This window comes from Micropterus salmoides, unplaced genomic scaffold, assembly GCF_014851395.1.
Source record: "Micropterus salmoides isolate LMB-PRFRI ecotype aquatic unplaced genomic scaffold, ASM1485139v1 Ms_hic_scaffold_3, whole genome shotgun sequence".
Classification (NCBI taxonomy): Eukaryota; Metazoa; Chordata; class Actinopteri; order Centrarchiformes; family Centrarchidae; genus Micropterus; species Micropterus salmoides.
In genome coordinates this window covers 18,045,643-18,326,126 of record NW_024042261.1, presented here as the reverse complement: position 1 = coordinate 18,326,126, position 280,484 = coordinate 18,045,643, and the positions used below count along the sequence as shown (strand labels likewise).

The following is a 280,484-nucleotide window of genomic DNA, read 5'->3' as shown; positions in this document are numbered from 1 at the left end:
TCTGACCGGCCACTCATCCATATGGTTAAAAGGGCTGAGAGCTACAGATAAGAGGCCGAAATCCTGTATGTCAGTTTTTATCACTGGAGTCAAAATAAAGGGGCGCTGGCAGGACAGGAATGGTAGTGTAGTATCCAATATTTGTGTATTTGACTCATAACAGTTCAAAATAGCACTGTAGCTGCAGGACAGAGGTCAGTGACCTTCTACGGGGAGAGCAGTGATTGGTGGTTATGTAGGGACTGAACCCTTCAATAGAATTTGACCTCTAACCCCTTGTTTTGTTACCTCAGAATAGTACTGTACCCTTCTATGGGTTTGACCTTTTATTTTTTCAGACTCAAACCCCTCTATGGTACCTAACAGATACCTAAACATATCCTGTATAAGCTATGTTTGATGTACAGAGAGACAGAGTGGCCATTGGGCTGGGTCACACTCCAAGCTGCTGATTTAATAAACTCCTTGATTTAATAAACTTTTATGATCAAGAACAGTGTCAAGCGGGTTACTTCTCAACACATCATCGCAGCATTATTGTTTGGACACCACAGAAATTGGCACCTCAGATGGGACCATGTTGTGCCTGAATTCATCGCTCCATCACGGGCTCCGTCAAGCTGACTCCCGCTCCAGACGCTGGCGTATATGGTGAGTTTTCTCATAAACTGTGGGCGCTAGTCAGTTCGTGTGTCTGTGTGTGCGTTAAAGGGTACACCGGTTCGATCCCGTGTGAGTGTTTGCGGTTGGATGTTTGAGAGGACTCCGTTCTAAATTTTGTTTGCGTTGTGGACAACGCAATAAGGGGTGTGTGTGAATATAATGAAGACAGATAATAAACTTTTAATATCAAGAACAGTGTCAAGCGGGTTTCTTCTCAACACATCATCGCAGCATTATTGTTTGGACACCACAGTAGATCATTTTTTATATATAAATATGCAGTTCTTATATGAATAAACACTATCTTCTGATTTTATTTTTTTTTTAGCGGGGATGGTTGGATGTGATTCTTCAGGGATTGGGAAGGGGCAGGAATTTGAGTCACCCTGTGATCCAGGACCACAAGTAGAAATACCAAAAGAGAGAAAGCAAGAGAAGAGAGACCTCAGCTGAAGGGTTAATGAAGTCAAACAATTCCTGAGGGCAAATTAGAAATCTCTTAACAAGCTTTCTCCATCACAGTCGCCACATCTCCACCTCCATCCCCCTCTCCCCTTGAGTCTCACTGCCACCAGTCCCAACTGATTAATACTACTGAGTTTACAGCCCCAGGTACCCAGTCTTTTGTCAAACTGGTATATTCAGTGTATAAGATGTTAACTCACTGGTGAGGATTCAGAAAACTGCACTGCACTGTGTGGAGAGAATGTACACAAAAAGCATAAGGAAGTTATTCAAGGCAACATTTGCTTTAGGTCTAACAGAGCTTAATTTTTAAGAAGGTGGAGAGGTTTATGACAATTAATGTGATGCCCTAAGCCCTGATTCTGTATTTTGGTTCCTTTTACAAATCAAGACAATGCTATTAACTGAGTGTATTATATCTGTGTTGTCAGTGTCTACCTGTAAACATAACATTATGGGAACATGGGGTGTTGATGGTACAGTAGATATGGCATTTGCCTTTGGTGTGAGATTCCCCAGTTCAATTCCCCACTGTGACACATCCACCAATGGGTCCCTGAGCAAGACACTTAACCCCTTGTTGCTCCAGAGGAATACAGTACTTAGCAATTGTAAGTCACTTTGGATAAAAGCGTTGGCTAAAAGAATAAATGTGAATATGAATGACTCCATGGTAAAGTGCTGTGGAACCCCCATCCCAAAATTTGTTTAGTCGTTATTCCTTTTTGTGTTTTCTTTATTTTTTTTATGTTTTATTAGTACTGAGATAAAAACATTTACAATAATAATATTTCAGGAAATAATTTCACATGAGATAATAATTTTAATAACGACATCCATACAGACCTATTTTGTCTCCAAATGGCGTTAAGAGCTAGAGCGTCAGGCAGACACAGTTACACTGCTACAGTCACACATGACGTACTCTAATGGATGTAACGTATTTCAAGTGCACCTTTTGCAATGATTTAGCTGCCTCTCATTTAGCAGCTAGCTCTTGGCTGTTGGCTTCAAACTTTTTTCTGTTGGCAGCTTGGGACCTTGGTTACTTTTTTTCAAAAGGTTTATTCAATTTTGTTTGAGTATTTAGTAGATATTTTTTTTTTACATAATTACTTTCAATAATAATATAGGCTTCATAGAAAACCTTTCATGGCTTTTGCCACCCATAGGACATGTAGTAACATTACCATTTTTTTCCACATACTTCATGTACAGCTAAGTATTAGAGAAATAGTTCACTCAAAACCAGTAGGTTTATGCAACAGCTTGTTTTATGTACCATCATAATTATATCTAAATAGCTGAGATGCTTTTATTTTATGGTGAAATGTTACACTGCTGCTACACTCAGCCGCACTCGTTACCAAACTTCAGATCACACCCATGTACTGATGGTCATCTGCTTGTTGTGCCGCACAACATTTCCTAAGAAGAGATTGTCTGCTACAAATCATGCATTTCAGGGATTTAAATATACTTAATAGCTGAAGTGTTGACGGCTGCTGCATATCAGCTGGATTGCCCGGTTTAGTTTTGTTTAATTTTATTTCAGTGCACTAGACAGTATATTCCTTACAATGTTTAGAGGTGCTTCATCTGGAAATGGCCACATGATGGCAGGAGCCTGGCCATCGCATAGTAGATTTCACATAATAGCTAGTGTTGCACTCTGTATCTAACGTGATTTTGAGGGAGGGAGATGATTACCGCCATTCCCGAATCTCTGCTGTGCTGAGCTCTGGGTTTGCTTGCGGGGTCAGAGCTGAGACACCAAATTTAATCTCAGTACATATTCTGCATTCATAAATCTGCTCCCTGTTAGTTGTTCTACTGAAATGCACTGGTAAGTGAAAGACACAAATAAGAACACATTTATACGCATTAATCCGCAGACTTATCGTTTAGTAATAGGCCTACATGTTTTCAACCATTTGGTTATAGTGAAGCAAAAGATCAGAGATGAACAAAATCTGTAGGCTGCTTTTTATAGTTTGGTCACATAGTATCCACTTGACAGGACTTGACTATACAATGGTCGAATAGAATATTTGTTTTCTTGAGTGCTGAGGAAATGCTGACACAAGTCAGACTTGTTGTCAGTTCTGTCTGTTAGGTCTAGATTTTTCTTTTGTAGGTCTGAATGAAAGAAACATTAATAAGTTGCATCCCTTTGGGCTCTGGGAAGTTGCGATGGGCTTTGATTTAGCTAAAAGCACTGTTGTGCCTAAGTAAAGTCTCAAAGATTGATAGCTACAGACACTGTATGTGGTTATAATAACGGAAAGGTTAAAGGTTATTTTTTTTAAAACCTGGGCCATATTTTCACATATTTTAGGGTCGAAATGACCAGTAAAGACAATGGGGAAATTGCGCCTGTCGTCAACAAAAGGTGATACTTTTTGCCACCGACAGGCTCAGACTGTTAGGTCTGAGCCGGTCAGGTCTGAGCCTCAGACGGTAAGGTGTCTTACAACATAGGTATAACCTCTTGATTTTTATCCAGTAACAGAAGTCTCACTCGTGGAATGTGAGTCAGAGTTGGAGAGAGAAATTTGTTGTGTACATAGAGGAACTGCTAGCAAGACTTTATTTCCTAACATTAATCCAACACAATGATGGTAGCCATATCCTTGAAATATGTACACAGCTTTTTCTGTCCAAAAATAAGTCGCTCTTATTGCCTTTTTTTGTCTTTTTTCTTCTTCTTCTACAAAGACTAGAATTTACTTTTAGTAAACAGGGCTATTCCGCAGCATCAGTTCAGTGGTTGGGGAAACTCTTTTTAAGTCACTTTACTTTGTAGGCTCTTAAACCAGCTGCATGTTTAGATAGTTTGCCTGGTATGCTTTACACAAAAATAATGGACAGAGAAAGAAACATGCATAATGAAGCATTCATCTGTGTTTATTTATGTATCACAATAAACAGGTGTTCCTCCATGTGAATTCAAGATATTTTTTGTTGTTGCTGTAACTGTGCACTGCACAAAGCAAACTCACTGCAAAGTCACCGCTTTTTACCATCTGAAGAATGCACCTTGTCCTTGACCTCAAATGAAAGGGAATTTTTTCTCAAGAAGTCAGGAATGACCTTGGGCTGTTTTTGTTTGTGTATATGTGGGTGTGTGTGTGTAGGTGTCACAGTAGAAAGATTTTTGGACCTGGTTAAGTCCCTCATACTGGCAGCCCGTTGTCTCATTTGTCTTCCATTCTTGATGTTCTCCTAAGGAAGAAATGAAAACAACCAAACAGACATGCAGTTTATTTTTACGGTACATTTGTTGATGCACAACATTTATAATGTGTGACACATCGTGAACTGTGAAAATGAATTTGTGGAATTATGGTGTGCACTGTTTCAGTGGTGCTGAGGCTTGAGAGCTCTGGCCTTGTTCTGGTTTGCTAGAGGGAGAAGTTTTTCCCTCTCTTATTTCCACAGCTTGACCCCAAAAAGATCCATCCATCGTCAACCGCTTATCCTGCGTACAGTGTCGCGGGGGGCTGGAGTCAATCCTAGCTGACATCAGGCGAATGGCGGGGTTACACCCTGGACAGGTCGCCAGTCCATCGCAGGGCCACACATAGACACACAACCACACTCACACTTAAGGACAATTTAGGGTCACCAATCAACCTAGGCCGCATGTCTTTGGACAGTGGGAGGAAGCTGGAGCAACCGGAGAGAACATGCAAACTCCACACAGAAAGGCCAAGGCAACCGGGGTTTGAACCCATGACCTTCTTGCTGTGAGGCGACAGTGCTAACCACTGCACCACCGTCAAAATTGACTGTTGTGCATAATATTGAATACATAAAATATTGGGTTGGAGATCTTTATAACAGAACTACCCCAGGAAAGCCTGAGGTTTTCAGAAGCATAGAAATAATTACATAAAATTGACTTTTAAAAAGAACTGCACTGTGGCATATACCTACGTTTAGTTTTTGTTGCAAAATGGTGTTTTCCCCCCTCCTCCTTTTTAAAAATGTTTTTAAATACCATTTTATTCTGTTCCATCGTCCTTATGCTTCTTTGAGTAAATGGTGGCTCTGTGTTGGTTTTAATGAAACACAGTTGTGCTGTCCATTTTTGCATGAAGATATTTTTGGTCTCAAGAGACCATCGTTTTTAGAAACTGTATTCAATCGTAGGTAAAATAGTATTTAATCCATTGAAGTGATGGATGCTTTGTTTCATTCAGGACAGCAGCCTTGACACTGACTAATGTTCAGTCCCTTCTCTTCCTCCCTTCTGGCCGGCACAGAGTCTCTGGTTGCTGGATTGTTGATGAAATCCTCCAAGCATTGTCAGGAGATTGACAGTCTTGATACACCAGCTTGCATTTGGCCTCTTGGCTACTCTGCCAGATGGATATCTGATGATTGTGGTTGTGTGTTGATGCTTGGATCTTGATCTTGTAATTGAACAGATACTATACCTATTGTGTTCTGTAGATGAACTTGCCTGTCGTTGTAGCTTTTGTTGTCCAGAATGTTTGTTATCTGATAGTTGATTATTTTCCCCCTCTTTGCTAGGATCTGCTCACACTTTCACTGATGTTAATGTTGTACATTTTCCTACACAGGCTGTCTCATACACAGTATTCCATCTTTTTGGGCTTTCTCTTACATATTCTAGCAGGTCGATGTTCTTACCTGAAATACTTCAGATTGCTTTGAATCTCTAACATTTGATGTGAACCTTTTTTATTCAGGTCATGGTCAAGTTGGTGTAACTATATTTTAGGTAGCCCGTTGAGTTAGAGTATGGTGTTAGATGTCTTGCCCAAGGACTCTTACTGGTGATGTGCTCGCACAAGAATTTAAACTTGGTAACCGAGCACTTATCTTATATACAGATAACAGTAAATGCAAAAGAAGAACATCACAGTTTTGCTTTGAGAGTTTGGATGTTTTCACAGTTTTCTGAAGGAGCTACCAATGTTGTGGGGAGTATAGGAATTCTGTTAATGTTATATTTGCTTTAAATGCTCACTGATGGACCAATTGTAACTCTTCTAATGGTGTAAGGAAATTGCTTCTTTCTCAGCATACCATTCATTTCACACTGCAACAATTTAAAATGACACATCTGCTATAGTGCATTGTTGTAGGGCACATATAATGTGCTCCAACTTGTATTGGCATGGTTTCTGAGGAAAACCATAGTGTGGTGTAGTGATGTGCCAGGTCTGGGCTGCCTGCATGTAGAGAAATACTGCTTCAGTGCTTCATAAGTGCCCTTTGGACAGAATTTGTCTAATGGTTTGTCACTTGTAGCAACATGTCCATGTTTCAATATAAAAAGGAACTAAAAGGACAAAAACAGCAGGACCAGTCCTGCCCTCCGTGCTGCGCACACCAGTGGTTTGTCTGAGCCCATGTTACAAGCCTTTATTGGGTTGGCTCTACTGAGAACAGTGTGGGCTTGCTGTGAAAAAGCCTCTTGAACAGCAACCCCACAGGGAACACCAGCAGCAAGGTTAAGAGGGTCCCTACAAGGTCCAAGGACAACTCAAAATGGTTAGATAACACTCAACTGGCATCCAGAAATTTGAAAAATTTATTTCCAGAGGGATTTAGCTGCATGAATAACATGTGAGTCTTCTCTGTGTATGTTTTGATCCATAATGGATCTACTGTACTGCATGTGTCTAATATGACCAACATGACCTTCCATGTAAATATATCACTTTCCTCAAAGGTGTGACACTTCACTGCACTGTGAAGGCCTGCAATACACATGTATGAACTCACCCGACACCATGGCCAAGATCTGAATGTATCTCTAACCAAGAGGATTTCTACTATTGTTATGTGCTAAATTTTATCCTTACATCTATAATTTTGCATCTTGTCAACAATTTTGATGAGTTTAGGAATGCAAACATCTGAAGCTGTGTCCCAATAATCGCTCTACAGACAGTACTAATAAAACATACTGCATATACACTGTACAAGTACCTCCTTTAACGTGATAATATAATAATAATAATAATAATAATAATAATAATAATCTTAATTTGTAGAGCACTTTTCAAAAACAAGTTACAAAGTGTAAAGACAATAATACCCAAGAGACAAGAACAAGCTTTGTGGTGTGCTGCTTGAAATTTAAATTACTATCAAACCAAACACCAAGGTTCTTTGCCACAGGCTTAATGTGATTTAGTAGGGAACCAGTATTGACTGTTTTGTCTGAGTTCAGTTGGAGGAAATTATTTGACATCCATTTTTTAACTTCACAAAGGCAGTTGTTAAGTGAACTCAGCATTCCAGGGTCTGTGGATCTGACGGGCAAGTATATTTGTGTGTCATCAGCATAAATATGAAAAGAAATGCCATGTTTATGGATAATATGTCCAAGGGGAAGCAGATAAAAGGAAAACAAAATGACAAAAATACACGTTTAAGATAAATATAAAATTAGTAAAATACAATAAAATAAAAGGGATAAAATAAAGTCAAATAAGATAGGGAAAGGCTCTCCTATGAAAGTATCTTTTAAGAAGGTACTTAAAAGAGTTCACTGACTCAGCTGACCCGATTTCCTCGGGCAGGCTGTTCCAGAGCCTCGGGGCCCTGACAGCAAACGCTCTGTCCCCTTTAGTTTTCAGTCGAGACTCTGGAACAGACAGCAGACCTCTGCCCGAGGATCTCAAGGTACGTGCTGGTGTGTATGGCACTAAAAGTTCAGAAATATAACAAGGCGAGAGGCCATGAAGAGCTTTAAAAGTAATCAATAGAATTTTAAAGTCAATTCTAAAACATACTGGGAGCCAGTGTAATGAAGCTAAAATAGGAGTATGGTGGTCATATTTCTTTGTTCTGGTTAAAAGCCTGGCAGCTGAGTTCTGGACAGTCTGGAGTCGATCAATAGATGTTTGGGTTAAACAGGTGAAAAGGCTGTTGCAATAATCCTGGCGTGATGAGATGAATGCGTGTAAAATGGTCTCGGTGTCCTTAAAAGTTAACATAGATCGAATTTTTGCTATATTTCTAAGTTGATAAAAACATGATTGAACAAGCTTTGTGGTGTGCTGCTCGAAATTTAAATTACTACCAAACCAAACACCAAGGTTCTTTGCCACAGGCTTAATGTGATTTACTAGGGAACCGGGATTGACTGTTTTGTCTGAGTTCAGTTGGAGGAAATTATTTGACATCCATTTTTTAACTTCACAAAGGCAGTTGTTAAGTGAACATTTGTGTGTCATCAGCATAAATATGAAAAGAAATGCCATGTTTATGGATAATATGTCCAAGGGGAAGCAGATACAAGGAAAAGAAAATGGGTCCTAAGGCACACCATATTTAACTGGACAGAACGAAGAGACATAGTTGTTTACAGACACGCAAAACTTCCTATTTGACAGGTAGGAAGAAAATCATTCTAGGGCAGTACCAGAGATCCCCACCCAGTGCCTCAGTCTGTCTAACATGATGTTGTGATCAATGGTGTCAAAAGCAGCGCTAAGGTCCAGGAGTACTAGGACTGAGCACATGCCTTCATCAGCAGACATTAAAAGGTCATTGGTGACTTTAAGCAGGGCAGTCTCAGTGCTGTGGTACTTCCTGAAACCAGATTGAAATATTGAAATATTTTCCAGTACAGTGAGCAGCTGTTTGGACACAATTCTTTCTAGAATCTTTGCAATAAAAGACAGTTTTGAAATTGGTCTAAAATTATGTGGGAGGGAGGGATCTAAACCAGGTTTCTTTAAAAGTGGGTTCACGCAAGCCATTTTAAAATAATCAGGGACACAACCAGTAGATAGGGAGCTGTTGAAAACAGATATCAAATGGGGCCCAACAGAATCTATTACTTTCAGTAAAAACTTAGTAGGTATTACATCAAGTGGGCTGGAGGACACTCTCATTTGTGATACTGTTTTTAAAAGCTCAGACAAGTCGATGGGATAAAACTGGTTAAAACTCTCTTGTTGCTGGTGAGGAACCTCTGAGTAAGAGGCCGCGGGGGTAATAGAGGCTCTGATTGACACCACCTTATTGGTAAAATAAGATAAAAACAATTCACAGTCATCATTACTTCCAGCTGAGGCACAAGGAGGGGTTGGGTTTACCAGCTGATCCACAGTCTTAAACAGAAACCTGGGATTGTGTTTATGTGTAGTAATGAGTTCAGAAAAATAGAGTGTTCTGTGATACCCTAGGCAGACTTTCATGTGACCTTTTTTTAATCCTTAACAAGCAGGTTGCAGGAGGTCAACTCTCAGGAGACTGGTACTGCTACTCTCGCAGTCTGAGGTAAATTATCACGCTAATTAATTTTAACTACCCTACTAATAACCCTATCTGTATCCTACAGTGAGCATTTCTGTTGAATAACATTTACTCTCAGACAATGAGGCAGGCCAGCACTTTATATAAAATCTTAAATTCATGGTTATGTGGTAATGTAGGTGATTGGTGCACATGAGTGCACATGCATGGTCGAAAGACAAGGTCATATGACCTGCAGCTAATCAGGAAGTGATAAAAGGTTTGCTAGTCTCAGGGCAGAGTCTTTTGCTTTCCACTGAGCACACCTTGTGGGGTGCACTATCTCTCTTGTGCAGGGTGACAGCCAGACGTGAGTGCCCCGTCCTCCATGGAGGGAACTGGAGAAGACTGATGTCTACAGCTGACGTGGCCACAAATCAGCTGCTGTGAATGTAGGGATCTGCAGATACTGCACTGGAATTCTCCCTCCCCCCTGCTGCATTACTGTGTGACAGGACTTTGTGTAATGCTGCAAATCGGACCAGGCCCGCCACTGTTTTCTGTTGTTGTTGTTTTATCTTTTTGTTTCTTTTGTTAGTTTGTTTTCCAGTCCATTTTAAGATGTCTGTCGCTTGGTTTAGTGCCCCTCTGTGATTGGAATTGATGTTCCGTACTGGGCATCAGTTATGTGAGCAGGCAAATATTGTAAGCAAACATACGGACATTAAATAAGGGTGTATTAAGCATATTTGGTCCTGGTGATTTTGTACTGGCCACTCTTACAAGGTTGTCTGGGAGGGTCCAAAAAGTTATGATGGCAAAAAAGTATTTGCACTTTTATTTTTGTGCTAATTCATTATTATAACACTCAGTGAAAAGTACAATAGGAAAAAGAACATATAAAACATGAACACTATCTGCTAGTGAAATGTTTGTCCTCTGTCTTTGTGCTCCTCTATTTCTTTGTACTCTCTCTCTTATTGCTCTGCTTCTGTTTCTCCTCAGTCAGTGGTCTTTTCTTACTCTAACCCCTTTTCACCTCTTTCTCAAGTCTTCTTTTTCTGTCTAATGCCTTCTGCTTTTTCTTTTTCTCTTTCCAGGTTTTTTTTCTCCTTCTCTTCCACTTTACCTCTCCCCAAAGCAACACTCATTGGCTCATTTCGCCATTTGGCTTGTTCTCTTCAGAGGCTTTTATTTTACTGTGAGACTGCAGTGGAGGAGAATGCGCTGCTGTGTCCCAAGCATAGGCCGTCAGGGATCGAGGATTGATGTGGCGTTTATATTTTAAGAGCTTTTACCAGCAGTGGCTTCTCCTTTTCTGTTCTCATCCGTGTTAATGTGGCGTTCCACTTGACCGCTTCAACAAAGAAATGGAAAGAAAGATCACACATTAAGTTGGTTCACAAAATGTTTTTTCCACTGATTTCACTGTAATTTCTCTAACCTTCCCTAATATCTGTAAGGCTTTACAGATATTAAAAGGAACATGCTTAATTAAATGCCAGCTTTCCAAAGAATGAGTTTTGATTGCATAGGCACCTTGTGCTTTACATTTCTGTCTTTGCTGTACTGAAATATTTACATACTGACCACCAGCTTTCACACTATGATTTCCATATTATCAGTACAGAAAATGACCAATAGGTCTGTGCATAAATGGACTGAAGCTGTTAGCTAGCTGGCGTTGCTCCAGACAGTCTTATTGGTCCCTCAGAGAGGCAGTGGCTCAATGGCACATAACACCTACTCCTAAAACTGTCCCATGTTGATTGGCCCCAATTATGGCCATGACCTTTCTCTTTATTACATACTCTTTCTCCCCAATTTCCTTTCAGGCTTTTGTTGGTTTGTTTACCTTTCTATCTCTGTACTGGCAGGCATGAGGAGTCAGAGGTAAATTTCCACCCCCTGCCAAAAAAAGTTTTAGATTAACTTAACTTGAACTGAACAGGCTAAACTGAGACATGGGGGAATTTTATACAGTGGCTATAGTGGCCATTCTGACACACAGTGGGGATAGACTACGACGTTAACAAACTGCAAAAACGGATAAAAATGCCAAGATAAGGCTACCTAATATTAACTAAGAAATACTAATACTATATCAAAAGCATAATTGTAAATAACAAAACTGAGACTAGAAAACACTGCCCCTCCCCATGTTTCAGGAGAACACGGTGCAGTCCAATTTTTCAATCAACACCATTTAAGCAGGTCTGAGGCAGCTAGAGTGAGAGAAGGTTTCTTAACCTGCTGTAGTTTGGGAGAAAATAAAGTTATTTAGTCAAAGTCAGTGTTTCACTATGAACATACAATTGAATGGACTCAAGGGGGAACAGCAAATGCTTATAGGGAATCTAATGAAGAAAGAAATTTCCATTAAAGAAAACTTACAAAAATGCTGGCGTATGCTGCCAATTATAGTTCTTAGAAAGAAAGAAAATTGGAATCCACTGGTAAGCCAGAAATTGGCATTGGCCAAGAAAGTTGCACTTGGTGCATCTCTATAAATCACGTCTCCCTGAACATTTTTTAATCTGAGGCACCTCCTTCGAGGTTCACCTCATCCAAACAATTAAGGTACGGTGGTAATATTCTCTTTTAGCCCCACAGGAGCCATTCACTAGTCACCATCCCATTTATCTATCCAATTAGCCTCACCTGTAGCGCACTGCTTTCATTTCCTAAATGCTGATGCAGAATGTAAATTGTTCTTGGATGTTGGAACCAAATGGGCCACCAGGCAGTCATACTTCTGCTGTGAGCAATAAAACTGAGTGTTTAGTGACAGCATGTCATGGCAGCAAGTACACACTCACAGCCCTGACAGGCTGAACATTCTGTAAATTAGAAAATGTACTGGGATATCAAAGCTAATGACAAGGAACATGTCCCTGACCAGTGTGGGTCAGGTCAGTCCCCTTTACAACTGTGTTGCCTCTCTAATGGGAACTGCCATGTCAGTTTTCCCATGACAGAAGACGACACCAGGTGATGACTCTAACCACTGTGGATGAATCTGTAAGAAAGCCTGCTACATTTTCTGCTGTGTGGGTTTCCTTTACTTTCATATGTTACTTCTGAAACAAATGTAACACTGTTAAGATATGCATGCTTCTGCAACCATTTTTAAAGGCTGAGCAATTTCATATGATCAGAGCAATTGTGTGAGAGGAATCAATCACTTATCAGTTATTTGCCTTACTTGTTGCTTTCCTTTTTTTTCTTTCCAAGAAATCCTACATGTGGCAGAATAGCGGGTTTAATAGTCTCATGCAGCAGCAACTTGTTTGGATTAAATTGAAAGAAAAAAATGATGAGGAAGTTGTTACAGCAGTAGATGTCGTAGCTGGTTTAACAGATAAAGAAAAAAATTTTTTTAAAATAAATAATAACGTCATCAATGTAAAATCTAAGGAAAAAGTGTGTATTAACTGAACTGACAAGTGTGCAATGCAGTGCAAAGCCACCACAGCATCAGAAATGATCATTTAGGGCATGGCAGCACAGATTAGAAAAAAGCAGTATGTTAAAAGAACGTTCTTTTAATTTTCATGTTTGCATCTTTCTGCAAAATCACTGCACACAATCCTGGATATATTTACTGTGTGTGCGTGTGTGTACCCAGCTGTCTCCTCCCTCAGTATTAAATTGTCTCTCTCTCTGCTCCCTCCCTCTCCTCCCCTCCACGTTGTCACTGCCCTAACTTTTCTTCCTGTGTGTCTGTGCGTGTTATCCCTTCAGGCAGAAGAAGACAGATGTCTGATAGGTTTTCTTAACAGAAAAAGACTGCAGGCTCGGGCTACAGCAGATGAATTGGATGATGGGGTCGAGAAGTGGCTTTGGTCTGAGTTTTCAGCAGTTTCCCCGTCTCCTCGGATTGACAAAAGTGATGTTTACTTCATAGAAAAGAAAGGAGATAAAGAGCCCATCTTTGAACTTGAATGTCTCTGACGAGAATGGATCAATTACATATCAAACTAAATCTTAATGGACCTATCTGGTTAGATAAAGGTTTAATAAAATGGAAATAACAGAAATGCACATCCTTTTGTGTTGACACATGATCTCATTTGGATTGTAAGATAAGAGCGACCTTGTGATATTCATTTAAGAGAAACTTGGTTTTCTAACTGAACCTCCCCGCCGTGTTAGATGAGGCCAGATTTTGGAAAGTGATCTGCTGTCGTCACTGTGAGTAAAGGCTGTTAGGATAATCTTCATCAAAATTAAAAGCTATGCCTTTAAGCAGTATTGTTCTTTCATATAGTCATAGAAAGAAAATCTCAGTGAAAAAGTCAACTAATTACCTTTTTTAATTCATTTAAAATTTGAAGTACTTGTTTGTTGTTTGCTGTTACTCCAACATTGCAATATCTTTTAACCATCTTATAGCAGTTGGAATTGTTGAGTTTTTGTACTATTGTCAGTTTCCCAATGGTATTCCTTTGACCATTTGATTCCTTTGAGCAACTTCCTGCTGATAAACTTGAAAACATTTGAGTTCATGTGTTAATAATGGCCTTCCCACCACAACAAAATTTCAGTGTGGCCCTAACATCCTCTGGAGGACCTCATGTTGTGGCCCATGTCTTATTGGAGCATGGAGGATTTGAATTTGTCATTATGTTTGCTGCTTGTCTTTTAATTATCCATGCATTTGTTACAGGTGGCGTTCTGCTTTTTGATGGTTAGCTTTTCATTATGTCATGTGCATGGCATGTTGATGTGTTCACAATTTGATATAGCTTTTTATGATTTAATCATGAATATTTAGTTGATATGGATAAGCATTTGTTCTTAATAAAGAGGTGTAGAGAGCAGTCCCTTTGCTCAAACAAGGCAAAGGTGCATTGTGGGTCAAGGTGTTTTAGAGGATGCTGGGGAATTTAGCCTCTGAACTGAGCCACGGAAAACATGTTACGTCTCCTCCACGACAAGGAAGCCACCTGGAAAATCTCTGACTCATCCATGAAAGGATGATATATTTTTTACATCAAAAAGAGAAGACAGTGTATCCATGGTTTTCTTCAATACATAGACAAAGTAAAGTGTTTACATTTTATGTCCCCTAAATTTATTCTTGGCTTATTGATGGGTGCCATACTCCCATTAAAACAGCAAGAGAACCTGCATTTATCTTGTTCCTTGCCTATGGCTATTTCTGTGTGTGTTTGTGTGTGTGTGTGAATTAATCTATCTATATGAAGGATTAATATCTGAATAGCTTCATGATGAGGAGTGGACTCCAAGTAGCACACACATAATGAATAACTATTTAAATTTATTTCTTCATTTTGTAATGTTTTGTACTTGTAACTTTGTAGTTGCAAAGCACACATGTCTTGATTGACCCTGTAATTAACATTAGCAGTAGCAGTTGCTGACTCTCATTCTGGTGCAATCAATTTTGGTGCACCTCTTGAATGAAAATATTAAGAGTAAAAATAAGTTGTTTTTGATTGGATTGGTAAAATCTAATAAATAAAAGACAGGCATGTAAGCAGCATTTGAAGTTCTCTGAGGCCCAGAAAACCCAGCTGCTCTTAGGCCAAGCATATGTGGTTAGCCCCTGGGTATTTGTGTATGTGTTTAACCCGACTTCAGTCAATGCAAATGCCATCGCAGTCTGTTGCTGTTGATACACATTTGCTCTTAGTCAACAAACCTGGTTTATCAAGGGTTGAAAAAGCCCCTTGCTTCTCTCTCTTGGGAAATATGATTGATAAATATCATAGGACTCCACCCACAAAGGGTAAACAAACAAACAGAAAAATAAAAAAAGGAAAACAATCAGGGTGATTTTATTGTTATAGCTTTTAATACTGTTCACATCTGGGCCTGTGAAATGATTTGTGATGGTTGTAAACCTATGTTGACATGCCTTGTTTATCGAATATGGATTTTTATTTTATTTTTTGCATGTATGCATCTTTTTCTGAACCATTTCATATATTCATGCAGCTCCAGTGTTGCTGCAGTCTGCTGTCTAACACTGAATTAGAACACTTTGAAGGTTGTTGTGAGAGACCACTGCAGGCTTGAATTCCCTGATTTTTACAGGCAGGTAACCTTTTGGTCATAAACCTGCCTATACCCTTTAGGTTATCACCATCCCTAAAAGCATTAGTAGAGTTTGGCATTTTGTCAAGGTTTGGGCTTGTTGTACTGCTCTGCTGGCCTCTGGGTCAAGGACTAGTCCTGTTAAGGGCTCATCATACAGCCCAATAATCTACTTAAACCTTCATGGTGTGTTTGTTTGAGAGAGAGAGATTTTGTGTTCATTATAATGGCTTGACCTGGAGAGCAGGACAAAGGAATAAACTCTATTGTTTACATCCTGTATGTTGTTGTCCTTTCCATGTGTAAAATAAGCTTTGTGGCTGATAATGCTGGCCTGTCATCAGCAGACTCTCATTCAAGTTAGCTTCATTACCATAACATGTGTCTGACCTCACGGTGGGCTACTTATCTCTGTCCAACCACATGCTTAATATATATTCAATGAAGTCAACACTTTGCCAAAACTTAATACACTGCTTCTTCATCACTGCCAAGTTCAAATAAAGAAGCATATGATTATCCATTAATAGTACTTACTAGAAAGTAGCGGAGAAAGGAATGTTGTAGCATCAACATGTCGGGAATGTGAGTGTGGAGAATGTGGGCTACACTATAGACTGGGGGTATTTCTTGATCAGTCAAGAAAACGACCTAATTGTAAATGTGAAACCATAATGAATGATAGGACTATTGGATTCAGCACAAGAAAACCGGTCCGCAACACATAACGAATCCCAATTTAACCCTTGTTTTGTGTGTCTAACTCTCCAGTGAACATTTGCTGCCTAGCACCCACTCTGCTCAGCAGGGATTAGGCACACTAAGACACACAGACACGCAAGCCAAATACCCTCTATCCTCAGCTTCGGTGAGAGGTTGTAGCAATAGAAGCAGTGGGAGAGCAGGCACAGATTTCTTTTAAAAGTACGATTTACAAAGACAAAGAGATAGAGAGAGAGCAGTCTAACCTCTCTTCAAAGGTGATGTGATCGACCCTCGTGTGTGGTGAGTGCTTTTGGTCATCTTGTGATAATACCTGTTGCTGTTTGATGTACCTCCTCTGTGGATGTCAACAATAGTGTGGGTGGTGGGTGGGTGCATTTGCTTTTCACATTTGTGTATCTGTGCGTTTGAGTGTATCAAATGTTTTTGTGATCAGTGCTGCAATTACCTGTTTCTTCTTGCAATAGTGGCTCTTCACAACCCCAGTGGATACATTTGAAATACTCAGGCAAACGCAGTTATGTTTCACTTGAATTCATTCACATCTCCATTGCATGACATGAGTGTTGTGTTGTCATATGTTACACTCTCATGGTTCTACATGCTTGTACGGTCACATAAATTGCTTAGTGTTGCTCAACATACATCATAACACAGCACAGGTTTAACTCTTTACACCTGCCCCAGGTACCTCAATGACTCTTCACTTGTTAGTCAGAAATGAGAGGCTTGTTCTGTTGGCTATTTTGCAGACAAGGAGCTTGTGAGACAGCTATCGCCCATGCTGAAGACTCACACTCTCTGTCACTCTCTGTCTTGCTTATAAATGTGGATATGTGGTGGCAGGAGTGGCAGCAATCAAAAGATAAAATGGCACTGGTCCATAAACACCCAAAATGCACAATCAGGCAATCACACATTTTCTACCATGACAAGGAGCGATAATTTCATCATTAACAGATATAAGCTGCTTGACACCAGGAAGTCCTGTTGCGTCTTTAGCTCACAATAATACATCTTGGACATTAGTCTTTTCATACAGAAATCTTTCCCTGTTGTGTTTCAGTGTTTTTTACCAGGATTCTGTCATACATATTACCAAAAATACAATGTGTACCTCACACATTGTATTTGTTGGTTATCTAGCATTTGGTTATGTGCTTTTACTTTGAAATTTCTGTGTTGAGGTGTAAGTGGGAGGCTATACCTTCATGGCTTGAGCCATTTGGTTATTGGTAAGAGACAGCCATTTTCTGGCATATAGGCTGTGTTCTGACTCATCCTGTAAAAAGCCAGATGAAGGTCAAGTGCCCAAATGCGACCTTTATTTTTCACATTTGCTTTTTGTCACTTGAGCATCTTATTGCCCTTTACAGGTACTTGCAGGCTATTGATAATTTACATTTTGATTACATAGGAGCTGTTTTCCATACAACATACAAAATTCTAGGTTTTAATTATGTAGTTTGTTTGGTCACAATGATTGTATTTTACACTACTATGCCACAATGCAATACACAAAGGAAATGGAGAAGCCCCTCACAGCTGCAAAACATTAAACTGTGGTTGGTGTCGAAACCGCTTGAGAAAGATCTTAAAAAACAAACAAGACTAAGAGTCTATAGCTATTCTAGTGCCGCTTTGAGGCTGTACTTAATCACAGTGATGCTTTGAGTGAAATGCTAACATCAGCATGCTAACATGCTCACCATGACAATGTTAACATGCTGATGTTTAGCAGTTGAGATGTTTTCAATGTTCACCATCTTAGTTAGAGTGTTAGCATGCTAATATGCGCTATTTAGCAGTTCACTAACAAAGACCACGCCTACGAACATAGAAGATATAAAATGGTTTATTGCTTGTAATGGAGCCGAGATAGATTTTACGAAAAGAACGGATCGAGAGCCAAGAGGGTGGGCTGAGGGAAGTAGGGATGGGGCAGAGGGTCGAGGGATGAGGGGTAGGGGTCGGGGAGTGATGGATGAAGGGTTGAGGGGAAGACAGGTAAGGGATGAAGGGGAGGAGTCGGATCCGTGCCGATGGATGCGTGAGTGAAGAGCAGACCGGTGTCTGCTGGCGAGAAGGTGTGCGGGAACCGGTGGAGTTGAGACTCTGGGTGGGGGAGCCGTCTCTTAGTCCGCAGATGTGCGGAAACCCCCTTGGTTCCTGTATGCAGACAGAGACAAGAGAGCAGAGGGAGAGAGATAGAAAAGTAAAGGGATTTGGGTGGGAGGGATGAGGAAGTTGAGTCAAGGGGAGGTGAACGGAAAAAGTACTTGGTGTGTGGAAATTGGATGAGTTCGAGGCGTGGCCTTAGTTCCCGAATCTAGTTTATAAAACTTCATAAAGTATAGCTGAGGCTGGTAGGAACATCATTGGTTTTTCAGGTAAATTGAAATTTTGACCTGATGATGGTCCTACATGAAAAGTCAAAAGATCACACACGGAACACGAATGTGTGCACCAAATTTCATGACAATCTATTCAGTAACCACAGTGTCAAGCTTCCTGTCCGTAAGTACATTGATTTCTATACATTGACAATATATACCTACTACTGTTACTATATAGGATGAAAAGCACGACACCACATACAGTATGTATCTGCTGTTTTCAGGGCCCTTGACAGCGTAGATGTATGACCTGAGAGGAGAGTGGAATGAATGTTTGTATGGCTGATGACTGCTGTAACTGTTTAGCACAAAGACAAATTATGGAGGAGCTAACAGGATTAGTGTAAGGAGGTTTAACTGGCTTCCTGCTGCTTCAGAGTGGGAAACACTGACACTGCTGCTTTTTCTGTATGTTTTTTTACTTCAAAAAATTATTTTATTTGAAGAGTTGAGGAAATAAATGTAATAATCTTCTGCAAGCCTATTTTATAAATAATCTGTTCTGTTGCATCTCCAAAATCAATAAAAATACAAAGAATGTAATATGTGAAGGTTCAGAGAGGAAGCTTCAGTAAGAACAAGGCTACATCAAAACAAATTGCAGTAGCAGGAGAATTCCAGTTATAACGTTTGTGGGATTTTAACATTTTAAACATTTTGATTTTTCTCATTGTGTGTGGAAAGAAGTGGATGAATTACATCGAAGTCAGTGGGGAAAAAAGAGAGAAAGGAGCTGATTGTGATTGGCCTTTACTCAACTTACTCTGCAACCCACAGCACATCAGGAACACGGCAAAATAAGGTGCTTTTAATTGAAGCTCCCAAAGGCTAAAGGTTCAGCTTGTTCACTTCAGATTACCTAATATTGTTCCTGTGATCTTTATCCAAGCGAGGATTGCTTCATTTTCTGCCTCAGTGCTACTTTAGCAAAACTTCAGTGCTGCTGCTCACACACACAAACGCAATCTTGCCCCACATAGGAAAATTAAATAAAGCAAATACCGGCTGATGACACACACACACGCACATGCACACGCACATGCACACAGGCTACAAGTTCTACTTTACACCAAAAGATAATTTGAGTTAGGAAAGCTACTTCTCTTTTGTTAATTATGATGGACTGCTGCACATGTTACAAAGAACTTTGTTTGTCTATATACTAATGTATAATAATGTACACATTTTTTTAATTTTGTGTCCCGAAATGTGTCCTTGTGTAACAACTACACTCACTGTACAATTGAGGAATGTATATTTTGTAGTAGCAGAATAGAAGTCCCTTTAAAATCATAAACCTCAACATTTTAGTTGAGGTTGATTTCTGCGACACCTGTGGTTACTGATGGTAATGCTAATAATATATTAATAAGTACAAGGCCTGCAGTTCTGTTCAAAATTACTTATTATTGATTGCTGGGGACATTAAACTAATTTTCAGCAGATTGTATTCTTTTCCCTTGTTGTGAATCATTTGTGCACAGCATTTGAATCCAGTTCAGGAATGGCAGATTCCTCCACAGGTAATGCAAACCATTATATGGAGGTAACAAATGAGCAGAGCCATGTTCATTTGGCTGCTAAATTCCCTGAGGTAAATTTTGCTGACTACCTAACAAAAAAAAATCCATTAAACTGCACAACTTTCACAACTCTGCCCCATCCATCTGTGATTATCTGTGTTCAAGCAGCCAGTGGTAGAAAAACAGCAAACCAACTGACATAAACATTCTAGATAATAAAAACTAGGTCTGGGCACATTAACATATTATTATCCATTAACGCATTAATTAATTAATGCTGACAATTATTTTATCACACCTAAACGCTCACTGGCTCACTGAATACACATACATTCAAACCATGAGTCACAGGAGCGGTAGGATGTTGATCAGCCTGCAAATCACCCACCCAAACAAGCAGTGGAGGGAGGCTTCGGCAGACTACGTTGGATGCAGCGTGTGGGAGACGTAGATAAACAAAAGCAAGACAAGCGATCAAATGCCATAGGGAAGTGGATAGCTACACACTGTATGCTGATTAGTATTGGGGAAGATGTCGGTCTTAGGATCGTTGTTAAAATCACAACGTAGTCGTTTGGCCCCCGAGAGACAGCGCTCCACGAGTAAACAGCAGGCGCTCTATGGATAGTAACCATGGCAACGGCTTCTGTGCGCTACACAGCTGTAGCCTATTTAACTTAAGTTAAAATTATAGGCTACATCTTTACCTGATAGGCCGTCATCTAGTTTTGAGGGGATGCTCTGCCATGTGAGTTCTGTCCTATTTAGTAAACAGTAATAGATTCTGGAAACTCACAAATAGCGAGGAACAAATAGTTCAAGACAATTCAACTTCGGCAGCGGGCGAGTATGTGCATGAGGCGAGCACAACCGCGACACTTCATCTCACTCTAACAGGGACACTTGCTACTGAACATAGACTGTTTATGCTGCTCCCTGATAAAAGAAAAATGTAGCATCTTATTCGTTTAAAGTGTTTGCAAACCACATGTTATTTCACTTTTGTGTATATAGCAGTACATTTAAGTGCGCAATACACTACTTTAGAATTTATTATTCAATTTTTGCGCATAACAATGCGATTAATCACATGATTTTCTGTGATTAATCGTGGTTAAAAATTTTAATCATTGCAAGCTTTTCCATTTGGCTGGAAGAAAGACTGACCATGTAGTCCAGTTGCAGTGGCTTGGCTGCACAAAAGTTATTCACACTAATACAAAGTTTGATCAAAAGCCCTGGATGTGTGTGTTCATCAGACAGTCCTCCTACATGGACATCCAATATGCAACAGTCCGGCAAAATCTAAACAAAAGGTCACGGGTCCCCTCAGTGACCCTGTTCCCTGTCACAGCCTCATTAATGCAATATAAACCTTTTCTCATATTTGAAATTGCTCTGATGAACCTTGGTTTGATATGATGAACATCTGAAGGATTAGAACTTTGGGGGTCAGGGACATGTCTTCATAAATGAATTACGTATTGGTAAACAAGATACTGCAAGATACTATAATCATTAATTAAATTAATTATTATTAATTTATGAGTGATGTATAAACCCTTGATGACGTCAACATCAAACCAAGTATACATTTAATGTAGCGCTGTTCTAAATATCCGGGTTTTCTCTGGTACAACTTTAATCTCTCGATTTGCATTGAAGGTTTCTGGGTTCTTGTTTTGGGATACAACATTTGGGAGAGTTCTCACACAAGATGTAATGTACAATGGTAAAGGTTAAAGCTTTCAATATCAAGCTAGGCATTGCAGTTTTTTCATCAAACTCAGTGAAGCCAGTTTTGACAAGGCTGTATCAGTTGCCGAAGTGTTGAGTTATTTAGCCCTCCAATGACGGTGCTTCAGTTTGACTCATGGAGTGTTTAGCGTGGGCGTTTAAACATGACATTGTTTATTAGATAAAGCTTGGGGTTGCACCCCAGGGTTAAAGCGAAGTAATGCGTCTGTCAGTGGAGCCATCACTGTCATTGCATAGCTTCAACTCCATTTGTGCTGTCACAATTCATGCTTGTGTCCCTTTAATGGATGTCAGAAAAGCTGAAGAAAGGATGATATTCCCAGCTCTCATTTAAAGGAAAAATGTTTGATTTGAAAAACAAAAAACAAAACAACAACCACCAACTTCTTGAGCTGAAGACTGCACTGCACTTGTAACCGTAATTACTGTAGCTGTTATACCTTGGTGTACTCCAGTTGCTTGAAGTCAACTGTTATAAGGTTTCAGTCCTGGCTAATTTGGTGACTTGCTGTACAGCAAGTGCAATTTAACACCATGATGGCTGCGGCTCAATACTTTTGCATGTGACCCACAAATACTCCATCTACAGCACATTTGATTGATTTAGAGATTTTATCAACACACACTGATAAAGACCAAAAGGCAGAAAATGTGTAACCTACTTACAGTCTTTTTCACAGTAACTCCTACTGTTTCACAAATCCCCACATCACTGTCTGGCTCTCTCTCTCTTCTTTCCTTTATTTATCTCTCTCTCAATAACTAGTAGTTGCCCTAATCTTCACAGGAAGCACTAATGTACAAGTAGCTTAATGAACACCCTGGCACAATTATAGAGTATGGAAATTACTGACTAGGCCAATAACATGCTACAGTACTGGGTAATATAATGTCCCTTGCAGATCTCAGAAACAATGAGTTAATAATAGTAAAGAAACAATGGCATCTACGTCACCAGTCCACCCTCTCTGGCCAATTTCTGCTCCCTGCTGCAGCGCGCTCCTATTGTTTCCAACAATGGAGGATAATGACAACAGTGCACGACAACAGAGGACTCTTTTATCTCTGTCTCGCTTTGTCTATCCTGCCAGAGTGTTACTATCACTCACTGATGCTCTAAGCTGATTCCTCTCTCGCCTCTCCTTCTGATGACTTATCTCTATCCACACACACACACACACACACACACACACACACACACACACACACACACACACACACACACACAATCCTGGACCAGGAGGGGGAATGTGGGGTATTAAATTATTCAAACTCCTGGCAGAAAGTGTCACTATCAATGAACACACACGTACAAACCTCCATTCACTAGTGTTTATAGACTTTACGGGACCAGTACAAAGGCCACGGCTCGGATCATTTCCTGAGTGTAAATGAGATTTTTGTGTTTAAATGCTCAGGATAAAGCTCCCTGAAGCCCTCAGTGTTTGTAAAGGTAAAGGCTGTGAGGGATTGTTGGTGGTTGCCATACGTAAATCACTGACTGCACTGCATTAATCCAGGCAGCTACTGATTATAGTGAATTATGGCCGAATTATTTACATGTACACATCTTAACACCTATGCCTTCATTAGCATTTTAGTATTTTTATTTACAATGACACTGAATAAAATGCAATGCAAATTATATAGCCTACTGTACTATCTTGCGCAAATGTATTATGTTGTCCAGTATATTAATTGTATAAAATATGATTTTTGTTATTCTATTTTTAGGGTGATACAGATGGAATTCTAATCTAATAAAATAGAAATACATGAGTTTTATTGATTTTAAAAATAAAAACATGCATAGGTGTCATTTACACTGGGGACACTGTGGACATATCCCCACCACTGTTTGCATTTGTTAAAAATGTTCTAAAAAAGTAGCTCGCAACAAGAAATAATAATAAACAAAAAAGCTTTGAGAAAGGTTTATGTGCACAATAAGAAAACATGAAATGCAATCGAAATATAGAAGAAACAAATGTTCATTGTCCAAAAAAAATAACTGATTACTGCCTTATATTCCCTTATATATTTATATTTTAAAATGTCTCCTGAATTTTGTGTTTCCTTTTACATAAATAAAGACATTTCCACCGTAAATTGGCGCAGATGATTTCTCCAGAATGCAGCAAATTAAGTGTTTAATGCTCAAAACTTTTTGGGGGAGAACCCTGGACCTCCACTCATATATTTCTTATATTTTTAAGTATCTTTCTTAAAGATAATATCTTCTTAACTTGTTCTCCATATTGTGAACCCAATATTGTGCATCGTTACATCTTGTGAGCTTAAAGTGTTTGATCATACCACGAATCTGAGCCCTTATGTCCCCACCACTTGTCAACACAAAGTGAAAAAATGTCACATTTTTAAAATGTCACACATTTGAGTTTAATTTAAAAACAATAAGAGACAATGAAAGAAGAAAGGTTCACAGTGCCTTTTGTGTACATGCCACTTTCTGACTTTCTGATGTGCCTATTAACAGTATTCATTGTCATGTTAGATCAAGTTAAGGCTTGTCGTGTAACTCCTCTTGCCAGTCAGGCCCTCTGTGTTTGGTATGTGTGTATTGAGAGGAGAAAATGACAATGACACAAAACTTTTATGCAAAAAGGTTATAACAAAGGCTTCACTGGAAAGACTTGACCAAAAACATGCAAAGTTTCCTTTTACATCAGTATTTTCAGTAACCAGTGAGAGGTTAGCTCTTTATTTGCCACCAATTAGAGCAGAATGTTTCCCACACTCACCATCCTCCTTGAACTCATCCTGAAAGAGAATCTCTCCTCACTGTCTTATGAGCAGAGGACATGTTCATTTAGCTGTTAAATTCCCTGAGGTAAATTTTGCTGACTACCTAACAAAAACAAATCCATTCCACTGCACAACTTTGACAACTCTGCCCCCTCCATCTGTGATTATCTCTGTGTTCAAGCAACCTGAGATAGAAAAACTGCAAACCAACTGAAATAAAACAGCATTCCAGATACTAAAAACTGATGCCTGAATGAACTGATGCTGCTGCAAGAAAATGGTGCACATTATGAAAAATCTGTATTAAATGACTTGATTCCAACATTTCCTTATTATAATTTCTATTTTAGGTCAAACTGTGAGCTCTTCCATTTGGCTGGAAGGAAAGACTAACCACGTAGTCCGGTTGCAGTGGCTTGGCTGCACAAAAATAATTCACAATAATACAAAGTTTGATCAAATACCTTGGATGTGCATGTTCATCAGACAATCCTCCAACTTGGACATCCAATCGTGACAGTCTGGCAAGATGGTCGCACAGATCATCCTCTAAACAAAAGGTCACGGGTCCCTTCAGTGACCTTTTCCCTATCACAGCCTCATAAACATAAACTAACCTGTCAAAATGCTGGCTCAATGTTACTGATGTGGGGTCTGTATTTATGTGATGATAATGGGACGTTGTTTTTTTTACATGATTTAAAGGTGGTATTATGCTAATTTTCAGGTTCAAAATCTTATTTAGGGTTTGTACCAGAACTGGTTTACATGGTTTAAGTTTCAAAAAACACCATATTTTTTTTCATACTGCACATTGTTGCAGCTCTTCTTTTCACCCTGTGTTGAAGGCTTCGTTTTAGCTATGGAGTGATACATCTTGTCTCTAAATGATCTTTGTTGGGAGTTGCGCATGCGCAGTAAGGACTACTAGCTATCAGAAGCAGAGAAGGGCGGGTCAGTGAGAAGCAATCACGGCTTCGGTTCGGTGAGCTGTTTTCAGGCATTTCAGAGCAGAGTTTTCTGTGGGAGATGGGAATTCCCTTTGGGATGGACTTTGGGCTTTTTCACTTTGCAAACCTATTACATGCACAAAAAAGGTATATAACTCAATAAAGGAGAGAGAAAAAGCCTAAAAGCATAATACCACCTCTTTAAGGTATGCATTTTGTCTGGGAACAGTTTAACAAAAAAAGTTATGTTTTATTTCAAGCATTAATAAGCACATTCACCAACAATGATAAACAATGGGCAGTGACACACACAGCTGCTTTTTTGGCAACCCCTAAGAAAAATGCATATTTCAGTCAAATGCTGCCAACTCGGCATTATGTCCCAGGATTCTAAAGTCAGTTTAATCTGTCTAAATCTGGCATTTTTAACAGAACTGTTTGGCTGCCTAGCCATTCATGTGAACGGGCAGCTTATTGCCTCAGGTATTTCCTTTGATCAGGAAGTTAGTGTAAGCAGCAAATGGCCTTTGGGGTAGTGTTAGTTACTGATGTTAGAGTTGTTACTAGCTTTGTTATGTAAATACTTATATAATCCTGCATCTCTGTACTATGTCGAGTTTCAACACCAACCTGACCGCTTTAATTAGAAATGTGGTTAATGGTGACATCCATATGTTTTATGGTACTGTGGTAGGTTGTGCACTTTTATCCATGTGGAACCTTCTCAGTAGAAGTGCACTGCGCGATGTCCATCTGTCATCTCCACAGGAGCCACAGGAGCACTAATTTGTTGACAGCCTTATTGATTTTTTTTGACAAATGTCTTTCTGAATTGGGTTTGGATGTGTGGTTAGCTGAAGCTCAGCTGACTCCTGTAACGATTTTCCGATTAGGTATCAGTTAATCTATATAAACCAACTGCCCAAGCAAACAAATAAGATTCTGTGTAACTCCAACTAATTGAATTTGACCAAAATCTCCATGGTACAAGATAAATTGTTCTTAATGTCATGTGTCAGCGATCCTGAGGTTGGTGTGATTTTAACCCAATGAATGTGAACACAGTATCCTGGCAACAGTGGCGGAGAAAGAAAGGGTGCGTTCAGAGGTGAAATGGTCTCTCACAGGTCTATCCATCATACGTTCAACTACAAATGGGTGGGCAGCCTGTGTGTGTGTGTGTGTGTGTGTGTGTGTATGTGTGTGTGACTTTTTTCCTGCATGTGTCAGCAGCATATACTTTGTGTAATTTTGTTGTCTACATGTCAGTGTGTGAGTATCAGTGTGCCTGCTGAGGGACACCACAGTGTACAGAGCGGACTGGGTCTGTGCAGGATGCTGTCAGGACAGTGGTTAGGATCCACCAGTATGAGCAGCAGTTTGACAGCTGACATTCTCCAGAGTACAGCCGATTGGACAGGCAGAAATAAACAGGATACCAGCCCAGGCATGCTAATGAGGCATGAGCCTTAATTGTGTTTACATCGACAATGTGCAGCGTTAATGCCCGTGTGAGTCAAAAATAGTATCCAATAATGATGAGGGTTATAGATAGGGTGTGTGTGTGTGTGTGTGTGTGTGTGTGTGTGTGTGTGTGTGTGTGTACGCCCTGACCCAACCCGAATGTGGTGTAATAACCCCCCCAAAATCTGGAAGATTTCTGATGAGGAATAATCATGCAAGTTCATACAGATTTTGGAAGTAAACAATAATTATAGACAGACCTTTAAAATTAAATGCCTTCTTTAAATGGATATTAAAGTTGTCCTATTATGCTAATTTTCAGGATCAAATTTTATTTAGGGTTGTACCAGAATAGGATTAAATGGTTTAATTTTCAAACACCATATTTCTTTCAAACTGCACACTGCTGCAGCACCTCTTTTCACCCTGTGTGTTGACCACTCTGTTTTAGCTATAGTGCGATGCATCTCACCTCTACAAGATCTTTGTTGGATGTTGCACATTCACAGTACCTAGGTAAGGACCATTAGCCAATCAAAAGCAGAGTAGGACGGGTCCTGACAAGCCTGTAACCATGCGTTCGGTTCAGCTGGGCATGTTCCCAGACAGGCTTTACACAAGAGTTTCAGAGTGGTAAGTTATTAATTTGTAACAAATGTATCTTTTTTTTTACCTGCACTGTTTGTACAGCACAGTAACATGGAGGGTAGCTAACTTTGATAGTGAAGGATGGGGATAAGGAGAGGGAGCAAGCGGACGTCTTGTCACTGTGTATGCTGCAGCTCAGTGTTTTTTCCACTGGTGTTTTTGAAGTCATGCCTGACTAGCCGCTACGCCTGTTACGGAGTGACGCAACTTGGTTACTGAAGTAAACGCTGGGCTACAATCATGCTTTTCTCAGGCAGTTCAGGAGCAGTGTTTTATGTGGGAAACGGTAACTGCCTTTAGGGTGGACCTTGGGCTTTTTCTCAAACCTATTACATTCACAAAAAAAGATGTATGACACAATAAAGGAGAGAGGAAAAGCCAAAAAGCATAATGTGACCTCTTTAAGGATATGCCCTTTGACCCTCCAGAGGGCTTTTAATGTCAAACATCAGTGCAGGAAGTTTGAGCTTCACTGGCGGTAGCTTAACGGTGATTGACAAACAGCAGAAGGGAAGCAACTAGAAATAATTGGTGAATGAAAACAATATTCTTCTGTTAGAGAAGAGAAACTCAGAGTGGTGAGTATGACAAATCTGCTGTTGTACTGATAGAATTAGTGCTGTGGAAATGTGCTTCACTGATCGTTTGCTAAACTCCTCCCTTTAACAGGATTGTCCAATTCTAACTTAGCAACTGTAACTAAGCCATGCAGGCTGATCAACCACCCTACCACGCCCAGTCGATCATAGAAATGTAGTCTGTATGTAGATGCTGGTTTTCCCGATTCTCTTGTGCATTACTGTTGCATAAACAGGGGTGATTCATCCTGGGTTGTTATCTCTTTTTCTGCCACTGACTTCTTATGAGCTCTCAGGAGGCAAGAGGAAACAAGCTGAAAAGAGTGAAAGTGTGTCAGAGTGAGAAAAAGAAAGGGAGGGAAGAGAAGAAATGCAGGGCGATGGATGAGAGGAAAGGGAAAGAGGTTGTCTGGGAGAGAGGGTGGTAAGAGAGGTTAAAGAGAAGGAAGAAAGGAGTCTGAAAAGTGTCTGAGGAAGCAAGAGAAAAACATGGAGGCATAAAGAAAGGGAGCAGAGAGAGGGAGGAGGAGAGGTGTCCCTGTAGTAATCCTGTTAGAAAGGGGGGAGATCAGGTTGGCAGTGTGGAGCTGTCAGTCTGAAGAGATTTTCTTCCCTGGTCTTTAAAATTTTTTACAACATTCCATAGATTTCCTTTAATTGAATCCTTTTGCAGTGTCACTATTATCCTGTTCTTTATAAGCAGGTGCTTCGGAGCTAATCTGCTGCTGCTTTCTGTAGAGCACCAACACAATAATGTGTCGCCGTTTGTTCATGCTAGGTACATCTATTTGCAACTTTTTAGGGGGATTTTAGTATTGAGGTTATTGTCTTTTTTAGTGCAAAATAATTAACAAATTAATCAATTAGTTAGTCGACACAAAGGTAATCCACAACACTTTTAATAATCATTGTTTTCATGATTTATCAAATAAAAATGGCAAACGTGCTATAAGGATTTTCGCTGTTTTTCGAAAATTCTTGGAACTTTCACTATTTTGTGATTTTTAGTCAAACCATATAGGTAGGTAGGTGGGTAGGTAGGAAGGTAGGTACATTTATTGGCACAATGTAACAAGTTATATAATGATAATTGAGCTTTGTAACTCCCTTCTCCTACATAGCAGACAATATACATTAATACAGAAGCAATTATAAAAATGTTAAACAGAAATAAACAATATTCAATGTTCAATAGAGCAGTGCTGAGGATGAATTAAGAGTCTGATAGCTTGGGGGGGAAAGCTGCTCTTCAGTCTGGTGGTGTGTCTGGTGGTCTCTTCCCAGAAGGCAGCATGGCAACAGGCTGTGGCTGGGTGGGTCCCGTCCTTTAGTATCCTTTGGGATCTGCGTAGGCACCTCACCCCACCGATATCACTGATGCTCGGGAGATGGGTACCAATGATCTTCTGAGCTTTCTTCACCAGTGTGGAGATGTGAGATGACCATGTCAGGTTCTCTGTGATGCTAATTCCCAGGAACCTGAAACTGTTCACCTGCTCCACCTCAGCTCCACTGATGTAGACAGGAGTGTGTGTCTTTATCCCCTGTTTCCTGAAATCAATGATCAGCTCCTTGGTTTTGCAAACTTCACAACAGAGTTCTCTCCGTGTCGGGGGAAGCAGTTGTGGGTGTACAGTGATATATCAATATATCTGACAATTGTAGCTGATGGCAGATATATCGATATATGCATTTATGCAGGCTGATAAGTATCAACAAATTACAGCACAGAAATGCCGCAAAGATGTTGATTTTAATTTGGAAATAGTTTCCAACATAGTTTGTCCACCAGGGGGCACTGCCAAGTTTATTTTCCAACTGTAACATTGTCAAGGTTCAAGGTCCAGCCAGCATTATTGTCTTTTTACAGAAAAAGTATAAACAGATATTTAAATATTTATATTAGAATTGAAGTTATAGCAAGATATACCTTGCAGTTACGTACTCAAATTAATCCTCAGCACTGCTCCACTGAATATAGTATTTCTGTTTACCATTTTTATAATTGCTTTATATTACTGTATATTGTCTGCTACGTAGCAGAGGGGAGTTACAAACTCAATTTCACTTTACAACCTGTTGTAATGTGACATAAAACTACCTTGTGCTGTGTACATTGTACCTTGTATATATGAGGAAAACTTCTAATTGACCATATAGTTATAGCGGGATGACAAGATTGCCATAGAGAGGGAGGAGAAGCGATATTGTTTCAATATAGGGATAATGGCACACATTTTCACACAGTCTCTCCAGGAAGACATTCATAGTGTTGCATTTGGTTATTCACATTAAAGGTGGGGTAGGCAGTGTTGGAGAAACTAACAAGAGACATTTAGATTTTCAAAGTAACCAACTGAAAAAATTCCATAGGCCTCCCTCCAAAGCCAATCCCCCAAAACACATTTTCATAGGCAGTGAGTGCATGGACAGGCAGGTCGTGCTTATTACAGTCCTGGGACAGCCACAGATGTTGGTTTTTTTTCATTCTTGTGTCAGAGCATTTGATTTATTTTTGGGATGTAAAGTCAGGAAGGTGTGTGTGTATAGGGGGTTTCTAAAGCCATCCCAGAAACAGCTCTGGTGGAGTATGCTGGCTCCTAAAGTGATGTGGGACAAAATCCACGTCTTCATTCTGTGCAACAATGCATTCTTAAATTCAGTTTAAGAGAATATGATTCAACAGCAGTTGGAGTTAGGAAAATCAAGTGGGGGACTCCATCGCTTTGGATCTTCTCCCGGCCAGTATGGACAGGAGGAATTATTATAGCTTCTTTTTAATTGTATTTGGGAGCATATGGGAGTATTGTTTATTAAGACAGACTTGAAAATATACAACAACATATACTTTAAATAAAGAACCCGTCCTGTGAGAGATTTCTAGACTTAGATCTTGTTATTTTTATTAAACCCCTTTTTCACTGGAAAAGGAAAAGAAAAGAGGCTTGACCTCTTAAGGCACTGACAGCAGCAGTGGGAGGAGATATTAAATGACAAGACCATACAGACCAAATCCCTCACCACAGCTGAAATACTCCAAAGCATTCAATACCAGCGTTAACTCAGAAGCAGGGCTGGAAATTAACACCCGCCAAGCATCAAATGCAGGTAGATTTTCTGTTTGGCATCTAAATGTTGGAAGGCTACCCACATACATTGACGGGTAAACGTATTCGGTACGATATCGCCATTAAAATGTATGTTTTGACGGTAGCTAACAGTGGATCAGCGTTGTTTTTTGTTGTGTGTGGCACTTAAATTGGCCCCCGCTGTAGTGTTAAAAGAACATTTCGTTCATAAGACCAAATCGTGAGCACGACTCGGGAGGAACGGGTTGTCTCAGTGAGTGATTCGTTCATTTTCACGCATGAGTGAAGGATCTTCGACTCTTATGTTCACTCGTCACACGGCAGCTGCATGGGCTCCGTCAGCACAGGAAACAGAACTGATTAGTTCACGACTCTCAACTGTGGGTCTCTAGGTTTGAGTTGTTCATTTGTCACGTGACAACTCATTCACCGCTCACATGGGTCCTCCTCAGTCTTTCGTTCATTCGGCAGGCTGAGTGACTGCCAGCGCCGGAGAATGAGAGGCAGGTCGGCTGTCAGGTAACAGTCACTGGACTGACATTATATAGCTATTTTGTTAATTATGTGACATTTAATAAAGCATAACGTTATTACAAGTTATAGTTTTAACACAGCCGCACCGTAACTTTAGTCCTGCTAGTGTTTACAGCTAACAGCTGATGAGAGTTGTGCTGGGTCCACTTTAGAGCCCTGACAGGGTTCTACCGGGAGCCGAATTACCTCCAAGTTCGTCTCCTCTCCAAAACAAACAGACATTAACACACAGCCACGTAGCAACGTTAGGGTTAGCTCTGTAAACTGCTAACAGCTGATCCAGGTCCAGAGAATGCAACTTTTCCTTTTTATTTGTCAACAGAGCCGTGCACGTTTCACAGCTCATGACTGGTGAACTACCTGGCCGTGTTTGAGAGCGATGTGCTCATGTGTGTTGCAGAATCCGGACCTGATGTGGCACATTCTGCGTCCAGAACTGCCAAACTGCTGCGTTTACATGTGTTTATTTATTTGTTCCTCTCTCTGTGCTGGAGTTCTTTAAGAACTTGGTGGCTTGATCCAGATTATTATTAAATTGGTTGAATTTTAATAAGAGTGTGTTTATTCATATAGTGTATCAAGCTTATTACTTCAATATATTTACTGCAAATCTGATATTAATATTTTACTCATGGATAGGGACGTTGGGCTACTGTATGAATGAGCACTTCAGAGATAATGATAGTAATTATATACATAAGCCTTTATATGGCTGGTCTGGTTGTATACTCGGGAAAGATTGTGAAAATGGAAGGATTTAGGTGGAGTAGTGGTGACAACATATTTCTGTGGTTTTTACATGGTTTGAATTTGGTTGTGGGCCCAGGGGGGGTTATATAATGATGATATACAGTAATCAAGAGGTGAATTTGTGCATTATACTTTGTCAAATAAAGCCAAGTCAAGCCAATAAGCATCTTAAAAGTTTATCAAACAATTTACTGTTATGTCTTAATTACACTTGGCAATAGCATTAAATAAATTTTGCTTCAAATTTCAATCTGGTGTCTTTTTTAAGTTTGTATTGGACAGAATACCTTATTATCTCAATTAAAAGTACTTAAACAAATTTTTTAATCTACCAGTCCCATTTCCACCCCTGCTCAGAAGTATGTTTTTTAAATGTTCTTTAGAGGTATACTTTTATATGTCTTTACAATAAATGGATGCTGTCAGACTTTTGTTCTAGAAATGGACTTTCAGTCCCCATTTATGTTTTCTTCCTTCTCTCTTTGTCTTTCTGTTCTCTCTCTTTGCTAAAGGATGTGTGTGTGTTTTGTGTAGTTTTCCTCAGAAAGGAATACTTCTGTGAAAATGATAATTTTGTGAGTTGGCAGTGTCCCTCAGTCTGGAGACAAATGTATTTTCAGATGGCAGCCATTGCATGAGCTTGAATCCCAGCAGTGGGTGTTGTGGGATGAGTGTGGCCTTATCATAGCTGGCCAAGGAGCCCCTGGATCCCCTGGCTCATCACCCAGCAGCCGATTACCTTCTCCCTGAATCTCTTCATTGTTTCCCATTATAGTGAGTGGCCCGCACTGGCAGAAGTGATGGAAATTTTTCTCACTTAAAATAAAAAATCCATGTTGTCCTAGACTACACTGTGGGGCTGAAGGTGCCTGCTCTGAATATGACACTGAAACACAATGACCTCCCTGTGGAGGGTTGGTTAAACAAAAAGACGATTCCCCCACTTGGGTCAATACAAGATGCAACATTTAGAGATTTTGAAATTACACATGAGGCCTGTCTGGGATGTCTCTAAATGGCCAATTCCGTGTCGATGTCATTTAATGCTGACTATCTGCCATTGCAGAGTCCCAATTTCATATCTGTATGTTCCTGAATTATAGAGTTACCCCTTAAACTTAGTAAAGCCAACCAAATTTAAATATTTGAGAATAGTCAACAATAGGGCACGGTGGTTTCCTATAGTACATTTAATATATCTGTGTGGAGTATAGTGTTAGTCTGGAAAAGTGAAAGAAAGGCATTTGTTGCACGAACAAAATAGTTTGAATGCAGTTTTTCTTTAAAATCCAAAGTAGTCAGCAAAATTAAAAAACATAGAGGTTTGCTCTGTCATTGCCTAAGTATTGTCTAATTTGGCAACAGCACTTTCCAAAACACACATGGCTGTTAATTCATTCATGATCATTTTCCTATCCCTCACTAGTATGGTTAAGGGTTGGTTGGGTTTAGGGCCAAAAACTGCTTGATTAAGTTTGGGGAGATCGTGGTTTGTTGTAAAAAATACTATATTGCAATTAGGGAACAATCCTGACCAAGAACTGCTTGATCAATTTAAGGAAAAGATGGTGGTCATGATTAAAATAAATCACCCTTGACTGTTGCAAAGAGCGGTCTCTGGGCCAGTGTCAACTATGTTTGTTGACCCACCCGCCCATCCTCCCTGACCTCCTTAAGAGGTTTTGCCGATTGCTAAGGAACATGCTGCTCAAATTTTGCATCCGCTTAGAAGTTTCTTAAAGCTAGACATTAATGTTTTTAGGAAAGTTGTAACTTTTTCTTTTTCTTTATTGTGTTGCAACAATAATTTAACTAGTCGATCAACCAAACAGTAATCCCCAACTCATGAAATAATCAGTTAAATGTTTAAAATTCCCCAAATGCAGCACATTTGCTGTGTTCAGCTACTCAAATATGGGGATGTGGTGTGGATGACTGGTTGACAAAATAAAACAATCTGATATATCACCATATACTTTGGGAACCCGTGATGGAGCATTTTGCATAACAAACTGCGTGCCCAAACATCTGAGTAGAGAGCAGGACAGTACTTTTTACAGTGTAGGCTGAGCTTCCTGTGCTTCCCCTCTCTGCTCTCAGTGATTAGCTCCGTTTGTCATAAGACAGTGAGAGAGAGACGCGAATGAGGCTCTCACAAGTGTCCTAGATTAATGGATTATAGATGAATGGGATTTTTTCCTCACTTGGTGATAAATTAAACACTTAATTCTCTTATTCTAACGCTCAGTCTTTCTTTCTCTGTGTCTCTCTCTCACACACACATGCACATACTTTACCTCTCATCCTTTTTCAACAGTATGGAATTGGATTTTTAATCGTTCTAAACAGTGTGGTCTGTCCGCTCATGGCTGGCTGCTTCCAAACATATTGCATTAAGAAAGGTCACGGCCTCTAGGTCGACATCAAATTGTTGGTGGCAGGGGCGTCTCATGCCACAACTCTTTGCTGTTCTCACTCCTCTTTCTGTCACCACCTGACTCTCTAAGCACTCACACTGTCACGGTGTCACTCTCTTTTAATTTCCTGTCCTAATACCTAGGAGACACCTGTCAATAATATTCAATTCTTCCTGACATGTCTGTGCCTCTCCTGTGGTTACCTAATATTACCACTGTCTTTGGCTCAGTGTCGATTTAATCAGCCGTTTTTAACAAAAGAGCCACATGTAGAGGAGGAGAGAGTGCAAATATGCTGAAAATGATCTTCGTTTTGAGTTTGCAGGCACAGCAGACATGTTTGTGTTAAATGATTTCCCAGTCCACTAGGCCTGCAACTCATGACTATTTAATCATTGGTCCATCTCACAATTCTTTTCTCCATTAATTGATTCATTTTTAGTAGAACATGTCAGAAAATAGTGAAAAATACATTATAATTTCCCAAGGTGACCTCTTCCGTTTTCTTGTTATGTCTAACCAGCAGTCCAAACCCTAAAGATACTCAGTTAACAATGATGTAAAATAGAAATATGCAGCAAATCCTCACATTCAAGTCAAAATGTTGATGACATTTTACTTGAAAAAACAATCAAAATAGTTAATTATAACAATAGGTTCAGCGCTACTGTCCACAGTGCAGTATTCTTCTTTATCCATTATTAAAGGAAAAACAGTCAAGGTTATGGTTTATAAAAAAATGTTTGGGGTCGTTCATTAAGAGTTTAACAGTAAAACACTTGTATCTATGTATTTAAATCTAATCTGCTTCATTGGGACTGTGTGGGAGCGTAATTTGATCACATTTGGTTGACCATGCTCGCAACATAAGCAAACCCCACAACTGTCATCTGATTTTGATTCAAATATTGTTGAATTCTGAATATTGTACAGATGTGACATCGCCTTTTCCTAACTGAGCGTAAATCTCACATTTGAAATAATAAAAACTTTTTGTGTGTTTGGACTCCATAGCTTGGAGTAAGAAACTGATTGACAAAACATGTTTTCAGGGCCTTTAAGCCAGTAATTAAAATTAAAATAGGTGGTTAGTTTATAACAATTGACTAATTGCTTCAGCACTCAGTTTGATTGTATTTCCTAATATCTTTCTCATTGCATTACATTTATTCATTTAGCTGACACTTGACAACTAGGGGTTAGGTGTCTTCCTCAGGGAAGGGAGACTATTCAAATGTTATCGAGCAAATGGATCACATTCTGATAGTGAAACGAGTCATTTCGATTCATTATGACGGTCAAATATATTGATCCACCGTGTTACAGCCGCTGGTTTGGCCGCTAGTAAAATTTACTTCAAAGCACAGGGCACTTCCTGTTGGCTCTGAGTCATTGCGAGGCTACACAGCCGACCTATCACAGTTCTTACGGCCCACGTCGCCTCAATGTATAGTTACATTTTTGAGTCAGGCTTCGGCGTAGGGTATGGGGCTACTCAGAGGCTACGCCATCAATTCGACGCAGAAGTATAAATCACACTTAAGGGCCCGATCACACAGAGCACAGTTTGCAGGTTAAAAAATCCGGCACACTGCCTTTTTTTTATTGAATATTAGTATTCAGCAACAGTCAATAGGAAGTGGGTGAAAAAAATGCCAATGACATTGGGCGTTTTCTGCCCAGAGCGCATTAGTAGTGCACAAAACGTTTTTTGCCCATAGAAAACAACAGGATAAAGACATCACTCACTGTAAAAACTGCGCTCTAATACACCTTAATACACCACTAGGCAGGTCAGAGAGAACCTCTAGCAGACATGTTGTTGTTCTAAGCCATGGTACTATCAATGTGCACACTTTGTAGCCAACAGCCGGCTCCATGGGTTGATACCAGCAAAGTAGTAATACTGGAGACAGCGTTGTGCTTACAAAGTTGATGCTCAGACATGAATGTATGTAAGTGTCAACCAGCAGAACAGTAAGAGTATAGAAATTGAAAGAAATTCAATTATTCCTGCCAAATATAATTGTCTTCTTCCAATATGCTTTAGGGCATGGTGTCCAAACTTAAGGACTGTGTGTGTGTGTGTGTGTGTGTGTGTGTGATTGGGGTGGGGGGAGCGATTGCCATTCTTCAGCAGTGCTGAAGTTTGAGAGGAGAAATTGCTGTATTTAGCTGACAGGGAGATCGGAGAGATTGGCCAGGATGACAGGCAGATGACAAGACAAACATTTGGACGTTGTTATTCCACAGGGACACACATGTCATCTCCACAGGGACCATTAACCATTCCTTTTGGCTTTCTCTGATGACAAGTCACTCGGGCCAAGAAAAATATAAAACACATGTTAAACAAAAAAGGATGGTTTAATGCAACTTGGGTTTTATTTTCGTAGCACCAGCCTTTGGTTCTATCAGTTATGGTAACATTTTAATTACCAAAGTAATTTCTGAGAACAAGTCCAAAGGGGTAACATGGGGTAGCGTATTTGCCTTAAAGCAACTTTATGTAGTAATTTTATATTAAAATAACACCTTTAAAATCATAATGATGGTACCCTGACTTGTAATAGGGTGAATTGCCTTTCTTTCATTGCCACTCTAGGCTTGCAGTGTCAGTTATTGCACAATGTAACATTTAAATCCCATTCAGGACATTTATCACCCAACGGCGTAATGGTTTACAGCACCAACACAACTCTTCAGCAAACAAGCTATAAGAAGAAGCAAAAAGTATATAATGTACAATGTAAATTCTTTAGCAGAAGCTAGCTCAGTATTTCCAGTATGGATATCATGGTAGATGCTGCAAAGAAGTTGTCAAGTGGAAGCGAGGAAGAGAAAAGAGAGAGCGACAGAGCAAGAGACCGGACAAGATTAAATATCGGACTGGCTTTACTTGTTGATGTGAGCTAAAATAGCTGAATAAATGGAAGATAGATGCTGAGTCGGACTTCTTTCTGTTGGACTAGTCAGTAATAACCCATTAGCCGGCTAGCTGTGTCTTGTGTTGTTGCGCTTGCTTGATGTTTGCCTGTGTTAGCAAAGTTTTCGACTCGAGCTAAATCAGCATGAGATTTCACAGACTGGGGTTTAGCTGCAAGCTATAAATCGCAGGTTGATGTTATCAAACTTACTAGATAACTTACTTGGACATTGGTAACATTGTAGTAAGTGCTCTTGCGTTGGTTGCAGTTTAGCGTTGTTGGCTAACTTGCCACCCAAGTTTCAAGCAACATCTTGAATTCTGTTCAAATTACAAAAATTACCTGGCAACTAGAGTTACATTGCCGTGTTTGCCGTGTGAATTCCTTTTACAGTTAGTTTTTGTTTTTTACCTAATAAACATTGTATTAGATTATGTTCACCTTTTAAATAAAACTAAAATCAGAACTGCAACACCACATTTACTAAAATTCAATACAGTTTTTCAGCTATGTCAGGTGCTTGTACAAACAGCCAAGCGAGCTATTCATAGTTTTCAGTCACGTGACGTGACGCGTTGACTTGGAGGGCAAAACAACAGACCAACATTGCAGCTCACACCGCGACTCCCCCGTAGAGACGCCGCAAAAGTAGTGAAATTTTATTTGGATCACCTTTCAACTTAAGAAAAAGAAAGATATGAACACAACTGCAACTGTTGGGCATATCTGGTACATATAACGTTACAGCATCCGCTGCCGCATTTCTACCGTTTAAAACCACCAGGTCCCTGCTGCCTCTCGACTGCGGTAATGTTTACTTTTATCGTCTGGGGAATCCCTCACCTAACACAGCCCAGGCTTGTCTCCTCCTCGATCAGTGCATCCAAAAGCACAACAACTATCAAGCGTTTTGGCAAGGTAAAATAAAAAAAACCCAGTATTTCACTTGCATATTGGTTGGCAGGCAGTGGAAAATAATGTCTTTTTTGCCCTCCAAGGGAGCGTTTTCCTTCAAATTTGACATAACATGAAAACTATGAATTGCATGCATGTGAAAATCTTTTTATATATGGTAACAACCTACATGAAAAAAGAAGGTGCAGCCGAAACAGTCCATTCACTCCTGGTTTCAAAACCACCACCAGAATGACAACTACCAACAGAAACAACTATATTCTAGGCAGACACGTTTAAAAAACATAAATCATAAAGTAACATTTGACGAGTAACAAATAAAAAAGTTATTAGCATTTTTTAACAAAACTCCCCTCACCGCCATGCATCATGGGATTTCTGAGGGACGGACGTAGGGTACTATATATCACCCCATAATCACACAAGCATTGATTAAAGAGGTGGCTCATTGTCAGGTTCAAAATCTTATTTAGGGGTTGTACCAGAACAGGTTAACATGGTTTATTTTTCCAAAAACACCATATTTTTCTCATACTGCACATTGCTGCAGCTGCTCTTTTCACCCTGTGTGTTGTACGCTCTGCTCTTGAGCTACAGAATGATGCATCTTACTTGTACAAAATTGTTGTTGGGAGTTGCACATGCGCAAGGACTACTAGCCAATCAGAAGCTTAGAAGGGCAGGTCATAAGAAACAAGGTAGTGTGATCCAAATCAAAGCCGCTTCAGACTGCGACCGTAACCTAGCAGATGGTATAAGTTACTCACAAGCATCTTACCATAAACCACTACAAAAATCACCATATTTCAACTCAATTTTACAAAAAAATTGGCCAAACAATTTGAGCATTTGCTCAGTAGCTTTCACATCGGGTGTAACATTAGCATTATAGCTATAACTGTTAGCCAACGTTTACAACAACTCCGCACTTGAACAGTCTGTGAAGTTACATTGCCGTGTTTATTTTAAATATAATTCACAACCAATAAAGTATACTTACAGGTTGTGATTGTGAATTTCCAGCCCCAAACAGAGTCGGAGTTGCATCGTCTTTTAGGACTAAACGTTGAACTGCTGCCGGTGTTCTGACGATCTAACGTTATGCTGCCTTGGCAAAAAATGCTACCATAGTGCAAATCAAATCTGGTGCACGCAATGATGATGCAGTGAATAGTGTATATTTTCTCTGACCAATCAGCAGTCTGTCATGTTTTCACGTTACATTTTAGTATCCCTCAGCTCGCTTGGAACCTGGACGGAAGTGAGGTGATACGAAAAAAAGTACCTGGAAGCAGGTACAGGTACAACATTTCTACAATGGAAAACCTAAACAAAGGCGAGTCGAGCCAAAGTGCCTCCGCTCAGACTAGCTTGGTTTGAGGGCGTGCCTGACCCCGCTAGCCGCTTGGCAAGCTTTATGACACATTTTCATTGTGTCGTCACAAGTAAAGGAAGTGAAGGGCTGGACTACAAACAAGCTGTTTTCAAGTGGTTCAGAGCAGAGCTTTCTGTGGGAGATGGGCTGGACTTTGGGCTTTTTCACTTTGCAAACATGCACAAGAAAGATATATAACTCAATAAAGGAGTGGGGAAAAGCCAAAAAGCATAATACCACCTCTTTAAAACGGCTGCAATCATCTCCGGTAGCCGTGACACAAACGGACTCAGTGGACTTTCCAAGTGAGTCCGGGGTCATCTAAACTTGGTATAAATGACTTGGTAGCAGGTGGGCCCCGTGATGAAGCTCTGCCCCCTCTGTGCTGAGAGTCTAGCTCCACCCCTGCCCAGGAAGAACTCCTCTTTCAAACCACCTTTTGCAACGTAATCCGATATCAACAGCATTTAACTGTAATATCTGTTATCTACAGTTAAAACACAGTTTGCCTCTAATTTTACAATATGTTACTGTGGAATGAAAAATGACAATTGTAATTATTTTGGAACCATAATGCAATGCAATTTACAGTTAACCTTTGTAAAATGACAGACCAATAAATTAATGTAAATTGTTACTGTAGAAACTACTGCAATTAGATAATGTCTGCCTCCTGAACCCAAAGTGGAACCTGGTTCCACAAGAGAGCAGCTTGATAGCTGAACGCTCTGGCTCCCATCCTACTATTGGAGACTCTAGGAGAGAGCTTTGTGAAATAAAGGCTGCAAGACAGACACTGAGCTGGCTTTACACAGTACACACAGTATTAAGTAATATTGCTATGTCTTGTGTTGTTGCTGTGTTAGCAAAAGTTGTGGACTTGCTAGTGTACAGCTGTCCTTATTTATGACAGCGGTCAATTAAGTTACACTGACGTGGTAGGGGCTCCAAATCATACAAAAAAACAAATCTTTCATAATGTTGCTTTAAGATACTGCAAAGTGACTTCTTTTTTTAAATATGCAGTAGATAGCTTTAAATCCACAATCAAAAGCAAAGCCTGTATTTTGTTTGTGTATTTTGTTTTTCTTGGTTCTGTTGTCAAATGTGGATGTGGTGGATAATACATTTCAGCTAAGAAACAACCTCTAAAAGGCAGTAAAAGAGACAGATATGCAGTAAGTTGTCATGAGAAATGTGAGGACAACTTACTGCATGTCTGTCTCTTCTACTGCCTTTTAGAATTTCTCTCACAGGACACTGACGGTTTGTAAGTGTATTAACATCTGTATTTCCCTTTGGCTTTATTGCCAGTGTCCCTACTCAGTGGAGAGTGAGAAAGGCAGAGATAATGTCATTTTAATATTTCACACTGAGATTTACAGTAATTGTCTTTCTCACTTCTGTTTCTCTGTGGTGTTTCTGCTTCCTGTGAGAGGAGCAGAGGAGTATTAGGACGGGGTGCACGGTGAAATAACGTACATCTATCCTCCCATGTATGCATCCAGCACAGAGGGACTTAGCTCACAGCGGAGATTTATTTCAGATTGTGTTACATTATTTTCCTAGCCTTGCACTCAAAATAATAGCTCTTCAAAAGACTCTGGGAAAATAATGTGCTGGAGCCTTTGATCCTTTTAGACACTGTCTTTTATTTTGTGTTAGGTGAAGCAAGGAGGTTTGCCAAGTCTCACGAAAGCAGATATTTGAGAGCAGAATATTTAGTTTAATTTACTGAAAAGATATGAGAAACTTCAGCATAGCTTGGTTTTGCTCTGTGCAGTAACATAGAGCTCTGAAATAATTAGACGATTAGGCTAACCAATAAGTTAAAGCAATTTTAATAATCAATTACCTGTTTAATGCCAAACATTACCAGTTCTAGCTTCTCAAATGTGTGGATTAGTTACTTCTCTGTTTTATATCATTATAAATTTAAAATTTTGGGGTTTTCGACTATTGGTCGGACAAAAAGTCTGCAGATGTTGTGTTATTTAGAAGCTATTTTTGGTGAATAAGACAATTATCACATCTATTACATCTATTTGAGAACTGGCAGGTAATTTAATGTTACACATCAGGTAGCTTGCTTTGCATTAACAGCATGCAGTGTACAGTGTACAGTGTACCATCTCTGATAAATTGTTTTAGTAACTGGTGTGCTCAGTTTTGACATGATGAAAAATGAGTAAAAAGTCAGTGTTGTATCTTATGTTGATTGTTGCAGGGAAGTGGACTGATTTCAGACCATGACCATGTTAGTATTGAATTAACACCCACATCCTTTACAGTGAGTGCCATGTTTTCCAATTTATTTGTCATTTTGATTACAACTTGCCACAAGTGATATATAGAAGTGGTAATCTACTGTTTTTACATTCAGTAAATGTAAATGTTGCAGTTTTTTATCGGTCATTATTTTGTCAGCTAATAAGAAAACAAGCAGGAAAGAGACAGAGGACACAAGTGAATGTGTGGCGTGTCTTGTGACTTGTATCACTGTGTGAATCCTGCAGCGCCATGCTATGCCACGTGCCAGTGATCATTAATATGCGCTGTGGAGCTACGTGACAAAAGGCCATAGCCAAGGCAATTTCATTTCCTAAGCAGGGCCTCTGAGGAGTTCATTTAAAATGCCCTCCAACCACGACTCAGTCTGAATTGCATTTGGAGGGGGGAAAGTGGCGTGATTGAGGGAAAAAAAACAAGTTACCAACCGCCACCAGTTAAAAGGCAGAAATGACACGGCAAAACTGAAAATGAATACATGATTCCCTCTCCAGTGTGTACTCACTCTCTGTAAACCACCGCTAAATCTTTCCCTCCGACGGAGGTGCTCGTCCCTCCTCTGGCATCGGCCACGGGGGCAAGAACAAGGGCTTCAGAACATTAACTCCACTCCACTTTTTCTCTTAGCAGACATGCTGCTCACATGGTTAATGAATACTGCTGCTGGAATATGAATGAAATTGAGTTTGTGGTTTTCCTTTTGCTGAAGGAGATTTTTCCCTTTCAAACCTTAGAATGAATTTTTGAGTGGTGTCTAAATCGAGATCTCCTTTGACAGGAATACTTTACATTGTAGGAAATATGTTTGTTTGCTTTTTCATGTCTGTGTATTTGGCACAGAGGTAGATGTTTAGCCTTTGCACAAAAAAACAGCTTGCCTGGCTCTGTCAAAGATGTCTTTCAACAACTCCAAATCCGTTGTATTTCCTCATTGTCTAGACATTTTGGTTTCAAGGAATAGTTTGACAATAGTTCACGTTCCTGTTAAGAGTTCGACAAGAAGGTCAATACCACTTTTGTATCTGTCTGCAGCCGCGTAGCTTAGCTTAACATGAAGACTGGAAACAGGGAAACAGTTAGTGTAGCTCTGTCAAACAATAACAACATCCACCTACTAACACCACTAAAGCTCACTAATTAGACTAAAATAAAACAATTACAAATAAAGATTTTCCTTTCCTTTTAATAATAATAATAAGTTTTATTCAAATAAGATTTAGCAAAACAGAGTACAGAGTGCTTCACAACAACACACATAAAATACAAACAATAACTACATGTGAAATAAGATACAGGAGAGTAAAATACGGAATGAAAGAACAAGTATCACAATAGAGTATTGCAAATATGTTCCGTGGGACATAAGGAAAGATGAAACAAGGAAACAATAAAACAAAAAACTAAAAAGGACAGGCAGCAACAATAGCAAAATGACTGGCAGCTCATTTAAAATCAGGATATGCTTTCCAGTAAAAATCCGTTTTTAAAAGAGATAAAAGAAATGGCAGACCCCGCCAGCCTAATTTCCTCAGGCAAGTTGTTCCAGAGCTTCGGGGCCCTGATCACAAATGCTCTGTCACCTTTTGTTCTTAGTCTTGATCCAGGAATAGACAAAAGGCCCCTGCCAGAAGATCTTAGACTACGAGAACACCCACAAGGAGTTAAAATATTAAAAATGTTATAAGGAGCCGGGCCAAAAATAACCTTAAAAGCAATGAATAAAATCTTAAAATCAATCCTAAAACAAAGCCAGTGCAACAATGCTAAAACAGGGGTCATATGATCATGTTTTCTTGTCAACGAGAGTGAGTCCGCAGAATCAGTGGCATTTAATTAAATTGACATGGTGAGCGAACAATGCAATAGATCACTGGAGCTGCTCTACCTGCTGCTGATAAGCTAACCTTACCTGCAGCACAGGTCAAGAGCAAAGGTTGACTTATGTGGTCTTAATCCATCACAAACACACACACACACACACACACACACACACACACACACACACACACACACACATATGCTCTGTGCAGTTTTATGGCATTTAGCAGTAAATGAGCAAAACACATGGATTTTCAGGCATACACACAGCCAAGAGAAGTGAAGAAGTGCTTACAGTTTTATTCAATTGTTAAGATGCAATGGTCAAAACTAAAGCCACTTTTTCACACAGTCTGCATTAACAACATGCATCTTGGCCAAACAATTAATCTCACCTGCAAATGTCACTCAAACCACCAAAACACTTCGTACAAGTCTCAAAATGAACATGTTCAAACAAAACACTGGCAACAAGTCTCACTCAGAAAGCATCCATTGTCACTCATAACACACTGACCTACAGAACACAACAGGAAGCATTATCTAAATTTGATTAACTTTATCTTCAAAATGTGACAGATCTTTTATATAAATCAGTATTTCATATAGAATACAGTTGTTCTCAGACACTTTGGTACATTTCTCAGATCAGAATTGAAATTCTACTTGTTCAACCTCCACATCATCTAGTCATGTGTGCACATCATATGTAAAAGCAATTTCTCAAATTGATCGAAATTGCAAATGGCAAATGCTTTGAAACATGTATGCAAATGATTATGTACAATTGTCTGCTGTTTCCTACATTGTCAGTTGCTTACTGTATGTCATGTTGATTACAATGTATTGCAGTTTACTGGTTCTCTGTTGAGTAGCCTTACCCCCCAAAACATCTAGTCATAAGTTCATTGCATAAGTCGCTACATGCAAAATGGTTGAACATGTAATAATGTGCAAATAATTTTTTCTACATGTCTATTACTTTTTTTGTGTGTGCTACGGTAAATTGATGAAGATATCTGTTATGATGTCAATAAGAATCTGTGAATGATTGTAGAAATGTACCAAAGCAACTGAGAAAAACTGCATTCAGCAGTTTACTTGTGAAAAAAAAGTTCCAGAAATTTCAGTGCTGCAATTCAGTTTTAAAACTGGTACGTGAGACACAATGACCACAACTTGTAATAGAAGCACCTACCACTTGAACCAATTCTGCTAAAATACAAGCACATTTCCTGCTTTACACTCAGCTTGCAGTTTTACAGTAAAACCAATTTCATAAAACTACAAACATTTCTCTACACACATAGATGTAAACATAAAATGTACGGAAATGTAAAAGATTTTCTATATATTTCAGTCTGGTTGCTGCAAAAATGCAGGATATTTGCAATAATTCTGTTTTGAATGTGTTTTCAACAGTTTTGGACAAAGTGTGTTAGCATTTGAAAAATGTGCTGCAGATATATAGAGTTTTGCAGGTGGTGAAGTAGTAATGAGAAAAGAGTTCATGGATTTTGGATGCATTGAATGCATTTTTTGTGAAAGCAATGAAAAATGATTCACAGTTTGGTCCACATACACTTCTGTTTCGCTGACTGTGTGAAGAGTTTTGACAATGTGACTTTGACCAATGCAGGTTAGCAATTGAAAAAAACTGTAACAGGAAAGACATTTTTGGTGATTACATCCTTTGGCATCTCTCCACTTTGTATGGTCGCAGCACTCAGTGGATGATAGGTAATCAACACACTATGATAAGACATTGGGTCATTCACTTTAGAGCAAAAAAATGACAGACTTAATGTAGGTCCTGAGTAAATTGTCCTTTGGCTGTTCCCTTTTACCTTAAGATATTTTCTGGACTGTAAAATTAGTCCACATTTCAAACAGGTATTTTTGTGCAACCTGTCTAACCACGAGACTTTAGCTTTCATGTTTCCCCATCCTGTCTAATATTAGTATGCAGCAGCAAAGACAAAATTACCACCTGTCACAACAGTCAGCCAGCAATAGAAAAGCTATTTCTTTACTGCCTTTTTTTCTGAAGCATTATATTTCCTAAAAGAAGGCAAGGGTTGAGGTGGGTGTATGGGTCTATTTCACCTGCGTGAGTGCACCAGAGGAAAAAAGCAAACCAATAGGCATGCCTTTTTAGTAAAAGGTCAGAGTGGGCTTTTCTTGCTCTCAGTGGATTCGCCGTCTCACTCAGGAATAAAAAAACTACAAACACTCTTGGTGGGGTGACTCACCAGGCTTTAAAAGGAGATTAAATTCCTGTTTTCCCTCCTCCTCCTCCTTCCTCTCTCTCCCCAGTAGGCAAGTAATGGTGCTATCTCCCTGCAGATTGGGGACATTGCCTTGAATGTCCTGAGGAAAGACCATCATCTATTGTGGTTAAAGGGAGCTATAGATGCAGTATATGGGCAATATTTAACCACTGTGAGGAGACCCTGCTGTTTACCGTCATGTCTTCACTAAAATGTATTCTTAAAATGAGAGAAAGCATTGTGTTACTGTGATAGCAGCACAGGATTTTTTTTTTCTTTCTTCATTACTTCTAAGGGGGACCCATATGGGGAGGCTAAGTGGAGTGACGGCAGATACACAGAAAGGTAACCATGTACGGGAGCCAATACATAAAGTTATCATCTCTGCAAATCCTTGCTTCAGGTCCAAAACTGATGACCCCAGCCTCAAGATGCTTGAACCCCTGAAAGATCCCCCCAGTAGATTGCTTATTTGCACTGAGGCGCTCAGGAGAGGAGGGTCAAATGTAAAATGCAGCTGGCTCCTCCATCTTCTGCTAATGCTGGGAGGGAATGAAGGCCCTCCCTTCACACAACCGAGAGACACACGCTATAAATAGCTCCAACAGTTAACGGCGCTAGAATCAACACTATTAAATCGATGTTAAAAAAGCATCACAAGAAATTCAAAGCTCTCACCTACTCACATGTACTGAGCTTATGCATTTTATGGGTAAAAAGAAGAAAGTTGCTCTGAAGTTATTTCAAGCCTGTCTATGCCCGCTCAAATAAAAAAAAAGTTTAGTCTTTAAGAGCAAGATCAAAGAAACTGCCATATTAAAGTCAATATACACATCCTTAAAATAACTCTCTTAAATGTAGATGCTGGCAAACAAAATGAGACATGAAGATGGATTGGTGACATAGAGGCAATGCAGGCATTGCAGTATGAAGCCAGACATTTTTAATGACTGTTTGTATTGTTCTTTGAGTATGGATCAATTGGAAACACTCACAAGTGAGAGATGCAAGAGTTAAATGCTAAAGAGCAGTTCTTCTTGCTAAAGAGCAGTTTTTCTTGCAAAAATTGAGAGTGAGAGTTGTTACTAGCAAAATAGGTGTGAATTTATCTTGTGCACTGCACTTATGTGCAAAAACATACATGAGCACACAGTATATAGTTGGAAGACCAGTGGAATAGCAGAGGAGGAAATATAAGTGAGGACAGTAAATGCAACATTTAAGTGGCAAACACAGTAGCTACAAAAAATAACAGGGATATAAGGAGGGGCGGCCGAGAGCGAACAAAACCAAATCACACGAGACAGGACAAGAAAGTTGATGAAAGAGACGGGAGAAAAGATTGGTGAGAAGAGAGGAAGCTCAAAGAGAATAAAGAGGTACTGATTACAAATGATGGAGTAAAAAAGAGGAGCAAAAGAGGGGAAGAAATAAATTACCAATGAATTACCAATGAATAGGAATTTTGCGAACAGGAATCCATTGTGTACATGTTTCTGTTCTGTAGAGTGTAAACGAAGAATAAAAAAATAACCCCATTACATTTGCCAATTGAAATGTTTGTTTTTGTTTATGTACATTTTATTCTGTAAATAAGACTTTCCCACTAAACCCTCCCCCAGCATATAAAGGTCAGTGCCATAATAGCTTTGTCTCACCATCTCCTTCACATCAGCCAGCCTCACTATCATTCCCTCATCAGCAACCGTTTCAAAACAAAATTACTCTCTTGATTATAATTGTTCTTTATGCTCTTTTAACCTCATTCAGACTCTTACTGGACAGCTCGCCGTGACAAATTGCACTGTGAGGTGTTGAGAATCCGTCAGGAAACGTGAAATAATGTCAGTGGCTTTAAAATCACTTTGTTCATTTTTACTCGATTGCTACTTAACATATCTTTAACATACTACTACAAGATGACACAATTTTAAAATACATTTAAATTCACTCTATTTACATCTCTTCCCAGCACTTGACAGGTCATGTCCTTTGTTTCAAAACTGCTTTGTAACTGACATTTAAAGGGCCCTTTTGACTTTCTAATGTGTCTTTTACATCCTAATAAACAAGACAAGCGTCTACAGCCTTTCTAGCGGCTCTGTGAGGCTGTATCTAGGCACTGCAGTGCATTGAGGTAAATGCTAATATCAGCATTGTAACACACTCAGAATGCATGCTAACATTGGTGTAGCAGGTAAGTAGCAGGGATTATATTTACCATTTTCCATCTAACTTTAGGGTGTTAGCATGCTAACATTAGGTAATTAGCACTAACCACTTTCATACCAATCCATCCAATACTTCTTGAGATATTTCCGTCTGGACCAGTCTAACAAACTGACATTTCCATTAGCATGGCTAATTATAGAGGATGTCCTCTTCAAGTCTGTTTTGTATGGGTGCTGAGACCTTTAAAATTCCAAATTGAATTCAAACTACAATATTTGAAAAAGTGATTGAGATTCTTGTTCCATCTTCAAATCATTGTTTTCACAAGATCCATTTTTTATTGGTGTTCGTCTTCTGTGATAAATTTTCCAACAAAATGTACCTTGTGGTACATTTTGACAGTTGATTCTATAATCTTGGATGTCAGGAACGTAGAATAAAAGAAGTACCCTCTGTCAAAGTTTTAACAGGGATTTTTAAAGTTTCCAAAGAGACAGTAAAAACACATAAAACACCAGAGGTCTCAGCACGTATTTACATAATTTCTCTGTCTGCGCGTCTAACAACCTAGGGTCTCCACATTTTTAGTCACTCCCTGCACTCCCTCTTGTGTCCGTTGTCTTTTGGTTGTGTATCTCAGTTGTCGTCTTGCAGTGCTTCTCATGCTCACTTTCTAATGGCTGTCTATCTGATTGGGAATTAATGCTTTGTAAATTGGTTAATAAGCAGTTGGTAAATTTATATGCAGCCTAACAATCAATTAATTAGACTAATTGTTTAGTACTCAAAACGAGCAATTGATTGGCTATACAGTATACAGTAAAACCACCTTGAGTACCTGAGTGGTTCCAGTCTATTAAATTTGTTTTAATAAACAACAAGAAGAGTATTTTTAATTTTACCAATACAAGAATGCTCTGAATTCTTTTCAGCTGTTTAAGTTTAATTAATGTAGTTCTTCCTGTAGGCTGCAATAGTCTTAATTTTCATGCTTCATGGCTCAATCTACTGGGTATTTGTTTTGAGTGTACCATGTGACCTGTGCAGTACAGGTATACTTTCAGAGCAGTGTGTGGATGGGTCCGGCGGACTGTAAATTAATTAATTTCTGCCCCTGCTTCTGCCTCTAAGGGAGGAATCAAACAACAATGTAATCTAAGCATATGCTTCATTTTGCCATTAACTGTAATTGGCTCCTATATGAGCAGCTTGTGGTGACAAACATTCTTCCGCCGGGAGCAAAGTAGACAGATGCTCTCAGTCTGGCTTTCTCCCTCTGCATCTGCCGATCTCTGCCGTCTGTGATCCCTTTCTGTCTTTCTCTCTCCCTCTGCGTTTGTCTCTCTCTCTCCCCCTTTAAGTCTTGCTAAGCTAATCAGTCTTCAGAGCATGATGACAACAAATGCAGCAGATTACAGACTGTGCTCGAACCACTGATGATAATCAAGTTTATGAGGCAAACCATTTGTCAGACTGAGATTCGGATTTGAATTTTAACTTGACACAGAATTGACTGTTTTGTGTCAGACTGTGGATCTGATGCAGTATGCCCTTTGTTGCGCGAAGAATGCATTAATATTGATTCTCTATTAATATTAATTGGAACAACTCAAATTTGTGACAGGCAGTGCATAGTTATGAGAGAAGCAGCATGTCTGTCTGAGTTACTATATTATTAGAAAACATTATTACACAACGTTACTCACACAACATGCTAAAAACTATACATCTAATCTGCAGCAGCAAATATGTTTTGTAGGGAACAAAATGCCCAGATTAAGTCTTTTTTTAATCAACATAACCAGGTTTGTATCGATCATATGAGCAAAATGTTCACTGCCAACATATTTCATTTGTCTTTCCTACAAATCTCCACTCTTGAGCACGATTCACATTTTTATGTTATGAGAAATCAAAGTACTTAAGGTTTGAAAAAGATTGTTGTCTTTGATAAATCAATTGATTTGAAGCATGAGACCAAACAGAATGACTTCCCTGATATATAATCAACATTACAATCTTGTTTTCGGGAAATGAGTGCCCTGAGTTAGATGACAGATGTCAGTGCATTAAATATTAAACTACTAAACTTTCCAAAGACTCAGTTTCCAGTATTTTTTGCTAAGCTAAGCTAACTGGCTAACCTTGAACAACATGTTTTAATAGCATAAACATAACTACACACAAACTACCAGTGAACAAGATCCAGGCAGCAATCATGTTTTGTCCAACATGCATTTGGCATGTATTTTATAGGAGATGGCATTGCACACAGACTGAGAAACGCTGAAATTTCCATAAACGTGTACAGTACATTCTTGCACATACGTATATCAACTAAATATACTTAATCTCTTTAAGTGATGGCACTTTCATCCCTCCTTCTTTCTCGCTTTTGTCACACAAATACATTTATTTTCACAAACATGCCTCATTTGCATGCAGTCATGTTTTTTTCTTCCATCTCCACCTGTTAAGACCGACACTGCCTGTGCGTGTGCGCGCGTGTGTGTGTCACTTCTGAAGTTGAATAGTGACACAAAGAATCTGGTTTGCAGATCAGACAATGAGCGTGATCACACTGTTTCAAGGAATAATGGAACAAAACCCAACCCCCCTCGTGGAGCACAAACTCTCTCGAGATCTCACTGACAGCTTTTGCTCCCCAGCTAAATGCTCACACAATAGGTGAGTCAGCCATGATACAGAAAAAGGGATTTTTCACGTCTTCTTTTTTTTTCTCTCTCTCGCTCTTTGTGTCACACGTCGTGGATACACACTCTACACGTTGCAAGCGAGACACAAACTGAGCCGCTGTCATCACAAGGCGAGGCTATATTAACCCTTATACACATTTCACAGAATAGATGCATTTAATCACTCCAATGTTGCTTTATAGCTTCATTGGTATTGGTAAGCAGACCTCTACAGTTCTCTGCAGTAAATGGTGTGTAATTCTGCTGGGGAAACATGCCATTGTGTTTTTGCAGATGGAGGCGCTGATGGAGAGTATAATAATGACCATAGTCATGTACATGCTCATGTCTGACTCCCTATAGTTTGCTAGACTTAATACATTAAAAAATTAAGCTTATTGTGGATTTCTGACTGCTGGGAGGAAGAAAGGATCCTCTTTCTGAGGAACAAAGCTCAGATGACATCTCGGAACGTACCTTTGCTAGGAAAAGGCAATTTGAATAAAATCCGCTAAGATAGTATATTTGATTTTACAATTTTCAGTTGAAACTTTTTTAGAGAGGTGTTGATTCAAATGTATGCTAATTTTGAAGGATGCAGTTTGAGGTGCTGGTGAACTGTATTGCATTATACAGAGAGATGTTTGTGTTATTTAGCTTACCCTCATTGATAAAAATACATAATAATACATGTCAGTAATAATAGCACCAGAAACTGCAGCCTCCAAAGTCATCATACAGTTGAATCAACACTTCGATGTAGCAGCTTCAATATAAACTGAACATTATAACCTTCATAAAGGGAATATTTATTGCAGAACTGTTGACTGCAAAAAGGCTAAAACACATTTATGGAAAAATAGAGACAAGACAGACAAGAACACCTATTTTAACTAATCCAATTAAATAATCAAAGTACTTTATGACATTGATGCGGAACGCATTTGTCATGAGCATAAAAAAGTCCTGCTCATTGATTTGCAGCATTGCCCACGATGGTCTAATACACCCAGAGATGTTAAAGGAATAAATAGACAGAATCTAAAACAGATTTATACGGTCTTACCATACATATCATCATATCACCCAACCTTACCTCCACTAAAAGCATATTAAGAAAGAAATGGAGAAAACATTCACAAAAATCTGCAGATCAGACAGATTTCATCAAAACAGTTCACAACAAGAAACTGTGAAACTACTGACTTTTTGGACTGCAAATGCTAGCTGTAAAATCAAATTTTTATCTATTTTTTTGCATTGATTTAAAAAATATATTTTCATAATATTCGCTTGATTTCCTTTTTTTGAATGCTAGCATGGCTGTAGACCAAGAGGCTACGGCAACAACACTAGCAGGTCTGTGAGGCTGTGCTTAGGCACAGTATTGATTTGAGCTAAATGCTAATGCAACTTACTATCTTAGTTTGGCTTGTTAACATGCTTAGTTGCAAATAGCACAAATGTTATTACAATTCATCCATTTAACGCCTGTACTAAATTTCATGGCAGTTTCACCACATTTTACTAAAAACCAAAGTGTCAACCTCCGTCCAATAGGTGTGGAGATATTTCAGTCTGGACTAAAGTGGTGGACCAAATGACTGACTGACATCGCTGTTCTTCAAACCAACAACTTAGCATGCAATTTCTTCTGTCTGTCATGGCATTCAGTATACGTCAGCTTTCTTTGCATTAGTGTGATGTAACCATGAAAAATGAATGAAATACAGATCTGAGTGCAGTTTAATGCGCTGCTATAGGAAACAGGTGCACAGAAATGCATGATATTGTGAGCATAATGGTTATGATGATGACAGAGCCTTGGAAAAGGCAATGTCTCATTTGCCTTTCTTTTTCTCTCTCTATTTTTGTATTTTAATCCCTTTATTTCTCTTCCCCTTTCTGTATCACTCAGTTATTCTAATAAAATTATCAAAGGGAAAAAATATACACACATTACTCCAGCCATGAATCATCAAGCACTAACTGCATTATGGGGTCATATGCACGATTTTCCACAGAGTGTGGAATCATTTTGATTTTCCATTAGGGTCACCTTTCCCACCTCACCTAGCATATATTGATGGGACTCTGGCATCAAATATCAGCTGAGGGGGAGAGAGAGAGAGTGAGAGGGTCCCTAGCGGGAAACGCCTAAATACGTCAGTTTTCTAATGTACCTCTGTTAGTTTGAAAATGCATGAATTATACATTTCCTATAAAATATGATGGAGATTTAGATTTAACTGCCGCAGCTTATAGACAAAAGAAGCATAAATGATGCACCACTGTAATTAGCAGATGTTAGAACTATTCAGATGTCTGTCTCTCTTTTTGGCTCTCACTCTTTCTTTTTGCTGGTTCTCTCGGCATCTTTTCCTCCCCATACGCCCACATTGGCCTTCTTCCCTTTCATCTTACAACCTGTCATCTGTGCCATCCCTAATTACAGCCGTTAATTACACAGTATTTCCAGAGACCAAATGGATTTGATCTGCATTGACCTTGCATTATTTGCATCAAAAGACGTGAAGGGAAATTTTGTTTCCTACGCCGTCCGCTCCAGTTCCTTTGCATTTTTTCTGCCTCAGAGATTCATGTGTTTCTCACACAGTTAAACTTAGAAACGTGACAGGCACATACATGTACATACATAATGCAGCCAAGGGTACAAATATAGCTATAGCTTTTTGCCATGTTCACTCGCAGTCAGGTGGAATGCAGGCTGACGTGATTTACTGATATCCACATGCATCTGAGGGGATCACATGAGTTTAGAAGATCAATACAGACACAATCAACCAACAACTAGACAGAGAAGCTTCCTTTGTAACAGCTCTGCGTGTGTGTGGTTTTCTACACACACACGCAGAGCTGTATGCAATAGTGGTCAGTATCCAGGGGAGGCTCCACTATCAGTAATATCAGTACTTCAGTCCCCTCACAACAGGAGACAGAAGCCTATTGATTTGTGGGTAATGCTAATGTATAGCTTTGACCGGCACCCTTCTGGTTTAACGCACACACACACACACACACGCACCCTCATATAAGCAAACACATATTGCACCATACACCAATTGAGTCATTCATAGAACAAGTATCGGACAGGTTATAGAGTTGCTGCCTTTCTGTTGTTTCCTTTCTGTCTTATAAAACAAGATCCATGATTGTCCGCAGAGTAGAAGAGCGGCGACGGCAATGATCGATTTACAATGGAATGTAAATAAAAATCTCTGAAGCAAACAAGAGATGTCTTAGGATTCACGTTTTGTTTACCATAAGTTTGCAAGTCAAAACACAAATATCAGCATTTTACTATATATGTCTGCACTGAAAAATTATCTCATGCCTGTTTTTCTTTTCTCTGTCATTTACAGTTTTATTCAATTGCTAAGATGCAATGGTCACAACTGAAGCCACTTTTTCAAAACTCTTCACACAGTGTGCATTACCAACATGCATCTTGGCCAAAAAGTTAACCTGACCTCCAAAAGTCACTCAAACCACCAAAACACTTCGTACAAGTCTCAAAATAGACTCGTTCAACCAAAACACTGGCAACAATTCTCATTTAGAAAGCATACAGTCTCACTCATAACACACTGACCTACAAGACACTAAAAACAGGGAGCATTACATAAATACAGAACTTTTATCTTTGAAGCGTGAGCGAATAAATTAGGTTTTCATTATACAATAACAATAACATATTTTCACTTTGATGGTACTAAAGTATATGTAATAAGAATGCATCAGAAATGCAGCAGTTTATTTGTTCAATATCTGTGGATAGTATTGTAAAGTGTGAAAAATTTTATTGGAAGTTGAAACAAAAAAATCCTCACAAGTTTCTGGAATTCCAGGGCTGCAAACAGTAATACAAATAATAAACACCTCAAAAACTCATAATGTACAGTACTTGAGGGTGCTAGTCCTCCCTCTCTGCTGCATTTGGCCACAAGTTCTCATCAGCATCCCATCTTATGTCTTCCCTGGCGATGCATCTTGGAAAGTATCTTCTGGAATGTCTAATCCAACCCTGGCAGTCTTCAGGAGAAGTGTCTCCACATCCCGCATTCATGGCATCCAATACGGTCAACTGGTCATGTGGATGGTGGTCATACACCTTCCACCTCCATGCAGAGAGAAAAACTCCTCAATGGGGTTTAGGAAGGGGGAGTATGGAGGCAGGAACACTTGTTCCTCTCTCCTCCGCTGGCGCAAGGCGATTATGCAGGTCATCCAGGAAAGACATGAGCCTCTCCATATTGTAGGGGGCCAATGAGTGGTTTGTGTAACAGCATTAAGATGCGTTACATTTACAACCCTCAGATGGGGGTCTCTACATATTCATAGTTTTCACATGACTTCACATTCCAATGAAAACGCTCCCTTGGAGGGCAAAAAAGACATTATTTTCTGCTGCCTGCCAACCAATATGCAAGTGATACACTATTACTTTGAGTTTGTTACTTTTGCATTACCAAAATGCTGGATGGTTGTTGTGTTTTCGGATTTACTAATCGAGGAGGAGACAAGTCTGGGCTGTGTTAGGTGATGGATTCCCCAGAAGGTAAAAGTAAACATTACCGCAGTCGAGCGGTGGCAGGGACCTGACGGTTTTTAAATGTAGAAATGCGGCAGCGGATGCTGCAACGTTATATGGATCGGATATGCCCAACACTTGCAGTTTGTGTTCATATCTGTCTTGTTCTTAAGTTCAAAGGTGACCCAAATAAAATGTCATTGCTTTTGCGGCGTCTCTACGGGGGAGTAGTGTTGGTTTGATGTTTTGCCCTCCGGGTCACTGCGCATGTCACATGACTGAAAACTATGAATAGAGACCAGATTCTGCTCATGTAATCCCATGATTAGCTTGCTGTTGACAAGTGTTCGGTGTTAGAAAAAATAAAAGGTCTTCTGACAAATTGAGATGTCCTGCATTGGAAGCTTTAGCCACTATATTGTCACAACATTAGCTACACATGGCGAAAGAGAGCAAAGTAGAATTCCTTGTTGGTGTTAACAGGTTTTACCAGCTGTTTTTAACAGATATGAAACTCAGTGTAAGTTCAACCAAGTGTACTAGGGTATTGTAATCAGTGAGTGCTACTCTTTTATCCTCTATGTCGGTTTAATAATTTCAGGCACAAATCTTTGATTGTACTATTCACAAATTTCATTTCTGCCCTCTATTACCCAAGAAATGTTCAAAGCCTGACTGACAAAGAAATGCAACAAGAAAGCCTGCAAAAGTGCCTGCAGGAGGGTAAAGAAATCTCGTCAACTCGGTGATGACGTGACCATCTATCTACCCTGCCTGTCTTTTCAAAAGAAGAGTGACGTCAAACAAGAGTACGAATAAGATTTCTGAAGAGGCAGAGGGAAGGGATGAAGCTACTGCTGGCTCAGCATATACTGAGAAAGACAGTAGAGGAAGCGGTTCAACATTAGTTTACACTGTATGATCAAACAGAAGTAACTCAGTACCCGAAAAGAAGACTTAAACATATGTGTGACGCAGAGGAACTTGATCAGATTCGATTCATTGCAGTGTTAATGTGCAATAAGTAGTTCATTGTTTGTGTAATGAAGCAAAGGACGACACCAAATTAGATAACTCCCAAAATGAAAGAAGTGAGAGTTCCTTTCACTTTAGTTATATCTAACCTTGTTGTTGATGATAACACTCAATGCTTCACTAAGTCCTCATCAGAGTCATTAAGATACTTCATCATCTGTCTCTTCACGTTGACTGGACAATTAAACTGCCTGATTAAAGTTTAAGAAATCGCTGCTCATTACTCTGAAAAGGTACCTAATTAAGTACACTGTCATTATATTCCTCCCACTAAAAAGGATTACTGCTCATGTGGTATAAAGGCCCAGCATGAAAGGACCTCACTCAGAGTTCTTTTACTGGTATTGATTTTACAAAGTGACATAAAATGCACCATTTGGTCGTCACGTTTATTGAGAGTGCCACTTATACAGCTAATTTTTGCACTATTTAAACACTTCAAAATGTATTAATGTATTAATGCAATCAAAAATAGTCAAACAGCAATAATAAAAACCTGATAATAATTGTGAAGGGATCATCAGAATTGCTAAGGGTCAAGAATGTCATAAAGTTTCTTGGCAATTCATCTAATAGTTGTTGAGATATGTCTGTCTAGACATATGAAGTGGTGGGCTGCCTGACCAACGTTGCAGAGCCATGATGCTAGCCCAGCAAAAACCCAACTCAGATAAATAAGGTACAGTTATACTTGAACCCTGTTCTTAAATAGTTTGTCAATCCTCATGAAGAAACTCAAAAAGACTCTCTCTTTAAGAGAGGCTTTTGTGAAGCCATGAAAATATTATGGCGCTGAGCAGGCGGGCGGCAGACCACTCAACACAGAAAAAGATTGAGTACCCCTCTGTGCTGTGGCACTTCCCTCTCTCTGCCGGCTGTTTATTATGACTGTGTGTTGGTCATGCCATGTCTGTCTTGCCCAAGTGTTTACACTGGCATATGATCTGTGTTCAGTGATACTGTCACTGCCCCTCTATGTATCCTGACACCCATGTAAGTGGCTGTGACTGGTTAATGGGTTTTGACAGGGCAGAAAATGGATCAAGTGGCAGATCAAAAGCTCAGTGCTGGAAGGCTGTTAAGTGACAATATTGGTTGATAGTGAGAGCACTATATCAAATTAGAGCTCTAGTACCAAGATCAAGGCACAGTGTGGTGCACGCCATCAAAAGCACATTACAGGAGTCATGTCCAAAATATAATTAGGTACCAGAAGGCTTGTGTAGTCAGTAGGGAAAACCAACTTCCAGAGGCGCAGCTGACCATATGCTGTGACCTCCATATGGAGAGGTCAAGCCAAGAAACTCCATGTGGGGCTGACAAATTAATCAAAATGTTGTTTCAATTTATTAAAGTTGTTATCATTTAAAATGTCAGTGCTGGTTGATTTGGCGACACTTGTGATTTTTAGGTGACGGCAAATGTGATTTAATCAGAAATAATCAGAATCAGAATTAATACTACAGGTCACAGAATTCAGGGGGCAGCAAAACAAACTATTGTCATCTTAATAAAGAAGTCAGGCAGTAATTGGCCTTTTTCTATCACTCTGTGAGCAATCGTGATCTGATTTTATGCTGCACATGGCACAAGTCTGTGAACAGCAGGGCACAGTCAAAGGAGTTGGTTACCTTGGTGTTCAGCCTGTCGCCTGCAGCTCTTCATCTAACAGCTCACTGTGGCTGGTCCTGATTGTTCCATTGCTTCCTGCAATATTTCAAACTATCAAAAAATTCAGTAAATGACCAAATTCTGGATGAGCGATAGTGGTCAGTGCTAATCTCACTGCCAAGTGCATTTCCTGTGACTTCATAATAAAAGTAAACTTGTGGTTTGCTGGTTAAATGCTTTTAATGTCAAGATGCATTAGTAGGAAAGGTTCGGTTTGCATGAGCAGTGACTTAATACAGCATTTTTTTCCGGGAATGTCGGCACAGACACCCAGTTAGTAATACTGCAAATATACACTCACGGACCACTATATAAGGTACACCTTGCTAGTACCAGATTGGACCCCCTCATACCTTCAGAACTGCCTTAATTCATCGTGGCATACTTTCAAGGTGTTGAAAACATTCCTCAGAGACTTTAAACTAAATTGACATGATAGCATCATGCAGTTACTGCAGAATTGTCAGCTGCACATCCATGATGGTGACTGTAGAGGCCACTGGAGTATTCAAGAATCCAGGTTGAGCTTTGTGACATGGTGCATTATCCTGCTGGAAGTAGCCATCAGAAGATGGTACACTGTGGTCATAAAGGGATGGACATGGTCAGCAACAATACTCAGGTAGGCTGTTGCGTTTAAATGATGCTCAGTTGGTACTAAGGGGCCCAAAGTGTGCCAAGAAAATATCCTCTACACCATTACACCACCACCACCAGCCTGAACCGCTGATACAAGGCAGGATGAATCCATGCTTTCATGTTGTTTACGCCAAATTCTGACCCAACCATCTGAATGTCGCAGCTGAGACTCATCAGACCAGGCAACATTTTTCCATCTTCTTTAGTTCAATTTTGGTGAGCCTGTGTGAATTATAATCTCATTCCTGTTATTAGCTGACAGGAGTAGCACCCGATGTGGTCTTCTGCTGCTGTGGCCCATCTGCTTCAAGGTTTGACATGTTGTGCATTCAGAAATAGTATTCTGCATACCTTGTATGTAACGAGTGGTTATTTGAGTTACTGCTGCCTGTCAGATGGTTCTGTCATCTCGAACCAGTCTGCCCATTCTCCACTCCATCAAGGCATTTTCGTCCACACAACTGCCGCCCACTGGATATTTTCTCTTTTTCAGACCCTAGAGATGGCTGGGCGTGAAAATCCCAGTAGATCAGCAGTTTCTGAAATACTCAGACCAGCCCGTCTGGCACCAACAACCATGCCCTGTTCAAAGTCACTTAAATACCCTTTCTTCTCCATTCTGATACTCGGTTTGAACTTCAACAAGCTGTCTTGATCACGTCTACATGCTTCAATGCATTGGGTTGCTTCCATGTGGTTGGCTGATTAGCTATTTGTGTTAACAAGCAATTGAACAGGTCTCCCTAATAAAGGGAGAATAGAGTGTATAGGCTACATATTACAGCACTGTCATTATTGGGCTATGGGCTCAATTACCATTGCATTTCCTCATTCAGCAATAGATAGTGACTTAACAGACATTTATTTAAATTTAAATTTTTGGGGTTGTTACTTTAAAGGTAAAAATTTCAAGGACTGAGGTCTTGAGAATAATGGATGCATGGTGCAAGTGCACAAGATGTGGTAACTGAGTGATATATTCATCGGCGAGAGACTATAGCAAGACTGACACAGTTAAGCTTCAAACATGACCAATCCATTTAACTCTTTCTCTTTACAAACTGTGTGCCCCACAGTGCTCATATTTTGTGTGTGATCTGGGTGGTCTCCTGTCCGTGAGAAGATGGTTCAACCGGTTTGCGGTCCCACCAGTGGTGTGTGCTAGGAAAAAATGTGCAGTGCCTTTACTCTTTCTTGCTCCCAAGGTGTGGTACAAATATGATAATATATAAAAATGAAGTATGAATGATAATTGTACATCATGACCAGCAGGGGGGAAGAATGTAACAGGGAGAATGTAACACCAGTTATGACACTTCTCTTGATAACCTATTATTGTATGATCAAACTCCACATGCTCATGATTACATTTTTATGCTCACTGTTGTTATGGAAGAAAATTGTTGCCATAACTGCCTAACTACTGTTAAGCTGATGATACACGGGGGGCAATTTTTTGAGAAATGTTGCAGTGTAATGTTGCTGTTGGCAAGTCTGACTATGTTTTGAACAGATTGCGGCGAGTGGGGCGGGTGGAAGAGTGGTGGGGGAAATTACCATTGATGGCATTGCCCAGCACCATTGCTCTAAAAGTTGCTCCGTGAATCATCAGCTTTAGGATAGCTATTGTGTTGGCCTGCCTCGCGGTTTTGATATTGATCTGATGTTACACACAACAGCTTAGTGGATCAACTTGAGCTTCAAGGCTTACCAACAAGATATATATTTTTATGAACATAAAATAAAAATAAAAATGGATTTAGGGTATTTATCACTGTGACTGTGTGTGTGCCTGCCCGAGTGCTCGCCTGAGTACTTGAGTGTCTTTACTGCTTTGTATGTAATAAGGGATGTAACATTTCTGAAGACTTAATTCCACTCTCTTCCTCCCCAGTGTTTTCTCTTTGCTTACTGCAGTACAAACACACAAACTCCCACACAGTACAGTTTGGGAAGTGTTTACCCTTTTATTATTTAATGTTTCCCTAATTTTGTAGTCCTTTTTAATAAATTCCAGAGGGATGTAGTAAATTGAAGCTGTGTCAGGCCGCATAATTCTGGGCTTATTGTCCAAAGTCATTTCTTTCACAGTATTATTCCTGCCTTTTCACAGTGGCATTTTGTCATTTGGTGATTCAGCTTTGGGCATAAATTAGCTGTGCTTGCTTTGGTTCATTAGATCTCACCGCTAACGCAAATGTGGCAGAATTGTCTGGTACAAATGAGACTGAGAGGTATAAATCAAAATCACAGCTTTAATACTATTAATCCTGCATCCCTACAGCAACGTGTTACATGGAGGAACAGATGGTTGATAACTTCATCGGGATGTCAGCTGCCTTTTTAATTTGCTATTATTTAAGTGGTCGACTCAATAGTTCAACCAAAAAACATTTGACATTGAGAGGTCCTTATTAGACTTAAACCTCCAGTGACACAGTTTGTTCCAGAAACTTGAATCAGGGTTGAAAACAATATTTACTATTAGGGCTGCCCCTGACTAATGATTTACATAGTCGAATCAGAATTGTCAAGTGTTACCTACAGTTGACTAATAGTGGAATCACATGTGTCTGTATGGCGGCGATTGCGGGTGGCGGGGGGGTGTTACACACGGTAGCTCCCCTTTACTCTTGAGAAGCTACAGAGCTGCAGTCTATATTTGTTAGTCAGTGTAACTTACACAGTACATTTCCAGCTAACTGATGCTTATTGTTGGCCATTTTCTCTCTACTCATCTGCCATTCACCAGTCTTGTGCCGAGTTTTGCCTGCGTGCCGTGCGGCCGTCAACGGCATACATGTTGTGGTTCCTCGCAGGTCTATTCCAAGTACTATTTAAAAACAATATAATATCCTTTGTGTGGTTCATCAATGTTGATAAATGATCCAAATGTTGCGCAAGGTGCGGACAACTGAGCACAACACCGGTGAAGCTGAGTGTTCGTCTCTTCTGCCTCTAAACACATACCGACACATCCACAAATACATACAAGCTACCTCCACACATGCGCATTGACCCACTCCTTAAGGGTTAGGGTTACAATTTTGGATTTATTCACGCACTTTAAAAACATTTATTAAAAGCTTCTTTCTTTTCACATTTTGATTTACTGCAGTATATTTTGAAATGTATATTGGAATATGCTGTATGTTACCTTATTGGGAGAAAACGAAGGTTACGATATGGTAACCCTAGTTCTAACAACAGGCGGAGCCCTCTACTGGACTCTATGGGTACTACCACGCACTTGCCCACAGAAATTTTTATTGTGCACGAAGCAGCCCAAAGGATGTTGCTACAGATACTTGTTAAACGTATAAAGTGTCCCTACTGCCTTAGCATCCGACCGCCTCTTCAGCAGACGATGTAGAAGTGGCAGGGCTCATTGGTAGAGGGCTCCGCCTGTGCTTATAGAACTAGGTTTACCATATCGTAACGTTCGTTCTATCTCACACAGTCTCCGCCCTCTACCGGACTCTATCGGTACAGTGGGTACATATCCAAGAGATAGAAACGCACAAACTGGCACGGTAAGGGCCAAGATACCATTGTGCAGATCTCTTTGACACCCCCCCGCTTCGAGTGGAATGTGCACGCACCGCTAAGGGTGGGTCTGTTCCCGTCCATGTACAGGCTTGGGAGATTCACTCACTGGCTTTCTTAGCAGAGGTGAGAGCTAGCAGCAAGGCTCTTTGAGAGATAGCATTTTCAATGAGGAGGTGCAGACCTTAGAGCATCCAGCACAAGCGACAAGTCCTACTGAGACACGACACCGGTTGCTGTCTTCGCATACCCTGCAGAAAGCACATCACAAGGGGGTGGGTGAAGAATCTTCTGTCACCAAATCCCTAGTGACAGGAGAGGTAGCTACTGTGTACACCTTGATGGTTGAGTGCGACAGCCCCTTCTCCATCAGACCTTGCAGGAAAGAGAAAACAGATCCCACCAAACAGGTAAAAGGATCCGTCTCCCTCTTAATACATCAGTGCTGAAAGCCCAGCCACTAAATACAAAGGCCACTGTGGTTGTCAGCTCACCAACAGATGTAGACAACATAAGCAAGCAGCGCTACAGGCAACTCTCATCTAGGAAATACGTGTATAATCTGTATGTACAATAATTTTAGACTGGGTGCATCTAAGCAACTTTTGAATGAAGAAATGGCATTCATACATGTGAATGTTTAATTTGTGAGCCATTACACACACCCATCCTCAATTCAATAAAATCGGGGGAATTTGCAACCTGTCTTACTTGCTTGGTTTCAACCAGTGGAAAATGTTAGCAAATGCGAGGTCATATAAGCTACATGTTAATGTGTCACAAACATTACTGAGTCATTTAGCTGATTCATTTGAATGAATCATTTCATTGCAAAGCAAGAAGTAAGCAGAGTTGCTCACGAGATAACATGTATACCGTTTGCTTTTGGACTCATTCCAGTCACTCTTGTCAATGACCGCATTCCATTTAGCAGTTTCAGTTTCAGTGCCCTGGTACTGTGCATGCTTGCTCACTGACATGGCTTACTGGGACACTTGAATAGAACAGAGCCATTGTTAATGTTTTCAGTAACACCTGTGCTTTTCTTTTAACAAGTCAAAACGTCTGCTGTAAAAAAAAGCATAACATTGTGTCATTTTAGCAACAGACATAAGAGAATCTTGGGAAATATAAAGAAAACCACAATGGCCGCTGTTGACCAAAAGTTGCATAATTTCACTTTCTGTCTTAAAAAGTTAGGCCTACCAACAACCCTGGCTGAAATTTGGATGACAACAAGCCATTGGCCTTCAAACCTAATTGATTAGATGTTGATGATGAGCCAGTCCTGGGCTTCCTGCCACTGGGTGATTGTTTTTTGTTGCCAGAGCTGTTCTGCTGCATCCGTGCTTGGAAGATTCATCATTCATGACATCAAAGCTTACAGCTAAACTGCACAGTATTGTACCCACCTGCCTTCATTTTAAGATACATTTACATGCATGTTTGTATGATGGCAAAAATATGTATGTATGTGAGCATGACAATGTACATATATTTGGCAAGAGAGAGAGCTAAAGCATAGAGGCAGAGTCTAATGTGATACCTTGAGTAAATGAAGCAGCGCGTCACCAAAGAAACTGGACAAACAGCGTGATAGAGCAATTAAGACAGGCCTTGACGAGCCCCCCAAATCCCCAACCCCGCACCCCCACTGCAGAGCTCGTTAAACCTCTCACGTGTGGGCAAGTAGCCCGCTAATGAGCCAAATCTACAGTATGTGATCAATTAATCCCTTTGAAAATGGGAGACGAGGTTTTTGAAAGGATTGGAAATGAGAGTGAGGACATGACTGATTTTTTTGTTCATGTGGCATTCAATTGGACTCATGTTTTGTTTTTCCCTCTGGCAGCCAGTCCAGAACTCAAAAAACATGTTGGCTCCTTTCACACCAGGTGAAGGCTCAGTACAAACCACTGTTTAAACTAATGCTTGTAATTTGTTTCTTTTCATCTCCAGGATCAAAGTACACACACCAGACATGATCTTTGCATTGACTTCTCTCTTTAAAAGAACTGTGGTCCTCATATTGGACCAACTTCTCTGTCCAATCACTTTTATTCTCTTCTCTTCTGCCATACTTTATTTCTCTTTCCCTTCTCCTTGCCTCAACAGGCTTTTAAGTAATATTAAACATTAGCACAGATTAGGGTGAGCTGTTAGTGTGCAGTGAGCCATTTTTCGGCACGCAAGTAATGGACGGAGTCTGTAGTTTCCTGTCTTTTTCCATCTCTCTCACCTATTATCACCCATTATCAAAATACATTCCCGCAGGACACTTCTCCTTTTCATCACTCAGCCAATTTAATGCATCGTGATTTTATGTGAAGTGCTCATCATATTCACCTTGTTTAACTCAAGAGATACAAATGTGCAGGATGTTGGCATTTACAGCACAGGATAACTGAGGTCATATTAATTTCACTTCAGACACATAAAGAAATCCATCTTTCTCAGTACGCTACCGCTACGACAACTTATTTTTTTTCCTTTTAATATTATAACAACTGAATGATACAGATTAAAATCAACCACGTTATTAAAATATATATCAACAGTAAAGTGCTGTACACTTGCCAGCAGCTAATTGCATTGGTCAGTTAGAAACATTGTGCTTGTAACTTTGCACTACACTACAAGAGGGAAATACTGCACATTTTACCTACTACAGTTATCTGATGGCTTTAGTTAGCTGAAGATTTCAAACTCAAAATGTAATTTATGTCCACAAATATCACAGAATTAAATCATCCAGCAGCATATTAGTAAATTGTTTAACAAAATGTTTATACAGCAATACAACACATAATGAAGAAACCACAGGATGAGAGAGATGTGACCCGCAACGAGTTCGTCATAGTTCATAATATTGCAGCGCAGGGAGGATCAAGACGTTTCATAGAGGAGACTGTCTGTCTGTTAACAGACTCCAGTCTGCAGTGTAGTTCTGAATCTTCACTGTAAAAGACTATATCTATATCCCCCCCTCTGCTGTAAGTCTGCAATTCAATCAATCAATTTATGTTTTTTATATTGCATCTTATAATAGCAATGCACCAAGGTACTTGAACCCGGCTTTTAAAGGTATTAGGAGATGACACACTGATTGGTTTATTGCATGTTACAGAAAACCAATGCGTCTGGCACACTGACCATTTTTTGACTGCCATCAAACTAGCAAAATTTTTAAAATAGGGCCCTTACAGTTTTGGTTCACTCTCACTGCCCTCATCAACATTGTTTCCAGCAGCAGCCGGAAGCTGTTTTCACCAAAAAGGCTTTGAGTAACACTATACACAACAAGACCAGCTCTGATGAACATAGCGGAGCATTCAGTAGCTAAATATTGTTGCTAGGGACTAAAGAGAGTAAATCTTGAACTTATATTTTACCTAAATTGATGCTATTGTGTCTGCTGGATATGTAAATAAGCCACTGTTTGCGGTATAACAACTTTATAAGTTGATAGTATGCCAGTGTTGTGTTGCATCCAAGTGGCAAAAAAAGAAGTCATAGGCCTAGATACATCCATCACCACTCTTTACAAGAGTTAAACTTAACAACAAATACACAAAGACTAGAGGGTTTGTTTTGTTTCTGAGATACAACAACCTTGACAAAACTACTTGGAGTAATTTGACAGTAGTAATCATATGAGCTTTGCTTATAGATATCTCAGTTTTACAGAAAACAAATCACCCATGCTTTTAAAATGCAGATTGATGATCCACACATATACTGAATTGTTTCAGAAATAGCCAACTTCAGCCGCGTCTGACACAGCAGATGTGCCAGTGATGTGATTCATGTTTTTTGCATACTGTTAAGAGGTGAAGAGATGAACTTCTTACTCTTATCTACTCATTGATTGTGCATTGCACTGTATTCATCACTGTATTCATGTATACGATAAAAGCCTGAACTGTACAGCGAGGGAGGGCATTTAATCAGTTTAAGAGGGGATGCAGAGCTTGGGAAGGGATAAATGTGCTGTGATACAAAATGTAAGAGGGTGAGGAAAGGGTGAAACAGAAGGAGAGCGTTGGAGAGTCAAAGGGGCCGATAGGGATTAAATGGATAAGAGCACCTGATATGTTGGGCTGCTATAGTACTGGCATCTGGCTCCATGCTTATCCCAGAGGGTCAGCCCGTTTTACTAATGGACACGGAGGCAATTGATTTCTAAAGTATTACTGGAACGAACGGCATCAAGCTGCCAGGCACACTTAGATGAACAGGTATTTACATACTGTACATAAAAATGCACACATTTATTTACTCTACATACACTATTTATTCATGTATCCAGCCCCACACATCTGTCCAGAGAAAGAACAAAATGAAAGCTCACTGTGCTCCCAGGGTATGTACTCTCTGGAATTGAACACACATCAGAGGAATCAGTAAAGCTATCAAACACTCCCTGCTTGCTGGCAGGCTTCATTTAGACGCTGTATGTACATAATTCAAGTGTCTGAAAATAGCCCTAGGATAAATAATGCAGAGGGGCAATTAGATATGCTAAAACAAATGCATGGAGGGAGTAAGGGAAAGACACAGATGGAGATGGATAGTGACAGGTGTGGATCAATAAAAGAGTATGAGAGGAAATGTTAGTGTGACTAGTTTGCCAATGCAGTACTTCTAAATGGATGACACTTTATAAAAAGAAAAAGTATAATATATATATAAATAATACAAACTGCTGCTAACCCTAACCCTCTTAAATGATTTGTTATAAACTTTGCAGCACATTTGAAAGAGCAACAATTCAGACTAAATATATCATAAGACACAAGGGTACAGACGTAACAACAGTACCGACTCATTATTGAGGTTATTTCAGTCATGCTTGAAAACTCGGATGACCCCCGGCAGGTGTGGAGGCTCAGTCCTGCTGAAGCTCATTATAAGAGCTGCTGTACGCTAAGATCAGTAGGAGAGGGAAAAGGGCAAGCTAGTGTACTAATGTACCCCATCTCCCTCCTTCAGGGAACAATGGTTATACCCATAAATTCATGTTCCCATTCAATCAAAACACCGGTACCATGGTGAGCTACTTCCGTTTGCTGTTGCATAATTTTAATGCAAATTTGACAGTGATGCACGTGTAGGGTTTGCTCTCACTGCCCAGTTTACCACACCTGTCATTTGACACATAAAACGTCTTCTTTCTTAGATGTAACTCTACCTGCTATTTCTCCAAGTTCGCCTAGGACAGAGGGGAAACTAGATGAAGAATATGAGGGATCGGCGTTGAAATCTTTTGTTGCCAGATGTAGAAGCTGGAATGTAACAGTCCTGGCCAACAAACAATGAATAGAAATAAAATCAAAAACTAAATGAACTACCACAAAACAAAAGGTACAGTTCTAAACTGAACTTCCTATCAACAAAAAAATAGGAGAAAAAAGAATGTAACATTTCTGACATTAAAGCTAGGGTAGATAACATTGAAGAAACTATCAAGCTAGACAGCTAGATTTTGACAGGATTCAACCAAAAAAATCCCACCCCCTCCCTTCAGGCCTCTTTCCAAAGGGATTCCCCCAAACCACATTGTCATGCACAGTGAGTGCACGGACAGAGTGCCTGCAGGAAGTCAGGCAAGTAGGCTAGCCAGTCATTTCATTCAGCCATGCTTATCAAAGTCCTGCGACAGCCACGGATATTGGCTTTTTTCATTTTTGTGTCAGAGCATTTGATTTATTGATTGCTACAGGGATGTAAAGAGAATTTCAAAACAATATAACAAAATGCTTCCGAAATAAACTGCCTTCCCCAGCTTTAACCTGTCAACAACATACAAAGGAGCTATAGACTAAGTTCTGACAAAATAGCTTGCACGCTCTGGGTCTAAGCAGGCAACAAAAGTCAAGATGCCTAGAAGAGCAGCTTCACATTCACAAGCCAATGGCACAGGGGAGGAGACTGAACTAGAGCTGAGGCCCACAGAGCCTGATGAGCAACACAGCACATTTTAACACATTTCATTAGTTTAGGTCTGAGCCGATTCATCTACACAATCAACGTCATTGCTCACAGAAATATGCCGATTTGCATATTGTGCGGTGGCGCGTCCAATGAAGTGCTGTGTCAAAGCAGGGATTCCCCTGGAGAGGCTGCAGCTAAAAAACTTGCCTACGATCATCTTAAGTTTGGGAGCATTTTAGACAGAGACCTAACAATGTGCTGCTCTGTAAATTGGAAATGGCTTACTTATGAACACTTGTAGCGAAAGTAGACGACAACAGCAGCAGCAAGACAGCACCACAAATCCTGTTTACTTTTTGTCCCCACACAAGCATTACATTAGGATTATCATCACCAAGAACATGTTTCTATTAATAGTAGTTACTTAAAATAGATTTTCTTAATGTTTGTTCATCGCCCACATGATAAAAAGTAATTTTTGCACCTCTGCTGTTATGGTAACGTAACATTGTTAAAATCTGTGACTGCCCGTACAGTCTGTAAATTGTTTCAGTTATTTTCGTGAAAATAATGAATTACAGAGTGAGCCTTAAAGTAAACTGAAAATATGAAAACAGCAGTGTGTTACATGGTGTAACGTTTACGTTACCATAACAGCTGTGGTGCAGAAATTACTTTTGATGCAAAAAAACATTTCAAGGTACAAGGTTATTTATTAGTCATTATACAGCACAAAGCTGCATAACGAAACGAAATTTGTAGTTCCTTCATGATACACACACAACATAAAACTAATTGTAGGCCTATTTTAAAATATGGTAGCATATAAAATAAAATAAAACAATATATACAGTTATTTGTATACATATATACATACACATTTACACCCCAAACATTCCACAGCAGACTTTTTGAATTTGCATCTGGGGTGAATGTAAACAGCAGCAACCAGATGATAATATGAAAGTTTCATCTTCAAAATACACAATCTGACATTTGGGAAACAGAGTCAATATTGACTGCGTTTCAGCACCAAGCATCATTGATGTAAAACACAGAGTCCACTTCCTCTCCTCTTGCTCTGACAGCTCAGAACATGGACCACCTGCTGAGTGCTTGATCCAAGATTTTGATGGGGCAGGTCTCTGTAACGATGTGGGCACAACAGTCTCTGAATCCATCTTACTGCATATTACTCCAGTGATTAAATAAATCCATGTCATAATTATTTTATGTCAAGTACTTAAGTTCAAATAATGATTCTCCAGTTCAGGGAAAAAGGGTTGACATACAGTCATTACATTCATCTAATATAATGAGACACAGATAAAGTTTTATTATATGTATTATTTATTTAGATGTTTAGTTGGGATAGTTATAAATATTTTATATTGTATACTTTATAATTGTTGTATTAATTGGGTAATACAATTATTTTAGACTAATTGATAAATATAGTCATTACATTAACATTTAATCAACTGATTGAAAAAACGAATCATTAGATCAATCGATAATCATTAGGCGCACACTCGATCAGTTATGCATTCACCTATGGGGAAATGTTACAAAACATGTTAGAGCTGTCATTGCCCTGCCAGAAAAAAAATAGAGGCTGAGCTGGACTGCACTGACTGAGCAAAACTGGGCTAAATATTGCACTCAGTAAAATGACTAGCTGAAGGTCACCTTGCTTTGGGTACAATTTACAATGCAATTTATTTGCATTGATCCAGGAGACTTTGTCTAAACTAAATTAAAAAAGCAGCACGTCACAGTCCACACTGTTTCCATTCAGCTACAGTCCTGCTGTGCACTCAAAAGCATTTGACAGCAACCAAAATTGAAAAAATATGGGACAGAATTGCGCATTTATGACCAGTTGTTACACAACCAGTGGAGACTGATACAGTTGTTAAAATATAACTGTCTGTTTCAGATTATTTCATTACAGATCTAGATCAAATGTCTCTCAGAGCTTTCACAGTTAGCCCCCTCACACCCCCCTCAGACCACAGCAAAATCACTATCTATCTGAAAAAGGCTCAGTCTAAGTTTGGAGCCCCTAGTGCCTGTGAACTGTTTAACAGCACATACCCATACGGATGGACCCCAGACAGCATGGGGGCGTACCAAAAGGCACTGGAAAATCAAAACATACATGATTTAACTCATTTATTTCTAACTGAAACATTTCCCCAGAATAATTCTGGTGTAAATTCTGCTGTGGACAAAATCAATTCAATATTTCATCATTTAGCTTCATTGTCTAATTTGAAAGCCTCCAAACCAAAACCTCAACAAAGGACCAATAATAAATGGTTTGACACTGAATGCAAAAACCTAAGGAAAACTTTAAGGAAATTATCAAATGAAAAGCATAGGGACCCAGATAACCACAACATAGGCTGTCAATATGAGGCCACTCTGAAACAATACAAGTACACCCTAAAAACTAAGAAAGAACAACACAGCAAGAACCAGCTCTGTGAAATTGAGGAATCCTTAGAGTCCAACCAGTTCTGGGAGAAATGGAACAACCTAAACAAAACCCAGCAGGATGAATTGTCAATCCAAGATGGAAATACTTGGATTAATCACTTTGGTGAATTATACAGTAATATCACAAAAAATGATGATCAGTACAAGATATTCACGAAATGGAAAACTCTGGAGGCGGTGATAAAAAACAACCAAACCCCTCTAGATTACTCTGTAACAGAACAAGAATTAACAGAAGTCATCCAGTCCCTGAAAGGAAAAAAGGCTTGTGGTATTGATGGAATCCTCAACAAAATGATCAAATACTCAGACCATAAAATCAGATTGGCTATACTAAAACTATTCAATGCTATTCTAGCAACTGGAACTTTTCCAGACATCTGGAACAAAGGTTTAATAACCCCAACTCATAAATCCGGAGATAAATATGACCCAAATAACTACAGAGAAATATGTGTATCCAGTAACCTGGGAAAAATATTCTGCAACATCATTAAAAAACGACTTGTCAACTTTGTTGACAACCACAATATTCTGCATAAATGCCAAATTGTTTTTTTGCCAAATTGCCGCACAACGGATCATATATTTACCCTCCAGACTCTAATTGATCAAGAATTAAACATTAAGAAAAGAAAGGTATATTCCTGTTTTGTTGACTTCCAAAAAGCCTTTGATTCCATCTGGCACGAGGGCCTTTTCTATAGGCTACTTGAAAGTGGCATTGGAGGAAAAACACATGATTTGATTAAGAACACATATACAAAAAGTGAATGTGCCATAAAGATTGGAAACAAACAAACAGCGTTCTTCTCCCAGGGCCGGGAAGTGAGGCAGGGATGCAATCTCAGTCCAAATCTCTTCAATCTATATATCAATGAATTAGCAAACCAATTAGAGAGTTCCACGGCACCTGGCCTCCTGAACGACACAGAGATCAGAGGTCTGCTGTATGCAGGTGACTTAGTGTTGCTCTCACCTACTAAAGAAGGTTTGCAGCAGCACCTTAACCTCCTTCAGAGATTCTGTCAGACCTGGGCCCTGACAGTAAACACAGCAAAGACTAAGATAATGATTTTTCAGAAACAATACAGAAATCAGGTTACACACAATTTCTATTTAGACACCACTAAATTACAACACACAAAAAACTACACTTACCTTGGCCTCAACATTACATACACAGGGAACTTCAACATGGCTGTGAAAGATCTGAGGGACAAAACAAGGAGAGCTTTCTATGCAATAAAAAGAAACATTAAAATCTATATTCCAATTGAAATCTGGCTTAAAATTTTCCAATTTGTACTAGAACCAATAATTCTATATGGTAGCAAAATCTGGGGGCCAAAACTTAATAACGAATTTGACAAATGGGACAAAACAATCATAGAATCTTTCCATACTGAGTTCTGTAAGACCATCCTGCAAGAAAAACACCAAATAACCTGTGCAGAGCAGAGCTCGGCCAATACCCCCTCTTACTAAAAATACAGAAAAGATTACTTAAATTTTACAATCACTTAAAATCAGTTAACCCCCAGACATCATCATCACAAAGCCCTAACATACCAGGAGCTGAAACCAGAGAAGAGTTCCCTCAGCCAGCTGGTCCTGAGGCTCTCTGCAGTAACAAGTCCCCAACAGCCTCAGGACAGCAACACCAACTCAAGCAGACCAAACCAAATTATCAGCAAGCAGAAAGAAAAATATATTGAATACTGGAAAGAAACAACCAAAACACAAAGTAAATTACAATGTTATCTGACCCTAAAAAGAGAATTCACACTGGCAAATTACCTGAGTACAATAAAATGTCCCAAACTAAGATAACTAACATACAGACTGAGTGAACACAGCCTGGCCATAGAAAAGGGTCGCCACAGACAGAGCTGGCTATCACAAGAGGAGAGACTCTGCTCCCAGTGTGACAGGGAACAGGCAGAGACAGAGCTGCACTTTCTAACCTCATGCCCTAAATATAAAACACTAAGACAAAAACACTTTGCTAACATTTCCCAAATATACCCCGAATTCATATCAGATACACAGAAACTCCCCTATTTACTGGGAGAAATGCCCAAATGTGAAATAATTGGTGGAACCTCAGACTGATAAATAATTTTACAGATTTTCTAATTATTATTATTTTGAACGATTGATATTTTAGTAATTGTTTTGTTTTTACATTTGCTACTGATTTCTTTTTTAAAATGTATTATTATTATTATTTTTTTAAATCAATTATTATTTTTATTTTTTGTCTTTTATTTTTTGTCTTTTAATATATATATATATATATATATATATATATACACACACACGTTACTGTTTCATTTATTTATTTTATTTTAATTTTTTTATATATTTTATTTTTAACACACACACACTTACTGTTTTATTTATTTATTTTATTAAAATTTTTAATATATATATATATATATTTTTAACACACACACACGCTTACTGTTTTATTTATTTATTTTATTTTAATTTTTTTTTTAACACACGCGCTTACTGTTTTATTTATTTATTTTCTTTTTCTTTTTTTTAAAAACACAAACACACATATGCTTTGATTACTTTCCGCTTTAATTACTTGTTAAATGTAGGGGCCTGATTGTTCTTATGTTGTATGTATGATGCTTTGGCAATATTGTTATTACACATTCGTGCCAATAAAGCTAATTTGAATTTGAATTCAGATGGATGTGAGACAGAAAACTGAACAATGCAGATGAAACACATGCTGCATAGAGGGGGTGTAACTTGAGGTGAAATTGACAGGTGGAGAAATACCCCTCCATTGTTTCTTTTGTTTTCAATTTCTCTTGTTTGGAACATTGTGCGGAGGCTTTGTCCACTCCTAAGTGCCTCATGGACCTGTGCTGCTTGAGCCCCATGACCATACCCGGCAGATACATCATTAGGTTGGACTATAAATAGAGCTGCCTCTACCTTGCAATGCCACAGAAACACACATGTTTACATACAATACAGGAAGAAGTAGCTCACTTTTTAAATTTTTTTGCACACAAATAACACGCCTAAACTGCTGGAGCCAAACATATTAATTACAGTTACATATTCAGGGCGGCAGAAAGCCCCAAATGCCACACACAGAGCTGTGTTTTTCTTTTCCCCTGCCTGCAGACACACACAGCAAACAGCCCGGCCAAGTGTCAAGTACATTTGAATTAGTGTGGACACTGCAGCTCAAAGGAGTTCTTTGAGTGTGGTGATGGAGGCCCTCCGGTTCTTCACACATGCAAACAAACGCACCCTGCCTCGATCGTGTGTCTCTCATGCTCTCTTTCGTCCACACCCTGCCCTTTTCCAGCAGCAGAAACAAGACTACTGTGTCCATCTGAGTCACCTCTGTCCTCTCCCACTGGGCACTGCATGGTCGCACCTGACAGGCCACATCAGACAGACAGACACTCACCCGCCCATCCATCCACACGCACATTCGTTAGACCGTACTTTTACGAACAAACAAATGTGTGTGTGCGTGACATGACATGTGCATGTATACGTGCATCTGGTGAACTGAGGTGACTCAGACAGATGCAGAAATTAATGTTCCCTGACTGGATCAACGGATATTCAAGAGATAAGGTGAACCCAAAATATTTCAAACATCATATATAAATGACAGTTTCTTTATTTTTAGCTTTGCCAGTGAATCACCTCTCAGAGCAAGTGACTGCAGGAAGAACTCCAGATTAGTGTTTAAAGTAGGGATAAATACAATAACTTGGCTTGCTGTAAGAACATTACAGAGCAGGGAGCACCTGGCCGCTAAAGAAAGCATCTTAGAAAGCAATGTGACTTAACACTGGTTTAGGGGCCAGCCGTACTGATCCATTATGTCTGCCAGAGTTCTCTGATTTCAGTTTTTTTCAGTGATGAGAGTCATGCATCCATCTGTGTCAGATCGTTGTCAGTTCTGACAACAGTTCAGCCCAGTTGAACTGCGTTTGGAGACATAGATTTTCAAAGCCCATTTAGCCAATAGCATTTTTAAAGCCCCAGTTCATGATCTGTGTTAATGTGTTTCCACCCTTTTTATTGTTGTAATGCAGACCCAGGGTTGGGGAGTAACGGATTACATGTAATGGTACAGTACAGAAAAAATATACGTAATTAGATTACAGGTACATTTTGTAAAATTGGGGATTACTCATAGGGATTACTTTAAGCAGAAAGTTTCCATGAAACGGAAAACGCAGTGCCATTTTCCTCTGTATGTTTTTTACAAATGGCATATTTGTTTCTGTAAAAACAAAGCTAGGGAGGGACGTGTCGCAGACATTGATTGGCGTTTACAGTTGCCAGTAGTGCCGAATGTGTGTGGCCTGGTCCTAGAAGCACTGTGCTTCAGCAGCATTATATTGAGAAATCTTTTCATTGGATGCTAAATTAATACGAGTGCAGAATGAGTCATTAACATTTTAAAATGCTTTTCCAAATGAGAAACTCTTAAATATCATCAAGAATATCTATAAAACACATTTTTTACATTTTGTATTGTCATTGATGGGCCAGATACTGCCATAGTGGTGACAAAGTGCAAAGCATATCATATAAAAACATTTAAACATGGATTTTGATTTCATGGGAAGAGAAGATTTTGTACCTGTTTCTCTAAAAATACACCGAGCAGACAACGCATCTTTGATACTCTCTTGTCTTCATTTGCCTATTTAACATTGAAGTTAAAAAGTAATCAGATTACATTACTTTTATTTTGTGGTACTTGGATTACGTTACTGATTAAATTTTTAGTAGTTAGTAGTTTATAATTGTACCAGATTACATTTTTAAATTAATCCTCCCAATCCTGTGGAGACCACACAGTGTAACAGTTCGACAGAAACTGTGATGCTGATTGTGGAATTAAGTTGGCTTTGGAGGAAAATATGGTAAAAACAAACCTGTCATCCTGATGCGGGACTCATATCCAACAGCTAAAATTAAATTAAAAAAAGAAATCCTGTGAGATTGGACGGCCTTTCAAGGGGATAGATATTATTTTAAAGGTCAGAATAGAGGTCCCCACAGAGAAGGGAAATGCACTTGTGTTGTATTAACACACTGGTGTGAAGGGTCGAAGGGATGTAGCAAGGTTAATGCACGTCTTCTACGAAAAGTAGATGTTACAGACATACAACATATGTACACGCATACAGAGACACATTCGATACAAACATAATGGACAGTCAGTGGTGGTAATGTATAGTAAGAAGTGACGCAATGCAAAGGCAAGGCAACACTGTATTTGCAAATGTTTTATGAGGTATGAAATGCATTCAATATGTTTGCAAAATCATAACGATATGCTTAACGCAGTGTGGAGCAGAATGGTATGTAAACAAAACTGTGTTTGTTCCCTCTTCCTCTTATTTCAGTGACAACAGAAAGTTGTTTTGAGTTGTTTGCAGAATTCTAGCAAAGTCAGAGGGATCTATTTTTCATAAACTTTTGTAGGACACATCTGGCTCATGTCATGTTGGAGAAACTGTGGCTGGGAAACCTAGCAAAGAGGAAAGTCTTGAGTTGGTTGGCGTTTAATTTTCGAGAACTTTACAAGCGCTACTTATAGCTAGCAGCACTTGAATGTAAATGTCAAAGATCCTTTCAAGTGAAAGTTGACTTGGTTGTATGATGACAAATCCTGGAACAGCAGCAGCAGCGTCCTTTTTGGACCAACTGTTTCGTTACAACGTGTTAAGTTCTCCAGACTCCCTACTGTGAGCCAGAGATGTGCTGAGATCTGGTTACATCTTTAATAATGGCCATTTGTTAGTTGACTTGCAGTTACAAGTAAAAAAATTGACACTAAAACTAACACCGAGCCAGCAGGAGCATTAGCTAAGCAGCATCTGTCCATCCTCCCCTCTGAGAGAGTGGGCCGGGAGTGAAACACAAGTAGGAGAGGAGGTAAAAAAGCAGACGAACACAGAAAAATAGACAGAACCAAACACAGGGCTTCTGTGAGTTAATGCTCAAAGAATAACTTGTCATTAAATTCAGTTAGGAGTTGTTCCCGATACAGAGAACTACATAACCGTTAAAGTCCACGGTTCTTCATCAATGTTGGTGGTTACTTAAAACTGCGGCTCTCAGTCTTTTGAGTTCTATGCGCTTTATGATGAGCTTAATTGCCTCAAAAGGTAAACTACTGACATCCCCAACTACACATTTGTGACTCCACAAATATATACAAAACCGCAATTGCATCAGGTCCCCATGAGAAGATGAAATACTACTTCTAAGAGGTCCAATTTGAGAGGTAAATTCTTGAGTTTGAAGCCTCATCAGAGCACTGCCCAGCCTTTTGTACTAGGATACTTTAATCAGTCTGGTTTATTAGAGTAACAATAATTTTCTCCTCATTCTTTTAATGTCTCTGTAAAAATAAGGTATTCTTACAGGAATGTGTGCTTGCATGTATTTGATTTTCCAATGCTATGCATTGCAGGATGGAAATGGTTTTGGTTTATTGATCAATAAATTTGTGCACTGATTATACATACAGGTCATTCCAGTGACAATTAGCCTGTCTATACCCTTTGGCCTACGTTTTCAAGTTTTGTCACATTTTCTCCTCCAAAACTGCCTTCTAACCCAATGCTGAAAATGTAGCCTACATACTCACGAACCTATTCAAACATCACCATGTTAAGTTCTGTGGCTGTAAATAAAAAAACACTCAGCTGTATAATACAGAGAAAAACGAGCATCCTTGGATATATTTTATCACTCTGAACAACTGAAACCATACACAGAGAGGCAGACACAAAAACGATAGCCCCATCTCTTTATTCAATACAGTACATTCACTGTGCCAGACGGGCAGGCTCGGCACGTGTAATCAAACACACACTAGGCCTAGGCTATCAAATATGCATTATGTTTACTGTGGTGGGGGAGGCATTAGAAGTAGCGATAAGAAGAAACTGAGGTTTAGGAAGAAATTCAAGCACAGACAGTCTGTCATTATGAAAAGAAAAGCGTTGTTTGAATGATCTCACCCTTCAAATGCCAATTACATATTGATGCTGTAAAAACAGTGTCTTGCTTACAGTACAGCTGTCACATCACTGTCATGTACAGTATAGATACGTATAGACAGTCCTCTTTAGACATATCATCCAGTTACAAAGGGAGGGTAATGTTTCTGAGCAGCTCAGAAGGTTTTTGCCCTGCTCATGGGCATATGTCAGTAGAGTTGTAGTTGAAGTAGTGTAAAGTGTGAATGTAGCTGGGAACCTCTTGGGATTGCACATATTTGTGAGTGTGCATTGAGCAGGTGATGTGGTTCATAAATCCATGTTTAAAACTGTGGCTGGATGTGACTGTTGTCAGGGAAGCTACTGTGGTATCCTCCTTCTCCGTTACATTTGAAGCCAAAACAAAAAAAAGCCTTCACACGTCTTTCTACAGTATTTATTTTCATGCTTTGCGTCAGACAAACTAAACCAGAATGATCCCCCCTCCCCCTTTGGAAGTTTTAAACATTGATTTATTAATTTTTAAATTCTATTCTTTTCAGGCAAGGCTGAGTGTGGGGGCACTCTTATTTGTTTATTGTGAAACAGATTGGTCATGCACGCCCCGAGTCTTGTTCCAGACCTTTGAATCCCTGCCCACACCACCAATTTGCTCAGTCATTTGAATACTGGTGTATAATACTAGTCTGGTGACACTTAGCCAATCAGACCTTTTGTAGGCAGGATTAACAATAGGGACCTAATGTTTCTACACAGTTAGCTGGATATCTACTGTATAGCCATGAAAAATAGCAGAAAAATGCCACAATGCGACAAGTGCTGATGAGATCAAAGCAGCAGAACAGGTTGTGTAAGTCGCCTTATAGAAATATGTTAAGTGTATATGCTAAACATTTAACATGCAATAAGATGGCTGAGCTGCTAGCATGTTAGCAGCCTTATCTCTGCTCTCTTCTGCGTCATTGTAACTGGAAAGCTTCACCATCAGTCCAACACTCACACATCCCTTCAACTGTTTTACTTTACTGCATGAAGTAAGTTTAGCTACAGTAACACTTTTTACTTGGTTTGAACTTACTGCAAGAGGATTTGAACACTAATGAACATTTTTACACTGACAACAGCACTTACGTGGGACATTGATATAGCCGACTTCTGCTGCATTTACACGAATAAATATGCCATGGTTTACATTTTATCAGAGCTTTTATTTATTGGAGCGTTCTGTCATTCATAATGTGGGGCCAGTTACAAAACCTGGCTTCCAGGAGCAGCAGTGTCTGTGGGCAGAGCGAGCACACACTCTCTGGACCATGGTAATGTGCCCTCTACCTATCCTTCCGTTCTGCGCCATCCTTCCACCTCCTCTCCCTTATGCTTTTCCGTGGGGCTTTTGGTGGCTGCTGGAGCCGTTCGCTCACACCAAGATGAAATCACAGATTGTGTACGGCAGCTCAGAACTCAGCGTCCCTTGACCTCTCATGTCGTGTTGTTTGTTTTTGCCTTATTTTTCTTTTTACAACCATAATAGGATTTTATCTTTACATGTAGCCTAGGTTTCTATATTTGCATGTTGTCTTTGGTTAATTACCTACAATTTCTAGGGAGCTGTAGAAGTGATTTGTGAAAACAAATGAATATTTCCTTTTTGTTTCACTTACCTCCCACATGGTTTTTCTGGTAGTAAGAGTGGGAAACTAGCTGTCATTCAATTCTTTTGCATTGTTTCCTTGTATGCAGCAGCAATGAAAAGCAACTGTAGTGGATCCAGTGCGTGACTGTCTCACTTCCACAGTCACTCTGCAGCTGTGATAGACAGCACACAGTACGAGCGGCAACAACAAGCAGATTTTTACTCTTCATATTAGACTCTTCATCTCTCTCCATTTCTCTGTCACTCACACATTTTCACAACAAACAGTGACAACGCACATACACTGGTATACTATCCCAAACTGACAGGCTCAAAGGCTCCCCGTGCAGGGGTTAGTCCTCCGATGACTCATTTGCCTGACAGCCTCTCCCCATCCTGCCACACTCCATCCCTCTATCCGGAAACCACTTTGTCACTTACTGACAACCTGAGAAGATGTAGAGATGGTTTCTGCATGTTACCACTGATAATAATGAAGTAGCTATTCATAAGAGAGGCTTGTGCCCAGAAGGTCACTAATTTAAATGCTTGGGTCAGATGAGAAAATCATTGTTACTCTTTCTTTCTCAAGCGTCTGCTGTCACATCACCTTGTATACACTTTGACAAGACGCTGGCTCTTGTTATTGCTCTGATAGAGCACCTCAGTGGGTAGCTATTTTTAGTTTAGGTAAAACAGTAGGATAACCTATGAACCAGTTATGATTTAAGTTTAATCCAACATATGAAATTATAAAGAAAATGAACAGAACGACAGCTTACCAGCTTCTCTTCCAAGTAAGTAATCATCACTTTATTAGCACTATTGATTTGTTAAATAGAAGTTAAGGGCTAGTGATTAAAGCACAGTAATTAATTCAAATAGCAGTGGTGAACAAAGTACATATTACCTTAAGGACTGTATTTTCTTAGTATTGTGCACATGCAGAGTTTGAAGAGGCTTCGATATTAATGAAGCAAAAAATATCACAGTGGGTAAATGCTGGACTAGCAGAGTGAAGACTGCTTCCACTGATGGTGTTGTCTTGTTGAAGATATTCAAATAGCACCTCTCTCTGTAGAGGTATGATTTGGTTGTTTTTAAGCCACAAAAAAACTGTGCAGCACATAAGTGATGTGAGAAGTAAGCAAGTGAGACAGCGCACAGATGGAGGTGCATATGGAAATGCAAGCAAGGGGAAGTAAGGATGGAAGATTAAGGGGGAGGAAGATTATCAAACTTAATCAAGATGGAGGAGTTGAATCAGCAGAAGTTAGATAGAGTGACAGTCATAGAGTTCATCGCTGAACTGTCAGTGACTGGCACTTTAACACACTTCAATGGCACAATTCCTACACATCCTCGTACTAAAACAACAAAAAAGTTGATTGTCAATTGTCCCGAAACGACATACGACCTTTGGCAAGTACCAGTTCAGCGACAGGCGTACATTACAGTACCTTGCAAGTACATTACATAAGTCACGCGACCTAAGTCACATGATGTTTAACACTTGGTTATAATTTGATTAGGTTTAGGCAACAAAACTACATGGTTAGGTTTAGGAAAAGATTATGGTTCGGGTTAAATAAGTATACATAAGTCATTTGATGTTAGGGCCGTTAATCAAGCAACTTAATTCATGTACGAAACATTATTTAACTTAAAACTTTAAATAAGTCAACTTTGATTTCTTTCACACGGGACTCAAACCTCGGGATACTGAGTGAAAGCACTAGAGGTCGCGGCCTAATAAAAACACATACATATAGGTCATAATAAGCTGCTGTATAATCAACCTATGTGGCAGTTTTTTCTGGTGAGAACGGGTAGCACAATTCTACTCCCATTTCCTTTCCCTGTTTTCTCTACTTCCCTGATTCAAGAATAATGGAGGGAAAGGGCGAATCACTTTAATCTAGGAAGAGAAGCCTTTTTGGCAGACACTGCAGAGAGACCTGGCGCCATACTGAAGTCCAACTTGCAAAAAAACTGCCAGAAGGGCTCCATGCCTGGTTCTGTGACGCAGAGCTTCCATCCTGATTTTCCAGCGCCTAATGAAAAGGCAGAACAAGTGATGCTCACTAAAGTCACTGATCCCCTTGACCCACTTACCTCAAACCCTGTCCTTTGTCCTCGTCAGACCTGCTTGTCAGTATGAAATAGATTCTTTATATTCCCCCCATTAGGGTCATTTTGATTGTATGAAATAAGTTATCAATCACAACAAATACAGCTGTATCACTTTGTAATTAACATTTACTGTAGACTTCAAATTACCAGTGGCAAATCCCACCCATGCAGTTTCTTTAAACATGTTAAAGCAAATGTTAAGTGTTATTTGCGATTCCTTTTCTTCTCAGCATGTTCAAGATGTCCTGTTGGGCCACTGCAGTATAACACCTGAGACACTGAGGGTGTCTCAGCTGTGATGTGTGAAAACTCATGATGTGAATAAGAACGTGCGTCAGTACTGTGTGAGACAGCTTCAGACAGTGAAATGCCTCATCAACCTTGTTACACCTTGACATTTGCCTTGCTATGGGAAAAAAATCAAAAAGGCATGCAGTATAGGCATTGTGACGAACAAATGGAATCCATCCATCCATCCATCCATCCATCCATCGTCAAACGCTTATCCTGCGTACAGGGTCGCGGGGGGCTGGAGCCAATCCCAGCTTACATCGGGTGAAAGGCGGGGTACACCCTAGTAGGTCGCCAGTCAATTGCAGGGTCACATATAGACAAACAACCACTCACACACACACCTAAGGACACCAATTAACCTAGCCTGCATGTCTTTGGATGGTGGGAGGAAGCCTGAGCACCCGGAGAGAACCCACGCAGTACGCATTTGTACTGAAAGGCTAGTTTGGCAAGGGACTGGAGTGTTTTTCCCCCACAGGGATGATAGAAAAAGAACAATGAATTTGTCCGGCTAAAAAATTACTGAAACGTTACTAAAAGAGAGGGAATATTGGACTTATATGATCAGCTGGTCAGAAACACGACTGCAAATAAATGATAATTTTACTATATAGCTGCTGCATGTCTAAATAAGCAGCTGTTTGCTAACAAGTTCACCATTTAAACCTAAAGGTTGATGAGTCAGTGTAGTGCTCACAACATTTTTCTGCTGTCTTTTCTGAAATATTCCTGAAAAAGACTATCAGGTTTTTTGTCTGTGCTGTAGATCGGCATTAAGAGCCCGGTTGAAGGGGCCAATCAGGGCCTGTCTGTTTGTGAGCTGATTGTCTTGTCTGATGAGGCTGAGGTGTTTGATTCAGGCTTGGATTGCTGCAGCAGGAGTGATTTGCTGCTGAGATCATATACATGAATTGTAACACCATCATCCAGTGTCGGAAAGTGGAAATAAGGCATATTCTTGGAAGAAGTTTGTTCTTTTTGTACCTCGACTGCTGATGGTGATGTTAAAGGGTGCAATACAGTGCTTTCATTAGTAGCTATTTGGTGGAAGAGACACTGATGATGCAACATGTATGCTTGCTGTGTGTTCAAAGCTTCACAGCATGTTATTCTCAGGATCAGACTAAACTTTCAGAGGGCCCCAGGAAAAGAATGAGCTTGTGGGCCCCTATTAATCTCCTGTTCTTCTAACTATTTCGCATTGTGTATCTATGCTGGAATACTACCTGGCCCCAGAATTGCTGTGTGGTAACTTCAACACAAATTTATTCAGGAATATGCAACATGCAAGTGCAAGAGTGAAATAATGAAGGTCAAATGATCACTTACATGAACACCCTAAAAGCTCTAAATAAGCCAAGAGCTGTTAAGGGAAGTGTCAGAATACAATAAGGTCATTTCATTCCAAATAAGACGGCCAACTGTATACAGTAGTTCAAATGAAACACTGTGCTGTTAGTGTTTTGCACAGTTTAATTTAACGCCAATGCTGCTCTGTTGTGCCTCTTCTTTAAAGCACATTTTCACTTTCCACTCCAGTGAGAAGGAGAAGATGATGTACTGAATTAGTCCTCCAAATTAAAGTTACAATGTGTAATGCAGCATTCAGAACAACCTCGAATTTTCGCCTTGCTACGCTTTCCTCGCGTGAGTACATTTGCTGAAAGTGTTCACACATATCGTGAGAAGGCGATTTTAACGTGATAACATGAATAAACACAACTCGCCATTACTACAACTGTATGAACCCAAAGTAAACATTTTGCTGTGATTAAATTGCAATAAACGGATTAAACTGATACCGAAATAACTACAACATGATGCAGTTTTGTTAAACATATGAATTCATGCTTTGTCAGGTCTGTCAGCAAGACAGCAGGACAACAACTTCTAAAGTGTTTGTTTTCTGAATGGAGTTTGGATCGATCAGGGCTATGCTATGCTAACTTGGTCACAGTAAAGTACAATGATAGCTGGAATAAAGTTACAGACACATGTTTTCTGAACTCACCAGGTAGTTCAACCTCCTGGCTTTCTTTTCTCCAAGTAATGTCCTGTTTTGTCCGGTTTTTATATAAATATGAAGTTGTAGTCCGACAGAGCTAATGGCGCTAACAACAACACTGAAACCGGATGTGCATGGAAGCTAGCTCCTGAGAAGCTCCAGTGAAGATAAATCAACTCCCAGCTCTCAGCCGGCCAGCAGATTTTCAAACCCCCGCTCTGCTTGGCTCTCTCCACACAACGCTCTGAAGCCTCGGTGACGTACGGACAATCTCAACACTGATAGGCTATCGCGACTCAGTGTCATGCGACTTCTTCGCTTGAGTTGAAAATATTCAACTCACGTGAATTCCTTTGCGTTGCCTTCGTGTCGCCGGCCCCGCACCCTTCGCGACGCTTCGCAACGCCCGACAGGAAATCGTGGCTCTATGCGTCTTTGCATTGACTTTGTATGTAAACTCACCGCCCCCGAAAGCACCATAAGACATGGCCACAATTTACTGTTACGCAACAGAAACAACATAAAACTCACCAAAACCATCTTGATTAGCAGAGGTGGGACCAAGTCATCGTTTTACAAGTCCGAGTCAAGTCTCATGTCTTAGCACTCAAGTCCCAAGTCCAGACCGATCATGAGTGGCTAGTCCGAGTCATAATGTGCTCTTCACCAAATTTAAAACCATTTAAAAAGTTTTTTCAAGTTAAAAATAAAACAATGTATTGAATGAAACATTAGCCTGTACAGAAAGAAGGCAGAGGTGCAGTTTCACACAACAAATTTTGTGAATTAAATTAAATGTTCATGTAGGGCTGCTAATTATTTTGGTCAATATTGAGATCACAATTGTTTAACAGGATTACTCATTGCCTTAGGAAACATTAAACTATTAATGTACTATACTAATGTAATATTTTCTTTTTAAAAACTAGGCTACTATATGTGCATTACTCCAAAATCCCAAATAGCCCATGAAATAAGAAACAATAACCCAACATTATTAACTTTAAGCAGCATCTAGAGCACAATAGGACGACAACAGCACAGTTTCCCCCAAGTTGACAGCTTTGGGTGACGGATGGGTCACTGAAGGGGTGTGTGTGTGTGTGTGTGTGTGTGTGTAGGTGTGTGTGTGTGTGTGTACACGGACGGGAGCAGAGCAGGTGAACTATTCGAGTTACAGAAAGCTGAAATAAAACCTTGGTGTTTTGTCGGGAGATGCAGTGACAGAAACCAGCGGTGAGAAAAGTATAAATCGCTATGACGTTTGAAGACGCAGACACAGTGGATATTTTACAAGAACCGATCAGGTAAAGCAACACTGAACACACCTTTTAGGGTGGAACGAGAGCCTCAGCTGTGAAGGAAAGCGGTGTGCTGGATTTATAAAACAAAATAAGTGTCGTTGTGAAACAGCACCCGGCGCTATTATCGTTTTATCTTAGTTAACTTGTTTTTATAATTGGTGGAAGCAGCTTTACGCAACAGCTGCAGCAGTCTCTCTACACTCTTTCGACTTGACCTTTCTTTTCTTCGTGAGGTGGAGGAATTTAGAAAGTTGCGTGGTGCTGCGTCAGGCCCCCAGCTGTTGTGCATGGATTAGCCTATGCGTAAAATTCCTCCAGCCAGAGGGAACAATCACGAACCGTTCACAGCGCGCTGGTAGTAGGCCTACTACACAATCCATTGTAAGTACCGGAGAGGGAGTCGGTCGCTGGGGCGTACAGGGCCAGGAGATCGCGGAACGGCGGGGCGCGCTGGAGGAAGCCAGACGCTCCAAGCGCTATGTTGATGCGCTGCGCAGTTTTTTATATCATAATGTATATTCGTGCATGGGGAGTGTCAAGTCAGCTCGAGTCAAAAGGGTCAAGTCCAAGTGAAGTCACGAGTCATTGCTGTTCAAGTCAAAGTAGAGTCGCAAGTCTTCTTTAATTTTGTCAAGTCGAGTCTAAAGTCATCATTTTTGTGACTCGAGTCTGACTCGAGTCCAAGTCATGTGACTCGAGTCCACACCTCTGTTTCCACTGTTCCATCCATCATCAACACTGGTTTGTCAATTCATAGTGTCAGATATGAAAATATTCTGGCTCTACACACTGTCGCTGCCTCTCTGATGCCCAACCTCCCTCTCATTCCTCTCCCACTTGACGCATCTCCTGTCCCTGCCTAAACCTGCTGGATCTGGCGACTTTGAACCTGGGGGGGACACTGAAATGCTAGGGGGATCAGGTTTTTTTTTTTTTTTTTTTTAAATAAAGCACTTAGTAATAAAGCAATAGTCTGCAAATAGTTGTATTATCTTTCTCTATTTTTAATATTATTATATAACTTGCATTGTCTATTCCATATTTATATATTTCTACATTTATTTATGTCAACTGTATGTTTGTCTGCGTGTAGCACCTTATCACCAAGTAGTAAATAAAGGCCAGCAAAGTGCGTGCATGTGAACGTGCACGCACATGCTGCGCGTAACAGTCGTGAACGTGAATACATTTTTGATTAATACAAAAATTTATTAAAAAATTACATAAAAAAATATTTATAAAAAATTATTAATAAAAAAATCAATAGGGGGTGGGGGGTGAAAATGGGTGTGTGTATTAGGGCACATCCAGCCTTATCCTCTATTAGCGGTGGTGGGGGGTCGATCACCAAAAGGTGAAGACAGGTTTGAAAAGGGGGGTTTGTGTATATGGGATGTCTAGTTTTTTGACTTACATCTGACCGAGAGCGTGGAACAGTGTGACTGAACAATTTTTGGGTGAATCCGTATCGGACAGACCTATCTTCGTGCAGAACAAGAGCGCCATCTTTGCAGCATCACAATCATGGACATCGCAGGTAATCAATTAGGAGTAATGACTCCAAAACGACGTATAATTATAGATCCTGTTGCAATGAGTATAGCTCCTAGAAAGAAGACTCCACCAACGACACTGGCTGATTTTCTGGACCGAAAGGCTTGGGCGCCTCAGTTTGACGGTGGAAGATTTTGGAATGTCGGGATTCTTGCTTCTTCAGTTCATCTTTATACAAGAGCTTAATGAAATTTTTCTTTGTGAAAGCGCACCGCACATTAGTTTTTCAGCCAAAGACTGGAATTACTTCAGAAACAAAGTCTTTAAAGATATGAGTGCTTCAAAAGGAGTCTATACCACACAATGGTGCGGGTCTGTGCTTGGAGAGCTGTACCGTGTAGAGACAGACCTTTAAGTCTACGACCCAGAATCCTACATCTTTTTTAGATCTTGCAAGGACGATTCTATCATTCAAAATGCAAGGATGGGAACCCCAGAGCTACAAAAAGGCTACCCCATCACGTCCAAAGAATGGGAGACGTGGTTCAGCACCGGCTTTGTGGTCCAGTGGGGAGAATGGGATAGAACCCTTGAAGTCTTCTCACACATTGATAAATTATTCAGATAGTATAAACCCTATGCTAGCTATCTATGCTAGCTATCCATTACTCCAGGATGATGTCGTCGATAACTCGTGGGTGGATGACTATGGCAAAGAACTGGGGAAAAGAAATTTAACATTTCTCATTCCCGAAGAAAAAGCAGAAGAGGATAAGAGCAGGGTCAAGCCATTTAAACGCGCCTGTTTGGACACTCTGGACTGCTGTGACAAGGACACATCTCCTAACACTACTGCTAGCGGTATTATACAGGTAACCGTTAGCTTACGCAGAAGCTTTTTAACAAAAATTTCGCTGATGCTCAAAAGTACGTACTATGCGGCCTTGGGTTGGTGCCAACGTGTGAATGCAATATTCGAGACATTGCAGCAGCTGCTCTACAGATTTGGCTGAGGAACCCTTTTCTCATTGCTTCGCTTAAACGTGTAGTTAGAGTGGAGGACAGTGTGAGCACAATAGTCAAGGAATCTGGACATCTGGAAGGGGGAACAACACTAAAAAACAATGGGGAATGTGTCTAGTCTGCTAAACTATGTCAAAAAGAGATACATGTTGTGTGAAGTAGTTAACAATGCAATATGTGACACAGATAGGACACTATGTTGTTCTAGATTTGACAAACAGACAGAATTTGTTAGACGAATGACCTCAGGATGGCGTACCATGGTGGAAATGACAGTGGATAAATATGCACATGTGAAATCTACCCTACTCGATATAGCAAATGTTTTTTCTGAGTAAGTTTCATATGCTTCATGTGTTTTGTTTTTGTACTTTTAGCATTGATTTGTGTGTTTTAAGGCTAACCAGAAAACAACATGTCGATGTTGCTGATGTGATGTATTGCTTAACTGATTCTTTGGTTTGTAAAAACATAGGTGCGTGTACTGATTTTCTGAAAAGTGTATACTTGTAATCACTGCTGACGGATATGTTGCGTATGTCGTTGGAAATAAAATACTTGAACACAGACGCTGAAGCGTCAGTCTTTGTAACAAAGATTGTCGAGAAGGTGATGAGAAATATATACTATGCGACAGAAAATGCAGGGGGTTACGGAGGCAAGCAAAAACTTAAAAAGGCCATATTTGACACTACTGGAGTTCGGTATGCAGATTCAGATGTAGAAAACTGACTCATGAAGCAAGATGCCTATACTCTACACAAGACGGCTCCAGTGCATTGTAAGAGAAACAAGGTTTTAGTGAATTCAATAGATTAGCAATTCCAGCTAGATCTAGTCGACATGTCCGCTTATTCTGCTGAAAATGATGGGGTACGCTATTTATTAATGTGTATAGATTTGTTTTCAAAATACGCATGGGATGCGTTGTTTAAAAAATAAGAGTGGTAAATGCGTCTCAGCGTCCTTTAAAGATATCTTAGCTGAAGGTAGAATACCGCATAAAAATTCAAACTTTCGAGGGAAAAGAGTTCTTAAACAAAGATTTTGATGCGTTAATGAAAATGAATAGTATTGTACACTTTATCACATCAAATGAGACTAAGGCATCTGTAGTAGAGCGCTTTAACAGGACTCTGAAATCTAAAATGTGGCGTTATTTAACAGCCAATAATTCTAAACGATATGTAGATATATTGCAGGATTTAGTCACCTCCTACAATCATAGTTATCATCGTAGTATTAAAATGAAACTGATTGATGTAACAAAAGACAAAGAAGATATCGTATTTAACAACTTGTATAAAACAAAAGATAAAAGAGTAATTCGTTTTAAATATGAGGTGGGCGATACTGTAAGAATTTCAAAACTACGCGGCCCTTTTAAAAAAGGTTATGAGCAAAATTATACTGATGAATATTTCACTGTAAAGGAATGCGTGTCAAGGGACCCTCCAGTTTACAGGTTAAAAGAGTATGATGGCGAAATATTACAGGGAATATTTTATGATGAAAAAGTATGAAAAAGTTATTATAGATAAAAATAACACATTTAAAATAGAAATGATTTTATCTAGAAAGAAAAGACAAGGCCGCGACATTGTTGTAAAATGCGTTGGATGGCCAGATAAATTTAACTTGTGGATTTTGGAAAAACAGGTCATTCAGCTATTTTAGCAGATTACAAACAATATAAATGGATACAGAGGATTTTTTTGTCACCTTGCCCAGCAACTCGTCTGCATTATTTTACCCGAGCATTACAGTAGCAAACTTTAGAACAAAACTATCCAAGCCTTTACACTTTAAATCAGCATACGAGGTGGGTTTGATAGAAATATAATATCCAAAAACATGGAAATCATTTTCAGAAGACTCAAAATTTGTTGTGTTTGATAAAAAATCCAACAAGAGGGTAGTTCTATCAGCTATACAGGGATTCTATACAACAATGTCACAGATAATAGCTGAACTAAACAGTTGTTTATCTGTAAAGAGCTTGATTACAACAACATTACCAACCAGAGTAAGCATTTTACCAACGAGAGACGTAGAATTAACGTTTCAAGGAAAACTTGCACAAATGTTGGGATTTATCCCCAGAGCAGCTTTTAAAACTCACGAGGGAAATGTAACATTTAGATCTCAGCCCCGAACTAACACAGTGTTGACACAGATGCCGTATTTGGCACCACATCCTGCTGATGTTAATGTAGGGATGTATAATATATTTGTTTGTACCGATATTGTTGATCATGAAACAGTGGGGGATAGTTACGTCCCTCTTTTAAGAATAGTACATATATCGGGGCCAAACAACCATATGATCAGAAATACTTATGACAGACCACACTACCTGAGGCTCTGTAAAACACACATTGATAGTATTGATATTTCTCTCAAGACAGATCAGAATCAACATATCCCTTTTACGTACGGCAAAGTGATAATAAAGCTACACTTTCGACCCGTAAAATATCAGTATTAGACAAGGAGCAAACATGTACCATCCATATGCTCACAATGCGTTGCATATTATACAGCCCAAGCGGGTGGTGATTTACCAGGATACAGCCGGCTTGGTGCACAGTATGGTGCAGGGTTAGGGGGTATCTTTAGGGGTCTGTTTAGATTAGCATTCCCCTTACTCAAGAAAGGATTTACATTTGTTGTCCCTCATTTAAAGACAGCTGTTAAAAACATAGGTACGGATGTTATTACTAACGTCATGAACAGACGTCAAGAGGGGTCGGGTGTAGTGGCCGTGGCCCCCCCTACCAATAAAACGACCTCCTGGGAAGAGAGGGAGTTCCCCACCAAAGAGGCGTAGCCAAACAACAAATAAGAAGACCCATACTAAGACTAGAAAAAATAAAACAAGCAAGGAGAAGCAAGTTGACAAAACGTCAGAAGACAATAGACATTTTCTAACAACATAGCCTGTCCCAAGAGTGCGTCAAGTCAGAGCTAGACCTGTTATGGTGCCGTTAACAAAAACAAATATTGAGAAATTCTTCTACATCGAATTCCCTCCTCTAGCAGCGGTATCAGAATCTGCACCCCTTGAATTTTTCATTCCAGCTAGTACAGAGGACTACTTGGATCTAAACAATACCCAACAATACACCAAAGCTAATGGCGGAAATCTGGATCAAGCAGACGAAGTGGGCTTTATCAACTACCCTGGATGTACAATATTTTCACAGGTCGACATATCGTTGGGGGACCGACTCGTAACGCAATCATCAAACACATATCCTTGCAGGGGTATAATAGAGTGCCTTTTGAACTATGGAAAGGACGCTCTGCAGACGCAGTTTGGATCCGGACTATTTTGCGTGGATACAGCAGGTCATATGGATGACGCGACGGCTGGAGGACGCAATGAGGGACAATGAGGGAAGAATGGAGTACACACAAGGCGGCCTCGTAGTGGAGCCAATATCCTCTTTACATTCTGACTTGTTTTTTCAAGACAAGTTGAGTTGACCTCAAGATAAAATTCATAGGAGCTAAAAACAAATTTTGCTTAATGCGCAACACTGTAGACAACTTTCGGGTTAACATTATGTCAGCAAGCCTGTTTGTAAAGAAAGTCACAGTATCTCCGGCTGTCGAGCTAGCACACGCTAAGGCATTAACGCATGGCAACGTTAAATATCCCATAGACAGAGTCTGTCTTAAAAATTTTAGCGTCCCAACGGGCACTTGTGTGAAAATGTATTCTTGGGACAAATACCTAAATTTATTGTAGTAGGATTTGTAGATCATGAGGCATTTATAGGTAGTTATGCGCGTAACCCATTGACATTTAACCATTATGATATAGAGTTTTTATGTTTATACATTGACGGCCAACAATATCCTTCAAAACCCTTTCAACCCAACTTTACCAGAGCGAATGCCATCAGGGAGTATCATTAATTGTACTCGGCAACTGGAAAGTATCTTAAAAACAACGCTATGGCCATAACCCGCAACAAATTTTGTAATGGATATAGTCTGTTCTGTTTTAACCTGAGCCTTGATGAAGGATGCGGTGACCATATGTCGCTCATTAAAAAAGGTAGTGTTAGATTAGAGGCTCGTTTTAGAAATCCGCTTCAACGCACAATAAATGCTTAAAAATAATTTATGCCACATATGATTCTATAATTGAGATCTCATCAAGAAGACAGGTTCTCATTGACTTTTTCTAACTTTAACAAATGATAGTACGAATACGATAGAACTGTCAAAAGTACTTGATAAGGTAGTAAAGCAAGGCGTCTTTCTTGGAGTATTTGCTAGTGACCAGCTTCCTAAATCAGTTATTAAAAAGAGACCTGCCATGTTGGTGGTAAACACAGTGATACAGTGTTGTCCTCCCAGACCACCTGGGAGGACAACACTGGATCGCTATCTATATTGACATGCAGGGTGTGGGATCATTCTTTGACAGTTTTGGGAACTCTCCGGTATACTCACTTTTTCCTGAATCCTTTTCTGTCTTTCTCAACAGTAATTGTAAGTACACTCAACATTCTGTTAGACAAGTGCAAGATGTGGATTCTGTAGTGTGCGGTCAGCATTGTGTGTTTTTTCTTTACCATATGGATAGAGGGTTATCTTATGACAATGTAATGACTAAATATAGTAATAAACGGTCATGCAATGATTTTATGGTGTGCAAATTTGTGAAAAAAATACGACCCTCAGTTGTATGTGGTCAAAATAATTATGCAGAACGTAACAAGTGTGTCCAAGTATCAGATTCTTTTAAATGTGTATAATAATATTAGAAGTTGTGTGCCATTCAGTATCAAAATGATTTATAGATTGAAACGTGTATGACAATGTTTTTTGTTATTATGGTGATATAAATAAAAACACTTTGAAATAATAAAGTTATGTCTCTATGTATTTATTTAAAACCAATAACGATATACAATTAAAAAGTTATCCAATCACTCAATCGCATTTTAGGAGATACAAATAGACTTGTTTCATTGTTTGCTAAGCGATACCCTCTGGTAACAAGAGGTGTAGATGCTGGTCCAGTAACAGGAGGAGAAGATTCTCCAAAAGTCTTTCTCTTAAACTCGTCAATTTTTTTTTTGACCTGTTGATTTGGTACAGCTGCTAAAGGTATATTCAATATAGCCAACGACTGCAGATATTCATCCCAACCTGTAGGTCTCTGGCTGTCAGACACGTTGTGTGAAGCAGTCACTCCTCTTATCAAATCATATTTAATAATTAAAACATAAAAAAATTTAAAACATTACCGTTAAACACAAACTCCCCACGTTCAGTCCATGGAGTTTTTTGAGGAGGACATTTTATCCAAAATATGCTGAGCTTTATTCCTGCTGCTTTTTGGCATGTTTTTTTTAAACTTCTTCAAAAACAAAATCTCTTCCTTCTTGATTCTTCTGCTCTGAAGAGTGAAAATCCTCAGCGACGGGCATTGACAAAGTTAGTGTGTTCTGGTCTTTTTCTCCTTGTTTTACCATGGTGAGAAATCTCTGCAATGCGATGGAATATTTACTAGCCATTAGCATGACTTGGTATTTATCTCTGGGATTTTTAAAAACAAGATAATTGGTATTCAAATTAATAGTACAGCTAACTTTGCCTTGAAAAAACATATTCTGCACTAGGTATAAACAACTTAAATTTCTATGATGCACATATTTTGTAAACACATTTTGGACCTCAATGTTATTGCTAGCATCATTCATTAAATCATCAATAATCAACAAATTGTTTTTATCTAAAGGCAACAATGTATCATCACATAAAGACGATGGCAATCCTTCAACGAAATTCACATTTATAATTTTCAATAACTGGTCATACAATGGTTACCAACACGAAAAAATATAGACAACATTTTCAATCTGTTTTGAAATGAGCTTATCTGTATTTTCAATCAACATTTTCACAAAATATGTTTTGCCGCTGTTTGAAGGATCTGACACAATTAGACTAAAAGGATGTTGCAGTCTAAAATTAAAACCACCAGTCTCTCTAACAGCCATGGTATGGTAAAGTTCTCAGATCAGGAAAATCTCTGCGTTTCGTCTACACAACTTGAAGTCTTGTGGCAAATGTTTTATTTTTTAGTTCGAAAGCCTTTTTATTTCTCAGATACTTAAAACTGTCTCCTATTGTTAGGAAGTGAAATTATACTGAAGTCGTTCCACATTTTAACATGACAACACCTGGTATTGATAGAACACACACGCGAGTTGTTGATGACAACAATCAAATGATTTCTGTCTGTAACGTTATATTTTAAAATGTCGTATATCTGAAAAGTGTTTCATTTGTCCCAGCTCTCCCCTAAATTCGTTCATTTTCACGCATGCGCGAATAGTCTTGGACTCTTACATTCACTCGTTACACAGCAGCTGCATGGTCTTCATCAGCACAGGAAATAGAATTGATTAGTTCAGGACTCATAACTGTGGGTCTCTGGGTTTGAGTCATTAATTTTTCACGTGACATCTCGGCTACTGTGGAGCAGGAATGAACTAATCGTTCGGCGCTCACATGGGTCCTCCTCGGAGTCGGTCTTCACTCGGCAGGCTGACTTACTGCCAGCACCGGGGAATGAGAGGCAAGTCTGTTGTCAGGTAACGGTCACTGGACTGACATATCTAATATGTATTTTGATAATTTTGTGACATTTAATAAAGCATAACGTTATTACAGCGCAGTTATGTTGTGCTAAGTTATAGTTTTAACACAGCCACACCATAACTTTTCAGTTGGACATCAGCTAACAGCTGATGAGAGTTGTTCTGGGTCCGCTCCACTTCAGAGACCTGACAGAGTTCTACCGGGAGCTGAATTACCACAGGTCGTCTCCTCTCCAAAACAAACGGACCCGGACATTAAACCATTACAGTTTTTCTCGATTGTTTACACACATTTTCTGAAAGAATGCCTCATTCTCAGAACTCTACACACAAATCAACACACACACACTCTGGGCAAAACCCCTCAATTCTCCTGCAAAATGAAACTTTACATTCAAAACAATGTTATTTCTTCTCAAAATGTTATTGTGACACACACAACATCATATGAATAGACATTCATAAGAACCAGTTGAACACCGATGTGCTCAATGTAAAACACTGATGAATGGAAAACACTTCTCCATTCATCATAATGACTTAGGCCTTTTTTTGTTCAGTGTTACACGTACTACAGACAGTACATACATAAGTGTGTTGTAAAATATTTGAGAATATTGTTTTTATACTCAGAACACACAAATACACGGTAACAAATATATTTTATTTGTCCCACAAAAACAATGTACATCCCATTCCCAACCAACACAAAGTTGCACATACACTACATACAAAACAGAATTTACTGTGCACAGTTACAGTAAAAAAAAAAAAAAAAACTAAAAACAAACTATGCTGCATCCTCTCTTCTGTTGCGGTCTGGCCACAGCACCTCATCCACATCACTAGCAATGTTTTCCCTGGCCAAGCAGCGGGGGAAATATCGCCTAGCATGGCGATTCCAGCCATGAAAAGCATCAGCTGCTATATCTCCACATGCATCCTCCATGGCTTGGAGAAGAGGTATACTCGTTTGTGGATTTCGGTCATACACTTTCCATCTCCAGGCAGAAAAAAATTCCTCAATAGGATTGAGGAATGGAGAATATAGAGGGAGATAAACAACTAAAAAGCGTGAGTGGGCAGTGAACCAGTTACGAACCAGAGCAGCCCTGTGGAAACTTACGTTGTCCCAAATGACAACGCACCTGAGCTGCTCTGGGCCATCTACCTGATCTGGTGGAATGAGTGTGTTGTGTAGGGTGTCCAGGAATGTGATCAGATGGGCAATGTTGTAGGGGCCAAGGGTAGCATGGTGATGGATGACGCCGTGGTGGGTAATCGCTGCACACATTGTGATGTTCCCTCTGCGCTGGCCAGGGACTTCAACAATGGCACGCTGGCCGATGACATTCCTTCCCCTCTTTTGTCTTTTTGTGAGGTTGAACCCAACCTCATCAAAGAAGATGAACTGGTGCTCCACTGCAGCCACCTCTAGCTCAAGGACTCTCTGAAACACACATGACAATATCAGAAACAGACATGGAGTGGTCACTATTGTGAAGCACAATTATTATGATTACAATATTGAAATATGTATAATTTACTGTATACAGTGTTGAGAGTATGCATCAATTGTGGGACTCACTTGCACATAGTTATATCGCAATTCTTTGACTCTTTCTGAATTGCGTTCAAATGGCACCCTGTAGACCTGCTTCATCCCGAGATGATTTCTGCGCAAGACACGGTCCAGTGTTGATAAGCTTACCCTATCAATATTTTGAAATATGTCATTGTTTTCTATTATTTTTCTTTGTATTTGCTGTAATGTTATGGCGTTGTTTTCTAGGACCATGTTTATGATTTCAGTTTCCTGTTCAGGAGACAGAAGACGTTCCCGACCACCTTGTGTTGGTAATCTTTCAGTTCCACCAAACAAATAGTAAAATACTGTAAATACAAAGTAGGTATACATTTCCTAAATACTTAAAACATACTTTACAGTATTTTTACAGTCCTACAGAACAGTCCACAGGCAATACTGTACTACTGTACTCATTGAGTACTGTATTGATATGCAGTACTGCAATTTGCTAGTGAGAGTAGATTTCTTACCTATTCTCATTTGGGAAAGTCCGGATGATGGATGCTATAGTGTACCTGCTCAGATTTGGCTGTACTCTTTGCCCAGCCTCCCTCATTGTTAGACCATGGTTGACCACATGATCAACCAAAGTGGCTCGGATCTCATCAGAGATTACGGTCCTTGGCCGTCGCCGTCGCCGTCCTCGTCCTCGTCCTCGTCCTCGTCCTCTTACTCTCACTCCTCTGGCTCTGCCTCTGTTTCCAATGTTGGCATCCATTGCTCCATTGAAGAGCTCACCTGTTGCCCTTTTATGCTAAAGCTCTGATTGCTAATTGGAAAACTGTGTGACGGGTGTTTGCCCTTGTGATGAGTCAGTGTGCATATTTGAATGGCAGTGTGTTCCTTGTGAAAACAAGATATTTTCTGCATGAAACTTGTGCCAAAAGCAGAGAATTGTGTGTAGTGTTTTGAAAAAAGTGTGTTTTAGAACTGCAATTTGAGTGTAAAGCAGGAATTGTACTTGTAGTTTAGCAGAATTGGCTCAGGGGGTTGGTGAATGAGTTGCATGTTGTGGTCATTGTGTCTCAAGTACCAGAATTTGTGTGTAAACAATTGAGAAAAACTGTAAAACACAGCCACATAGCAACGTTAGCGTTACCCCTTTGGTATGTTTACAGCTAACAGCTGATCCAGTCCGCCAGAGAACGCAGCTTAACTTTTACTTTTTATTTATCGACAGAGCCGTGCTGTTGTTTCACCGCTCCTCACTAGTGAACAACCTGCAGTGTTTGAGATTACTATTAAATTTGTTAAATTTTAATATTATTATTCATCTAGTGTGTCAAGCTTATTCCCTGTAAATCTGATGGTACAGTATTTCTGAATTGCTAAAACACTAAAATCCATTTGCAAACCAAAGTTGCAAGTGTACAAACCACTTTATTGATTGAATCACACAACTTGCAGAACTTTAAACATTTCTCATGTGGTTAGACACAACTAGCAAATCGGAATCACTCTTTGTGCAAAACTGTAAACACATTGTCATTCACAAAGCACATGTAGCATTTTGGTGCACTTCAACTCAGAATGGCACAATACAGCGCCCAAAAGTGAGGGAAGCAGGACTACGTGTTCAACGATATATAATCACGTTCTGTGTGGCCTCCATTGTCAGGAAATTAATAGAAGAGAGCAGGTAAGTCTACTATCATTTGTGGTCCCTCAAACTTACAGTAGAGTATGTACAGTTGTGGAACGTCTCAGTAAATTACTGTAACATATGTCTAAAAATTGCCCCTTTTCTTGCAGTATTACAGTAAAACTAATCGTAGTATAACAGTAAAAATAACAGTATTTTATGTATTATACATATTTGGTGACATTTCAATGCATTAGGCCTGTCTGTACAATTCTAACAAGAGGTTTTATTTGCTAGAATTGAAAGACTGCCACATGCCGGTGGAAGGAGAGGTATGTTCTCACAATAGCAGGAGACCATTATTGTCAATATGGTTCTTCAAAGTAATCTAATTCGTCTGCGTGAAATACAGCAGCGAGTTGAGGAAGACAATGTGAACTTTGAAGGAATCAACAGTGTGAGTCTCTCCACAATTGGCCCGTGTCCTGAAACGCAACCTGATAAGTCTCAAACAAGCCTACAGAGAACCATTTGAGAGAAATTCTGAAAGGATAAAAGAGCTACGATATCAATATGTACAAGTAAGTAATCATGTCCACAGATTATACAGCACTATTAAACAACACTGCCCATCTTATAATGTTTCTGCATGCTCTACAGGAAGCACTACTGAGACGTGAACAGAGAGGTGATGAGCAGGCAGAGCATCCCATGTATGTGGTAATATGGGACAATGTGAACTGGTCCTAGAATTCGTGAGTGGTTTGAAAATAACCTACGTTTTATAAATGTGTGCCTACCACCATACTCACCCTTCCTTAATCCCATTGAAGAATTTTTTTCTGCATGGAGGTGGAAGGTCTATGACAGAAATCCTTATGCACAGGAAAATCTCATTCAGTCAATGGATGCAGCATGTGACAACGTTGGAGTGGAAGCGATTCAAGGTTGGATTCGGCATGCTAAAGGATTCTTTCCCCGTTGCTTAGCAAGAGACAGGATTCCCTGTGACGTTGATGAGGTCCTGTGGCCTGACCATGCCCAGAGGCATGATGCTGAGGCAGAATGATTCCAAGACATTGCTTGCTATTGATCTGCTGCATATTTTGTTTGTGACTACATTTACTGTATATGTGTGCAGGATTGTACAAGTACTTCATAATAAATATATTTTTTCCCCTGCTCTGAGTGCAGTGTTTTGCATTTATCTCTGTAGTGTGTAATGACTTCTGTGTAGTGTTTATGCATTAGCTGGATGTGTGTGTTACCTGAAAACAGTGTTTGGTTTTGTGTAAAGATAACATAGTTCTGAAGCAATTGTTTGATATAGCAAGAAAAGTCAAAGGTTTTGACAGTGTAGCTTAAGTTTGGTGATTTGTGTTTAAGGTTTTGAGAAAGCTAGAGAAACATTTAAAAAATGTGTTTTACCAATTCAGAAATACTGTAATATATAGATTTTACTCATGGATAGGCGTTAGGCTACTGTATGAATGAGCACTTCAGAGATATAGTGATAGTAATTATAATTATATATATATATGGCTGGTCTGGATTAGTTCATTTTAATGAATGAGATTTGGTGACTCGAGTCTTTCAAAAGAGTGACTTTTCCCATCACTACTGAGCGTAGGAGTTGCCAGGCTGAGAACGGTTTGGCTGCGGACAGTAGCTCAGGGGGTGTGGTGTGAGCAAGGGGCGTGGTTTGAGAGGCAAATTACCATATATGGAAAACCGGCTCTGTATGACATCATTAAGTAAGTGAGACGGACTGTGAGACAGAGAGACAGGTGGACTATGAGACTGTGAGACAGACTGTGAGACAGAGAGACAGGTGCACTATAAGACGATGAGACTGTGAGACAGAGAGACAGGTGCACTATAAGACTCTGAGACTGTGAGACAGAGAGACAGGTGCACTATAAGACTGTGAGACGGACTGTGAGACAGAGAGACAGGTGGACTATAAGACTCTGAGACTGTGAGACATAGAGACAGGTGCACTATAAGACTGAGACATACTGTGAGACAGAGAGACAGTTGGACTGTAAGACTGTGAGACGGACTGTGAGATACAGAGACCCAACTGTTCCCAATGAAGAGAACAGTGTGTGTGTGTGTCTGTCTCTCTCTGTGTCTGTTAGTAGTAGTACCAGGTAGTACTAGTAGTAATTAGTGCAGTAGTAGTGGTTGTAGTAGCAGATGCAGTACTCTGGATGCAGTACACTTGACTTCATTCAAGAAAATAGCTTAACGTCTGTCCACCAATTGGAACACAGGACCAAGTATGTATGTGTTTGTGAGAGAGAGAGAGAGAGAATGTGTGTGCGTGTGTATCTCCCTTTGATCTTTCTCTGCTTAGTAACTGACTTTGCCTCAAACAAATCTCCCCAGAGACTAAACTATAGGTCATATCGACGAAATGACCGGGAGTGGCAGAAGGCATTTGTGAACAATATGATGTATTTTTTGTTTGGATAAAGTTGAAAAAGTGATCACTTTGGCGAGTTGAAAAACTGGTACGTTCTGCTCCGGTCAAGAAAATTTGAGGCGAACTTACAATGGCAGCCAATGGAGAATTTTCTGTCACTCTTGTCCTTTGGACGGACACAGAGACAAATCTATAACTCCGAGGGATTTAAAAAGCCCATGTGAGGAACCACAACAAAATTAACTATGTTTCTGGTGTAAAATTATGCATGAAGAGTTAAAATTGTGGTCAAGCCAGCAAGTTAAAGAGAAAATTCTAAGAAGATTTTCCGAGCCTGCTACACTGTAGTGATGTCACCCACTCTAAATCATGCAATACACACCCATTATAATCTCAGAAAAGAGCTCCAAAAAAGCATAAAACTTCGACAGCGACCATGAACAAACCATAAAATATATCAAAAAGCTGAATACCTCATTAATAGATTAACTTCTTGTGACCAATTTACAGTTTAAATCAAGTCTGTAGCTGAAAGTATGCTGAACTGATGAGCTTTCAAAGTGGAGTAGGTATGAGGAGGATTTCGACAGTCTCTCCAATCACTTACAATGGGAGAATTTTCCCAACCTTGAATATTTTGAAAAGTATTCAAGGACATATCATATATCAATGACAAAAGTAATAGCACCCCATTACTCATTGAGCCGGACAACTTGGATTTTGAACGGAGTTTCTACATCAAAAGCTGTGGGACTAGTTAGCGGACAAAGAAACGTGACAGAAGAATAATAAAGGTTAGCAATAACATAGGATGCGAATGCTTGCAGCATTCACACCCAATTACTGACCCACAGAAAATACTGGAGTAAAGAGTAAAAGTAGGCTACAGTTTTAAAAAAGGAACATGAAAAGTTGCCAATTACTTTTTTATTTTATTTATTTTGCAAAATTACGTTACTTGTAACAAGTCACTACCCACCCTGCAGCAGGCGTCTCCACTGCTGTCTTCAGGTACAAAAAGAACAGCACAAAATAAACGTAATACTGAGGCACTTTGCTGCACCTGCTTCGAGCGATCTCTTTTTTTCTCCCTTAACTTTTTAGCACCGCATTTGTGTTGTGTCGCATGTTTTCTATAGGCCTGCATGATTTTTGTCCACGGTTCAACCATTTAATCATGTCTGATGCGGAGTGATTGATTGATTGATTAACTAGTCACTCAAACCGCCTGGCTATGAGCCATCTCCAAAATCGCCGAAAAAAGTGAGGGGGACAAAACATAGATTTTGAAATGTGGGGGGGACATGTCCCCCACACGTATAATGGCTCCTATGCGTATGCCAGAATCAGAGTGGTCGAAGCTGCTTTAAACCACCTAGGTACTTTATTCCCTGTCATCAAAGTGGCCTTCGTCGGATCTCAGAGGTTTTGTTCAGTCCCCGTCCAGCTGTGATCACCGGGAGGCTGCTGAGCCCGGTTCTGGTGCCCATTCTGGACTCAGTCAGCTACTAGGACCACTAAGTTAGCTCCACAGCTAACTAGCTTGCAGGAGAATGACCTGCTACGTGATATGCTGCCCCCCGTCTTTTTGGAGTATGAATTTGACAGGTGGAGAGTAGTCTCAATTCTTACACATTGCACTTTTTCGAAGAACAAAATACGTTGTTATGGTATTGAGTTTTGATGTTTCCTATTTGTTCTGGCAATCCTTCTCCTTGTGTCTAAGGTTAGAAGGTTAAAAAACATCTTGGTTTGGGTTCAAATGACTGCTTCTTTAATGTTTAGGTCCCTTTGTAGTCATGGTTACAATAACAAAACATTTTGTTAAGGTCGGGGAAAGATCGTGGTCATGGTTAAAAGAAACTAAAGTTGTCTGTTGGTATGAGACGGTAAACAAACTGTAGGCAAAGTCCCACATTTTTCCCAACAGGTAAACATAAAACAATAAAGAGTACTAAATGAAGACTGCTTATCTTAACGTGTGCTTCCAATGCACTTGCTGTAAATAACTTATTTTTCATATGCTGACTTTCCAAACTGACTGAGATCTTGGCTTGTGTTACACTAATACACTTTGCTGTTGCATAAAATGCACTGATGAGAATGAGTCAAGTTTGCATCCATCTTAAGCAATCATCAAGAGGATGTGGCCTCATTGTGTTACAGGAAGCAATTAATGTGTGTTTGTGTATGAGATTAACTTAAGCATCAAGCTAGCCTAATGACTTCATCATTGTGTGCTTTGAGCTCATTAAAATGCCCAATAACTTCATTAATTTGTACGGCAACCTCATTACAATTTGCCACGACCTCATCACAGCACTGTTACAACTGCGCTGAATGACAAAATAATCTGGAATCACACTGACAAACTCAAGCAGAGAAGTTATTGTACCTGCTTGTCTACAGTTCGCTGCAGTTTTAGAACACAAACAGGAAAAAAATACAGTCATTAGAGGTGTTTAATTATTGCACAATATCTAAAATGCCCATGAGTCTGTGTGCTCTGTCAAATGTTAAATACAACATTGACTCCAGGCCAGAAGTTGCACCGATACATGGCCTCCAGCAAAATACATGCACTTGATCATTAATAAATTGTTCACACTGCGTAGATCGTGACTCAAACCATTTGCTCTTCTAAATGTTAAAATGTGTTCAATGTGTTTCTTTACTCATTTTAAACTTCATGTGCTGCTTTATAAAAATAGTCAAACACTGTTAAAATCAAAACCATTGTTTTAATACTTACATAAAACCATTGCCATCACAGCTTATGCAGGAAAACCAATAGGCGTTAAGAGCATGGTTCAAGTTGGCAAGCACAGTGTTCCGACTTCATACCCAGTGTGGGATGACCATGTGTTTTATAAGGCTCATAAATGGGAATATTTAATTATTCAGCGAATAAATACAATTCTATAATATGTAGCCTTATTAAGAGTGTCTTAAAAAACAAGAGAAAAACCGCTGAGAAGCAAAACTGTACAGCAAATAAATCCAATCTTGTGCATCAGTCTGTGTAAAGGGGCCAAATGTTGCAGATGGGGGGGTGGGGGGGCGGGGGGATGAAGACAAACTGCTGTGCTTTAAATTGCTTACATCCAAAGCACCTGCCAGCTGATGCAGAGGAAAACTGCTGGACAGAGACTACCTCAAAGAAATAGGCAGCCATCTGTTCCTACCTTCTCGCAGGGATAATGTGTGTATGTATGTGTGTTTGTTGTATAAACTCTTTTATCCATTCAGCTATCTTTGTGTATTTCAGGTGAAGAACCTGGACTAACAAATTGGGAACGTAGGTGGGGGATCATACTGAAGATGCTGTCATCACTGTTCACTGTGCTGAGGACCTTCACTGAGCTGTAAGAACTACACTTTTCTTTAGTCAATGACATTTTGTAGCTTTATATTGAACAAGACCAGGTGCATTTATGAAACCTAAATCAAACACTGTATTATCACTGCAGAAAAAAAGTGTTCGGTTTTGTACAGAAATGGTTTTGAAATAGATACAAAATGTGTCCACTCTCATGACTTCCTGTCATAGAACCAGCATCTGCTACAGGTGTGCTACAGGTGTCTTTTCCTTTTTTCAGTTTTCTTTTTAACTAACTAGATAATGTTGAAACACAACCACAACACAGCCACTCTGTAACATTTTCGCTAAGCTTACTTATTTTGTCATTGCTGTATTTTATTGGTATTGATGTATTTCCACATCAAAACAAACAAATGGAAGACACCTGTATCATAACGCTAACTCTCGCAGATGCCGGTTCGGTGAAAGGAAGGTGTCATGGGGCTAGGAAAAACGTTTAAAAAAAAAGCTTGACCTAACCTTAAAACAAGAAAAACTGTAGGTTACACAATGCATATAGAGTGCGAAAGAACAGGAGATTATTAGTGTTTTCTACCACACACTCTCTCCATAGGGATCATTAGGTTTCAGTTTACATTGTGTAAACCTATCCTGACAACATAGCCATCCCTGGCATCACTAAAGCATTTCCCTCCCCACCAGATGGGGGCATACTTTGTTATTCCACCCCATTAACATCTGTCTCCTGTTTGGGGATGATTATACTTAAATGCTACAATTCATCATCAGGGCCCAAGCTGGTGTCCACAGGGGACTCAGGTTAGCGAGAGAGAGACAGGAAAATGAAAAGGCAAACACTTGTGCATGCACTGGGACTGCTGAGGCAGGGAGCTGGTCATAAAGCACTAATGGATGCCAGACTGCTGAGAGAGCACAAGCCTCTAAGAGACACCTCATCATCAGCAACAGCACCAATGTCTCAGCAGCAAGGCCTGGATAACAGGTGCCACAACTCCAGAGTCAGACAGAAAAATAAATGAGACAGATGGTGAAAAGAGTGGGAGCATTGTGCATTTTTATGTAATATTAGAGGAAAGGTGGAGGGGCAGGAAGGGATGTTTTGAACATTGGCAGTAGCTGAAGTTGAAATACTGCGCTGTGTGTTGTGCTGCAGCTTGTGATTTGTTTTCACTTTCTGGGGAAATTGCAGTGTTTGGCAATGTGGAAGTGGCACTGTGTGTTTTTTCAGCTTTTTGTGTCACTCATGTGGGCCAGCAGGCGAATAGGAAAAGCCAAAAAAAGACTATAATACATGCAAGCAAGGGCATAAATCCGGTGTGATTTGAATCCCATTTTCTGCATTTCTACATACATTTAGGGACTGGAGTGACCAATACAATACGGGAAATAATTAAGTTGGTCATCATGCTAAATTCTGCCAGAATAGTACTAGTCCATCCATCCATCCATCGTCAACCGCTTATCCTGCGTACAGGGTCACGGGGGGCTGGAGCCAATCCCAGCTGCCATCGGGCGAAAGGCGGGATACACCCTGGACAGGTCGCCAAGCCATCGCAGGGAATAGTACTAGTATGCATAAGAAAAAATATGTCTTGCAACAAACAAAAATGGCCTAACTCTTCATACAGCACAAAACTGCAACACAGTGCTGCTTCTCCCTGCCTTCCATAGGCACCTCCACTTCATCTGATCTTGATATGAAATCCTATCATGTCCTATTGAGCCTGTGGTGTGTGGGTCTAACGCTAGCCACGAGAGAGACTCTGCATTTCATACATTGTTGACATACACTTATGTGGTTTAACTTATGCCCTGTTTTTAAGTTACATATAGGTTAATAGAGAATCATGCTGTTTTCACGTTAAATATTTAGTTTTTCAAATGAAAGTCTGCAGGACACAAACAGAGGTGATAAATGATGAAGGGCATCAGAAACACCTGCTTCAGATGCTCTGAGATTATTCTGGCTGAATCATCTGGGACAGACTGAAGTAGGGCAGAAGATAATTGTAGGTCAAAATGTACTTTGGGAGAAGAACAACTTGGATGTGTATGAGTGCACAGGTGCTTGAATGTGGTTAATTTGCCATGACTGGTCTCAAGTGTTGGGCACACATAAACAGTATTACGGCTGTAATCAGGGGTTGTGTATCTGCAGCAAAATCCATCTTCATAAATCATGGCGCAAAAGAAAATCTAATATGTCACACTCCTGATGGTACTAACACATCATGAATGCTAAAATTTATAATACTGTTTATTCTTTTAGGTGACTTGCCCCAAACATTTCTATATTTTAATTTTATTTTTAGTACCAGATAGAAAATTAGACTAAACTAACCATTTGACTATGTTTGTGATCATTATATTTTTTGTAGCCTGTATCCAGACCTCTGAAACACAGCCCACATGTCTGATTTCTTCAGTGATTCTAATACAGTAATGATAACAGTAATGAATGAATGAAGTGAAATGAAATGGAATTATTTCTAAATGAAAAACTGTCACATAAGTGGGAAAAAGACTATACAAGGCTTTTCAGTCACGTTTTTTCAGTTGTCCTTCTCACGCATGTCTTATGGAACGGATTCACTTCTATTTCAACCAGTCCAGCTGTCTACACTGGCCACTTGTGCTATATGTGCATGAATGTGACCCCAAGCATATGTTTATGCTACACATCTATTTTCCTCTGTTTTACATGCGGAACTACATTGCTTGTGTGATGAACTCTGAGCGCTGCCAAAATGTGGGTGACCTACACTTAATACTTGCTGTTGACGTTGCGCCTCCTGTGTAGACACAGGGTTTTCTACAGCCATGCTAGCAGATGAGGCTGTATGCACAGTGGTGCCTTGCTAAATGTTAATTGTCATCATGCTAACATCCTCACAGTGACCACACAAATATGTTGCTTTTTAACAGATTTAATGTTCATCATCTTAGTTTAGTAACTTAGCGTGCTAACATGTAAAGCCGTGGCTGATGGCAAAGTCAGTTTTGCAGGTATTGGACAAACATCTGATCTGATGATGGTGCTAAATGAAACGCTAAGGAATCACTAGCGTTATAACAATTCATCCTAAGGGGAACACAAGTGTCCCAAATCTCATGGGTTGAGATATTTCAGTTTGGACCAAATAGGGGACTGACAGACACTGCCATCCCTGAAGCCACACTGCTAGCATGGCTAAAAACAGACTATAAATTCAGATACAACAACACATTACAGGCATAGACAATGATCAATCTCACTGCTTATGATTAATGTCTGACATACCCAGGTTCCCATCTCCCAACCTCTGCTGCAGTGCTCCAGTCTTAAATTGTTTATATGTGACATTCAATGCCACATAAATGTCGCACTAGAGACCGGCATCTCCGACCAAAACAAATACTACACATTCATTCAAACTGAACAGAAACAAAATGACCACCAAAATCATCTTTAGCTGAGATGAAACAGCCGTGACTTCGCTCTCCTCACAGGCGAACAGTTTCACACAGAGGGACACATGCGCTCACGTGCACTAACATACACGTGCAGCTGGACTGGCTGGATAAACAAAGCACAGAGAGGCCGGATAACAACACTGAATCTCATATGCAGAACCTTTAAAACATTAAAACCGTTATGTTGCATTTGCTGACTGCACTATGATCTTCGTCTGGCATGAGCCCACCTTTTAAATCTTGTTAACGTCCAACCCGTAGAACTGTAAACCGTCTATTGGACAACACAAATATGAGCCGTATCTGATGTAAAACCACCAGCTAGAATGGAGTTAGCACTCTTTTTTTACACACAGCTTGAAATCCTGACTCAAGCATTTGGCACACAATCTTTGAGCATATCCATAGCAATCTACATAGTCTAGCTTCAAACTGAACAGAAACAGTTGTACTCAGCAGTGATCCCATATTGCATGACATCCCCACTCTGTGCTGGGAGCTGTCAGATTGTTTGCAGGGAAATAGCAACCAGTATTAAAGGCAATGTTCCTGCTTTGCCTTGTCAGAAACACAAAAACAGTCTCAAATCAAGGGCTTTTCTTGCAAGGATTGTAAGCAGGGCTGTAGTTGTTGCTTGGTGTACAGGTGTCTGGTGCCATAAGCATGTAATCAGTGCTCAGGGTAAGTCTGAAGTAGACTAATCAGAGGGAAGATGGGGCTACTAACAGCAGGTGTAAATCAGCAATTATTTTCTCACTGTCTCTTTTTCCTCTCTTTTTCAGCCTCTGTTCCTCTCTTTACATGAATGAGTTCATCATTAAGCAGAACAATGCTAATGGGCCTGTGCCCTCCAATCATGCTTCCCTCGCCGGGCTCTAGGTTTTTTCTGACATCTTTGCTCTCAGCTGAGATTTAATGAAACAAGTAGATCTAATAGATGCATGAAAGGTTAAGTTCTTTAGCAGTATAGCTGGGTTAGAGTGTCAAACAAAAGGATTAGTGCAAGACGACTGGACATGGTGAATCTATCTGTAGGGAGCGGGGCGGTTTTCTTTTAGCTTTTGGTTTTACAGACTGTATTTCTACACTCATGTCTACCCTCTAATGTAAAATGTTTTCTTCTGCAAAGGAGAAAAAACATTTGATTTTCAGCAGAGGGACAAAAAGAGTGACTTTGACTTTTCAAGCCGATAGTGGGAGGTGAGAAAGGCTCAGTTATGAGTGTTGTGTGCCAATATCACACCTCTCAGTTTGCCCCCAGGGTCAAGGAAACTGTTTGGAAACCAGAGCAGCAGATCAGATGCCTGAGTGTGATTTTTTTCTTCATAGAAAAGCCGTTATACGGTGTCGTGCAGGGGCAAAAATTGAGAACAGGCAATCTTTTCACAGGAAAGGGTGAAGGGAGTAATGTTGAGATTGTATTATATCTACTGTCACCAGGGGTCTTGCCAGGCTAGTGGAGTGGCTGTGACAAGTGCCCTCATTTTGCAATCTTCTCTCACCTTTTACACTGTAACAAACTGCCAGTTTGGGCACCTGTTTGAGTATGGATGATCACCAGGGTGAGACTATGAAAGCAAGAGGCTGAACACCCAAGTGAAAAAAAAAAAATACTTACGTAGCACTTTTTTTGGATGCACTTATCACATTTTAATTGTACTATACTAAGTGTTACAACCCAGCTCGTTAGGGTAGGGCAGTAACAAGGTATTTGGGTTAAATTAAGGTGGTAAGGACAACTGAATTCAGGTTGAGTCGAAGTTTAATTAAATGAGTTGTCTCCAAAAAAAAAACACAACAAAAGGAGGCTATGTAGGTACTGACAAAAAAAAAACACTTAACAAAAGGAGGTCAGTACCTACATGCTGTACAGGAATGTAGTGTAACCAAACAAACAATTTTCCCCCTTAAAGAGTGCCACTCACATTCTGTAGTTCACAAAGGTTTTTACTGACAAGAGTCACTTAAGCCAGCAACCAACAGAAACAGGTAAATTTAACACTCAAGACATTCACAGGGGAACACAACCAACAACAAGGCAAACTGATCACTGGCTCACAGTCACCTTGAACTGCAGGAACACAAACTACTTGTAGGCCAGCTAGTGTTGATTGGTGAGTTCTGGTTGGCAGGTTCGGTAGGATCCTCGGCCACACCAATCAGACGCCAGCAAACAGCAACCAGGAAGTGGGTGGTTCCAGGTCCAGGGGAACCAATCCTCGACAGGTGCTTGCCGTGGGGATTTGCATACAGCTCAGAGAACTCCAAAACACAACTACTCTAAGGCAGCCAGCGGCGGCCGTAACATAAGTGTATATTAAATGTGTTATTTTGGAACAACTTAAAGTATGTCAAGTTTCATTTTAGAAAGTCAACTAAAAGTCAACAGTCAACTTTAAGATAATTGCAATATATTTTAATATACTTAGTTGTGTTAAAATGGACCTAGTTTAAGTACCATTACTGTAATTTAAATATACTTCTTTAAATTTAATTTAAAAAACCCTTTCGTGCTATACTTGGGTGAGAGGGCACACTTTCCCCCCCATGTACACGTGTTTACAGTTTACAAACAGAAACAAGTATAACTACATTATGATTTAAAGGGGCAATATATAGTTTTCAGTGGTCACTAGTGGTGCGGTTTTAAGATTGCAACCAGGTGTGTGCTCGTACGCGTGCTCGCTTGAACTCATGAGCAAGCATAATCCGAAACACTACCACTTTCGTACAGAAATACCACAATAAACGCAGAAACTCCAGCATGCAGGCCGTGGCTTTTCACTCAGACATGTTCAGGCTCTGTTACTTCAACGTTCCCGTCTCAGAGGCAGATCAACACCAGCGCCGTAATGTTACCTTTCATTCAGCGAAGCGAGCCGCAAATCGGCAAAATCCTCCCAGAAAAAAGTGTGAGTGACAGCAGCTATAGACAGGCAGGGAGAACAGACAGAGCTGGAAACACAGGCAAACTCCCACTGCAACGTTACAGTAATAGTTTTATCAACTGTAGGTTAACTAATTAAGTTAAATGTGTATCTTTCACCGGAGGCTCAGCAATGTGAGCACAGCTGCATGTATTGGATGATAACGAAACGGGTAGTGAGCTGGACTGAATATTATATAAGAAATAATAAGCTTTTGAAAAACAAATTTTAATGATAAAAAATATATGTTTTAGAGCAACTTTTAGAGCAATCGTTGCCGTTAATGAGTAAAAATTACTACCGTAATCCCCTTCCCCCACCCCGCACCGCCGCTATCTGTTCAAAACATAGTTGGACTTGCCGCTAGCAAGATTGCCCAGCAACATTGCTCTAAAAGTTGCCCCTTGTATCATCACCTTTAAGCTGATGATACACGGAGCAACTTTTAGGGCAATCGTGCAGGGCAACGTCAGTGGTAATGAGTAAAGAGTACCGCCGTGATCCCCTTCCCCCACCACTCCGCCACCTGCCCTCCACAGCCCCTATCCGTTCAAAACATAGTCGGACTTGCAACTAGCAAGATTGCCCAGCAACATTGTTTAAAACGTTGCCCTGTGTAACATCAGCTTAAGGGTTAGAGTCCCTAAGTAACTAAAGGGGGGGATAGAGTGGGAGATGGGGAATCAAAGGAGTAAAATAAGCAAAGGTGGGGAGACTTGTTTTTATTTTCTATTTAACTTTTAAACTTTTTATATTTCCCTGTTGCTTTTATGATTTATGTAAAGCACTTACCTTGTTGTTGAAATGTGCTATACAAATAAACTTGCCTTGCCTTCTGGAAATCAGGCTGAAACATGTGGCAATTACATAAATAATTACAATATTTTGCGGTAGCCTACACAATGAAGTATATTTGGCATAAATATTTTTAACCCACTAAAAGTGTAATTGTTTAACAATGTACTTCCACAAAGTACACCTAAATAGTATTTACTAAGAGTTAAATAAATACATTTTTAAGAAATAGACTTTATTTAAGCAAAATTATTATAAGTTTAATTAAGTATATATTTACCAGTTTATTCAAAGTATACTTTGAGAAGCATGTTAAAGGAGAATATATCTTTAACATACTTGTAGTAAACATGTTAGGAGTATGAATGTACTATAAGCATGTGAATTTCTAGTACATTTTCAGTGCCTTTAAGAGCACTTCTTTTTGACCTGGGCAGTCTCACTGACTGGCACAGAAACATTTGGACATGGGTCTATACTTTATACTTTATCAATATAATATTGATGGTAACACTAGCACAGATTTATATATATATATATATATATATTTTCACATATTAATGCAAAGAGTCTGAGCTTTCATCGGTCAGTTAGAAAAAAAACAACAACCTCAAACTCCATTTGTGAGCTGTGTCTTGTCATTAGGGCCGGGACGAAAGTATCAGGGAATTGTTGCAACATGGACCTTTTCTTCTGTAACACGGAAGTCACTTACCACTTGTTGTTAAAATGTATATTTTTGTCACATTCTGCCTGATCGGTCCTGAGTTTTGTTCATTGGTCTGTTTGGTATCTGTTATTTAGTATATGTTTTTGGTCCATCTCTTGTGTTATACTGTTTCACATTGTTTATTCTTGTGAGGATGGCTGTGTTGGTTCTCATTCTGTTTTCTTGTCCTACTACTTAGTCCTGCGTTTCAGTTCTGTGTCTGAGTTCATGTCATGTCATGTACTCCTGGTCTGTGTACTTGGTGTTTGTTGTTTTGCCCATGTCTGCTCTGAGTTCTGTTTAATCTTAGCTTCAGTCTGTGTTCCTTGTTGGTGTTAGTTTATCTGTGATCTGTTTGCTGGTGTCTGTTCCCCCAGTAATTTCTCTGCCTGCTTGTCCACTAAATTCTTTGAGTTCCATTTAAGGTATGGTCTTGTGTTTTGCATCTGTAAGTGTCTCTCTGTTCCCCCCTGCTGTCTCTCTGCCTGCCTGTCTCCCTGTTCCACCCTGCTGTCTCTCTGCCTGCCTGTCTCCCTGTTCCACCCTGCTGTCTCTCTGCCTGCCTGTCTCTCTGTTCCCCCCTGCTGTCTCTCTGCCTGCCTGTCTCTCTGTTCCCCCCTGCTGTCTCTCTGCCTGCCTGTCTCCCTGTTCCACCCTGCTGTCTCTCTGCCTGCCTGTCTCCCTGTTCCACCCTGCTGTCTCTCTGCCTGCCTGTCTCTCTGTTCCCCCCTGCTGTCTCTCTGCCTGCCTGTCTCTCTGTTCCCCCCTGCTGTCTCTCTGCCTGCCTGTCTCCCTGTTCCACCCTGCTGTCTCTCTGCCTGCCTGCCTACCTCGTTAGCCTTGATCCCTGTCACCTGTGTTACTCCCGCCCTGCCCTGTGTGTGTGTGTATATGCCTGGTGTTTCTGTTCAGTCTCTTGGCCTGTACTACGAAGCAGGGTAACTTGCTTATCCAGGTAACTTCAGGAGTAACTTTGAGACGTCGGGTGTAACTTCCCGGTTAACCCGTACTACAAAAGATGGATAGGTGTTACCCGGGGTCTGTTGCCGTGGCAATTTACGCCGCATCTCTAAACTGCTCTGAGCAGCTTTTGTTCGTGGTTAACTCGAGGTTATCCTGTATACGCGGACTACACACCGCATCTGTACTCAGCGTTAATGATGAGAAATAGGATATTAATAGGCTACACACCGCTTCATAAAATATGTTTAGATTTCATCCTGATTTGCTCCACTGCGGTTGCAATGAAGTTCTGAACACAACATTTAGAGAGCTTGCCCTGCAGCCTCAGTGATTTTAAAGAGGGATCTTAATTAATTAACGAGATTGTTTTGTAGATGGAGCCCATCTGTGGTCTATAATTGAATTCTCTTGAGTGTTTTCACATATTTAGATAGACTATTTTACCTGTCCAAAAAATAGGGAGCCAGGGTGGGGGTTAATAAATCGAGGAAAAAAAATCCTAGATGAAAGTGTGAAATTTACAAGAAGAAAAATTGGAAATTGCCTGAAATTATAAAAAATCGAAAATCACTCTGTTTTCTTCTCAATACGCCCAATCCAAGGCAAAGTCTCTAAGGTGCATGATAGTGATTTGGGCTAAACTCAGGAGTATTTCCTCACTGCTAAATCTGATTGCAAAGTTTAATATAACTATCCAGTGCATGCATAGCCTACTACACGGCAGACGTGTGTGTGAGGTTGCAGCCAGATTTCAGCCTCTCATAAATGTGTGACTAAAATGTCAGAGAATATTCAAGTTTTTTTACTTGTAGATTAATCTTGGATTTTGGATTACACCCGTTCTTGGATTTTTCTGTTGGATCACCTGGTTTGTTTGTACCATTATTTTGGATTACCTGGACTCAGCCACTCATTGTAAGTGTGCTCGCTTTTAGTTTGTTTATTAGAGTTTTTTTGGATTGCTTAAGCACGATTTTCAAAACAGGGCCCGTGTTTTCAAAACACTACACACAATTAGCACAACCACACACCCAAATAGCAAAACACTCTTGTAAAAACTATACACTTCTGTTTAAAAACCACACTTTGTTACCATATGAAACAGGCACGTTTCACATCACTATACTCTGTTTGCACGAGTTACACTCTGCTGTGATAAACCTAAAACACTTTTAGCACTTCCACTTCCCTAAGATTAGAGTAGGCTACCATCAACAAAGTACAAATATAATGTAAATTCACCAAACACTACACAAGACCAATGTTGCAGACTGAAGAAACTCATTTATTTCTCAACACGCCCAAAATGTTGACATGGAGATTCTTAATACTGTAACAAAATGTCACTTTACGTATTTGTACTGTAAGTTTACTGTAAAAAAAAAAAAAAAAAAAAAACCACTACATATTGTCTCTTCGCCTAGCTGGATCTGGCCAGAGAATTTCATCAACATCGCAGGCAATGTTGTCATTAGCAAGACACCTTGGAAAGAAACGGCTTGAATGACGAATCCATTGCATTGCTGCTACCTCCATCTAGTCACAGGCCTCCTCCATGGCTTGGATGAGGGGTACCTCAGCCTGGAGACGGAGATCATATACCTTCCACCACCATGCCGAGAAAAACACTTCTATAGGGTTGAGGAATGGAGAGTATGGTGGAAGATAGGACGGTGAAATGTGGATGTTGCTGAAACCAGTTCTGAACCAGAGCAGAGCGGTGGAAAGACACATTGTCCCAGACAACAATGTATTGGTATTGCATATGATCGATTTGATTTGCTGCTGTTATGTTGTGCAATTGGTCCAAGAATGTAAGAGTGCTGTGTTGTAAGGGCCCATATGGGCATGGCGGTGGAGGACCCCATTCTGTGTAATGGCTGCACAGAGTGTTATATTATTCATTCATTTGAATATGGGTTTTTTTTAGGATGCGTGCCAGTTGAGACCTGATGGATATCGTTGAAACTGGCGTGGTTATTGACAGTGTTAGATTGGAGCTGATTGAGTGTTATAACATTGTTAGCCAAAACCATGTTTACTATCTCCCTCTCTTGCTGTTCTGTGAACATAGGAGGCCTTCCCCTCGTCGTTCCTGACCCTCAATCCTATGTAGAAAAATAAAAACAGTATACAATAGTACAGTAATTTCACAGGAAAAGGTAACAGAAGTGCTGATAGTGCATAGAATACAGTACTGTAAGCAGTTACTGAAACCGTGCAGATGTTTTTGATATGATGATATTTTTACAATACCTATTTTCCAGTCGAAATGTTCTTATCACACTTGCCACTGTGTATCGGCTTAGATTTGGCTGTACTCGCAGTCCAGCCTCCCTCAGCGTCAGGCCATGGTTGACAACGTGGTCAACCAGTGTTGCGCGGATCTCATTTGTCAGATTCGGTCCTCTTTGAGCACCTTCTTGTCTTCCTCTTCCTCCCCTTCCTCCTCCTCCTTGTCCTCCGCCTCGTCTTACCTTTTCTCTGACTCTTTCCGTTGTGCTTGAAGACCGATGAACTCACCTGCTGCTTTTTATAGTGCTTATACACCTGATTGGTGTGTCTACAATTAAGTATTAAGTGTTTGCACACCTGATGACTGTGTTGAACCAGTTGGTTGGACGGTGTGGTAATTTGACAGTCAGTGCTTTGGTATTGCAAGGAAGTGACTTCATGATAGATTTTTGTGTATGTTATTATTAATGTAAGTTAAGTGTGTTTAGTGTTTTGCAAATCACTGTGTGTAGAGTTTTGCAACAAGTGTGAGGCTGACAATGTGCTTATAGTTGTGCAAATATGGGCTGATGTTTTGCTTCTTGAGTGTAAGGTTTTGCTAATAGTGTACTACTTTAACCTGCTCTGTGTCTTGCGTTTGGGCTTTCACCTCCTCTGCGCTCACCCACGAATCCTGACAATTTTATAGGCTTACTACGTTTTTTTTATTTCGCTATAATGTAGCCCAGTGTGTAACAATGTTATAACATTTTTCTCACTCGACTAATGGCTTCAACTAACGACTACTAGTTGACTAAGAGGGGTGGTTGGATAAGACTATGCCTTTGGTGTGAGAGACCCAGGTTCAATCCCCCACTGTGACCCATCCACCATTTTGTCCCTGAGCAAGACACTTAACCCCTAGTTGCTCCAGAGGCGTGCGACCTCTGACATGTATAACAATTGTAAGTCGCTTTGGATAAAAGCCTCAGGTAAATATAAGAGAATCTTAAGTTGTGGACAGCCCTATATAAAACTTTATGCACTTGTATGCACAAATACTGGTGTGTATATATACAGTACATACAGTACATAAAGTATATAGAGACTTCAACGACACACAGACCAGAATGCTTCAGCAGACGCTGTGTCGGTGTAGGGATCAGATGGACACTGTTGTATCTGTACTGAGGGAGACAGTGTTGTGGTTGTAGACAGTAGGACGTCTGAGTAAATCTGGCATCAGCCATCTGTCCCAGCATCTCTCTCCACAGAGATCATCTCCGAGACCATTCTGCATACGTTTATGAAGGCATTTTGATTATACAGATAAAAATTCTGTCAACAAAGCCTGAGAGTTGTTTAAAGGATGTAGTTCATTCAAACAAAGCAGCTTCATTGCTGCTGAAGAGTTGGATGAGAAAATTGATACCACTCTCAGGTCTGCAGGAAACATAGCCTGCATATAAGCTACAAAGAAGAAGCTGCTGGCTAATAGTTATAAGCTAACTAGTCAGCTGCTTCTTCTTAGCATAAAGACTAAAGGCAGTGGTGAACAGCTAGCATGGCTCTATCTAAAGTGTTAAAAAATTGCCTACCAGCACGTCTAAAGCTCATGAATTAACGCCTTATCTCATTTGTTATCTTGTTGTTGCTCTATCTTGTCATCACAGTGAGGATGCCAGGCTTAGACTCCAGGAAGTCATTAAACCTCAAACTTTCTGTTCATACACTTCCAGTTTTGTACAAATTAAACTATAAAGGTATTAAGTAATGAATTTTAAAGGTGCTGGTAGGTGTATTTTCTACCTTTTGAACTGCACCAGCTCAGCTGTTTCCCATTTCTTCTTGTCTTTGTTCTAAGCTAAGCTAAGGCTGGGTGTAGCTTTATATTTAGCGTACATACATGAGATTGGTATTGATCTTCTGCTTCAACTCATGGCAAGAAGGTGAAGCATATTTTAAAAATTGTTTAAGATGTGAATGTGTCTGCATAACACTATTGACACCAAATATTATGGCTAACTTCAGCAATATAGAAAAAAATTCTGAGCACAACAGCTAAATTCCTTTTTCACAGACATTTTGACTTGTCATTATAAGAAAGGCACAAGTGTTCCTAATAACATTAAAGATGGCTTTGTTCTATTCAAGTGTCTCAGTAAGTCATGACAAAACTGTGACAGTGAGCCAGCAGGACCCTGAAACTGAAGCAGCTAAAAGGGATTATTTACACCTGTGCTTTTCCTACTGTGACATGTCAAAATGTGTGAAAAAGGCCTTGGGTAATAATTAAAAGATAAAGCCTTTTTGAGCTGAGAGAATTAGAATAACGGTCGTCCCTCTTATATTTATGATAAAAGCTTCAAAAATGGTCATGAGAAAGTCTGAAGAAAAAAAAAGGAACAGTACAGGAGAAACAGTGAAGGGGGTCTCGAGCCAATTTAGTCGACAACAGCTCAGAAAGTGCCATCTCAGTGCACCAGCTGACTAAGAGAAACTGTTAGTTTACAGCCCGCAGCCTCCTCCCACAGTCGTCTCATTCATGACCTTTAAAATGATTACTGATTAGTAGCACTCAGTCGCCTCCAGCGAGGTGAAGAAGGAAGCAGAGGAGAGGTGGAGGGGGGCCATCCTATCTAAACAACAGTGTGTAAAGTGAGTATTTTCATTCAGTGTTTGCAGTCTTTCCTCTGGGCTGAACACACACGCTGCTGAAAGAAAAGCCTCAGTCACTCAGTTAAAGTGTTTTTTCAGCAAACACTGACTGTTTTGCCGTCAGGGTTTTATCACTGCAATGTGAGAAACGACAACCATCTGAAATTGTTTCAGTAGATCGCCATAACGGTCTTATTTATATATATCTATATATATATGTGTGTATATATATACGTGTGTGTGTGTGTGTGTGTGTGTGTGTATCTATGTGTATATGTATATATATGTGTATATATATATATATATATATATATATATATATATATATATATATAGATATATATATATAGATATATATATCGTGGACTTCAGGAGGATATATATATATATAGATATATATATCCTCCTGAAGTCCACGATCATCTCCACAGTTTTGAGCATGTTAAGCTCCAGGTTGCAAACTGCAGGAGGTCCAGCAAGAGGCCTGTAATGTCCTTCAGGTGGGCCAACACCAGTCTTTCAAAGGACTTCATGACTACATGATGTCAGGGCAACAGGCCTGTAGTCATTTAGTCCAGAGATGGAGGGTTTTTGGGGACCGGGATGATTGTAGAGCGTTTGAAGCAGGAGGGAACTTCACACAGCTCCAGTGATCTGTTGAAGATCTGTGTGAAGATGAGGGCCAGCTGGCCTACACAGAACTCCAGGCAGGATGGTGACACTCCGTCAGGTCCAGGAGCCTTCCTGATCTTCTGCCTTTGGAAGAGGTGGCTCACGTCCTCTTCACAGATCATGAGTGCAGGTGAGGCATCAGAGAAGGGGGGTGGCAGTGTGTCAGAGGGGGAAGGTGGTTGTTTGAAGATGGTGTTGGAGCGGGGGAGAGCTGTGACTGTGGGCTTTTCAAACCTAAAATAAAAGCCATTCAGCTCATCTGCCAGTTTTTGAATACCAGCACTGTTGGGGGATGGTCTCCTGTAGTTAATGAGTGACCTCTCCACACTGACGCGTTGACTGCAAAGCTCTTATTTAGCTTTTCGGCGTAGCTCCTCTTTGCAGCTTTGATCTCTTTAATCAGCGTGTTCCTGACCTGGTTATACAGGACTCTGTCCCCACTTCTGAAGGCCTCCGCTTTGGTCTGACGAAGCTGCCTGAGTTTCGCTGTGAACCAGGGTTTTTGGTTGCTGTAAGTGCGGAAGGTTTTGGTTGGTACACACATGTCCTCACATAAACTGATGTAAGATGTCAGTGTCAATTAGTTCATCCAGGTCAGTGGCTGCAGCCTCAAAAACACTCCAGTCAGTATAGTCAAAGCAGGCCTGTAACTCCAGCTTTGACTCGTTGGTCCATCTTTTCACAGTCTTTACAACAGGTTGAGCGGATTTCAGTTTTTGCCTGTATGTCCGGAGAAGATGAACCAGACAGTGATCAGAGAGTCCCAAGGCTGCATGGGGAACAGAGCGATAGGTGTCCTTTAATGTTGTGTAGCAGTGGTTCAGTATGTTATGTGCCGTCTGTACTTTGGGAGTTCATGGCTGAGGTTTGCTTTGTTAAAGTCCCCAAGAACAATGAGCAGGGAGTCTGGATGTTTTTTCTCCACGTTAGTTATCTGGTTGGCCAGGTGTTGTAACGCCTCACTAACACAGGCCTGAGGTGGAATCTAATCAGCGATAGTGGTGGAATAGTATGAGCAGTTGAAAGTCCAGTATTTAAGAGCTCTTTAAGAGGGACGGCAGAAAACAGAGTTAACAAACAAAAACACAAAAAGCTCTACGTGGGGCGTAATCCAGAGGCTGCCATCCTCCGCGGCGCCATCTATCGATGTTTTTCAACAACTTGTGAACCGAGTCGTACTTAGTAAGAGCTGTTCTTTTTATTGTTGTGCCCTAAATCCACTACTCTTTACGTGAATTGTCTGCAAGTAAGGTGATCACTCTAGTCACAAACTGTCTTGAGAATCAGAGAGTCGTGTGTTGACTTACTATCCGGCGCATGCCGGTGTTGCGCCGGATAGTAAGTCACCCTCCGTATGAAACACGTTTCATACAGAGGGTTAATTCAAAGTAGTAAATTGACTGACAAAGCAAGTCTGAACCCGATCCAAATCAAACCTCGTCGTTTTAGTACTGATTATTTTACAGATATACCTAGGGTATGACGATATCTCTTGCCACACGTTCTCACGATATTAATGTGATATTTCCCATCGAGTTGAAAAGCTTATGCTAAATTTAGTGGAGATTATTGATTTGTTTTAAAAATATATATAAATTCAGGTATGATATAGGTATGATGCAAAGTAGCGACATCAGGTATAAACGAGAAACCAGTGCTTACAAAAGGTTCCCAGGTACGTATCGAATATGCATAAACAGGCATTGGGGGAATACATATGCTATCTAGGCTGCAGTCTTAAAGGAAGCGGTGTGATGCAAATTTAGTATAACTTTAGTTTATTATTTTCTATATTCATTATAATTTCATATAATACTACACTATTTTACACTAGTTGAATATTAAATCCAGTTACAGCTGTTTCAATTCTGAATTCCTGTGCAAGCAATATTACCAATATTGGTCTCTAATTTGTTAATACCAAGTACTAACTTGTCAATAATCATATTGTTACACATTTGAAAGTCTGCTGTAGCACATCAAACGTTTTCTAATGTCCCAACCCATCCAGGCTGTGATTGGTTGGTTGACGAGAAGTGACTGACATGGGCTTTATGAAAACTTGAAACACAAAAGGCTCACGTTAAATGGCCAGCGAGCCAAAGCCAAAACTTCTTCATCTTCTCCCTGTTTTCTTATGTCCTACCGCTTTAGCTGCCGTCAACACGTAACGCTCCGGTGCCGAGTCTGGATATGTTTAGAACGATTAGCCGTGCGGCGGGGCGGTAGGTTGTTGTCTTAAACGCACTCGCTCACTGTCCATAAATTACTTTTTCTGGTTGTACTTTAAGGGCACAGGCGAGAGCCCGGCGTGGGCGGAGATAATGAACAGACTGCAGTGCTAACTGAGAGGAGAATCTCAAACACACAGCAGACTTTTTCTGTTTAATTAAATCGTACACTTTTTTGCGGTTATAATCGCACATGACGACATCATGATTAGATTAATCGTGCAGCCCTAGGTGGAATTACTATACTGCAAATCTGCAATACGTAATTTTTATTTATCAAATGTAATTTTAGGGGAGACACGGTTGAACTATGTCAGGCTGGAGAAAACTTGTGCGAATAGCAAGACACCTTGTCTTTATGTGGTCAGACAGCTAATAATTCTGTCCACCTTTCAACAGCACAGCATTGTCCATAATCCCTAGTTTGTTTTAGGGACTGTCAAGCTTTGGTCTGTCTGAATTATTCATGGTTTTACTGTCATCCAACCAAGGGCGCAGATCGCATTACAGTTTAGGGGGGAGACTACAAACATGGATTTTTCTCAAGATGTTTTACGGGTATGATCAATGTAACATTTACTAGTTGGCTATCTCTAAATATAGAACTTGCTGGGGACAAACTTATTCACGTGAGGCGGTAAACACAGTCTGGTTACGTTTTTAAACATTTAGTGTGGGAGCATAAAACAGCTGGTATGAACCATGTTTTGAATCTTGATGGAATAACCTTTCCCAAGTTATGACCATGTTATCTTAATAATAATAAAAAAGGTCTCAGAGGCTTACCCTCATGTGGCAGGGATAAATACTGTATATCCAGTAAATATTTACTGATACATGAAAGCACATTACCAGGCCGTATCAGGAAAGGAAAAAATAAAAACATCCAGAGGGGCTAAAACAAATGGAGCTGAGGAAAACGGGTGGATGTGTGATGAAGCCGTGAGGAGGGGGGCAGAAGGAGAGAATGAGTCAGCAGCAGTAGCTTTAGCTCTCTGCCTCTCTAAGGACAGATGTTTCCCTAAGATTAATATTCCCACTCAGAGTTTATTCATCTGCGTTATCCCCACTCTCACCGGGTGATTTCATGCCTCCTGAGCGGCCAGAAAGGCCCTTTTTACTGTGGCCATGATGTCCGGCCTGTCACAGATTTTGATAAATGATACTGATAAGCCACAGCTTGTGGGACAGAGTAGGCAGAGCTAAATTTAGCCCGCCAAATAGCAAGCATTGATCACACTGTTTACACTGCACCATTCATAGCTTTTCCATTTCTTCATGAATTTTTAAACTGTGGAAATCATTACTCCTAATGCCTCTTCAAGACCAGTCATAATTCACTCATAGCCAGTTGTTGGCACATTGTACTGTCCTAAAGGCAGCAGCAACCAGTCACCACAGCTGCCCCCATTCACTGAGGTCTTAAGTGATCACAGGTTTGATAGGTGGCAATAAATTATGAATCACTGTTTCCACCTGAACGTCTGGAAATGGAGTACAGTGTCCTTTTTTTCACCGCAGGTAATTGAGTGGGCTTTAGAATCTGGTAATGGCCCATGATATTGATCGGATAGAGGTCATTTCCTAGCCTGAGAATGGTTGGTCAAATTTCAGGCGTGGGACTGTGTAAGCACTCTACGTCTACTGTATGTGTGTGTGTACATGTGGAAAAGTATGATGGAGCGATCACAGTTCTCCAGCCATTGTCCCTTGAGACTTGACCATGAACTCCTCAGACATGAATGGATTACTTTGCATTTGGTAATTGTCTTGTAAATCAAGACCAGGTTCTTACTCTCACCTTCACCCCAACCTGACTTCACTTGCAAATCTCTTTCCCATCATGGTACGCGAGACTGTTGCAAATGGATGTGGTTTAAATGTGACGTTTTCTTTTGCCCACATATCAGGTGACTCAGTTCTTGGATTTTTGCCATTACATATCACACATTTTCAAGTTGGAATGTCTTCTAGCTGGGACTTCCAAGTCAGCATCTAAACAGCATTGCATTTTGGTGCCTTCTAGTCCTGAGAAGTTGATCTGCAATGTAACATCAGTGCCAAGGACATCGGCATCAAAGGCACATTTTTAGCAACAGTATTTGGTTGACACACAGAGGTATGGAGAAAAATTTAAAATATTAGGAGATATCCACACATAAAACACCTTGAGTTTTGTCTATGAAGATTCTCAGTCATCCAGGTCATAGTTATCCAACGAAGGTTAAAATCAAGGGCAACTGGACTTGGTTGAAGATACTGGAAGACGTTTCGTCCCTCATCCAAAGGACTTCTTCAGTTCTGACTGACTGGCAGGGAAACTCAGCTATTTAACTTAACTACCTTGAGTTTTATTAGCACCGAATTGCTCAATGTCTATATATTTCACAAAGTTTAGAGATAAACAAAGAGTCAACAGCCATGCTACTAGCATTCAGTTCACAGCAGTGCTGTGAACTGAATGCTAAAGTTTGTAAATGTTTATTTATGTATAATCAGCGAAACTATTTTTATCATCTTAAAAAAGGTATTCAACTGAGAATATTAGTATCATGACGATTGGATCACTAGGACTATTGTTTCCTGTACAGAGAGACCCTGTACTCCACAGTAATCATCTCTCCATCAGTGCCACATTTCCCTCATGTTTAGTGGATGATGTTTTACAGTCTCTTAATTAGATGAACACTTTTTTTACAGTGCTTATTAAACACTAACACAGACAGAATAGTTAACCTTTTAAAGAGAGCCCTTTGTCTCTCAATAATCCTCAGTGCTGTTGTAGTGCATAGTGCTCCATAATTATGGCACGGCCTTCACCTTCACTGAGTCCATTGCCAGTAAGAAGCAATAATTGAATTGTGGAGTCATAGCACCTGGCATTTGTTTATCATGTTAATTGTGAATGTTAAGTTAAGTTCCCACTTGATGTTGGCAATTTCCTTGATTGTTTGCATCCACACAGCCAATGGCTGCTAATGGCCAAACAGGTTTGCTCCCTCAGTGGCCACCTCACGCTGACTTATTAAGAACTGACAAAGAAACCACATGTCTTTTACTCATTTTCAGAGGTGTTGATTCAGTTCTGTGACTCTCCATTACTTTCTGGTTAGCGTTATTAGGTTGAATTATTATTTAAAGAAGTGGTATTATGCTTTTTGGCTTTTTCCCTCTCCTTTATTGAGTTATATACCTTTTTTGTGCATGCAATAGGTTTGCAAAGTGAAAAAGCCCAAAGTCCAGCCCAAAGGGAGTTCCCATCTCCCACAGAAAACACTGCTCTGAACTGCTCGTTTGTAGTCCAGCCGCTCGCATTATATATCCCTGTGACGTCACAGGGATATATAATGCTCATATAACACTCGCCAAGCGGCTAGTCCGACACGCCCTCAAAAACACCGGTGGAAAAACTCTGAGCTGCAGCACACCTTTCCTCTCCCTTCCAAGCACTAGCTACCCTCCACGCAGTCAATGGACATAAAGTTGTTACTGTGATGTAGAGACAGAGCTCAGTTAAAACTTTATTGATGAAAAATACTTTTGTTTCAGATTAATAACTCACCACTCTGAAACTCTTGCTCCAGTCTACAGCTGAATCGAAGCTGTTTACAGGCTTCTCTCTGACCCGCCCTTCTCTGCTACAGAAGGCCATTTCTACCCATGTGGGGGAAGATTAGGGTGGAGAGACGCTAATCAACTACCAAGGAAGACCAAAGTGATGGACAGAGAGAATTGAGAGAGAGATTTACATTAGATTCAGAGTAGAAGAGGAGGAAGACGAGGAAAGAGAAAGAGGGAGAGAAACCCAGTTGGAGAGGGAGAGATTATACTGGGTCCTCAGGAAATCAATTCAACCTGCTCCTCAGGTTTTTAATGAGCTTTGCAGCTTAGTGATCTGACGGTGACGTCTGGAGTCAGAGTCAAATACACAATATACAACCACAACGAGATATTGTGTCATCTTTTCCAGCCTCTACATTGCATTGCGTTCGGATATTGTCTGCTGATTGTTTTTACATTTATATGCATGTAATGATATTGTCATCAGCATTAAGTGGAACTTATAATATTATTACCCAGCAGGCTTGTCACTGACTTGGCTCGAACAAGGTCACTGGCTGCGTCAGGCCCAAACCTGCCGGCATCCTCCCAGCAGCAGATCTGAACTACAATCTGTCATCACCACCAACTCCTGTAGTACAGTGCAGCTCTTTGCCGCTATCACCCACTCCACTGCCATCCTCCATCTCTAGCCTTCATCAATCCCTCTTACAACCTTTACTGCGCCAGCTCCACTATTCTGCCCTCAAACCCTCCCTCCATCCTCATTATCCTAATATGTTGCTATACTGCACTCTGCTTCCATCGTCTTTCATGTCATTCACATCAACCTTTTCTGCAGTATGCTTAAGATTTACATAATCTATATCTAATAATTGTGATCATTTCTACATAATTAAGATAATATAAGCAGGTACAGTAAAAGCAGAATAGGTAAACCTTATGACTACATCTGTTGACATAGTTTGATTGTTATCATTAAAAGAAGAAGAAAAAGAGTGAGGAGAAAACAGAAAGGAAGACCACTGAATGAGAACAAAGACGATATGTTAACTTGACATGATTGAAAAGATGAGTTTTCAGTCAACAACCCTCCCCCCTCTACTTTATTGTGTCATAATACGATATTAAAATGCCACAGCAGATGGAAAACAATGATATCGTGTCTGGATAGACATTCATAATACATTTGAACATAGAGGAATTCAGCAACCATTTGTGTGTGATTGTAGCAATATGCCAGTTCTCATATCTATAAACATTTATGACAATAATGGCGGGTCTAAATTGGTTATGGGGAGATTGGGGGCTACCAGATGTGGTTGAAGCAAAAAAAAAAAGGGCTTAAAGTGAAACTCCACCAACTGATGTCATTTGAGTCTCTCTGTAGCAGCTCCTCATCTCTGCTTGCGGGAGGGTTGGCAAGTATGGGCTAGCAGCTTGAGGCTATATTAGCTGTTGCTAGCATAATGCCCCTGAAGCTCCAACCTGAACTGTCTGTGGCTGTGTTGCATTGTGGGTAATGCAGGTGCCAGGATTTAGCAAGGAAGAAGAATACATAGAATAAAGAAGATGATATCTCTGGTTCTGCTACATCGATTTCAATCATTATAGCTATGTGCTCATTTTATGCCAGGTGTGTTTATAGATAAATGTTGTACACTCACCAGCCACTTTATTTGGTAAACCTGTTCAATTGCTTGTTAACACAAATAGCTAATCAGCCAATCACATGGCAGCAACTCAGTGCATTTAGGCATGTAGACATGTTGAAGACAACTTGTTGAAGTTCAAACCGAGCATCAGAATGGGGAAGAGAGGGGATTTAATTGACTTTGGTGCCAGACGGGCTGGTCTGAGTATTTCAGAATCTTTTCACACAACCATCTCTAGGGTTTACAGGGAATGGTCCGAAAAAGAGAAAATATCCAGTGAGCGGCAGTATTTTCTAGGCACACTTTTATCACTGTACTCCAATGGCCTCCACAGTCTCCAGATCTCAATCCAATAAAGCACCTTTGGGTGTGGTGGAACAGGACATTCGCATCGTGGATGTCCAGTCGACAAATATGCAGCAAATGCGTGAAGCTATCATGTCTATATGGACCAAAGTCTCTGAGGAATGTTTCCAACACCTTGATGAAAGTATGCCACAAAGAATTAAGGTAGTTCTGAAGGAAAAAGGGGGTCCACCTAATAAAATACATATACATAATGTTGTATATTTAAAGTAAAAAGCTTTAAACATACATTCAGTAATCACAAAAGCAATATCAAGGAAGTGGTGTTGATCTCAGCAGGTGAAGAAAGTCCCATAATGAGTCATCTCCTTTCTAAAATGAAGGCAGTGATTGGTGACAGATGAATGTCTTGGTCACCAAACTCCTCTGAAGGCAACAGCAGGAGCAAACAGACAAACTGGGGAAATGGTGTAACACATTGGTGCATAAAATTGTGTTAGAAAAAAACGGCAATAACAAAAAGTCAATCAGATGTTTGAAACTGTGTCGTGGAGGGATCCTATTACCAGAACAGAGATAACACCTACACCTGATGAATATGATTGGTTAGTATTCACATAAAATTATACAATTTTTGGGCTACACTCACCTTTAAATGCTCAGCAACACAGCAAAGCCAGGAGTCTAGACATTAACTAAAGAATAACTTGCTTACTGTCAACCGGCATGCTGGATCAGTATTAATATACAAACACATGAACACAGCAAAACAGTCAGCAGAAATATCTCTAGAGACATTTATTATGCTGCTCAAGTCTGTGGAAAAGTTTTTCTCTCTCGATACACAGACAGCAGGTTTGTAGAAGCTGACTCTATAGCTCGGATGATGGCAAGACTTATTCCAAAAAAATGCCATGCAAATGATAAGCATTTCACCATGAAATTGACAGTAATAACAGTTTTGATGAGGCACCAAAAAAAATTCTATAAGAATGAAATTATACAGATTAAAAAGGTATTTCCAAAAACCTTTGCGTAACTATTGTATTTTGATATTGTTCTGTGTGTATACTGAAAAGACAACCAAGGCTCTAATAATAAATGATGTCACTGAGAAGCAAAACCAATGACTCTGTCCATCATTAACCTTTTCATGCGATTATAATGATCAGGTCCCGTAATCATACGTTTCCATTATGATGAGAGCACAGGTGGAAAGGAAGATGGATGGAAAGGTTAAACAAAAATAAATATGGAATAACTGAGGTGAGCGGGGGCTGTGAGTACTCTGATTAACAAGGCCATTACCTCTAATTGCTTCCAAGAACTGACTGTCAGCTAGTAAATACTGTGTGTACTTTGCACTCTCCAGTAGCTTTGTATTTGTTTGAGTTTTGTGTGTACAATGCTTAATTGTTTGCATCTGCTAAGCTTTTATAGGAGAACAGTCTTATACCTTCTGGTACCAGATTGCTGCAGGGCCACATAGGATTCTGGCCTGGTTTGGTTCCCATCAAGCAACAACCTTATGATTCAAGTGAGACATCAGCCCAGTACTGAACCACAGCTTGGTGGTGTGCTAGATGAGAGGGAGAAGATAAGCAACATGTCAGGACAGGAGCCACCTGTTGGTTGAGCAGCTTTTAGAAGGGTTCAGACATCCTTGCTAAACAAACATGTAGGGTCTAACACCTGGATTAAAACTTTTCCTTTCTCTGCATATTCTTCCATCTTTACCATGAGTGGGGACATTGCAAAATGTCAGTGAGCCTCACCACCTTGCACCCTGAGTACATTTGACATTTGTCTTTCACCTCCAGGAAAATGTATCTTTAAATTTATAATCTGCAATAACTGTTTTTCTTGTGGCCACTTAAGTTCACATTGTCATTTGTTATGCTCAAGATCTCAGTCTTGGTTGATTTGGTAACACCCGTGGTAACTGCTAGTAACCGTATATAGTGCGCGGGATTGGCGGACTCTGCCACTAACATTGAAATATATACACAGTAAGAAGTAAATTACATGATGTGGATATATTGAATGGTTATTGCTAAAAAATTTTTCAAAAATGTGGTTAGAGAGTGCTTAGTTAAAAATGTGAGACTTTCCATTTTGTTTATTTTACTGAAACATAAAGAGCTATTTTTTTATTTGTTAAAATGTTTTTTAATTCCAATTCTTATAGAAATGTGAGTGGGTTGAACCCTTGTCTTCCCCACTTCTGACACATTTTCTGACTGTGTCAAATTGTGGCTTAACATCAAGTCAGTTGATGCTTCACTTAATGCCAGCCAGAAGACAGGATTGTCTTCACCATCCTGTACTGTAATTCCAAGCCAGTTTTATCTCATGCACAGAACTTTTCATACTTTAGTAACTTTCAATGCGATAGATACTGTGTGTGGATGAGAATTGGCTTGACTTATCTGTTAATGTGGTGTAGAGGGTGTTGTATTCTATAAAGATTGTAAAGCCCCTTAAGGCACTCTGGGCTATATAAATAAAATTGACTTGACTATTGTGATCTACGCATCAAAGCCATCACATATGAACTGCAGGTAGAATAACAAGCTGGGTCCACGACTTCTGACTTATTTTCATTTTTTAAAAACCTGTTTACTTATTTACTGACTGAACTCACAGGCCCCCTCAAGTGCAAGGTTGAACCTTTCACACTCCTGATGTTCTATAAACATCTTTTCTCGTCACAACCGCTCAGATTCATCATCATACGTTCTCCTCTCTCTCACTTTCCTCCTCTTGCATGATGTATTTCTGTTTGTAGTCAGTAACTAAATTAAAAATAGCCCCAGTGAGACAGAATTTCTGACAGTGAGAGAGTATGTACTTTAGCTGATTCTCTTTTCATTTGTTTTTTTTTTTTCTCACCAGCTCCCTCAGATGTCTCCTCTCTGCTGATGAGAGCAGTCTGCGCTTTCATCTCCACTTTAGTTGTCCTTCCTTTATTCTAAGAAAGGGTGCAATGGATTAGTTCCATCCCCCTCTGAAAAGCCTTTGGATTAAGATGTTTGGAGGGTGACAGAGAGGATGATGAAAAAGAAGAAGAGGAAGAAAGAGGAGGCAGAGAAAAGGCAGAGAATAGAAGAGAGAGGAAGAGGAGCACCAGATAAGGAGGAGAAGAAAGTAAGACAAGGTGGTGGGAAGAGCAAAAGGGGGGAAACAAAGAAGGAGCCGAAGGAGGATAAGAGAGCATCACATTTAGAGTGTGTGTGTGTCAGACAAAACATCAGGGAAGTTTGACTCCTGTTGTTGTTGGGTATTCAACATCTGTGCAGCTTGTTACGCGTGAGTTCGTGTTGTATTTCTTATGGTTAGCTGTTACTTGGTTGTTTATTGTTCGTCTGTCGGCTCCTTTCAAAGAACACAAAAACTGACTTGCTGTTGCTATGCGACTGTTTACAACAGTTTCAAAACCAGTTTGAAGCCCTGCGATCATTTGCTGGAATGATTTAATATTGAAGTCTTCAAAACCATCAGCAGCCTGCATGCTGAGCCTGAATGCTCAAAGCATGAATACCACACAGAGCTGTCAGGAGATTTTAGGAGTATTAGAAACAAAGGCTGTAGAAGAAGTCGCTAATATGGAGGGGGACTCCTTTTATGAGCTGTCTATAGGTTTGTTGATCTTTCATTCAAAACTGTTAGTGGTACTGACCCTATTTACACTTGGCAATAAAATTTAATCTGCATCTGGATATGTTGTGTACATAAGGAAAAACAAAAAACTTGCATTGTGAAGTCCTGATGTAAATGCAATCCGTATACAGCATGAGCACATACTCACGGAAAAAATTCACTCAACAAGTTGAAAACCTCTCACTGCTATTTCAAGCAAGCAGGACAAAAAGCTATAAGTAGAAGCATTAGCTAGAAAATTTTCTCTTGCAAAAAGTGATTTGAAAGTGATTTGAAAATTACTTGGCCTGGGACGCACCAAGTTTGTTGACGAGTCCGCCAGTCCTGCATAATTAATGTAGTGTGAACTCTTGTTAGGTGTAAATGTAAAGGCTAATCAGATTTCACTGAGATAATATATCCAGGTAAAGATCCTATACCAAGTGTAAATGAGGCCAGTGTGTGATTTACGTCGTGAAGAAAAAAGATCTCAGAATTGCCACACTCAAAGATGAAGTTATTAGTAGTAACAATTAGTATTGGCTTAACCTGAGAATTAACAATGAACAGTTAATTGATCACTGTACTCTTAAACAGTGAACAAAATCATTTATAAGCTAAGTTTACATCTATATACATTAACCACGCCCATCTAAAATTAAAAAATGTACTCAGAAATATCACTTTGTTTTGGATTCTACTGAAGTTAACAGCTATTTGATCAAAATTTCCAGTAACAATATAGGTTAACTAAAGTCAGCAACCTGCCCCTACCCTTACTTATGGAAATGTAAATGCATTGTAAATTCTTTTAAAAGAAAAAGAGGGCAGGTCCATACAATTTTTCTTAAGTGTATGCATTCAACACGCATTATTTTCCACAGGACATTTTTACATGTTTTGTGCTTCGAATGAGATGTAAATATTTCATTGTCCACTGCAGTGCAAACATGTGTAAATGTGTGCATACAGTAGAGTGTGTGCACATGCCACATCATACAAACATAGCTGTTCACTGTAAGCAACATCACACCAATGTTCGTGCCTGGTTTAAATAGACATAGTGAAGTGGCATTGTTTTCAGTTCATCTGAAAAGGCTTCTCAGACTTATTGTAGCTTCTGAGAAAAGTGTGGATGATTCAGTATGTTACATATTGCATTTACTGTTAACACCCCCCCCCCCCCCCCCCCCCCCCCCTTGCTGATAGTTCCAGTGATTCTGTTTTTTTAGTTTTAGCGTGATTACCCATAGCTGTATGGGTATCACACTTTTCTGTTTTTAAAATGTTTAAACAAGGATATGTTTTGTTACTAGGACCATGCTAAAGAATTCATTTTGCTTCCTTAGCACCTCATTATAGTCAAACAGTTTTGTGAATGTGTAAATTTATTCAAAAAGCATATCTTCAAAAAGATATGGATGGGAAATGTATATAATTTAAAGCAACATATGTAAGATTTGGTGTGATTTGGCTCCCCTACTGTTTCAGAGAGTAATTCACCGCAACAAGTCCTCCAGCCTAAACGACAAAACTGGTCATTTGTCCATGCCTCCCAAAAAGACACATTAGGATAATTTCCCGTACCGGTCCAGCGACAGGCAACGTGACCTTAAAGGTGTGTAATATTTCTGAGGATCTATTGACAGAAATGCAATATAATATCCATAACTATGTTTTCAGTGGTGTATAAAGACCTTACATAATGAAGAATGAGGGTTAGAATGAGACATTTTTATCTACATAACTGCCGGCACCCCCTCCTATGGAGGTCGCTGTATTTTGTCGTCATGTTTCTACCGTAGCCGACAACAGACAAACAGCGCCACAGAGCGTGTTTCGTCATCACAGCTTTCTTCTTCTGCTTGTATAATTCCGGTAGTGTAGACGCCCGTCACTACATTGAATATATACAGAGAAGAAGAAGAGGAAATAATAATAATAGTAATATACAGTCTCTGAGTAGTCTTCTGGTTTATAAGAAGAGAAGTGACATTTTGCTTTCTTTCTATTTATAATACGTCACCCTTGTTCCTCCTTTGCCTCCTTCATATGGCCACGAGAGGTCGCTGCCACAGTAAATGTAAATATGTGTCAATAACATGCTTCAACAAAGGATCTATTTGGTTGTTTATCTGGGGAGGACAGGCTATAAGTTGTACACATGTATTTGTTATGAATACATTACTTATGATCAAAAACTAGCAAGACGACAAATATCAAGAAGTGCAACAACACAAGACATAGCAATATTACTTGTTAGGCCAAAAAAAAGAATGCCAGCTCCAGCGTCTGTCTTGCAGCCTTTTATTTCAAGTTCTTGCCAACATCCGGAAACCTCTTGCTTGGTCACTCTTTTTCTCGTCTTAGCTTCCTCTGTTAACGTCCTCTTCTGTCTCTTCGCTCTGCCGTTCCACAGAAGCTGCTAAGCCCAGTTATGTTGCCCGCTCTCTTTGCAGCCACTGCCATGATAACCATACTGTGAATACTGAGCTATCTTCTTCCAAAGAACCTACATAGTACATAATATACTTTTGGCTTCTTCTTATAGCTTGTTTGCTGAAAAGTTTTGTTGTTGCCATAAAGCATTACTCCGTTGTTGTGATAAATGTCCTGCCTGGGAATCCAATGTTACATATCGCAGTAGCTGACACCGCAAACCCAGAGTGGTAATGACAGAAATGTCATTCACCCTCTTAAAACCATCAAAATGATTTTGAAGTTGTTATTTTAAGATAAAATTGCTACATAATGTTTCTTTAAATGTTTCATATTTTATTAGTCGAGTCCTGGATGGTGTTTTGTAAGCATATGTGTTCCCTGTGGGTTGCACTACTACACTGAGTTTGCAATCACAGAAATTGGGTGTTGATGTTGAATTCTTGTTGTTAAATGAATGCAGATGGCATCTAGAAGAAGAGAAATAATGTGGTAGCTGATAACAGCATGTAAAAATCTATTTACTTTGAGTTGGAGGGGCACGCTGAAAACAAACATTCTCTTTGGCAAAAATGATCCTTTCAGCAGAGTGAAGACGTACACTTTGGCCACCGTACAAATACTCAAAAGCATAATTTCTGTTTCTCTCTCTCTCTCACACTCACACACAGATCTCATCAGGACCCCTGCTTTCGCTGTACTTTCTTCTGCTAATATCCACCATTTTCTTCTCCCACCACTTTATTCTTAGTGGGATAGGTAGGTGGGTAGGTTTATTGTCACAATATAACAAGTTATAGAGTGAAATTAAGTTTTTTAACTCCCTTCTGCTACATAGCAGACAATTTTATATTTTACATTTTACACTTTACATCAGAGCTCAGAGGGGTGACAGTGAAATGATATATGCTGTAATATATACTAATACTTTAATTCCCATTAAGATTCTGGCGACCAACGACTACCAACTAGTTGCTTCATTGGTATACTGACATAATTATTGCAATTCAAAAACAAATGGATCAGGTGACTAACGTCCCCGTGATCATTCAAACCCACAGAAAATATTCAGATGATTCAGAAATGCAGATGTAAGTGATCAAATAAAATAAAAGTATTCAAAAAGTATTCCATATAAAGCATCATTTTGTAATTTTTTATTTTGTCTTAGCACAGCTATATCATATATGTGTGTATGTCAGCTGGTAAGTAATAAGAAATTACTGAATCGATGACACCATAGAATATATATCGGCTGATATATCATTATCTGATTGGTATGTACCTCAAGAATCCAGTACCAAGCTCTGTGGACAACATGATCGTGTTCCAGTGTGTTACAATGTCTATCACTGTCACTCTACAGACAGTTACCACAGGACGATGGGACTGAATATTTTAATCCACTCACTGTAATTATACCAAAGAAGATGCACAGAAGACGTTGATATTTCCATGGAGACTGCTCAGAGAAAGTTCATCCCCTAAAGCTCGGTCACACATATACAGTAGAGCAGGCAGGTCTGACTTTGCTTTGCTGAAAGAATAAGCTCTTGAAACGTTAGCATGGATATTGGTATCTGTTTGCTTGTTGTGGGGAGAGGGCAGGTCAACCACAGAATCTACTGCAACAGAGGTATAGAGCACCTGTCTGAACAACAGGGGAAGTGAAATTCACATGCAGCTCAAAGTTATGCAGAGGGCTGACACAGGAGAGAGGTCTGTTTCCTCTCCTCTGTATAGATCCAAGAACAATCATTAGTTTCGGTTGTGATGAAGATGTATTTTAATTCCCTATTCCACTACTGTTGTCTCCTGTGCTGTTAGTGCTACTTTCTCCATTGGAGCCTATAGCCTACATTTACAAAATAACATACGTGATTGTCAGCCTTCAGTGATCAATCAAGTAGGCCTACTAAGCCTTCAGGCAGTCTTAACAAACACATAGGCTACTGCAAGTGGTAAACAACTACGTACGTGTGCGCGTACTTCTGTTTTTACACACGCGCGCGCACTGCCCATATCGATGCCCTTGCCTGCGTCGTGCTCAGTACGTTTGATCCACACGGGGCTCCTGCGCGTGCACTCAGCACTTGGCGGACAGACGCTGCTGATACCGTGGGCTCAGTTCATCACAGTCCTCCTCCAGTCACGGTGAAACAGTCTGGGATTCCTTCAGTGCTCGTTCGGGGATGAGCATCTGGACCAGAGAGTGTCCCGGGGACTACGCGTCGAGGCGCTCCGCTGTAGGCTACCTCTCCCTGTGCCCCTGCCCACACAGAGGAAATAAACACACCGACTGACGACAGTTTGACTATTTTTGACACAATGGCAGGCGCAAAGTGCCTTCTGAAAACGCCGAGGTAAGAGACTGCTTATTATCCCGGGATGAAAAAGAATGTCGATGAGCTTACTCCCAAACGAAATAAACATAATGTCTATCAGTTCAATTATAGGCTATGTCTACTTTATAGTGTTTTTGTTGCATCTGGTCCTTCAGTATTTAAAGTATGGTGATATAGCACCCTTTTTTTTTTCTTTTTTTTTTTTACAAAAGCACAGGGATGAAGTGAGTGTGAGGTGCCAATGCGCCATCTCTTTCATGTTGTATGTAATGAGAGCATAGAGATTTTGTTTTTAAGTGTGCAAAGTGAGTCTGTTTGTGTTTAGTGTTGAACAAGCTCACCAAAATCCACGCAGAGTGTTGCAGCAAAGCTGCTTTCACAGTTGACTGTCCGTGTTTGGGCTGTAAACAAGATGTTTCTGAATGCGTGGCAATTTTAAAATTTAATTGTTCAGTTGTCACTCTTAATATGTTTTTGAATAAGCTTTAGTCCTCTGTCTGTTTTTCATCCCGGGCAATTGTCAGAATTAGAGATAAAATCAAAGCTTTCCTGCAGTCTTCAGGTACTAAACTTACCACATAGATTTTTTTTGTGCAGTTGAACGCTTTCCAAAGCAATAAAATGTGAAGGCTACCTCCAAAAGTTGCCTGTTTGTGCACCAAATAAACTGGCCAGTTGGCGAAATCCTAGAACCACCCAAGCTTCCACCATAAATCACAACAGTGGACCGGGGTCTGTCCTTGAAATCCAGACATTTTTTAGGGATTAATTGTGGGGCCCCGGGAGCACGAGAGCGCACTAACCTGTCAATCATCACCGTGTCGTGATGAAAAGGTCGTTAAGCACAAAGATTAGAAAATAAGGTCGTGCATGATAAATCCATCCCGCTGCTCTTCAATTTTCTGCTCAAATCAATCAATATTTGCATGAACACCAGCCTGTGGTCTTTTCACTTCCATTTTTTTTTACAGTGTAGATCACTTCCAATTTTCTGCATGCATCCAACATTTTCACTGCAGAATCAGTGCCACTGTGTGTATGTGTGTGTGTGTGTGTGTGTGTTAGATGGGTGTTTTGATGTGTGCCTCCCAGATATAGCCTATTTAAAGCACATCATATTCACTTATCCCCACTACATCATCTTTTTTCCCCCTCCTCTGTGTGTCCAGCCATTTGCAGTGAAGTGACACAATTATTTACATCAGGCATGTTCATTAACTGCAAATACACAGAGTTGTGTGTGTTCCCTTTGGGGCTTCCAAAATCAAATGCTTTTAATTCACTTTGAAATATGTGGATTACAGGAAAAAACAGCTGCTCCTATTTAAGTATGCATCCCCAGCCTCTTTATTTTCCAAATTGATCCTCATTAATGCCATTCCAGATAAGCTTCGATTTGGCTTATCTTAGCGAAAGCATGCACGGAGGATAATGACGCCTTCCTGGGATTTTTGAGTTTTCCATGTTGTGTTGAGGCACGTTGACATTACCATCACCAGATTGCTGAATAATTTTGCCTTATGCACCAGATGAAGGTTACATGCTGTGTTTCCCTGTTTGTCCTGCTGTAATTCTCTCTGTCACCATTGCTGCCAAATTTCATGATTTGGCAACGTGGCCATGAATTTGAAAATGCATGGCTGCATACAGTATTTGTGTGACATCTTCTCATACAGACATTGCAATGGTCTCTTAAACACTGATAGCCTTCTGCAGCTCACTAATGGGTGGTACAGTGGTTTCTTATAAATTATATTGCGCTAAAAAGGTCTCGACATCCACCTACAACTCTTCACACTCTTCAATAAATAATGGGAGATGTTTTTTTAAGTGCAAACAGGGGCATCAGAAGCTGCCCTGACCCTGTCATGCTGCCCTGGAAATGACCTAGGTGAAGGAATTAAGTATTCAGCTCAGAATATTGAAATTAATCTCCTGTCTGACATTAGCTGTCTGGTTAATTCATTGGAAGAGTAGCACAGCTGTACAGTGTGAACACATGGACAGGCAATGGGGCTGCTCCAGACAGAGAGGATATAACCTGTCAGTATCAGTATGGGTTATAACCTGATAACCCATACTGGTCCCAGACATTTTTTAAAAAGGGTGGTGTTGAGTGTTTGACAAGAAGTTGCTCTGACTAAGTCAACTCTGTGCCCTTTCTGCCTTGCAGTAACTTCCAGTCGTCTGCCATGTTTGAAGGCTCAGAGTCTGTCGAGGTGGAGGGAGGCAGCACAGAAAGCACCGTGGCCTCGTCCATCAGTGCCTGCAAGAAGGTAAAATGGAGCTGTGTCTCTTTGTGTTTGTGTTGGGATGGAAGTGTTCATCTGTCTACCTGTGTGTCCCTCTGTCTGCTTCTTTTTCTGTTCTTTTTCTCCCTTTTTGTGCCTGCGCACCTGTCCATCATATCAGTTTCCCCGCCAGTGTATCTCTTTGTGTGTTTCCAGCTGTGGATGAGATTTTCATTTCCTCCTCTGGGGTGCCTGTGACACCCAGGGGTTGTGCAATAAGAGGAACAGCCAGGCCCTCGGGTCAGCCCAGTAGATTTATCATCTCCCAGCACCAGAGAGACAGGAGGGGAAATAGTACAGATCAGTGGGCCGAGGTGGAGGCTAGATTGAATTTCCTTTTTAAAGTGTGTGTGTGTGTGTCCCTCACTGAATGTGTATGGTGTGTGTTCCTAATTAGCCTAACGCTCATGATCTTAACTGGCTACCACTCATGTGTCCTGTAGACATGCAAGATGAGGTCCTTCTTATAATTTGGCCTCGTGCTCCGCTGACCTGTGCCAGCAGCCATTGATATGATCACGCTCAGTGAGATTAGGAGAGTCTACGTCACCTTTACCTGGCCGAGGACCATGCACAGATGGCCTATTCCTGGGGGTGCAAGCATGAGGGGGCAAGATTTGTTACCAAAAATAGAGAGTGAACAACACACACGTAATATCCGTCATATGTCAAAGTAATTGCATAAGAATGATTTTATTTATAGCATGTGATTTTAATGGGTTATCTACAGGTTTGTTTTTTTATTTTGTATGTAAATATACCATTATGGTCAAACCCCTGCTCTGTGATAAGCATCAAGGAAATCTTTAATTTCACCCTTAGAAACATATTAGCATTGTAATTGTGTGGTTATTAAAACTGCAAAGTCAGTAGTTTATGACAAATGAGTATGTCAGTAGGACAAAGACACTTGTCTGTCATTGACAAAGGCAACTCTATGACTGTAGTTTTCATCCTAAATGCTTCATTAAAACTTCCCTCCAGGGGAGTAAGAATAAGTGTTGTATACTGTGTGTGTGGTTAGCTGATAGATTATTGATCCTGTGCCGCAGACACTTATAAAGTTCCTGGAGAAAAGGTCAATTGATCCCAACAACCAGAGGGGGAAACACAGAGGCAGGCAGATGAAAGTGAATGTGTGACGACTCAGACGGTGTGTGTGTCGTACTCTCCATGTGTGCCTCTGTGTGGTGTGATTTCAGTGCCGCTGTACCTGAGCATGGTTTATCTGTGTGCTGCAGGTGCTGTGCAGCAACAGTCTGCTGGACTCATCGGAGTACTGGCTTAGGAATGAGAAAGCTCTGTGCAGACTGGGCCTGCTGGACGACGACGCAGAGGGCAGCTGCGCCATGGTGAGTAGCATGCTGTGGATGATGAAACATGCGCACAGCCGTTGGCAACAAAGATGGACGAAGTCATCTCTGGAGTAGAGTTTTCAAAGCTGTGGGAGTCATGTTTGTGGGCCTCAAATAACAGCGAGGTAATGGTTTGAGTGAATGAAATGTTATTTTTTTTCTTTTTGCAGCAGCAGCAGCAGGTTGCTGGTGCTCACTTGCTGGTGTTTAGTAGACAGTTCTAGTAGACAGGCTTGATGTGTCATTTCCTGTGTGTTGAGAAAATGGACAATTTAGGCTAATGCAAGGCATGTACTTGCATTACTAAGTAGTGCAACTGTAAGATATTGTTTTCTTTTACCTTTCCCTTAGAAATATTTATTTTTAAATCTAACAATGGCGTTATAATTCCCCTCCATTATTATGCAATGTTTCCTGTTAAGAGATTTGTTATGAGTGAGAATACTGTGCTAGAAACAGATTACCCAGCTAGCCTTGCACATGTGAGATGTCCAAGAAACTGAAGATTTGTTGAGATTTGTGATAATATTTGCTCTAAAAGAAGTGCAGCCTTTTATAACCATGCTTCATGTGCATAGACAGCTCGTGCAATGAGTTACTGGGAGAGGTGCAGTTTATGATATGCATAAATATACCTGAATAGCTGTGATACATGTGAAACTTCTCATCCAAAGAGGACAGTGAGTCACTGGTTTTCAGCCTGGTATGAAGTGGTCTTCATACCAGAACTGGTCTTTAAGTGCCTTGCTTAAACTATACCTATTCATGAATGAATCCATAAACAATGTTACCTTCTGGTGTTGTCAGGCTTTGCTGATGAATTTTGTGTTATTTGCTGAGAGACATCTTGTTGCCAGTTCTGTGAATGAAATGAAAGGCTTTGGCTTTGACTTGTATGTTGCATTCTTGTAAAGGAGTTGGAAAATTGCATTTATTTTGGCATCTACAAATGAAACATAATTTCTCATAATCATTTCTCTGCTGCTTGAAATACACCAGAAGAATTTCTTTGAGTAGATGTTATTAACTATGCAATTTCATTCTGCTGAAAGATGGTTAAAAGCTCAATTTAGTCTCCACAGACAATTTATTAAAGGGGGATGATTTTGTAGAGGAACTGCATCTCTGTTGTGTTGATTTGATCACACTCTGTGACTGAAAAACAAAACAAAACGCTATCTGCTGTAACACAAACTCTCAAGGATTTCAGTTTTAGTTTGACTCTCTCCTTGGATTAGAAGAACGACACTCTTGCTGGACTTCAATCCTGGGTCTGCTGTACTTTGTCAGCACAACAGAGTCAGTCCAGTCAAGTCAACTTCACATGATCTTATAAGTGAACATAAGTTAATGTCACTGATTTTGGGTTTGGCTGACAACAGTAAAACTACACACATCTGTACACATTTGTTTGTTTTTTGGTACATATTATGTGGTTGTTAATGAGCCATTTTCAGGCTCTCTTTGCTTACCGTTGGGCGCACACTGGGATAGATTTAGCAGAAATTGGAATCTTCACGCACTATGACAAAATTATGCTTGTTGTTTGAGCTGACATGGAGAGACTCTTTTCATCCTGTAATCAGATTTCATGATTGTAACTACTGAGATGTTGGCTGTAAGCCTGTTTCTGTGAACATTACCTTACTATATATAGTTTTCAATCATGGTGTTTTTGTATTTATGAACACCGATCTACACAATTTGCCAAAACTCCATAAGCTTACAGCATCATTTTACATTTTCATTCTTTTGATGTTGTCGTGTATCACAGTTACAGTGAGTAGTGGCGAATGACACAACGCTGAAGATACAGTAACATGCTATAATTGGTTTTTAAAAACATGAGACATTGCATTAGAAATTTTAAAAAGATGATAGTTGTCAATACAAATATTTTTTTGTAGAATTTAAGTTTAGCGAGGATATTCTGGACACAGTACATGTTTGGATTACTAAGGACAGTGTTATTTACTTTAGAAAAGACATCAAGAGAGAAAGCAAAAAAGAGAGGGGCCTTCAGCTGAAGAGGACGCACATGCTTAATCCTTTCTGTCACCCAGTTCTGATGTGTCACCTTTGATCACTCGTTTATTTGAAATTGCAAGTTAAGCATGAATTGCATTTAGGATTTACATCTATCAGTGGCTCAAAGGCATTCTTCAGTTTGGAGGGACAAAAGACATTTGATCCTTAAAGTGTATCATTTAAAGTTTACAACAGGCATGGATGTATATAAACTGCAACAACCCTGTAAATAAAACAGCTATGTATCAAGCCCAGGACTTTTTTTCCTGGAGCTGGGCCTCATTAAAGAAAGTACCTGAAATACATGATCTGTTCTGTCTTATAAAACCATCTGAAATGTGATTTCTCAAAAGGAATGACATAGTCACCCCCACTTCAGTGATAGCCTAATAATAAGTCTGAACTTCCTCAGGGGTAAAAAAAAAACAGTTTTCTCACCTTTAGCTGCAGAATATCTCCTGCAGTTTGCTTCCCTCTTTGCCATTTCTTTGAGTTTTCTGAAATTATACCTCAGCACTGTCAGTTTGAGCCACAGCCTACTCCTCACTAATCACAGCCTCACAGAGCAGACTATTAGTCTTGTTTTAATGCTACTTCTTATAGGTCTTTCAGTTCATAGCACGGTTAATGTTTTAATTGGATGTCAACATCATGAATTAAAATCAAATGACCATAGCAGGGGTTTCAAGCCTTATCCAAAGGATGCCAATCAAACCGTCCTGCAGTTTGTCACCAAAAGTTAATTTTTACTTTTAATTCCCCCATCATGGACTGTAGCTGGCCCGTCATATGCAGAATGAATGTAACACACAAAGTATTTTTCCCCACCATTCTCCTCCCGAAACATGCCTCAAGTATTTGATCACCATTACCAAGGTAACAGGAATAGCAGCAATTAAGCAAAGAGCACTGTTCTAACACACTCACATCGCACTTCGTAAGTGTGAGCAGCCGCATGCTGAATTGAATGTTTCTGAAACCCCCAGACACCAGCTGTATAATCTAGGACAAGATGTACACAGCGCGTAACAGTGTGTGAGTTTTATCAGATCTTTTCTGAATGGTTTTATATTTGATACAGCTCCCAGTATATAGCTGTATATATACTGTACTGGGTATATATACAGGACAGCGTGGGGCTGTACAGTATATAGCTGTCCTGGGAGTTGTATTTGATACAGCTCCCAGTATATACCTGTACAAGTTTTGGCAATAAAGTATGCTTTCATTAAAGATTAGTGAAGAGCGAAGGGTCTGTACACCAGCCTGACATTCCCTGCTGATTGTTAGATACAGCCCTGTGAAGAAGATGTATACATTGCTCTGTAACTCTTTTCCTCCATATCATTTTTTACTTGAAATGAATTTTGTGCCAACTCGAAAACAAAGACATCATTTGTGCTGTCATTGTCTCTGCAGAGCAGGCCGCTTCTCAACGAGCTTATACCTGAGTTTGGAATTATGGGGACAGTTTTATCTTCATTGTGTAAAAACAAAGCAGCTTCATCTTCACGGCTTTTGTTTAAACGAGACAATGGTCGTTTGTTTTCTTTACCTTGTGTCTGTTTTCTATGAATCAGAAGGGAAATTTTAATGTGAGTGCGAACAGATGCGGCCCGTCCTCCCGCAGCGTCGCCCTCAGACTTTTGACGTGACAGATTGCTCCTATGATTCTCAATCCTCCATTTGGCTGGTGGTTGTACATGGGCCAATCAATCAAACAGCAGAATACGATTGATGACACTGTGTGAGAAATAAATTCTCCCGTCTTGGCCTGAACTGTACAGAGAGGCAGAAAAAAAAGAAGGTAAAAGAGAAGAGGGTGAGACAATGAATGCTGATCCAATTAGAATGAGAGAATTAGCCACAAAACAGTCAGTAGTCAGTAGAAAGTTGGCTTGGCCTTTTTTTTTTGGCTTTAATGGACTAAAGCGATTATACTATTTAATGGAGTCTGGTGGGATTTAAGGTTAAAAACAGCATACTGTAGATCTATTTTTGATGAACCTCAATATCCAAATCAACCCACATAAGTCCACACAGTTGATTTTTCCAAAAAATGTTTGTGTGAGAGTAGAAAATTCAGTGTTTACGTATTCAGGAACAGGAATAGTCCAAAAGAGTGAGCGCAGAAGGCCAAAAACTGTGAGCTAAATAAAAAATAAAAGCTTTGGTTTTTCTGCGTTTCGCTCCATCACCCACCTCTGGCTGCATCATGTTGTCACCTTTGATCACTCACTCATGTTTTAATGCATGAAGTCACAGAGAAGTGTCATGTTGCTGTGATAGTCACACTGAATTTCATCACACCACTGAGAGATTTGACAGGGTGAGCATTTTGAACAGGAAGACGGCGCCTTTTTATATTTCTTTATTTGTGAGGAAGATAGTTGCCTAATCTTAAATGTATTTCCTTTTATTTATCTGCATATTTAACTGATGTGAGAATACAATTTAAGATAAAACACGGTGACACAGTTCTGGATAGATAAAAGAAACAATCTAGCAATAGAAATGTGCATGTGCTGTATTTTGAAAATCAAATTAGAGAAAAAGTCTGCATACACGGTATGATATTCCTTCTGTCTAGAATTAAACTTGTTTTATAAGAATACATTTTTCAAATGCAGAAAAAGCATAGTCTATTCTTCTGGGTATCTGTCTTCCTGCTTTGAAGTCCTAGTCCCTGGAGGAGAGCAATCCATTCATCACCAGATTCAAACACTTCACACTCGGGTAGTGTGTTGTGTCCTGACCTGTCCCTTCCAGGCCCAGAGAGAGGGAGAACAGAATAAATATGCCATCAGCCGCAGCTGGAGCGCTGACTTACAGCAGGATCCAAGCAGGAAGACAAAACATTCTTTTTCTTCTAAATCTAAACCTCTCCTATTTCGTCTTTTACTTTAGACATTATGAAAAAATACAGAAATGTATATGGGAATATATATGCACAATGTCAGCATACTATCAACGGATATAAAGATCTTGAAGAAGAACTAAAACTTGACACCTTTCAATATCAGTTTGTATTTAATTTTTTTGAAAGGATGGGGTGAGGAGGAGTAAGGCATGGGCTAAGGGTCCCCAGCTGGAATGGAACCAGAGACACATTGGATTTTTATGGTATGCGTCTTAACCACCTGGTCACAAGTGCATCCAGCATTTGGTGCATTTGATCAAACAAGTTTGCAACTAATCACTAATTACCAAACAATGAAACTGGGGCCTTTGAGGACCCTGAAAGTCTGGGGCCTCAGCGGTTTTGCCTGCTTTGCCTGGTTGGTATTCCAGTCTTGCTTGCAGGTTAGCTATTTGTGCACTATAGGCTAAAGTGACTATTGATGGGGCAGTTTTAGCTAATCATATAGCTCAGATACAATACGGTTCAGGTGAAGAGAGAATAGCCTGTAGCTCTCTTTTGTAGGTCAGCCTACTATGGCGATGTGTCATTTTATGGATCACAGCGATGGAGTGGATCAGAGAACCGTTGGAGGGTGTTGAAGTCAAATCCAGTCACAGATGGAAAGAGCAATGTAACACCTCATTTTGGCTTAAACACGCTCCCTTCAATATATTCAAAATATGCATTCTCAACTCTGACACACAAGGTGATGGCTAAGAGCTGTTTGAACACATGTTAGCCTGCTAATACTACTCCTGTAGTATTTCTGCTACTGCTACTATCAGTTGCATGCTTGACATCATTCCATATTCTATACTGTTCACCCTGCTGATGATTGCTTGCTGTATTTATCTATTGTGATGAAAACATTTAGTAGTAAAAAAAGACAAAAGACACTACTCAGCATCAACTACATCAACTACCATGGTTCTATTTACAAGCTGCCGCTTTTCATAATGGTCCTTTAGAGTTTTTTGGTTTTTTGTATGAGCCGTTTTAGTCCATATTTATTGATAAATTGATCCTTGGGAAATGTATACAGGTGGCACGTGGTACAGTGGTTGGGTCTGTCGCCTCACAGCAAGAAGGTCATGGGTTCAAACCCCGGTTTCCCCGGCCTTTCTGTGTGGAGTTTGCATGTTCTCCCGGGTGCTCCGGCTTCCTCCACCATTCAAAGACATGCGGACTAGACCTTAAATTGTCCTTAGGTGTGAGAGTGGTTGTTTGTCTATGTGTGGCCCTGCGATGGACTGGCGACCTGTCCAGGGTGATGATCCGCCTTGCGCCCGATGTCAGCTGTGATTGGCTCCAGCCGCGACTCTGTACGCAGGATAAGTGGTTGACAATGGATGGAAATACATTTGTCGACCCACAGGGGAATTTATCAACTCCCCAGAGATACTATATATCCCCCTCTTTTAAATATATTCCATAACACATCCATATTTTTCATGTTGTGAGAAGAACCAGGACAGCATTAGCATCTTGATGTTCTCTATAGCTTGGGGCTCCAAGCTTAGCAACTGTATGTGTGCGTGTGCGTGTTTGATATTCACCATTCATAATACTGCATATATCCTGTTTCTTTCAACTACAAACTGTTTTCACATCTGTATACATGGATGGTGCATCCGACAATTTTTAAAATATACCTTTAGTGGCAAAATACTTGAAGCAAAATACCAGATAAATAGGAAAGCAGCTCAGTCAGAAGTATAAAGCCTGGACAACATCACTGTGTAGCAAATGGAATTTCATCATATGGTGCTTCCTGTTATGCTTTGCAGACAGCTGATGTATTTTATCAGCAAGTACTTAAAATTAATGAACACAAAATAAGGCTGTTTATAGTCACCAGTATGTGAGATAAGCATGCCTGTCTGGTCTCTAGACCAACACTGTGTAGCTTGTGGGTCGCATCACAAAATTATTATGGCAGAGTCACTGAGCCTTAATGTTGTTTCCCCCTAAACTTCATTTGAATTAAATTCAGTTTAAAATGGATTATAACTGAAGTTGCCAACACTTAAAGGGAGCTATGTTTAGTTCTGTGACCTCATGAGTAAGAATGAACCCGCATTTGTGGCAGCATTAGGAACACTTTCCATTCAGCACCAGTCCAGCTTCACAGGGGCTATGGGGAGTACACACTTAGAATTTGTTTGCCTATTTCTTTCGAGTAACCATATTTTATCGTTGCTTTTGGGAAGAAACGCCACACACAAAACATCAAGCATCCAGAGCATGAAGGACTACATGTGCAGTATAACAAAAGTACTCTTGCGTTTCAAGTCAGGCAAAAGAGCAAAAAATAAGCCACAGTTAAAGTCGAAAAAAAGGGAGACAGAAGGACCAAGAGCAGCAGCTGTGTGTGGGAGGATCAGTGTAGTGAGCAGTGAGGGAGGAATGCTGAGTAGGAATGAAGCTTTGATGGACAAAGGAGAAATTTTTGTAATGGTTTACCATATTGACCATGTCTGTGCACATTATATTGTATTTAAACTATGTTTCTGCATAACCTCTATTTGCGAGTGTATGTGTGTGTGTGTGTGTGTGTAGTACAAAGAAAGAAAGAAAGAAATCTGCCTGCCTGACAGTTTTGTTTGTCCAGAGCCAAATGGGATTTTATGCATAAATAAGTTGGGACAATTGAACCCTTGAACACACACACACACACACACACATCACGTACACACTGGGCCTCCAACAATGACCAAAAATGCTGTAGCTGAATTTGACTGTTGGGTCTGTGGATCAATGCCAACTGAATGGAAAAGTGACAGATTTTCCTGAATCTAAATGGCTGAATACTGACATTCAGTTGTTTAAAGGTATTCCAAAGTCTACATTGTTAAAATCCATCATATGTAGCCTTGAAATAGATAGAGCCCATTCCTGCATCAATAATGGATGATTTTACCAAGGACAGTGAGCAACTGAATAGCCTAATTCCTGTCCGTTACATGCGACAGTACTGCTGTATATCGCATAAGCAGACAAAAGTACATGCTAAATTGTTATGCAAATTAAGAACAGAGTTAATAATGTAGGTAATTTTTTTGTTGTTGTTTATTCAACCAGACTGTTGAGACTGTCTGTCTAATGTGGGTTTTCTACACACACACACACACACACACACACATTGTGCATTCCTGCCATCTCAAAATAGAGAAGATATGCTGGTTTCACACACAACGCGATTTTTAAACTGGCATCGCTTTCATCCCGTGAGTTTGACTTCTGGACTACTCGCGCAAGTTTTCACACACAACACGACTATGTGAAAGAACTACAGCTGTATGAGCCCAAAACAAACATTTTGTTGTGATTTAGTTGCAATAAACAGATCAAACTGATGGTGAAATAACCACATCATGATGCTGATTTGTTAAAAATATCAAGTCATGCTTTGTCAGGTCTGTCACCAACAGTACAAGCTTACAACTTTAATATTCCACAAAGTCTTCATCAGCAAATGAAGCTTGTTGAGGTGTCATAAGTGGACCTGCGAGCTCAATAGGTGGTTTAGGACTTATTGTCTGTGTTTGGCTTCAAATGAAAGTATGAGTTCATTCTTGAAATAGAAGTTTGACAAAAAAGTCGCGAATCCAGGTCCAGTCACTAGCTTTTTCAGGAGCTTTCAGTTGTTTTACGGTTGAAAAACAGCATAGCAGCTACTGGGCTCATGTCGACAGATCCATCCTCATGACAACTGAGCAAACTCTGCTGATGAAAACTACATAACACGGTTGAAAGCTTTTAAGCTAGTAAGTGGATCTTGAGGGGATTGTTTTATGAAACTACTGTTTTCAAGGTCAAAAATTAACTTTTTTACAAGTTAATAAAAAACAGAAATAACATTGAAAGGACAAAACTGCAGTGTTTAACCTCCTTATTTTATTGTGAAGGGAACACAAACACCTAAGTTGACCTAAATGTCTACATGTTTTTGTTTTCCTTTAGAAGTCAAGATGCCCTTCACGCTTGCAGACACACAGATTTAACATTTTGCTGAAACATGCTCTATTCCTCTGCTGCCAGTTGCCTCTGAGACTGGCTCCAGATTTCTCTCCTGTAAAGGTTATAACTGTCCAGTCTTGTCCTAGTCAGCACAGGTGGTCAGAGTCCCCTTGAGTTTCACTTTGGTTGGCTGGGCTGATGTTGAGCCCAGCTTTAGATTTACATTGGCTGAGCACCTAGTGAAGAGAGGGAGATGATGTGGAGAGACACCCAGATCTCTGCTGCAATTAGATACACCATTCTACAGAAAAACTGCAACGGCTGTTTGTTTAAACAGTTTAAATTATAAGGGTCTGCTGCAAAAAGTCATAGTGAGGATGTTTGGCTGGGTGGATGTCATTCTTATTTGAGTATGCCAACAGGGACCATGCTTTGTCAGTCGTGTTTTCTTTTAACCCTGACCACAATCTTAAAGTGGGTATAATCAATACTTTTATATTAACAGTGGAGCATTAATTTGAAGAGGATCCCTTGCATGCAGTGTGTATGTTTGTGATGAACCCACGACTCTGACAATAATGCAACAACTGGCAATTCCCTTGAGGTCGCTCAGCTTACTGTTAGCTACAGCAGCAGGCAGTTATTTTGTCAACAAAGCTCCACAAGACAACCACATTCTAACTGCTCAGCAAGCAGACAAAGTTAGCAACTAGACGGTGAATTCAGTGGAGCATTTAGCAGAGTTAAATAGAGAGTGAATATTGATCTTAGATTCCTGAGGTGGCCAGAAACATGACTCCAAATGAATGCTAATATGTGCTGTATCCAGTGTTTGAAGAGGGCTGGTATGTACCGGCACTTTTAATTTTAGTCTTTGGAGTACCTGAACTTTTTTCTTGCATACCGGCACTTCTCCCAAGCTACTGGTACTCTTCGCTGCCCTCTCCTCTCGTCATTTACACTGGGGATGCTGGGGACATGTCAGAATCAGAATGTCGTCACCACTTTTTGAAAGCATTTGTTAAACATGTTCTGAAGCACAGCTTGCAATGAGAAATGTTAAACAACAAATGAAACTACTTTAAGAAAGGTTTTTTTCTACAATAAGAAATCATGCAATGCAATTTGAATATAGAAGAAACAAATGTGCATTGCCCAAAAAAGGAACTAAACCAATAAAAAAAACAAGCTACCCATTACTGCATTATATTGGATTATATTTTTATATCATGTATTGTCACCTGCCAATTTCTATTTCCCTTCATATCATAGGGGTGGTGATGGAGCAGTGGCATGGTGTAGCACACCTAGGTTCCCACTGCGACACATCCACCAATGGGTCCCTGAGCAAGACACTAACCCCAAGTTGCTCCTGAGGAGTGCAACTTCTGACATGTATGGGAATGGATAGTACTGGCACCTATTTTTTTTCCACTTCAAGAACTGGCTGTATCTGCTGGATGTGTTAAAAAGGAACTGTTTGCTACTGTTTGTTCCGCATGTCAACTTAAAGGGGCTAGATGTAGTTTTCAGCAGCCACTAGCAGTGCAGGTTTTAAATTGCAACCTGGTGTGTGCTCATATGTGTGCTCGAACTCATGAGCGAGCAGAATCCGACACACAGAGACCTAAGCACCGGAGATAGCTTCTACAGCATTCTGGAAACTCAGGTAAACTGTTACTGCTACATTATCCACTGGAGGTTGAACTAATCCATGCTTGTTAGATTGACTGCATTTAGCCGACATGTCAGCTTTAGCTCACTAGCTGGCTTTTCAGTAACTATTTGTCTACCTTTACCGGAGGCTCAACAATGTCAGCATAGGTATATGTATATGTTTATTATGTGCAAATAATCCATGCTGAAGTTTGCTCGGGGAAAACAAATTTTCTCCATCGTGGACAATGAAGAATGAATCTGAATCTGTATCTATTGGATATTATCGAAACGGTTAGTGAAATAGACTGAATAATAAGCTAACGTTATCTGACTTCAGCCAATTAAAGCACAACATCCCAATATATTTCACATGCTTTGCAGTAATGTAAGTTTACCTGTCCAATAGGATAAAAGCCAACTCTGTGTCAGTTTTGTTGGTTCCAAAACAAAGCGGAGGTCTCTCCCTGACTAAAGCCTTTCTGATGTTGACAGTGTTTTCACCCGACATCAATCTGATTCTTGTTTGGCTTGACGGGCTTCAGTACATTAAACTGTTTTGTTGTTTTTTATCCTTACGTGGAGTTTGTGTTGGAGTCTGTGTTGTGCTGGTCATTTTTTGGTGTTAGGGGACTCCGTTAGCTGCAGTGTTATTGCTGTGTTTACGGCTCAGAATCAGCAGGCAAAAAGCTCGGGAGCGTGCATGCTGGTCACAGCCAATGGATTTCACAGAAAATCCGATCCGGAGTCTTCTTGCAGTTTTGTTCACTAAACTTAAAAAAAGAAAGAAAACGTGTGATATATAAAAATCCTTGAGTCATCACTATGCTTCCATGGTATCAATTTATCCACACATCAAACTATCACTATTCACCCTCTCTGTCTCTGCATTTCCATTCCTCTCTCCCTCTTCATATTCCTCGACTGATATTTAGATGGCCAGCCCTCCAAAGACAGACTGGCGCAAGCTGGTATCATTTAGTATGTCTGTGAAAAACTGAATCAGAGCGTGTCCCTGGGCTCGTCTCACACATGGACAAGGAGATGACTTGATGGTCCTCTGCTTCCCAAATTTAGAACAACTGCCTCTTGGCTCTCACCGTCTGATGGGGTTAAATTGCTTCAGCCCTTCTCAAGGTCAAAATCGTGGATCACTTGCCTCGCTTTTCCTCAAACTGTGTGTTATCTGCAGGCGGCGTGTTAGCATTCAGGGGGAGGTGTTTGTCGTTGCTTTTTCTGGGATGATTTCCAATATCAGTTCAATTTAACACTGCCGAGGTGCTCCTGAGCAAGTGTGCCAAACCTCTTAGTTATATGTTGTGGTATGGATAGAAATAAACTTAGATAGCAAATTAGGACTCTGCAGGCTGTAGTGTAGAGGCAAAGGGATGAGGTGGTTCTTTGTTCATAGCACATTACGACTTAAATAAAGGGCATATATCTGTATCCAGATACAAAATAAACAGAAACAATACCATGAAAACACTGTGCACGATGAGTAAAAACTGAATTTAAAGGCCATTACCAGGGCCAGCAAGTGGCAAAATCAAGCTATTGTCTCTGGCTTCAGTAAACGGTGTAGGATAATCTCTGGTCCTATGTGGATGTCATTGACATTTAACAGCTATTCTTACAAGAAAGATCTGAACAATAGACAAGCAAATGAACAAATCCTCAGTGAGTAGATTGCCGTTATTATGAGAGAAAGGTAACAAAAGGAGCAGGCCTCTTGGTATTCCGATAAACATTATAGGTGACACGTGTAGTCCATGAAGGGCAGAGGAGAAAAAACACGCACACTTGGTTTGATCAGGATAAGACCTTTTCAAATATTCTGTCATTGTAAGCTGACATTGCGTATTTTATCCTTGACTGACTCCATTTTCAGGCAGCAATTTTCATCACATTAGACTTAATAGTTTGGAAAATATTATGTTTGACTGGAGGATACCAGATTGGAGGTGAGGGGGGAAATTGGCCTATTCTGAATGTGCCGCGTTGTCGTTTCAGTTGAAGGACATTTTGGCTCATCCGATCCGTTTTTGTTGTTCCCTGGTAATGTTCCTTCTTAATCTTAGCTTTTACTTCGATGAAGCAAACCCAGACTTCCATCCAGTCTTCTAAAAAGAGGAAAAGATGCAAAGTGTAGTAGAATTACAGCCTTGTTTTGAAATATAAACTCGTCAAAATATATTTACATATTTATTGCAGCATTTGTTTTGCTTCACTTTCAGATCTGGAGCAAAAAAACAGACAGACAATGTGACATGATTTTGAAGAAGTAGTAAACAATATACACCTTGATTCTGGATTTATTGTGCCTTCTATACCTTGACATGACTTTCTGGGAATAAATCTTTGTATACCACGCAGATAAATGGAAAATAATATGAAAATCATGGAAAATATATCTCAACAGCACACCTCCGGTAGTTCAAGGGAAATTATTTTAAACAGCGATATGTGTCAAGATGTGATTATTTGAAACTATATATATTTTTTGCAGGTCTAGAGAGGAGAGATGGGGGAAAGATAGCGGCAGGCAGAGCGGATATGGAGATGGTAGAGGTAAAAGAGAGACGGTATTGAAAAGATGGAGACTGCCTCAGTGACTCACATTACGACTTGGTTTGATTAGCGATGACAAGCATGGTTGCATTTAGATGTTATATATAGAAATGACTGAGACACATGCACTGTCACTTTTCCCAAATCACCTCACAGTACCCTGCAGCGACCCTCCCCCTCCTTAAAAAGCTGTTGGTGACGCGCTTTATCCATTAACCCACACAGGACTAAGTTGGCTATGCCATCTTAGATCAGAGGCTGTGTGCTGTAGAATCAAACAGCAGCCAGCGGACAGTCCCAGACTCCCAGCACTGCCGTGAGGACTCCATCACACACCATTAAACCTGCAGCCAGAGGTGGAGATGGGTGAGATGCGAAGAGGAGGAGGCAGAGAGCGTGACAGAGGCACAGTGAAGGAGTGGAGACAGAGGAGGAGAAAAGTGGAAAAAGAGAGACAGAGACAGAAAGAAAATCACTGCTGATTTACACCTCCTGCTAGCAGCCCCTGAGAGACAACAAAGTCTTCTTAGAAAGGGTTCTGTCAATGAGAGACAGTGCCTAATAGTGGTTATTCAAACACGACAGGCAGCTGCTGTAGTTTTTAAATGGTGAACCACTTAGAAGGAAGCTATCCTTCTGTCTGGTTTGTAGGATTTGTATCAAAGAAATTGCAATGGGAAAGGCAATGCAGTATCCTTTACCATTATAGCACTCTCAAATCTGACATCTGGGCCACTTTGTGCTCCACTCCTGCTCAGCATTTGTGTCATAATCTTCCCGTACACACTGTCACTCCAATGTTCTTTGTTTCTCTTTTTGTCTCTCTCAGATCTGTTTTGTAAATCTTGACCCTCAGAAAAAAGACTATCGCGACGACAAAAGCATCAAGGTGAGCAGAATCCTCGTCCGCACTCATCCTTTCCCTCCTGCACGATCTCGTTTTCATTCCTGCCTACTTTCCAGCAGCCCAGAACAGTTGTTAATTGCATTTCACATATAAACATGGGCTCAGTTAGCTCACTATGGATTCAGAATCATTAACCAGAATTAGAGGGTTGACATGTTCAGTTTTGAAGTTGCTTGAAGAAAAGCTTTTTTTATTATTATTATCCAGCATTGTGTCTGTGCTCGGCATGTCTCCTGCAGAAATTGGCATCGGTGTCTTCAGACCTGCCAAAGCTCGTTGAATTACTGACTGTCCACCAGCCGAAAGAAAATGAGATCCTACTGCTTGGTGGCCTGGAAGCCTCAGACGCTTGCCAAACACACCCACACTCCCTCTCTCAGGTGAGTTCGTAGTGATGTCTTTAAATCCTGGCAAGTATTTTCATCCTTTGAATGAACTGGCCTGGAGTGCAAGGCAAAAGTAAACGGTCTTTTTGTACTGCAATTTTGTGTGATTAGATTTGAACATTTTGTACTACAAAAAAAATCCAGAGTAGGAACTGCATTCATTTTATCTAGTATTTCTCCCCCATTCACTCCAATAAACACATTTTCTCATCCTCCGTAGCATAGACGTATGTGTGACAAAAAACTGACATTAGAATGTACATGAACAGAAAATAACACTTACAGAACAATGGATGAAACTAAAACTTTAAACTGACATAAATTATACAAACACACAAACTACTGCAGCATACATATATCCCTTTCTTATTTTAATGGTATTTATCTTAACACAAACTTATAGCCACTCACAGACTTTTTGCAGCTTATCAAATACATCATTGTATAAAACCACTGTTAGGCTCAATACACAGCCTGAGGAGCCTGCACAGACGATTAAACTTGCATGAATTGGTCCAATGAGCTAATAGGACATTGAATAAAAGGAAGACAAATGTGTATGTATGTGTTTCTGTGTGTGCATGCATCATAGGTATCTGTACATCCATTCTGTTCCATTCAGGGCGGGCAGCTGCAGAGTACAGGCGTGTGCCTGGTTCAGTGTTCAGGGCAGAGACACTCCACCCAAACTAGCAGCATCATCTTTGATATCAACAAGTTCCTGATTGGTCTGCAGTGGGGAAAGGAGCAACAGCTTCAGCATGGCCGAACAGCAGGGCAACGGGTCGATGACGATACCAATCGCTCCATCTCGTCCATAGAAGAAGACTTCCTGACTGCCTCAGAACACCTCGGTGATGACAGCGAGGATGATGGCTTCAGAAATGGTGAGCCTCATTACCTCCACTGGAGGGGTTTTATTTTCAGCCATGTTTGTGTGTTATTTGGCAGGATATCAAGAAAGTCAGATGAAAACTGTTGGAAAGTAAGGCCAACAAACAACTGATTCATGGTGTTCTCAATATTTTTGACATACTGTGTTGTTGAATACCTTGACTATGTTCTGTTGAACTAGTGTGCTTAAAAGAACAAAAAAATGCAAAGAAAATGTGTCACATTATAGTCTATCACTTTGTAATTTTAAGGAGATCAGGATACAGATAGATTTTTCAGTGTTTTAATTCTTAAAAAGTCACGTTAGTTAATCTGGATAAATATCCTACTTATATTGTGAATAGTCATAGTTCCAAGAAAAGATTTTTACATTCATATATCGGCTTTTGATGCATGCTGAGAATTCATATAAATGTTAATTTAATGTTAATCACAATTGCTTTAAGTGCATTTCCTGTCATCGAACTTTGTGTGACCCAGTGTAAAACAACAAAGTAAAAAATTTCATCCCACATCTGTGCATGTAAACATGATACGGCCTGAACAGCATCACAGTGTTCCTGTGATTCATTTGCATCTACTTGCAGCGTGAATCAGCATGCTGTCCATAGAAAAGCTTAGAGAGCATTTTGACCACACACCATGCAGGATGAAGTGGCTGCACCACCTGAAAAATACATAGAACTGAGTGTAATACAGATTTTAAGGCCATCTTTAAAAGCTTAAAGAAACAGACAACACATGTCCTGGTCCATTGAGTATAACCACCCATGTAGATAGTAGTAATTGTTCAGCTCCTTATAACTGTAATTGCCAGGGCTGTATCAGAAATAAGATGCAACACAGCCATTTCTACAAAGAATCAATATAATGTTCATATTTGTATCATTACCTATAAATGTTTTCTGCTCTATGTGGATGGACTTTGTAGATACTAAAGAATTTTAATTAGTGGTTATGTTCAAAAATATGTCAATTGTTCTGCCATTATTGCTGACATCAACTAGAACTCACAATTTAATATTGTAAACATTATTCTAGTCCCATTTGTTTTTATTGAGCAGACATGAGGTTTAAAAAATACTAATACAGCATATTGAGTAGATTTAAACCCTATATTTCACCCTGGGGTTGCAGCAACACTACTGAGGCAGTTGTGTAGCAATCACTGAAAAATGTCTATAGTGACAGATAAGTATATAATTAATGCCATTGTGTTAACCTGGTGACTAATGCAATGTGTTAGATAGAAATAATTCTCTGGAATTTTGTCCATGGGGAAAGTTAATGGTCCAAAAAAGACACAAACAATCTCCAATATCCAGTGAAGAGCAAACAGGGTAATATTCTACTCTTGCTGTGGCACTTGCAACTGATTGAGCTGCTTTTTAATCAGTGTGGACATTTTTCATTCCCTGTCTTTCTCTGTATTCCCCTGTCTCTTCACAGAACCAGAGAGTGGTGACCTGGCAGAGAGCTTGGTAGAGGCTGCACAGAAACACTGTGTCAGACTCGCATGTCAGAGGGGACAGCTGGCCCATCATCAGAACAAGGAGGATGCTGGGGTGAAAAAGGAAGGGCATCGGCGAGGAAGCCTCCACACTAAGGAATCAGCTGGTCACTATGCCACAAATCTGGCCGAGTCGGTGTTGCAAGATGCCTTCATACGCCTCTCTCAAGATGAAACCTCCTTTGTTTCTGAGGCTGCTGTCAGTGTGTCCCTCTCTAGTCATCCTGCAAAGACCAAGCAGCCTTCCCAGCAGCGCACCTGCTCTTTTGAACTCCCCAAGATTGTTATAGTTCAAAGCCCAGACAGCTCTGATGGGGCTGTAGAATGGCCAGAGACCCAGGTGTCCCATGTGCCTGACCAGGATATCATTGCCAAAGCCAGAGAGGAGCCAGAGAATGGGACACAGACCCACATTCCCCACCACAATGGAGGACACCCATCCAAACATGTAGAGGTGGCTTTGGCCTGTGCTGCCAGTGTCATTGGCACCATTACTACCCCGCAGCTGACAGAACAGCTGGCCATGGAATCAGCCTCAGAGGAAGACACAGAGGAGGAGCTGCAGGAACCAGAGGAAAGGGGAGACTACTCCTTCTCCTCAGCCATGTGTGGCATGGCTCAGGTAGCTGGTGCTGTAGCAGCTTTGGAGCTAACAGAGGAGTCAGGGGAGTGCTGCGATTCTGATGCAGATTCCACTGAAGTCTACACAGCATCCCGTGGTCTGATGTCTGCAGCTGAGGCCTCAACAGCCTTCACGCTGCACTGCAGTGTGGCAGAGAGTACCAGCGTTGAAGCGTTTCGTGCCAACATTGCTGAGGTCCTACACAGGGAAGCAGCTGAAGTGCTGACTCAGCCACAAGACTACAGGAGTGTGGCCCACCTTCTGGAAGCCACACATAACAAGATAGTAGATGGCATTACTTGTCCAAAGAAATCCTACATGGACGAAAGAGAGGTGGATGACTTAATAAATGAGGTTGCAGACAGCTTATTTAAGCATGCTTTAGAGAAAGCAAAAAAGAAAAAAGAACTAGAGGGTACTGGAAAAGATGCACCAAACCTCCAGGTTTTTCTGCAGGACAGTGTTAACAATTTGCTGTTTGATATCCTTTGCCTGACACAGAAGAAAATCAGTCACATCTCTAAATTTGACCAAGGGTCATTTGAAATACAAGAGGGTGATAGGGAGCTTAATACCGCCAAGGATCCATTCAGTCAATTACAGTGCTTAGTTGGCAACAGCCAGTCCACTAATAGTGAGAACCAGAGCGGCATGCTACACTGCACAGATAAACTTACCGTGGTTCCTGGGCTGAAGGAGAAATATGTGCTTGAGGAAAGTGATCTCATTGCATCTTGCCCCATAGCACACAGCAAAGAGCAACAGCAGCAGTCATCATGCAGACAAAGTCAGTCTAAATCCACCTCCTCACCTGCCAAGGACTTCTCTGACTACCAACAGATCCAGCATAACAGTGGTGCCATCAGAGAACCTTGGAGTGAAATCCCAGTTTATAGCACAGAGAAGAGGGGACGACAGGCCTCCCTCACACCCCAGTCCTCCTTAAACTCTTGCACTTCTCTGCTCTGCTTGAGAATGGACTCAGAGTCCAGGACACCTATCACTTGCTATGCTGATGATTTGGCTGCTACAGTGGTGTCTATGGCCACAGAACTAGCAGCCATCTGCCTGGAGAACTCCAGTGGGAAACAACCCTGGTTCTGTGCCCTGAAAGGGACGTCAACTGAAGGGCCAGAAGCCTACTTGATCCCTGCTTGCCGCACAGTCCTCAGAAGGAAAGAAGGTCAGAGCAACAATGCTGCTTCCAAGAAACATCGGGCACCACGCCTCAGTGAGATCAAGAGGAAGACGGAGGAGCAGCCAGAGCTGATGGAGCGGCTTGTGAACCGAGTGGTGGACGAATCTGTCAACCCAGATGAACCGCAGGACCCATTTGCCCTCTTTGCCTCTGAAGTCACCGCTAGGATCATGAATTGCCCTGAGCTTAATGTGGTGGATACCTCCAAAACAGGCCAGCCACGCAGCAGGTTGCAGTGTGAGAGGTGGAGCCGTGGGAAGGCATCTAGTTATGAGAGTATTCCTGAAGAAGACGCAGACCCGTCAGGCACACCCAACACCCTGGGCCCTGGCAGTAGGTTAGGTCAGAACTTGAGCCGTGGTAGCTCAATATCTAAGCAGTCCAGCTGTGAGAGCATCACAGATGAGTTCTCACGATTTATGGTAAACCAGATGGAGACAGAGGGCAGGGGCTTTGACCTTCTGCTGGACTACTACGCTGGGAAAAATGCCAGCAACATTCTGGCTGCAGCAGTGCAACAGGCTGCCTCGAAGAAAAATGGTCACCTTAATGTCAGGACCTCATCCTGCTTGTCCAAACAGTCTAGCACAGAGAGCATCACCGAGGAGTTCTACAGGTTTATGCTTCGGGACATGGATAAGGAAAACAAAGAGTATGGCATTGCCAAGACTAAAGAGTGGAGCAACAGCCTGTTCCCTCCTTCTCCTAGAACACCCTTCTGTATACGACAGTCCTCTGTCCCTGATCGGCGCTCCTCAGACTCACGACTGACTGTCAACTCACCCATTAAAGCCAACTCTTTTGATGGATTTGGCCGCAATGTGCATGGAGACACGCTGAACATCTTCCCCACCAACTCAGTGTCAGCAACTGGACTGTGTAAATCAGACTCCTGCCTCTATCAAAGGGGTAAAACTGACCAGATTACTGATATGCTGATTCATGAGACCTGGTCGAGCTCCATTGAGTCCTTGATGAGAAAGAACAAGATCATTGCTGATTCAGAGGACAGTATTGAGCTGGAGGCTCCAGGAGATCCCCAGCCCCATGTGCAGCAGTTTGCCAATCGCCTGGCAGCTGACATTGTAGATATTGGCAAGTCTGCTCTGGGGGCCCAGCAAGATGTAGCCGGGGGCACATCTGGGTTGCTCTCACAGCCACACATGCCTGTTGGTGAAAGACGGAGAGGGTTCAAACAATCTCATCTAAGTTGTAGTCGGACTAGGTCCAGCCAGGAGCAAACTGGCACTGGAGTAGGGTCCGGGACTAGTGACAGCGGTGCACCCCGAATGAGGGGCCCCAGAGATGTGCCGCTGATCCACATTGAGGGAGATCAGAGGGATGAACTTCTAAACCCTGAAAGGACAGGAGGAGGACCTCAGGAAACATCCCCAGACATGTCAGCTAACAAGCGTACAGAGAGAGCTACAGCCAGCAGCGGCAGGTATTACACTGCTCAAAGTCCTTTTGTTTGAGACTCAGACCCCTCCTTCAGGCAGAAAGATTTTTTATAGCCCCGCAGCAGAATCATCATACTGTAGATGTCAAAAGTAGAGATTAATCTGTCGGACAAGAGTGAGAGTGAGAAATGAAGAATCACATGGTTGTTTTTAATTTTATTTTTTAATGTTCAAAGTTGAAAAATCAGCACTAAACAAATGAAATCCAGACCTTACCTTCCATACTGTCCAATCATTCCAAAGCTATTTTTAGAGTTTGATCAAAGTGTGGCAGGCACACAGAGGATCCATTCAGTGGGAAATTTAATCTATTTTAGCAGTGTGTGAGGTTTGACAAACCTTTGGCTAGGATGTGACTCGCATTGTCTGGATAATGTATTGTGTGTGCAGAAAGCTTTTAGTGGCTTCATCTTTTATCCACTGTGGGACTGTTCAACTCACCTTGATCAGTACAAGCTGCACTCTTGGCTAACACACTAAAACCACAACGCTCTCATCTCAGGTATTTAGATTACATTGACACAACGAAAATTACAAGGAATTTGGGAGATTAAAGCTTGCTTGAGAGAGGTTGTTTGGCAGCAGGTTAGCAGAATAATGGTGTTTAAATGAAGTCAGTTCATTTGTAATAAGGGTATGTAGTCCTTCTGATTATTACATTATTCGACATGATCAGTCTTACAGTCTTATTCAAACCAGACTGACATTTTAGCAAGACAAGGACTCGGCAAGCGTAGACTCTCCCAGAACACATTTTAGTGGATGCTCTGGGGGTAATGAAGACTGAAGCAGTTCATAGTGCGTATCAGTGTGGAATCAAATGAACGTGCTGAAAATGTAAAGTGGAAAGAGCTGTTAATGTGCAAGAGAGGTATATAGAGGAAAGTGAAAATATAATATCCGGATGTGGGGAATCAGTTGCGTGTTAGTATTTTATTGTGTGTTTTAAAGAAATGTAGATCTTCAAAATGAGACTTGTGCAATAGTGAATGAGAGGAAAACAGCTGAAAGGCTCCTAGGCCACAGGAGAGTCACAGGACACGCTCCTTTCCACTTGACAATACATGTAATCCAGGAAGGGAGGGATTCTGTTTGTCCCCTGTGTAAGAGTGGAACCCAATCACTTACCTAGTCAATAAAACCTGATGTCCCTCTGGAATTGTTGAGGATGGCAGCCCTCAATCATCTGATTATGACTTAATTTAATATATTTCCTGAAAAACACCGAAATTCCAACAGTGCCCCCCGGAGGGTCGCAGTTTGCTGATGCATTAAAGATACTGAAATGAATTAGCTTTCTTTTGATGCGGTGCAAAGTTATGTCAAGTTGAGGACCATGGGAACAACATTTGGGAAAACAGCCAAAGTTATCACACATTGCAGCAGACATTGTACACACAACTAGTCGATGGTCATTCCCACCATCTTGCGGTTTGCTCTCCCCAGCAGTGAGAGGGACAGGCCAGCTGTGGCGGTGGCTGCAGTAGTGAAGAGGGACAAGCGTTCTATGAGTGCTAGCAGTGAAGAGAGCATGGGGAGCTGGTCCCATATAACTCCCGAAGATGACCCCCACGAGGAGACCAGTAGTTTTATCCAGCTGAGCGAGGGGTCAGTAACCGTTGCTCCTTGATACTGCTCCAAACGCTGCTACTCCCACCCTCACCCCACTCTCATTGGCCCATTGCTACTGACACTTGTGCTCTCCTGTGCCAACGCCAATTTACTCCCTGCTGCTATATCCACGCCTGCTAAGGCAGTATATGGCAGAGAGCTCACTCCACAAAGCCCTCTCCATACTGCAGCTCGCATAAAGGGCTAGACCCTGCCTGCACCCCACACACAACTACCTTCAGTAAGCTGCAGTGGTACAGTGCTGTGAGCTCGCTCATCAAAAGCCTCTAGTTCAGAACATTTGCTACACCATTCTCTGCTTCATCAAATTCTCATTTCTTTTAGCTAACCATGCTGACTTTTTCAACTTATACCAAACAGCCTAGACTCACTGCTCTGTGCTTCCTAGTTGAAATAAGCTAACTTTAGAAATGGCCCTGTTTTCACTTTGCCTTAAAACAACTTATGGACCAAATTATTTTACAAACAGCGAAGCAAGCATTATAAACTGCTTACTAAAATACATTTATTTCTAAAGAAACGTGTGGGTTAGAGAGGAAAGGGGAAGCTGTATGGCTCCATGTGTTTAGTGTGGCAGTGATATAAGATACTTGCTTTTTGCTTAATTCAACTGCAAGGGTAGTTGTCTGCACCACCATAACACTCACTGCTCCTTGAAACCTCTCCATCTACCTGCTTACTTTAATTCCACCTCATTCCCACGATCCATGTTGTAACACAAGGGCATGGCTGCCAGCCCTGCCTGTCCACCCTACCCGCCTAAACTACCTCTAAATCTCCTCATCTTCATGTTCAGACAGGCTTGCTGCTGGACAAAAATCACCAGCTCTCCCACCTTTAGCGTCCAATTCTGCTGCAGCTGCTATTTATATGCTAATCATAAGCTAATGAACAACATGACCTGCATCGCTGCGCCTGGTTATTGTTCTCTTCACAAGTCAGCAATCATGTCGGGTGTCTTGAGACACCATGTGGATGACACTATCTCTTGTTTTTTACTGGTTACCAGGAACGGGACCAGCAGCGCATCCAGCCTAGGCCTGGCAGACCTGGATGCCTTTTCTGACGTGCCCACTACGAGCACAGTAATCAGGTATCTATCAGTGTCACAAGGTGGTGCTGAAATATTTCTCATTAATTTGTCACTCTGATGCCCATAATGCCTTTTTTTTCTCTAATACAACAAAAAGTCTGCAGACAGTATATTGCTTTTGCTCATTTTCTCACCCAGGGTGCAGAGATCAGGTGGCATGTGACTGTGACAGGCTGTCAGACTAACACTCACGCACATGACAGATTATTGCTAATTACATATTCTGCTGTCATTCTAGCACAGATAATGATGTCCTGTTTAATAGACATAAAAGCCTCCCTAGTCTGCAGCATTTCTTGTGTTCTGTTCTATTCTACCTGCATATCTATCTTAACTTTGAAATTAATAAACACATTCAGGTTAACAGTGTATTATAATATATATATATATATATATATATATGTATTACAATATACTTGCACTAAAGAAATAGATAGTAAATAGTAATAGACATTTTAGGAAATACTAAGTTAGAATAAATAGTCTGGCACATAACTCCCCATAAAACCCCAGTGTGTTCTTCTATTTCTGTTTTTGTACTGATTAAACAAACAAGATAAAATGTGTTAATTAGTGAGCTTTAGAGGTGCTGATGGGCAAATTCTGTTACCTTCGATCAGGCTAGCTGTTTCCCCCAGTCTTTATGCTAAGCTAAGCAGCTGTTTTTTTCATATCTAACCATTAGCAAGAACGAATAAGCGTAGTTCCCAAAATGTTGATGATACCGTAACTTTCAAATGGCATTTTTTCCCCCCACAGTGAGGAGACAGAGAAAGGCCATCTGGCAGGAACCAAGGGGAATATCTTTGGTAAGTGTAGCGATGGATTTTCATGTCATCTCAGTGTTATCAGTGCCTTAATTATTTCACCTTTTGCATCTCTCTACTCACCAAGAGCTCTTGAGTGACCAAAGGTACAGTATGTGCTGGGTTTGTGTGATTAATCCCCCAAATGGATGTGCTTGAATGGAGGCGGTTTGATTCTGCTCTCTGAAATAAGGATGATCATCAATAATTGAAAAGGGACTATCATTCCAGAAGTGTCTCAACACAAAGTTCATCTTTGTTTAATGACTTACACTCCAACAAAGATGACCTCAAAGCAAGACTGAGCCCTGGATATTTCTGTTTGAAGTTTAACGTACTGTATGATTGCGTGCAAAAGGTTTGGCACATTGGCTTTTCATGTCCGAGCAAGTATAGAGAATGAAATTATGGACAACCTCCTACTAAAATATGTCCCGTCACTTTTGATTTTTCAGAGAGCAGTTCAGCGAGGACAACAGGCGGCAGCAGCAACCTCAGGGTGCTGTTGGTGGTAAACTGCGACCTTGAGCCTGAGTGCGTGGACTCGGAGCTGAGAGTGGCCCTACAGTGGATTGCCGCCTCCGAGCTGGGCCTTCCTGCTCTATACTTCAGGAAGTCCAAAGAGAAGAGGGTTGTGAAGGTAGGCACAGCTGTCAAATCAAAAAACATAAACACAGGGGGGGAGGTCGTAGACAAGATTTTACAGATACTGAGGTAACATGTATGCACAAAATTATGAGTGCTCTATTTATTTATTCTTTTGTTGGCCTAAAGTAGTACAGTTTCAATATATTGAGGCTAGAAGGTCATTGTCTCTCTTACCTTATTGTTGGTGTTGTTTGACATTACCGAACACAAAGTTGTGTGTTTACCGAACACAAAGTTGTGTGTTTACCGAACACAAAGTTGTGTGTTTATACCGAAAGTGTTTAGCCCCTTTTCCAATGCATGGTACCAGCTCGACTCGCCTGTTTGGTTTTCCATTGTGGAAAAGTAAATGTAAATGCTCCGTATTTGTATAGCGCCTTTCTAGTCTTTTCGACCACTCAAAGCGCTTTTACACTACATCTGCATTCACCAGTCATACACTGAGCCTAAGTGCTCAAACGGAAACTAACATTCACAGTCATTCATACACTGGCGGAATAGCCGCCAGGGGCAATTCGGGGTTCAGTATCTTGCCCAAGGACACTTCGACACGCGTATCACCTCTGTCGAGGTTCCAAGCGAGCTGAGGCGATACTAAAATGTGACGTGAAAACACAGCAGACTACTGATTGTTCAGAGAGAATCATCATTATTCACTGCGTCATCATTGTGCGCGCCTGACAGAGGCCAGCAACAGAAAGTTTTATATTTTACAATTTTCATACTTTATTTCATCACCAAAATCCACTTCTGAGAAGTTTTAAGGTGAGAAATCAACTGTGTAGATTTCGAATATTGACAGTTTTACGAGAAGTGATGGCGGAACTTGAAAGTTTTCGGTGTTTAGGAGCTCTGCAAGTCCGCGGGAGGAGCTCACAGAGCCCTCTGGTCCCACTGTCACACAGACCGCTGCAGCAACAACGGCAGTTTTCTTACCGCTTATCTGTCTTTACATTCTAATAGTAATGTTGAAACGTTTTAGCTTAAATAAAGAGAAAGCAGTGTGGGTCGCTGGTGTGTGCCGCATTGAAAATTACGTTGCGGCAGTTGTGTGTGGCGCCGCTAGGATGACCAGCTACATTGAGGGGTGCCATCTCTGGGTACTATCTGCTAAAGGCCAAACCGAGTCGAGTCAAGGTGAGGCAAGTTGAGCTGGTACTGGTAATGGAAAAACGGCATTTGATTTGACCTGTCATTGCTTGTTAGATAATATTTAAGCAATTGTTATGTTACATAGATAACTTTGGAAAAAGTTCCTGTAAATCTCTCCATTAGTCAGCAAAGTGCTGATGTTGATGACCATGCATTTAGTGTTTAGTGATTCATTACGTGTGTGTCTTCTCACAGTTCCAGAGGGTAGTCCATCTGATGTCTCAGAAGGCGTGGCGGATTGCGGACTTGTTCAGCGCTGTGGTTCAGTTCTGTAAACTACACGAGAAAGAGGAAGAGGAGGGCCGGTCTCTTTCCAGCCTGTTTGATTGGCTGTTGGAGACCCTGTAGGGCGGACTAGCCTCCTCATACTGCAAACAAAAACACACATGCTCACTCATTCATTCACACTTCTAAAATGTCCCCAACTGTTTGCCCCATCCTGTCTCACCCACCAAGTGTCTCTGCTGCAAGCTGAAGGCATAAATGCGATCAGCATGCTTGAGAAACTCGTACACCACAATCTGTCCACGGACGTTGGGTCTTTTTGTCTGTTCCTAGCCATGAATAGACCAGTCTCCCTTTAATAAAAGCATGTTTTTGTTTTCAGATTCACTTCTCTAGTGAGACACAAACACAGAGCAAGCAAACTGTAGGTGTACGGGTTGGACCTTCCTGATGGCAATGAAACAGCCTTCAAGAGATTATAGTCAGCAGGTTTTAACTGCTCCAGATTATATATAAATATATATTTACAGATTCTCACAACCAAATTATGTGCTTATTTATTTGTTTATTCCAAATGTACACACATGAAGCAAAGTACCAATAGAAGATAGGAAAATCAGGTTTAATTCTCCCCACAACTCAACATGCGCCAACCTTTTGTATCAAAACTACTTTGTAAAAGAGGCTTTGTAAGGAAACGTAAGCCCAGAAAAAAAAGCTCTTTCACTTTCTTATAATGGTCACTTAGAAGATCGCATTTGCTTAAAGTAAGCAAAATATTCACGTTTGTTGTGTTCATTGGCCTACATGCCATCTCTGTTGTGACCTTGAAATTCAGTTCTAAGTGTGTTATCTTGTTAATGTTACTTGAGAACTGATTATTTTGGATAGATGTACTGTATATACTGTAGATTTGGAACTGCTGCACCTTGGAGTAGTGGACTGCTCTCTCTAGCTTTTACTATGTCAGGAAGACAGAGTAAGGTTTGTAATGTTGAATTTGTATGTGGATTTGGTCTGTTTATTTCTCTACTTAGTGGTACTCTAGTGTTAAATCAGCAGTGGGAAAAAAAGCACATGATTCAGCTGTAAACTCTGTCACGGTAGAACTGAATGTATTTATCTTTTGACATCAATACATTTCTGTGATGTGAAAAAATGGCAGTCTTTATTATTTGTAACACTCAGCAGAAAGGCAACTGAACACTGGTTTGTAGCACATTTATCGACATTAGTATTGCCTGATGCACAGATGCAGTGAGACTGTACAACAACCATGTAATCTTTGGGGAAGTTCTTCACAATATCAGCTAGGGAGCTACTGAATAATGTGGGATTTTATTCAAACATGCAATGCATGAATATGATTAAATATAAAGGTTTTTATTACTGCAGCATGTTGGAACAGAAACTAAATGTGAGATATTTACAGCTCAGATTATGGAGTCTAGCTCACACTCTCTCTACACAGCTTAATTTAGAACCAGTTATCGTTACACATCATGTTCAGACCTTATTTTTATAACAAGCTAGTGTAAGTATAAGAACAAGTCAGACATTTGGGGAAATATGCTTACTTACTGTCTTGCCAAGTGTTAGATGAGACATTTGAGACCACTCGTGTCTGTCTGCTTTTAATAGGTAGCTAGAGTGAGAAGATGATTAGCTTAACCTAGTATAACAACTAGAGGCAGGGTGAAACAGCTAGCTCCTAGCGTGTTGTTTAAGTCGCAACACAAACAGAAAAGTAAAAACAAGTTATGTTGTGTAAATATTTATGTCCAAATTTGCCACACAGACATCAAAGTGACACTTCCAGCAAGAAAGCCTATGCCCCAAAATGTCTAGCTATTGCAACAAATACAACAAGTTGAATTCAAACTACTTGAGATGACATTTAAGGAGCAATGTTACCCTACTGTTAACGCCACAGTCACTGAATAGCTAGGTCTAATGGCCAAACCCAGTACAAAGTTAGTACAGTCAGGGAATAAGTGAACATTAGAGACACAAGTTATACAGTCAAGCAATAATGATTTGTTATCAACTTTAACCTTACACAGACGCTGTAGACCAGATTTTTACCTGCAGATTTTTCAGTTGGTAACCCACAATTCCAAAGATGTACATGGGTCGAACGTGGTAAACACAAATTGACTGTTGTGTCCATGTGTATGCCTGCTGGAGCCTTGACACGTTCAAAGGAAGGGGTCAGTACCAGATCCGGCATGTGTTATCCTTGCTGCCTGCAGGAGAGCACAAACACGAACAGGTGGCTGCACAGACGGACACAGCTGCACGCTTTTCATCTGAAAAGTACAATTAAGCTTTTGTGACGGTTTTAGCAGTGCATACCTGTAATGATGGTGTCACCCTCATAGTTGAAGACACAGGAGAAGATCTCGTCGGTGTGCCCCTCCAGGACTTGTAGGCAGACTCCAGACTGAACATCCCACAGGCGAGCTGTCTTATCCGAGCTGGCAGTCAGGACCCTGTTACCCTGCGGGCTGAAACAGATCTACCAAGAGAGGCAGAGTCAGGAGAGTTAGTTTTCTTCAGAAGTGTATGCTACATGAGCGATAGAGTGAGCAAGAGAGAGTGCTGAATAAGAGATTATAGCAGAAGTGGATGAAATGACAGTGGGAGGGGGAAATGAGGGAGAACACTTTCACTACATCAGCAGCATTATTCCACAGAGGTCATTCAACTTTAAATACTTAATGAGGACTAAGGAACCGGTGGCACTAGTTATTGAAGAGTTTTTCTAGTAGAGCATAATGAAAATCACGGCTAACGCTGACTGTATTAGATCCCAGATTCATCATTCCCTGAATGGTTTTGGATCCCCATAGTGAGGTAAAAGAAGAGATTATTAAATGAAGCTGGCTCTAGATGGCCATAAAAGTAAAGTGTGTTTTTGTTAAAATTCAAAACTGAGTACCCCAGGAGTGACCCTAGACAGGAAATGGACACTGACTAGGGAAGAAACAGACAAAGATAGAAGACCGGAGGAAGAAGATGAAAGTGACAGGTACAGAAATGGAATACAAACAGTTTAAAATGGAAAGGGAAGAGAAGAAAAGAGGACACAACAAGAAGGAGGTATAAATAAACAAAACTAAAGCTGCATACCAAGTCTAAATGACATATTAATTCTAACCTCATTTCCTAAATAGTGGTTACACACTGCAAAAGTTACAAAAGAGTGTGCTGTTGATGTATTTTATGTAAACTGAGGTATCATTTTCTCTTTCTTTGTAAATCTACCCAAAGAGTCATTATCCTCTTCAAAAGTCGAACTGGTGATTCCAAGTTTTTTTTTTTTTTAAAGCATCTGTGTTGGCTTCAAGGCAGAAATTTCAGACAGTCATCACCCTTAATGAAATCTCCAAATTAAGTTAAATTATTAAAATGGCGTCATCATCAGTTTCACCATTGTGCATGCCCCCTTGCTCTGCGCATAGATAAGGTATAGAAAAAGGATGCATGATCTGGGCAATAATGTTTGGTCATAAAGGTGTGTTTGTAAATGTGTCCACCATCGCTTCAGTCTCTCCTTCCTCACATAGTCACGAGATCGTAGCCATGGGCATGTGGTATGCTAGAAAGCTGTTTAACCTTCACCATCTTGTCGGTAGAAGAAAAATGCCTAGTAAAACCCATACCATAACCGTAGCCCTCTTTACATGAGGTGCATTAGGTGCTAATGTAACGGAAGCGAGCGAGGACGTGCAGTGAGTAAAACTCAATCCTTGAAACCTTAAAAGATGCACTGGCCGACCGATGATCCCCCATCCAGCCTATTTATTACTGACTGCCTGATGTGTTTCAGTAAACAGAGGTAGCTTCCCAGTCCCTCACACACACCGGAAAAATACAAATAAAAACAGATAAAATCACTCACATTAAGGTATAAGGTAAATGCAAAGCATAAAAAAACCCACACACCTTATGTCAAGGTATGTGTTGGTTTGACTCAATTAATGGCAGGCTAAGTTACATTGGATTAATTGTTTTTGAGGATGTGTGAAACATTTTGTTCAAAGGCTAGTAGTAGCACAAGGTGCCACGCTCACTTTATGGTCAGGGATGACGGATGGTATTTGCACACAATCTAGTTTGGACCCCAAAGATTCAATTAGCTATTATTATGGACAGAAACATCACTTCAGTCATATGGCCTACTTGCCCAGTTGTACCATGTGACACAGTAAGCACAAAACAGCCTGAAGCTTGGACTCCTGTCCCTGCACCTCAGCGTCACGCTTTATCCCATGTTAACAAGGCAAGAAGAGGCGATGTCCTATTTACAACACTGTCCAGAAGAGCTGCAGCTAGAGAGTTCACGTTACACAAAAATAATAATACTTACTCCCAAACAAGTCTGGGAGATGATGCTCTAATTACAGTTTCAAACATGGAACATAAATGGGTAAAATGTGATTTCCTGTTGCCATGTCTGTTAATTTCAAATGTTGACAGGAAGTAGATGTGGCCCATGCTGTTCCTCTTAATTTCCTCGCCATAAACACAAGCCTTCATTTCATCATCATGTGATGACTGTGAGAAGCTGGAACATGAGCAAAGATTTTGTTACTTTACAACTCTCCCTCTAATCTAATGAGGTATATTAATAGTTCATATCAGAATGTTAAATTGTTATGTCCTTGTTAAAATGAGGGGTTTAAATTTAGAAGTTAGAATAACAGAAATGCCTATTTATCTTATCAGAGAGACAAAATACTGAAAAAAACGTGATACAAAACTGCATTAAGGAACAGAGGCTACTGAACCAAAAGCTAACCTGCAAATGGGCTGAGACTGTGGGTCTCTATAGTGACATAAGATTCCTTTTCAAAGGCTACGGCAGAAAAGTCATTTTTGGTCCAGTAACTTACCTTGGAGATCTCTCCATCATGGCCCTCCAGAGTCACCAGACACTGATTTGTGGTTGCACTGAACACTCGCGCTGTACCTGGCAGAAACAGGGACAGGCAGGGTTGTTGGTGTTTGCTACAAGCATGCATGCTACATGTCAAAATGTTGATTTTGTTAAATTTAGGCCTCAGGACACCAGCAAAATTAAAACATCTGGAGGACTTTGCATGTGATCAAAACAATATACAATTGCTGGATAAAATTAGAAAAAAATCCTAAATAACACAATGAATTAGTTTGTCTACATAAAAAAATCGAATAATACGCACCATCAGCAGACGCAGTAGCAATGAGCTGACCGCTTAAATCAAAACACACATCTAGCACCTCTTCTTTGTGTCCAACAAGGGTGGCCACACACTTCCCACTGACTGAATCCCACAACTGCAGATACACACACATAACACTCTAATTGACACTATAATTATAAATACACAGACAGGAAACACAGAAACACAAAAACTAGGACACACATGTAGCTGTTGGCTGTCCTAAGTGGCTTTATTTGAACCATCCCTCCTAGAGGAATGCAGCGAGCTGGATAATTCTTACTTGTGAGCATGACTCATCTTGGCATAATTAAGAAATTAGGATTTAAATTTTCTCCTGTAAATGATGGAGTCCTTAGAGACAAGAGGTGGGGAGTAACAGGGAGGGGGGTGGAGGGGAGGGAGGAGGGTGAATGTGAATGACAAGAGCCATCCATCTACATAACTTGTCTTGCATAATTTAAAGTGCTAAATGAACGACAAACTGTTGCTGTGGGCAAAAAATCTAATTCCAGTGAACAGATGTGAACAGATGTTTAGGCAAAATACTTGTATTTGAAATAGTTAAATAAATAAAAAACACACACAAAAAAGTCTGGGCTGTTGATAGTTCACCTTGCAAGTTTTGTCCATAGAGCCTGTGACTATGAGGGAGCAATCCCAGTTAAACTGAACATTGCTGATTTCCCCCCTGTGACCAATCAGAGTGTGGACACGTCTGAGGAAAACAAAAAAAGCAGCAGTGAGTCATTTGTGCACTCTTGTATGCAGAATCTATAGGTGTTATGCATGCACTGTGCAGTATAAATGATGACACACATGCACAAATAGATGCCTACAGTGCAATAACAAGGATGATGTCTGACCTTCCTGAAGCAACATCCCATATAGCAACTGTGTGGTCAAAGGAGCCAGTGACAAGTTGATTTCCCACAGTGTTAAAGCACAGAGAGAGGACTTCTGCAGTGTGACCCTGGATGAAATCAGAAAGAGAGCATATTATCCCTCACTGTCTCATTTCTTTTCTTTAATTTGTTGGATAAGCATTTTCAGAGCATATAAACTACACACAGACATCTAGTTCACTCTACATGGACAGCAAACTAACTGTTATAACCATATTACAAATTAGATGTTTGTAAATACGTATGCAATACATGATTTTGCATTATTCAAAGCTCTGTATAATTCTTTACATCCCATGTACACTTTATTTATCTTTTTGCAATAAAGATTTAAGGAAGAAAAAAAGATTCTGATTATTCCGACACCACATGAATGCACCATCAATCACAGCTCACCCCTCCCTTTCCAAGCGCGTGTCGGCCGGCACACTCTGTAGGCTCTTGTGCTAAATAATATGCGTGGGCCTCCATTTGTCAAAATTTCTCTTCTTTTCTTACTTCTAATAAACCGGACGACTGTTATTACTACTAACGTTACTTCTTCTTCTTCTTCTTCTTTGTACGTATTCAGTGTAGTGAAGAAACGCACTCTAGCGCCGTTTGTCTGTTTGAGCTACTGTAGAAACATGGTGCCGCAACATGGCCATGTAAGGGGACCTGTGGTGTATGTAGATAGAAATGGCTCATTCTAAGGAAATAAAAACACAATAATTCATTTCTAAGGTCTTTATACACCACTGAAAACATAGCTATGTATATTAAATTGTATTTCTGTCAATCGATCCTCCTAAATATTATACACTGGACCTTTAAAGGTTAACTTCTGTATATTGCAGCTCAGACCATATTTTACCATGTTTCTGTGTTGATGTGACTAATTGGCACAACGTAATCTTTGTGGGCAATTGCATCTCGTCAAAGTATGTCCACTAAAGGGCTTGTTTTTGGCACTGACAGCCTCAGATTGTTACAATGAGTTTCAGACAACATTGTGGAAAGGATCCCTACAGAGACAGACCTTTTCTTAAAGAGTAAGATCCTTTTTGTTTAATTAGAAACATCAGTGAGGCAGAGATTACTGCCAAAGCTGCATCCTTTCTGTTTTGCAGGCATAGCAACTGGCTCCTCTGCTTTGATGGGACTGCTCACTTAAATCTGTTAAAGCTTTTGTGTTATTGTGTGTAGTTAAGTTAGAGCTATGGGGGTGTTTGTCAAATAGGAATACTATGAGTACTGAAAAAATCATAATTACTGAAAGACATGACAAAAACAACATTTGTTAAACATAACAAATACATTAACTCCTGACCAACAGAGTGGTGACCCTGTAGCCGTGGCTACAGTGGGCAAGCTGTGAAGGCAATGTTGCATGTGCATGTAGGATAGCCAGTGTCTTGTTTAGCAGAGGGAAACCCTATCCCTACTAATAACACAAACTAATTGATCGAGACAATGAGATAAAATAACTATTTTGGTGGCCATGACGAGTGCAATATTGCGCCAAAGCACTTTAGTGGACATACTTTGATGGGTTATTTCAATGCTGCTGACTGCAGCGTGTTCCATCAATACTGGACCAATTTCAAATAATTTCGACCCAATTAGTCACATTAACACGAAAACATGGGAAAATAAGGTCCAAGTTAAAAAACACCAAAGTTACCCTTTAAGCTATAAAGTTAGGTTGTTAAATTCATGAAATAAATAAATATGAGAGAGGATATGCTTAAGATTCAGCGCTCAATTGACTGCTGTAAGCTTGATTTGATTCTTCATGGTGTGTAAAGTACCGAAAGAACAGAGAGAGCTGCAGAGGGTTGCGTTTCACAGAGACAGAGTCAGCCAACCAACCAGTCACACCATGGACCCGTGCAGTCTGCATATCAAAGAGAGCTAACTACTCCCCTCAGAATGGGTAATCAGTGCCCCATTAAAGAGTAACAGTTATATTCCCCATCAGATCAAGGGTGGATATGTGGGGTAGAAAAGGCCATCAGCAGGGGTAACCATGCTCAATTTAGGAATAATTACCCATAGAAGTGAATGAAAAGTCAATCAATGCATTATTAATGAATGGATGTGAGCCCTGGGAGCAGAGAAAAAAGAGCAAGAAAGGCACTGGAATAAAGGTAGTAAACAAATAAATAAAAAATCTCACATTCAGAGTGGCCACCTCCTCCCCAGTCTCCACATCCCACAGCTTGGCAGTGGCATCCATGCTGCCTGTGGCCACCAGTGTACTCTGGGGGTTGAATGCCAGGCACACCTACACAGTACGAAACTCTCTTTTACAATCACTGGAGTTGGATTCTGCTCCAAAGCCAAAGGGGATTTGGCAGACTCATTTATTATCTAAGCACTAAACACGATACCAAAGTAAAACCATTAAACTGTACAATTTAAATGATCAGCTGGCCTTGGGCCTTGCTAAAGCCCCACAGGATAAAAATGTGCATAAATACTACGTACGATAGCCTACGGCATACGAAGCAATGACTGAGTAAAAACAAAAGTTCAAACCATTATCATACATACTATTTCTGCCATGTGTCCGCGAAAGGTATGAAAACATTTGCCTGTCGTAGCACACCACAGTTTGCATGTCTTATCAAAAGAGCCGGTGGCAATCTTGTCTCTAAGTTTCAGAAAGAGCAAAGAAGAAATGATGAAAAGCCCCTCTGAAAGGCTAAATACTTAATGTGAGTGTCAAATAGAGCAATGTTTCCCAGATGCAATGAAGGTTTTGCTGGAGCATCTCATTACCCATAGGGGTTGTTGAATGCAATTGCATACACCACATTTCTGTGACCCTCTAGCGTGTACAGCTCTGTGCCTGCAGCCGTGTCCCAAACTCTACATGTCCTGTCATAGCTTCCAGTTATAAACCTGCAGAGTGTTCGAGAGAAGAGTTAAGAACAATATTACCAACAAAAATACACAGCTTTTCTTGAACTCCTAAGGGCCAGCAGATAAACATTTGTTGCAAATAAACCTACCTTGACCCTGATTTGTCAAAGGCGATGTTTGTCAGTGGCAGTATGTGTGCCTTAAGCTCCTACAGTACAAAAGAGACCGGAGAAAGATAAGAAAATGAAGTTATTTACCTAATTCATCTTTAGGATGTCCCACACATTACCCATATATCATGATTACTCTGATTTGATGTAATGTAAAGACCTCTCTCTCCTGGCCCACCAATGGTGGGAGGATTTTCTCTCCTTATGCAGACTGTCTTGCGAGTTTTAGACACAGGCAGAGAACATCAATATCCTCTGACCTCCAGCCACGTAACCAACTTTGACCCCTTACCAATTATGTATGTACTCCATAAGACACCAAGCCACACAAAAATGAGTTGTTATCATGCTATTAGGCTGTTGGCACGCTAACTTGGCTTTTAATTCTAAGAATTACTAACCTAACCTGCTCTCTGGTGCCTCTTTGGAGCACTGGCTAATGTCACTACCCAAATGCCTAAGTTTCAACAGATGTAAATAACATTCCCAAAGAGCAAAAATTTGGGAGCTAATGCGCTGCTTCAATTAGCTGAAGTTGCCAAACACGTCATCATCCACAAATCTTCTCGGTTGCCTGTGTGTTACATAGTTACACTGCTTTATAGAAGGCAAAATCCACTAGCTGTTGTTTTTTAGTCCCTCAATCTAATGCCAAATATATGTGTGCCAAAAGTGTTTGTACCACTAGAAGCAACAAAGAGCTTTCTACACTTATTTCATAAAACAATACCATAGATTTTACAACCTGTCCTGAGACCCTGAATGGGAATACTGTAATGTACACCAATAGGAGCTACTTTATTGAATCTAGATGCCACGCCACTGTGTAGATTTATTTATTACTGGCCAGCAATATAAGTTTAAGTCCAGTGTCTGACCTTGAAGAAACAGAACCTGTGGTGATCCTGCTGGCCCTGTTTCTGCTGAAGTCGAAGGATCAGCTGTTTGACCTGATCAGCCCGGGACTCTGTGATCAGAGGCTCAGATCGTCTGATTTCTGCCAACAACTCATCTGGGTTTGTTCTGCATGGTGGGAAAATTTGCACATTTAACACATTTTAAACGGATAATTTAGAAAGTGATAACATGAGAACAATTACATGCAAAATAATAATAATTATTTCCATTAAGTCACTGTTTGGAGATGAAATACAGCTTAAGAGGCTCTTTACCCAAATATATGCAGGGAAGCAAACCCTCCTCCTCCTCTTGTTGATTTAAGTACACTTATGAGTGCCACAAGAGCTGAGCTGATTAACTTTGTTATCCACAAGGGAAAACTGATTTGTAGTGTGCTGGTATCAAAAAGAACTTAATCATTTTAAAAAATGTCATACAGAAACATTAAATAACAGCAGGATAGTCTGGTGATTAACACCAAGCCTCATGATGAGTGCTAAGGGAAGGGAGATATGTCTGATCTGTTTAGTAATTAAAATGACAGTATTTGTTAGAGATGAAAAGCAACAACACTCACACAGAGGGTTATTATGACATCACATAGTTTTCAGTTAGTGTGTTGTAAGATGATAAATAACGTTACAATAAAAAATATAATACCTTGTACCTTCTATTGTAACGTTAAATTTATGAATGTATATACAGGAAACAACTCACGCACCCGGGAGTCAAATCCAAAAGGTCGATTGATTTGGTCCTCAAATATCCTCCTTTGTCATATTCCAAGATTATACCTGATGGCAGAAACAGGTATTAAACCAGGAAAAGCAACTCACATCGGCTGATTTTAAAAAGCAGCGGTTGCGTCAACTCAGCTAACCAGGATTATGTTTTCAGAGCTAGCTAACGTTATAGTGCTAGAGTTAACGTTACAGCAAGGTGTTGTCAAAGCAGAAAATGTTATTCTAAAGCAGTGATATATTCCCTTAAAAAGAAGTAAAGTTACCGTTTAAATAATGTGTTTTACCTGGTGGATAATATCTGAGAAGGAACCGCTTGAGTTTCATATTGCTGTGAATTCAGGCCACTTTAACGTTACGTAAACTATCAACAAACCGTTTCTATGGCGACAGACCGGCAACACGTGCCCGCATCCATTCACTACGCATGCGTACTACTACGTACACAACAACCTTATCCAGCACTTGAAAGTCGAGTATATTGCCAGAGGTGCCACTTGTAATGTTGGGCCCCTGCATAATTCAGGCTTTTGCCTGAATTTCTGAGTTTAGCAAGAGTTTTTGTTAGAAGTCAGTTATGTAACGTCATTTTATGCCTTGATATGTGAGGAATATACGACGACTTAAACGAATGTTCTATGAATTAGTCATGACAAAGTTGCTGAAGACTCCCTTATAACTTGGGTTTGAGTTGTAGGCCTATATGGTGACTGTGATTTTATTTTATTTTATGTTATATCACTGCTTTCTACAGATGTTTAATTAGCTCTAGTTGATGAAACACTTATTAATAACTTTTTTAGTAATAAATAGCTTTTGCCTTTATGCTGCAGATGGGGAGTCATCTTATTCCCAGGGTTAATTTACCTGCCTCTGCCTAACTAATGAGAAGTTTAATTTCTCTCTGTTAAATTGTCTCATGTCTTGTTTGATGTAATCTATTACAGGCGAAAGGACTGTATTGATCCCTTAAGAAAGAATCACTTCTCAGCTATCCTTTTGTTTCCTAACAGGTCAAAGTCTATCGCTCATAAACTGTAACTAAGGATCTAAACTAACAAGCAGATCATAAATATGGTGTTTGTATTTTCTAGCTACTGATAAATAGCGATAGCTTCAAGAACAGTCACTACACTTTAGGGATAGCCCAGGTGGTCAGACTTCAAATTAAGAACAAAGTGCTCAGGTAGTGCTCCTGGGAATACAAACCAAAGACGATCTCTTGGAAATTCTGCTGAGGTAAAAGAATGGGTGGTTGGGCCAAGTTGAAGTCCTCCGCCTGGGCTTATCCCACCGCAGTCCTGTCACTCTATGGGTTTTTTGCTAACTGCAGAGTAGCAGAGCCCTTCCTAACACCATACCTTATTGGACCACACAAGAACATCTCTGGAGAAGTGGTAAGAATGGCAGACACATACACACTGTAATGTACACAGTTACTCTACAGCCTGTATACATCAAGTACTGTCATTTATTAGGAGCTAATATCGCAGACCAACTGCTCTTCAGATATGACAGACAATGAGAAATGCATGTGATGGCCAAGCATGACCAGCATTCTTGTTCTCTGGTTCTTCTTGTTTCCTACAGGTGACCAACTACCTGTTTCCTATCTGGACCTACTCCTACCTCGCCTTCTTGTTTCCCGTCTTCCTTCTGACTGACTTTTTAAGGCATAAGCCCCTCATTATGGTACAGGGGCTCTTCCTGGTCACCAACTACATCCTGCTCAGCTTTGCCCCGGGTCTGCCTGCTATGATCTTCCTTCAGGTCCACTGCTAACAATGATTAAAAACTGCTGAATGTAATGTTAATCATGTTTCCCAGGTACCCAAGAAGATAGGTTGTTGTGCATCTCTCTTAAAATCTTTTCCATCCCATCAACAGGTTAACTATGCTGTGGTGACTTCCACAGAGGTGGCCTACTTTTCCTACATTTACAGTGTGATTCCAGTTGAGAATTACCAAAGAGCCACTGGCTACCTGCGCAGCGCCATGCTGGCTGGATATACAATTGGTGCCAGCCTGGGCCAAGTGCTCGTCTCCCTTGCAGGTAAGGCATACTAGCCTGTAATATATACTGAATGAAAATTTTTATTTTCTCTACATTAAGATTAATACTCCTCAATACAGATAATAAATATCTCCTAATACAGTCTCAAACAACAAAATTAACTGCAAAGAAAATAATGACGAAACTGCACTGAATTATGCTTCACATTTTGAGCAAGCACTAATGAAGCATGAACTCTAATCAACAGGAGTAGACTACTTCTACATCAATGCTATCACCCTGGGGATTGTAAGCCTGGCTTTTCTCATCTCCTTCTGGTTGCCCATGCCCCAAAGGAGCCTCTTCTTCAAAGGGAAAAAGGCAGCAGCTGTGGTCTCGCAGTCCCAACAGGATGGGCCGCTGGGAGAGGATGGGTCTGAGGAAGCGGTGACGGATAAGGTTGACGCTGGCTCAGGCAGGGAGAAGATGGAGCACAATGGCAATGCTTGCTGGTGCAGCTGGGAAAATGTGGTCACTGCGGGCCATCTACTTTGGCAAAGCTTCAGGGAGTCATATTCTTCCAGGCATTTTCTATTTTCTGTTTAACACGTCACACTTTGAGTACAGTTCTGCTGAGCACACACGTTTTGCACATTTTGTCCTGTATCATAGTTTAATGGATTTTACTGCAGCAAATTAAATTATTATTTATTGTGGTGTTTGTCTAATAATGTAATAATATATAATTCAAATAGTAGTACTCTTTTAGAAGGTTGGAATAGCCTTCTAATTACAATCATGATCCTAATCTGTTTTAATAATGTCCACCATGCAGACATTTAATATACTGGTCCCTGTGGTGGGCTCTGGCTACAGCTGGCTACGTGCAGGTTTTCAACTACACCCAGCTGATGTGGGACCATATAGAACCATCTGCCACATCATCCATCTACAATGGAGGTGTAGAGGCTGCTTGTTCTCTTGTGGGTAAGACTGGTTGCAGGTGTGTGTGTGTGTGTGTGTGTGTGTGTGTAAAAGAGAAAACATTAGAGAAAGAGAAAAGCTATAATTTGTGGTTTTGATTTCTGGTAAGATCATACTTGAGCTATTTCAGTCTTATTCAGTTTCATCATAAAGGATACCTCTGGTAATATTCTATAATTTTCTTAATGTCAACAAATCACATGATATAGCTTGCTATATGAAGCTATTATTCCCTTTGCCATATTAAAAACACACCAATGAAGCACACTGCTGCACTGGATGGTATTCCTTCATTACAATGAATGAGGGCACTTTTATTTTCAAGTCGGTCCCACGTAAACCGTCCTGCTGTCGTAAATACTCACTTGCGCACCCAATCCATGGCTGAAAATAGCTCCACACAAACACCATTTACTCCTATTTGAATAGTCTTGACTAAAAACTACAGTAATATAATAATAATAATAATAGCGATGCATTTCATTTATATAGCACTTTATCATGAAAACTCAAAGCGCTTCACAGTGAAGTGGGGGGGGGCTCCACCACCAATGTGTAGCACCCACCTGGGTGATGCACGGCAGCCATTTAGCGCCAGAACGCTCACCACACATCAGCTTGAGGCAGAGAGGGAGGGAAACATTGAGCCAGTTGCTACGGGGATCATTAGATGGCCAGATGTTGAAAGCCAGTTTGGGAATTTTGCCATGACACCGGGGAACCCCCTACTCTTTGCGACAAGTGCCATGGGATCTTTAATGACCACAGTGAGTCAGGACCTCGGTTTAACGTCTCATCCGAAGGACGGAGCTGTTTTAGGAAGTGATTTAGCTTAAATAAAAGGATAGATGTGTTACCCATTTGTGAAGCTCTTCAATAGCAAATAAAGAGCTTCTGGCTGAATGCCAAAGGGTAGCGAAGTCAGATAGTATTGAAAGATGGTGGACTCATATCATTGGTTTTGGCTTTTCCTGAAATTTGTTGACAATAACATATAGAATATCATCAGCTTTATCCTTCGCGTAAATATCACCTTTCCAAAAGCATTATCACCTAAACAGGACATAAAAGCTGAATAATGTGCACACATCTAATGAAAGAGTGAAAGTTTCTTTTGGACTCACAGAAGCAGGGGATGTTCACCGCATTCAGACCAGGAACCAGGAGTTCAATTGACACAGGGCCATCCAGAAGCACAGCCACATTATATAGAGCAAAATTAAATTTAACAATGCTATTAAAAGCTGCCATGTCTGATGGCACACAGACATATAAAAAGTTGCAATTAAAAGAAAACAACCATGCACCTTGGTTTTATGGGATACCTGATTAAATGGAAAATGCGTATTGATTTTGAAAGGGACTAGCAGAACCACGGCCCTGTTGGCTTATGCTCAACCTGGCTCTGCATGAGAAGAAGAAGAGTAATTGCTTCAGTTAAGGAGATAAAGTTAGGAGGTAATGGATTCTCTGATTCTTGCTGATAGTTGATTCCAGGAGCAGGGTCGAAGTGGTTCATCATAATAGCCAGGTGCTGTGGAGGCCAGCAGAGATGTGTGTGCATAAGGTTTTGTTTAGAGGCCACATCGCCCTTTGAACCAACGTTCAAGGAAAGAAATGTTGTTGTTGGGATTAATGAATGATTTACATGCCATGGTGGAGGTGTTGTCTGCTTGAATGACAGATTAATCACGTCATCTTTCTTCTCCGTGGGCCAGGTGCTGCAGCGGCGTTCTCTGTGGGCCACATCAGGGTGACCTGGGCTGTATGGGGAGAGCTGGCATTAGGGTTGTTCTCAGCTGTAGGGTCTGGTGCAGTGTTTCTGATGGCGCTCACCAGCAGTATCTGGGCATGCTATGCTGGTTATGTCATATTCAAGTCCTGCTACATGTTTCTCATCACCATCACAACGTAAGTTCACTGCAGTATACCTCCAACTAAACATTTATTCTGCAGTGTTACTGTGAGTTTACCTTCTGATAAAGGGACAGCAGAGCACAAAGCCTGAAGTTCACCTCCTCAATGAAAAGGAAGATCCTGGTTTTGGATTAGATACATTGGATACATCCCAAAACCCATAACATATTTAATTTACATAGACATACAACAAAGAAAAACAGAAACTACTCATTTAAGAAGCTGGTACCGGGAAATATTTAGGATTTGTGCTTGAAAAGTGGCCCAAATTACTAATCATTTATCAAAATAGTCTATATATCTATGGGGGTCTAAGCATATAGCATATTTCAGGTATTGAGGTATTTGTCAGAAATGACAAGGTCTTTCTCTTTTTAGATTTCAGATCGCATCCAACCTCTCTATGGAGTGCTATGCTTTGACATTCGGGATCAACACTTTTGTAGCCCTCTCGCTGCAGACCATCATCACAGGCATTGTGGTTGATGAAGCTGCACTGGGACTGGACATTGTGACGCAGGTGTGTCCGCACACAGGGCTGACATATTAATTAAATACTTTTTTAAAATTTTAATGGCAGCACACAGGTGTTTAACGGTGACAATCTCTGGGTGAACTAAAGAATGGCAAGAATGTAAGCAGTGCAACTGTGAGGACAGGGCGACACCTGGTGGTTATCATTGACTGTTGCACGCAGATACAGTGGATGAACATTGATCATAACATGATTCAATCATAATGCAATAATGTTTCTCTGCAGTTCATCGTGTACGGCAGCTACTACGCTGTCATCTCGGTGCTGTTTCTGACCCGAGGGACCTACACCGCCTGTTTAAATCAACACAATCCTGAGCACACAAAAACCAAGGAGCAAGAGTCCGGAGTGGAAGTGATCTCGGCTGAACGTTTCTGATCAAGGTCAACAAACTGTTACAGTGTAATCTGTTCCATTTTTTTATGGGAAATAAAATAATCATTCACCAACAGCTTTACTGTTCTCTAATGAGTGTAAAACTGAGCATCTTATTGCCTCCATAGAAATCCTCCTTAGAGATCTAGGCTACAGTAGCCTTTACATGCCAACCGACCCCATGGGAGTTTTCTATATTATCTATACAACTTGCTATCTTTACAATTATTAGTGATTGGTGAAGTATACTGTATGATAAAGTCCTGAGATTGTGACATGTGTATCTCGGCTTTGGGTTTTGCTGCTCTTTGACCGGGTTGTTGATTGACAAACCAAGCTCAACAGTTAGTCAACTATTTCCTACAAGGAGGAGAAACAGAAAAAGTACCACGGCACGGAACATACACACAAACACACACACACCTGAAACAGGCAGAACGCCGGCAGAAGATGGAGGCAGTGAGGAGATGGAGGGCCGACTGGAGGTATCCCACTACTCTGCTGTGCATGTACGGATTCTTCAGCACAGTTAAACCCCTGGAGCCTTTCCTCATCCCATACTTGACAGGACCGGACAAGAATCTGACGACAGAACAGGTATAAAAATTTTGGACAAGAAGATAAATGACTGATTTAAGCAATTTAAGAAATCAGAAAAAATAATAATCTAAATCAGGAGAGTCTAAAAGTCAACAGACCAATCATGAATGAGTATCTACAGTATTTGAGTTTGTCTCGTCAGTTTTGTGGCTTTGACAGCAAAAACTAAAATGCACTCATGCACTCACTTTTTTGTATTTACATTTACATGTTATTTCATGACAAAATAACCCAGCTGGTGAAAGAGCAAAGAGTTATATAGGCTACAGTCTTTCTTACTTGAGTGGCTATAATAGAATCATGACTATAAAACCTGATTTATTGCTATGAGGAAACAGTCTTACACTCAGTGGCCTTTCACATTTATCTGTTGGTGCATTGCTTATCAGGTAAACAATCAAATTTTCCCGGTGTGGACGTACTCCTACCTGTGCATGCTGGTGCCGGTGTTCCTGCTGACTGACTGGCTGCGTTACAAGCCTGTGGTGGTGTTCCAGTGTGTCACCCTCTTCATCACCTCAGCAATGATACTCTGGACGAAAAGTGTAGCAGCAATGCAGGCCATGCAGTTCTTCTACGGGGTGGTGACCGCCAGCGAGGTGGCCTATTTCTCCTACATCTACAGGTCATGTACTGTAGCTCAAAGGGCACAGCAAGGTGCCAGTGCTGCCAGGATTGAATATGGCATTGTTGAATGAGAAAGACATGATATTTTGAATGTGTTTATTACAGTGTGGTAGATCTGAAGAGGTACCGGAAGGCAACATCTTACAGCCGCAGTGTCCAGCTCCTGGGGTACACAGTGGGCTCTGTGCTGGGTCAGCTGCTCGTCAGCTTCAACCTCATGTCCTACAACAACATCATGGTATTTACTCTAGTACTCACCGCCATCGCTCTCCTCGCTTCCTGCCTCTTGCCAATGCCACAGCAGAGCATGTTCTTTCACCGAAGACATACTACTGGACAGACAGAGGGTACAAAGAGGCAGCAGGTAAGTGGGACTGGAGATGCAACAGAGCACACAAGCGGATCAAAGGTATCCCTGGAGGATATGAGAGATGAAAAAATTGATAACATAAGTGAAACAGAGGAGGGAGCAGTAAAAGGACTGGATGAAAAAAGGACTAAGAGTGAAGACTTTGAGGAGTTGGTTGGCACAGGGAGCTGCAGCCAAGTCCTCCTCCAGCTGTGGAGGGACTTTCGCCAGTGCTATTCCTCCAGACAGCTGCTCTACTGGTCAGTGTGGTGGGCAATGGCCACCTGTGGCTACAACCAGACTGCCAACTATGTGCAGGTCAGTTGTGAAGGCAACATAAACAAAAAAAAAGGGACAATTGAAAAGCCACTCACCTGCTTTCTTCTTTATACATGTTCATCATATCACTTTCGTGTGTGTGTGTGTATGATCTACCTAACCCTGCAGGTGCTGTGGGAGCATGTGGAACCTTCCCAGAACTTCACTATCTACAATGGAGGCGTGGAGGCAGTGTCCAACTTGTTGGGTAGGCAACATCACATCAAGGTTTCCAGTGCAGAGTACAGACTAGGAAAGAAAAAAATAAAAACTAAACCAAGTGGCGCATCATGTTGTTATTGCCTCTATTTGGAATAATATTATTATAGCCTACAAGTTATATATTCCAGCAAAATATTTGATTTTAAAAGGGAAATAACTTGACAGCTATTGGTGATGTATTGAACCCATTTCCTTAGTGCTTATTCAGTTGTCATCTCTACCACAATAATCCTGAAACAATGTGTGTTGCAGGTGCAGCAACATCCTATGGTATAGGCTTCACTGAGGTGAGATGGGAACAGTGGGGAGAGCTGGCCCTCGGCGGTTTCTCTGGACTCGGGGCAGCAGCACTCTTCCTCATGACCTTTATCGGCAACATCTGGGTCTGCTACACTGGTTATGTCATTTTCAAGTGCCTGTACATGCTGCTGATAACAATAGCCATGTAAGAGTGTTATATGATAAGGGGTTGTTTTAGCCCAGAACTCAGACCTTATTTTATTACAGGCAGTACAGGGGAAACAAGCATTCAAATGAACAAAACACACGATTTCTTTTTAGGTACCAGATTGCAGCTGACTTGTCAATGGAAAGATATGCACTGGTCTTCGGAGCAAACAACTTTGGAGCATTGGCTCTACAGACAATCATCACTTCTGTTGTGGTTGACAGTGGAGGACTGGGCCTTGGCATCATTCCTCAGGTGTGTCGCATGATCAGAAAATGTGAAGTCTTCTGTAGATGCAGCAGAAGTCCACTCATCACAGTTGTTGTAAATGCATTTAAAATAGTTTTTAGTAATTTTTGTTTTGTTTTGCAGTTCACCATATATGCCAGCTACTTCTCAGTCATCGCTGTTGTTTTTTCACTTCGGGGACTGTTTACCATTTGGAGAGCACAGAAGCAGCAAAGAGTCCACCCCTCCAGTAAAAATGACCCTCAAGACTGCAAGGAACACATTTTCTGAATAAATATACCAGCTGAGCTAATCACTTGTGCTTTTGGTCCCCACTGCATCAAAGTGGCCACACCAAAAGTCACCAAAAAAAAAGCTTAAAATTACTGACTGCAATATCATGAATATAAATCTTTTTTATACAAAACAAATATACAAGGTTTTCCAAGGTAAATCCATATAAATGAATAGTTTGGTCATTTCTTATTTAAAATTCATTTTAATATATCTACTGTATATATTTACATATTAACTTAAAATTCTCTAATACCCAATGTAAGTAGTTTTCAGCTCATCAGTCATTCCTGTTTGTCCACATATGCAGATTATGTGGATGAATATATCTCAAGCCTTGTGACCTAGGGTTCTGTCAGCAGGGCAGGGGATGGCAGAGAAACGAGTCCCCTGCCCATCCCTGATGCAGCAGTCACTCCTTCTTTTATCTCTCGCCAACAGAATAGGTCTTTTTTTTTTCCTTTTTTAGTGGAACAGTTTACCTAAAATGATCCTGCACAAAGAAACAGTTTGGTTCTTCACAAATACAGCAAGTGGCAGTACCCATTATCTTTTGCAAGCAACAGTTCTGTCTTAACAAATCTTGTGTGTTAGATACAAATACTGATATGCACAAAGAGCTAATTTCCTAAAAGAAAAACAAGAATATGTACAGATTTGCAGCATAATGAATGGAAACACCATATGCAATAACTTAGTTTTCAGCCAGTTTGATTATACATTGTGGTTCAGTAGAGGCCAGTTCACAGGTTAAATAGAGAAGAGGGGATCAGCCTCTACCTCTGCACACACCATCACTTTGTTTGTAGCCATAGACAGTCTCTGTCATATTGTTCCATCTGTGACAAACTGCGATAGAAAATACAAATCCTTACAAACATTGTGTTTTTAAAGCTACTTGTGAAACAAAACAGTGCAATAGGTGCAAGCGCGCCAGTTGTTGACCCTGTAGTGGAGCTGATTGGATGGATCGCTATAAGAAGGGATTTGTTGAGGAGCCTCCTGTTGGATATTGTGCAGATGGACCAGCACCCTGGAAGGAAAAAGGGACACATTAAAATACCATCAGAAGAGTACTTATTACTACTCTGCATTAAGAGAGGGGTCAAAATAAATCTAATATCCATTTAAATTAAATGATAATGTCTAGCTTTAAACTAACCACTTGTGGTTTTTTTTTATTTTTATATCAGAACTGACATAACCTTGACATGTAATCAATGGTCTAGTCAATGGAACTAAAAGGAGGTATAAGGTGACTGCCTAATCTCTATTAACAATAGTCTTGGCTCATGGGACCGATGCCCCTATATTCCGCTCTGTAAAATGAATTTCTTCCACAGGAAATTATATCATGTAGCCCTCTTACTAACCAGGAAAGGGTTGCTAGAAATCATAGGTCCAGCCATCGCCTGGCCGAAAGGAGTCACAACAGGCTTGGTCTGGCCAAAGGCTGGAAATCCTCCACCTGAAAGACATGTACATTGTCATTTAGCAGATGTGATGGACTGGATCAACTTATTTATGGCAACAACAAACCAAAAAGGACTTCTTCACTTGTGTTCAAGTGAGCAAACCTAATCAAGCACCAGAATAGAATTAACATGAATTCAAACTAGGGCTGGCCCAAATGTCATCTTTTGAGTTTTGACGCTTCGATAGTAATTAACAGCGAATAATCGAACCAGGCGGAAAGCAGGCGGAGAGCAGACGGGATGTGCGGTATTTCTGGTAGAGGAACTAAATAACACCTTATTATGCAAAATTCACTTTTAACTTTTATTACAGCGAGTAAATGCTCTTCTACAATCGGCCTAATATAATTATTTAAATGTGTTCATTATGTTGTTGTTTCCAGCTTACAGTTGAGTTACTGATTAATTTTAAAATGTAGGAAATTTGACTGCTTTGATCTGTAATGAACTTAAGCAATTGTAATATTAATAAAATGCCATAACTTCCGCACTACTGCTGTCGTCACTCAGTTCTAAGTGCTCCCACACAGCTGAGGACTTCATTTTGATTTCCCTTTGATGTAAACTGGAGCGTTACGTTCCCTGCTGTCGGTGGAGGTCAGGTGCGCGAAAAAAACCCTCAATAACCGAATCTCAGAATTGAAATTGGAATGTGTACCCAACAATCAAATATTTGAATATTCGGGTCCAGCCCTAATGCAAACAGATATTTTAAGTGCAACAATGCGACAACTACTCAGCGAGATGCACATGGCAGCTTGAATTTCAGTATTGTAATTAATGCAGATATGTTTACATCTACATGATCTACACACAGACACACACGCACCATTGGGTTGCTGGGGATACGCTGGAGGCTGAGGGAACGGAGCCTGGCCCGGAAAGGGTTGCTGGAAGGTTCCACTAAAGCTGGTGGGGAGGTTGTAGGCTGCAGCATTCCCAAATCCAGCTGGCATACTCATGGAGCCTGTGCCAAATGATGCTGCAACACAGCAGGACAGCAAGTGGTTAAAGAAGCCTATATAAGACATTTACAGGCATACGACAAAATAAGCTATTGCTTCATTTTTCTTTCAAAACAACAAGACTTTTACAATACACCCCCCCCCCACAAAATGTTATATTACAGTTGGCACACATTTGTAGAAAAAATAAATAAATAAATGTAAAAACACCAAAACATTATAAATATTAGTAGTTTTTTTTAAAGCAATATACTAGAAGTTAACTTGAATGAGTGAGGCAGAATCTCACAGTGCGTGCATTTGTTCAGTTTAAAAACATGCACGTAATAAGGTTATCTCCAGACAAGCCTTAGAAAAAAGAGAGGCTTTATCTAAACAAGAGTCACACATGAGGCTTCTACACTTGAAGTGTAGGACCAGTGTGTGACCTCTGGTGACCACACAGGAATTCCCAAAGTGCATCAGGTAGAATCAAAATATGTTAAGTAAGACAAACGATGTCTGGTAAAAATGCTACATCCAATGCCCACTAATGAGAAATATCCAATGACTGGAATTACACTTAACTGAATATGAAAGCAAATCCAGCGAGGTTTAGGCCCCGAGTCTTACACTGCAAAAAGTGAGCTCTCAAAAACAAGGGGGAAAAGTATTAAAATGTGGGAAATTAAAATTAAAATAAGCAAAATTATCTGCCAACAGAACAAGAATATTTCACTTGCTATGTAAGGACAAAAAAAAAGAAGAAAAACAAAAAAACAATACTTGAAACAAGTGAAATTCTCTAACATAAAAAGAAGAAATATCTTGTCAGACAAAAAAACAAGTATGTTTTGCCTTCAATTAAGATAATTACTGAGATTTTAGTTTTTGCAGTGTAGAGACCCAACAGTTTTCAGTGTTGTTACTGGGTTTATTCATTGAATGAAGCATTTTATGAAACTACCAAGCCAATGAATGACTAGATAATTGTTACTGCACATTACAGCTCATAGTTAGTTTTTATATTTATCATCTTAAGAAAGGCTGAAGAGAGTTTATGCTTCTTGCCAACTGATAAAAAGGAAAATGTTGAAGAAGCCATTATCAGCGAATTCACCCAAAAGAGGGCGCTAGGGTCCTCCTTAAGAAAAAATGGATACCCATTATCTATCCAACTATCACAACATTTAGTCATAACGAAATTACATAATTCTAATCACTCTGGAAATTAATTATTATTTCTTAAACCAAGATTTTCCAAGGAGCTGCATTCATTTATCGACAACATTTTCCTGATGGCGGGGGGGGGGGATAAAGGAACAAGAAGGCACTCCCAGAGCAAGCCACATGAGAGCAAAAGGGAAGCACAGAGCACAATGGAACCTACCAAAGGCGGGAGGATAACCCTGCCCATGAAGAACCCTCATCAAGCCTGTCCAGCAAGGCGAGAGCAATCAGACAGACAACTGAATCTCAATTTCTGCAACTTATGGTCTCTTTCATATTTTTTGCACACAACAAAAAAGGGCAACACTGGTCCTGCTATTCATTTCCACAGTGAACAAAATGACTAAATTGGCATTCAGCACTTTTTTTAATGTTATAATTTCCTCTTCTACTTGCCTGACTGGATGCCCCTGTGTTTGGCTGTGTGGTTTGGGGCATATTCACTGCTGTCTGTGCAAAGGTTGCCACTTTGGGTGTGCAAGGAAATGTAACAAATAATACACTTACTGTACAATAAAGGCATAAAAAAATCTACACTATTAATCTAACTGAGTGAGTTGATTGGGTGGTGTACTATGTGTGCCACACACACACAAAAAAACACACCTGCTGCTGCTGCTGCCGCTGCCGCCGCTGCCGCCATGTTTGCTGTTCTGCCATTGCTTTGGAATGGGTTGGTGGGAGCTGCTGCTGGGGCAACTCCTACAAAGGGATTAGTTGACTGAGCTGTTGGAGAGGGGCACCAAGTAACCAAGCATGAGTACAGAATGTGAAACCGAACAATGAAGTGCATGACTTAAACATGATAAAACAAATCACCGGGTCATTGAGGCCAATTTCAACATGTTAATATCTACTGTCAGTGATGTCTCCCCGCCCCCACTTGAAATCTCCTGTTGATGACCATTTCAACATTAGTGTCCTTCACATACAGTCCACATTTGTTCTAACTTAATAATCTCAGTGCTAAAATAACCAATGAGGCAGGTTGGCCACAAAGAAACAAAAACTCCTGAAAGAGAGTAAAGCTTATCCATGTCTGACATAACATGAGGATTTTATTTACAGAATTGAACTCCATAGATTGATGATCCACCCTCATTTTATGATCACATCTGCAACCTCTTCTTGACATCTCAACCAGGAAAGTCTTTAACATACCACAAAAGGTACTAAAGTTGTCAGCTGTGAAATCCAAACCACTGGATCTAGCTATAATTACGTACGCTGCACTTACCCTGGGGTTGCCCCTGGTTTCTGACATTACTTTAGAATTTCTAAATCATTACTGGGTTCAATTTGGGAGCACAATTAGCACAAACCATCAGGAGCCTGAGGGATCACTCACCTCCGAAACCTTGAGCCATGCCAGGCAGGGCCTGCTGTGCTTGTGCTGTTGACACCCCAGTCTCTGGGCCAAACATGCCCCTGCAGTGAAACAAAGTCAACCCATAAGTTTATCAGGAAAGCCAGTAAAAAAGGGGTCAGGTATTGGGAGTGTGGTCACTTTTTGCTTGTAGGTCAAGCTGCTGTGGATGATAAATTAGGATTTTTGGAACCCGCTTAAGGAGGAGGCTTACTGAGATGTGTATGAGCGTGTATGTTTAGTGTCTCACCCTTGTGAGGTGCTGGTGGTGTTGTAAACACTGGTGGCCGGGGCTGGGGAGCTGAAGACAGTATCCAGCTCAGCTAGAGCAGCATAGCGGTCCCCTCCTGCTGGCTGCTTCTGAGGCACACCACCCACTCCTGCTGCCACCGCTGTGGCTGAGCTCACCCCGCCAGGAATAGCACCTCCTGGAATAGAACACAACAGCAGAGCCGGGTTCAATCCACTTTGACTAATAAAAAAAAGGCGGAAAATTCAAATTTCAAAGACAAAAGCACAAGGTCCGGAGATAGCTGCCATATTCAACCTATTAAAAATGATGGGGAATAAATGTTCAATCATTAGGAATTTGCATTCTCTACTACAGAAATACAGTTAACAGTTGTAATATGAACAACAATAAACTAGTACCAACCCAGAAGAATTCACAGATGCTCAAGTGCCAGAATTCTGACCATGTGACATTAAAACTCTGCAATGAAATTAATACACAAAATTTATATATATATAAAAAAAGATAGTTCAGTAGCACTGAGGCCAGGGGGCCGATTTTGAAAAATAAGTAAATGGCCATTTCAAAATACATCCAAGCCTTGGCTAGACCAAAAATGACGGCATACAGAATTTGATGTTTTCTAGAAAATGTACATGGATTCTGTTTTAAGAGAGACTATGCCTGCCACTGTATTGGGAAGAAGAATTATAGGGACTTAAATCTATGCGCCTCATTACATAATGTTTTAAGTTGTGTCAACTTCTTTTTTTTGTCAACCTCTATCCCTACAATTGAGATCTACGATACAGGCTAGGCATGAGAAGTTTACCTTGCTCTGTTTTGGCAGAGCTTAACACGTTATCCAGGTCAGCCAGGGCTGCGTATTTATCGGCAGGGAGGCTAGTACTCTGTACAGCATCTCTGCCAGCTCCTGTGGGGTTACTCTGGGAGGAGGAACTGAAGGATCCAAAGTCAGCACTACACGATTTGGGGAAGCTGTCAAAATTTGCAAAATTGGCATTTGCTAGTCCCCCTGAGGCGCTACCTGCATGAAAGAGAGAGATTAAAGAGTCATAAGGGGGACCTCGATTGTTGGTTTTGAGTAACAGCATTAACAGGGTGGAGAGGGAGATAAGTAGCTGTATAGAGGGTAAAGTTGGGGTGGAGTCAGGCTGGGGCTAGGATACCTTCATTATCGTTAGGATAGAGAGCAACACTTCTATAACATGTCCTCTGTGACACTACACTATGCTGGCTCTCTGTTAGCCTACAGACTTAAGGAACTCATGAAATTGGCATTTGTGTTAGAAGTGCATGATGTGCAGTACAGCACCTTTCTTGAGTGCCTCTATTTCACCTGAGTTCTGTGGATCAAGGGAGTTACAGACAAAACCAAGCCAAAATGTATTAACAGTGACATGGAAACCAACTTGATAGTTCAATGGAAAATATATTTAGTCTGCTATCCATCCTGGAGGCGTGACCAAGCCCTTTAATGAGTAGACCATCGCTTTCAACCAGATCTAAGACTGTTACTAGGGAAATAAGGCAGTCATTGCTTTTTTAGAGCAAGCAAACATCAAAAGCAGGTAAGTGTATATTTTTTTTCCACTCCAAGAAACTAAACCTATTCAAGAACGGCTTAGAATTTTACAATTGTAAATATCTGATGGTGGTTTTAAAGTAAATCCGAAATTATTGTTATTCATCACATGAGATACTGAATTGCTGAAAATGTACTAAGTAACTTATAATAAATAACTGATGGAAGATACCATAACGGTATAGTGTTCTTATGTTTCCTAGTTATTGTTCTACAAGGAAAGGATGTGTTAAAAAAAAAACCCCAAAAAAAAACAGTCAATGGCTGTCTGATTCTACCCTGTATTTATCAAATTCTATTTCTATTGCTTTTAATATTTTGCATTGCTATGTTCCCATTTTCTTCCATTTGGTCTATTCTCCATAGTGGTTCTTATAATCCCCGTTTTCAACCAGTGAGATAGTGATTCACAGTTACAGACACAGAAAGAGCTACGTGCTGAGGCTTTGCATCCACAGAGAGGAGGATCACAGTGACTGCAAATTTGAGACAGTTGGAAAGGGTGAAAGCTGTTAAGAGGGAAAGCCCAGAGAGAGACTTACTGTGTGCACCTGGGAGAGGCAGAGCAGTGGCAAACTCACCCATACTGCGGCTGGATGAGAGCACAGTGAACGCTGGCAGCCAAAAATCAAAGAGGGAGGGAGAGATGGGGTGATGAGCAATGTAAGACAGGCCGGAGAAATAAAAGAAATCAACTAAACCAAAGGTAAAGATTTAAAAGCGTGAAGTCAAACAAATCAACTGCTGCTGTGGCAAAGGATGAAAAACACATGTGACAGAATGGACAGCTAAGGCCAAACAGCAGAGTTTGTGAGAAAGGGATTATCTTACAAAGCACTCACACACTCACAGACAGACAGACAGACACTTCATCTATCAAGCAATAGGCATACTAAAGGATAAAGGTGCGGCTCCACATGAAGACAGATATCAGTGAAAACCTCCAGCAGAGGGCACCATAGTACACAACATTTTCCTGACACTAGTGGGAGGAGGCTACATTGTAGTGTTTGTATGAGAGAAGGAAAAGTGCTCAGGCAAGAAGACAGAGAGAGAGTTACTGCTAAGCAAATAGTCCAGGAAGTTTTAAATAACATATATGCTGCACATGTTACATAAAACTGCATGAATGTCTTGGAGAAAAATATGGACCAGAATGACACAGGTAAGATTAGGCCACCGGTACGCCCTCTAATCCATATTTTAAAGACCCCAATACACCAAAAAAAAAAAAGAGACAGCTTTCAGACTAAATCATACTGTGCCAAATCCACAGTAAGCATGTATTTACACTTAACATTAAGCCCCTATTATATTCTTAAATTATATTCCTACAGGGACAGTGTGGTTTGCTGGTCATACATCACTATAATCTTTGCCTAATGAGTGCACAGTTATCTTTACCCATTTAATTTTGTAAAAAATAAATCGATATATATTAGTCCTATCGCCCCACACTCAATTTTAAACCTAAAGCTGTGTACATGTATACATAATATACATTATGTATAGCCATCAATTCCTTTTTATAAATGGGTTTGCTGTTGGTTTTTCACACAGTGAGTAACCTGTGGACAAAATAAGACATTTGAGGACGTCATCTTGGCCTTTGGGAAACAGTGATTGACGTTTTTCACCAATTTCTGACATTTTATAAACCAAACAACTGATCGATTAATCAAGAAAATAATCGATAGATTAATCGACAATGAAAAAGATCGTCAGTTGCATTTCATTTTCAAATATAGATATTCTACAAAATACACTTAAGAGTGAATGCTTTTAGTGCAGTGGTTCTCAAAGTGGGGTCCGGGAACCCCCAGGGGTCCTTGAGGGGGTTCCAGGGGGTCCCCAGCAAAAAGGTGAATCATTTATTTTCACTATAATTATATCCATTAGTAACACAATGACAGAATGTATGACTATTTTGGTCATGAGTTTCATATATTTTCTGTAATAAAACATCTAAAAACCCAATTTCCTATCTGATGGTCGATCCTAGGACAAAATCTTATCAAACTGAAGTCCGTGGTCTTATTTGTCAGTTAAGGGGTCCTTGATGTGAAAAAGTTTGAGAACTGTTTTAGTGTGTCTGCACTGCTGTACCCAGTACTTCATGCCCCGTGCTCACTTTTTGGCCTTAGGCACATACCATGTTAACATAATGTCATTAGTATTCAACTGCAGCCAAGGACAATTTCTTTTAGAAAAACAGAAATATGTATTGGCATTATTTTTTGTTTGGATTCAAGAAATGTATACACCCAACTTTCAGGTTTAGCTTCATATCTTGGTTATAAAACCTTTGGAATGAAATGTGACCATCTCAGAGAGGAATTTGACATCAGATAAATGGACACTGCACATGGTGTTACAACAGTTAAGATACAAATTGCAACTAAATGTGTGAACTGACAGAAAACATGACTGACAGTGTGCTGCATGTGAATAGGTTGTTTGTGCTTCGCCTACATGTAAATTCTCAACACAAGTTTGTAGCGAATGTCTGAGTGATTTGGATGTGTTCCATTTGTCCAGTGGAGGGAACTTGCTCTACCTGTATTCGAGGGATGAAATGGGGCTTGGGGTGCGGAGGGGAAACCACCTGTTGGCCCAGAAGTGCTCCCGAATGCATCAAAATTAGCAAAGTCTGCATTTGCGTTGGTATTCTGTGCTGTTGGAGGTGGTGTCAGGATGAAGTTCAGACAGGCAGATGAGCAAAAAAACAAAAACACAATGAGTGGAAAACAGTGGATGAGATAAAGATAGAATGGATTTATACATATAATGAAAAAAGTAATGGATGACAGACTGCAAAATAAATACAGTGGATTATGTGCTAAATATGAGAGATAATCGTAAGAATCCTGTCACATAATAAAATGAACAGCAGCTTAAACGGTAGGCAAGATAGTCTGATGTTCAACTACTCCCTTAATACACTGTCTGGAACCCTTGCTGAGCCCAGAGCATCTAAGTGTGTGCGTAGCACTACACACATCATAAATCTCAGCAAACATGAGCACAGATGCACACCTCTGTGTGGAGATGTGTGAATGCCACTTACTGCATTAAGAGTGAGTCTTGATGAGAAATGAGAGGATATTATCCTCCATGGGAAGCAAAAACTAACAGCATATGTTACATGCATTAGTAACTATGGAGATGTGTCAGCTCATAGCACCTCCGGTACATTTCCAAAACGTATGGCTATGTTTTACAATCATAGAGACAAGTGGCTACTGACATTTAACAGACTCTGCATGATCATGAACTTTTGCCTCAGTCTATAGGATGTTAATTAGAATCCATCATCAATCAACTTGCAGCAGCCTCTTTACACACCTTAAGAATTTTAAATGGCTGCAAAGTAACATGATGTCTAATATTCACATCCTTTATCACGCTGTTCTCCACAAAAACAGGCACACATGCCTACTGTCACATAACACATTTTAAGATTGAAATGAATCACATTTCTCTCTCCAAACAACAGGAGATTTCACCCATAAACACCATGAACTGTTGACAAGACTTAAACTGGTGAATGAAAACATGCATGGACTCAGAACCCTTCATGGCATATTATCAAATGCTCTTGTTACAGCCTGTGAAATAATGTTACCAAGACAACTTTCAAATAAAAGAAAAAAAAGGACTATGCACTGCAGTGTTAAAACTCAAACACAACAGATCACACTGATGACTCAATGTGTTTTTTGCCCCTATTGCTCAATCATTTTTTTGTCTGTTCCTTACTTGTGTGGCTGTTGAAATGTGCAAAGTTAGCAAAACTGGAGCTGGCGCCTGCATTCATGTTGGGCGGGGCAGCAAAGATGTCTCCACCCAAGTCACTGAGGAGGTCAAACCTCTTGTCATGGTACTGCTGTTGATGGGTTTGTCCACGGCTCACCACTGGAGACTGGTGGAGACAAGAGATGTATTTGACAAAACTGCAGGTATGTGTTGGTCAGCATGCATGAATGTGTGTGTATGTCCTTGAACGACCTTCATACAAAGACTGAAGGAAGAAGAAATATAAAATGTTCTGTGAACGCATTAGTAAGGAACAATGAAATCTAGCCCTGTGGGTATATTTGGTTGTTGACATCTGATTAAAAATGATAAAGCTTAAAGACATGGCTTCATCCTATTAGTTTTGAAGAATTTACACTGTTTAATTAATCCCCAGATGTACACAAGTTGGAAGTTTGCAGATGTAAGAAGATTCAAGATAGGGTCTGATATTAACTTTGAACAAGCATTGAAAGCCAGAGTTCTTCTTTATCAGGAAGATAAATAACTAATCAATCAAAAAGGTATTGCTAAAATCCAAAATTATTTTTAAATATATTGTGCAACTTGTGCCATGTAATATTTTCTTATACGTTTATGCACAATTAGTACAAGCTTTACAAGAGACATATTGACCGTTCAAATGCTGATGATGACAAGGAGCAGTAAAATCATCAGTTATTGTTAGCAAGTCATTAAACCTCACCAGTCCTTAGAGTATCGCAAGAATCACATATTCATTATATGTACGTTTGTGTGGACTACATAACTCTCACCTGATTTGGTGGGGTGTTCTTGTTGAGGTGTAGGGAGGGTACCGACTCCCCCAGGAGGGTTTTGAGTGGTCTAACCTCCGGGGTGCTGCTAGTGCTGCTGTTTGAGGAGCCAGAGATGGAAGCATGGACGGATGCCACAACCTTGGCCTGATCAGGAGGCACATACCTAGGAAAAAGTTCACATTACATGCATTACACAACACTACATGTGCCAAACAGGTGTCAAGAAAACATTACCAAAACCTTACCAGATGCAATTGGCTAATTGGCTATTGGAATAATATTTAAGATAAACTAAAAATAGACTAAAATAATGGCACTACAGCCTTTGGCAATACTAATCTCATGCAAATCAAGCGTAATAACAGGGATTGGGAATCACAGCTAGCAGACAGTCCATGGTACCATGTGTGTATTTGTGTGCTATAGGAGAGGACCATGTGAGTGACAATGCCTGTCTAGAACAAATGGTGGCACGTTGAGACATGCACTGTTTATCGTTCCAATTCTGGTCAGACTTAAAGCCATTTTATACTTCTGCGTCGAGTCTATGCCATAGCCATGCCGTCTTGAGCATTTATCCTAGTGCATTGGTTTCTGTGTCATTCTGCAATTACACTGCCACAACGCTAGTTAGTGGCGATGTGTCTATGTTTCACTGTGTTCTAGTTAACTATTGGTTTAGCCCTCTGCTAACTTGAATGGGGGTAAATGATAATCGTGCAGCTCTCCTAGACTTTCCAAATGTTATCAGACTGAATAGATCAAACTCTGATAGTGAATCAAGTCATTTTGTTGGCTTTGCGATGCTCAAAACAATGTATTTTACAGCACAGAGCACTTCCTGGGGGCTTGAAGGAAATGCGATTCTACCAAGCCAATCGCAGTTCTTGTAGTCTGCATCATCGCTACGTGTAGTTACATTTTTGGGGAGGTGCGCATCAGGCTACGGCGTAGGGAAAACGGCCATGCGCAGGCTACACCATACCTTCGGTGTAGATTTGACGCTAAAATGCAAATTTGCCTTTAGAGACTACACACTGGAGACAGAAGCGCTACCACCTAAACTACTGTGTGTAATAATATAATCCTCAACTATGAATACACAGAAAAAGAACCTGTTTCAGTTTTTTATGTAAACAGTCTGCATAAACCAATAGTGTCACTATATCAATATTTACTTCTGATGACCAATCCCTAATTTGAATCTATCAATATGACACTTGTTTGGCTAGCTGTGCCATTCATTTTGTTTGTCTGGAATAATTGCTCTCATTACTCATCCCACTCAGCAGTCACAATGCACCAGTATCAACTACGCTAAACCTCATAAATATAACCTGTAACTTGGCACAAATAGATCTTGTACATAAAGCAGCTTGACTGTAATGACCTACATTCTGTACATTTAAAGAAGGGTATCTGGTGGCTTGCTCGAGGGTAACTGCTGAGCTGCCTGAGAGATATTCCAAGCCAGAGAGAAGAAAAACACAAAGAAAGGCTACATGTTTGCACAGTGCACATTGCCAGAGGATTGTTCATATCTTTACACTGCCAGCTTGTAAAACTAACTTATTTATTTACTTACCATCTCTTCTTCTCATATTTTTCTTGAAGGAACTCCTTGACTTTCTGTGGTTCTCTGAAATCTGGTATTGAGGAGGTTCTGTCGTCATAAAGGCCAAGCCAGATCCGTTTACAAACCTGGAAAACACAGTTGTAACTGACTGAGTGATTTTTGGTTGAACATTTCTGTAGCGCACACACAGATACAATTAAGTGTAGGACTTGCCAACCTTCATAATTAGCCATCAAATTATTAGGCCAACGTGAAACAGCGGAACAAGCAAATGAAAAGATAAGCCACGGGTAGATATAGTGATGATATGATTAAATCGCCTTAAAGCCATCTAGTGCAGGTCAAGTTCAAAAGAGCACTTAGTAATATTCTGAAAACGTAACCATGTGCAAATTAGGCCAGGACCAGAAAAAAATTGGTGTGCTCTGCAGACTAACATCTTGTGTAAATGGTTTGGAGTAAAACATGCATTGGCCCCATGTCTGGAAACACAGGTTGAGCTTGGTGAAATATTAGTCTAAGTCTCACCTTTCTCTGGCCTTGGGTTTTGGATGGCATTCCTAAAGTATTTGCCTAATCCTGTAAAGAGAGATTTATAGGCTTCAAGCGTGTGTGTGCACTCAGCATAGGGCGCCGCACTGTCGATGAAGCAAAGGTGCTGCGAGAGGAAGCGTGGTTCTTACGTCGTATACACTTCTACTGCTGGCTTTGATGCACATGCACACACTCAACAGCAAGTGCAAGCTCACGTTTTCCGTCTAATTGGAACCGCAACTGTTGAAAATATACAGTGTTATCATTGTTTTTCCTGTGTCAAGTGCTCTCTGTGGAAAGACAATAAAAGCTACGTGACAGCAGTAGTATTTATAAAGCAGCCTTGAAGGATATATGCATCAGTTCCAACCTTGAGTCTCCAGCATGTCAACCTGCCCTGCCCCTTTTCTACAAGCTTATAATAGTTTGTGCTTCCCAGGTGGCACTGCTCTATTTCATACTCCGTTTACCAGAAATCTTGAATGATGCACTTTGGTACCTCTGTGCAGTTCAAATATGTAGTGCTACTCTATCTGATTACGATGGATAGGTGTGAGCTGCAGGATGTGAAGACGGTCACCTATAACCATTTGTATAATTTGACTTTGTTTTCTAATTAGTCTATTAGTTCTTTGCAATATGGTTGAAAATGTCATCACAAAAATTTACATGTCATTTCTGTTGAATGTTAATCATTTTAAAGAAAGAACTGCATACTGCATTTGCCCTAAATCTGTAAATGATTATGCTTTTGTCCTGAAAATGTTAAGCCCTACAGTTAAGAAGAAAATGTTATGACAACTGTTGATGTCTGCACTGTTCAAAGCTAAGTAGTATCAATGTAATGCATGAAATGTTTGCGTAAAAAAAGACCATTGTCAAAATTGAGCTTTGTCATTAAAAGGTGCGGTCAATTTCAGTCCTGCTGATTTATTATTGTCCCATTGACTGTTTATGTTAGCAAACAATCCAACTTCCACATCGCTCTATTTTTTCACACCCGTTTTACCTTACAGGGCTGTGATTGGCACAGCACAGTTTGCACAAAAGGTGGATAAAAAAATAAAAAATAACGCTTACACATGCAACAGACACACAGCAACATAGTGATGCCAGTAAGTTCTCTGTCTGGGCCCTGGATGAGAAGTCTTTGTTTGGTAAAAACGGGTGTCTGATGCTGCCGAATACGGTATGGAGCCAGAACATCTGACTAAAATAACAATAGGGCTGGGCGATATGGCAAAAAATTTTATCACAATAAAAAATTCATATAATTTGATATCAAAAATCTTCACTATAAATGTCAAACAAAAAAAATCATTATTTCTTTCATGTTAAATGGCTGAATTTTGCTCCTCAGTTCAAGAAACCAAACTTTTCATTATGGTATGAACACGACTAACACTTGATGCCAAAAATGGATCGCTTTAAAGACAAAACATTTGAAGGCACTTATGATAAAGTATGCATGAATAAAATTAAGTAAAATCTTTTCAGTCCTTTTCTCTCAACAAAATAAATCTTAATAGAAAAATTAAGTGCTAATTCATTCGTGATTCAAATGAATTATATCAAAATTCTATTGAACATCTGTTATGAGGAAAATTCTAAAATTATAATAATCGTGATAATTATTATTGTTTTATTGCCCCGCTGCTGAGTGTGCTTAATGACTCTCAAATATTATAATAACAACGTTAATTTTTCTTTTCAAAAAAGTTTAAAATGCTTTTCTCGCTTGTGAAGGGCTAAAATAAAAGCATAATAATTTAAGTGACACTCCGTCACCCTTCAATATGATACTCATGTTGTTAATAAGGATAACACAGTGATGGCATAATAACAAGCAAAGCTACACGGTCTGTAAAACAAACCTGTCAAAGCAGTGGGAAAGTTGACCTTAATTGTGACGGGACTGACAGTCGCCATGCTCCTACCTCATTTCCATGTTTCTGTAGGAAATCAATTTCCTGTTGCGTGAAGGTTGTCATAGAGATGGACTTGACTCTATGGGGCGGATTCAGTCCTCGTCTGTGGGTGGAGAAATGAAAACGGGTCAGTTTAATTTGAAGATGCTGTACATGACAGTAGTGCTGGACAATAAAACTAATAATTATTGCGATATTTTTTCCCCCCCAAACAACAATATATCAAATATTCAAAAAATGTTTGATTTTACTCAACGGAATCATACACGAATTGGGGCTTAATTTTTTTCTGCATTTTGTTGAGTCAAAAGGACCAAAAAAAGCGTTGTTGACAAAGATTTTATCATAAATGTTTTGAATATTCGACCTCAGATTTGTGAAGTGATCCACTGTTTGGCATCAAGTGTTGACCATAAATAAGAGTTTAAACCAAAAAATAACCCATTGATTTCTTCAACTTTCACTGAGAAGCAAAAATCAGCCTTTAAAACTTGAAAGAAATAATGATTTGATACTTATCGATAGATATGAAACTTATCGTGATTACATTTTTGGCCATATCGTCCAGCCCTACATGAACCCCTCATCTGGACATACTCCAGATCCCACCTCTCAGGACGCGGGCCACTTAATTAGCATCAAGCTGGCTGATGTGCGTAAATGGGGGCAAGGAAGACGGCATTAAAAAGAGAAATGACAAATCCTGACAGAAAGAGAAAGGGAGTCAAACAGAACAAAAAGTGGGTGAAACTCTCTCCTAACTGCCATTGTCTGAACAGAGGTCGTCAGAAAAAGTGCAGAAAAAGAATGAGCGATCCTTAATACAGAAACTACCATTATCGAGTAACACCCATTAGCCCACACAAGCCTGGCTCCTTTTCCTAAGAAGGTCACAGCTCATGACAGCCCAAATTAAAAATGCCTGGTAACTGTAATAATAGTTGAAAAGAGCCATCATTAGGCTTTTATATTAAGCTCCAGGCTTGCGTGCCTGAGTATTTTTTTTCCTCGACCCACCAGCATGTGAAAACTAATGTAGTGCTAGTTTCAAGGTTACCACATGTTTTGTCTGTGAAGGTGACCAATCAGCATTTAGCATGAGTGGAATGTTTTAACTGGACAAGAGTGCAACTGCTGAGCACACAGTCAAGCAGAAAATGGACAAAAACAAGTTACTGCTGTACAAACTAATACAGAGTTGAATCTGAGAGAGCTTCCCATATTAACATTGTGTTGCTAAACGGCGCTACAGAAAGTGTGTTTCACCATCCAAAGCCACAAATGAGAAAAACACCAGTCACTTTAAATACTTTTTTTTTGTTGGTTTGTTTTTTAAAAAAACAGCAGCTGAAGTGCTGACCAGTCAATAGAATCAATTAGGAGTTACCAGTCAGATATCATTAATATACATTAATTAATAAATCTGAAGTTAATAAATGAGGTAATAAATATATAAGAAATGTCAATATAAATGTATACATTTGTCAATATAGTTAAATAAATAATAAGCTTCTTATTTTCAAAAAAGGACTACTTTTATTTATTTCAGTGGACTTTCATTTCGTAACTTCACATTTCTTTTTAACAGATAACAGGCTAATACATTGGCCTTGTTCTACAATTCTAAAGACTGTGCACTAACAAGTAGAGAACTACCGACAAAGACTTGTCTTTTATGATAGCAATCACCTGAGTATTTGCACCTGCCTAATAAAAAAGTTTAACTGGTGTTCAATGTTTCCTGTCGAACATGAAGTTAGTGTTTGAAGAGGACTTAAAAATGAGCAGAGCTTTGAATGTTTTGAGTTTGAGTGTAGATTTGTAGTTTTGTAGTGTAGAGTGAGGTGTTGTAAGGACCTTTTCCTATCTTTAATTCCTTTTTTCTGTGCTGGCCTGGCCTCTCCAAGGACAAGTAACTACAATTTAATATAGCATCTTTCACAGAGCAAGTCACAATGCTTTACAATGATAAAAAATAAAAATATTAAAACCATGTTTAAGCAGGGAATAAAATATTGTATCCATTCTCCATGAAGTTTCTTATTTTTAAAGTGCCTTGAACAAGGACATAATGCTGGCAATCATAAAAGACAACTATGCAGTTTCTCCAAACTTCTCTCAAAGTTTTTTATAAACTAGTCAGCTTTTTTGCCAAGATGTTTCAACAGGCAGCTGTTCCTCTCCCGTTTTCATACCCTGTTGCTCACACCACCTATTAAGTCTCACTTGCACTTTCCTGATTCAGCTCTTCAGGTAACCCTTGAAAAGAAATATTTTGTCATGGCACCCCTAGACACCCAAACTCCAAATATAACATGCATATATGTACAGAAATGCTTATTGATTTGAACAATTTTAGATTCAATATTATATTAAATCATTATCAAGTTCAGTAATACAGGCCCATTGTCAGTCTCTCAGAGTAAAGGCCAACAGGTACTGTGCAGATTACAGATACATATTTAACTTAAAATAAACAATGAATCCACTTAAATATGCTTAATGTTTAATATTTCATCAGCGTCACAATTAAAATGAGCTTCTATTTAAGGTGCACAAGGAAAAATAAACAAAACACAAAAACACTGCAGGCATTTTAATGGGACATGTCAGTCACTGTCATTAGCGGCGGCATAACTGTGTTTTTAATGCAAGTTTTTTCTTTTTTCTTCTGTTGTGTGAAACTGCTGCTGTAGGAAATTAGATCCACAGTGTCACAATTACAAACACAGTGTTATACACATCGACTAGTCAAATCCCAAAGGCAGTGAAATTCTAGACAAGACTGCTAAATTATTCACTTCTGTTACCCCTTTACAGAACTGGTTTTCATCTCCACCCCTTCTTTACACAGCCACCAATCAGCTGACTGTTCAGCAAAGTATAACAAACATACATATGTATTTATAACAATCGGATGAGGCAGAGTTAAGTAGCCACACAGTCTGTGAGTCAACATCCAAGTAGATGTGTCAATTCACATTCAAGAAGAACATGGGAAGACAGGAAACAGATACACGTAAACAATGACATCTATTAGAAAGCTGAAACCAGTGGAGGACTATGGGCTTGAAGACCCTGGTATCTACACACTCTGCATGGGCCCCCAAAAAAAAATATTTTTTTTTGACACATCCCAAATACAGGTGCTGGTCATATAATTAGAATATAATCAAAAAGTTGATTTATTTCAGTAATTCCATTCAAAAACTGAAACTTGTATAATGTATACATTCATTCCACACAGACTGATATATTTCAAATGTTCATTCCTTTTAATTTTGATGATTATAACTGACAACTAGTGAAAACCCCAAAATCAGTATCTCAGAAAATTAGAATATTGTGAAAAGGTTCAGTATTGAAGACACCTGGTGCCACACTCTAATCAGCTAATTAACTCAAAACACCTGCAAAGGCCTTTAAATGGTCTCTCAGTCTAGTTCTGTAGGCTACACAATCATGGGGAAGACTGCTGATTTGACAGCTGCCTAAAAGACGACCACTGACACCTTGCACAAGGAGGGCAAGACACAAAAGGTAATTGCTAAAGAGGCTGGCTGTTCACAGAGCTCCGTGTCCAAACACATTAATAGAGAGGCAAAGGGACGGAAAAGATGTGGTAGGAAAAAAGTGTACAAGCAATAGGGATAACCGCATCCTGGAGAGGATTGTGAAACAAAATCTATTCAAAAATGTGGGGGAGATTCACAAAGAGTGGACTGCAGCTGGAGTCAGTGCTTCAAGAACCACCACGCACAGACGTATGTAAGACATGGGTTTCAGCTGTCGCATTCCTTGTGTCAAGCCACTCTTGAACAAGACAGAGCGTCAGAAGCGCCTCGCCTGGGCTAAAGACAAAAAAGACTGGACTGCTGCTGAGTGGTCCAAAGTTATGTTCTCTGATGAAAGTAAATTTTGCATTTCCTTTGGAAATCAAGGTCCCAGAGTCTGGAAGAAGAGAGGAGAGGTACAGAATCCACGTTGCTTGAAGTCCAGTGTAAAGTTTCCACAGTCAGTGATGGTTTGGGGTGCCATGTCATCTGCTGGTGTTGGTCCACTGTGTTTTCTGAGGTCCAAGGTCAACGCAGCCGTCTACCAGGAAGTTTTAGAGCACTTCATGCTTCCTGCTGCTGACCAGCTTTATGGAGATGCAGATTTCATTTTCCAACAGGACTTGGCACCTGCACACAGTGCCAAAGCTACCAGTACCTGGTTTAAGGACCATGGTATCCCTGTTAATTGGCCAGCAAACTCGCCTGACCTTAACCCTATAGAAAATCTATGGGGTATTGTGAAGAGGAAGATGCGATACGCCAGACCCAACAATGCAGAAGAGCTGAAGGCCACTATCAGAGCAACCTGGGCTCTCATAACACCTGAGCAGTGCCACAGACTGATCGACTCCATGCCGCGCCGCATTGCTGCAGTAATTCAGGCAAAAGGAGCCCCAACTAAGTAGTGAGTGCTGTACATGCTCATACTTTTCATGTTCATACTTTTCAGTTGGCCAACATTTCTAAAAATCCTTTTTTTGTATTGGTCTTAAGTAATATTCTAATTTTCTGAGATACTGAATTTGGGATTTTCATTAGTTGTCAGTTATAATAATCACAATTAAATGAAATAAGCATTTGAAATATATCAGTCTGTGTGCAATGAATGAATATCCAAGTTTCACTTTTTGAATGAAATTACTGAAATAAATCAACTTTTTGATGATATTCTAATTATATGACCAGCACCTGTATGACACAGCTTTTAAAACACTGATCACTCTAATGTATTTGTATAACGAGCTGCAAAGTGGTCACAGATGCACACAGAGGATGGCTAGTCTGAGTATGTTTTGAACAAACAGCGGCGGGGCTGGAGGGGATTTACGTACAAATCTTTACACTGTGCTTGTAAAGTCTCTGGTTCGCAATAATCTATTTTTAAGGGGCATATGAGACTAAATTGGCATGTAGAGCCCTGCTTATCTAAACATGGAGTAGATCCATGGGAACTTTAACAACTTGTGCCCAGTTATGTCATGCTTGTTACACTTTCTGAATAGACAGTTAAGGCTGAATGAATGCCACAAACAGAAAACACCTTAATACTAAGTGCTATATTACAACATTTACGGGAACTGCCATGTAAATGAAAAGATGCCCAATCCCCAAATCAATCAAAAGACAAAACAATTATAATCAATCAATTCACACTTTCAATTACTTGTCAAATAAAAAAAATAGACATTGCTGGCTGCACCTTCCCAAATGTGGAGACTTTGGGGTTTGGAGGTTGTTGGTAAAACAAAATAAACAAGACATCACTTAAGGTTCTTCAGGTTAATCTAATGGATTTTTTTAATATTAGTTACAGCCCTGTTTGGATTATTCCAGACAAAACCATATCTAAAGCAAGAAACAATAAACTTGCTGGGGTGAAACAGAAGATTGAGTGTATTTGAGCTTTAAATGCATTTTTCAGCGCCCAGAGGTAGAGGAGTGATCAGATCCCGATCTTATGAAGCTGAAACTAGGTCAGATACACAGAGAAAGCTCCACAGCCCTTAAGGTCTAAACATAACAGCAGCATCTTTAACCAATTGTCCAGGAATTCTAATACTGGCTACTTTGTTTGTACTGTTTTTGTTCATTTACTGTATTTAATTTTTTTTGACAGTGACAATACATTTAAAATGCAATACATCATATCTGCCTGCTTTGTTACATTCAGAGTCTTTTCAACTTTGAAAAAGTCTTATCCACAAACAGGCGCTGCAAAAGGTTGAATCATCTTATAATCAGGGTCGTATAACATCCAGCGACTGTGGTGTACAGCATAACTGTCAGGTGACTCCTGTATTCTGTATTCCTGTCTGGTACTGCGACACAATGTTATAGTCCCACAGTCCACACGCCCCATTTCTACTGGACAAATTTGCGATAGTATTCAGTGACCGTAGGATTATTTTGTGTGGAGAATTAAACAACAGCAGTAACTAGTCATTGGTAAAAATAAAGAACTAAAAAAATATCATCTTACGTCAACATCAACAATGTCTGTAACACAGGGATTAAGGATTTAATCAAACCATTGCTCAGCCTAAGTTGCTAAGTTGTTCACATCATGTTTACTGGGTAGCGTAGTGTATCAGAGAAGAGTAGCCTACCACATATTGTCCAGTAAAATAATTATGAGCTAGTCGCTTCAGTACATCAGACCAGCTCATCCGGGAAAATGCCGCTCATTTGCATATTGTAAGAGCTCCAGGGTGAGAGAAACTGGCAATGTTAAGAGAGGAGAGGCTATGCACCATCTTTTACTTTGCTGCTTTAAGTTCCCACAAAAGAATGTCCATTACACTTTATTTAACAATTTTTGTTACCCGTTATCACAGATAATACCAATTCTCATTTTCATGGCTTGCTACCATTTATGCCAAGTTACACCCTGACCAATCTGTCATCCCAACAACGCTTTAAATGTTAGGGGCACAGAAAAACCCAGCATGCTCAGTAGAAGAGTTCAAGTCATATCATATCCCATTGCTTCATTTTAGCAAAAACTTTTGGGGTCTATGTCACGGTGTATTATTCAGTGTTGAGAGTCATGGTTACACAGGAACACATAGGCCAAGTGGGGTTACTTCCTTCTGTGAGCAGTTCTGCAGAAGGAAACATTGTGTGTGGTGTTCCTCCTGGGAACGCCTCCACCTTCATAAGGAATGTGTTTACACAGCAGATTCCAACTCTGCCCGTTGAGCAACTGCAACTATGGTGGGGGGAGGAGGGGGGTTGTTACATGGTAGGTAGTTATGTCCCTGCTATCACCCCTAAACAATTAAAGGCTGTTACTGCCCAAACTGCAAGTCAAAGATGCAAAGGGTAAACAACTTCTATAAATATCAAATCATTTCTATGATTGTCTCAAAAGTGTATCTACCTCTAAAATATACTATATAGGGCTTTTAAAAAAACTTGCAACATAATCTGGAGAGTATCTGTGTTGGCAGGCTTTGCTTCGCTTTCAAAATAAAGCAAACACTACTTTTATTCATAAAGCAGTCATAGTGGGTAATCAAGACATTAACCAAACCACTGTCATCAAGTCTGAGCATGAATCTTTGCCTCTCTTGAATTAAAAGTAAAGTGAGAGGCAGACAGTGACATCTCGGCCACTTCCTGTGACACATAACAGCACATGCTACTGATGTAGCAGCAAGGTGTCATACCACTTCCTGAGTCTACAATCACATCAGGTTTCCTGCATACATCAGACAGACCTCAATCCTTTCAAACCCACATGCTTCTGCTGGGAAGATTTTTGCCTATGAAATAGTTTTGTCTTAATAAAAAGTGAGTGAGAAAGACCTCAGGAAAGAAAGGGTGTGTGTGAAGTGTGATCTCAAAATATAAAAGAACTCAATTAACTCACATTACAGACTAATACCATAGGGTGAGCAGATGGGATATTCACAGTGGAGTCCCCACGGACCCACTGGCGAAGTGAAATAGAGGACAAACTCTGCCCATCAGCAAACTCACCATTAATCTCAGTCTTTTCAGTGCTACATAGCCTTTACGTCGTTCCAAAGTGGAGACAGCTAAAACCGTTTGGACAGATTAAGGTCACAAACCTAATCAAACAAGGGCTGTATCTTAGGCAAAGTCTGAAGAACAAACAATATCAAATTGTGTCAAATGTTCCTCTGTCGATGAATGAAAATCAGTGGAGAATTACAGAAAAACATTACCTTTCCACTGCAACGTTATTAGAATAATCGTTATTCACCAATGGAAAATGGCACGGTGAGTTCCATGAAGCATTAAGAAGGACCAGTGCGGGCTGCTGCAGACTATGTGAATGACCAGAACAGGATGGACGGATGAACCACTTATTGAGTTACCTGCTAATTGCCCACTGCCAATTTACTCTTCTCAAATGTCTTGTGTCCAAGGTAAACCATTTGTGAGCAAAGATGGGACTTGGGTGGGAAAGAGAGGACCAGGGTTCTGGATTTTAACAATTAGAGACACCACCATACATATGATGCTATGTTTATAAGCAGATTTGGGTTTTTTTTTTAAATCATGTGCATTAATTGTCCTTCTTGCAAGACTGCTGAACAGTTGGAAAACTGAGCTGAATGTTGTCAGCATGTACATGGGCATAATTTGGTTTCCAGCAAACCAAATGCCATTACACTACCACAAGAAGGGAGCTTAATCTCCAAAAGTATATAGATTAGTAAAGTAAGACAGTAATAAACTTGCAGATTAGCACAATAACATGCAATATAGATAATAGCATCCATGTTGTATGTAAATGTGTCGTGTCCTGTGCAATAGGCAAAAAACCATCCTGTTTAATAAAATGTCATTACTATGTCACAACACTTTGGATTTCTTTCTAAACGTGGCCAGCATCACATGTACCCACAATACAAAACCTTTTAAACTAGCAACATTTGACAAGTGAAATGAGGTGGGATATCTTTAGCTTAATAAAAAGAAAAGGAATACTTTACTAATCCCAAATCACAAGCTACAGATGCTTGTTGTTACACAACTGCACAGCAAAGACTGAAGTCATGCCATCTACAGTTAAAACACCCAGATACACTGAAACTATTAGTGCTGTGGACAGAATATTTAAAATATGGTTTTAGTATAGCCGATTAGTCTTGCGTGTATTTTTGTCAATAAACGTTATAACTCTTAGAGACAGACTAGTGTAATACTTCTGATGTTAGATCTGACGCAAAAATAGATGACTGGACTAAATACCACTGGTGATGGCATGAAAAGCGGCATTACATTCGCACTGTCCATCTCCAAAGTATGTCGCTTTCCCACGCCCAATTGTCTACCACCATTTAACATGTAGCATCAAATGTATAACTCTCGGCATGGTCCTGTGGAGTATATTTAGGTTAACAAAAAGCTAACTTGCAAATCCGTGGATATAACATGAGACCTCGACCAACAGATCATTTCAATATTTATTCATGTGTCTTTGTCTTTCTTTATGGGTGGGTGGGTGTGTGTGTGGGGGGGGGGGGGTTCACCATAACCAAATCAGTCAGTCACCTCAGTAACAAAGTGGCCCGGCGTTTCCAGCAACTGGTAGCAGCAGCCGGCTAACTTAAGTTACTGTAGACCTGGCTTGCAAGTGGCAGATAAATGCACTGGCTAGAACGGGAAGCTAAACTTAGCTAGCATCTAGGGTGGTTGCTATGTTAGCTTGCTGCGCTGAACACAGACACATCTATCTAAGTTACCCCGCCCAACACATCACAGCAAGACAGTGTCACAAGAGCTAAACTCACGCTTGCACTAACGTGTCCAGATACCTGTTTAACGTTAGCTAGGGCTAGCTGGCTAACGGGTGCCGTATGTAGCGTACCAAAAACGTTACATCGTGTGCGCCATGTCTAAGCTAAGGAGGTCATTCAGCAACTTGAAAACTTACAGGATGCCAGAGCAGGAGGTACATACGAAGGAGCCCACAGTCATATTGGCATAGGTTGGGCCGCGCTGGTCGCAGTCAAAGCACTTTCTGTTGGGTGGCAAACTCGTCATTTCTCTCAGCATCTTCAGGTGTTTCTCCTCTTGTTTTCGTTTCGCACTCGCCGCCATGGTTAAGGGATATACAGCACGATTAAATAAAACCGGGGAAACGGGACGGTTAGCTACAACTAAAACAAAGAACTGTGCTTTTTTTCACGGTTGACGGTCCGTGAGAAAGAGAGAGAAAGGGTAGGTGGTTCTGTCAGGGGGGCCTCGCGTATCCGCGAACAAGGAGTTTCAGGCTTTGGATCAGGTTTAATAACGGAACAAGAGGTTTCATGCCCTCTACTTCCGCCTTCGTTTAAATCCCGTTATACAGCCTGCAACGCCTCTTTTGGGTTAGGGCCAAACTTTAGTGTCTTTCTATTCGTTACAGTCCAATAGGTGCGGTAACCGTTACTATCTGTAGTGATGAGATCATGGAGTTGAAAACATTACAGTAAATAGAGTGCGCACGCGGTGACTTGTCCGAGGAATTTCCCGAGACAGCGGATGCCGAAGGTTATAAAAGGACATGAACTATCTTGTTTCTTCAATGAGACCTCTTTGGTTGTACTCGTGACGGTGAACAGACCGCTGCTAGTCTGTCTTTAACATATGCGCGCCGCCATGCGGATTAGCATTGTCACTGCTACACCATGGGAGACAGTCCAAAGTATATGTGGCCTTGTTTCTTTGCAACGCTTACGTTTTTATTGAAATGCGGTATTTAAATTTCAGAATAGCACAAAACACATATGTAATGAGTAGATGAAAGCATTCATGTAAAAAGCCATTGGATTTGTTAATAAAGATCACTATGACATGGTACAAAATTACTCTTACCTAAAAGAATGAGTTTAGTCCTCTGCAGAGTACTAATTCAAAGACAAATCCTACAAATCGCTGCAGTTGGGTGAATGTATTTCTTTATAGCTTAAGCAGGTGGAGAACATGAATCATTACCTGGGACTAACTTTAAATATCCATAAAATGTTATTAAAAAAAAAAATTCTAGATATCAAGTTGATAGCCACACAATCAAGTCTCATAAAGGCATACACAATAATATAAAATGAATATATAGATATAGAATACGAAAATAGACATGATCCAAAAAGTGTCCATGAACAGAGTCATGACACACATATTTATTACTTTTTATTATGGATGAGCAACATATTTTAACAGAATACCAAGTAAACAAGTTGGCAATTGCATTATTTACAAGGACGACAACATATCAGGTCTATTTTGTGCCATGGACTGCTAAAGCTATAGGTTATTAGCCCAGGTAATCTATTACTGAACTTTACTCTTGAATATGTCATCAAATTTATTCACAGACGCATAGATTAGATTTCTGTGAGATGGCTACAGTGGAAACCTGGATCTTACACTATAGTCGCACTTTTTACTTGGACAATAAGGCTTATTTTGCTCTCCTTTGTCTGGGGGAACTGACTTTTAAATAACCAACAGAAACAATCCTGACATGTGCACCATTACACTCATGATTAATGACCTTATTTTCCTTTACATTCTCCCTATAGTCCATAGCAAGTCTGTAGTCCACAGTAAAATACTTGTTACTTCATTAATTTCTGCTGACTGATTGGATTAATGGCTGCTGATGCTTCTGTGGTGGAGAAAAGTCAAAAGGTCTGCGGTTCTCAGTGTAGCCGTAGAGTTTCCGGAGGGCCACGCGAGCTGCCTCTTCCTCAGCTGCTACAAGTGTCTCTCCTGGACCCTGAGCCAGAAGCTTCTTGTCGCTGAATCAACACACAGATTAAAAAAAAAAAAACACACACACACAAAAAAAGTCAAATGGTCAGATTACACACAAAACATTTTTAACCATCAAGTCTTATGAACTATCTGCGTGTCACTAAAATGTCAAATGTGCAACTTGTGATGTAAATTGATTTTAGGACATGTGAGCTCTGACTCCATCCTTTTTTCCCCCTCCACAGTAAATCTTCATTTGCTGTACTTTGTATAACAGCATCCACAACAGCATGCATACCTGTACAAGCCTACAAAGTATAGCGGCAGGACAGTACTGGCTCCAGCAGACCGGATGAGGCGGGGCTCTGGCAGAGGAATGTTCCTCTTAGTAAGCTCCTCCACCAGTAGTCCCATGGGGTTGACAACTGTCCACATATCAAACAGTTCCTTCCCTATCAGCTGAGTGACCAGGAAATCCTACAGAGAGGGGGGGGGAGGTGCAGGTGGGGGAGAGGAAAAAGAAATATGTCATACTGCCGTACAAATAATATAGCCTACTGATGAAACTAAAGGAGGAACACATGATCCACTGCAGCAAGCCACTTACTCTGAGGAAAAATCCAGTTCGCTCTGCTCCTCTGCTCTCCTGTAGAGTTCCAACCACTGCCATGAATGTAGCATGAAGCACATCATCGGGAACAGGGCATTCTGCACTCATGGTGAGGTCTTCAATGCCGAGATTTCTTGCTACATAAGCCACAACTGCTGAACTGCTGAGGTGCCCTACGATACTCTCCACCCCCTCACTTGGCAGGCTCGGGAAGCTGGCCCTGCACCAGTCGGTCAGGAAGCTTTCAGTGAAAGACGCACCCTTTTTACTCAGCTTAATATTGTCTTTCAAACGAGAGCGGTGGTCTCAGAGTCCATGCCTAACCCCTGCCTCCTCTCTTGCGCCGCCTGCAGGTAACAGGGATTGACAAAGGCTGTTTTCAGTAGCTCTAGGGAGAAGCTCTCGTTGAGGCGGCTGCTGAAAGCCTGTACCTCAGCATGGTAATCCCAGTTAGGCTGTTGAGAGCTATAGGAAAGTCAAACAGAAAATGGTTATTACTTCTGACTGGTGCTGTTGGGGTTATGTAAAAAAACAACAAAATAAAATCTATAATTTGAGCTGACAGATAAAATTCATACTTAATACAAAATTCTTAAATATAAAATTATGCAAAAACAAATTGGAGGCACACATTGGGTCCTAGCAACGCACCTGAGTTGGAAAACTTAACAACACACACGCTGCTTAACAAGTCTGCACTGACAAAGTTTGTAATGTAACTACACTATTGAATCTATATGAAGTCTACTTAATCGGCTTATAGGAACAAACACAATGTCTTATATATCAACTTCAGTGCATGCATGGCCTTGAGACGCTCTCTAGTGAACTCTTGTTAGCTAACGTTAGCCTCACCGTGGTTTCGGTGGTGGAGGTCCTTCGAGCTTTAACTTCTTGGCCATGAGGTATGTGTATGCTTTCATCCATCGCTTTTTCTCTCTAACCTGTGTAAACGATATGCTTCGGCAAACACGCTGGCAGTGAATTCCTAAGATCAGCGCGCCACGATTTAGTATGTAGCCGGACGCCATGTTGACCACTGACAGCGGTGCAACACCTACAGCGGTCCGACACGGAACAAGAAACAATAATATTCGGTCAGCCAGACCGTTCCTACCGTAATGACCAAGCGTTACCATGGAAACAAACGTAAACGATAGCTTAGACAGCAGACTTCAGATTGACATTTACGGGACTATAAATTTTGCAGACTGCTAGAATACATACACAAAATAAGTAGAAAGTATATCTGTTTCTCCTGCTTGTTAACTTAATATATTGTCGGCGTAGTCCACTGCTGAAGTCGAGGAAACGATGGGAGATAAAGTAGCGACAGCGACTCAGATGGAAAGTGGAGATGCCGTCAAAGATGGAGTGGATTCCGTGATAAAGGATGGAGCTGAAGAAAACAAGGACAATAACAAACTTCAAAGCCCACTTCAAGAGAAAAGGGGGAAATATTCAGGGCCACGAATGACCAAGGAATTTCTGAAAGACCTTTGCAAGCAGAACAAACTTTACTTAACACCTTGCCTGAATGACACCTTGTATCTGCATTTCAAAGGTTTCTCCACCATTGAGAACTTAGAGGAGTACACAGGCCTGAAGTGTCTCTGGCTGGAAAGTAATGGCTTTCAACGCATTGAGAACCTGGGTGCCCAGACTGATCTGCGCTGCTTGTTCCTTCAGCAGAACCTCATAAACAAGCTGGAAAACCTTGAACCTCTGAAAAAGCTCTGCACCCTGAATATCTCCAACAACTACATACACACCATACAGCACATCTCCTGCCTCCCCGACCTGAGCACTCTGCAGATTGCCCACAATAAGCTGCAGACTGTGGGGGACATAGAGCATCTGAGCCTATGTCTGGCAATCAGTGTGCTGGACATGTCTCACAATCTGTTATGTGACCCTGAGATCCTCCGTGTTCTTGAGGCCATGCCAGAGCTGCGAGTGCTGAATTAATGGGAAATGAGGTGGTGAAAAAGATCCCAAACTACAGGAAGACCGTGATCGTGCGCCTCAAGCAACTCACCTTCCTCGATGATCGCCCTGTGTTCCTCAAAGACAGGGCATGTGCAGAGGCATGGGCAGTGGGAGGGCTGGAAGCTGAGCGCAAAGAGATGGAGCAATGGGAAAACGAGAGAGGAGAAAGATTCAGGACAGCTTGGATGGTATGGCAAAGATTCGAAGTGAAGCCCAGAAGAGACAGCGTCTCCAAGAGCTACAGGAGAAAGGTGAACTGGCTTTAACTTTTACTAACCTAGTGCACATACACAGAGTAAATGTGGATTTGCATCACTATACACAATAATCTGTTTTTATTTCAGGGGTGGCTGATGCTCCCACTACTCCGGAGACTCCATGTGAGAAAACAACACCCATTTTTGACTGATGGAGGGAAGATCCAAGCCTTTGTGCAGGACAGCCTGGATGCCCATGAAGAGTTCTTGCAGCGTCAGTCAACACAGGGGCATCAGCCAAACAGTGAGCATCCAGATGCAGAACAGCCAGGTCAAAAGTTGCAGAGAGAGCAGTCAGAGAAAAATGACCAGGACAAATCACAGGTAAAGCAGCCTGTCGGAGAGGAGAAAGAAGGGGTGAATCCAGAGCATCCAGCACAAGAGCAAGAAAGTGTTGCAGGAAAGAAAATAGCAGAAGATAAAAAACAAAACCAGTCCCGTCAAATCCAGTTCATGAGAAATGATGCGGAGAGAGAGCCGGCATACATGAGTGAGCAGTTTGACAAGAAACAGCCTTCTCTGGTCAGGGTGACTCCACTTGAAGCAGACAAGGTTGTACGAGCACATGTCCCCGGACCACTGGTTACAGAGCTGGAGGATGCAGAGCAACTGGAAACCATTCACCTTCCACTACATCACTCACTGTGTATTGACGACCTGCCTGATCTGGAGGACGTGGACACAGAAGACTTCACGTCGATGTTCTCTCCTCAGCAAGTGTTCAAACCAAAAGTAGAGGTGGCATCAGGAGGCAACGGTGAGGATGAACCAACTGGGAATCAGAGGGAGGGCATCACCACCTTCAGTCCAGGTACAAATTTACTCTTTTTTATGAGTGGCTGTAACAAATCAACTGGAGTCTCTAACAAGTCTTCATCATTGGTGTATCCAGAGGACGAGAATGCCTGTGAGCCACAGCTTTTTCAACCAGTGAGAAAGTCCAAAACAAACCAAACCTCTTCTCCACCACGCTGCCTGATTGAGGAGCTGGAATGATGCTTTCAAGGTGCTTCAAATTAAATGTCTTAGTGCTGACAGGCAATAGACCAGCTGTGTGAAAAGCCTGCTTTAATTAAAAAAAAAAAAAAAAAAAGTAGTAATATTTTTATCTGTTGAAAATAGTGAAAATTGTTCAGCATATTTGTGTTAAACATTTTAAAGCCAGTTTGTTTATGTTTCTTAATTGTAACACTGTGTGAAAACAGAATAAACCTTACTTCATCAGGTCACGTCTCTTTAATGTTTCCTTAAGTTGCAATAACAGCTTTATACCTTCATATTAGGATAAGAGATGTTAACTTTTTAATAATATATATTATTTTTAATCAACTGTACACTGGCTACACTTCAGTTAGTTTTTAGTGCATCTAAAGAAAAAAAAAAGACAATGAAATTGCGATTAAAATATTAAAACCAGCGTAAATAAAAACTGGAAAGAAAGTTACATTTAATCCAGTGTCAGACACGTGTGAGACATATATTCTTTTTCATATATCAGCAGAATTATAGTGATGTGTGTGCATTTCATTTAATGCATCAATAAAAACACAGGACAAAACATCGTATGTATGGTTTTACTAAATTCCATTACATGTCCAGGTTCAACTCACATATTACTCTGTCCGCAATAAATATTCAGCATGTTACATCTCCACATTACAGCTCCGTTTTCCAATTTTGGTAAACTCTGCTGTACTGTGTCTCTGGATGGGTTCTTTCCACAGCTCTGAGTGACATGAACAAATATTTACAACACGTCATGCTTAGCGTGGAGCGAGAAGATTTGTAATAAAAACAAAACATGAGAAAACACGAGACCGGATGAAATAAGAGTAAAAAAATAAAACTGTACATGTATTAAATAAACTAAATCAAAATATCAGCCCTGTGATCCACAGGCCTTGGGCACATGTGTCACACGGTCTTCTCCTCCTACAGGGACTGAGTGCAGCGCATAGCTAACATTTGACACATTGAATAAGGGGTAGTACGTTCTTCTGTCATGGTGATGGCAGAAACGTAGGCCAGCTCTAACGTCGCAACCACACCCAGGTGTTGACGAGCCAGAAAGCTACAGTGACTGAGTACAGGATCATCTCACGCTTTGCTCTCTCCTTGTTCTCCTCTTCCAAGTGTTGGAGTCTCCGGTTCAACTTGATGAGCTAAAGATGAATAATTTAAGAAGAAAGATCGTCTTAGTCACAGTCAAAGAGGTTCCACCGTTTGCTCTCGAACCATAAGATGGAGATTTTATTAAGAACTGACCTGACGTCGAAGTGTTGTTGCATCGACCACAGTCATGTCATCAGGTCCCCCATCCAGTGAGGCTTCATATGTTGATAGTGTAAGCCTGGAAAAGAGAACAGTCTCTTTGAGAATTACACAGTACAAACAGGGCAGAGGGTATAATTTAGTACATTTTAGATATATATTGCGCAATTTCACAATAGCGACATCATTCAAATAGATGGGTTTTTTTTAATCTACCAGGACCTGATCTTATTTTCTTGACCCAACATGACAATGGTAGGTAGGAAAGGATGAGGAAAATGAGGACAAAAGGATCAGAATGAAGATAGCCAGGCTGAAGTTACCTGGATTCATGCAGGGGGTTGGAGCTTGAGGCCGACCCCCCTCGCAGTGATGGTTTGCTATAAAGGTGGGGAAAGACAGGGTTGGGAGAAGGGAAAAATAAGAGCAACATACACACGGTACAGTGTTGCATACATACATGCACACACACACCTTGCATGTCCTTTTCGCGTAACTATACTTGTTGCGTTTTTCCTGGGAAGCAACAGGCTAATCTTTCTGGGCCTTTTACAAGGTCTTATTTAACACAAGCACTCTTAAATGAGACTGCTTGGTCATTTCTTTATCTGGTTTTCAGAAATCTTTTCCCTGCCAGACATGAGGCTAAGAATGTGGAGGAAAGTTTTGTAAATCACACCTCTGAAGTGGGCAGAGCAGGCAGGCCTTTTTCCCTGCTTTTGCCATATGCCTTCCTCGGGAAGGTGTAAGCTGAAATTTGTGAGTATTTTAAGGTTCTTTCTACGCCGATATAAATTCTGTAAAGTTATTTAATATGCTCTGCACATTGTCAGCTTGTTTAAAATGGTTGACAAGGCCAAGTCCAACTTAAACAAGTGGGTCAGCACAGTCATCTAATCCTTCAATAACTGAAATATGTCTAGCAGTAATGTCAAGGACCAAACCCATTTAAAGGGTAGCAATAGCAAAATGGCTACATTTTGATTAATACACGCTGTATTAATATTGTTAATGAATGTGACAAATAGTCAGTAAGATCATGTCTCATGTAAGCCTACCACACAAACACTCCCAACTTGTCAACACAACTAAGGGCCAAACAACATTTCAGACACAACAGCCCCTTCCCCTAAAAACAGGGTGCAGACGAGCAGAAATCAAAGCAGATTCAATGAGACTTTGCATAAGCAAAGACAGTTGATGCAGTCTGTGTTGCCTTTTTTCCAATTTCTTTTTTTAAAAGCAAATAATGACCAGATGATTGGGAGGTCACCTGCGAGGGTTCTCATCCAAGACCTCCAGGACTTGCTGGTAAGCCCGACGTGTAGTGGACTGGATGAAAGATAGAACACCGTTAGCGCTGTACAGGTTGTGTTCTTCCTCAGTCGTGGTGAGAGAGGGGCAAGGGTGGACAGTGGCCGGGGGAGGAGGGGTCACACTGCTCAGTGCCCACCATAAAGAGCAGCAAATTCAGAGGAAAAGGGAAGAAAAGGACCAAAGAGGAAAGAAAGGAAGGAGAGGGAGAGAAATAAGGAAATCTGGCCTCAACTTTACTAAGTAAAACTCATGTTAGTAATAATAGCTAGAGATTCAATCTGCCTACCACTAACAGCGCTTTACTAACATATAATACACCCAACAAAAAACAGAAACGGAAAAGGCATTGGCAAGACAATTGTTCCAATCCTGCTTAGACTACTCAAGAAAAACCACTGTCTTATTCACTGTTCAAGCCACACTAGAGCTGGTGAGCTTATCAGTAGTACCAGGACAACACATGCAGTTATGATCAGGAAAGTGTTTTCCCCCCCAAATAATTATAAAATTGTTCATATATGGAAGTCCCCATTGGATATTTATAATTTTTCACATGTAGTGTGAAGTAGGCCTACATTAAAATAAGTAAGCTAATCTGTGTGTGCTTGACATCTGAGCAGCTTGTGTGTGTGTTGTTTTGTGTCCTACAGTGTTGCTGAGAGGGGAGTGTGGTCTTCAACTGTGTTTACAAACTAAACAGCAACATCTTTCATCCTTTTTCAGTAGTACTGACATCATTAAATATTTTTAAAATCTGGAAGTGATAAAATCCAAACGGATTAGTGCGTCAAACATTTAAAATCATGGTGTTAATGGATTATTGTCAGCGACAAAAACATCTGGCTTCTGCAGCAACACCGAAAGCACCAAACGTTCTCACAACAAAACAGCTTACAACACCAGCGACCACAGACAACCAGCTACATCACAAAGACGAAGAGACGGAAGAAAACATAGAACCAAAGCAAAGATGTAACATGCAGGCACATGCATTTAGGAGATAAGATGGAGCCGGTACCAAGCTAATGACAGCATGTCCAAGGCCAATACTCACGCTGAATCGTTGCGTAACAGCTGACTGTTATGACGGGCAGCTGCATTCTCACTTGCTGAGCGTTCCCGCCGTAATCGTCCTTGGGGCCGCAACTACAAAAACAATTTATTTGGGTTATGGTTTATAAATTGTTTAAGTCAATTTTATGCAATGTCCTTGGTAATAGGTAATTTGTTGCTTTATCACTTACCACCTCCTCGCTGTCTGGAGCTGCCCGCTGCTCCTCTTCCAGGAAGTCCAAGGGCCGCTCATTGAGGGTCAGGACTCTGGGTGGAGTCTTCAGGGACAGGGTTTCTAGTGGTGTTGACTGGATTAGGTCCAGATCTCTGGGTCTGGGGAACTGGGGTCATTACTGTCTCCTGACAAAGGAAGGTGTGAATTGGAGTCCCGAATGAGAGACTGATGCATTTTATTCTTCACTTATCTTAAACAATGTACTGAGATTTGAATGCTTAAAGCTGGAGTAGATACGCAGCTAGCTTCTGACAGTATCCAACCGAAAATATCCCACCCCGTCCCTTCAGGCCTTCCTTTCAAATCACTTCCCCAAAATGAGTTGACAGGCAGGTAGGCCAGCCAATCATGATTGGATGATTGATACAGTTCTGCGACAGCCACAGATACTAGATGTTTTCCTATTTTGTGTCAGAGCATTTCATATGTTGATTGCTGTTGGGATTTAAAGAGAACTTCAATAAATATAACAAAAATACCTCTAAAGTAAATCATCCAACCCTATCTTTAAGCTGAATAATCACTTCTGTTTTCACATAGTGAACCAATATGCCTCTAGATTTCATTTTCAGTCTTAAATAATTCACATGATACTAATGCTGATCAGTAAAGGGGCCCCTGAAGGGTGTCCAAAGTCCTGAGCCACTGATAGAGAGATATCTAGAATCTCTCAAACAAAGTCATGTAATAGCTAGATTACAGTCAGCAGAGTTTGTGTAATAATATACTGAACACTCCTATAATACTTAATAACAGCACAGAAAACACAGCCCGTACACTGACAGAATGCAGCAAACTAACCTGAAACCACAATTCTCTCTGGGACTTGCATTATGACACTATGGGGGACCTCCTGAAATCCAACATCAGGGTCCTGGTGGGAATGAGGAGCCACTTTGAGCATCTCAGGGATGCGCATCCTCTGACTGATCCCCTCGGTGTAGTCCAGCTCATACTGGATACGGTTCATCTCCGCCATCTCTGCCGTGGGGGAAGGGAATGCTGCTCCGTTCATCTGGCTGTGTGTTTGTTCAGCAACACAGAGTTAATTGTTAGTCACAAAAAAAGGTCACACAGGGCATACAACATGCCAATGAGAGATCTTTGTGGCTTCACACAACTTGTCATGCTGCATACCCACTGGCACATCTTATTAAACTGCAACTACTACACACATATCACACAACAAGAATCTCTTCAAGGATCTCCTCAGAGATAACGTTACTGGTGCATCTGATGAGCTGTAGGCAGTAGTGTGGGATGGAAATTTGCTCTTGACACTATCATATGATGACAACGTCTTCTGACTTTGCAGGCAGACACAAAGGGGGATGTCATGAACTACTCTGGACATTGGCAGGGCATGTATTTTCTTTTACATGAATGCTAACTAATTGCTAATCGCAACAACAATATACAATTGGCTAATACTGTGAAACTAGTGAAACTAACGTTAATACAGAATAGTTACTTGACTGATTTTGAACACGAACAATCACCAATATCTGAAGTAATTTGTAAACTGCAACTGTCTATCTCAATGGTTTAAGTTACTGTCCGGAGATCAGCTAACGTTAGATTTGGTTAGACAGCTAAACAACACATTAGCGCCATTTCAAGCTAGCGCGTTAGTTTCGATATCTTACCGTTTCGTTTCCCGCTAAGGATAGCTACCTCTCCAAAGAACAATATATATATCAAACCCTGAAGGAAATAAAAACGTCTAAATATACTCCGAATGGTACAGTTAAATGTAGGAAATACAGACGATGGTGCTGTCAAGCATCTCCTTGAGTTGATACGAGAGAGGACCACCTCTCTTCTTCCTCAGGACTGTACTCCAAACAGGAAGTGCCAAACCTCAGCAGGAAGTGACGTCGCTTGCACCAAGCGCTGAAGTCAAAAGCAGGAACATTACATCACTGTATTTATTACAATAAACTTTATCATTACATTACATGAGATGCTGATGTTTCATTTTGTCCAAGTTTATATATTTTTTGGTTCGATGTGTAAACAATAAGGGTAACCAATCATTTGAATTTACTCGAATTTATTTATCATAAAGTTCTCAACAGTACTCCTAATTACATGACTCGTATTGTATGTGGTAGATATTCATAATGTATATAGTATTCTAGTTTGTCTGTTACTTATTTATACTATGCATCTGTTTTTTATAGGCTTCTTCATTTTTCAGCTGGGACATTTGAATTTCCTTGTATGGATCAATAAAGTTATTAATCTGAACTAATAGCTATTTAATATAAAATATATATCTTACAGAACGCCATCATATAAATTATGCATGTTAAACATTTATTGATTTATCCTTACAATAAATTCATGTCCTATCCTGTCCTCAGATTTATTTAGTTAGTGTTGTGGTATGTACTGGACTGCATTATACTCAGTGGTGTTTCTTATATTTAATCCAATCTCATTTCCTGCATAAGGAGGATATAACTTTTCAATCAAGGATATATTTATAAGAACCCTTAGGCGAGAATTTCATTTGATACAACTGGACATCACATCATGCATTTATTCAATAAATAGCCAAAAGCATGTCTGGGTGTGTTAATAATATAGGCTAGTAGATGCACAGGTCAATCTCGCGGGGGGTTTTGGGAGGTGGCCCCTTAGTGACTGTGGGTGGTGCGTTTACTAGGAGCCATTCAAAGACTGCGATTGACATGAGACAAGTCTTCCCTCTACTTAACCAGTACCGGGGAAAGCAGCTCTGGCTTCGGGAAATATAAATGCAAGACGAACATCAACGTTTGAGTCATGTCTTAAGGCGGACTTCCATAAATGTCAGGATGCTCTTCATTTGATGGACACAGAGGCTGCGCCGATTGAGTACTTGTCTCCGTGTCTGTAACCGACTGAAATTATGTTGCCAGATATTTTGTGTGTGATATTATTCAGCACCATGCACATCGCATCATCTCTGGAGCTGCATCTTGACATGTAAGTGACGCTTTATACGTTTCCACTGTTTTTAATTTGCACTTTGCCTGGATTTTACTAACTTATTAGGTGAATGAGAATGTTTTACGTTTACATGGTTTTAAATTAGAATGTAATTAGGCCTACACACTTGTGCCAGAGCCTACATAAAAAGAAGTTTATTTGTCAAAGCCAAGTTTGACAAATAGTTTAACTTTTGCTTTTGTCTGTAATTCTGTTACTTTGTAGTTTTTTCTGTTCAGTGCCCACTAGGCGTCGCTCTTTCAGGTCCCATACAAGAATTGATGGGGTTTACAGCACTGCTGTAATGTGCTTCTGCATAATAGCTTCCAATGGAATGTGATTTTTTTTGTGTGTAGTACTCTACCAGAGGTTTCCAAATTTAAATAGACTGTGCTGGGCATGATTGAAGGAATCGTTTTAATTACCGGAGAAGGCGAATACTTCCTCTAATTAACTTCAGGCTACTCTGTATTGAAGCCAGATGGTTTGTGGAGGACACCTCTGGATAGTTAGGGATACCTGCACTGACAACACAGACAGATGCAGAGTACAAACCTCTGTGCTGCGTAGGGAACATACACGTCAGTGAATGCATGCACGCACATGAATATGCAAACAATGAATGAAGAAAAAAAACAATTTCCTGTTGAATTTAATTGGTTGTTTATTGCCTGCTGTAGGCAGTGTCCAAACCATAGATTGTGTTTTTCCTGGACCTTAAGTGTAAACTGGACCTTAAGCATATTGCTCCACACAGGAAGCTGTAAAATTGTTTAACAATGTGTGTGATGATGCTGATGCTTATGCAACTGAACATGTGGAAATTCATGTCTGCTGGAATACATTGGCACTGCAACAGACTTAGGCCACCATCAGGAGTTCTGTAGCTTCCCTCTCTACTCACTCAACAATAAAAAACGTTGCCTACTCACATGCTGGTCTTGAACGTCATATAATATAATAATATATAATAAGTTTTTATTTACATGTACTTCAGATTTTTTTTTCAGCAATTTTTTTGATTGCATCTTGTCTCCTTCTCGGTTTTGTGTGATTTCCATGTACAGGCCAAATGTTTGTGCTGACCAGGAGATGTCCATGTTGGGGGTCCGTCAGCCTTGTGTGCAAGCTTTTACCCGGATGGTTAAGGTGTGGAAACAGGGCTGTACCAGCCACAGATGGTGTATGGGCTACGAGAGAAGGTAAGAGCAAAAATTCTTCCACAGCACACACAACACTGTATTACTGACCATTACTATTCCATGAAGACATCATTCACAAGTACAGCTGCCGTAGGTTAAGTCATGATGAAGTGTTTTATACATTGACCCACTGCAAGTGTTTCAGGTCAAGTGCCATTGCCATGTTTTTGCCATTTATAAGCACAACTGGAATGACTGTTGATGGAAAGAGAGCCTCTCTTTCTCTTTGCCTGCTCAGTGGGATCAGAGATCATCAAAAAGTCACAAACTAGGTTCACGTTCATCTAATATGAAAAACTGGTTCCATTCTGAAAAGTAACTGTGAATTAGTACACATATAATTGATATAATGAGGTGAGGTCTTGCTATTTATAGACATTTGAATAAAACAGATATCAAATTTAATGTTATAGTTGAAATCATAAATATTTTATTCTTTACAGGTCATATTATCTTTATCAATATGCATACACTTATAATGTAACTTCCATAAAATCAAATTGTGTACTATAACATCATTTCTCCTTCTCAGGACAGCATACTACACAGTGTACAGACAGGTGTATAGCACGGAGTCACACACAGTCTACAAGTGTTGCCCTGGCTGGACTCGGAAAGGTGAAGAGATGGGCTGTCTGCATAGTGAGTAATAGCATTTTGCCTGCATATGTATCACATAAGGCATTAAACTGGAGAAATGTCAATTACATTAGGCAGGAATGTAGCCAGCCCACTGACTGGATGGGGATCTTTATCATCCATACACATAGAAATGCACACAAACATGGAAACATCAGCAGCCTTATGGTATGTGATATACATCTAAATGATCTTATCCCATTAAATGAATTTAAAGCCATGTTAAAACTCCATTTAGCTAAGAAATGTCACTGCCTCATGTGAACTGATTTTAGTCCCTGTCTTTGATATGTGATGTTTGTTTCACTCAACTGTGTTTTTATTTCTATTTAAACTGTAACTGTGCCGTCTTGGCCAGGTCTCCCACGGAAAAGAGATATATATCTCAAAGGACTTCCTGGTATAATAAAGTAAATAAATAAAATAAAATGTAATGTGGTATCTGCAGGGGTGTGTGGTGCCAATACATGTTTCAATGGAGGCCATTGTGCAGAGACTGGAGATCAGATATGTCAGTGTCCACTGGGCTTCAAAGGGACGCAATGCCAATATGGTGAGTTTTCAGATAAAAAAGTTGGTCGTGTTTATAAACCTGCTCCGTTCCTTTGCATTGCAGGCATTCATACAGTATACAGCATTGAGCTGAGTGCAGCTTTGTGTGCAACATGTTGTTTAGGCTTTAATAGGCCCAGTTCAGAACTTATGCTTTCACTTTGCAAAGGCAGAATGAGCGTGTAGTGTAGCTATGATTGGATGAGGCTGCTCTGTGGGGGTCTCTGAGCAGTAAAAGGTAGAAGAAGTGCTCTCTGGGAGGAATGATTTCCTTTGAAGGCTAGAGCCTGGAGTGCTGTGGCTAACCTAGCTGAGCCTCCACTCTATAAAAAACTGTATGTTAACAAGGGTATGTGCAGTTCTGGTTTCAAATGGTTAAGGAAGTAAAAGCCCAGAACAAATGTTGTCACATAATATGACAATATTTCACTTTAGGAATAGTAGTTCAATAATTCTTTAAGTAATTAGATTACTCAAATTAGTTTTTAGTTGTGACAAGCAACTTAAAGTGAGAAGTTCAACATTTTGGTAATAGAGAAAGGCTCTTTGAGTCCTGATGGAGAGTTAGACGAGACGGTTGATACCACTCTTATATCTGTAAGGTAAATAATATGAAGCTACAGCCAGCAACTGGTTTGCTAGCTTAACCTAAAGACTGGAAACAGAGAGAAACAGCTAACTTGGCTCTGTCCGAAGGTAACAAAATCACCGTACTAGCACCTCTAAAGCTCACTAATTAACATAGGATATGTCATTTGTTTAATCTGTAGAATGACTGAATTGTAAAAATGACAATTTGCTGTTTTATGAGGGGTTATGTCCCACACTGTTTCTTGGGTGGGAGCAGTAACTTCCTGGAGTCTAGTTGCCTGGCTACTTTAGATGTGCTGGAAGGCAGATTTTTTTACCTTTGGATAAAGCCAGGCCACCTTTTTCCCCCTGTGTGCAGTCTTTGTGCTAAGCTAACTGACTGCTGGCTGTAGCCCTATAATTACAGTACTGTACAGTTATCAAAGTGGTATCAGTGTTCTCATCGAACTCCCTAGTAGGCTAAGTGAATTTCCCCAAATATCAAACTATTCATTAGATATGTATTGAATCAGCTATTATTACTTAGGGTTGGGGAGGGGAGGGTTTAAGTACCTGAGAGCTTACTAACTAACCTCAGACTCATTCTTCTAAATAATAACACCTACAGTGCAACTAAACAGTCTGAACCTGGGATCTGTCATCATTAAATGGTCAACACTTACAGTAAGCAGTAAACAAAACCTGATCTCCCCCCTTGTCTCTGGGCATTGTCTCGTCAGCGTCTGTTCTTTCTACTGTCCAAACGCCTGCGGTCTACGTCAACACGCAAACAGGAGGATGGTTGTTAGTGTTTTGGAATATTCCCGGTGAGACAGAATGGTGAACAGAGGATATATGGTTCCTACCCCCCACATGCTTGCAAACACACACACACACACACACACACACACACACACACACACACACACATGCACACACATACACACAGCAGATGCTCTCCTGTTTGATTCCTTGACTTTCCCAGGAGAAAGTGCCTGCCTGCCTGGGGTTTTACCATTTCACAGGAACATGTCATTGTTTCTTAGAGGCAGCTCTCCCTTGCGTTTGTTTTGACATGGGCTCTTTGGTTTTCACACATCGGAGTGACAGATTGGGAACAGAGACATTAGATCTAATCAGAATACCTCTGTTTTTTCTTTTTCTCTTCCACATCCTGTGCTTTCATCCCTCTCAGTAAGAATTCATCTTGCTCTTCTCTTTAAACGTTTTTCCTTGTCTCATCTCTTGAGACAGATTTAACCTCACTCCTCAGCCAGAATCATTATACAAGGAGAGAGTCAGCCAATCTCCTGTGTTCAGCCAGGTTCCTCCACTGAACCTCTGCTAGGTGCAGAGACATACACCAATTATTCTTTGTTGTAAGGGATTCAGCCCAGTTGTTAAGTCATTTTAGAGCATTTTAGCTGTATTCTTATTCATAAAATTCAGTTTCAGAATCCTTTTGGAAAGTCTTGTTAGGTCCTTGTCATAATTAACATTTGCTTTTCTGTATTTCTTCAGTCCAAAATAATTAAAAAATATTAATTCAAAACAATAATTCAAATTGGTCTATATGAAAATCTTGAGTGAGGTTTGACTACAGTAATGGTACAGTAACAGACACTCTGTCTAAGTTTCATTGTTATATCATAAATAATATTATGTAAGACTTAAACTTATGACATTGTCTTGTAGAAATCTATGGACTATTAATAATAATAACATTATTTTATGAAAAGTGCAGACTTATTACTTTGGATAGTGCCATCATTATACTGAAAGTGTTCACTTAACCAGTAAATTGAGCAATGGGACATTCCCAAAAACCTTAACTATTATTATTCCTTGACAGACCAGCAAGGAAACTTGCTGTCCGTCCACAGTAGAATATGTATGGCACATTCCAGCATAACATAATTAATACGAAAGGTTACAACTACCTGGGAAACCTGTATATCTATATGTGCACACTGCGCCACCAGGGTTTCACTAGAGAATCCTCATCGTTATTAGATTTGCGTTGTGAGCTTTAACATTCCACAATGACAGACTTATTACTGTCATGTATGGGGTTCATGTACGATGGAGAAAAAGCAGATACGGTAGAGAGAGGCAGGAATGTTGGCCTCTGTAGATTTATCTTGGCGTACTAAGGCAACTGGACTTGATGTTTGGTCATGAAGCTGTTTCACAAGGCTTCATCAGATTTATTATATGGTGTTTCCTGCATGTTCTTACCCTTTCCCATTCCTGTAGTATTGTAGCATGTAAGAGTTTGCTGTCTCTGTCTGTTTTCTGCCTTGCCTGATTTTCTGGGTGTCCATTTGCCAATCTATCTTTCCATTTGTATATTATATGCTGCACCTGTACTGAAGCCTGAGGAAGTGCACGTGAGCTGCTGTTTTATTGCAAAGGTAAATCAGTCTTTTCAAATTTCCTCAAGAGAATTACTTTATTTTGTCCTATTCATTGTTATTGTGTTGTATTTGAGCACTTTGGTTTATCCCCTATGTGCAAGCATAAGTAAGCTCCGTATGTGTAAGTGTACAAGTGTGTTTGTGCATTTGTGTGTTGATACAAGCCAAAATGAAGGCAGCTATAATAGATTTTTATTTTAACACTGGATCACATGACTCCTTGTATGTGAAGGAGATTGCTCGTAGTGACGAATCCACAGAGAATTTCTGCTGCAGTTCCCCATAGCTCTATGTTTTAGTTCCCTTTCACTGCTCTCATCAACCTGGTTTCCAGCCAGAACAGGCAGCTGTTTTCAGCAAAAAAGCCCTAAAACCCCACTGTACACTACCTGCCCTGCACGATACAGCATACACAGAAAAAGTGAGCGACTAGTTGGTGGACATAGTGGAGGATTTAACTGCTAAAGAGTCATATAATTTCCTCAGGAGTTGGTTGAGACCAAAACAGAGCTAAAGGAGTGTGAATATTGGACCTACAGTTTCCAGGTGGATAGAAACACGACTACAAATGAACACTAATTTTGGTCTGTAATTAGGTAACTCTTTGCGAACAACTTTGCTACATTAACTTAAAATGTGATAAATGTCAGTGTTTTGTTTACAACTTGTTTCCGCTGCCCCAAGTGGCCAAAAAAATCAGTTACTGCATGTTTAAAGAACGTGTTTCTTTGTGAGGCAGACATAACACTTAATGATTGGCCTAAATGGCAAATAAGGAGATTAAATGAGTTTGTTACCGAGAAAGTAATGCTTTTCTGGATCACTATGTGTATGGCAAATGATCTCTCACTATCACTATTAACACTGATGGTGCTTCAGACAAACCAGAAGGAAGAAGGATGAGAGGGGTTGCTGCTGAGACAACATATCAGCCTTGCCTTTTCAGCACAATTCACTCCAGCTAGACTTCAGTAGAGGGAGATCTGAGAGCAGTGTTAAAGAGCAGCCTGGCTCTGGTAATACTTCAAGTGAGAGCCTGTGCTCTGCTCTCTCTCCCCTCTTTTCAGCACTCATCATGGATTGGCCTCTTGAACGGTACTCTCTTTGGTATTCCTGCCAAGATGTGGTGGTAGAGCCCACTGTGTGTTGAGGGGGCCGACCGGCCACATGCTTCCAATCTTTGATATGAGACAGAAGGCACCATCCATGGAAATGTATGTCAGCCACCAACACCAAGGCCATGGTGTTGACACTGTGAGGTAATAAACAGCCTGGACACAGCCCAAGCATGTGCTGAGACACTGGAGCCTGCTCTGTAATGGTTGTATTTACCACTGCTTGTGAATGCCATTCTGTCCCACTCTATTAAGTCTTGGACTAGGCTTTGCTTTAGTTAAATTGGTGCATGGGTCTGCATGAAATTAAGAGAGCTCAGGCACATAACAGTGTGAGGACAGAAAGCATCTGGTACTCACTAAAAAAAGCCTGGCTGTTTTCAGAGCACTTTCTAGAGGAGTGATTATGGACAGTGCCTGGATCCTGTTGTATTAGAAGGTTTTAGCTATGTAATGACATCAGCAGATATTCAGAATTACTCACATTTAAGAAGAAATGGGGCTGATTCAGGTTGTGATGACACAGTATTAAATACTAGAAGCAACTATGTTAATTAAACAGTCTTGACTTTGGGGGAAATGTTTGGGCAAACAAAATGATACTGTTCTCTCTTTTCAGACATGCACACACATAGGTATACCACCAAAGTCAAACCAGAATGTTATTATTTAATAAATTATTTTTACCATTAAAAGTGTTGTGGACAGTGTTATCACCAAGCATTCGCTCTGGGGAAAGCTGCAGAAAGCTTTAAAGCTGTTGCAATATAAATCACAATTTCTCACACGGGAATCGTCTTTCTTCACGTGAACTCTAGTGTTTAATCCCCAGGACCTTGGGCTGTCTCCCATAGGCTCAGTTCTCACCTCAATCACTGAGCTCATGTCTGGGCAGGATTGGTTTCCTTCCCTATTAAATTAAACACATCTGTCACTGTGTATGTCCGTTTACTGTATGTACACCTCTGCACATATGCTTGTGTATGTGTGTATTAAGGTGTGCTTATTTGTGTGCTGAAGAGATACAGTTGGAGATGGCTCCTTGCATTTGCAGTAGAGTGGCTCTGGAATCTTTGGCTTAAAAAGACAATATGTGTTTGCTTCTTTAGGAAAAAAATACCTCTCTCCTCCATGCTTAGCTCTGTTACGCTATAACATACTATTATTTTAGTATGATACTTGTGAAATGGCGTATTTGTGCGCTATTGTGCCCAGTTTAGAAGTAATTTAAGACTCGTGTTTACTCCATGAATCATCAGTCAGTCTTTGTTTCTCTTCCGCTGCTGTCACATAGCTTAGGCAATAATATCATACATCCGTGCATGTGACTCCCTTAATTACAATGTAGGGAAAAGGTCTGGAATGGTCCTTTCACCTTAAGTTAACTAACACACCATGTGTAAAGATTAACATGTTTGACTGTTAACACGCAGTTAGTTCCACTGCAGAGCTCCATGTCAATCCTAAGCATTTTGTTTTGACTTCTGAGTAACATGCGCCTATTGAACGTCTCATTGAGACAAAAGGACACATTTGTAGGCCTGTTATGGTTTCAAGCTAAATCATTGTCAGAAAATGAGGTAAAGACCTCGATCTCGTCTGCAATAACATTTATGCACCCAACTCTCTTGGTCCTAAAACTGTTTAATCCTGGATACTGAACCTTAATCTTAAGGCTCAGTTAACACATTAAAGGGCTTCATTTGTGTCAAATGAGTGCAGCAGACAGTGTTTTGAATTAAGATATGATGGGAACCAAATGGTTCTAATGATGGCAGACCTTATTGTTTGTTTTGGTCTCATTTCAATGATTTCTTTAACCAAAACTGAGTCACTATATAGCCGCTGTGGTGCTGGAGATTTTTAGGTGTGGATGTCATGATGTTCTTTGTTTTCATAAAGAAGTGCAGTGCAGACCACATGATTACCTCTGACACGTTGGTCTTTGCCTTGGCTGGCGGCTCTCTTGTTCTGTTTATTAGAGGTTACTGAAAGATTCACTGATATTAACAATGTAAGTCTTCATAGATGAACAGATCCATTTAAAGTTGGCTGGACTGATGTAACATGAACTTAATCATTGAGTAATCAGTACTTTTATCCCTGGACATTTTCTTTATACACCCAGAACTGTACAAAAACACTTAAAGATATTACTTAAGGTGATCATTTATGGAAATTATCAGCTATTAAACAACTGAGTGCAGCTTCTGGCAGACTACATCAGACCTTCCAGTAATGGATACTTGTGCTTTACTGAACCACTAGAGCCGTCGTTTAAGTGTTGAGTTAAAATATTGGATTAAGAAAACTCAATGGCCACCAAAGCACCAAAAAATGCTTGAGATGTTTTATTGCACTGTTAGGATGATTATCTGAAAAGATAGACAAACTCTTCCTCTGGGAAGATTTAAAAGGCCAGATGGATTATTGTTTCAACCAAATCTGCTGAAGTAGTTGAACAGCAGAAATGTTGTGTTTCCAGAGCCCAGTACTACAAAGGGAGTTTAACTTACTCAGATTTAACTCAGGATTATCAAGCAAACTCAGGGTTGACAAACTCTCATTGCCCGCACAGGTGTTAAATGGTACTACGACGGTGAATAAGATATTAGTTTCTTAATTAGTGAGTTGGTGTTAACTTAATTGGAGTTGGTGCGCTTTCACTTGGGCAGGTTCCACCGTGCAGGCAGATTTATTTTCACAATGGCGGATGCTCTGTATTTTTCCCAGAAGAATGCCTGATGATAGTGTCACGATATGAGGAGTGTGAAGAAACATTAATGGCAAAATCTAACACGGTGGGGCCAACACATACAGGTTAGTCTTGTTAGCAGTGCATTAAGTAAAATTGTAATTAGATTAACAGGGTTCTTGTTGTTATTCTCTATTTAGTATTTTATGGATTCTTCTTTAATGTGTAATATGATTAAGATGTAAAGGTACAACTGCATATTATGTCCACTGTAATAAATCCAGCCAGGAGCCAGGGGAGTGGGGTTCCAAGATTAAAGTGGTAAATTTAAAGGATTTTATTCCACAAATCTACAAGTTAAAAACTTGAATATTCTCTGAAATTATAGTCATACATTTATAAAAAAAATATTGTGTTTTTTGTCAAGGAACCACATCGCTTCATTTTACAAGGCTGCAACATCATACACCTCTGCCATGTATTATGCATGCAGTGAATTTCAGCCTACAATCACCATATTATCATGTGCATTGGGACTTTCGAGAATTTGCTGTGAATTGGGTGTATTCAAAAGAAAACATTTGGATTTTTTGTGACTTTAATCTTAGGGAATTTCTAAGTTCTGTTGTTACAAATTTACCACTTTCATCTAGGAATTTTGTCCTCAGATTATTAATCCCAACCGGTTTGGACGCGTAAAATAGTCAATCTAAATATGTGGAAACATTTAGGATAATTCAATTAAGTTAGCCTATACATATGGTCTACATCTCAGAAATTGGCCCATTAATTATTTTCCCTAAATCACAGAGGCTGCAGGGCTTGCTGTAATGTAATGCTATTGAGTTAGGCGTCACAAGTGGTATGTATTAATCTCCTTAACACTGAGTACAGATGTGGTGTGTATATGGGTAACTTAACCACGAAGATAACCTGCTTAGAGCAGTTTAGAGATGCAGCCTAAATTGCCATGGCAGCAGACCTTGGGTAAACTATCCACCTTTCATAGTATGAGTTAATCGTGAAGTTCCACCCAACGTCACAAAGGTACTCCTGAAGTTACCTGGATAAGCCAGTTACCTACAGGTTTTTCCTGGGCTCTTCCGTAGTAGATAAACACACACCATTCAGTCATATTGCTTTTTTTAAGCGCTGTGTGTCTCCCCTTCCTGTTTTCATTCCTCATGTCTGCCATTAACTATGTGGATGTAGGAATCATATGTCAAGACACAGACTTGAAGGTAGCTGGCCTTGACAGGAGGACAGACTGGGCAACATGAGTGCTACATGCTTAGCATAGCTATCAGAGGAAGAAGCTCATTAGGACATAATGGCTGCCATATGGAAGGAAGTTCTCACACACTTAACAAGCACACCCTCATCTCTCCAAATGCATTAAGGCACCAGTGTTTACCGGGTTACTGCTGAGCGGGTTGGAGCTAATGGTCTGTGTGATTAACCATGTGCTACCTAGGCTCACTGTGAGATTCCTACAGTAGCAGTGGAGCACTCCCAGAATGAAGGAGTTCATCTTCCTTTAACTTGGGTTGGCTATGCCCGTGTAGTGTTAGCATTAGGTTTAGGAAAATAAGCTTGTGAAAGGGAGGACACTGGTAGGGATGCTACAAGTAGGCAAATTACAACCTTACTTTAGAAAAGGCTACTAATGATCTTTAACCATGGTTTCTAAAGAAATATAAACTTCTTTTGACGTTCATTAGTTGGATGGATTTTCATTTTGGGAAGTATTGTTTTAACAGGCACTTATTACAGCATACATCAGGGGCTCTGATGCATGTGTTACATGAGGTTTCTCAGATACAAGAGACAATCCAATGTTGTTTCATTAACATCCTAACAACATCGTTAACTTTATAGATGTGGATTAAGTCCAGTTCAAGATTAAAATCAATTAAACAATACTTTTTCTTAACATTCTAATCACAAATTATTCTTCATCTATGTCTGTGAAATCAGTTCACCTAAGTTGTTTGTTACTGTGAGATGCCAAGTAGTCCCATACCTACTAAACATAAGGTATTTACAGCCACGTTCCATGCTTTCTGTGCAAGACATTTTCTATATAGCTCAACCCTAGAGGATGGCTTTTCCAGATGTTCAAGAACCAAACTGACAGAGGCTTTCATGGAGATAAAGGGCAAAAAGTTAAACTTGGTTCCCAGGTGTTGGTTCAGAATACATCCATCCATCCATCCATTGTCAACCGCTTATCCTGTGGACAGGGTCGCGGGGGTTCAGAATACATTTGTTCATTAATATATTAAATCTGGTAGCATCAACTCACTTGTTGACTAAATGAGTTTAATACTGTGTGATTAATTGCTGTGCAGACTAATGTGTACAACCCAGTGACTTAATCCTCCTATACTGTGCATGTGTGAGTAGACTCTTGCTCTTCACCAAAGCCCTTGAATGGAATGCCATATGCACTTTATTTAGGACTGATAGATGAAAATCACCTTCATTGTCTCTTATCATCTGTAAGTCAGTTCTCATCTCAAGTGATCTATATACTTAAGCTTTATCCAATGGGTGAAAGTTGTCTGCTTACAAAACCAGAACAGCACCCAGTTTTCATCATTCTAGTAATTTGTCCCGCGCTGTGAGGAAACAAATTAGATTTGATTAACGCTATAATAAAATAAAAGGACAATATGTGCACAGCAAGGAAAGAAAATGTGTCCCACTAAGACTGACAAACTATACAGTCTCTAAAAATCCCTATTATATTAGAACATAAATTCTTTGTTAAAGGACAAATGGAAAACATGTGTAGGTGCTTGGGTGAGGTGGTAAGGCATGCATCCATACTGTATGGTCCAAAATGTACAGGATTACTGGTTCTTCACACAGACACCGCAGCAAGAAGATAGTGAGCAATAACACTTAAAATGTGACTCAGTACATCAAACACTAGCTCTGTGTTTCTTCACTCTCTTATTGTCTGATTGGTTGAGGACCTAAAGGCAACTGGTATTCTTTCTCAGTGTTGAAAGCCATGATTGATTGCATCCCTTTATCAAGCTAGCTGCCCACTTCATTCAGTGGAACATCTTGAAAACAGTCCCACTTTTGTCTCATCTTCATTTGCCACTGAGCTGATTGTTGAAGCTTACTGTCCTCTCTGTGACAGGTTCCTTAAAGCCCCTCAGCTGTCCACGAACAACCTTTGACCAGTGATCTAGTTCACAGGCGTTTGTGTCAGCACTTGATGGACTGTTCTTTCCTCTGCTTAAATGCTCTTTAAAGTAACCAGAAAGTGCAACAAATTTTCTGTCATGGTAACTACCTACTGTGCCAAGATGAAATTTATGCATCTGGTGTTATTGGTCTAAATCTGAGTTGATAGAAATAAGCATTTTGTTACATGGGAAAAAGCATGTTGTTGTGGTTGGTTCAGTAGCTGACATGGAAAACTGGTGTTTTGGGCCCAAATGCAGATAAAGGAGCTGATCAGGTAATTTACAACATGGTTTATTAACAAAAACAGGTGGAAAACTTACAGTGGATGTGAAGCAGGTTGGCAGTCCGAACAAATCATGGTAATCCACAACTGAGGTAAGTGAACAGTCCAAGAGTCCAAGAGAAATAAAACCAAATATCAGGGGAGAACACGGGGAATAAACCAAAAATATGACACAAGAAACATGAGCAATCCAAACCTCCACTGTAACAGACAACATATAAAACAATGAAAACGCAATGAGTGAGAGACGGGCCACCAGTTAAATACACAGGTGAGATGAACATAATCACATACACGTGAAACCACTGAGACAATCATGAGACATAAGTAAAACGAGACAATGACACAAGGGGCAGACAAAACTTCTAAGTAAAACAAGAAACAAACAGACCAAACAGACAGACAACAGACAATTTCAAAATAAGACAGGAGCAAACAGAGATGCGGACCAAACCCTGACACATATGAGACTGCAACCCTGTAAATGGTTAAGGCAAATTACTATTATTATTGCTTTTAAGCTTTGCGCAACAGCAACGTACTATAGGTTCGATTAGTACATTTACAAAATAAAACAAGAAAGAGTCATGCTAATACAATCCAATGACAATGTTAATATGCTGATTTTTAGCAGGCATGATGTTTACCATGTTCAGCATCTTAGTTAAGCATGTTAGCATGCTAACATTTGATAGCATTAAACACAAGTTACAGCTGAGGCTGATGAGAAAACGAGTTTTGTACAAAAACCAAAAAAACTGTTGAGATATTTCACTAAAAGATCACCAAAGTCAGTAGGATTCATCCTCTGAGGAACATGAATGTCTGTACAACATGTTATCGTAATTTATCCAGGTGTTGTTGGTAAATTTCATTCTGGACCATTCATGTTACCACATTCACCACATTCATGTTAATATGAGTGACAGCATGCTGAACTGAAAGCAGTAATTGATTAGCTCATTAATCCAAACCAAACACACGTGACATCAAACCTTGTGCATGCCACTTTAGTGCTCCTCAATTGTAAAGACATAAAAACAAAACAGTAAATGCACACATCACAGCAGCAGTACACCTACAGCAATGTAGTTCTACAATGAACACTAAATAATCCTAAAAAACAATGAGTGTTAGTTGGCCTACATTTTTAGCTTGTACATTAGAATAATGAATTCATCACTGGCTGTGATGAGGACAAAAAAAGAATTCAAAGAACTGATGGAGCAAAGGATATGGGAGTGAGCCTATCAAATCATCAGGTGGAAGATCTCAGCATTGAAATACAGCTCATGGCCAAACCATAGTGATTATACAGCTTTATTAGCTGGCTCTACTGCTGAAGTCCTTCTTATGTTCAAAAGAACAGTCAAAGGTTTCCTGTTATGACAGTTCTCATTTGTCCCCCTTTGGTTTATTTGAAGAGTGGATGTTGCAATATCTAATATCTTGTCTACTTTTGGTAATGTGTCATTTTCCGTAAATAAAAAAGCTTGCAAAATAAATTGTTGAGACAGAGTTTTAAGAAATGAGCATTGCAGAATTTCTTCTGAAATAATCATTGCCAGCACAGCTGTGTTAACAGACATACCGTAGACAAGTTGCTTGGTAAGTCACATTCCTCTTCTCTGTCCATTTGTTACGATAGAAATGTGGGAATAGATACTAAGAAAATGTAGGAAATACAAGTCATTCCTGCCTCAACACTCAAATTGCATCTAGTAAGGGAGAAACTGTAAATCCCTTCCGACCAGATTTAAACCTTCCACATTCACTGAACAGCATTGAGAGACATGCCAGGCAGCTGAGGCCTGCTGATTCAGTTATTGATCCTGACTTTCTTTGTCTAATGTTTTTAACATGAGGGGAATGGACACATAGGCTTGTTGATTTATTTAATGTCAAAGTACTTCAAATATTTTTTTCGTTAGAGGCAGGAAGAGTGTTGGTCCTTGGAGAAATTGGAAAGGGGAGGTACTGTAGAGGACAAGTAATGTCAATAACATCTAATGAGATAAGCAGAAATCGGGGTTCAGTGGCCGAAGTTTGCCTGCAGAGAATAGAAGAACACTCAAGCATCTGTCTGTTCTCTTTGTTACCTGATGGGAAACCATAATCACCACCATTTATAAAACCAACAGGAGACCCGCACTTTCCATTTGATTCTGAACTGTTCTGAAATGATCTTTTTAAAGGGATGAATCCAAATTAATACATTTAAAAAGACATACACTGAGTCAAAAAAGGGATGGAGAGTGAGGATGTGTAATATATTTTCAAAGATGCGCTTTAAATGTATTAAAGAATGACTATGTGTTGAGGTATGCGGTACATGTCATCTATCCTGTTAGTCCATCGGTCAGATGAAGATTGATGATCCAGATTTGTAAGCATGAGGCTCAGAGGCCACACGAGGGAGCTGCAACTGGTGAATATCGAGGAAAGGGCAGCAGGTGTTTGGGTATCGGGGAACTAAGGGGAAGCGCTGTGTGTTTATTCAGGGTCACAGTGCTTTATAGCATTTTTAATAAACTATGTGTTGCTTATGTACCAAAGCTTTTGTGTTATGTGGTATTATGACATGTTGTCCTGGAACATTTATGCTTGGCAGAAAGATAATCATGAGGGGAGCATTCCACAGAAACCTTAGCAATAAAAATAATATTTGCTAAAGGAATGGATTGTGTAGTGTGTAGTGTGCATTAAGTAAAAGGGCCCTGACTGGTTTTGATAAATGTTTTATTTTGTATTTTGAGACCTTTTTTTATCTTGGAGGATGAAAGATCCCCTGGTGACATTGGGCAGGTCTGTGGAGACCTAAAGAAATAATTGCATGCATGCATGTTTGTGTCCACGTGTGCTCATTGCATGAAGATGGCGTGTGTAATACATCCGAATGTATGACAGCTGAACCAAGGCAGAAATCTTAATGCCAACATGTGCCCAGAGTGACACAGTTAAGATTCAAAGCCAAATAGGAGGGTTTCTATGAATACAATCCTTCAATTTTGTGTGGGTTGCAGTCCGCAGTCGGATTGTTTTTGGGTTGTGAGAGACAGCAAGGGGCTGTTTACAGGTACATGTGTAATGTAATATAGTGTGTTAATAAAGCCATAAACCACACAAGGCGATGATTCACAGTGAGCATCTGTGAGGTGTTGTTATGCATGAGGGAAAAGTTTAACACCATGCCCCATCTGGAACTATTTATGGTGACTTTCCTACTCAATATCTACTCCTACAACAATGAAATAAAGTAGTACAAAACAAGTGTTAACAGACACAAGAAAAATACAGATCAGAGCATCTGTAACTTCAAATGTAAGTTTCTAAAGAAATGTTTTGAAGTGTGTGTTTGGGTTTATCACTTCACCCTCTTTGTCAGTTATTAAAAAGTACAAAAGAAAATAAACAATTTGTGAGCATGGGTGTAGCTCAGGTGGGACAAGTAAGCTGCAATCACCATGACTGATGGAAATATCTTGAGAGAAACCTCAATGGCTGCCACTGCTGAGAACCTTTAAAGCAGTAGTGTCTACCTTGTCAAACAATTATTTCACATTTTGTAAAGTTCCATTGTATGTATTTTATTTTACATATCTCGCACACCGCTATGTATTCCATGTTATTGTCTTGTGTTAAAGTGTTGTGTGGCTCACATCCACATTCTAACAAGAAAAAGAAGAAAGTATTTATGCTTCTTAATTTAATTTAAGTAACAATAGGAAATATTGTGCTTCTACCAATAAAATGTCTTAAAAATCATTGGATATGTGCTTGAAAAGTGTGCAGATACCGTGTGCATTCTTTTCAGCTTTGTCTTCAGAGAAAATCTTTTTAGCAGACCTAATCCAACAGTGTCAAGTCTATATTTCAGCATATTTTAGTAAAACTTTCATTAGCTTGTGATAATTACCCTGCTATAAATCAATTTGATGCTACTAATAAGCTCTATTCTTCACCTCGCTCACACTGATGGTTGTACAAACCACTGGGGTATTTGGCTGCATGCATGTTCATTAAATCTATTTATATTGCATTTTATATTCATAGCTTAATCTCTCAAGTCTCTCAAATACATGATATATTCTATAGCTAAATCTTTTCTTGACGCTTTGGTCTAAGAGTCATCACATTAACAAGTCAACTATTCTCGTTCACATGTTAAAGCACTTTTACTCCAGAATTATGTTCATTTGATGACTGTCAGGTTGGGCCAGAGCATGACTGAAGACTGTTGTGAAAGGCCAAGCCACAATGTCAAAAATTGACATTGTGGAATTCAGAAATCTGGATCATGAAGCTGTGTGGATTTCCGTTTTTATTTTAGGTTTCATTTAGGTCAACATTTTCTTTGAGGTCACAGTTAAAACAAGGGTTGTATTTAGGAATGGTGATGAGTTCTGGCAGTGCAGTTTAGTCAACCCTCTTAAATGCCTTGACAGGACTTGGTTTCGCTCTCTGCTCGGCATCTTGATGATGATGGCAAATGACCCTGAGCTGATATGGAGAGCTCATTAGGGCTCTCAGGAGCTGTGGGATCAAAGTGGAGATGTGTAAAGGGGGCAGAGCCCTGAGGTTACAGGCCCGTGTCACCTCCCTATGAGTTAATGAAGAGTGCTCAGCAGGGTTGTTTTAACCTGATGCAGCTATGTGTATGTGTGTGTGCATTTTTCACAGCGAGACAGAAGGTTTCTGAGGGTTGAAGGGGAATGCGCTGAAGGCTGGACTACTGTTTCAGTAAAGGCTTGTAAGGGCCAAGACAGTGTAATGCAGCCAAGGAGGCCAGGTGACACCCTGCCATTTATTTGACCTTTGCTGAAAACAATGCATATCTTAAAGATTTGCATGCATATAATCCTCAGAATTATTTCTCATATTTCAACAGCCAAGGTAAAGACAGTTACATAGACTGTAACCAGAAGGACAGCTACATCTAAATCTGTAACAATCTTCATAATCACTCATCTTCTATAGAAATGCCTGAAACAAAGTCTGCCTCCCCAGATGACCCAGATAACACTGCCTGCCCTTAGAAACCAAGTGTGGGTGTGGCCTGAAAAAAACAAATATGGCGACCCATCCTTAGTTTCTGAGGTCCTGCACAATTCTACAGATTGTACTTAAGTAAAGTACGAGGTATTGTGATCCTTTTCGCCTTTTACCTGCTGCAGACTTACAAAATAATTCTAGATCAGAAAACAAACTATTATTACACTTTGATAACTACTGTAGAAGATAAATATTTGTTCTCTAAACTTGTTTACCTCAGCTGCTCTTCTTTCTCTATGGTTTGTTTCACCTCTTGGAACAAATACTTCCTCTCCACAGGGAAGATATATGGAAAATACATGTGGTTGTAATTTTTCAGCACCACTGATCCAAACTACTGTGCTTTGCATCCCATCAATTAGAATGATTGAATAGAGTATCGATAATGCATCTCACATGGTCAGCTGGAGACAATTCCGTCCTAATGGACTGTCGTCACATACTCTTTTTAAAAGTGTAGTTTTTGTACTATGTCTATTTGTGTACACACATATGGAGATAGAGACAAGTTATCTGAGCAGTGGGGGCTGTTAATCATGCCTTGTGTCTGTGTAAATACTGGCCAGGTTGTCCGTGCACCATGGGTGTCTTCCTGGTGAGAGTAACAGATCAAATACAGTGTGGCCATAACTGACAAGTCCCAGAAGGACCTACAGGAGAATACTGGCAATGCCCTGGGTCTACTTGTTTAGTATCTTAAAACCTAAAACAGAATTACGTTTCAGTTATTTTTACCCGAGGGGCCATGAAGTGCATCTATGTTGGTTTTTGCGTACTGGCAATGCTTTTAACTGTATGTGCTCTGCATAAATACCTAAACACCGGAACAGGGCATTGCACTGCTACTATTAAAACCTAAAAAAACTTTTAGAGCTTAACAAGCTTGGTAATGATCAGATGCACTTATTAAAGAACAGCCAATGGCAACTGTGGGTGAATTTCAGTAGAGTAGCAGTTTGATGCACCATGATTATATAGGCAGACCTTGATTTGTCATGTGCTCTTAATCAAGCTCCCAAACATCTCCTTACTGTAAAGCATGCTGCACTCTACCTCTCGCTGTCTTCTCTCTTTTCTTTCCAGTTTGTTTCTCCAAGTTGGGCTTCTGAAGTTTCCTGTTATTCAAAGATAAACAAACTATTGCCCAATGCACAGCTAAGGGGTCCCATTAAGTCTTTTAAAAGATGGAGATAAATTGCTAAATAATTTTGCCTTCCCCTCTGTTACCTTAGTTTTCCTCTTGGGGTCGTCCATGCAAGTGCAATGTATTTCTTTGTCACCATCTCCTTTTTTTGAACCAAACATACAACACAGTATCATCTGTGAAAAGTCTGGCTATGTTGATGCCACGTGGACTAGAACTACAGGGACAATAGCAGTAGTTTAATCAATTTACTACACGCATCAGAACATCATAAAGTTCATACAAAGATATTTGGACCTTAAATGGAATAATCTGTCCAGTAACATCTTGCTTTTCACACAAGCAAATAATAACTTTTTATTGAAAAGGATTTCTAGGAAAGTACTCATTCCATTTTTAATACACATACTATTTCCACTTACAGCAGGAAGATGATCATGTATTTTTTTCATAGCTGGCCAAGAATGCTGTCAACAGATAACAGTTTTAACACCAATGATTTACGTAACATTGAAAGAAACATCATTGTTTTTTCACATTACAATGTGAAAAGTGTTTTGTTAAATTGAATGTCACAGCATTTAGTGATAAGAAAATGATGTTTCAGTTAACTGTAATGTTTATTTTTTACTTGAATATGTCTACTGCAAATATTTAATCAGAAAGCTAAAATGACCAAACTACTTAGCCACCAATACCAACCGCAACATTAAACAAATATTTCATTTTACTTTTAGCCAGGGATCATTAATCTGAAAAGGATGATGTCTGATGTGTCACTGATTGATCATAACAGCTTTTTTCTGTTGTTGCTGTTGCATGTAAAGCAACATATAATGGGTTTAAAGACATTATTTTGTGGCAATGCACAGTTGTTAAGAATCATAATATACTGTAGCACCAGAACAAGGAGCCTGAGGGGTTTTGATGGAGTACAAGAGTTAAGCAAGGAACCAACCTGGAAACCATTTCCCCCTCAGGAAAATAGTTTTTATGCCCTACAGAGCAGGTCAGCATAAGGCTTATTTGGAAATAGCTGACTGCATTTAGATGCATGCTAATGACAGAGTGGAAGTACTGGCATATGTTTTAAGTGATAAGGTAGAAGATTCTGGCGGCTCTAGTCAGTTCTTAATTCTGCTTCTTGAAGATTGGCAATAAACTCACTAACTACAGTTTGTTGTTGTTTTTTTGTTTTTTTTTTACCTCTGGGAGTTCACTGACATTAAAGCAGTTCTGTCACAGAGATCGCCTTGGGTCACGATCTACAAAGTGACATGGGAAAATAAACTCTGTATAAGTTTTGTTGATTTCCTTCCTGCTGAAAAGGGAAATAACAACACAATAAGGAACTCTGCAGAGAGCGAAAGAAAGGTTGGCTGAAAGGGGGCTACAAACCTTTATGTCCTCACAGTTGATTTAGCTGCAGCATTTTGTCTTAGTAAAACTGGCCTTTTGATCCCCTTCTTTCAGATGTTAACGAATGTGAAGTGGATGAAGGCGGCTGTGAGGGGTACTGTTGCAACACCATTGGCAGCTACTACTGCAAGTGTCCTGAAGGCAGTAGACTGGGGCCAGATGGCAAGACATGTCATGGTAAGATGGACATCTGGATGTAGCTGGTTTGCACAAAGGCAGATAGTGTAGCAGGCTCTCTGCCCAGCTTGGACTTCCTGTACTGTTTTAAAATGTTTTAAATGTTAGATTGAAAATGATTGTACTTACTGTTAAAGAGGTATGTTATTTTTTCAAACAAACAAAACAGCACACATGATGCATGCTGTAACATGTCTTAAATTGACACACTCATGCAATACAACGGCAGTTGTTTGTTTAGAGCAGAAAACGTGACCATGCACAGAAAGTTTGAGACAAACAGCTGTCTCCACTTAGCACAATAGCTTGCACACACAGTTGTCAACACAACCTATGTAATGGAAGTAAATGTTTTATTTTAAATTAATTAATTAATTCTGTCTGTAAAAATTGCTTTTTTCACCGGTAAACCAAAAGTCGTGTGAAGGTATCATGTGAAGCTTTAATTATAAAGAAACATGGTTTTGTTAACATCCAGTGTTTCTCATCAAAATGAAGTGTGTGTATCTTTAAAAGTCAAAGCCAACCATTTGAATGAATTCAGAGGCTCTACATTCAGTCATATTCTAGGTCATGGATTAAAACTCTCTAGCTTAGGTTGACCAACTGAAGACCTACTTCCGTCTAGACTTCAGGCTGTAAAGAGCTGAACCAACCACACAGGCAGCACCACTTTCTAATAACCTCCCCCTCTCAGACTACTTTCTCAGTTTGACATCTGTCAGAAATATGCTGAGGTAGTGTTGGGCACTGAGGCCCATTTGTTCTTTAGAGGTACAGGTGTGAACAAATGCCCCTGACCTTTAACCTTCAAGACAGGATATTGTCACGTACTAATAATTTAAGGTCTGAGAGCTAACCACTGCAGAAGACAAACGGAATGCAGCTTCAGCAGCTGTGAAGTTCTTCTTTTACAGGCTTTTTTTGTGAATTGGATGTGTGGTTGTATTTAAGAGGAAAGACAGTGCATTTGAGTTTGAACTGTTGAAGAAAAATAAACATGTGAAGGAGCTGTTTTTAGACGTTTTGTTTAGTCTTTGTGGGACTTCTGAAGTTAGTATCTGTAAGATCACTTTCCTTGACTTTTAGAGTGCTCTGAGTTTCCTCACTGCTGTGTTTAACTTTAATCCACATGAAAATTTGGAAGATTTGATCATGTTAGTCATACTAATCAGTAAAGCAAACGCATACAATAAATCCTATCATATAAGGTAACACCATTAACAGTTTTGCTATCACACCAGAGTGCCTCTGGTCCTCTTTTGTTTTAAGTCAATTCAGTTCCCGTGGCGCTCATTCTGAAGACCACCTGTTCATTTCTTTCTGCTGCCAAAGCAGCTCTCCCAAATGTTTGGTCTGCTACATTGTCTAGTTGTAGATGCTAGGTCAGCAGCTCGGTTTAGAGCCAGACGGTGTCACGCGATACCATTCAGACCCCATGCCCCTCGACCTCTGACACCACCACCAACGCAACACTCCCGCCCAAGCTGCCACATACACCACCTCACCCACCGGTGAAAAGCAGCCATTGTGTGCCTCCCATTGAAATCCTTTCATACGTATATTAACCTTGACAAACCTCCCTCTGCAGCTATTGTTTTGCATGATAGGATCCTCTACAATAGCTGCCAATGTCTTAAAGTACGAAAGAGCCCAGAATGATAGGACGGTAATTATTATGTGTAGTGATTATTTGTTTTACCCAGGCAGATGTCTAAATAAAATGGACAAAAGAAAATTAATTCCTTTAACTCTAGTCAATGTGAAGGGTATGAAAATAATCTTTTACTGGCAAAAGGTCTCCAATTTAACCCTTTATCCCCTCAGTTCCTGTTATTGGAAACAAGCTCGTTAAAATGGTCTTTTCCCATGGGTCTGTCACACGCACACACACACACGCACACACGCAAACTATTTGAAAATAATTTATAATATTTGCACTGTTTGGTAAGTAACCTCCGAGGAACCTAAAGGATGGTAGTGTTGTATGCTCAAATAAACTGAAGCACATGTTCTCAAAAAAGGGAAATTGCAACATTATTTCCCTTCCTCGCACACATCTACTCTTTCATTACTTGTGCAAGGCAAAAAAAAACCCTTGCAAGTCAGACATGACAACCAGGAGGAGGTAAGGAGGATGGGTGATGTGTTATCCAGATGTCTAGTAAAGCCTGGTTGTGCTTGAGTGGAGTGTTCAGGTATGTTGTCTTCTCAACTCTGTGGAATATGAGCTTCAGTCTGACACACATGCAGCCATATGCAATTCTCTCCTCTGCAGAAAATGAATTGATTGCACGCATGCTACTGCACAAACAGCGTCAGAGTCAGTATGGTATTGAGTTGCTGAAACAGGGGGTGAATCAGCGTCTTTCTTTAAAGGCGTGCAGACACATTGGCTGCCATAGCAGGAAAAGGTTGACAACCTTTCAAAATAAACTATTTATATTTTTATATGCTGAAATATGAATGGTGATAGTAATTCTTAAACATGACAGCTGAACTGTACACGTCATACTCAAAAGTAGATGTCTGCAAAAGCTACAGCAGAGAGGATTTGAGATCTGGTCAAAATTTTGCAATTACAACTCTTTAAATCTGTAGTGCTAAAGATGTGTTTTTCATTTTCCTTCATTTCGCTCACTGCAGATGGAATGTTTAATTAGACCGCTTCAAAGTTGGATGCTGGAGATTTTATAAAGGATGCAATAAATGTCTTGTTTCTGAAAAAGCAGCTCAATTTAAGCTTCCATTCATTTCAGCATTTTCCCCTACAATTGGCCAAAGTTCTGTCATTGTTCAGCAAAGCTCCAATTGTTAACACACAAGATGATTCAAGTAGAGAGGCCGATTATGTGGGCTTCTAACTGTACCATGTTCATGACTCGCATGCTTGCAAATGAAGTCTTTAACACAGAAACAGACTAGCACTGCTTGGTTCTTGTTATTGTGCAATCTTGTGTTCTATGAGTGAGTGGTTTTCTTAATGAGCATTTGTCTGTGCAGGGTTATGAATACTTGTATATATATACTTGTATATATGTATATATGTATGTGTGTGTTCAGATGTTAATGAGTGTGAGGAGCTCAATGGAGGATGCCAGCAAACGTGTGTCAACACACCAGGCTCTTATCACTGTGAATGCAGCGAAGGCTTCCGCATGCACACTGATGGTCGGACCTGCCTTGGTAAGTGCTGTATAGAAGTATTTATTACACTTGTGGTAACTGTTTTAAAAACCTTTCTACTTCTCCCCACACTGCATTTTCCCCTCATTAATATTGCATATTTGAAAACATTTCCTCATTGGCGAGAGAACCACAGATAGACGTCTGTGGTTTGATTTAGTTGCTCCTTAAAGGACTAGTTCGACATTTCGAGAAAGTCTATTTGCTGACAGTTAGAGGAAAACATTGATACCACTTTTATATCTGTATGTTCAATCAAGCTCATCTTAGCATAAAGACTGGAAACAGTAAGCTTGGCTCAGTCTGAAGGTAACATAATCCACTTATCACCATTCCTGATCTCACTAATTAACACATCTTGTTTGTGTCATCTAAACAAAAAAGGATGTGCAAAGACGACAAGTTGTGGTTTTACAGGCGGTTGTGTGTGGGATTATTTCTTGTTTGGGAGCAGTCACTTACTGGAATTTCTGCTGATTGCCTACCAATCTCACAGTGACAAAGTACGAAGTAAAACGGCAAATTTTTATTTCTTACACCTTTTTGTACAAATAACAACTAGATATATATTGAAGAGAAAAACATGACAGTGGTATTTACCTTCTCATCTAGCTCTAAGAAAGGGGATAGTATTATTTCTCCAAATATTGTATTATTCCTTTAAAGATAACTAGAAGTAGAATCAAAAACGTAACTTCAGAAAACACAAACAAAATCAGAAAACACAACAATTCAAGTCAACAAGTTCAGTGCAACTTGCAGCATTTCTATATTTGGGTGTTTTCAGTGTTTGCAGCGTATTTCTGTATTTGTCAGATTAGTGAAGATGTTTTCTTCATGTTCTTGTGTTTTGTCTATTTTCATGTGTTTTCCTAAGTTGTAATACTTTGAGCTTTTAGGGCAACTGTATTATACAGTATACACCAAAAATCTATATTTTCTTATTGTTTTGTATTCTATTGTTTTGCCATACTTTAGCAATACAATGCATAACACTTTCCTTTTTTCTCTCCAAATAAACCTTTTAGAAATGTTTTCAGTCATTCAGGATAAAAAGATTATATAATAATTAATGTTTTAGAACCACAACCACCATAAAAAGTAATGCGATAACACTACGAGTGCTGAGCTTCCATGATTAATCCCAGAGTCTATTGGGAAATTCTGACATGATTTGAAAGGGGAAATATAAAATGATACTTTTTCATCATTTTAGCACCATAAAACCTGAAGGTAATGAGAGAATTTGTTACTTTATGAAAGTCTGCACTCCTCTGTTGCATTTTGCCTTATTTTGCATTCTTAATACTTCCATTTTTTGACCACAGCTTAGTGGTAGAGGATAGGAATGGAGGCAGAGGGATGGCTAATTGTGTCTGCTAAAGTCATCAGTAGTAAAAACTTGCCATTCTCTCAGTTTTACAGCACGTCTGTGTCATCATGTCTGTGTTTAGAGCACCCAAAAGGCACACGGCTGATATTCATATTTGGCACATCATTAAATCACAGGAGTAATGGGATGGAAAGATCATTAGAAAGTAACCAGGGGTACCCATTGGACCCAGCTTGAATATCATTTTCCAGTTTCCAGCCTTTACCCAAGAGTTTTCCATAATTATACGGCTGCAGAGTCTGAGGTGTAAAAGCCATTTTAGATAGCCAACAAAGTCAATTATATCTGTCGTCCTGTAAGTGTTCTACATCATATTAAATCTGTAATTAGATACCAGAGCAGATCGGGTTTTATGCTTTTTAACCACCGTATGTGTCTGTGTCTCTTTTGACTTTTAAGCTGTGAACTCTTGCTCGGTTTTGAACGGTGGATGTGAGCATAAGTGTGTGGACATGGGGAATAATCACTACAAGTGTGACTGTCGAAAGAACTACCAGCTGAAAAGAGATGGGAGACACTGTGAATGTAAGTCATTTTGCAAACAGATGTTCCCATAATACTAAAATATGACATATTAGAGTATGTTATCTTTCTCATGAGTAACATGCTTCCCCTGTTGCTAATAGGACCAAATTACAGCAAAAAAAAAAAAGATTTGTGTGCAGGCAGGGGAGGAAGATGTAGAGAGGAAAATGAACCAGTTACTGTACAGTATAGTGCAGGATCTTTTGTTAGTTTTATAAGGAATCTTTCAGATGCCATAGCCATACTCACACGACATAGGAAATGTTGTTTGTGCTGTTTCAGAAAAAAAAGTGGCACGTGCAGGAGTTAAGAATGAATTCTGTGCTCATGAAGGTCAGAGAATCACCTGCTGGGCTGATCTGGCTTCATTGTTGTGTATGCGTGTGTGTGTGTGTGTGTGTGTGTGTGTGCGTGTGTTTGTGTGTTTGTGTGTTTGTGTATATGTGTGTGTGTGTGTGTGTGTCAGTGAGAGACCCCTGTGAGGAGAGGAATGGAGGCTGCGCCCAGCTGTGTCTTTCAGAAGGCACCTGGGTTCACTGCAGCTGCCGACCTGGTTATACACTGGCTGGAGATGGCAAGAACTGTGAAGGTGAGGAACCACACACACACACACACACACACACACACACACACACACACACACACACTGTATATACACACCAAAATTGAGAGCTGATTTATCAAACAGTTAGATTTTTCCATAAGCTACAGCCACACTAAACCTCCGGTTGCACTACAATAGACCTGCATTGATAGGAGAGGCTGATGTTGGAAACTATTCTCACAATCCATTTCTCCTGCTCCACCTGTGGGGGACAGGAGAAGCCAGAGAAATTAGAGATCTGACAAAGCCTTCCTGCTGGAGGAAGTATTTGGAACATTGTTTTGAAATTCTTTACACATCCAGATTTTTTAAGAGCTTAAGGGAGCATAGGTTTGTGATGATTGCTTAAAAATGTGAGAGTATGTATGTTTGGTTCATTAACCTCTTGTGTGTGTGTTTGTACTTTGTATCTTGTAACCCGTGTAGCTAAAACTCATACAAGGGCTCTGAGTTGGTGTATGACCCATTTGTGTCAATGTACATGTGTGTTTGTTCCTGTTGCAGTATGAACCATAATAACCCTGGCCTTCTGGTCCTGAAAGTAAACTGTGACTTGGCCAAAAGGGTTAAGTTACTCTAGTCAAAGAGGACAAGAAGACATTCACTCTGAAATGCTCTGGACCTTGGCAATGTCTCAATGTAACCTAGAGATTTTGCAACTTTGATAAATCCTTGATATGAACTGTTTGATCTTGTGATTTATTTTTTCTGTGTCTTTCTCTATGTACAGTATATATGTGTAAATGTGTGTATATATGTGTCAGTGTACCGTATCTCTGTGTAAACACATTATGTGTGGTTTATTACCTGTCTCCAATAGACATTGATGAGTGCAGTTTGGCCCGTGCTAAGTGTTCCCATGGATGTGTCAACATGCTGGGCTCCTTCAGCTGTGTGTGTCATCCGGGCTTTGAACTTGGTGCTGATGGCAAACAGTGTTACCGTAAGAAAAGACTTTAAAATCAGCCTTCCACAAATTCCACCCACTGTTATACACATTTCTTTGTGCAAATGAGCAAGTTTTTACTCTCTACTCGAGTAATTTTAGGCTTGTAATCACAACTTCGCTGCATTTGCCATTTATACTTTCATTACAGCTAGTCTGTTATCTGCTCTATCAACCGAAATGAGCTGTCATCCGAGCTATGTACGCAGGAGAGCTCCGATCTCCCTTGTGGCACAAAGAGACGTGTGCTTGTGCCAGATATTAAAGAGCTGGCAAAATGCTGAAGTTTAGAAAATCAGGCAAATACCTTAAGGATTGATTTTTCCACTAATGTAACTGATATCCAGTAACCGCACACTATGCCACTGGTGGCCATGATGGAAAGCAGCCTGCATTGCTCTTACAAGCCGAGAGAAATAGCTAGCAAGGTTGATCTTTTAGAGTAATGTTATTGATACCTATAGATTAAATAAACTAATTGAACAGTTGAAACAGTTATTCCAAAAAGAGACTTGAGACTTCTCTTGCACTTGCATAAAGTTACTTGTGGAGATCTCTGGCTTGCACACACTAAACAATATTAAAACACAAAGAAACTTGTACTTTGAGTAGTTTATTGACCAAGTATTTTTATAATTTTACTTGACTAAAGATTTTCAGTTCTCTATCCACCCCACTGGATACTGTTAAAAAGCAGAACCATATGTACTTTACCTTTCTATTTCCAGTTTAATTTAAAATATATCTGTGTTAACAGTATGAATCGATTTATGAATAATACACATAAATGATCTGTAACATTGTCCTTTAGTTTTATCTCTGGTTATGCACTTTAATTGTGGTTTCTCTCCTCCAGGCATTGAGATGGAGATTGTCAACAGCTGCGAGAAGAACAACGGAGGTTGCTCTCATCACTGTGAGCACACCACCAATGGCCCGCTCTGCTCCTGCAGCAATGGTTACCAGTTGGACCAGGACAGGAAGACCTGTGTAGGTAAGAACTTCTCTCTGCGATTTTCATTTTTATTCACTTTTTCTCTGCTTCTGTCTTCCTGTCCATCTGTTCAAACCAACTCTATAACACTGCGTACCTTCCTCAGATAGTGATGAGTGTGTCAGTGGGGATTCCTGCTGCAGTCACTTTTGTAGAAACTACCCGGGTGGCTACGAGTGCAGCTGCAGAGCTGGCCACAGACTAAACTCAGATGGCTGTGGCTGTGATGGTAAGAGTGCTAGATTGTTAGCAGTTTACCTACACTCCTACTTTTTAGTGTTTTGTGGCACAGTTGTGCAGGACACAAATTCCCAGTGCACATTTAAAAACTGATGTCTCAGAAATGAAGGTTTTCGAGGCCGTTTCAGAGCAGAAAACAAAAAACTGAACATATTGCTTACTAAGGAGCAAGCTTTGTATATTCTAGAGCAAATGCCAGATGGGTAGACGAAGTGAAATCACCTAAGTACTCTGAAGTGAAACAAAAGTAACGTCTTTTACTTATTGGAAAAAAATTTGCCTTTGCTACTATCACCTTTTCATTATCTAAGCTGTTTGTTGTTTCTCCTGTTAGACATCGATGAGTGCTTGGCAGAGACCTCAGGCTGTGAACACTACTGTGTCAACTCCCTGGGAACATATGAGTGTTTTTGCCGACTGGGCTTCCGCTTGGATCAGGACCAGCACTCCTGCATTTGTGAGTGACATTTACATAATAGTTATTCTTGGATCTAATAGTTATTGTAGCATCAGCTGCTGTTTACGGACATGTAAAACATAATGTTTTTCAGCCATTTAAAATAATATGACTCTAATTTTGTACTGGGTGTGTTTAGCTCTCTATGGCAGACAACTGGAAGAAGAAGAAGAGGAGGAGGAGGAGGAGGAGGAGCAGCTGGAGGTCCACAGATTACCAGGCCCACTGTTCCGCAATGCTCCTCAGCTCCTAAAGTACACAGCAGCCTTGCACTCCCATTATGACATTGATGATGATGATGATGATGGTAGTGATGGTGGTGACAATGAAAAAGAATTAGAGATCCAGAGGGAGCGTCGAGGAGAGCTTAGACTGGACAGTAACATAGGTACAGTAAAAAGTGTGATGACACTAAGATATATGCCTGGTGAGAAATCAAACGGATATTATGTTATTGTTTTCCTATTAAATCTTCAGAGCAGAAAGATATGAAAAGAAAAACTTATTTATAGTTGACCATTACTTTTTCAGTGTGTCTGGATGGCTCATTTGGGGATGACTGCAGTGTGAGCTGTGAAGACTGTGTGAATGGAGTTTGCAGTGAAAACCGAGACCGATGTGAATGTTCACCGGGATGGACTGGGGTCATCTGCAACAAGAGTAAGTATAGTTAATAGGGCATTCTACAATTACATGTTTTCTTTGCAACACAAATTCTTGAAAAGTGCTGCACTGGGCTAAATTCTACACAGTCTCGCCTTCACCACTCTCCTCAAAAGGCTTGACTGATGAATTTTCCTATAAGTTTCCACTTACTTAAGATAGATTGTCCTCTAATGAAATATTGTGACAGTTTGGGATATGGTTATTCCCTTTCTTGCTGAGAGTTAGATGGGAAGATCGAAACCACTCACCCGTCAGTCTGTTAAATATAAAGCTACAGTCCACAACCGGTTAGCTGATCTCTCAAGGTAAGAAAATCTGCCTAGCAGCACTTCTAAAGCCTACTAATTAACATGTTAAATCTCATTAGTTTTATCTGCACAAAAAAAGAAATGTAAAAACAAAAATTTTCTGGTCTTATGGGACTATGTTTTGGCCACGAGCACCAACTCTGCTGGTTGCCTGGCAAAGGTCATAGTGACAAAGACTCAACTTGTCCTTTTTAACACTTAGTTACGTGTAAGTATCAAACAATACGTACCACCCACGTGTGTGGTATTGATCTTCTCATCTAACTTTTAGCAAGATTCCAAATAAGTGTATTTCTCAAACTGTTAATATATTTCTTTAATAGTTTGGGGACCTGAATATTTCAACACACATACACACACATACACACACACACACACACACACACACACACACACACACACACACACACACACACACAACCTTATTTTTCCCACAGGAAGCATCCTCTTCGAGGTCCATTTGAACTAACCATAGTGATGTGGACGAGTTTTAGAGAGAGATGAGATAGCTCCCAGTGTGCATCAATCCAGGGCCATGTATCAAAACCTGTCGGCTCCTGTGCGTGGGAGGCAGGGTTGTTTATGGGTTCCAGAACACAAGACCACCGGGGGAATCAATCTGTCTGCTACTGGAGCGAGGCCAGGGCCCCCAGCAAGAGCACAGCCCTCGGGCCAAGGATGTCCACTACTGGGTTAGAAAGCAAGGCTCCATTGTTTCCATCCAACTTCATGATTAATGGCTGTCTTTGGTCTAAGGCAGAGTCAGGCTCGTAATCACAAGAGGAGAGCCACGTGGGACAAGTCCGTTAGGAGCAATCTGTAACTTTAAGAAACACACTCCTGAGGTGGCAGTATTTAGACGCACACCCTGGAGGTGATGGGTCTGGACATTGGTAGCCTTTTCAGGTGGAGAAGATGAGCAATGTTACTGCCTGAAAAGAATGTATGGGAGTTGTTACAGTAGGCAATAACATAGTGGTCTATGAGGAACTGATGGTTTTCACTTGGATTTACACATGTACGTGTACATGTACGAGTTTCCAGTATTATTTTGTTTAAAACTTTACTATTCTGTTAGTAAATTTCATGGATTTCTAATCACTGATTAAATACTTAACAGAAAAGTAAATGACCTAGAATCATATCCGAGAAGCAACTTGTCAACTTTCATATTATTTGTGAACCAATACAAGTATTTTGTTGTGTGTTTTGCATGTTGCCTCAGCGTGCCCTAAGAAACTCCCCAGTATGAATTCTATCATTATGAAGCCGAATCAATGCCGAATAACCCCTCCCACTATACTGTTCTTTTACTAAGACTGCGTTTCCAGTAATAACACCACTGAAACTTTGATAACTTATTCTATACAGACTGAACCCTTCCTGCTCCTTCATTTATATACAGTATTAATTGTAATGTAATTGCCATAAAACCACTGTGAAGAAAGTGTGACATGGAATTCAAGCAGACATTCACTTGATGGATTGTAACACTTCTGCACATAAGCCAGCTGGTTGATGTTGTAACTGCTAACAAGGCCAGGGAGATTAAGTGTGTCAGGAGGGCACACACCATGGGGAAAGACAGGATGGAAGGTGGAAGAGTTGACTGACTTTGCACAAGCCTGTTCTCAGGCTGCATTCACTTTCTCTTCCCTCATATAGAGTCTGTGTTTCAGTGTCAAAGAAATTCCCCACAGTTTAATTCATTACGTTAAGGTGTCATTGCTCATTCCCCATGTTTCCACCTTCCTCCCTCTCCAGCTTGTCCACAAGGGACCTATGGGAAGGCCTGTAACAACCTGTGCCGTTGTCAGAATGGAGGCTCGTGTGACCCTGCGAATGGGAGGTGTTTGTGTCCCCCTGGGGTAGAGGGCCTGCTCTGCGAGGAAGGTTTGTTTACACATCACACACACACACACACACACACACACACACACAGGTGTGAATACAACAACCATGCTCTTAGTCAGTGGTTCCAAACATGTTTTGCTTGTGACCTCTTAATATGAAGCAATATCTCCTTACATCTCTGTCATAGATGAATTTGCCCTCCAAAATTGTTTCATTTGAATAATTGAGATCTGAATGAATAAATCCACAGTGTTTCACAAGACACAGGCACAAATATGACAAAAGTCAGAAAAATAAACATTTTATTTATGTTATTTCTTACCTGGACAATCACCCACTAGAATCATAGCCATGTAGGGGACACTGCCACAGATGTTATCTTATAATTTCAGAAGGGCACTGTGTCCTCATGTTTTATTTGAAGTGTTTGCTTTGTCACAGTGGTCACAGCTTACAGAAGTGGGCATCCTATCCTAAAGTGGCATTGTTCATGTTTACAGGTTGTCCAAAGGGTTATTTCGGGAGGCACTGCAGAAGAAAGTGCAACTGTCCCAACAATGGACATTGCCATCATCTGTATGGAGGCTGCCTGTGCTCTCCAGGACTGTATGGCCGCTTCTGTCACCTGCGTGAGTACCAACCTGAACACTGCTTAAATGTGCAGTGTGTAAATATGACCACCACTTGATCTTCCCTGTCTCTTAATGGGTGTGGAACTTTGTCAGTCTAACAATAACAAAAGAAAACAGCCTACTAGTTACATAGTTTGCCACTAACTGAGCATGGAGTGGGAGGGGTTATGTGTCTGGAGGTAAGGGGAAATGCTGCCCCCTGTTTGTTTGGAACATGTGGCCAGGAATTACACAGTGTACCTTTTAATGATGATGATCATAATATCACAAAAATACATTATAAATAATAACGTTTATAATAATAATACTGGTTGATCATCTTTACAAGTATAATGCCATTGATAGAAAATATATTATGAAGTTATGAGCAACTCTTACTGTATAAGGCAAAACAAATGTAAAACCTAAAGGGAAATTCTACCTAATTAAAGATAACTGCTGCTGTATTTTTGCAGAAGTGATATATGAGATAAAAATATGATGAAAAATGTGCAGTGATCAGAACCAGGTTTTGGTGTTTTGATGATGATTAACATACAAATGGATAAGACCACAGGCACTGTACACTTTGTGCTACTACCAGATTTGGTAATATTTAGGAAATTATGTACACATTGTACAAATAGTGCACACAGAGCCTGTGTCATGTTCAGTCTTCATCACTGGCTGTACTTAACCGTTTTGACGGAGGCACCAGGTGGGACGGCAGCTCTCGGGGGAGCCAGTGACCCTCCAGTTTTCCCTCAATAAGGTGGACAGCCAAAGCGAACTCCTCATTGTCCAGCATGCCATCGCCATCTACATCAGACAACCTCCAGACATGTGCAAGCACAGAATTGGGCAGAAGGGTGGTCGTCATCCACTCTTTGACTTTGGTGCTGCTCAATTTGCCCTCGTTTGGACTGAGGTTGTAGAAAATCTCATCGTATTTTGGCTTGTATTTCTCCACTACCCACTCATCGAAATCTGTCTCACTGCTCTCGTTGTCTCTGGGAAGTTCTTTGAATGGATCCCTCCTGTAATGCTCAGGCCTGAATGTTCCCAGAAATTCCCCGTCCAACACACCAGGGAGGGATTTCTTCCTCAGTTCTTGTTGTTGAAGTAAAGGCACCAGGTTTGCGATGTCAGTGGTCAGGAGTTTATCCAAGGAAGCCATTAAACTTGGTTTTAATGTCTTGAACTTTGAGAAATCCTGACCCAGAAGTTTCTCCTGAAAATGCATGTAATCACATGTAAGGTTCACAGAACACATTTAGGTTAATACATATGGTATTTAGACAGCAGTTAAAAAGTAGTGTTTGACCTGTAACTTGGTGCAGTCAGGGAAGTCGCCAGCTGGGACTCGATGCTGTTGCTGGATCTTGGTGAAAATGACAGGAAGCTGGTATATCAGATTGTGCTTCTTGCTTTCTTTGCAAAAAATTGTTGGCATCTCTTGCTTCAGATAGCCGATAATGTGGGCATGAGCCTAGGAGGGAACAAAGCTCAAATAAATTAATGCATCTGGGTTTGTAAATATTTAACTGAAGTATGGGTTGGAATATATGAGATCTCTTACCCTGACTAAGCGTGCTCGCTTCACCAGGTCATTGAGCTTGCGTACTGCAGCATTTCGAGGGAGGTTCCTTATGTCGGCCAAAAGAGCCTCCTCTTCCAGATCTATCAGCTGGTAGTGGTCACACATCTGCCTCGGCTCTGACCAGAAAGACCCGACGTAAACCTTCAAGATCTCTGGGGTTCGAAAGACTTTCCCTAGCGACCACATGAGGGCGCCGTACACTCTCATGAGCTGTTGTGAGTCCACCCTGTCTGCTTTGTTTAGAATCACACGCAACTTGTCTTCAAAGCCACACAGAGCCCCAAAGGCCCGAGTGAGCTCATCAGAGAACTCCAGTTTATGTGCATCGAACAACAGGATGATTCGATCCACACGCTCTGCAAACCAGCGCAGCACTGCTGGGAAGTCGTAGCCTGGGGATAAGGAATGACAACACAGGGTTTTCATTAACACTGTATGTAATGGGACAAGCCTCACTGACTCAAGACGTGGAGGAACATACAACATATCCCAGTGGCCCTCACTGGTTTAAAGCCATTTCAGTTACACCCAGATTAATGCATCCATAAAACAAAGCAACGACTGCTCCGTTACTTACTGCTCGTCTCCTCCCAACACACTGTGATATTACTTTCATCTGCTGTGCTTCTGTCTTCAAGTGTTTGAATTATTTTGGGCTGAAATGTTCTTATTTCATTGCATCTCCTCGTATAACTAGTATTCTCTTACTTGGAATTTAAATCCTCCTGACCGCAGCAATGCTTTCCAAGTTCAACTGTCTAAAACTGAATATGTGGAAGTAATTTTAGACCCACTGATTCCTCCTGACAGTAAAAAGGAAATTAGAAATGTAGTCTGTCTCACCTCGACTCAGTTTTCTTTTAGCAGCTGTTAAGATGCCCGGAGTGTCAATAATGCTGACACTCTCAAGGACTTTATTTGGCATCTGAACGCACTGAAACCTGCAAAGAAAAAACATGCATCAACATCAGCGTTCTCACTCTCCTTTATTTAAATGAATAAATATGGCTTTAAACTGTAATGTTTATTTCAGTGCTTCTTTGCTAAGGAAGGCAGAACATTGGCAAATAGAAAAAGGAAATAAAAATGAACACCTCTGAAACACTCCCTTCTCTTTCACTCTCCCTCCAACTCTTCTTTCTTCCTGTTTCCCTCTGTGTCTGTTGATTCACCTGTTCAGAAAAGCATTTCCAAAAAGGTCGAGGTTGCGAAAGGGCATTTTCCGATCCACTGTGAGGGCATTGCCAGGGATGATTCCTTCCACCTCTCCATACATGACGGCAGTGAAGCAGTCCGTGGTTGGCTCTGGTCCAACTCTGCTACCAGGAAAATCTTGCTCTATGAGATACCTGAAGCCAAACCACCATGGCCAACATTATTACCCCCAACACATCAGTGCAATACACAGCGGGATACACACATAAATCTGCAGTTCTTAAAATGGAAGTTTTGATTCTTACCTGATAAAAGTTGTCTTTCCTGTTGAGTACTGTCCTATCACCAACACCATTGGCTTGTTGTCAAAGTCTGCGTCCTCATAGCTCGGAGAATGAAAGTGATGGAAAGAATAGTATTTCTCTATCGGCAGCAGCCTCTTATAATAAAGGTTCTTCAACTCCTCTGTCACCACATTGATATCCCCCAATGTTTTAGGGTTGCTCCTATGCCTCCGGAAGGACATGGTGATGCTTTTTTGCTCTAAATTTCTCAGCGTGGAAGCTGCTCACTCTTCTAAGAGCAAACTGAATGATGGAAGAATGTGCACAAGGAATATTATCAGATTCTCACAGCTGTCTGCTCCATCCAGCAGCGGGACATTTAGAGGGTGGAGAGGGTGTAACCAGAGCCTGCAGCTGCACCTAACATAAAGCCAATGTCGAGAGGGACAGGGTGGAGTGGAGTTCAGTTTTTGTTGCTGAGAAGGGACAATCTTGGCAAAATTCAAGCAGATTGATTATTCTAAACCTTTAGAGGGGATGTGGCAGTTAATATAACATCTGTTTGTTCAGTGCTTCTTTTAATGTGAAAAACGTTTGCAGAAAACAACCAACAACACTACAAATTTTGTAGGAAATTCCTTGCTCATATAGTCAGGCTGGTCTCAAATTAGAATTGTAATTATACTGTGGTAAGGATTATTTATGCACCTTAATTTCATACCAAGTTCTATAAATCAAGTGAACCAGGAAGCAGCGGTCAGATGACTTAAACTTGCAAAAGTCCGATGTTGTGATAACATGGTGGTTGGGTGTGTCCGTTTAGCTCATTCTAAAATGTAATATGATAGTAGAAAAGGTTAATTTCTCAATTAACTGTGACCACCTTAACTTCTTCGCATAACATTAAAAAGCAGAGGCTGTTTTGGTGCAGTAAAAATGTAGGTGGTGCAGCTTGCTATTCAAATGTATATACGTGTAATTTACACGTGTATATTTTTACATACTGCTACAAACATTATGTTGAAAGCATTCATCGCTCAGTGAACATCAGGCTTACTCTTGCTTTCTGCCTGTTTTCAAACCGATCTCGTCCTCCCCTCAGCTTGTCCCAGGTGGACGCACGGTGCAGGCTGCTCCAAGGAATGTGACTGTGTTCAAGAACATTCCACTGGCTGTGACCCCAAAACAGGGAGCTGTTTCTGTAAGGCCGCATACCACGGCCCACAGTGTGAGCGAGGTATAAGCACTTCACAGAACACCAACTCATTTATTCAACGACAGCTTCAGCATGCAAGATACTAGGGATGAAAAGATTTGTTTCTTAGTTACATTTTATCCACACAGTAAACATTTTCAGGTGTGGTCAGGTATTGACCATTTCACAGCATCATGAAGATCCAAGTTTATTTCCTGGTGCAGTGCTATAGTTTCAGTAATACCAGTAGCGTAGAGGAAATACACTTGGAGGCATGAGGTTTCCTTCTAATGCAGTTTTCATATAATGTTCTGTCATGAAAAATCAGTTTAGGAAGTTGCTGTGATTGCTCATAGAGACAAGTTTACATTGATTACAGAATCAAGTCAATCACTGGTTAAGATCTTAATAACATGTCTGTCTAGAAGGAACTATACTACATAGTTTAACAAAATGTGTTTTGAGATTGTTTGTTGATCATCCCCCTTATTTGTGTGTGTGTTTATGTCACACTGCAGAATGTGAGCTTGGCTTCTTTGGTGCAGGCTGTGAGCAGCCATGTGACTGTCCAGGTGGAGGGTCATGTGACCCAAGGACGGGAGAATGCCGCCGGCAATGTCCTGCCGGCCTTCATGGACATATGTGTCAGCTGGGTGAGAGACACAAAACGCTGTTTTTATACATTATGCATCAAACTATAAATTAAAGTACAAGTTATTTATAAAAAGGAATGTAAGCGTAAGGAGCACAGCCAAATATATTTCAGGAGTAACTTTTGTTTCTTTCAAACATCTGGCATACATCCATAAGATATTTTTTTACCTTCCAAATATTTTAAACAAAGAGCTGGTAATGTATGATGTCCCCCATCAAAGCTACACTCCATATCGCCCTCATGTGGCCTTAACATTGATAGTAAAGGATCACTGTTGATACACTAAGCACGTGTGTGGATAATGTGAAGTGCGTGGGCTTGCACACTGATACATGTGTCTACACGTGTCATTGTTTTGCTGAGGCTTGCCCTTTCCCGATAAAGTATGTCAACACAAAGAGTTTCTGAATTTCTCCACCGTTGTCACAATCTTTTTAAATTTGCCTATAAATCTTCCTTTATTCTGTCCTTTCCTATTCATTCTCTGCTGCCTTTGATGGATTTAGTGGATTTACTAGGTGAAATAAACAAGGCGTTCTCTTGAATTCACCTGGTCAGTGCAGGTGTTCTTGTTATTACAAACTGTACAACCGAAAATATGAGTGTTCCCCCGCAGCAGGATGTCCCCTGGCTGTTTACTCTGCCGGTTGATGGAAAGTTCAACACTCTGTGTTGTGATCTGAAGTGATACTGAATATTGTTCAGGAGTCTCTGGTAAAAACATGACTTTGGGTCTCCATGGAGTGCAGAAAGATAACAGTGCAGAGTTACAGTATGTCAGCACTAATGCACAGTCCAGGCCTTGGCTTGCTGGGTTTGTCAAAGCCAAATTTAAAAAAAGTAATTCACTTTTTCTGGATTGTACTTAGCTAAAGTTGCAGGCCAGGTCATGACAGGGGTGATTTACTTCAGTTACTACTGCAGAGGCTATTGGCAGAGGCAGAATAAATAAACAGAAAATGATTAAGTATTTCTTTCTACAGTTCTCTTCTTTAACCCTTTTTCCAGTGTTGCACAATCCTGTGTGTGTTACACTCTGTTGTTTTTAATGTTCTAATGTATTGTGTGTTGCTAGCCTGCCCGTCATTGAGCTATGGCGAGAGCTGTCGTTCGACCTGTGACTGTGGAGGAGCCCCTTGTCATCCCGTAACCGGACAGTGTCTCTGTCCTGCTGGGAAGACTGGACACTCTTGTGACCAAGGTGCTTATATTTTTCATGTTTTCTTTATGTTCCATTGTCTTTTGGTATTTGTTTTTAAGGACATCTTAGCCTAATTATGTTGTGGTAGACTGTAGAAAATGTGACATGTGATTGAGATTGAGGACCTGTTTGAACTCATTGACATTGTGAGCCTCCACTATGATCTGTAGCCCACTGAACCACTAGGATGTTTGTGTTCATTTCGCCCCCTAAATTACTCAAGTGTAAGTGGCTTCAGGGCTTAACAAAGAAATAACTAACATAAGTGGATTATTACTCACTTAATCTGAAACATACTTGATGCTCCCCAGACTGCTCTGATGGATTCTGGGGGTTGAAGTGCCAGTCATATTGTCCGAAGTGTGAGAACAGAGGCTCCTGCAACAAGCAGACTGGTGCGTGTGACTGCAAACCAGGTTTCACAGGGAACCTCTGCCAAAATGGTGAGTTTTAATCTAATGTTGTCTTTTTAGGACTATTTTAACTATTAACTCAAATCATATAATTCTCAAATAAACAACAGTTGAATAATTGATTGAACTGAGCTTTTGCAATTGCTATGATCTGATTTGCTTTATATTTGGATTATTTTAGAGTTTAAAGCAGTCTATTTAGTTTCATTTAAATCAACAACAGTTTTTCAGTTCCTACAAACCAAGTTTCAGCCAAAGAGAGTGGATTACTCAAGCATGATCCTGTGAATGTCATGTTGTGTGCAGAGTGTCCCCCAGGTTTCCATGGACCAGGCTGTTTCATGCGCTGTTCATGCCACCCTGATGCCACTTGCGACCCACAGACTGGACGCTGCTTCTGCCCTCCTGGCAAAAGAGGCCATGACTGTGCAACATGTAAGTACTGTAATTATCCTATGACAATATGACATTATGCCAGACAGTAAACATATCGAAACCCTGTGCTTAACTTTGCAACATTTGCTGACCTTCACAGCATGTGAATCTGGTTACTGGGGCCAAGCCTGCCTTAGTAAATGCCAGTGCAAAGAAATCTCTGTGGGCTGTAACCCGGTCACCGGTCAGTGTGCGTGTGAGGCTGGCTTTACTGGAGACCACTGTGAAAAGAGTAAGTAAACTCCTTGTCAAAAGATACAGTATAATTTAGTAAACACTGCCACCTAGGGGTCACTTTTAGCATCTTTTGAGCACATTTACAGTATTGAAAGTCATTTCCTGGATATTTTATTGCATCACAACTTATTTTATTCCAGTGATTTTCTTCATATAAAGCTCCCGCAGTTCTGGGATATACCTCCAAGAGCTATATTTAGTACCAAACATAACACAAGACTGTATTCCCAATGAACTGAGACTGACATTTTTTGGCGCCTGAATTTGGTTAAAAGATTAAGATTTAAGATATTGTTTTGCTAACTCTCTCTGCCTCCCTCATATGTTCACTGTTAGAGTGCGCGGATGGCAATTATGGGCAGGGGTGTGCCCAGCAGTGCCAGTGTCAGAATGGAGCACTCTGCGACCATGTGAGCGGAGCCTGCACATGTTTGCCTGGACATACCGGCACTCACTGTGAAAAAAGTAAGAATTTTTTTGTTTCTGATCAGTGAATGTTGTACTATTCCTGATGGTATTTATGAGAAATGTGTAGTGATCCAAAACCTGTTTGGAGTTGTTTCAACTTTAAAGCAATCACAAAAAATGTTATTAAATGGTTTTTCAGCCAAATGATTAATCTCTATTTCTTATGGGGCTTAAGTGATGTAACCGGGAAAGGTAAGACAGGTCTAGCTTGGAGTCATTAGCTGAACCCACATGTGTTTGTAGATTACTGTACAACTAATGGATAGTAATAGATTCCAATGTGACGTAGCATTGCAGTCTAAACATCAGATAGATTTGTTGTTCTAGGGTAAGGCCAGCTAAAGATGACCTAGTAGCGAAACCTACAGGAACTAGGGGAAAGACAGAAACATAAAAGAGACCAAAAGATGTTATCTTTCAGATTTGGCGTTGGCATTCGACGTGTTCACATGTTGTGTGCTGGCACAGTATCTCCACGGCCAGACTCAATAAACCATGCAATATTAAGTCTTCATGAGTCTCTTCTTCACTTTTTCACACTTGAACCTGGCTCATAATATTTCTTCAACACTCTGAATGTAGAAAATAATCATCATTAATTAATTAATCATTAATTGATGATAAAATCATCATTAGTTCAATTTTATTTATATTGCACCAATTCACAACAAAACATATCTCACTGCACTATTCATATAGAGCAGACCATACTGTTTGTATATTATTAACAGAGACCCAGCAATTCCCACCATGAGCAAGCACCTGGCGACAGAGGCATGGAAAAACTCCCTTTTAGGAGGTAGGGGAGAAGCAGCCAACACAATATACACACAGAAATACAAAAATAGTAAAAACGGTAGTGAAACAGACAGAAAATGAATAATGGTACTAATAATTGTATTATATTGGTAATATTAATGATAATAATAATAGGATTTATGATAACAATTGTATCCACATTGTAACCACAGATCCAGACTCCATGCATTAATGGGATAAGATAGCATACAGATGGAGAAGGAGAGGAGGAGAGAGGAGCTCAGTGCATCATGGGGAGTCCCCCTGGCGGTCCAGGCCTATTACAGCATAACTAAGGGATGGTTCGTATCGCTTTATTAAAGAGAAGCCTACTCGTAATGTAGAGATGGTGTCTGCCTCTCGAACCCAAACTGGGAACTGAGTAGGGCTAGTTGCAGCCCTAAATTTCCTATTCAATATTATTTATATTAAAATCAATCTGGATTGTAGACTAAATTTATTAATTATTTATTTATTAATTTTAATTTAGAATTTAAGCTGTGGCATCTCAAGGTTTCAATACCTACTTAAGTTTCATTTTCTTGTTAAACTATCCACACCAACCTTGCTGAGCTTTGAAAGATGTGGGGCAAGTGTGTCAGAAGATTTGGCTAACCTAGTCCACACTGAAGGCAATACTGCTCCATGACAGGTGACCCTACTAGTCTTTATCTCTTAATACACTAGAGGGCACTGCAGGACATTCTTCTGATTTTCTCACCTCTCCACAGTTTCAGTGAATCATCACACAGATTCAATGAATCATCAGCTTGTCCATGTCCTAAGCAAAACCATTTTAAAACCCCACCAAGATATAATTTGTATTAGTCATTCTGGGCTAGATGGACTGTAATTCATGGACTGCAGAGTCTGTTTCAAGCATCCTGCCATACCAAACCAGATCCATGTATCTAATATTCTTCTCATCATTGGGATATTTTTTTTACTAAACTGCAAGAGATCCAGTCCAAGAGTCTTAACAATGTAATATATTTGTTCTTGATTATAGTCTTGTGACTTGAAGTGGCCTTGTGTTATTACAAAGTGTAAGATTTAGTGTAAGTGTACTACCAGGGCCAGAAATTCATACCACCTCTGTAGCACAGGAAGCATCGTAAATCATGGCCGTGTCACACTAGAACAGAGCTTCACTTCCCCAGTCATAACAGTCTAATGGCTTCAGACGCAGACGTCACTCTGATTGGACGTTGCTGTGGAAATAGGACCATCGGTCTGACCAGATTCTGTTTTCTGAAGGCCTTTTCTCCTCAGACAGAGGTGTCCAGTTTCTCAGTCTTCTGCTGGGCCTCTTCCTTCAGGAGAAGTCAGGAAGAGGCCTGTGCTGTGAGAAGGACCAGATCTCTCTAGTTCATTTGTTTCACAGAATTCAAACAGAAAGAGATGACTTCTCGCTTTTTTTTAGTGTTTGAGCCTACGTGGGCGATTTCATAATGTTATTCATGGAAAGAGCTGGTTCTACGAGACTCAGAAAGCTTGTTACTATGGCACATGCATAGTTTCACTGAGCATTCTTGTGAACCTGAGGCTGACGCTAAACATTTTGTTAAAGGAAACAAGACCACTTCTTCAATTAACACAGATGGTTTCTAGTCCGCAGCTTTGATGTTTGCATCAAAATAGTTGCAGTAAAAAAGAACTCTGGTTCAACTGGCATCAAACATCCGCATTATTGTTGAAGAAACTGGGTTGTTTTGTTGTGATTGTGTTGACCTCTTTCAGTGTATCGACCCTGAATGGCACCAGGAAGTTCTATTCTATATTCTCTCTGTCCGCTCTATTTCTGTGGTCTGCTCTCGCCCGGCTGTGTGGTCCCTGGACCTGCTTTACGGGCTGACAGCAGTGGCTCTTACACAACCAGGGATCTGGAAATAATCCTCCTGTCTTAAAGAGCTCATTTAGTCTAGAGATGGAGTTGTTCTGAGATGGCACAGTGTGTGCGTGCGTGTGCGTTTGTGTGTAGTGTGGACCGAATCCTCTTTGCTGACCTATAAACAAAGACACAGAGGGAAGAGTCTTTACATGCAAACACTTGTAGACACTGTGCTTATATCAGAAGACAGATCTGTGGTTAATATGGAATCCAGTCGCCCCCTGCTGGTATAAACAAACAATAAACTTGCTATTCAGAAGTGTCAGTGTATGCCCTGAATATTTAACATAGACTTTGTGTGCTGTGCTGTGTCTCCTTCATTTGAAAAGGAAGGGAAGTGTTTAAACATGTTTAGGGGAAAACTGTGTCTGGTATAAAGACCTCATTAAAAGGGGACATCACTTATCTGAGATGCTGATTTTTTAACATCATAGCTGCGTTGAGCCCCCTTTTCATTGGTAGATAAATGATACTTCAGAGTAACATTTGTGCAGCATTCTCCTGCAGAACAGAAAGATGTTGCCATGGTGTCAGCAATTGCTGATAATAATAATAAACAACTGACAATTAACCAGTGATTTTGCTACAGCACTACCACAGACCTAATGTACAGCTGGGTTTAAAATGACAGCATCCTCAGTGGGCTGCCTTTAATAACATCGCAGGCTAACCACTACAGAGGCAGGCAAAGACGTCATGCTGTCAGCGTGGGAACACAGGGATGGCCATGCCAGAAACTGCTGAGCAGGAAGGATACTTTTCCCAATTTGAGGACTCGAGGCAGAAAAAGGAGGAGTGGACAGCATCATCAATTGGAGCAGGAGAAGGAATGTATGATGCATTAACTGTAGGGAAACACCCTGAGTACTGTGGCGTTTAGAATACACAAAACCACCAAGTTACACATTTCTGTTGCCCTCTCAATTTGTGGCTTCCTTTGGTAACACGGTCCACTGCTTTCCTTACAGATAGATGAGGTAGTATATAAATGAAATGTAAAACTGCTGGCCGCCGAGATAATTGGGACAGACTCTACCCAAACCCTCACCAGGCTCAGATGCTCTCACATGTTACTGCAACAGAAAACAGAAGAGGGCACTCGAAGAAAGAAATGTCTTCAACGGCTGTCAATCACTCAAACTCTGGCATTGTTCCTATAAATAAACGACCAGAATGAGAGAACATTTTGTTTTGCGAGATGCAGCTAAAATTCTTGAGTTGGGATGTGATCTCCTCAATGACAAATTGAGCGATCAAAAATAGGCTGTGAATAAACAAAGTCATTCTTTCCTGCTCTGGTGAAGTCATGCTAACAGACAATATTTACATCCCAGTAGTGGAAGGGCTCATTCATCCCACTGCCTCTGGCCAGGTTCTTGTGGATGGGAGGCACTATGTTTACCAAACTCTCTGAGTGTCAATTGACTCTACACACACTTTAAACAATCTCTCTGGCTCTCCTTGAGAATAGGAAACAGACTGTTAAACTGGCATCTCCTTGCATCAGCAGCAATACTGTAGGTATGTGTGTGCATGTGCTGGAGGGCAGGGGGGCACAGTAACCTGGCTTTGTTTTGCCATGTATTGGTTGGGCTCAGCAGGTGCTCTAATTACCAGTTCTATGTGCCCCCTCTACCCCCAAAAAGGGATTGGCCTCCAAGCCGCCGTCTACTTTGATGTGGCCCAGATCCACCACACATGTGGGACATGAGCTCACTTAACGAACGCAGACCCTCTGCAAATGAACAGCCGCAGCGTGGTACTGCAATTTGATATTGGTATTTTCAGTAGGTGGTAAGACAGAGAGGGAAAGTAGGAGGAGGAGAAGCGAGTGGGAGATGGGGAAGGAGAGAGAAAGAACTAAAAAAAAAAAAACAAAGTTGGCATTTAAACCTTTTCCTCTCCTTTTTTTATGAAGCTGCTAGTTCTAACCAGTCGGATGTTTTATCTTGGCCCACAGTGTGCCCGGACGGCTTTTACGGTCTTGACTGTGGCCACATGTGCGAGTGCAGGAACGGTGCCCGCTGCCACCACATCACAGGAGCCTGCCTATGCACCGCCGGCTGGGCAGGACCACACTGCATTCTGGGTAATGGAAGCCACATCATTAAAACGGGGTGTGAGGGAGGCCCTCACTGCATCCCATCACGACATTCTATCCTTAAGCACAACTATGATGTGTTGGTGAACAATTATCTTCTATAATTGACATTGCCAATTACTTTTTTAGGGATGGGTAAGGGTGGAGAAAGGAGGGAGGACAAGAGTGCCCTTTGACATACATGGTTTAATTGAGGTCTATTCTGGATAAATGCACCCACGTGTTTACAGCGATTAGGAGAGGGAGAACATAACTCGAGGGACTCTTTAGTAGCTAACCAATCAGTGTTCTCATGCTAAAGTTTCTTGAGGATTTCATGCCGTTGTTTTAATGAATCCAGTGAAATGCCCACTAAAGTTCTTAGTCTGTCATTCTGCAGGCTTATTCAAGACTCTTTCCTCTTGCCACAGCCATTTTGTGGTCCTAACTACCAGAGCCAGAGTCAGCAGAAAGCCACTAGCATGACTTAATTATGCATCTCTGTCATTAGCGCATTTCCCTCTTTCTTAGACTCCAAATGTCATCTTGGACTTTGATCACTGAGGCGACGTTTACAAGATATGGGCTGAAAACTGTAATGTCTCAAAATGTCCTTTAGCCCTCTAGTCTCATACATGTGATGCAAATATAGCTGCAGTTGCATTTTAAGTTAATTCTGTATGTTTTTTGTGTGTGTGTGTATTTTATGTTATCATGTGTGTGTTTGCCTACATGTGTGTGTGTGTGTGTGTGTGTGTGGTTTACATTGGTAGGATGCCCAGAGGGTCATTTTGGGGAGCAGTGCAGTCAGACCTGTGAGTGTCAGAACGGAGCCAGGTGTGACCACGTCACCGGGCGCTGCAGCTGTGCGGCTGGGTGGACCGGAGTCAGCTGCCAACTGCGTGAGTAGCTCATCACTCAGCATGACAAACCATGTCAAATGTTTTCCTGCTATTTTCTTAAAAGACAGTACCAGTGAGTTTGCATGCTTTACCTCATTTACTGCTAATTACTCATTCTTAACATCAGGCCGCTGTGTTTTGGAAATTTGGATGTATTCTGTCTGCCATTGCAGGCATCCAGTGGTTTTCATTCACTTTTGTGCAATATGAAAATCAGTAGGCAGATTCTTAAAACTTGTTTGACTTGTGTTTTCCATCTCAGTGAGTTTTTGACAAACATTATGGACATTAAAACTTGCTCAAGTTGTGTGAACTGTAACATCAAGTTGGTGTTACAGTTCACACAACTTGAGCAAGTTTTAAAGAGTCTCATAGTTTTATATTGTGCAGAAATGAATGGATAACAATGGCTGCCTGGAACTGGAGCCATGGTTTGTTAACACTTTGATGGTCCTTTAAAGGCACTATTCAAATCATCATTTCAGAAGTTGAAATTCCAAAAACACACACCTAAGGAGTCAATATATTAATGATAATTGCAGATACAAGCTTACTTACATTTATTTCTTAGTGAAAAGCTTAAATATTTATAAGTACATGTGAAGTAGACAGTGTGTGTGGGCTGCTCCCTCCCATTTCAGCTGTCTTGTATGGACATGACCTTTGGGTACTGAGATAGAGATATGGACACATAGTACACACTGTTGGATTGGTTCCTGTAATCAATGAGTCACATTAATACATAACCTTAGTATTAGATTAACCTTTTGTATACTTGTCTACATTATTTCTTAATCTAAAAACCCATTCATGTCATTAATTATAAACTACACTGTATTGTGTTATGTGTGCGTGGGTTCAGCGTGTCCTCCAGGACAATACGGGGAACACTGTTTTGGCCAATGCTTGTGTCAAAACGGGGGCTTTTGTGATAGCATCACTGGCCAGTGCTCCTGCCCTCCCGGCTGGACTGGAGATGCCTGTGAGTTAGGTGAGTCCTACAGTGTTACTTTGTAAGGAAACAAAGGAAGACACATGTGATGATTAAACTTCCTTTTCTTGATTCAACATTTTGTCCACCTGTCCCTGTCACAATTCAATATCTGAGTAAAATGAAACTAGATGAATAATTAATCAAACATAACTTTCATCTGAGGTTTTCCTTTCCCTCTTTCCTAGAGTGTGAGGAAGGACGTTATGGAGAAAACTGCACAAAGGCCTGCAGCTGTACGAGTGGAGGGAGATGTGACAGAGTGACTGGAAGATGTGTGTGTCTGCCTGGTTGGATAGGAGAGCTCTGCCATTCAGGTGACATCCTAAACTTCAAATCAGCACTGCTGCATTACAGCATATCCGTATTATTGAGCTTTTTTTTTGTTTGTTTTTGATTAGTATAGTACACACAATATCAACTGTTTTTCACATGTGCTATTCAGATATGTAAATGTGTAACCAACTGCTAACTGCTGATGTGTCTTAAAGAACATGAGAGAAGAGATTGTAGCTTTCTCTCAGGTTGCATCTGTACTGCATTTGCGAACATTTCTGTATAACAGCAGCAAAATAAAGCGAAGGTTTACTTTCTCCTGGCATCATAAAATGTCCTTTGTCAAAACAGTTTGTGCAATTAGCCTTGGGAAAATAAGCACTAAAGAAGTGAACATTTAAATTGTTTTGTTCTCACATCTAATGGTGTGCGCTGAACTCGAATGCATTTGTGTTTCGTCTGAAGCTTGTTCTAAAGGATTCTTTGGCGAGGGCTGTGAACAGAGGTGTGACTGTGTCCACAGTATGAGTTGCCACCATGCGACGGGCCGCTGCGAGTGTGAGCCAGGCTGGAGAGGAGCCAGGTGTGACAAACGTGAGTGTGTATAGGATGGAGGCAATTGTAACGGAACGAACCTGACAGTAGAGGAGCTTTGAACACATGTGGGTAAAGTGACTATGTGTGTGCTTGCGTGTGTATGTCGACTCCCAGCCTGCCTTCCAGGGTCCTACGGTGCTTCTTGTGCCCAAGGCTGTCAGTGCCAGGCCGGGGTCTCCTGTCACCATGAGACGGGGAGTTGCGGGTGCCCAGCTGGACTCACAGGGCCTGGCTGCGAGAAACGTAAGAACCTATCTCAAAGGAAAGGAAATAAAACTTTACTGCACAAATATATTTGTATTTTGTAGCATTTTTATTTGCTCATTTGCATAAGGCAAACTAAATACTCTGGGAATATTGTATTTCACAAATGACCCTTATGCATAGCTGTAATTAAGTGAGCCTTGGCACATGGCTTATATCACTGTCATGCATTTAAAACCATTTGGCTCACATATGTGCTTTGTTGATAGAAGCACTGTCACCCTGAAACACACCACTCCCATCAGGAAGGAAAAGCATCATGGGAGTGCAGTGATCACCAAGAATCATTCTGTTAATACTGATTAAACTTTCTTCCCCTCCCCGTCCTCCTGGGAAAGATTACCATTTATTCCATTCCAGGAAATGCACTCTACACCGGCACTAAACCCTCACTGTCACAGGACTTTATGCTAATGTTTCATTATTTAGACCATATCCTTCAGGACTGTATACGAGCAGCTTTTGCCTTTACCCCACCACCCCCACCCCACCTCAGTTCCCTTCCTCTCCTCACACACTCCCCAGACATCTGATAAATGTTACACACCAGTTGCCAAGTAAAACAGAAGGCATTGTTTTTGTCTCCTCGGCGGCGGATAAGGGCCTTTGGAAGGCAGACATGCATAATGACAACGCCGTAATTGCCTCTTTAGTCTGGACTCCTTTCTTATCTGTCCCCCACGCTGCCTGCTGCTGCCTGACTGAGGAGCTGAGTGCTGCGGTCTCTCCCGAAAACATGTTCGGATCACAGATTCATCTTGCTCGCTATGACTGATTGTCTGTGGACTCCATTCATTATTGTGATGAGGGTATATGTACGTATGCAGAGCGGGTGTGTGAAAGAATGTCCCTCTGCATTCATCCTGCTTCGGGCACCAGGGAAAGTTGTTGGGAGTTGTTTTGGTTATGTTGCCAGTCAATACTGAATGTACCAGTATGTTCTGAGAAAGGAAAGGGAAATGGCAGATGTCTTTGTTCCCGCAAACTACTGAATGTGTGCATGTTTAAGGGCCTATCTGTTGTAGTAATTTAATCATTGTATTCATTTTTAATTGGCTGTGCAATGTAATGATTTAACATCATGTTGGAGCATTTCTGAGCATTCATTCATGAAGAGACAATATCTGAAAGCTGTAAATACATTTATGAAGTTTGCTTCTTTTTCATTTTACCAGTATAGCATCTGTATCCAAAAGCACTGCACATTGCCTGCATTGGTTTACATTTTAACACCTGATAACTAACTTGGGTAATTTCCTATAGTAACTGAATTATCTTCTCTATATAAATAAAATTTAAATGAAGGATTAATAGGGTCAACTAAATCCAATATTTTGCCTATAGCTCAAAAATCTTGCTTTTGATATCCAGCCATTTTATTTACCTAAGTGTTTGTATTATTAACAACATTTTCCACAAGTGCTTCAAAAATTACACTTGCATTTCACTTGATATTTAGAAGGATCTTTCCCCCTTATCAGTTAAGCTTAAATGTCAACTGCTGATTTGCATCACCACTCACCTACATGATTTTACACAGAAAGACAATTTTATATTTGTTATCTATAGTTTTTACATCAGAAACATTTATATCACCAACATAACATTTACACTTTGAAAGAAGACAATGTGATGAAGTGCCCTGAAGTGTGCCCTTTCAGTGGAGAAAATGTGATGTAGTGGCATATAAGTTAACCCTAAATGCTAGAAGATGTGTTGGTCTCTACGAGCCTCTAAATGGTTAAATACTTAATACTTCCTTGTGTTTTTTTTCAGAGGTGTAGTAGTCATACCTTAAATCTGAGTCACATAATCAAACTGTTTTAATCTTAACCAGGGTTTGAACTGTTATACCATAAATGCATCCTGACTTTCTGCGTGCTGGTGTCCCACCACTGTTTACAAGCTGTGGAAACAAGTTTAATAATTTGACAAATTCATGATTCAAAATCATTAATTTGCATATAGGTCATTTTTGACCCACATATAGGAAGAGTGTAGGTTCCAATGACCTATGCATCCAGGGGTTAATTTTCCATGCAAATCATATGACCACTTCTTTCTAGATTTGACAAATACTCCCACTGTTATGTATATGTGACATTTTTCTGGATGTGTCATCTTAGCCTGTCCTGCTGGCATGTTCGGCCAGAACTGCACCCAGCTGTGCCAATGTTCAGGAGACCAAGAGCAATGCCATCCTGTGACGGGGAAATGTAGCTGTTTACCTGGTTACTACGGGGCACACTGTAAGCTACGTAAGTATACTATTGATTTTCTACTTTCAGTGTGGACCAATACGAGGCATGTGTTAATAAGCCTTAAGTTAAAAAAGGAGTTGGGTGGAATGAATGTGGAAGCAGGGTATATTTTTCCTTCTAACCTGTCTGCTGTCTCCTAAAGTAATATAAAATCTCAATCAAATAACGCAACCTTTACTTCTTGTCGCCATGGTTTGTCTCCAGGATGTCGTGCAGGTACTTTTGGGCCGAACTGCAAGTCCAGATGCAGCTGCATCAATGGTGGTCGCTGTGACTTCAGGACTGGAGCTTGCTATTGTCCTCCTGGCTTCATTGGAGCTGACTGCAGCTCAAGTAAGTCAAGAAACCTTGCACCTGTTTGTAATCCAGAATGAAAAAGAATCTTGTCTTTCTGCACCCTTTTATTGTCATTATTTGAAGTCAGTGTTATAGAGATGTTTGTCATTTCAGCCTCCATGTTGTATTGGAAAATTCTGGTCTACCACTATGAGCCAACCCACGAGGCCTATGAAATGCAGAAATTTTTCATCATAACTTTTTGATTTGTGAATGAAGACTGTTTTTTTTCTGCAGGTTGTCCGAGTAGGTACTATGGGAAGGACTGTGCTAAGCTGTGCTCCTGTGGGCAAGGAGGGCAGTGCCACCCAGCAACTGGGAAGTGTATATGTACCCCTGGTTGGATGGGACAGTCCTGTCAACAAGGTAACGCTAAACTCATGTCTTTGATTGTTTGTTTTGATTAATAGTATTTTTGTTTTATTTTTTACTTTTGAACTCATTTGCAAATATCTTTCTTTAGTAATTATCACCACTGCACATCTTGACTCCTGTAAATATTTTGTGTCTATACCACACTAAAATTGATCATAATAAAATTATTCACACTGGCATAACATTAAACTTTCAAAATGTTTAAGGGCGTAATAAACAACAAAGACTGGTGTGTCATAGCTCTCCAGCATGAGCTAATTAAATAAAATGCAGTTTGGTTGGTATATTGGTTTAAGACTACCGTACAGTAAAAAGGATGCATATTGACGCTTTTAAATTTCAGTCAAGAAGAAATTACTATATACTAAATTACAAGAGCTAATTCATTGTTTAACTTTGAACACAGATATCAAACAAGGTTTGGATTGAGCCTGTTATCTTTTATCTTTCTCTTGAGTATACAAAGAATCACCACTGAGGCTGAAATGCATCAGTGGCAACCACTGGCCCTAATGAGTTCCTCAGAAATAGCAAGACTAACTGGAAAGTGAGAAACAACCACTAAAATGAGGGTGCATTTTCCAACATTTTTCACTGTATATTTAAGTAACAAATTCTCCATTTCCTCAGTGTGAGGCCTCTGATGTTAACAGGGCTGTTTTCCCGGGAAACAGAGGCATAGTTGGGTTTTCTTAATCTCTCCCTTTATCAGCAATTCAGCTGAATTGTGAGCGGGGATTTCCATCTCAGCTTGCGCCAAATGTTCTCTTCTTTAGCATCCTGCATGTACTTGGACATACCACCTCTTAAGTTCCTCTTGTTGAATGTTTACAGAAACCTATAAGTAGCTCGTTCTCTGTGTTCCGTGTCGCTGGATTTGGCAAGGAAGCAAATAAATAAACAGGGAAATCAAAGACGGCTCGCTTATTGTTTTCCCAATCTAAATTACCCAGAGAAACATGATTATTCTTTTATATCAGTGCCAAATTAGACTACTTTGCCATCTCTTTAATGAACTGTTGCTTAAATAAACATGTATGTGGTCGGTGCAATCTTGTATATGTGTGTGTGTATGTGAAAGAGACAGATAGACAGAGCACATGCTGTTCACTACTTGTTGTCTGTGTTACACCCCTTGGTGTTATTGCTGAGTAGAACAGACGGGCCTGCAGTGCTCGTCTTGTCCTGATATTCACTGAATGTTTCTCCAGCTTGTCCTAGGGGGCGCTACGGCCTGCAGTGCAGAAACACATGCAGCTGTCAGAATGGGGGACTGTGTGACCCTGTTCAAGGGTCTTGCAAGTGTGGAGTGGGCTGGACTGGACCCCACTGTGACACAGGTATCTCTTTACTGGCAGTAGACAAAACAGAAAATAATCAGAACCAAACAAAATGGTTTTCTGTTCATGGGAAATCGAAAACAACAACAACAACAGATAACAAAACTGGTTGAGAAAACTCTTCTAAACATTGGAGTAGTTTACTTCTCACTATCAGATGATCCACTTATATTCCTACAGTTGGTCTTCTGTTTTATGTTATTGCTGACTTTTATAGCTAAAAAATGGTTATAATAGGTAATCAGCCAGAGATGCTCATGTTTCTTATCTAGTCCAGTCAAGTCTCGAGTCTCTAAGCGAGAGTCAAAGTAAGTCAAGTCTATCTATAAGGAATTCTGTAACCTGTGGCCCAATCACGTAGCCTAATGTTCAATACATCTACCACTAATGACAGCTGAAAAACTACTGTAAGTCAACACATCCTCCAGACTCTTAAACCAGTGTAACGTTATAACTAAATAAAATTGTAACGTTACATGAGCAACAATAAACCTGTAATCTGTTTGACGAAAATAATTACGTTAACGTTACGACCCATAGGTCGTAGCTAAAGCCAGAAGCAAGCTAATGTTAGATGGCCAATGCTGAGCTAAACATGTTGACTAACCTCAGGTTACTAACTATTTTCCATTCAGCACTTCTTTTTTTGGGTCTTGTTTTATGAAGTTTTAAAGCCAAAGCTTATGATGAACACAGCACCTGCCGGTGTGGTCAACATGTTTGTTGTCCTCTCTCACGTGTGGCCGTGCTCAGCAGATACGTAGGTAGGTTATAGGTCACGCAGGGAGGGGATTAACAGCAATCTCACGAGTCCCGCACCTCAAGTCCGATTCAAGTCTGAAGTCATTGTGTGCACGATCACAGTTTGTTTAAAATGTTTTAATTGAGAATGTACAACTGTGTTTGTGTGTGTGTTTGTGTGTGTGTGTGTGTGTGTGTGTGCAGGCTGCTCACAGGGAAAATATGGGCTTGACTGTGCACAAGACTGTTCATGCCTCAACAATGGGACCTGTGACCGCTTTACTGGCACCTGCAGCTGTACTGCTGGATACTATGGCCACTCCTGTCAACACAGTATGCAAACTCCTACTTATAATACAAAATGAAACTTGATGATAAGGTTACCAGTGGCCTCACTGACACCTCTGTTAAAGCTCTCCTGGTGAAATAGATCTGTGTGACAGTCATGTGTGATGCAACATGACCGTTTTCCACCATAACCTAAGTTCAGTGTCTCGTGTCTCTCTTAGGATGCCCATCTGGGTTCTTTGGAGTAAACTGTGCCCACACATGTGACTGCAAAGTGGGGCAGACATGTGACCATGTGACAGGCCAATGTGTGTGTCCACCAGGCTACTATGGCCCACAATGCCAAAGATGTGAGTGTATATGGCTATCTAAAGATTAATTGTTAAGTTAAGTCGATAACAGTACATGTTAAAATAAACAGTGGGCTGCCAGAAGGGCAAGGTGGGTCAAAAAATACTGAATGTAAAATAAAAATACAAATGTAAAGTTACAGTCCCTTTAAAAGAGAGAAGATATCTCTTCTTTCAAGTACTGTATATTTTTTTGAGATAGTTACAGGTAAGCAAGTCACAAGCTTCTGCACATTATTAAACAGCCGCCAGATACGAGCATACATGAATAAGAGATAAAAAAAGAGTTGTGTGGTATGGAGTTGTTCTAGCATGCAGACAGACAGGCTAGTAGGTAGGTGGGCTGAAGAGCAAGCTGGTTATTTGATGGGAGACAGGTGTTTCCCGACTGCTTAATGCATTCCTGTTACATCCTCGTGCCCTCCTGCCTGCTTGCAGGGCTCTTAGCCGCAGTGTGAGCGCCTAAATGGCCACTTCACTCCCAGCAGGAGATATGACTGAGCATCGCAGAGCAGCTCTAAGGCTCTATCTGTGTGTGTGTGTGAGAGAGAGAGAGAGAAATGTGGAGGCACATTATCTTATCAGTAAAGGCACTTCTGTCTTCTTAACTATTTACAGTGCACTTGTGTATTTATTTTTATGCCTTAATTATGGTGTGCACAGTCACATGCGTGTGGTCCTGCATTTTAACATGTAGGAGACCTAAAAGTGATTATGCGTTTCTCATCTTCACATTCCAAAGGTCTATACCGTATTTAACTTTCTGGGACATTGTCCTGTTTATTAACTCTGGATTACAGAAAGGTTCATGTTAGATAATGCTACATGCCTATATGCACATAAATGCACAGTATGTCATTTTCTGCTGCTAGGGGTATCTCACATCAAAACAATAACTTAATATGTAGTTTGATGAAGTCGTAAAGTAACATGGGATCTTGGGAGTTGTTGTCTTCACCACCATTGCCTTTGTTACAGTCAGCTTCTCCAGAGTTTTTTAACGGGAGCCAAATTATCTGCAGAGAGATAAAATGGACCAGGTGAATAAAACCTGTAAAAACACTGAATGAGGCAGTTTAACATTAAAAATCAGTGTTTCTCTGACGCAGCCAGCCATAACTGCTGCTAACATTTGGTGAGCTTGTTTCTCTGATAACTTCTGATAAGATCTAGACATCCGATGACTAACATCCTTCATCTGGTTTAATTATATAGTAAAAAAGATATGAAAAATGTATCCAAAACATAATTGCTAAATGCTGATGCGAGTGCATGCGGGATATGACACCTCCGACAGGCGACAAAATGAAACACACCATTATCTTGATTAAAATTACAGATTTATTTGGGTTTGAAAATTGTTGGAAACATTTGGGATAATGTAAGTACACAACTCAAGAAAAAAAAAGTAATTTTAAACATTTAATGCAACAAAAGTTACATTTAATATCTTTGACATTTTCTAAATGTAAATTTTGATACTTTGTACATGCACAGGTAGATTTTAGTGCAACCCCTACCTTTCCCAATCTAAAAGTAAGTTCACCAATGAGCCAAGTGTAGTATTTAGGAATGTGGGTTGTGTAATTAATGAAGACAATGAAAGTGCACGCAATATATGTGTGTCTATGTTTGTTTGTAGGGTGTGAAGCTGGCAGGTTTGGATTGCGCTGTGGACTGTCATGTGACTGTGTTGGTGGGGTCCCGTGTGACCCATCGACTGGTCGGTGCCTCTGTCCCCCAGGAAGGACAGGACAGAGATGTGAAAAAGGTAGACGTCACCTTGAGGAACCTGTTAACATGACTAAAATAAATCTAAAATAGATGTAAAAATTTTATTAGCATACATAAGAAAACACCCACTCTTTCCAGGTGTGTCTGTCATGCAGAAACTCTTTCCTTTAAAAAAACTCTTGAGCGTCTTCTGCTTTCCGCTCTATCTCAGACTGTGGTGGAGACCGTTTTGGTCCTGACTGCTCCCTGCCGTGCCAGTGTTCCCACAGGACCCGCTGTGATGGGCTGAGTGGGCAATGTCTGTGCCCACTCACCTGGTTGGGCCCCACCTGTAGTGAAGGTAAACCTAAGCTCCCATTGCCACACACACAAACACACACACACAGCTGGGGTTGTCAAGCTAAAGCAAAACGGACACATACACACCCCCACACACACACGGGCTGTAAAGCTGAACCAGCTTTAGTGAAATACTGTGTCATGAAGTGCGAGAGGCTGAGCCCCATCACTCTGTGTGTCACCCTGTCTCCCTCAATAGCTACTCCTGTCTCCTGACAGTTATTTTAATCTGCACCCAGCATGGAGCCAGGCTTGAGGCTGTCTTCGTTTTACCTCCTCAAAGCCAAGCACGCGGGAGGCTACGTACCAGTTACTTCTCCTCCAAAAACCCCAGCACATTTGCTTTTGATTTTCAAATAGTGCTGATGTATTCTTGCTTTTTTTCTCTTCTCTCTTTTCAGCAGTGCTACACCAAAGCCCAGGACCGTTGAACTTTTCTGTGTCCCAAAGAAAGAGAAGAGCAGGCAGCAAAACCACATAACCCAAGCAGAGGTGCAAACTCCTGACTGGGCGTTCAAACATGGGGCTTGGCTCTGTGAAGCATTACTCAGATCATCTTAAAGGTGATGTTAGTAATGCTATGTTTTTGTTAAACTGGTACTCAGCTGTCAGAAACTGGCACTCCATCACTGAGTCTGGAGCTCGCGATAATCATCCAGTGGACCTGGCATGTGAGGGGGCCTCAAAAGACTAAAACCTATCCCAGGGTTACACAGACACGAATACCGGCATCACATTTGTGACTGTTGCTGATTGAAAGGGGTTAATTTGCTTTCCAGTTTGACATTTAATGAGTTGTTAAGGGTTCAGTTTCTTTCTTTGGGGCATTTGAGCAAGACACGTGACTAAATCTGACACTTTCTTGTCACTAGAGAGCCTTTACAGCCACTACCGACATTTATTTTTTCTACGTGTGTCCACAAAAAAACCTAATGGTTTGCATAAAAGAATGCCATGCATATTTCTGGTGAAAATTAAATGGCTCTAAAACAGATTTAGAAATATATGGGTGACTTATTTTCTTATTCTAAAAACTAAAACACCATGAGAGCTACAAAAATATGGTCCAGTAGAAGAGCTGTGAATGTTTCATAATAAAAGTACACTGCTTTACGTTCGATATGGTTTTTCTAATGTTTAGCTTCAGTTAAATTACATAAAATTACATCAGAAATCCAGAATCTATGAACCAAAATGCTCTATTTCAAAAGTATATTTGCTAGACACAAGATGTCTCCTGCTGGAGGTTTTAGGTTTCCACACTATACTTGTGTATGTCGCATATTGGATTGCAGTTGGCTTCCAAATTACTTGTGATTTCACGAAATCCTGCTCGTACGTGCACGTCTTAAACTGAGATTTAAGGTGAGCAGTGGATGAATGTGGACACAGCCTTCTAAAGTCAAACTCTGAACACTCTTGTCATCTGTCTGCACAGTGAAGGTCAAACATCCAAGATGCAAAACACACTTTTAGGGTGAAGGTTAGACTTTAATATAAAGAATCAAACTCAATCTAGTTGGTGAATTTTTTCTTTTTTTTGCAAAACATATTTTCAGTTTTGTAGCTGCATACAAATATCGGAGGTTTAAAATGCATATTTTTTGTCTTAATCTAAATCCAGCACATATGATCCTCATCATTATGTGGTTCTCTTCCATCATAGTGGCCCACAAAACACAGAAATGGCTTCCTGTCTATGTAGAGAGGTAATATTATTACTTACATATTTGTTATGTGTTGTCTCAGATCATTAGATCACAGAGTATTCTAAACAGATTTTTTTTTTAGACTCTTTCACAAGAATGGACTTATGCTTACCTTAACTTATTTTATTGCCCATACACCTACCTTTATAAATGTATGTGACGATATTGTTTGTCCATAAGTTATTTTAACATGGCTCATGGAATCTGAATATAACATAAACAGGCTTCATTCACCAGAATTACAAACACTCTCCATCTATTGGCATTGACCATGGGTTTTCTTATCGCAGTGCGGTATGCTGGTCGCAATACTGCAGGCAAAACATGCATGCATTGCAGATCTGTGCTTATTGAGTCAGCAGCAAATACAGTATTTGGGAATCCAATAGAAAATGATTGAAATTGACCATAATTCTTTTTTTTCTGCAGTAACATTACCGGTACACATTTCCAGAGTCGTACAATATTAGAAGACTACATGTCCCAGATCACTACTGCTATCATTTACCATACTGTATTTGTATTATATCTCAGGTCAGTGCCAGTTATATCAGTCGTAACCTACTGTGCTCATTTACTGGCATACTTATGTCAGTGGTGCTACATCGGTACATTTTGTTTGTATGAAACATCTTCCATTGTCTTTTTTTATTTTACCACTGTGTCTTTATCATCTGTGGTTGTGTTTTGATTAAAACAAAGAATAAAAGAGCAACAAACCAAATAAATAATAACAACAAATTTTTGGACACTTCCATACATTTTTGAATTACGTGCTTTGAATGCAGTGTTGCATGGTATTGATTTCTGTGGTCCTTGAGTGGGGTGGGAGGGTGCAGTAAGGTATGGAGGCAGAAAAAGGGGGGAGAAAAGTTCCAGCTGTCATAGAGAGCTATGGGATTCTGTGTGTGTGGATATGTCAGTGTGTGTTTTTGTGCTGGGCTGCTACCAGGCATTTATTATCGGCCAGAGAAGGGTCAAGCATTAAGGACATGTCTGCCTCCTTGACAGTAGTCTAAAGTGGGTGGGGGTGTGAGAGGCACCTGAGCAGGTTAGGTGTGTGTATATGCCTGCTCTTTCGTGTTTGTGTGTGCGTGTTGTGGGGGAGGTCAGTGTCAGAGAGAGAGTGCGCTCTCCCTGAAGCATTTTTCAAGATTGCGCTGGAGCATTTTCTCTTCTATCGGCCAAAGGCTGGCACAAGCAGGCAGGTGCCTGGACCAAACATGCACCCCATATCCTGCGTCCCCGGGGTGAGTTATGGGCGAATGGACTCGCCAGTGGAGGATGGAGCCCCCCCGCACCCACTCTCCGGTGTGGCTGATGGATAGGGGACCGCTCCAGCTCACCCCGTGTTGTGACAAGGAGCAGATGTTCTCCAATAATGTTTATCGGCCAGGCCTTCATCTTCAGATGACACACACCTGTTTCCAGTCAAACAGGCCAAGAGAAGCCATCCATCCACTAAGCTCTGGGTGGCCACTGCACCACTGGATCAGCCCTCCACACAAAATGCTGGGTGCCACAGCAGACAGCGGTGCCACAAATGAAGAGCTGGCACGCCAAAAGATCTAAATGATATGATACAAAAGTGGCTCTGGTGGAAGCCTAACGTGATGCTTAGCACCCTGCTGCACACTGCACAGTTGCTCCAGTCTGGTAGTACAAATACATACAGTACATGCAGTATGTAGCAGGGGGTTTCTTTTTTTATTTAGGACACTCATACGAAAAGGAGCTGATTCAGAAATTATTTTTGTTTACCTAAAATGTGGAAATGTAAAAAGTGCAGGAACAAAAGTGTTCTTTGTGCTAAAAAGCTTTTGGACGGGAAAAAAGGCCTACTGTTGTATGCATGCTAGCTTATCGGGAGTGAGGGAGAGAGAGAAGAGTGCAGGAAACTGGCGATGAAATAGCCCGTAAAAGGTAAGATCGCATCATGGGTACTTTTTGGCTGTAATTAAGCATACACCACTCTTTGCAAAAGAGATTCTATCACTTTACTGCCAGAGCTCCACGTCCCAGAGATCATTTCTGCCAGTCTGCGCTGAACCAGATCCCCCAGAAGGCCACTGTGTTTTGAACTCCAGCTGACAAAGCTGTCGGGTCAGATAAAAGAACGAGGGGGAAATCAGTTCAACACGTCCTGCACCATTTGTCCGGTTGTTGCCTAGAAAAATAAATGTTAAACGTTGAGGCTGCAAGAAGATGCGTATCAAGGAACTCTCCCACACTCTGCAGTCTGTGCGGTGTAAAGAAGGCATCTTTGGTTTAGCTGTGTCAGCAGTGCACATCAGCAGAAATGATCTTACAAATTGCTCTAAGTAGAAACTATATATTGATTTCTTGGATTTTTTATAGTTGAAATGAAAAATGTAACTAGACTTAGATAGATGTACATTAGTATACTCACCACTGGATGGCGCTCAATATGGAAGAAAGCAATTGAGCCACTGAACTTACCTTTGATTCAAGCCAGCATACATGAAGGAATGGCTCATGGTATAATATAATTAAAATATAAAGTATATATA

General features: G+C 40.3%; 10 protein-coding genes across 18 annotated transcripts; 5 read left to right on the top strand and 5 right to left on the bottom strand.

The window, feature by feature from the left end:
• The first annotated feature begins 133,914 nt into the window (after positions 1-133,914).
• LOC119883167 (SPHK1 interactor, AKAP domain containing) lies at positions 133,915-164,842 on the top strand. 2 transcript variants are annotated; one of them, XM_038693716.1, is made up of 12 exons: positions 133,915-134,408; positions 136,564-136,666; positions 137,923-138,033; positions 151,980-152,039; positions 152,297-152,437; positions 153,066-153,330; positions 154,787-158,111; positions 159,574-159,735; positions 160,769-160,852; positions 161,612-161,661; positions 162,114-162,298; positions 163,654-164,842. In XM_038693716.1, exons 1-12 carry the CDS (start codon positions 134,374-134,376, stop codon positions 163,804-163,806), a joined length of 4,674 nt encoding a protein of 1,557 aa, XP_038549644.1. In that variant the 5' UTR covers positions 133,915-134,373; the 3' UTR covers positions 163,807-164,842. The 2 variants fall into 2 exon arrangements, with proteins under 2 accessions (XP_038549644.1, XP_038549645.1); XM_038693717.1 differs by lacking the exon at positions 159,574-159,735.
• Positions 164,843-165,045: 203 nt separating this feature from the next.
• Positions 165,046-174,844, bottom strand: daw1 (dynein assembly factor with WDR repeat domains 1). The gene is made up of 13 exons (XM_038693723.1): positions 174,740-174,844; positions 174,434-174,506; positions 173,691-173,835; positions 172,792-172,850; positions 172,559-172,681; positions 172,331-172,430; positions 171,954-172,061; positions 169,757-169,863; positions 169,506-169,608; positions 168,891-169,005; positions 168,582-168,658; positions 166,039-166,201; positions 165,046-165,929 (listed from the first exon to the last, which is right to left on the bottom strand). Exons 1-13 carry the CDS (start codon positions 174,777-174,779, stop codon positions 165,895-165,897), a joined length of 1,248 nt encoding a protein of 415 aa, XP_038549651.1. The 5' UTR covers positions 174,780-174,844; the 3' UTR covers positions 165,046-165,894.
• Positions 174,845-174,881: 37 nt separating this feature from the next.
• On the top strand, positions 174,882-180,416 carry slc19a3b (solute carrier family 19 member 3b). Its single transcript, XM_038693729.1, has 8 exons — positions 174,882-175,849; positions 176,043-176,222; positions 176,340-176,505; positions 176,714-177,029; positions 177,281-177,432; positions 179,148-179,340; positions 179,725-179,866; positions 180,107-180,416. Exons 1-8 carry the CDS (start codon positions 175,700-175,702, stop codon positions 180,257-180,259), a joined length of 1,452 nt encoding a protein of 483 aa, XP_038549657.1. The 5' UTR covers positions 174,882-175,699; the 3' UTR covers positions 180,260-180,416.
• Positions 180,417-180,507: 91 nt separating this feature from the next.
• Positions 180,508-183,339, top strand: slc19a3a (solute carrier family 19 member 3a). Its single transcript, XM_038693829.1, has 7 exons — positions 180,508-180,853; positions 181,246-181,481; positions 181,589-182,150; positions 182,280-182,358; positions 182,625-182,817; positions 182,934-183,075; positions 183,193-183,339. The coding sequence occupies exons 1-7, from the start codon at positions 180,707-180,709 to the stop codon at positions 183,337-183,339; spliced, it is 1,506 nt and encodes a 501-aa protein (XP_038549757.1). The 5' UTR covers positions 180,508-180,706.
• A 109-nt stretch (positions 183,340-183,448) lies between these two features.
• agfg1a (ArfGAP with FG repeats 1a) lies at positions 183,449-208,627 on the bottom strand. 5 transcript variants are annotated; one of them, XM_038693718.1, is made up of 14 exons: positions 208,273-208,627; positions 198,817-198,910; positions 196,355-196,470; positions 194,767-194,932; positions 193,955-194,117; positions 192,753-192,869; positions 190,738-190,809; positions 189,422-189,637; positions 188,608-188,785; positions 188,340-188,419; positions 187,598-187,717; positions 185,647-185,799; positions 184,716-184,810; positions 183,449-184,375 (listed from the first exon to the last, which is right to left on the bottom strand). In XM_038693718.1, the coding sequence occupies exons 1-14, from the start codon at positions 208,437-208,439 to the stop codon at positions 184,316-184,318; spliced, it is 1,797 nt and encodes a 598-aa protein (XP_038549646.1). In that variant the 5' UTR covers positions 208,440-208,627; the 3' UTR covers positions 183,449-184,315. The 5 variants fall into 5 exon arrangements, with proteins under 5 accessions (XP_038549646.1, XP_038549647.1, XP_038549648.1 ...); XM_038693719.1 differs by having other exon boundaries at positions 190,777-190,809; positions 208,273-208,626; XM_038693720.1 differs by lacking the exon at positions 190,738-190,809 and having other exon boundaries at positions 208,273-208,626.
• Positions 208,628-209,456: 829 nt separating this feature from the next.
• Positions 209,457-211,748, bottom strand: mrpl44 (mitochondrial ribosomal protein L44). Its single transcript, XM_038693727.1, is given in 5 exon segments — positions 209,457-210,121; positions 210,376-210,554; positions 210,685-210,980; positions 210,983-211,152; positions 211,543-211,748. Coding segments are annotated over 5 exon segments (996 nt in total). The 5' UTR covers positions 211,719-211,748; the 3' UTR covers positions 209,457-209,946.
• A 768-nt stretch (positions 211,749-212,516) lies between these two features.
• Positions 212,517-214,154, top strand: dnaaf1 (dynein axonemal assembly factor 1). 2 transcript variants are annotated; one of them, XM_038693725.1, is made up of 3 exons: positions 212,517-212,927; positions 213,021-213,744; positions 213,826-214,154. In XM_038693725.1, exons 1-3 carry the CDS (start codon positions 212,655-212,657, stop codon positions 213,927-213,929), a joined length of 1,101 nt encoding a protein of 366 aa, XP_038549653.1. In that variant the 5' UTR covers positions 212,517-212,654; the 3' UTR covers positions 213,930-214,154. The 2 variants fall into 2 exon arrangements, with proteins under 2 accessions (XP_038549653.1, XP_038549652.1); XM_038693724.1 differs by having other exon boundaries at positions 213,021-214,154.
• Positions 214,155-214,493: 339 nt separating this feature from the next.
• mffa (mitochondrial fission factor a) lies at positions 214,494-219,661 on the bottom strand. Its single transcript, XM_038693728.1, is given in 9 exon segments — positions 214,494-215,095; positions 215,199-215,283; positions 215,528-215,584; positions 216,478-216,642; positions 217,576-217,667; positions 217,766-217,920; positions 217,923-217,934; positions 218,611-218,828; positions 219,456-219,661. Coding segments are annotated over 8 exon segments (912 nt in total). The 5' UTR covers positions 218,825-218,828; positions 219,456-219,661; the 3' UTR covers positions 214,494-214,963.
• An 854-nt stretch (positions 219,662-220,515) lies between these two features.
• On the top strand, positions 220,516-278,688 carry megf6 (multiple EGF like domains 6). Of its 3 annotated transcripts, none has more exons than XM_038693903.1 (38): positions 220,516-220,782; positions 221,853-221,987; positions 222,520-222,629; positions 223,075-223,179; positions 241,132-241,254; positions 244,318-244,440; positions 246,233-246,358; positions 246,825-246,947; positions 247,783-247,905; positions 248,765-248,902; positions 249,009-249,131; positions 249,477-249,599; positions 249,739-249,987; positions 250,131-250,259; positions 252,338-252,466; positions 252,928-253,056; positions 257,180-257,314; positions 257,791-257,925; positions 259,003-259,128; positions 259,440-259,571; positions 259,848-259,976; positions 260,077-260,208; positions 260,550-260,678; positions 265,331-265,459; positions 266,224-266,352; positions 267,215-267,343; positions 267,532-267,660; positions 268,085-268,213; positions 268,331-268,459; positions 270,607-270,738; positions 270,946-271,074; positions 271,315-271,443; positions 272,664-272,792; positions 273,738-273,866; positions 274,043-274,171; positions 275,814-275,942; positions 276,117-276,245; positions 276,649-278,688. In XM_038693903.1, exons 1-38 carry the CDS (start codon positions 220,706-220,708, stop codon positions 276,723-276,725), a joined length of 4,869 nt encoding a protein of 1,622 aa, XP_038549831.1. In that variant the 5' UTR covers positions 220,516-220,705; the 3' UTR covers positions 276,726-278,688. The 3 variants fall into 3 exon arrangements, with proteins under 3 accessions (XP_038549831.1, XP_038549830.1, XP_038549832.1); XM_038693902.1 differs by having other exon boundaries at positions 276,646-278,688; XM_038693904.1 differs by lacking the exons at positions 220,516-220,782; positions 221,853-221,987; positions 222,520-222,629; positions 223,075-223,179 and adding an exon at positions 240,895-241,032 and having other exon boundaries at positions 276,646-278,688.
• Positions 252,713-256,496, bottom strand: LOC119883315 (EH domain-containing protein 2-like). The gene is made up of 6 exons (XM_038693906.1): positions 256,099-256,496; positions 255,811-255,987; positions 255,482-255,579; positions 254,618-255,030; positions 254,363-254,527; positions 252,713-254,269 (listed from the first exon to the last, which is right to left on the bottom strand). The coding sequence occupies exons 1-6, from the start codon at positions 256,317-256,319 to the stop codon at positions 253,709-253,711; spliced, it is 1,635 nt and encodes a 544-aa protein (XP_038549834.1). The 5' UTR covers positions 256,320-256,496; the 3' UTR covers positions 252,713-253,708.
• Positions 278,689-280,484: the final 1,796 nt, after the last annotated feature.

Coding starts and splice junctions, on each gene's coding strand:
- agfg1a (XM_038693718.1), bottom strand. CDS start 208,439: ATGGCGGCGAGTGCGAAACGAAAACAAGAGGAGAAACACCTGAAGATG. Junction 194,118..194,766: donor AGAACACCCCACCAAATCAG/GTGAGAGTTATG, acceptor TGTCTCCACCAG/TCTCCAGTGGTGAGCCGTGG. Junction 188,420..188,607: donor ACCACCAGCACCTCACAAGG/GTGAGACACTAA, acceptor GTTTCACTGCAG/GGGCATGTTTGGCCCAGAGA.
- LOC119883315 (XM_038693906.1), bottom strand. CDS start 256,319: ATGTCCTTCCGGAGGCATAGGAGCAACCCTAAAACATTGGGGGATATC. Junction 255,988..256,098: donor GGAAAGACAACTTTTATCAG/GTAAGAATCAAA, acceptor GTTTGGCTTCAG/GTATCTCATAGAGCAAGATT. Junction 254,270..254,362: donor CTGACTGCACCAAGTTACAG/GTCAAACACTAC, acceptor ATGCATTTTCAG/GAGAAACTTCTGGGTCAGGA.
- slc19a3b (XM_038693729.1), top strand. CDS start 175,700: ATGGGTGGTTGGGCCAAGTTGAAGTCCTCCGCCTGGGCTTATCCCACC. Junction 177,030..177,280: donor AGGGAGTCATATTCTTCCAG/GCATTTTCTATT, acceptor TCCACCATGCAG/ACATTTAATATACTGGTCCC. Junction 177,433..179,147: donor GGCTGCTTGTTCTCTTGTGG/GTAAGACTGGTT, acceptor TCCGTGGGCCAG/GTGCTGCAGCGGCGTTCTCT.
- megf6 (XM_038693902.1), top strand. CDS start 220,706: ATGTTGCCAGATATTTTGTGTGTGATATTATTCAGCACCATGCACATC. Junction 221,988..222,519: donor TGTATGGGCTACGAGAGAAG/GTAAGAGCAAAA, acceptor TCTCCTTCTCAG/GACAGCATACTACACAGTGT. Junction 249,988..250,130: donor TAGACTGGACAGTAACATAG/GTACAGTAAAAA, acceptor TTACTTTTTCAG/TGTGTCTGGATGGCTCATTT.
- LOC119883167 (XM_038693716.1), top strand. CDS start 134,374: ATGGCAGGCGCAAAGTGCCTTCTGAAAACGCCGAG. Junction 134,409..136,563: donor TGCCTTCTGAAAACGCCGAG/GTAAGAGACTGC, acceptor TCTGCCTTGCAG/TAACTTCCAGTCGTCTGCCA. Junction 138,034..151,979: donor CAGAGGGCAGCTGCGCCATG/GTGAGTAGCATG, acceptor TGTCTCTCTCAG/ATCTGTTTTGTAAATCTTGA.
- daw1 (XM_038693723.1), bottom strand. CDS start 174,779: ATGAAACTCAAGCGGTTCCTTCTCAGATATTATCCACCAG. Junction 169,864..171,953: donor AGGAGGTGGCCACTCTGAAT/GTGAGATTTTTT, acceptor GATTTCATCCAG/GGTCACACTGCAGAAGTCCT. Junction 168,659..168,890: donor TGCTACTGCGTCTGCTGATG/GTGCGTATTATT, acceptor TGTTTCTGCCAG/GTACAGCGCGAGTGTTCAGT.
- slc19a3a (XM_038693829.1), top strand. CDS start 180,707: ATGGAGGCAGTGAGGAGATGGAGGGCCGACTGGAGGTATCCCACTACT. Junction 182,151..182,279: donor AGACTGCCAACTATGTGCAG/GTCAGTTGTGAA, acceptor CTAACCCTGCAG/GTGCTGTGGGAGCATGTGGA. Junction 182,818..182,933: donor CTGCTGATAACAATAGCCAT/GTAAGAGTGTTA, acceptor ATTTCTTTTTAG/GTACCAGATTGCAGCTGACT.
- dnaaf1 (XM_038693724.1), top strand. CDS start 212,655: ATGGGAAATGAGGTGGTGAAAAAGATCCCAAACTACAGGAAGACCGTG. Junction 212,928..213,020: donor CCAAGAGCTACAGGAGAAAG/GTGAACTGGCTT, acceptor TTTTTATTTCAG/GGGTGGCTGATGCTCCCACT.